The 288,358-nt window shown below is 30.4% G+C and overlaps 4 protein-coding genes across 7 annotated transcripts; 1 reads left to right on the top strand and 3 right to left on the bottom strand.

Annotated features, from left to right (window-relative positions):
- Positions 1 to 3,066: 3,066 nt before the first annotated feature.
- On the bottom strand, positions 3,067 to 22,339 carry Roc1a (Regulator of cullins 1a). Its single transcript, XM_075358451.1, has 6 exons — positions 22,205 to 22,339; positions 21,911 to 22,012; positions 17,842 to 17,869; positions 14,786 to 14,907; positions 8,345 to 8,430; positions 3,067 to 3,590 (listed from the first exon to the last, which is right to left on the bottom strand). The coding sequence occupies exons 2-6, from the start codon at positions 22,001 to 22,003 to the stop codon at positions 3,578 to 3,580; spliced, it is 342 nt and encodes a 113-aa protein (XP_075214566.1). The 5' UTR covers positions 22,004 to 22,012; positions 22,205 to 22,339; the 3' UTR covers positions 3,067 to 3,577.
- A 23,309-nt stretch (positions 22,340 to 45,648) lies between these two features.
- Positions 45,649 to 162,420, bottom strand: Ranbp21 (exportin-5-like protein Ranbp21). Of its 3 annotated transcripts, none has more exons than XM_075358449.1 (21): positions 162,125 to 162,420; positions 158,198 to 158,474; positions 145,800 to 145,952; positions 145,520 to 145,600; positions 142,037 to 142,207; positions 136,943 to 137,086; positions 127,808 to 127,960; positions 125,435 to 125,683; positions 125,183 to 125,323; positions 109,268 to 109,420; positions 99,886 to 100,071; positions 96,200 to 96,436; positions 92,595 to 92,804; positions 89,183 to 89,413; positions 87,608 to 87,865; positions 84,900 to 85,023; positions 73,202 to 73,287; positions 68,373 to 68,599; positions 62,080 to 62,317; positions 59,307 to 59,438; positions 45,649 to 53,827 (listed from the first exon to the last, which is right to left on the bottom strand). In XM_075358449.1, the coding sequence occupies exons 2-21, from the start codon at positions 158,468 to 158,470 to the stop codon at positions 53,675 to 53,677; spliced, it is 3,600 nt and encodes a 1,199-aa protein (XP_075214564.1). In that variant the 5' UTR covers positions 158,471 to 158,474; positions 162,125 to 162,420; the 3' UTR covers positions 45,649 to 53,674. The 3 variants fall into 3 exon arrangements, with proteins under 3 accessions (XP_075214564.1, XP_075214562.1, XP_075214565.1); XM_075358447.1 differs by having other exon boundaries at positions 162,222 to 162,419; XM_075358450.1 differs by lacking the exon at positions 162,125 to 162,420 and adding an exon at positions 161,871 to 162,102.
- A 447-nt stretch (positions 162,421 to 162,867) lies between these two features.
- On the top strand, positions 162,868 to 176,763 carry LOC142320543 (glucose-fructose oxidoreductase domain-containing protein 1). Its single transcript, XM_075358446.1, has 2 exons — positions 162,868 to 164,254; positions 176,625 to 176,763. The coding sequence occupies exons 1-2, from the start codon at positions 163,154 to 163,156 to the stop codon at positions 176,646 to 176,648; spliced, it is 1,125 nt and encodes a 374-aa protein (XP_075214561.1). The 5' UTR covers positions 162,868 to 163,153; the 3' UTR covers positions 176,649 to 176,763.
- Positions 176,764 to 181,245: 4,482 nt separating this feature from the next.
- On the bottom strand, positions 181,246 to 285,519 carry rig (gem nuclear organelle associated protein rigor mortis). 2 transcript variants are annotated; one of them, XM_075358444.1, is made up of 24 exons: positions 284,932 to 285,519; positions 282,788 to 283,016; positions 280,552 to 280,651; positions 277,988 to 278,245; positions 275,607 to 275,636; positions 273,170 to 273,304; positions 267,150 to 267,254; positions 262,135 to 262,284; positions 261,609 to 261,717; positions 242,502 to 242,670; positions 229,313 to 229,396; positions 228,056 to 228,179; positions 222,075 to 222,259; positions 219,532 to 219,653; positions 217,630 to 217,804; positions 214,321 to 214,437; positions 212,277 to 212,336; positions 204,139 to 204,414; positions 202,347 to 202,494; positions 201,453 to 201,710; positions 197,678 to 197,888; positions 195,037 to 195,246; positions 187,995 to 188,160; positions 181,246 to 184,534 (listed from the first exon to the last, which is right to left on the bottom strand). In XM_075358444.1, the coding sequence occupies exons 1-24, from the start codon at positions 285,247 to 285,249 to the stop codon at positions 182,943 to 182,945; spliced, it is 5,331 nt and encodes a 1,776-aa protein (XP_075214559.1). In that variant the 5' UTR covers positions 285,250 to 285,519; the 3' UTR covers positions 181,246 to 182,942. The 2 variants fall into 2 exon arrangements, with proteins under 2 accessions (XP_075214559.1, XP_075214560.1); XM_075358445.1 differs by lacking the exon at positions 275,607 to 275,636.
- Positions 285,520 to 288,358: the final 2,839 nt, after the last annotated feature.

Raw genomic sequence — 288,358 nt, 5'->3', positions numbered from 1 at the left:
TTCTTTGGTTTACTGGGAGAATGAGAATGAATCCACTGTTTGGATTGTTCTTTTGTTTTGAAATGGACGATTGTCACAGGGGACGAGACATGTGTCTCGTCCCCTGTGACAATTTTGTTCAAAAAATCTTCTCCTTCATTGTAGTAGCGCTGGAGAAATGTTAGGGAGGCGTCAATTCTCATTGTTTTGTGATAGTCGGACAGCATCTTGGGAACCCATCTCGCACACAGTTTGCGGTACTGAAGTCTCTCACTCACAATGGTGTAGAGAGCTGACCTTGAAATTTCAGGAAACAAACGATGATTTTCTCGAATTGCCTCATCCACTCGCTTCCTTCCCTGACCGCCTGCATCATGAACATCTTAGGTCCTGCTTTAAAGTTCCTGCACCATTGTCACACTTTGCTGTCACTCATTCAAGTTTCACCATACACATTACTTATTCGTCTATGAATTTCAGATGCATTACACCCCTTAGCCTGAAGAAATCGAATTACCGCATGCACTTCACACTTGGCGGGAGATGCTATTGTTGTAGACATGGTTTATGTGCTAGCTGCATGTTCAGAACTAAACGAAGTGACGCGGTGTGATTGATTGCCATACTAGAGATGCTGCACAACACATATACGCAAAGGTTCATCTGATTTTTGCATAGGTTTTTATATTGCGACCGATCAGACCTTGGAAAAAAAATAATCCTCATAGTACATATATTGTATTTTTCCTACACAATGAACTAATATTCAATATAAATAACTGAGAAAGATGTACAAGAGTTCATGTCAATTGCAGGAATTGTGTTAGGGATGTAAACCCCTCACCATATTGAAAAACAAGTATTACTCGAACTAAAATATGCACTTAACCTCTTATCTGGATTTTATTTTTTTTAACATACACAGTATATAAAAATTTATTTAAAAATATATAGCTTAAAAATCGGATTGAATACATGCACATGTAGCTGTAAAAAAATCAATAACTCATGCTAGTTTTTATATTAATTTTTTTCAATAATTTAAACTTCCTTGTTTAACATTATTTTGTTCATATAGAAGGCAACAACTGTTGTAATTTTGTCATTTGTTTTTCATTTTTATTAACTTTTATTTCCTACCTTTTAAATTTTATTCTACGATTTACTCTATATAACTATCTTAAGGTACTCAGTGTTAACAGGTTCACCAGTTCTTCAAACTACTTGGCGCTTCTATTATGTAACAATGATTTTCATCCTTTATTTTCTTTTGCTTACCTTCAATTTGTATAATAGAAGGATAATACTGAATTATAGTTTTCTTGATTCAAGCAATTAGCAGCCCACTGCTTACTTGTATTCTTCCATATATTACATTTTCATGAAATATACAAATTCAGGTAAATCAGATTTCTATTACTATTTTTTATTACATAATAATTCATCTTTTTATCTTATTCAGCATTATTTTTTGATAAAGTAAATTAATTTACTGTATGCACGACTATTCACAAGCATTTGGAAACATATATGTGGGGCAATGAAAAAGCACTTCACCTTATTTTCTTTTATTGCTGTAACCAATTGTGTGGAGGGGAATGGTTGTGGAATGTGACCAAAACTCTTACTGATTCCACATCATTCACTGTTTTGCTACCATTGCAGCAGTAAAAGTAAAATGCATGAGTAGCAACTGTCGTGTTTTCATTGCCATTCAAAATGATTGAACTGGCTGAGTAGTGAATCTGCATTAAATTTTGTTAGAAACTTGGCGACATGAAATTAGAGACAATAAGAAAAATTCAAACAGCTTTTGGTAATAAAACTATGGGTGTTACACAAATTAAAGAGCAATATTACCACTTCCAAGTTGGCCAAATGTCTGTCAAAAATAATGAATGCTCAGACAGCTACTTCTTCCACCAGCAAAAGTTCCAAAACATATCAATCAAGTTGAGAAATGCTGATGAATGATCGTCGAATAACCATTACAGATCTTGAAGAATTATATTGGACTCTGTGAAACAGATTTTAACGAAAGATCTGGTATGCAGCATGTAGCAGCAAAATTTGTCACACAACTTGTCATTCATGATCAAAAGGAAAACCACCTGATAGTTGTGCAAAACATGCTTGAATGTGTTACTAGTGATCCCGATTTAATGAAAAACAAATAAAATAAAATAACCGGAGATGTAACATGGGTCTATGACAATGATCCTGTGACAAAGACTGATCACAGTCTTTTGTCATGATGAAATCCATCATTTCATTGGAAAACACCAAGTTCTCTGTAGCAAAAGAAAGGCAGAAATCAGAAAGCAATTTGAAGATCATGCTGAAATTTTTTTTTAATATAAAAGCACAGCTCATCACGAAAAACTGTGCTCCTCTAAAAAAAATTGTCAATGAAGAGTACTACTACTATCACATAACTTTTCTTCATAGGCTAAGATGCTGTTTGATGCAAGAAACTACAGCTTTGGGAAAATTCATCATAACAATGCTCCAGCCCTTTGCATCACAACTTACACAGAGATTCTTGCCAAAACACAAGATCAAACTACTTCAGCAGGCTACTTAATCACCAGACATGGGTCCCTGTGATTTTTGGCTATGCACCTTCCTATGTTTAAAATTCTGCTTAGAGGAAAGAAATCTGAAAACAGAGAAGAGATCAAAAGAAATGTAACAAGATGACTTATGGGTTCACTTAAAATGACTTTGGAAAAGCTTCCAACAATAAAAATATTGCTGGGATAAAACTGTTACATCAAAAGGAGTCTAATTTGAAGGGGACAAAGTCACTGAACTATGCTAAATATTTTTGTTTTTATGAGCCAAGATTGGATATTTTTTGTTTACACCTTGTATTTTACTTCATCCGAATATAAATCTGAAGCAAGTCTAATTTTACATTCGTTAGTATCTTTGGATATCATTCCTTTAGTCTAGTATATTACCAGTCAGTGGTTATCAGATTATGATTATTTTACTACCTAAAAAATTACATATTTACACAACACTAAATTAATGGCCACTAATTATGGCTAATGAAAAGTTTTTACAAATAAAATAAGCAAGCCATGAATAATAAAACTGTTTTTATTTGTTGTTGATTAGGGCTTAATGAATACAAGTGCTCATGTGTTACTAATAGCATATACAAGGGATAAAATAATTTCTCACACATAAGACATCACATGAAAACAGAACCAATTTAACTGATGATGATCTAAACTGATAAGTAATTTTTTTATAAAATCAAAATCATTTTCATAATCCTGTTAAGAATTCAAATCATAATAATTTTACTCATATAAAAACAATCTTAAGAAGTTTGAAAACATTTGAACTTAGGTATAAAAAGCTGCATAAATAATAAAACTTATTAGAAAAAGGTTTATTTGTTTATTTAAGTTGGTTCATTAAATTTACACAAACAAGGTTGTAAAATAAATAAAATGAATTTCAAATTTAGTTAACTGAAATTGCCTTCCATGTATTTAGACTTTAAAAATGATGTTAAGAATATATTTAAAATTAACCGAAGTAAAATATTCCAACTGAGTAACTGGTTGGTGAAACTGGAATTTAATTAATGGCCATACCTGTAAAAGAAAAGAAAGAAAAAAAATAGATATATATATATGTATATAAATGTAACTTATTAATAATTATATTATTATATGATTAACATTATATAAAAATATCTGTCAGTAAAAGTGCTATTGAAAAACTAACTTTTCTTCTTTTATACACTCAATGCAGATGCTATACATGTAAAAAGATGATGCAAGGTTATAAAGAATGGTAATAATAACAAAGAATTGAATGATCCGAAAGTGAATGATGATTTTTAACAAAACAACCACAAAATGTAAAACTTTTTAAAAGTATTTTGCTGTAGTTGAAGAAAGTGGAAAAAATTGAAAGATATATATGAGGGCCTTGCAGGCATAAGTATTATTATGTTGCCACATACTTTGCTTCATGTTGGCAAGTGCAGCAGTAGTCAGTTCAATGTCAATGTCAAAACACATGGCTACCCCCACCAATCTGGCAGCTATATAAACAGCAATGCAGGAAGGTGAAAGCATTTACTCTTGAATTCCCACCACGAGGAGAAGAAAAAGATGGAAAATGTTTCCTGACTAGCCCAATGTGGGGCTAGGAGATCTGCTGATGGGATGCCAACATCCCCACCAGAGCAACAGGCCTGGTCGGCTCACCAAGTCACTACGAGCAGACAACACATTTCTGCCCCACCCTGCCAGGCTTCAAGCGCTCTTGCTGGCAGCCCAACTAACAGGTTTACCAGCAGGAGCCGGCCCATCATGGGATCACCAAGCAGAGGAACACATTCCCACCAGCATAGCACAACAAAGCCAACTAACTACAGCCAGGATACATAGTGGTGAAAACAACAGATGCTGACCCAACACTGTGGACACAGAACCAACTGCCACTGAGGAGAAGCTCAGTCTGATTCCAATAAATGAGCTGCAACTCCCCACCAGCTGAACCAACCAACCATCACCAGAGACCAGCAACTGAACTCAACAGCCCTTTTCAGGGTTACCACATCAAATGCACAAACTGCACTTTTCAGGAACACCATTACAAAATCCCAAACAGCCCTTTTCTGAGCTACAAGGTTGTTATAAGGTACCATGTGCCATCAGAGCAATCTGGCAACAATTACAAAGAATCGATTCATAAAAGGTATCTACAAAAAAGTGATACTGCAACCCAGTGATTCTCCATACATTAGAGATGAGCAATGAAGAGAAGAAAAAATAGGTAGACAGCTAGCAAAATTAAATTTATTAATAAGGTATGTTGAAGAACAGGATCAATATTAAAGATGACCATGGATATGATGAGCAGTAATTAGAAAGAATAAGAGCGTCAAATGAAATCATGATATTTATTTTCTTTTTCAAAGAGTATACAGTGAAAAGGTTTTTACAACCTGAGCATCAAAATCAAAAGAATGCTATATTCAAAATTTATTGAAACAAGTATTTAAATTTTTGGTAAAAAAGAACGTTAAATTATTGAAAAAAGGGAAGAGATTATAAATGGTAAAAAAAAAATGGGAATGGATAAGCTCATTTATTCAAAAAATTAATGTTGAAGCAAATGAGGTTATGTTAGAAAATAAAAACACCTTAACAATAAATAAATCTATTTCAGTTAAATCTACTGTCCCGATTGTTATAATAATATAAAAAAATCATGCAATAACTGCATTAACCACAATTCAAACAACAAATAACATCTTAAGGCAACTACCACACACTGACAATTTCCACGGCAATAAAGGATAATCAAATTATCATAGCTTATTATGTACAATATGTGGTCGCGTACGCTGTTACACTGCTTTTTTACCAGTATTTGTTACATACATTCTATCTACAGGCAATGACTAACTGTGGAGGCTATTCAGAAAGTAACTTCAGATTCGTTAATAAAAAAACACAAACTGATAAATAAAAAATGATTTCTTATATACATCTTACAACTACTTTTCTACATAACTGCCATCTGAATTACGGTACTTTCATATCTGTAAACAAGTTGTAAAATATCCTCATCATAAAACTCTGCTGCCTGTGAATTAAGCAAGTAGTAACACTGTTTTTCAACTCATCATTTTCAAAATACTGTGTTGCTGATTTCTTTATTTTTTGGGAAAAGATGATAATCACTGGGAGCCAAATCGGGGCTGTACAGAGGATGGTTAAACAACTCCCATTTGAAATTGTCAATTTGGCGTTGAGTGTGCACTGCAGTATGCGGACAAGCGTTGTCATGAAGAAAAACAATACCTGAACTCAGCATGCCGTAAGGTCCTTCTCAATTTCTGCAACATCTCACAATAAGTTTCAGCGTTGTCATAACTCTTTACATAAAATCAACCAATATCACACCTTCACGATTCCAAAAAACTGATGCCATCAGCTTTTAAGAAAAAAGTGTTTGACGTGTCTTTACGGGTTTTAGAGAAATGGTGCCTACACTGTATTGATTAAGCTTTTGTTTCCATGTTAACAAATTTAACCAATGTCACATCACCTGTTACAATGAGGTCAAGGATTTCCTTGTTCAAACGAGATCCTTCTCGTTACAGCAATAGTGAAGAAAGATTAGTGGCTGACCTCATCCTCTTTTTTGCATGTTAGTCAGAAAGAAGCTTAAGCACCCAGCAAGCATAAAATTTGTAAAGCCTAACATATCAGTTACAATTTTACAGCACTGTTTGCAGTATGCAAGGAAAAAATTCAGATAACTCTGTTATTGATGATTTTCTCAAATTTTCACATTGACAATAATAATTGCAGGTACTTACAACAAGTGCATCTAAGACAAATGAGACCACTTCTTTCATTGTCTTGAATGTTTGTTCAACCTTTTCAAAACATACAGCACCACTGTCTTACTTCACTGTCACTCATGATATTCTCCCATATACTGCAGAAAATTCACGATGAATTTCAACATCTGACAAGTTTTTAGCATGAAGGAAATGGATGATATCATATACTTCACAATCAATGAGATTTTCTAAACAGCAGCCATTTTGAATAATAGTTTTACAAGAACAAACAAGAGAGCGATATTTCCAGCAACACTGCTATAAAACCTCACTGAATTGGGTTATTCAATTGTGCAAAGACAGAATCACTATCCCCATTCCTTCACTCAATACCAAGGACCAGAAGTTAATTTCTGAATAGCCCTCCCAGTTCAGCAAGCTGAGATGAGGAATTATTTTTTTCTCTGTGAAATCTAATTTCTCATTGTACTTGGTGATATCAAGCAAAATCCCTTTCCAAGATTTTAGCATTGTATTCAATTTGACTTTGCCAGTCATACAATTACATCCTAAAGTGGTGCATTAAATGGTAAAACTTTTTTAAAAATTTATCTAATGTAGAATTTTAGTAGAAGCTCACTTAGATGTAACACTGCATTATCTAACAAAAGAACTATGCATTTAAGCAAACCTCCAGATCTCAGATTATCAACAACTTGAGGCACAAGATGCTTCATAAACATTTTATGAAAATAAGGTAATTCATCCATGCATCTTTTTGTGTATAATAATACACTAGTAAATTTTTCACTGTGGAACCTTTTATTCTTCCTTTCTTTTAAGAACATCTGAGAAATATAATATGCAAATGAATAACTAATTGTTGTAGTCTATAAGAACCTTTAATATAATCTGAACAGTTATAGAGCAAATAAACTAAACAATTTTAACAAATGTAATACTAAAAATAACAGAATTGAAGTACAGCAAAAATGAAGCAAACACACTAAATATTACATACAGTGCTTTTTAAGTGCTTGGTTTATGCACAGTGGTTCATTTTGTTTCTCTTTGGGTATGTGAACAGATACAGTAAGAGTGCATAGGATGGGGAGGGAAATGAAGTTCACAAGACACAAGACAATGTGTCTTCAGTCACCTTACAAAGTTTGCCAATGTCATAGCTATAGCACTTTGACTGGACTATTTTTTAATAACAAACAAACAGTATTTTTTAAAAGACTTCCACTGCCTGCAGAAAGACATACACACTTAGGCAAGCACACGTGTGTGTGTGTGTGTGTCTTGCTCCACTCGTGCTGCAAAAGTACAGGTCCCTCAACCATGACTAAAATATTCCTTTCAACCTGTACAAAAAGTACAATTGCAGACTTATTGCATACTGTTTTCTAGAGAAGGTGACTTAAAAATTGCTGTTTGATTACACAAAAATTTTGGTTTCTGAAAAATCCATTAATAAGACTGCATTTTTACTTACTCCTATTTCTTCAAGGCGTGCAATATACCTCGTCACCATGCTGTGTCACAGCATGGCTTTTGTAAGTTACAGAACATTGAAGACATTTATGCATAACAAAAGTATTTTAAGTGGCAAAATGCCTTGTCTGAATCTGTACTATTCTGATCTAATGGAGATTTCAAGAAACCACACTTGTCTGTGATTCACCATTCTATCCATCAGTTTGCACAAAACATTCATAAGATATACAGCAACATAAAGCTCTGCTGCAAGCTAGTCACTGTACTGAAGCCTTAACAACAATTGTTACACAAAAGTTTAGTTATGAAAAATATGTTGCTGTATAAATTTAATAAATTCAAGATAGAATTTGGAAGATGAGGTGGCATAGATAAGCAAATGTTATTGTTACTAGGGGCAGTGTCACATTTTTAACAATTGAAATGGATATTTAGCACTGGATTTTAAGTAAAAGTTTTTCCAAACATTTTTTCTAATAACCAGTTAGTATAGCTCTTTCTTCATATTTCCTAATTAATAATAGATATTAATAAACTTACTTCTGGAATTCCCATTCTCTATTATCCAATGGGCATACTTGACGAGTCTTAAGCCAGCGAGAAATGCAGTGGAAATGAAAAGCATGCTAAAATTAAAATTAATAATTACATACAAACAATATTATTAAATAAATTATGCAGCATCAGTAAAATTCTATTATAACATAAATCACAATATATATATATATATATATATATATATATATATATAAATATAAGCAAGTAAATGCTTTTACAATAAAATGTAAAAATCAAGCATCTGAATACTTAAAAAGCTGAAAATTTAATCTAATCTTTACTTTCCATATTTTCTGGTTTCTAAAAGACAGTATATACTGTGATCAAGATTTATTTTGACTAAACTCTCAATATTTATAACTGCTGTTAACAACTACTAATTATTAGTCTTACAGATTAAACAAGAACTTAATAAAACAGGTTACCCATAGTTAGACACTAAATATAGAGGCAACTGAAAAATAACTCTAATATTTAAACGAATATTAAAAAGTGGAAAAACTAAATCATGGAAAATCTGCTGAACTGCTGTCAGTCACTTAAGTAATATACACTCCTCATGTAAATTTTTTTTAATATTTAATATTAAAACAGCAGCAGATGATATGAAATACAATTTCTTGGCTGATTTAATGCTCTGATACGTGATATATCAGAGTATTATTTTTCATTGGCTTACCACAAAGAATTGCTCAAGTGCAACATAAACTTTTAATGTTTTAATTTTAAGGAAAAAAAATTTGTGAATTTATTTTTAAATTATAAAAAAGATCAAATTCAATTAAAGTAAATGAATAGTTCAAGCAATAAAACTGTGTAGTAAAAAAGTGATATTTCAGTGGGTTACAGCATTTCTGGAGTAGAGGAAAATCTAAGAGAGTGTGATATATGAATGAAACCACAGTTGTATAGTAGGCACACAATTAACCAATTACAAATAAACAACACTGAATTTCTAACCTAAATAAATCGTACCTGATCAGACATCTGATAAATCAAACACACTTGCAACAACTAAAATAAAAGGTATACCTGGTCTAATTATCTATGAGGTATAATACCACACATTAGCTTTACAGTATTGAGCCTAATGATGAGTCTTCAGATATAAAATAAATCAGCAAAAGAAAAAAGAGCAATAATAATTCAGAAAATACATTATGTTATAAAATAAAGGTTTAAGGGTAAAATGAATTATTTTTTAAGGTTTTAAAAAATGCAACTGTATCACAAGAACAATATAATAAGTGGCCAATTTTTGGCAAATCACTACTATACCAGTCACGTCAATAAGAATTAACAATAAATAAAAACAATTAATATTTAATCGAATTAAACAAAAAGTGGAGTACATGAAAACAGGCACAAAATTACATCAATTTTCTGCCATAATTTGATTATCTGTCACTTTGTTCAAAATAAAAGGCTAAATATTTTAGCAAATAGCATAAATTTTGATAAAACTAATTAATATTTAGGGATATAACAGACTAAAAAAAAAAACATGGCCACCATTTTCTAACTTGCGAAGGTATTTAATTCCTGATTATTTGCTAATTTTAAAACTTTATTACCAAGCCGCTTACCAAATATTAATGTGATTTGTCTATCTGAACTTGAGATATAAATGTTTATATAAAAATCACACAATGGTGGTGGGGATGGGGGGGGGGGGGTTTAGAATGAACAGAGAAATCATTTTTATCATATTTCATTTTTAGGATATTTCTTGTTTAATTTACAAGTAGAATCTGAAAAAAGTATAGCCAGCCCACCATTTTAGAAACACTCTGTACAATAATATCAAGTTATTTATTTTTATATATATATCCATTTTTCTCTCATCTTTTTTCTAATATATATATATATATATTCTAGAAAAAAGATGAGAGAAAAATGGAAAATTGAATTGAATAAAAAATGACATAAAATGAGAAAAAAGATAATATATATAATTTCTTATATATCATATACATATTCAAAAATAAATGTTTATTTGTTTGTCCCACATGCATTCCTACACCATTCGTCTAATTGCAATGAAACTTTGGTGAGTTGTTGTGCACAAGTCCGCGAAGTAAACTAATTTCTGAATTAGTTTGAACCCACTATGTGGCGGTACTGGGGTTGAGATATTTCAAAAAATTGTACTTATGGTCTGATTTGACTCATATTCACAATATATATTAGTAACACGAAAAGAAATATTTTTGCAAAAAATAGACCAACTAGGTGGTGCTGGGATAGAGATATTTTAGAAAACTGTACTTATGGTCCAATTTGGCTCGTATATATTAGTCATGTGAATAGAAATTTTTTTTTTGCAAAAAATGGACCAGCTAGGTGGCACTAGGGGGTCGAAATAATCCATAAGGTTGGTCTAGTGGTGAACGTGTCTTCCCAAATCAGCTGATTTGGAAGTCGAGAGTTCCAGCGTTTAAGTCCTAGTAAAGTCAAGTTATTTTTACACGGATTTTAATACTAGATCGTGGATACCGGTGTTCTTTGATGGTTGGGTTTCAATTAACCACACATCTGAAATGGTTGAACTGAGACTACACTTCATTTACACTCATACATATCATCCTCCGAAGTATTATCTGGAAAGGAAATTACCGGAGGCTAAACAGGAAAAAGAAAGAAAAAAGAAATATATATATATATATATATATACATACACACACACTAGAAAAAATAAAAATTGTTAGGCAAACAGCAAGTGTTAATTCTCTTTATCTACATAAAAACAACTCAGGTAAGTTTCACTTTAAGTAGAATTGCTTTATTTCTTATTCTAATCTTATTTTATTTTAGTAAAATTTCTTTGTTTAAAAAAATTAACTTTACTCATGCATTACTTTTTTATTCATTTATTTCACTGAAAGTGAAATAAAAAGAATATAAGTTACATTACATTATTATTAGTTTATATTACAATACTTAATTTTTGTTTGGCAGTAACATGTTTTTAATTTAACTAAACTATTTATTAACAAAAAATTGAGAATAAGAATCAACCATAAAATATATATCCAAATGTAACAAATAAATAATTTTTAATATAACAAAAAACAAAAGTGTACTGCTTGTAACACTATATGCTATGCCACGTAAGTGGAATAGGTCAAAGGATATGGAAGGGACTTCCTAGAAATTGGCCCACCCATATTTATCATACTTAGTTGGATCAACATTAAAATCAATGAAAATACTTTCTTCCCTTGTCAAACCCATAAATTTATAAAATTTTGCCTACTCTGAATTTAAAAATATTTTTTTTAACAACAGAGTGCATGTAAAATATTATAGTATTTTTTTTTTTTTTAATATATTAAAAAATAATTACAGTGAATTAGTTGTAGAAAGACTTACATGCTTGAAGAGTTATCAGTTAAAGACTGATTTATCCACCCACCCATTAAGTTACAAAAAAACTCAGATGTAACTATTACTAATGAGAAAGTAACAGTTACATCACACATATAATAAGCTACTCTTAACATCCTTATAAAATCTTTATGTTGAACAAAATACTTAACAATCAACCTCTTACGCTTTCTTATCTATTAAAGTGAAGTAACTGCTCTATCAAAAGTTCATTCCTTTATGATAATATACTAACTATGCAGAGATTACAAGGGATTTATACCAAACACTAAATGAAATAAAGAAATCGCCTCTGTAAAATTTCTTGTCACTCAAAAAAAAAGTGTTCATAATCACACAAACAACTACAAAATTCTGATTAAAATTAATATTTAATCTGCAAACATGACAATGACATAATTGAATGAGGTACTGTATCTTTTTTTTTTTTGTCTTCAGTCATTTGACTGGGTTTGATGCAGCTCTCCAAGATTCCCTATCTAGTGCTAGTCGTTTCATTTCAGTATACCCTCTACATCCTACATCCCTAACAATTTGTTTTACATATTCCAAACGTGGCCTGCCTACACAATTTTTCCCTTCTACCTGTCCTTCCAAAATTAAAGCGACTATTCCAGGATGCCCATAGTATGTGGCCTATAAGTCTGTCTCTTCTTTTAACTATATTTTTCCAAATGCTTCTTTCTTCATCTATTTGCCGCAATACCTCCTCATTTGTCACTTTATCCACCCATCTGATTTTTAACATTCTCCTATAGCACCACATTTCGAAAGCTTCTAACCTTTTCTTCTCAGATACTCCAATTGTCCAAGTTTCACTTCCATATAAAGCGACACTCCAAACATACACTTTCAAAAATCTTTTCCCGACATTTAAATTAATTTTTGATGTAAACAACTTATATTTCTTACTGAAGGCTCGTTTAGCTTGTGCTATTCGGCATTTTATATCGCTCCTGCTTCGTCCATCTTTAGTAATTCTACTTCCCAAATAACAAAATTCTTCTACCTCCATAATCTTTTCTCCTCCTATTTTCACATTCAGTGGTCCATCTTTGTTATTTCTACTACATTTCATTAGTTTTGTTTCGTTCTTGTTTATCTTCATGCGATAGTTCTTGCGTAGGACTTCATCTATGCCGTTCATTGTTTCTTCTAAATCCTTTTTATTCTCGGCTAGAATTACTATATCATCAGCAAATCGTAGCATCTTTATCTTTTCACCTTGTACTGTTACTCCGAATCTAAATTGTTCTTTAACATCATTAACTGCTAGTTCCATGTAAAAATTAAAAAGTAACGGAGATAGAGAACATCCTTGTCGGACTCCCTTTCTTATTATGGCTTCTTTCTTATGTTCTTCAATTGCTACTGTTGCTGTTTGGTTCCTGTACATGTTAGCAATTGTTCTTCTATCTCTGTATTTGAACCCTAATTTTTTTAAAATGCTGAACATTTTATTCCAGTCTACGTTATCGAATGCCTTTTCTAGGTCTATAAACGCCAAGTATGTTGGTTTGTTTTTCTTTAATCTTCCTTCTACTATTAATCTGAGGCCTAAAATTGCTTCCCTTGTCCCTATACTTTTCCTGAAACCAAATTGGTCTTCTCCTAACACTTCCTCCACTCTCCTCTCAATTCTTCTGTATAGAATTCTAGTTAAGATTTTTGATGCATGACTAGTTCCTCTAATTGTTCTGTATTCTTCACATTTATCTGCCCCTGATTTCTTTGGTATCATTACCATAACACTTTTTTTGAAGTCTGACGGAAATTCCCCTTTTTCATAAATATTACACACCAGTTTGTATAATCTATCAATCGCCTCCTCCCCTGCACTGCGCAGTAATTCTACAGGTATTCCATCTATTCCAGGAGCCTTTCTGCCATTTAAATCTTTTAATGCTCTCTTAAATTCAGATCTCAGTATTGTTTCTCCCATTTCATCCTCCTCAACTTCCTCTTCTTCCTCTATAAAACCATTTTCTAATTCATTTCCTCCGTATAACTCTTCAATATATTCCACCCATCTATCGACTTTACCTTTCGTATTATATATTGGTGTACCATTGTTTAACACATTATTAGATTTTAATTTATGTACCCCAAAATTTTCCTTAACTTTCCTGTATGCTCCGTCTATTTTACCAATGTTCATTTCTCTTTCCACTTCTGAACACTTTTCTTTAATCCACTCTTCTTTCGCCAGTTTGCACTTCCTGTTTATAGCATTTCTTAATTGCCGATAGTTCCTTTTACTTTCTTCATCACTGGCATTCTTATATTTTCTACGTTCATCCATCAGCTGCAATATATCGTCTGAAACCCAAGGTTTTCTACCAGTTCTCTTTATTCCGCCTAAGTTTGCTTCTGCTGATTTAAGAATTTCCTTTTTAACATTCTCCCATTCTTCTTCTACATTTTCTATCTTATCTTTTTTACTCAGACCTCTTGCGATGTCCTCCTCAAAAATCTTCTTTACCTCCTCTTCCTCAAGCTTCTCTAAATTCCACCGATTCATCTGACACCTTTTCTTCAGGTTTTTAAACCCCAATCTACATTTCATTATCACCAAATTATGGTCGTTATCAATGTCTGCTCCAGGGTAAGTTTTGCAGTCCACGAGTTGATTTCTAAATCTTTGCTTAGAAATCAATACTGTACTGTATCATTACAAAAAAACAATATTCATTAAAATAGTAAAATTGCAAAAATAATCTGTTAAAAACTTTATAATCATTAATAACATTTTTGTCATGTTTATAAAAATAGATCTACATTTCAGGCTAAGTAATTTTCATTAAAAAGGATTACACTACGTAAATTTTCAAACTATTCATCCGCATTCCTTCCGAGTCTTTTAACAACAGCATAAACTCTCAAGTTTGTAAAAAAATGATTAAATTTTGAGTTTATTACATATTTCTACTAAAAATCAGTAACTTTTCAAGTTCCACTATAATCCATCAAGTTGGACATTACAGTAATTGTAATACATAATTAAATGTACAATTATTTACTTGAAAATAGACTTACATTGCAAACACCCCAAGCGACAGTGCATTCTTCACTTGTAGCTGAAGCCTGATTTGCCTGACATTCTATGCATAAATCCATGATGTGATTACGACAAATTGCACAATTGTCTACCACAATATCTGTAACAATACAGAAAAGCATTAATACAATCAAATAACAAAAGCATTTATTTCAATTAAGATAAGACAAAAATGTATGCCGCAACACTAAACGAAATGAAGAAATTACTTCTGTGTAAAATTTCTTGTCGCTCAAAAAAAATCTGTTCATAATCGCACCTACATCTCCAAACGTGTGTTTAAAATTAACAGACTTTCAACAGATGTTTCACATCTCAGATATAAAACTTAACACATCTGGGGAATAAAATATAACACTTTTTAATGTAACTTTTTTTTTATTTCTTCCCAAGAAATTTCTGAGAAGAACAGTGGCTTTTATATATATGAGTATATTAAAATACCTTTAAATTTGACAGATGAGTACATAAATTAACTTACCAGTTTTACAGAAAATGAAGGCACCAAATCACATATCTTGAATTCTTACACTCAATACATTTTATTCCAAATCACACAGGTCGATTTGTTGTAATGGTGGCATTATTCAAGTTCTAGTAAAGGCAGTTATTTTTACACGGACTTGAATACTAGATCATGGATACTGGTGTTCTTTGGTGGTTGGATTTCAATTAACTGCACTTCTGAGGAATGGTCAAACTGAGACTGTACAAGACTACACTTCATTTACACTCATACATAACCTCATTCATCCTCTGAAGTATTATCTGAAAGGTAATTACCAAAGGCTAAACAGGAAAAAGAAGAAGAAAAGACTCTTGTTTATTGCTGCAGGTTCATATTAAGGTTTTTATGATTATCATTCAAGTCGGCTTTTATTAGTTATGGTTAGTTTTTACTAAATAATTCTCTATTTTTTTTAAATTTCACTACATTATTCAAAATAGTTTTTTGTATTTTTTAAATCTATATAAATAAAATGTGTTATATTTTTCTCAATTTTCCACTGATTAACTCAAATTTAAATCATTAGAATTAGTTAAAATCTCCAGTTATCATGATTATGTCAGGACTTCACATATTGATCATAATAAGCAGTGACTGTACCAACAAAAAATCAAGTCAGCAATAGTTTTATTGACAAACCAGGCTATTGTTTATATCATAGGCATAACATAAGCCAAGTACTTACAAGCAGCAATGCTTTTTATTCAAGTGAATCATTTCTATTTTTATTTTTTTTTTTTTGGTAGCTATAAAATTTGTTTATTTTTTCTTGCATTTTATTTCAAAATGTTTCTAAGTTATTCAAATCCCAGTGTTCTTTTCCTCCTTCAATTCTTCCAAAGCTCTTTTTATAAACTTTAAGAGTTTCCAGACCTTCTTTTTACTTATCGATTCTCTGTCTAGCTCTTCCTCTGCATCATTGCATCACTTCTGCTTGTGTAATTTGTATTATCAAAAAATGCATCATGTGGTTACATCATTCATGAATTCAGCAACAGGTAAACCACTGCCAATTTCTCCAATGTACTGGACTGTTTGTCTTACATTTGACTGGTTGTTCCATTATCTTGTGAAGCAGATTTTCAGTCTCTTAAAACAATTTACAACTTATCTTCTGGAAACTTTGCTCAAGTTTTTATTGTCATCCTCTTTGCAATATAAACAAATGTTTCTTCACTACTGTTCATGTTAATAGTTTTTTTCATAAATCAGATTGACAGTAAGCATTGAATGCTTTAATAACAATAATAATAATACCTTGATAAAGTGGTTGTATGATACACAAAGTATTCAGCTGTAAGAACACAAAATTAATGTTCTCCCAAGGTAAATTTGGATGCATTATGCAATTTCCACAATTAAAGCAATTTTTCTGTTCTCTGAATGGAACAGTCTTCTTGGATTCCAATCGTGCAAGTAATTTTCAACTACTGACCATGATCTTTCAATTTTAATTGCTCATAAAGCAAACAGGTAAAATTTTTTTTTACATTTTAAAATATCTAGACTTTTAATTTTACAAGCCACCAATGGTGTCTATTTAAACAAACATATTTTTACTTAAGTAACTATAAATCTGGCTTTAACTTTTTTTACTGATCAAAGCTACAGATTTTTAAATTATGTACTAATTTAACATTACTTGGTAGTAAATTGATTTTGTTAATATTTTACATATTATCCTGTTTGCAGTAGTTTTCCAGATGTTTCCTGCTTATTAATTTACTGAATTATTGTTAGTCTTGTTTTTTTTCACTTTTCTATAAACTATATCATTCCATCTAGTTAACCATATGCTACTCCAGTAAATTGTTCATTATTTGTGCTAAATCATTAGATTTTATAACAGAACCTTGTGAATTATAAACATTTATGGAGTTGGCCTTTTTCAATCAAACCAATATAAACCTTTATCCACTATCCAAGTTTTCCTATGTATTCACTTTTACTAATGACATTTTGTAACTTACTTTGATTTTTTTTGGTACACAGCTAAATACTGACTGCAGAATTCTTAATTTAACTGCTTCTTCACTTTGCGTTGCTGTTCATTAATTGAGTGAAATAGTAAAGCAAGTATAGAAATAGGTTAAGTGCTGTTAATTTAAGTAGACAGATAATTTACTTAATTAAATTATTTTTTTTTTAAAATGTACTTTTTTCACAAGTTTTAATGATCATATGAATCTGGCATGGTCCAATCCCAAATGCGGGCTAATGGATATCTTCAGAGGAACAGATCATATAAATATGCAAGATTCCTTTTTTAGGGGGAGGTTCAACCAGTAAAAATGGTTAAAAACATTTTTCCATTCATTCTCCATTAAACAAGAATAATGCAAAAACAAATTAATTAATAATCATATAAGAATTATTTTTTAGCCAACAGGTATAGACAATTCAACTAGCAAATAAATAATTATTAAAAATAATTTAATATTTTTTCTTATTTAACCAATTTTTAAGGAAATAATTTTACTTAACAATATATTGTTATCAACAAAATAACCAATTTTATATCCTTACCCCATGCCCAAAGCGCAACAGCATTCCACTGAAAAAGAAAAAAATGATTATTGTTAACACATAACGCAAAAGAAACCAAACAAGCTACTTTAAACAAAAATATGAACAAAATAAAATGATATATTTAACAGGCACTAACAATCACATTGTAGATCCAAATTAATGTTTTAACTGCAGGGATAACTGAACGTACAATTATTGCTCAGCACATGAATCACATTTCATTTGATTCAACTATATCAACATGTATTCTTAAAAAATGTCCTCATCAGGTGGTAAAAATTTTTAATTTCCTTCTCTTAATGCTCAAAAAAGCTGCATAGAGATAAAAACCTAATCCAATAAATTTAATTTATAACATTAATTCCTACTATCAAAATTTACTAATACTGGATGCTACAAAATAGGAGTTGAGTTGTCTCAACAAACACTCTGGCCATCCCTGATACCACATTAGTAAGGCAGGTGGTTTTTTTATAGAAACCTCATGCAATGGCAGTTTTATCTGTCAGACTGTCATTGTATTCTGTTCACATGACTGTCCAGAAGGTGCCTAAAAGCTAAATTAATGGTGGAGATGTCATTAATAAAATAAGTAAAAAAAAAAAATATTGTTGTAAATGCCCAAAAAGCAAAGCTAAAAAAATAACTTATATTTATATGGGTTTGTTGATCAAGTACAAGTACAGCTTTTACAAGAGGTATGTGAGAATAATCTCTCCCCCCACAAAAAAAAAGTATGGATTATTAACCCAGCTGTATAATAAAACAGTTAAAAGAAACTAGTAGTTTAAACTGATTCCACCCACTTGAAAAACCAAAATCTGCTACCAACATGAAAAAATTCATTAGACATTTAGTATTGCACACATAAATTAATGACTATTTAACCCATATTTCAGAAAGCCACCCTTGAACATGACGTAATGGTTTTCCAATTTACAAAGTTCTTAAAAATAAAAAATTCCTATTAAGCTAATTCTTGTACAAGAACTTCTGGAAGATGATTTTGATCACCAGGTAATGGACAGTGGATTTCCTATAACTCAAATATTCAAGGGAAAATAATTAAACTTATGGAAATTTTGAGTTAGAGATACATACACGTTACGAAATTACTACCTGCTGTAAATTCACTCACATAGAATGTACAGCACTATTTAAGAAAATATTGCATTTTTTCCATATACAGTCTTACTACATGATTATTTACTACTGGTTAGTACGTACATGATGCTTTACATCTGGGATTAGCCCAAACAGTGCTGGTTTTTTTTGGTGCTGTCCAGGGTTGCAAAAATGCCCAGGGTTTGAGAATTTTATGACTGGCAAGGAGTTTTTTCATTTTAGACCTATATGTTTGAAATCACGTTTTAAACAGGCCATGCACCTCTCAGCCGACCTTGGAGCAAATGCTGACATCGATTTTGATGGAGGTGTGGCTACTGGTCTCGCCACAACTTTTTACTTAGTCATTTGACAACACAACAGGGGCAATCGTGTATGTTTTCATGTATGTAATAACTTGTCTACATGTTTTTGATCATTTTATCTCTATTCGTTTTTTGTCTTACCGTTTAGCAATGGGCAACAGAAAATGTGTGTTTAATGTTAACCTGCAACAGGAATACAAATTTTTGAAATTGTGTAATGACAGTAACAATGAACGTGTTTATTGCACACTATGTACTGGAGAATTTTCTGTTGTACATGAAGAAAAGGATGATACTGAAGACCTCATGAAAACAGCTAAATATAGGAGTGCTATTAATGTTATTGCTTCAGAAAACATAAGAGATTTTTTTTAAAGTCAAAGATGGGAATAACAATAACAGTGATCTGGAATGTGCTGCTAAATAAGCTACTATTTCATATCATACTGCTAGACACAAACTCAGTCTCAAAACATCAGACTGTACATCTAAACTGGTTAAAGAGTTATATGACCTAAAATTTTCATCTGCTAGAACCAAAAGCAAGGCAATTATTGTTAAAAATATTTTGCCATTTATAATTGTTAATGTGTTGCGTTCTTTAGAAAACATTAATTATGTAACAGTAACGATGGATTGCTCAAACAGAAGTGAAGTAAAACTTGTTCTGATTGTTGTAAGATACTTCAGTCTGAAGGAGGGAATTCAAGTTAAACTTTTAAATTTTGATGAAGTGTCAGATGAAACTGCTCAAATTTTGATTATGTATCTTGTGCAGTGTGTGAAAAAATATAAACTTGAAAATGTGGTTTGTTATACTATACTATACTATAGTAATTTTGGTTGCGTGAGGAGAAAAGGGAACGAAAATGTGTTCAGAAAAGTTCAATATGATTTAGATAGACCTATTTTAAAGAATTCTGTGAATTTGTGGAAACAGATTATAAAAAAGTATTATCTCATAACAACACAAGGTTCCTTAATTTGTTACCTGCAACAGAAAAAATTCTTTCCATTTTTTATGGCCTAAGATCATACTTCTTATCTTGTGATAAATGCCCAAAATTATTATTTGATTTCTTTCAAAATCTAGAAAGTGAACTGTTTTTGAAATTCTTATACGATACTGTACAGTTATTTAATAATTTAGTTCTGCAAGCTATTTAAATTGCAAGCTTTTAAATAATCCCAACAACAGAAGCAATTCAGACATATTCTGAATTAATTTGTCAACTTCAGGAAAGAAAGCCCCACAAATTTATATAATCTTCTGCCACAGAATTGCTATGCACTCTAAAATAAAATAATGATGTTGAGGAACAAAAATTCTTTTCAAGCGTAGCCAATTTTTACAATTCTAGTATCCATTACTTAGAGTTGTTGAGAACCACTTTTGATAAAATTAGTAAGTTTCAGTAGATAAATTTACGAACTGAAATTGCCTGGTCTGATTTTGAAGAGTGCAAAAGTTGTTGCTGAAGATTCCATAAATACTGATGACCTATTTGATGAACATCCACTGCTGAACCAGTTAATTCAAAACCAAAGGATAGATTGTGGTTCAAGTTGTGAAAAAGTACCAGATACTATTGAAGAGAAGTGTAAAACAATTTTTAAGGCTGATATTTCATGTTGCAATATTTCTAAAATGGTTGAGTTTGCAATGTCTTTGCCTGGGACATCTGCTACAGTTGAGAGTTTTTTCAATTATGGGAAATGGTCTGCAGAAACGGGTAGACTTTCAGCATCTACTGTTAAACATCTGGTAAATGTTAAAATTAATTCAGAACTTTCTTGTTGTGAATTTTATGATGTAATTAAAACAAACAACCATTTTTGAAAAAAGTCATATCTAGTGAAAAATACAACTGAATAAATAAAGTTTAATGTTTCAGTAAACTGTTAAGACTTTTAAGTAATTTCAAAAATATGTTCTGGGTTGGACCCCAAAAAAATATAGTAAGCCTACCTCTTGATCCTGTAGAAGAAAATGAGGAAAATAATTTTGTTAATGCAGAGATAATTTTTATTCTTATATCACTAATTTTTTCCAGAAAAAACCAATACATTAACTGGAAAAGACAAAATTTGGACGTTATATTTTCCTTAAACTTTTCTCCAGGTAAATAGGTTTCTACCAACTTTTTTGGTTAGTATATCCTTACAAAACTTCTACTGAACAGTCATACAAATAGAAAAGTATACTTTAAAATAAACAGGAAGAGTACTAAATTACAGACAGCATAAACAAAGATTTTAATGAAACCAAATTTGTCTATGACTATCGTTAAGGAGAAAATACAACTTATTGAAATTCGTTAATATCATGCAAAGGCATGTTTGATCTTGAAAATATGATACTGCTTGCATGACGCTGCACTTACTTTAGTTATCGCAAAAACTTTAAATCAACAAAAAAAGGAGATAATTCAATCCCTAAACATTCAATATGGATGGTATTAGCAATTAACAAAATCGAAATACATATCAACATTATTTTCACGGCAGATTTAAAAACGAAAAAGGTTAGGTTAACCTACTACTTCCATACCAGTCCACCTAAAATAAATTCAGAATGATCAATCTAAGCTTACTAACAAAAATACAACAAATATAACAAAAATACATATTTGTACCTTTTTCACTTCAAAACGTTTTTTTTCTCCTTTACCACTACTAGATGTAGGTACTTCAACTTCATCATCATCAACATCCATCGCTGAGGCCATATTAACCACCTGAAAAGCGTACCAACGTGCAAATTATTATAATCATTAAATATATCAAAATTGCAATCAGTAGTTTATTTCCCAACAATAAATAATATATGACAAAAGGAAATATTATTTTTTTTAAATCTTCAATTAAAATTACAGTATGACAGCTGTATTTCTATGATTAAAATCAAAATAAATTGAAAAAAAACTTACGATTTAACTCCAATATACTGTTTTCATTAAATGCAACTCAGAGATATTTTCATTAAATTATACGACGCGATTAATTTTTATTAAATTACCACACGTATATTTTGTATGATCAAGCGTTCTTTACCATTCCTTATCAACTCATTGTGAACGACTAAAAAGGATCTACTAAACTAATTTGACTGGGTCTAATTGAACTTAATTTACCAAATTTTACTCTTCGTAACCAAACACAACCTTAGCTCATCTGTTGCAGCCTTCTGCCTTAACGTTTTGGATTTAAATGCAAGAAAATTCAAATATAGTAAAATCAGAATTAGGAGGCCACCTAAAAGAGGCACATAAGTTTCTTCTTATGGCCTAAACTCTCGCTCTTAATTGTTTAAGATTTTTCCTATAAAAATAATTCAACTGAGTTTTGCATGTATTTTGACTAGTCTCACTTCGAAATGGTGTTTTAAAAACTAATTAACAGACGTTTTAGTATTCATAGCTTAAAATAAAAAGTACATATGTAAATAGAATTTAATTTACTTAAAGAAAGAAATTAGACTGACATTTTCCCTTATAAAATATTAATGCATTTTTAACTTTCTACTTATTTTCCCGCATTGTTGAAACTTGTAAATAAGTTTTCAGTTAAGGCAAATTTTTAATTTGTTCTCAGCAAAAATCAAATGAGTAGACTGACACTGAGGACCCGTCTGCTTTTCTGAAAGCAAACTGAAATTTTCTGCGCAGACTTACCTTGTTTTCACAACTGACAGTAAATTCATTCAATAAGATCGCTACAAAAAAAGTCAGATTATTACAATTCTAAAATATTAATGTTCCTCTTTACCTATAATCTGGTCTGATTTTATTAAATAAATCTTTATTCTGATTGGTACAAACAAATTATAAGAAAAAAATAATATGTTTAAAGTTCACATTAATTATTGAAATACAAACACGTGAAGTAATGTTAAGGTAAATACGTGAAATTAAATAAGTACATTAAAAATAAAAAATAGTATAACATAAATACTAAAAAATAATTCACAACAAATTCTGATTTGAAAATTATTTTGAACATATTTATGTTCATATTGAGCGGAATGATAAGCGAGTTTTTTTGTTTTGTTTTTAATTAGTATTATAAAAAAATCATTAATAGAATAATTCTGTTCCGTAAAATGAAAATCTTTTTAATTGTATTTTAAGATTTTTCAGATGGTTCGAAAGTTTATTAATAATGGCAACGCAAGCATAATAAGGTCTTTTCTCGTAAGCCGAAATATTGTGTTGATTAATTTATTAATACAAAAACAGTTCCATTGTCTGGTATGGTAAAGGTGGTTATTTTTTTTTAAAACATAAGTTAGTAATCTTTCTTTTTAGCAATGATTGCACATTCGTATAAACACAAGTATAAGTCAACATATTTTCTACACATATATATACACACACACACATACGAGTATATAAAAGAACTTTCTTAATAAAATATCCAGAAATTTCGCTTATGTGCAACAGAAATACTATTATTACCATTAATAGAAATTTTACGGAAATTCATTGTCGACATATGCGATTTCCAATGTTACTTACATCTACGTGAGAAGCACAATGAAACGGTTTTATCTATATTAAACGGTACGCGTGTACTTTTACATGGGTATTGTTATTAATTCATGAAATTTCAACTACTAGTTTAACTTCTTTCGCGAATATACGGTAACTTTCAACTTTAATAAAGAGGTAGCCTTTTTATAATAATTTTGATGCCCACGTTTTTATGATAAGTTCTATAAAAAACTTCAGCAAGCTTGAATCAGAGCTCATAAATAGCTTCTGAGTTGGATAGCCAATATTCTGCAAAATCTAGTAATTCATTGGAAAAATTATTTCATTCAACCTCTTCGGTCTTATTTCTTAGATATTGAATATTTATATGGGAAATCTTAAGTGTGGTTTGAGTTTTTGGGAAGGAGGAATTGGTGTTTGATATTTTAACAAAGATTAGTATCAGTTTGAGTGCCAACTTTATGTATTAATATCATTAAAATACATTTTATTTTTAGGAAAAGACTTAATATTAATTGTATTAGATATAAATAGAATTCTATCATCGGATATGTGAGAATTAAAAATTGTAATCATTTCCAAGATAGAAAAAGGATCCCCCCTTAGCATTTATAAAAAAAATCCTTCCTTAGGATTCCAAAGAGCAAGCTTCACTCAAAACTGCCTTACCAGCCAAGTTTAAATGTAGTTCGGGGAGTGTGTTCATTTGGCGCGCGAGAGCCACATTTGGATCCATAAAGGAACAGTGTGACATCGAACTAATATGTCAACTCATGGGGATCGTTCACTTTCCTTCAAACACTGAAACAGCAAAAGATGTCGGTGTATAACACCACCCTTGTTCGGTTCAACCTTTCCAATATTCTTCACAACACATGGGATCTTCGCCAGCACAATGCTAAATGTTTGACAACCAATGGAAATTCCCGCAGTCTGACCGCGCTCTCCAGAGAGCTGCGGAAATTTCTATTGTTAAGAGGTAACCCGACAACATTCTTGAAAGAACCAACCTTCTTCTTGGTCAAGGCAGCGGTGTAAGAACGCGCGTTGTCGTGAAGGAGGATTACGCCAGACGACATTTTTCCGCGTCGTCGATTTTGGATCGCATGTCTCAATTTGGTGAGGGTTTCGCAATACATGTCAGCTGTCATTGTTGATCCACCTTCCATGAAATCAATCAAAATAACGCCCTTTACGTGCCAAAAAACGGTAGCCAACATTTTTCGACTCGAGTAAGGGATTGCCTTAACTTTTTCAGTTTTGGGGAACTTGAATGGCCCCACTGAATTGACTGTTGTTTCGATTTTGCGTTGGTGTAGGATAACCACGTCTTGTCCCCCGTAAAAATGTGGGAAAACAAATCATCTCCATCTTGTCGGTAGTGGTCCAAAAATGCTTATCCACTGCACACACATTCTTTGTTCTTTGTGTTGGTCGGTGAGCATTTTCGGACCAACAAGCGAGCATTTTTTTCCGTGCTTTTCTGTGACAGTCGTGTAGACAGAGGTGCGTCCAACATGCGTAAATTCATCAGCCAGAGTACTGATCGTCAATCGCAGTTTTCGGTTCACTTTTTCAACGATTTCGTCAGTCACAGTACTAGACCTGCCACTTCCTCTTCGTCATGCCATTTGTGTGGCCATTTTTAAAGTTTCGACACCCTTGCTGTAACCCTTCCTTCACTCATTACAGTAGGTTCATACACTAGGCACAACTCCCGATGAATTTCAGCAGTTGAACATCCTTTTGCATACAAAAATCAAATCCCAGTGCGCACTTCACAACAGGCGGGAGAAACGATTGTCATGGAGATTGTGATCAGCATTCGCAGGCAAACGAGTCAGAATCAAAACAACAGCTGCAGTGATTTCGTAAATATCCGTAGATGGCCCTGCATGCGTGAAACTGCATTCAGACCCGCTAATATTTAAACGTAAGCCGACGGCCTTTACTCTATGAATATGCCTCGTAATAATACATAATGGATACTAAAAACAAACAAAAGAAAAACGCAAATGTTTAAATATAAATAATAATAGAAAAAATAAAATAAAACAAAGGAAGCACTTATAATAACCATAAATTTATTCTTAAAACGTGAAAAATACATATGAGCTCAATGAAATTTTGTCCCTAGGTAAATACACCTTCATTGCATAGAATTCAAACCTCAATTGATCCTGTTAGTTGATCCATAACATTTTACAAACATTACCACAAACTTCACCAGTATATAGTTCCAACTTATACATGGTACAAGCCATGGAACTTATACATTTTATTCAGGAACCCATGTTGCAGCCATCTATGTACCGATATTACCCAGAAGGAAATGATCAGTCAAAATTATAAATTTTTTTTGTGATAACAGTTTAAATGTTTATTCCCTTTAATTCTTGTCACCCAAAAATATTTTATGAAAATACATTCCCAGCAAGTAAACTACTAAAAGGCAATTTCAAGAGGAAAGTGGAACCTCTGTTCCCAGTTTAAAAGTGGACAAGAAAACTTCCAAAAAAAAATAAAAAATTATTTATTATAAATTTCAAAGGTTATTTTGTTTGTTGAAAATCTGTTAAAATGCATCCTGTGTGAATTATATTTAGTAACGCTTTATTTGAATTAAAAATAACAGAACCATACAATGAGGTGAAACTAAAATTCCTTCAGTATTTAATAAATACATAAAAAATTGTATGTCCCATTTGACCAAATGATGTCTTATGATCAAGATTATACTGTATCTAATGTATAATTATTAAAATAATCAAAATCTTTAATAAAAATTTATTTGTATGACTTATATGATGAACTTGGGTTCGATTCCTCCCTTCTACCAATTATTTCGATTTTTCATTTTTCTCAATAAAATACATATAGAAAGTTATTATAATGAAAAAATATATATATATAAAATAGAAGGTACAAACAGAAAACTACTCATTTTAATAATGAAACAGTTGATTCAACTCGGTGTGTTGCAAAAACAGGGATTTCATAGAAATCTACTTTACTATTAAGATAAGCAATTTACTACGCAATATCAAACTAAAATCTGTTATAAAAGTAAGTAAATGACACTACAGCAGTTCTAAAAGAAAGATGATGAGCTTTATGTATATATTAATATTGTTAGCAGCAAGAGATGTAAGGTTTAAAGAGATTACTGTACTTGATTATATATGACTTTAAAATTAAACAAATTTATTTGAGAAAGTTCATAACTTTCTTTTTCATTCTTACTCAAGAGATTTATATTTTCTGTTTAAAAATGGGTTAACCTCTCTTGTAATTCAGAAATTTAAGTAGGCTAGTGTTGAATAACTTTCAAATACAGAAATAATATTGTCAATGAAGTCTGAATCATATTGATGAACAAAAAAATTAAGGATACACAGTTCTTTGTATGTCTTAAAATCTAATAAACCTATTTTTATATTACAAAATGTTGTCATTAAATTCATTGTACTCAGTGTTTCTTTGTTTTTAATGGTATTTTTTATTTTAATCAAACAAAAGAAATTTATAAAAAAAATTACACAAGAAAGACCATATCAGTTTTTTTTTTTAGTTACTTATTTTAAGAAAGAGTATTACCTTAAATCAGTGATAAAATGTTTTAGGAAAACAAATATTTGTGAGCATTGTGAATCAATATTTAAAAATTATAATCTGAAAGAAAAAATGGCCTTATTTTTTACAAGGCCTCATGTAAAAAAATATTACAAGTTCCTGAAGTATAGGTGATTAAAGTAAGGAAGAGAAAATACCAACATAATGTAAATTATATTCTCACTTTCTTAGGGTAAGACACCTGACTTGTAATGATTCCTGTCCCCATACCACCCCCTCCATTTCTAACCCTCATGAGCTTAAGATAATCTTCAGTAAGATCTTAACCTGGTAACACATCACAGTCATCAGTCTGGCCTCTGTGATGATGCCACCAATGTAAATGCCTCAGCAGACATTTCATTCAGTGATTTACGCAACCTACTTTAGCCTTTGTATGGCCTCTTCCAACCACGACCACTTATCATAACTTACAACTCTCAAATATTAAATTAACTGATTCGCAAAAGCTCGATCCCCGTGTCTTCTTCTAACACTGAATGTTTCACACAAAAACTCTTCCTATATCTAACTTCAATTAGACTATACACTCAGATCATTATTTGATTGATTTCTTAAACACCAAAAATATTATTCTCATGCCAACAACAATTTTGTCCTCAATTCAATTTACTCAGTCCTCTTGATTTATTTAAAAATCAAGAAACAAATTCACAAATTTAATAAACTTCTAATGAGAATAAATCCAATCGCTCTGCTCTGGTCTGCTTGCAGGAACAAAGTCAATGTCTACCCTTCCACACCACAGCTTCATCACAGAGTTCTCCCCACATCATTCTCATTCCAACAATGAATAACTCAACTAACCGAGGGTTGATGCCAAAAACACCTACCTTGGTGAAGTAAGCACACAGGTGGGCCCTTAGCCACCTGGGTTGCTATTCTATCTATATATCCATAACAGCTGCAAACCCTCTCAGTCATCCTCCACAGGGATAAGAATCTCAGAAAGCCAGCAATTATGTTTCATTCCCTTTCGGTTTTTTAATTTACTTGCAGATCAAAACCACAATTGATTCTCACCAGCTCTCTTAACTATTTTGGTATGATCAACTTCTTACTAGAGCCATATAAGTCATGGTGCATCATCAATGGTCCTACACTTCAGGCACAAGCCTGAATTAATCAAACCAAATCTGGCCAACTTATCTCAAAAAGTACCATGTCCAGAAATAAACTGTTTAATGGAATGCCGATTGAGGAAAATCCACCTACTTCTTACACCAAGAAAAATACCATGGTTGTAACAGCCATTGGACAATTCAGTCCACCAACTTGCCATAAAAGGAAATCTTGACAGTCTATTTCTTTTATGCGCCCGGAGGTAATTTGGCCTACTTTCTTGGCATAATAACATAATTGGCTCTCAGTCACAAGAATATCAATGGGCTTAATACCAGAAATAACAAGGACTGCCTCTCAAGATACAATCCTACAGGCACCAATCATAGATAACAATAGGAGACACTGCACTCTTGACAAAATATTTTTATGACATTTGTATCTTATTTGATGAGCCCAGACAGGTATAGCATACATTATAGCTTTCCATACATCCTTATGTAGATCACAGATGGTTCTGAATCATGATATCATAAAAATTATTAATGTATGTTTAAACTGAATATTCCATTAAGAATAAAGTTTTAATAAAATTGATTGTTAGCAGATGGATATTTATAACATATTACTTATATTTTATACTGGCCATCCACAAAAGCAAAATCTTGTCTGAAGAGTTATATCAAACAGTCATCACATAGAAAGAATTCGGTTTTTACCACATTAAACATAGTTTTTTTCTGTTATTCTTCAGTTTCAAATTATTTCAAGGTAGCTTTATGAATAAGAGTAAATTATGATATGAATTACCCTGTTCCTGTTTTATGCTTGTTTTTTTGGTGATGTAATTAAATTTTTCTGTAACTTCGTTATTAATTACATTAAAAAAATTTTTATTATGTATATTAAAAGAAATTTGTCATTAAAGAATTTTTTATAACTTTTCAAAGGTTAGTCAATTTCAAAATAGAAAATTAAGTCTATGGTAAAGAAGAATTTCTTCTTCTTATGAGCATATTTTTCAAACTGGCTTTCTATTACCCACCATTTTTGAAAAAAAATTAAAATTTTAATTAAGAATTTTTTTCATTTTTCAATATATAGTTAGCATTTTAAGCTACTATATTGTATTTTGTTGGCTCATTTTTTTTTTTATTTTTAACTTTGTTAATATAATTTGTAAGCTTATTATACAAAGAATTAAATCATATCACAGTCACATCATATCTAATACTGTTAGGTATGATGTCATATGTGACTGTGATGAGCAATTAAACACAGGGGATGAAAATTTAATAATAGTTAGAGGTTGGAATGCAAGCACTGGAAAAGCCAAGGAAGGAAATATAGTGGGTGAATACGGGCTGGGCAAAAGGAATCAAAGAGGGGACTGACTTATAGAGTTTTGCAGAAAGTATAATTTAGTAATTGCCAGCACCCACTTTAAAAATCATAATAGAAAAATATACGCATGGAAAAAGCCAGGTGATACTGCAAGGTATCAGATAGATTATATTACGGTTAAGCAAAGATTTAGAACTCAACTTGTCGACTGCAAAGCTTACCCTGGAGCAGACATTGATAGCAACCATAATTTAGTGATAATAAAATGTAGATTGGGGTTTAAAAACCTGAAGAAAAGGTGTCAGATGAATCAGTGGAATTTAGAGAAGCTTGAGGAAAAGGAGGTAAAGAAGATTTTTGAGGAGGGCATCGCAAGAGGTCTGAGTAAAAAAGATTAGGTGAAAATGTAGAAGAAGAATGGGAGAATATAAAAAGGAAATTCTTCAAGTCAGCAGAAGCAAACTTAGGCGGAACAAAGAGAACTGGTAGAAAACCTTGGATTTCAGATGATACATTGCAGCTGACGGATGAACTTAGAAAATATAAGAATGCTAGTGATAAAGACCTCCTCTATGAATCATGAGACCTTGCCGTTGGTGAGGGGGCTTGAGTGCTCAGGGATACAGAGTAGCTGGACCGAAGGTGCAACCATATCGGAGAGGTATCTGTTGAGAGCCAGACTAAGGAATGATTCCTGAAAGAGGGCAGCAGCTCTTTCAGTAGTTGTTAGGGGCGTGAGTCAGGACGACTTAAAACGGCCGTATCAACATCACTCAGTCCTCTGAGTACTGCGCAGCTGAAAGCAATGGAAAACTACAGCTGCTTTTTACCAAGAAAATGTGGCTCTGCATTTTCACATAGCAATAATGGAGGCGCCTTCCTTGGTAAAATATTCCGGAGGTAAAATAGTCCCCCGTTCGGATCTCCGGGTGGGGACTACTAAGGAAGGGGTCACCAGAAAATTAAAAAAATAACATTCTACGAGTCGGAGCGTGGAATGTTAGAAGCTTGAAAAAGGTTGGTAGGCTAGAAAATTTAAAAAGGGAAATGGGTAGGACAAATGTGGATATAGTAGGAATTAGTGAGGTTCGGTGGGAAGAGGAAGGCGACTTTTGGTCAGGTGATTTTAGAGTAATTAACTCAGCGTCAAATAATGGGCAGGCAGGAGTAGGTTTCGTGATGAACAAGAAGATAGGGAGGAGAGTGGAGTATTTCAAAACGCATAGCGATAGAATCATTGTAATAAGGATAAAATCAAAACCTAAACCGACAACGATTGTTAACGTCTATATGCCTACAAGCGCCCATGATGATGATGAGGTAGAGTGTGTATACGAAGAGATTGATGAGCAATTAAACACAGGGGATGAAAATTTAATAATAGTTTGAGGTTGGAATGCAAGCACTGGAAAAGCCAAGGAAGGAAATATAGTGGGTGAATACGGGCTGGGCAAAAGGAATCAAAGAGGGGACTGACTTATAGAGTTTTGCAGAAAGTATAATTTAGTAATTGCCAACACCCAATTTAAAAATCATAATAGAAGAATATACACTTGGAAAAAGCCAGGCGATACTGGAAGGTATCAGATAGATTATATCATGGTTAAGCAAAGATTTAGAAATCAACTCGTTGACTGCAAAACTTACCCTGGAGCAGACATTGGTAGCGACCATAATTTGGTGATAATGAAATGTAGATTGGGGTTTAAAAACCTGAAGAAAAGGTGTCAGATGAATCGGTGGAATTTAGAGAAGCTTTAGGAAGAGGAGGTAAAGAAGATTTTTGAGGAGGACATCGCAAGAGGTCTGAGTAAAAAAGATAAGGTAGAAAATGTAGAAGAAGAATGGGAGAATGTTAAAAAGGAAATTCTTAAATCAGCAGAAGCAAACTTAGGCGGAATAAAGAGAACCGGTAGAAAACCTTGGGTTTCAGACGATATATTGCAGCTGATGGATGAACGTAGAAAATATAAGAATGCTAGTGATGAAGAAAGTAAAAGGAACTATCGGAAATTAAGAAATGCTATAAACAGGAAGTGCAAAATGGTGAAAGAAGAGTGGATTAAAGAAAAGTGTTCAGAAGTGGAAAGAGAAATGAACATTGGTAAAATAGATGGAGCATACAGGAAAGTTAAGGAAAATTTTGGGGTACATAAATTAAAATCTAATAATGTGTTAAACAAAGATGGTACACCAATATATAATACGAAAGGTAAAGTCGATAGATGGGTGGAATATATTGAAGAGTTATACGGAGGAACTGAATTAGAAAATGGTGTTATAGAGGAAGTTGAAGAGGATGAAATGGGAGAAACAATACTGAGATCTGAATTTAAGAGAGCATTAAAAGATTTAAATGGCAGAAAGGCTCCTGGAATAGACGGAATACCTGTAGAATTACTGCGCAGTGCAGGTGAGGAAGCGATCGATAGATTATACAAACTGGTGTGTAATATTTATGAAAATGGGGAATTTCCATCAGACTTCAAAAAAAGTGTTATAGTTATGATACCAAAGAAAGCAGGGGCAGATAAATGTGAAGAATACAGAACAATTAGTTTAACTAGTCATGCATCAAAAATCTTAACTAGAATTTTATACAGAAGAATTGAGAGGAGAGTGGAAGAAGTGTTAGGAGAAGACCAATTTGGTTTCAGGAAAAGTATAGTGACAAGGGAAGCAATTTTAGGCCTCAGATTAATAGTAGAAGGAAGATTAAAGAAAAACAAACCAACATACTTGGCGTTTATAGACCTAGAAAAGGCTTTTGATAACGTAGACTGGAATAAAATGTTCAGCATTTAAAAAAAATTAGGGTTCAAATACAGAGATAGAAGAACAATTGCTAACATGTACAGGAACCAAACAGCAACAATAACAATTGAAGAACATAAGAAAGAAGCCCTAATAAGAAAGGGAGTCTGACAAGGATGTTCCCTATCGCCGTTACTTTTTAATCTTTACATGGAACTAGCAGTTAATGATGTTAAAGAACAATTTAGATTCGGAGTAACAGTACAAGGTGAAAAGATAAAGATGCTACGATTTGCTGATGATATAGTAATTCTAGCCGAGAGTAAAAAGGATTTAGAAGAAACAATGAACGGCATAGATGAAGTCCTACGCAAGAACTATCGCATGAAAATAAACAAGAACAAAACAAAAGTAATGAAATGTAGTAAAAATAACAAAGATGGACCGCTGAATGTGAAAAGAGGAGGAGAAAAGATTATGGAGGTAGAAGAATTTTGTTATTTGGGAAGTAAAATTACTAAAGATGGACGAAGCAGGAGCGATATAAAATGCCGAATAGTACAAGCTAAACGAGCCTTCAGTAAGAAATATAATTTGTTTACATCAAAAATTAATTTAAATGTCAGGAAAAGATTTTTGAAAGTGTATGTTTGGAGTGTCGCTTTATATGGAAGTGAAACTTGGACAATTGGAGTATCTGAGAAGAAAAGATTAGAAGCTTTTGAAATGTGGTGCTATAGGAGAATGTTAAAAATCAGATGGGTGGATAAAGTGACAAATGAAGAGGTATTGCGGCAAATAGATGAAGAAAGAAGCATTTGGAAAAATATAGTTAAAAGAAGAGACAGACTTATAGGCCACATACTAAGCATCCTGGAATAGTCGCTTTAATATTGGAAGGACAGGTAGAAGGGAAAAATTGTGTAGGCAGGCCACGTTTGGAGTATGTAAAACAAATTGTTGGGGATGTAGGATGTAGAGGGTATACTGAAAGGAAACGACTAGCACTAGATAGGGAATCTTGGAGAGCTGCATCAAACCAGTCAAATGACTGAAGACAAAAAAAAAAAAGTGATAAAGAAAGTAAAAGGAACTATCAACACAATTAAGAAGTACTATAAGCAGGAAGTGCAAATTCGCAAAAGAAGAATGGATTAAAGAAAAATGTTCAGAAAAAGAGAAATGAATATTGGTAAAATAGACGGAGCATACAGAAAAGTTAAGGAATATTTTGACATACATAAATTAAAATCGTTTATAGACCTAGAAAAGGCATTCAATAACGTAGACTGGAATAAAATAATCAGCATTTTAACAAAATTAGGGTTCAGCTACCAAGATAGAAGAACAATTGCTAACACTTACATGAACCAAACAGCAACAAAAATAATTGAAAAACATAAGAAAGATGCTGTAATAAGAAAGGGAGTCCGACAAGGATGTTCTCTATCCCCATTACTTTTTAATCTTTACATAGAACTAGCAGTTAATGATGCTACAGAACAATTTAGATCCGGAGTAACAGTACAAGGTGAAAAGATAACAAGGCTACAATTTGCTGATGATATAGTAAATCTAGCGACATAAAATGCCAAATAGAACAGAAGAAACAAGCCTTCAGTCAGAAATATAATTTGTTTACATCAAAAATTAATTTAAGCATCAGGAAAAGAATTTTGAAGGTATATGTTTGGAGCATAGCTTTATATGGAAGTGAAATTTGGATGATAGGAGTACCTGAGAAGAAAAGATTACAAGCTTTTGAAATATGGTGCTATAGGAGAATGTTAAAAATCAGATGGGTGGATAAAGTGACAAATGAAGAGCTAATGCGGCAAATTGATGAAGAAAGAAGCATTTGGAAAAATATAGTTAAAAGAAGAGACAGACTTATAGGCCACATATTAAGGCATCCTGGAATAATCACTTTAATATTGGAGGGACAGGTTGAAGGGAAAAATTGTGCAGGCAGGAAACATATGGAATACGTAAGACAAATTGTTAGGGATGTAGGATGTAGGAGGTATACTAAAATGAAATGACTTCCACTAGATAGGGAATCTTGGAGAGCTGCATCAAACCATTCAAAAGACTGAAGACAAAAAAACTCTTAATACTGAAGAGTAAGCCTTCATGGACAAGATTAATCATGTCTGTGCAGGTCAAAACATGTGGCTGAAAACACAGCTGTGTTTGTATTAAGCAGTGGATTTAGTAATGAATTAATTTTGTTCAGTCTTATTGCGGTCTTAAGTTTGTTAACAGTGCAGTGTCATAATGTCTCGAAATTGTGTAAATGATGTGGATGGCTTTTGTTGTGTATATGTGGTGAGTTTACCGTAAAATCAAATAGAAAAAACATTACACCTTTAATTAAAGAAGCATATTGTTTGTACTTTCAATCTAAAATTGGTGATCAGGAAAACACGTGGGCTCCTCATATAGTATGCACTAATTGTTCTGTATATTTAAGAGGACTGCTGAAAGGTACACAGAAGGCTTTGCCATTTGATGTACCTATGGTTTAGCATAAACCAAAGGATCATGTAACCGATTGTAACTTTTGTTTAACAAGTGTGTCTGTTATTTCTAAAAAATATAAATATACTGTAAAATATCATTCACTGCAACCAGCAATCAGGCCTGTACCTCACAGTGAAATTATTCCAGTTTCTGAGCCACTTGTGAATGTATGTTTCGAAACAGTGATGAAGAATCTGGCAGTACTGAAAAAGACAATGATTTTCATTTCGAATTATCTTCCAATAAGCCACATCTTATATCACAAGGTGAATTAAATGACATGGTTAGTGATCTAAATTTATCAAAAAATCAAGACTGCAAGGTTGGAATTTACTTAAAACAGTACAATAATTTTTGGCTTTTGAAACCAACAAAAAGAACTTTCTCAGTACATTATTGATGAAGATAATTTGGTTTATTGCACAAACATTGATGAGCTTATGTTGCACTTAGGACAAGTTCATAAACCTGAGCACTAGCGCCTTTTCATAGATTCATCCAAGTGTAGTTTAAAAATGGTTCTACTACACAACAGTAACAAATATCCTTAAACACCAATCGCTTATGGTATTAATATGAAGAGAAATACGATGTGATGAAAGACATTTTTGAAAAAATAAATGATAAAAAACTTAGCTGGAACATTTGCAGTGATTTGAAAGTTATAGTTATTTTGTTAGGCATGCAGTTAGCCTACACTAAGTGCATGTGTTTTCTATGCAAATGGGACAGCCGAGCTAGGATAAATATTACGTTACCAAAGAGTGGAAGAAACGAGACGCTTAACTCCAAATGGGAAAAATATTATTCATGAGCCTTTAGTTAGGACTAAGGCCCAGTCCTATCAAGCTAGGACTAATGAAAAATTTTGTAAAAGCAATGAAGAAGATCCCAGAGTTTTGAACATCAGGCAGAAATTTCTGAATGTAATTGAAGGAAAAATTTAAGGAATATTTGTTGGTCCTCAAATAAGAGAGTAGGTCAAAGATGATGATGTATTTAACTCAAGGCTAAATAATATAGAAAGTGTAGCTTGGACTTCATTTAAAGACTTTTGCAAAAACTTTCTCTGCCATCAAAAATCCGACAATTACCACAATATTATTAATCAACTTCTTACTTCATGCATAGCTATGGGATGTAATACGTCTTTGAAAATACATTTCTTCCACTCACATCTGGATTTTTTCCTGGACAACCTCGGAGATGTAAGTGACGAACACAGTGAACGTTTCCACAAAGACATTTCAGTAATGGAAAGCTGCTATAAAGGGAAATGGAATACTTAACATCCTAGCCGATTACTGTTGGACATTAATTCAGGATGTGCCTGAAGCTAAGACAAGTATCAGCGAAATCATTCTAATACAGGTATCTCCATGCAAAATTATAAATTTTACAGAATTCAACTATATTTTCTGTTAATTTTTTTTTGAAGTTTAATTTATTTAAAAGAGTTATAGAAAAATTGTATTTACAGATCTGTAATGTATGCAGAAAAGCAATTCAAGAAATAAATTATATCACACTTCTAACATTAAAAAAATTTTTTTTTGTCTATCAGTGTTATTAATTCAACAATCTTACATGAAATAGGATAGAATAAAAGTCCCTTTATTACTCATATTACTACATCAGTATTATTTGTATCTTTGTAAGTTGCTGATTAACAAAATTTTCAGATTTCTTGTGTGTCATATAAATAAAAGTTAATAATAATTAAACTATTCCGTTTAGTGAACTTCTATATACTGATGACAAATGTTAATTTTGACCTTACGGTGTAAAATATTCAGTTTTTGTTATTGGATTATTTGATGAATAATCAAAAATGAAAAAGAAACAATCATGCAGGAAAAAGAAAGATGATAACATGAAGAAATATATTTCGAAAAATGACAAGATGAATATGAAGAGAAAGGAAATGTTAAGAACAAGAGAAGAATAAAAACATTAACAGAGGATGAAGAATATAAAGAGAGAGAAAATTTGAAATCTAGAGAACGTGTATACAAATTAAGGTCAGAAATATTATATCAAACCAAAGAGCGATTAAATGATTGGCAACAAATAAACAAAATGATGAACTCAAACTTAGGGAGAGTATTGTCTGACAATATCAAAGTAATGAACTAAAAGATAACAATTTTTTGCAATTTATTAAAGATCGGTCATGTATGCCTCGGTGTATATGTTCTTGTGAGTGATTATTTTTCAGTCTCTCTGTAGTTAACTTTAATGTAGATAAAATTAACAGAAATTCCAAAATAATTAAATAAAATTAAACATAAATTAAAGTAGAAAATCAAAAAATAATACGATTCTAAATTATAATTTTCAATTAATATTAAATAATCAGATGTTTCACCAAATTTATTATATATACACTTACGTAATAATGCCTATTAAATTAATTATACACATTTTTAAAAGTACATAAAATTTTATTTCACCAATAACTTATTATTTTTTTTATTGTTAATATTGAATAATTTTTATTGTAAAATTATTTTTACAATCAAGCATTAATAAATTGTTAATATATCAATTTATTTAAATTAAAAAAAGAAAAATGGATGAAGTCTGATTCAAACTAATGTGTGGTTCCTTTACTTTGTACAAGCAAGTAATAAGAATATTAGTCTAACTTTATTTGAATTTTTACTGACCTATCATTAAGCAAGACTTTATATCTTAATCCTATCGTTCTCGCTTTAGAAACATATCGATACCAACTGACCACTCAATAGGGCTGTGTGTTGCCACCTGAATGCAAAATTTTCATGTTAAAATTTGTACCTCTTGTGATTTTTTTATTAAAAAATAAAAATTTCTGACTGTGTTGATGAAATTTTGCAGTCCATTGATTTCCAAAGAGTATTTTAAAGATTGTAACATTTTTGTAACTTTAATTACAGAGATAGTAAAATATTTAAAAAAACATACAGTTCAGTTTTCATTTCACAATAACTGCTAAGATTATCAGAAATTAACAATGTCCTGTCATGCTATTAGTACAGAAAGGTGTGAGTTAGTGTGTGTGCTTGAAAACACAAACGTGGCATGTAAGTTTCAGAGATTAAGTTGGAGAGCTAAAGAGAGAGGGAGAGTTGTTTGCACATACATATATGTATTCTAATAAAACTGCTAGGTTTTTTCAGTTGACCAAGAAAAGGAAAATTATACTGTAACACAAGTATGATTGAAGAATTGTAATCTATCATGTACTGCCTCAATGTACTCCCAAAATACAAGTTCCGGTTAACATAAAATACTCCATTTCATTGTGTAGTATCTGCAACTTTTACTCGTACTTCTGGCACTGAACTCCTGTATCAGTCAACTTCAATTTCTGGTAAATGTGACAAATTAAACACGGATCTATGCCATTAGGGGTTAGCAACACATAAATCAAACAAGTGAAGAGAACAATAAATTTTTAAAATTTAACCAGCAATTAGAGGAAATTAATTTCATATTTTCCTGAGTGCAAGAGTATTGCTATTACTTTTAACAGTACTTTAAAAGCACTTATTTTATACTTTTTAAAGTGTACTTTTGAACCGCTATTATGTTAATTTATTACCTACAAGATACTATGTTTCTTGTTACACCTATCAAAATGTATTAAAACATAAAAATACATAGATTGATACATAAAACTGAAATCTTACAATATATATAGTGCTTTGCATATAAATATTGAATCGTAAACAAATTTGGATTGGTTAACTATGGGTATACAAATAATTTTGTTACTCTTATCGGATGTCATAATGGTGATAATTCCCTCTATTGGGTTTGGTCAAAACTTGTTGTCTTAATGGTTTTCAGCAGTCTTTGTGACTGATAAAAAGTAAGGTTTTGTGATTGGAGAAGATAAAGTGTTAACAGTGTCCAGGGGCGTTACATATTTTGATTGGTCAAAATTTGTTGTATTGCTTCATTGATGAGATTTATTCACACCTTATAATTGGTTACAAAACAGAAGATTGTGATTGGCTGGAATTTACTGCGTAATAATTGGTCAGTTTCTTTCACCGCTGTGGTAGGTGTAAAATGTTATTTTTGGTTGATCGTATTTGTACTTGTCATTGGTTAGAAAAATGCAATATTCTGATTGGTTAATCATCAGCGTAATTTGATTTGTGTGAACAAATCATTATTGGATTATTAATAACAGTTTCATGTTCAACTAAGTGAAATTTGTGATAAGCTAGGATGAATGTGTGTCACTGGTTTATTTTTATCAGCTGCAGTTTTGGAGGGTTAGAATCGTTTATGTAGTGTTTGGGTGATATTTCATTCTTTATTAAGCATGTTACTTGACTGTTGTTATAAAGGAGCAAAAGTTAAAAAAATTTCTATCATATTGCACATTTTAAAAAAAAATACTGCAATAGAATTTCAATTGCATAAATTATTACCTTTTCACATATGTATTTTTACAATTACCAGTTAAAATATATCCGATCTCAAGAAGTAAAATGATATATTGCGAAACATTACCCATTTGGAAATGTTAAAAAAATTGAATGTTGCTATGAAATTTCACTTAATAGTAAAATTTTAATAAAATATTAGACCAATTATCTTAGATTACTTCTATCACAATATATCAACCAATTTGATGTGTTTATTTTGAATATAAAAAACAAAATGTTTCCAATGTGAATTATTGTTTAAATAGAAATTTATGAGTTATTAATTTTTCTGTTATTGCAAAGGATGTCCACGAGCATTAATTAATAAAACAACAACATTAATCTTTATTAATACATAAATAAAACAAACATTTATATGCTTGTTATTAAGTTATACTGAATTATTAAGTTCATACTTTTTGTATGAAACAAAAAATAATATGAAAAAATACATTCTAAGAACTGGACAAAAATTTGATTAGATAAAATAAATAGTATCACAAAAAAATTCTAATTTCTAAAAAAATGTTAATACAATTTTTGCTTTACCAGCTGTCAGAATTACACAAGAGGATATATGGCAACTGACCCAAAAATCACTAGGTAGGTAATTAATTCTCGGTATGTGGTTAGATCTACTTAGATTAATAATTCAGAATTGCTTGGATCAATAATCTTCAGATTTGGCAGTGACTTTTGTATATGGTTCTATTAAAGTTAGAAGTTAGGTGTCTCAAATAGGTAGGACAGTAAGATGGAGTCAGGGGTCATATTTCTGAATCATTTACTGGAAAGGTTTAGCAATGGTATTGCTGAAATTTTATTATGGACTGCCCAATTTTTATTTACAAATCCCAATTTTTAAAACCATGCAGCAGCAGTCAGTAACAATTTAGTTCAAAATTCTAAATTTTATTTCATAAAAATATTTATAAAATACATTTACTTGATTTAAATCACACTGACAACAAATTACAGAGTTCAATCTAAAAATTTATGCCTAGTCTGTAAAAAATGGCTGTGCAACTGATCACTGCCCCTCAAAAACTTTTTCACCCTCCTTTGCCCTGTATTTTTATCTTAATAATTTGTTGCCTTATCATACATTTCTAAATCATAAGAAATGTCGACATCAGTACATTACTTTTTCACAACTTGAATTTTCATATCACCGTTTTCCCAAAGCTCTGGTCTCTTGTACTGAACAGCATCTTAAAACTGACAAAGAAAAGTTATGTAGTAATCTAGTACATAATATTAGTACATTTTTTTAGTATTATAAATTTTTTTTAGTACAAGTAAACGTAACAGAGGCCCCACAATATATTGTGCATTCTTTCTGTTATTGTTACTACAATTAAAAAAAGTGTAAATTCTATGGAATTTTTATTCAAATATAAATAAATTAAAAATTAATTCAGAAATATCTATTACAAGCAAAATAATAGCAATTAATAGATTCTATATGATTAGTGATTAACTCTAGAATATAAAAATCTAAATAAAATGAAGTAATTTACAAAAAAAATATTTGAACACATTAAATTAGGTTATTTATGACTTAAGAAAACTATTTACAAACAGTCAACTAAATTATTGACCTTCTTACTGTTTCTGATTTATGTATAATTGAGAAATTTTTATTTTATTGATTCTTCTGTAAATCTAATTATATTAATTTTCTAGCTGCCAGTAACAGATATATAATTATGTGTATGAATGTTTATGAACACCTAAGTTTACATTTAAATTTAAAAAATGATATAATTTTAACTTAAAAAAATGGTATAAAGTGAAAAAAATATAACTAAACAATATTAGAATGCATTTTCAAACTCACCTTTTTATTTAGTTATATATGAGGTGTATTCAAAAAGTAACAAGAAATTTGAAATTTTGCAGGTTATATTACTCTGATTCTCAAGATTTTTTCATGTTGTATTGGTAAACATATCTGAAAAGTATCTGTACATTTTTAGCCATATTGGATGTTTGTCTGTTGTCAGCTGTCAAAAGGATAACATGTATTTTGGTATGATTGGAGATTTTTTATTTGTATAAATAATGGATCAAAGAATTTGTATTAAATTTTGCTATAAGAATGAAATAAAGTGTAGCTATTTTTTAAAAATGTTAAATATTGCTTTTGGTGAGTCTTCTATGAGTAAAGCAAGGGTTCACGAGTGGTATAAGCATTTCCAAGGTTGTGAAGACGAAGATGACAAGTGCCCTGGATGCCCCAGCACATCAACAACCGATGAAAACATGGAAAAAGTGAAAGAAATGATTATGAATGATTGCTGAATCACAATCAGAAAAGTCGCTGATGATGTTGGTATATCAATTAGCTCATGCCATGAAATTTTTTCAGATGTTTTGGGTATGAAACGTGTGACAGCAAAATTTGTTCCAGAATTGTTGAATTTCGAACAAAAACAGCAGCAAATGGAAGTTGCTCAGGAGTCGCTAAATGAAGTCAACAATGGTGCAAACTACTAAAATGTGTCATAACAGATGATGAAACATGGGTTTATGGATACGATGTTGAAACTAAGACTCAATCGTCCCAGTGGAGGCACTCTGGATCATCCAGATCGAAAAAAGCTCTACAAGTACGGTCTGTGATATGTGAAAGTTTCAAATGATCAATAAAGAATATTATCTACAAGTTCCATCGCTGTTTGAATGAAGCAATCCAAAAAAATTGCCCAGATTTAGTGGTGAAACAATTCATGGCTTTTGCACCTAAATGCACCCAATTCATGGCTTTTTGATAATGCGCCTGCTCACACTTCATTGCTTGTTCGTTAATTTTTAGCCAAAAACAACACTGTAGTGATACCCCAGCCACCATATTCGCCAGACATGGCGTCATGTGACTTTTTTCTATTCCCAAAAATAAAGAGAATCTTAAAGAGTCATCGTTTTACAAACATTGATGAGATTCAAATCGAATAGCTAAACATTATTCCAAAGAAGTGTTTCGGGGATTGAAAAAAGATTGGTATCATAGGTGTATAATATCTAATGGGGACTATTTTGAAGAAGCTAACATTAATATAACGAATAAATAAAATTCTTTCCAAAAAACAAAAATTCTCGTTAATTTTTTAACACACCTTGTATATAAGTTAGCATTTGCTGCTCTGTGAATGAAATATTACAAAAACAATTTGTCACAAATGAGTTACTACTTTGTAGTACTATCATTTATAAAAATCTCTCGTATTATGTGCTAATATTTTCATGGTAGTATTGAGATCTGTGTGCATCAAGAAACTAGATATGTTACACAAAAGCTACCATTCCAAAGACTGTTAACCTTCAGGGTAAAAGGAAGAAGTTAGAAAGGGATAAACGTAAAATTTATTTTGAAATAAAAAATGTTCAACTCAGTACTGATAAGAATAGATAGGAAACTTATCTAATAAAAAGTAGGTGGTAGGTAATTTCACCTCTTTACTATGTTTTAAACTTTGTAATCAACAGCTCATAACTTTCTGATTACATAAAGGAGAGGAGAAAAAAAACATTCACAACAAAATCTCAAATTTACATCATTATCTTTTGTAATTGTAAAGATAATTGTTAAAGATAAAATGAATAATGCAGAATTACTGCACATAAACACAGTAAATTATAAAAAAATAATTCTTACAATTTTCATGGTTATCAACTTGTGGTGGTAGTGATAAAAATCTTTCAATATTTGCTGTAAAAGAATCTTAATTATTGTCTTGCTAAAACAAAACATAACTTGCACAGTAAAATAAGTTTATAAATGGACTAGGAAATTAACAAAGTGTTTAATACAATTGATTTTCATATTAGACTTACTCTAAAGACATACAGTAGATAATTTCATTACCTGATGCTTGAAGGTTAGTAATATTGTAATACTTCCAATCAAGATGCTCAGTACATAGGAATTTTAAACGTTAGTATTCTGTGTAATAATGCAATAAAGAAAAAAAAGAAAATTTACTAACTATAACATAAAAATGTTTACAAATTGCCTACTGAATCCTGGTTGGAGGTTTTCCAATCTCTAGTAGAAATTAAGTGTCAAAATTTAACTTAAATCTTAGATTATATAAGTAAAGGATGCAATATAATACAGATGAATTTATGTATGAAAATACCAATGTTGAAACTTGTAGTTATTTATAAATTTACAGAAAGTAAATAGCTAAATATAAAAACTAAGAAATTAGCAAAATATTTAGATCAGTCTACTGAAAGGATTACAGAACTAGTAATCTGTAACTTATTTCAAAACAGATGTTATATATTGTATATTATGAGATGTTACATCCAGTACAAGTTCATAAAATGTACTTTCAACTTTTCCTTTTATAGTTAAAAAATGTAAATATATTGAATATTAAAAAAATTTCAAACTAAAATATTAGCTATAAAAGCATATTGATTTTATTTATTAGTTATAAAAATTGTAACAGTTACTTCAATTTTTCCTAATTACAGTTTGCTTCTGTAGAATTTATCAAAATGTTCACAAATATAGTTGATCTTGAAAATTTAGGTTAAGGATACAAAATTAAAATGAGACTATGCACGTGTCAGAAATTATGGATTGTTGTAGAATGATTTTATATAAAAATGAAAATTATGTTTAAAAATCATTCAGTTATCAAATTATTGCAAATTTAGTAAATTATTGTCACTACAAAATGATTTAATTATAATTTTTTTTTTTGATTACAAACAGAATTGAATTGTAGATTATGGTAAGAAAACAAATCAGTTTCATACTATAATTACATAGTTGATAAATTTATATATTGCATAGGTAATTATTTTCTACGAAAAATATCTAACTGATAAAACATATCGTACAAAACTAGGAGAGTATGTGCTATACATGCTGAAATTCGATTGTAATCTTCATTAATGCATATTTCATTGCTTTATAAACAATAACACATGCTCAAACATATATATTAATCAGTTTAAATGTTAGTAGTACAAGAAACAACAAAAACGTATAGTTTGCAGCCATATATAATGCAATGAATGCAAATATTATGATTGCATACCACAAAAATGACTTCTTTCATGAAGACAATATTGTAATTTACTTATACATGTTTTTTCCTCATTATGTCAACATGCTATCTCACTTAAAAAAAGAATCAATTTTCAATGATTAGATATCCTGCATTTTCAATGGTTTGAAGCCTTGCAGTCACTTATTTGCAAGCACTTGAGAGCTGTGCAAATAATGCTACTAGTGTTAACTCAATCACATGGTTGGTTCAATGTTTTTTGAGCAATTTTGCACCAAACAATTTGAAATATAAATCAAATCAATGTTTAAACAATGGAATCGCCCCTCCAAATTTCAGCCCTTAATGTTAATTACCAAAGGAGATATGAATCTTGCAATAAAAAACACATTATTACAAATAACTACTATTAAAGGTAAATAACTACTTAAATTAAAGGTAAAAAAAGTGCTTTCAGATGAATTTCATTTGAGTATATATGAATTTTTTGCAGTTATAGAATTTTAGAATATTGCATAATCTTATACACATTAACAGAAAGAAGAAAAATGAGCTGAAATATAATGTGCTTCTTTCAATTTAGTCCAAGTAATCCCAAAAATCCCTGTAAATAAAAAATTATGGACACTTCAGATTTTTTTCATCTTACTTTGCAATAAACTTTTTCGTCTTTGCAATAACCAATTAACTTACAGCATCCAGCTCAGGGGTACTTTCTGGACAACATTAGGGCTATTTTTTTCCAAAATTTGAAGTGTTTTGAGGGAAAAATAAAAAAGCTACAGTCTCAGACGTCAGGTTCATTTTTTGCATATTGCATACGACATAATACAGAATAAGTAAGTATCTACAACATCTCAATTTATAAGTCATGCAATTTTTTTTTCTAAAGTGACTTCTGGCCAAGCTAAACACTCTTTTTGCCGGTCATGTGGGCTAATTTATTCAATTTCCCCCTCTGAAACCTGATTCATGTACTTTTTTGTTGGAAACATTAGTTTTTGTCTGTTACGTTATGCCAAATTATACAGTGGTACCAAATTTTTCAAAATCATTGTCTAATGCTCCTGGTCTATAAACAGAGTAAAGTAAAATAAAAACTGCACAGTAATAATTATAAAAAAAACGGTCGTTTTATTTTTTATAAACATTTTGAAAATAAACAGTGAGGAACTAAAACGTTCTAAATCTATATAACAAAATTATCATTAGCAGACATCACATAAATACAATTTTAACATTTATTGCATTAGGTATATTACATTCCAACTAAAGAAAAATCTGAATTTATGAGAATTAGGTGAACACATTTGTCATTCGTACATTATATAAAGAAATATTATGCTAATGATTATTAACACGTCACTCTGATCATGTCAGTCTTAGTGTTATGAAAACAAACTTTTTAAAAAATTATTCAATTAGTTACATGTATTCAGTATTACTTATTCTTATTTACAGAAATATATATATGAAATCAGTATATTATGCAAAAATAAATACATAAAAAAAACCTTTGCATAAAAAACAATTTTCATGTATTTGTACAATAATTTAAGCTTAATAAAAATGTAAGAATGATTCTAATTTGATGATAACCATTGAAGTCATGACATCAGTCTTCAGAATTATTATTAAATGCAAAAGATGTTAATAATTACTGTTAAATTAATATCTACATTAATTAATGTATATAATATTACTGTTAAATTTAATGTCTTCATGCTATACCAGTCTTCACAATTAACAGAATTTGCAAAGAATATTAAGAATTATTCTAAAATATTCAATTATCAATCATGATATGGTGTCCTTAAACATGAAACAATAAAATTACTGGAAAGGATTTGGAATAATATTACTAACAAATTTTAACATAATAATAATTGTGAAGAATTATAATGGAGTCTGTTCTCAAAATGTTTCTATAAATTGATACAAGATAAATAATCCAATCATTTTTTTTTTTTTTAATTATTTAATTTTACATATAAATACTTCTGCTGTATTTTTAATACACTTGTATTATACTTGGTATAATACAGTTATTGGTATAACTGTATTATACCAAGAAAAAACTGATTCTAACAAAGAAATAATTTAATATTTTAACTGCTTGCATTGTAATGTATTATTCAATAGATCTCACTGCATAGTTTTGATACTGGAAATGCTTTATGATTAAAATTTTTTATGACCTTTTCCTTTTGAGCAAAGCGAAGTTCTACATTAAGTGTTGTTAAATCAATGTTATAACATTTTTTCTCTCCATATTTATTAAAGTAAATACATATAATGGCACAAAAAAAGAGAAGATTTTTATTGGAAGTAAGTCAAATTAAAAATATTTACTATCTACTTTAGTAGATAATTTATGAATAACTGATTTAACACTTTATCAATAAGATAAGGAAAAAAAAATTACATTAAGGTTTCAATACCTCTGGGTTACTCACTTATAATTTTTTTTTAATACTTCAGAAATAATTCTTTTTTCATTTTACACAAAAGAAAATATCATTATAAACTCAAAATCACTGAAAAAGAAAACCATCTTTATGTAATATAAAACAAAGCAATTCACAAATTAATAGCCTGTACTTTAAAATACTATTTCAACAAATTTAAATGAAAAATTATCCATGAATGCTATTAAGCAAACTAATCATCAGTTGCAAATCATTCATTATAAATATTAACAAAATTATATCTGCACTTTGAAAATATAGTACTTGTCAGTTAGCATCCCACCTAATTTGTTTTGTTGGTTTTTCACTTTTTCACCCTTTATTGCTAAAAATTGCAATTACAAACTTACTATTAAAAAAAATCCATACGAAATTCAGTACACCGGAATTGTTAGTTAGGTTATCAACATAACCTAACACTTGCTACATAACAACTATGTTGGAAGTGGGCGTAGCACAGGCGTGAAGACTGTCGCGAGAGCGACCGTGTCCAAGCACAACCATCTCAGGGAAAACTGCCGAGAGGACCCTACACCACAAGGTCTGAAGAAAAGGCCTCACACCATGTTAGATAAACCACCGTGAAAAGGTGGGATGAGGGCTTCATAAAAATTTAATATGTAGGTAGGTTGAAACATGAGGGAGTTGTCATATTGTCCTTAACGAGGTCTGTTATATCTTTGTTGTAATATAGAACATGCCTTCTTTTTATGTCTGTTTCAGGTCAACCAGCACAATGATGCTGGCCATGCAATCCCCCAAACCCTTACTGGACATATGTGCATCTGGAAACTTCCTCCAAATACTAGAGCCTCCATGGAAGGCAAATTCCTGTTAGACCGAAAGGCTCTAGCACCAAAAGGACTTAAGAGGATGGACTGAAGGGAATATTGCCGGAAGTACAAAGCGCACACACGCTTAGTCTCCCGTATCAGCCCGTCAATTATTTCTCATTGGTCTAAAGGACCAGAACACAAATACCAAATCTGTCCAAAAATAAAATATATAACTGCCACTGAACAAATAATAACCTGCCAGATAAACAGCAAGGGACATTTGTCCAGATTCTGCAATTAGTAGGGAGTAAACAAACTCCCGTTATCCTTGCATTCTGTTCCGTTCCAACGCCTGCTAACCTCGTCTAATTAACATTAAATATACTAATTATAAATGGTATTTGAAAGGAATAATAAGCTTTCAAACTTTTTAGTGTTTCATTTTTTTATCAGTGCTCATATTAAAAAATAAATTAGGTGAGACACAAACCAAAAATACACTGTACTGAATACTGAACCAGATCAGAGCTCTTGGTTTATCATTCTTTGTTTCCTTGGCGAACTGAAAATAAAAGATAAGTACCGTATTTATTCGAGTACCCCTGAACTTTTTTTCATGGAATTGGAGAGAAAAAAATAAGGATGGAGGGCTTACTTGAAACATAGCGTTTTGCCAGGATATTTTATGTAAAGTAAACGTTTTCTTAGAAGCACCTAAATTCAATCACATAAATATAGTTACATTATGCTTTCGTTTATCAATACCAGATGCCGGTTATAAAGAATACATCCTTAATTATTAACATACTGTTCATATTATCGATAAGAACAAAGTTACGGTATTTTTATAAAACTGATTCATTTTGTATAGGCTGCATCCGGTTCTAATGACACTAGTTACAGTATCAGTTACCCATCATCATCTTGTCTATTCGGCATAGTCATTGTACTGTTTGTAAATGTGCATTTTATACGTTTAGTTTATCTTGTAAAATTTAATACAGTGATATATTTTAATTACGGCATTAAAATGAGTACAAAAAGGACAGCATCTTTGATATTTTACAGTAAATGAAAAACTGCGCGTTATAGAACAGGCTGAAAAAATTGGAAATCAGGAGGCAGGAAGAAAATTTGACGTAGATGAAAGCTGCATTTGAGACTGGCGTAAGAAGAAACAACTTCTGGTGAAAGGCACTGGTAATAAAAAGGCTTATCGTAGCTTAAAACCAAAATACACAGAATAGAAAAAAAATTGTATGACTGTTATGGAAAAAAGGAAATGCGGTTATGCTGTCACGACAGAAATGACAGAAATCATATGCTTGTGAAATCGCTAAATCATTGAATAAAGTTGATTTTAAAGCAAGCCATGGATGGATAACATGATTTTTTGCACGAAATGATTTTTTCAATAAGACCGAAAGACGACTATTTCTGAACGACTTCCAGACGCTTATGAACAAAAAATATTATATTTTCACAAATGCATAATAAGTCTTAGAAAAGATAAAAGATAGGAAATGCTGATCAAACCCCCGTATATTTTGAAATGCCATTTGACACAAAACCGTAAACAAAAAAGGTGAAAAAAGTGTTACGATTTGCAATGATGGTTATGAAAAATAAAGGTATAGCACTCTGCTTTGCATTACTTCTGATGGATCAAAATTACCTCTGTACATTGTTTTTAGAAAAAAAATTTCCACCGCACAGGTAAATGGAGTTATTATCAGAGCACAGGAATCAGGTTGGTTGGACGAAACCTTAATTTTTAGATTGGATCAGGTGTATATGGCAAAAGCAATCAGGAGATTTACTTAATAAAAAAAATACCGGTATGCTAGTAATGGATAGTTATTGGGGGCATACGACTGATAAGTGTAAGACATATTAAAAAAGGGTATGACAGACCAAGTAATAACTCCAGGCGGACTGACATCTCTATTGCAACCAATAGATGTCTACATTAATAAACCATTCAAATCTGCATTAAAACAACTGTACAGTAAATGGATGGTTGATGAAAATTTTTTTCTCACGCCTACAGGAAGAATCAAATGCCCACATTTGTGTTTGCATAAAAGATGTTTGACAAGGTATTTCTACGGAATTAGTAAGGAAAAGTTTAAAAAAATGTGGTATATGAACTTGATGGTAGTGAAGATGATCAATCACCTTTGGCAGAGCGACGTGGAGACTACCGGTAACTCTTCTGCAGACATTGACTAGTACTTGCAGTAATTAATTATTAATGTAATATTAATATTTTAATTTAAATTACAATAACGAATTAAATGCTTTACTTTCTGAATATTTTCATACTTACGTATTTTTTTATATCTGTTGCACTTATATAAATAAAATACCGGTATATACTCAATTTTTTTTTTTAGATTTTTGGTCTGGAAAATAGAGGGCTTATTCGGGGGCGGGGGTACTCGAATAAATACAGTAATTCATTTCTATTTTAATTGCAAAAAAAAATAATTTTAGTACAAAAAAAAAGATGGTTAATATAACTTTTTTTTAAGCTACAAATTCACCATTTTATTCTTCATGAAGGTATTACTATATCCTTATTTCATAATTCATAAAAATTGAACCATCATACATTTGAGATACAGGGATAAAAATATTCTGCAAACAGAAAAACAGTTCTTTTATAATTTTACGGAGTAAAAAAGCAAAAATACTTATAAAAGATTACAGCAATTATAAATCTATTTGTTCACTGCTGAGGCTTCAAGTATGCGAGCAGGATTGGACCATTTTCATGCTGCAACGAAATTAGTGTAAGTTAGTTTTTAGTTTTTCTATTTCCTTCACCTGCAGATGGATTAGTAAGTTTGGAATACTTTGTCATAAAACAGTATTAGAAATTACTGAATTATTGGTTGAGTTTTATTTCTTTCATCAGGTAGGTTGTATTTTCAAATATTTAAATCTTTTAAAAAATTAAATTTTATTTTTATGATGAATTTAATTAAAATTAAAAGAAAGCTTGGTTTTTTATTTTTATGTTTATTCCTAGACACTTTTTTCTGTAAATGTTTTGCAATACCCATAAAAATTGTCGTTATGTATATAAACACTGCATTATTTATATAAATACAAATATATGAACTCACTTTCATTGTATGTTCAACTATACTTTTTTATTTTATTTATATATTATTAATATTTATAGTCATTAAGTTAATTTCCAAACATTTGCTGCTAGTAAGACTTTCCTTAACTACATCCACTCCAATGGACAACATATCTAGCAATCTTTATCTGTACTTTTATCAAACAGAAACCAGTTCCTGTAGTGTTTTGTCAAAGTAAAATAAAAATAAAATATATATTAAAAAACATTTTTTTTTTTTTTTTTTTTTTTACTAAACATTATCTAATAATTACACTATTTTTTTAATTTTGTGAACTAAAAAATTATCAATGACAGTAAAAACACTTTACACACTTAAAAGTAATTCAAAAATGTTATTATTTCTATAGACATTTTTTCATATGCTAAACATAACAAGTATAGATAAATTTTGATATTTTTTTATGGTTGAAAAGAAATAAAAATAATTACATACACAGTTTTATATACATATTTTTGGACAAAAAAAGTTAACTTCAGCATTATGGAAACACAAGCAAGCAGTAAGTACAGTTAGGGATACTTTAACATGCAATTTCATGCAGTGTATAACTTCAGCATTATGGAAACACAAGCAAGCAATAAGTACAGTTACCATTGAGATACTTTAACATGCAATTTCATGCAGTGTATGTTGACCCATTTCTTAATAATTTTCTTATAATTTTGTCACAAAAAGTGTACATATTTATAAATTTATGTGTTACAGGGTTATTTCAGCTACAAAATTTCAGTATAGGGATACATATAAAACTAACAATTGAGGAGTGAAAGGGTTTTAAAATCACTAAAATTAAAACAATAAAAATTATTTTATACAACAGTAACAAGATTTACATTGCTAAAGCAATATATAAATACGGGTAAGATACATCATGTCACAGGAAATAAAAAAATATTTTAAAATATAGAAACATAAACCATCATTGAACCTACTAACTAATGAAATTCAATAATAATTGCTTAAGTCAATGTCTAATAGTTTCCAATAATTCAACAAATGTACAACTGATAAAGAATATTTCAGTATACACCAATTTATATTATACATAGCGCAACAATGTCACATGACCTAATTACTTTTCAAATTTATCTCAAAAAAAATGTATCATGTAGGTAAATTACTGTCATTTTATTCACTGTGTTAAAATTAAGTAATCATCATTGATTTATAATAAATTTACAACTAACCTTCACAACCTTGGTAATTAGTAGTGTTACAATGTAATAGTTTTTTAGTAGCTATAAAACTTTTCTGTTCACTTAAGAAACAGTAGTTTCATTTCACATGTAAAAAAAAGAAAGTAATTTGTTTAACATGCACAAATTAGGTATTTGTAATAGTTTGTACTAATTATAATTATGATTTTATGCAGGTAATTGCTATCATTGCAGCACACATATTTGTTGGTGACTTTAGACTCTAGACGATAAAATCTCTAGAAAAATACACTTCCATTATAATCTGATATAATCGGTTATAAATTCTTAGATAGGCACAATTTTAGCAGTAATTATTATACAGCATTTATCTGCATCACATTTAATACTTGCTGATACAATTAGCTGATTCACTAAATTGCAACAACTGTATCAACCTAACATAGCAACATGAACAAATTTGTAGAAATTAAATTATTCAGTAATCTTTGACAAAATAATAAGTCATTTGAACCATTATACTGAAAATTAAATATCTAATTTGTACAGCTTGTTGAAATCAGTGCAAAGATCTAACAAAAGATGACTTTGAAAAATTAATAACAAAGAAATCTAGTATGAAGTATATGAATGACAATGTTGAAAATACAAATGATCGTAAAAACCAAATTTTATAATGAATTCATTAAATTACATCTTGCATACAGAAAAGGCAATTGTTTAATAAAGTTTTTAAGTTAAATTTATACACTGAGAAAAGTTTAAATAAATTTACAATAGGTTGAAAATAGTAATGAACCCACACAAAAAGTCTTTAAGGCAATAAAGAGATTACAAACTTCCTCAGAAAATTATGTTCAATTAACTGGTTTAATAAATTTATTAATAATATTTTCCTGTATTATTAAGGAACATTATCCCTCTACCTTAACATTGAGGTCTTTCTTTTTGCAGTAAATTGCTAGAATGTATCTCCCTACAAATAAGACTGACTACTAACCTATAAAGTAATTTCTAATGCTTGCAAGAATGTGAGCATGCATAAGTACTTTATTTATTTAGGCTTCATTGATAGGTTAACTTGATGTGTTTGTTTCATATTCCATCATGATATTTAATATAAAAATAAAATATGATGAACAGTACAATTTTTTCATTAAAATAATATTAAAATGGAATGTACATATTGAAAATAAATAATAATTAAATGTAATATTTGTATTAAATATATTAATGTAAATCAATACTTCGCCAATTAACACACCATAAAATGTGGACTTATTAATAATTTTTATAAGTGAGAACCATTAAAAATCACAGCAATTTATTAATTACAACTCCACACAAAATGTCCAGTAATGGATTTTTTTTAATGATATTACAGCAGCCCTCCTGGATCAGCTGCATTGAATATATATAAATATTTATATATATATACTTTTTTACACACAAATTCCCGACCGATACAGACGGACAAATGAACGAAAAAACAACCAGTATGATGACATATTCCCCATGTCATCATGTCAGCTGTTCTTTAGATTTATCAATATTTGTCGATTCCAGTATCGGTCGTTCAGACTGCTAGACTTGGTTAAGTAACTGATTCAGTCTTGATGCTGTATCTCCATCTTCTAATACACTGGTGACATTGTGTTGTTTAGATGTTTCAAATTTTGGTAAATCTCGGATGAATGCCTTACGCTTAAACAATTGGCCCATATTCTGACCGATTAACTGAAACAAATTAATCAATATTATTAAAGTATAAGTAAGAAACTTAATTTTGCAGAGGCATATTTATCTCTAATACTTTTTAAATCTACAACAACTAACAACTTAATTGTTCCACACTGTTTAATGAACAAAGTGGTAATGAGTTTTCTTCCTCAATGTAATAGACTACTATTATTCTCCACGAATTTCCCTGTTCAGGAAGGGGTCTCTTTCCTCTTTGTTCAAACATGGATTACATTGATAGTAACTTTGCTTCAGACAATCAAGGAAATGGTAAGAAAACATGAGTATAATATTAACTTTATTTGTGCCTTCCTGTTACTCTATTTATTTGATGCACTTATTCTTTTCTATTCTGCATTAACAATTTATGTTAAAACTACCTAATTCAATTTTTGTTACCGTTCTTATTTACAACTTTAAAAATTTTTTTTCTTTTTTTTGTCTTCAGTTATTTGACTGGTTTGATGCAGCTCTCCAAGATTCCCTATCTAGTGCTAGTAGTTTCATTTTGGTATACCCCCTACATCCTACATCCCTAACAATTTGTTTTACATATCCAAATGTTGTCTGCCTGCACAATGTTTTTCTTCTATCTGTCCCTCCAGTATTAAAGCGACTATTTCAGAATGTCTTAACATGCCTGTCTCTTCTTTTAACTATATTTTTCCAAATGCTTCTTTCTTCATCTATTTGCCGCAACACCTCTTCATTTGTCACTTTATCCACCCATCTGATTTTTAACATTTTCCTATAGCACCACATTTCAAAAGCTTCGAATCTTTTCTTCTCAGGTAGTCCGATCGTCCAAGTTTCAGTTCCACATAAACCTACACTCCAAACATATACATTCAAAAATCTTTTCCTGATGTTTAAATTAATTTTTGATATAAACAAATTATATTTCTGACTGAAGGCTCGTTGTGCCTGTGCTATTCGGCATTTTATATTGCTCCTGTTTCGTCCATCTTTAGTAATTCTACTTCCCAAATAACAAAATTCTTCTACCTCCATAATCTTTTCTCTTCCTCTTTTTACATTCAGTGGTCCATCTCAGTTATTTCTACAACATTTCATTACTTTCATTTTATTCTTGTTTATTTTCATGCGGTAGTTCTTGCGTAAGACTTCATCCATGCCGTTCATTGTTTCTTCGAAATCCTTTTTACTCTCAGCTAGATCTACTATATCATCAGAACTGTAGCATCTTTATCTTTTCACCTTGTATTGTTACTGCGGATCTAAATTGTTCTTTAACATCATTAACTGCTAGTTCTATGTAAAGATTAAAAAGTAAGTAAGGCTAAGGTAAGTAAGTATGTTCTCTATCCCCGTTAAAAAGAAATGGGGATAGGGAACATCCTTGTTGGACTCCCTTTCTTATTACGGCTTCTTTCTTATGTTCTTCAATTATTATTGTTGCTGTTTGGTTTTGTAAATGTTAGCAATTGTTCTTCTATCTCTGTATTTGAACCCTAATTTTTTTTTTAAATGCTGAACATTTTATTCCAGTCTATGTTATCGAATGCCTTTTCCAGGTCTATAAATGGCAATCCACCGGGTTGGTATAGTGGTGAACGCGTCTTCCCAAATCAACTGATTTGGAAGTCGAGAGTTCCAGCGTTCAAGTCCTAGTAAAGTCAGTTATTTTTACACGGATTTGAATACTAGATCGTGAATACCGGTGTTCTTTGGTGGTTGGGTTTCAATTAACCACACATCTCAGGAATGGTCGAACTGAAACTGGTACAAGACTACACTTCATTTACACTCATACATATCATCCTCTGAAGTATTATCTGAAAGGTAATTACCTGAGGCTAAAGAGGAAAAAGAAGAAGGTTTATAAATGCCAAGTATGTTAGTTTGTTTTTCTTTAATCTTTCTTCTACTTTTAATCTGAGCACTACAATTGCTTCCCTTGTCACTATACTTTACCTAAAATCAAATTGGTCTTCTCCTAACACTTCTTCCACTCTCCTCTCAATTCTTCTGTACAGAATTCTAGTTAAGATTTTTTATGCATGGCTAGTTAAGCTAATTGTTTTGTATTCTTCACATTTATCTGCTCCTGCTCTCTTTGGTATCATGACTATAACACACTTTTTGAAGTCTGACTGAACTTCCCCTTTTTCATAAATATTACACACCAGTTTGTATAATCTATCAATCACTTCCTCACCTGCACTGCACAGTAATTCTACATGTATTCTGTCTATTCCAGGAGCCTTTCTGCCATTCAAATCTTTTAACGCTCTCTTAAATTCAGATCTCAATATTTTTCTTCCCTTTCACCCTCTTAGACTTCCTCTTCTTCCTCTATAACATTATTTTCTAATTCATTTGTTCCATATAATTCAACAATATATTCCACCCACCTATTGACTTTGCCTTTCGTATTATATATCGATGTACCATCTTTGTTTAACACATTAATAGATTTTAATTTATGTACCCCAAAAGTTTCCTTAACTTTCCTGTATGCTTCGTCTATTTTACCAATGTTCATTTCTCTTTTCAGTTCTGAACACTTTCCTTTAATCCACTCTTCTTTCGCTAGTTTGCACTTCCTGTTTATAGTATTTCTTAATTGTTGAAAGTTCCTTTTACTTTCTTCATCACTAGCATTCTTATATTTTCTAAGTTCATCCATTAGCTGCAATATATCATCTGAAATCCAAGGTTTTCTACCAGTTCCCTTTGTTCCGCCTACGTTTGCTTCTGCTGATTTAAAAATTTCCTTTTTAACACTCTCCCATTCTTCTTCTTGATTTTCTACCTTATTTTTTTTACTCAGACCTCTTGCGATGTCCTCCTCAAAAATCTTCTTTCCCTGCTCTTCCTCAAGCTTTCCCTGCTCTTCTCTTCTTCCTCAAGCAATTCCACAGATTCATTTGACACCTTTTCTTCAGATTTTTAAACCCCAATCTACATTTCATTAACACTAAATGATGGTCGCTATCAATGTCTGCTTCAGGTAAGTTTTGCAGTCAACAAGTTGATTCCTAAATCTTTGCTTAACCATGATATAATCTATCTGATACCTTGCAGTATCACCTGGCTTTTTCCATGTGTATATTCTTCTATTATGATTCTTAAACTGGATGTTGGCAATTACTAAATTATACTTTGTGCAAAACTCTAAAGTCGGTCCCCTCTTTCATTCCTTTTGCCCAGCTCATATTCATCCATATTCCTTCCTTGCCTTTTCCAATGCTTGCATTCCAATCTCCAACTATTATTAAATTTTCATCTCCTTCTATGTGTTTAATTGCTTTGTCAATTTCTTTGTGTACACACTCTACCTCATCATCATCATCATGGGCGCTTGTAGGCATATAGACATATTAACGATCATTGTCGGCTTAGGTTTTGATTCTATCCTTATTATAATGATTCTATCACTATCCATTTTGAAATACTATACTCTCTTCCCTATCTTCTTGTTCATTACGAAACCTACACCTGCCTGTCCATTATTTGAAGCTGAGTTAATTATTCTAAAATCACCTGTCCAAGAGTCGTTTTCCTCTTCCCACTGAACCTTGCTAATTCCTACTATATCTACATTTATCCTATCAATTTCCCTCTTTCAATTTTCCAACCTACCAACCTTTTTTAGACTTCTAACATTCCACACTCAGACTTGTAGAATGTTATTTTTAAATTTTCTGGTGACCCCTTCCTTAGTAGTCCCCACCTGGAGATCTGAACAGGGTGACTAGTTTACCTCCGGAATATTTTACCAAGGAAGGTGCCTCCATCATTTCAGTATGAAAATGCAGAGAGCTACATTTTCTTGGAAAAAGAGCAGCTGTAGTTTTCCATTGCCCTCAGCTGCGCAGTGCTCAGAGGATTGAGTGATGTTGAAATGGCCGCCTGACCTACGCCCTTAACAACTACTGAAAGAGCTTCTGCCCTTTTTCAGGAATCATTCCTTAGTCTGGCTCTAAACAGATACCTCTTTTTCCCAACCTTTTATTGACAAAGGCAAAGGCATTGATTGCCATTTGCAAGTTGAAAAGCAATGAGCAGAAACCACTGTACTGTCTCAAGCCATTTACACAATGGGACTTGCCTTTGTCTATTCTAGTCACAAATACTAGATTTTATATAGAACTAGATACGAAAAACTTCTCCTTTCTTCTATTATATTTTAAGGTTAACTTCTTAAAATGTTAAAGAAATTTTTTTCATTCCAATATCAGCATCTTGTATGAAAGCTATATGGTGTGTGATCGTAAATTTACCATAAAATGTTCTCAGTAAATCATGTGTTGGACCCGCAACATGTGGACATGCATTATCAAGCAGCAGGACGACAACATCTGTCAGCTGCCCATGTCACAGATTTTGAATGATGCGCTGTAACTTAGATGGAGTTTCGTAGTAGGCTTCTGCATTTATAGATGTTCCATGTGGGATGCAATTGATCGGCAGTATGCCAAACCGATCTCAAAAGATTGTGGCCGTCAGTTTGTGTCCAAATGGCTTGGGTTGACTTTGTTGGTGATTGAGGATGACACCATTCACTTGACTGCCGTTTTCTCTTTGGTGTGCAATATGAAATCCATGTTTCATCACCAGTAACAATTGAAATAAGGAACTCATCACCTTTATCTGTCATTTGGATTTTTTGTCACGTTTCGTTAAGACTTGTGACACCCAACGTGCACAAACCTTTCTGAAGCCTAAATGGTCGTGAACAATGTGACTTGAGTTCTTGAAACATCAGCAAAAAGAAGTGCCAGGTCAAAAATCATTGAGTGACAATCTTTTCTGATTTCATCATAGATACGTTTCAATAAGTCCTCTGTGATTATCAAGGGCTTCCCTGAACGTTCTTCATCATACACATTAACTCTGTTATTTCTTAACCATCTTTGTACATTTCTTTCACTCATTATATTATCACAGTACACAGCAACCAACTGCGTACAAATTTAAGCCAGCTTAATGTTTTGATTGTTTAAAAAACATATGACTCCATGTATTTCACAGTCGGCAGCAACATAGATTTCCCTATTAATTTTTTAACATAATAATTCACACGTAATCAAAGATACTACAACGTGACAACTTACAGACAACAATGCAGTATGTACATTATTAACATGGCCATGAATGACACAAGTTTGCCAACATTAAGGAAAGAAATTTCCCAGAGGTCTTTACTTTAGACATATTCCTTGTAACTTCTTCTGCAATTCTTAGATGAAGGTGGGAAATTCAATATCACTACCCTTATCAAATTGAAGAAAAATTACAGAAGATAATTAGAGTAATTCTATTTTCTCCATCAATTATTTCAGTATTTAACTTTCCTAACCAATTTTTTAAATTTTAATATAGCAAAAATTTGTAAAGTAATATATAAAACGAGGGTTACCTGTAAAGTAACTATCAATAGAACTAAACAGAATTATATGCAGTAGAAAGTATGTTACAAACAACAGAATATTATTAATAATTTACTTACAGAGCTGGTAAGTTTCTTGAACATTTCCTTTTTAGCTTTATCTACTTTACAACCTTTCTGGGATTCCTTCAATACTTTTTCATCAAATTTTTGTAAATCCATAACATTTATATCAGGAATATGTTCCATTACCTGAAAATAAAGCAAAGCTGTTTATTAATCCAACTAAAGCTTGCAACTAAATCAAAGACATTCCATGTGAAAATGCAAAACAACCAAGACCAACAAAAATCTGTACAACATAAATAATGTCCTATTGTCTTGATGTAATAAAATCAGACTGATGCTCAATCCTTTTATTATATCAACTGCTGTAACAAAGTCAGATTTATCTGGAATATCTTAATTATTAGACTTATTGCAGAGATATTTAGACATTCAGAACAATAGAAGATACAATAATCTTTCCATGAGAGTAGATTTATTTACTAATAAAAATTTTAATGGCTATATATCTTTTATCCTAAACTTTTTGGAAAACAATACTGCTAGTCTTTGATGAATCAATGAATGACAGTTATGAAGGAAACATATCAGAGGCATTACCTGATAATATGAGAAATACATTTGTTAAACTGATGTGTCCCGAATCCAAACAGTAAAATAAAGACTTCTTCAAAGAGTCAGTCTATTCTGTATAGATAAATTTCCATTAAAAAATGTTATCTGTTGACAACTGCTGACAAACACTCGCTGCATCATTTAACAAAGCAATATTATAAGAACTGTATGTAATCTATTAAAGTTGGAAGAAACAGGCTTCCAGAGGAGTCGTCAAACTTGATTGTTGTATGACATACCAAGTCATCGAGGAACCCAGAAGAAATTTATTAACCTAGATATTGTAGTAATGAAGACAGAGTTGGATGGATTGTCAAGATTACTGGTTGCATAGTAAATGCCAGATAGTGCTTGAAATCTCAGCACTGATGTGGTATATTCATCCTTGAGGTATAATAAATATCATTAACATGGTACACAGCTTAGCAGCAAAACAAATCTACCTTATCAACATAAACATACATCCATCAGTATAAATCATTATAACTGGATTCTCCTGGCCTTGAATTTTGTATAATTATAACAAGATTATAAAGTGATTAGTATATTTACAGATCAATTTTTTGCTAACACTGAATTTTTCCTTAAATTAAATATTAGCTCTTAGAAATTTAATTTATGTGATGTATACATATATAATTAGAAATGATACATTTTTGCATACTAATGTTTCATATTATTTTAACAGTAACTTTTATGCATAATTAGTTGTTAAATTAGAAAAGCAATCAGAAGTAGTTTAGTTACAGATAATCTTTTCCCAACTTTCTGATATAAAAATCAAATATTAAACATTCAGCAGAATATTAAGCATTATGTGTAAAGAGCGATGACAGATAAATTAAAAATCATGAACATACAGTGGAAATTTGTGACCGGTTGTTTACCAATTCTACAATTTTATTTATTGACTATGTAATAAATGGAACATTTAACATGATCACATTACACAATTTCATATATCTAGAAATATCCTTTTTTTTAGATAAATGATCTATAAACTACTGTTCCAAATTATTAATTCACACATTTTAATTTCTAGCAATCCTGTTAAAAAATCCAGTATTATGGCCATCTATATCCCACTTCTTTTTTTAATAAATCTCTTTAGTCAGAGAAGAACAGAGCAATGCTGAGTGCTTTTCTCTAGGGGATTAGAAGGCTGGTTTTTTTGGCTTTTTTTTAGGAAAAAATCAAAAGATTACCACACCTAATAAAACACAGCACTCAAAAAACAAAACAAAGCATTACAACAATATGTTTGTAGTGTAATTATATAAAATCTGACTACTATAAAAAGGATTTTTCCCCAGAAAAAATCTACATTGCTGTAGAATGATATTAAGAGTTCTGAGATACACTTCTGCACCTGTTTATAGTTCTCTTCAACAGTTTGCACAAAATCCTTATAAAATTACAGGAGAGTAAAGAGAAGTACATTTTCTGAATTAATAAAATAGGTAACAATAGCTTCGTATCATAACTGAGGAAAAATAAGCTGCTTAAAAATATAAGATTTTAATGATATTGTGTTTAATGATATAGTGTTTTTGTAAACAAAAAAAAGTAAGTTAACAAATGCAAAGTGGGAAGCTGAAGATCATGAAAAGTTTTTAAAATGATGCAGAATAATGTTGATACTGTAAATAAATGCAAGATAAATACAGTAATATATACAAAAAAGTACAAAGTTTCAAAATTTTAAGATGGAATAACTTCAATTGTGTATATGTCGCAATTAATTTAGTTCCACATATTAGTAAGTTAGTATAATTTATGATGAGGTAAAGTGTCAGCAATTTTGTCAACTTCAAGATAACTGTTCAAATTGGTAATTAGCTTTATTGATTTTCAATCTGTGACTTCAGATCTGGTTCTATTAACAGAAAAGTGACAGTTATACAATAGCAATGTTTTAATACAGAGCAATTTAGTATAATATATATATATATATATTTATATAATTAAAATAACAAATATTTAGTATGTAGTTGTGTTATTAAAGCAAAAATGTAACCCTAGTGATAAATTCTAATTCACTAATTGGGTGATAAAAAATGAATTACAATGAAACTGCAGAAAATACATTACAATCTTATCTAAATTTATTGAACTATACTTTTGTACCTGCTGCCAACTGGATAAGACGTTTTGTTACATAAGATGTGAAGTAAGAATTAAATGTAACTAAAGAAAAAAAATAATAACATACTTCTTTGATATGGGCAAACTTTGGGCGTAACATTTCATATAGCTGAGTTCCCAACATAAGCAATGATCCTAAATTTGAATCATGTTGACCATGAGCTTGTAAAGCTTGTAAAACACATGTTAAAGCATGAGCTGCTACAGCAGGAGTTATTCTATTTTCAGCCAAAAGAGTACGCATAACAGGTGCCATCAACGTAGCTGCCTTCAGACTAACATTGCTATCATTCCACGAAACAGCACTATAAAAAAAAAAAAAGATTTAAAATCTCATTAAATAAATAATATTAAAAGTATGGTTAAAAATATAGTAAAAATTCAGTTAACTCAAAATCTCTAAAATTCTTTCAGGACATCTATTAAGCAATAGACGAGATACTGATGTTGGAAATGAGGGAATGGATGCTCCAACTGTCATAGCATGTGTGCCTCTATGATAAGTAAAGTTATGTGAGGGCAACAGCAATGTTAGCTGTGCAACGTGTTATCAATTCTCTTATGAATGAAGTGGTCAAACCCTCTGAAATTTTGACCACTAATCTGAAGTTAGAGGTTGTGATGTCATTACATACCCAAGTCTATTTATTTATTTAGCATATGGCACCAAAACACAACACCAATTACAGTAAAAAATTACAAACAAACATTTGACAAAATAAATATAAGCTACTGATTCTGGAGTCACCATCAGGAAATCTTCAGCATTTCCTTCATAAGCTGTCCTAGGGCAAACTTCTGTGATGTGTTTAACAGTTTGATTTTCACCACACTCACAAAGGGGCATCTGTGTTTTACCCCATTTATACAGGAAATAGGTGCACCTACCATGCTGAGTTCATCTTCTGTTTAGCATTGACCATGTTTTAAGTGGCAAGTGAAAACCCGGCAGCTTTTGAATAATACATGGGATTTGGTTCTGCTTTATGGTCCATTCTTGACACCAGGCATCAGTTAAGTTAAATCTTTCCTCTGTGGCAGCAATTGCTGTTTTGATAGGTGGCTTTCTAGATCGAAGGTGACTATGATTGGCATTCTCAATGTCCTCATGTAATGGTAGGTTTCGATTGTCCATAATCTTCTTGAGCGTTCATACAGCACAGGTTTGGGGGTGGTATGTGGCTCAATACCGGGAGGCATTTCACAGGAGTACACCCGAAAACCCCAGCAATCATTCTCATAGTGTTATTAAGTTGAGCATCAATTCTATGAACATAAGGGCTGTAAAGCCACACTGGCGCACAATATTCAGCAGCTGAAAAGACGAGGTTCAGAGCCAATGTGCACAAAGTGGAAGCTGATGCTCCCAATGTTGTTCCACAGAGCTTATGTATAATGTTTCTCGCTTTCAATTTCTCTGCAGTTTTCATTAGGTGTTCCTTAAATGAAAGCGTTCTATCAAGTGTCACGCCTAGGTATTTTGGTGTCTTATTGTGAAAGAGCCATGTATTCTTGAATAGAATTTTAAGCTCCCTATTAGCGAACTTGTTACTCAGGTGGAAGCATGACCAAGTCTATGACTGGGCCAGTTAATTTAAAGGAAGGTATAAAGCTGAAAAAAATAATTGTGATCAAGGGCAAGTGTGACTGATGACACCATTGGATTGATCCAGACCTCAGCAAGACGATTGGCCACTTTATGGTGATGAAACTGCTTTAGAAATTAGTATTAGTCATGAAAGTACCCATTCCATTTTCACAAAGCACCTTAGCTTCTGCAGTTTGTGTGATGTGGGTTCCAAAACATTTGATCCAAAATCAGAAACAGGGCCTATAGGAAATTTGCCAAAGGCTGGATAGATTTTGATGAGAAAGAAATGTTTTGCACTGAATAGTCACATATGTTGAGATGTGGGTCTATTACTACAATCTTGAGTCAAAATCAGTGGGTATGGAGTACCAAACGAGTGGAGAGACTTGCCCTGTAAAGGCAAAAATGTATCTGTCAGATAGAAAGGTAAAGTTCCCACAACCATCTTTTGGGACTGGAAAGAGAATTACTCTGCTCATTGATTTTCTCTATAAATGTTGCACTGCAAATGCTGCTTATTACTCATAGACAAAGCTGCCAACTCTTGGACTAATTGAAGGCTTATAGTAACAAAAGGTGTCAGCCAATCAGAGATGTGATTTTCCTACTGACAATGCTAGGCCTCACACAGTTATTAGCATTTGGGATAGTGGAAGATTTACTGGGGAAACTTTAGAACATCCTATGTATAATCTAGATTTATCATCCTACAATTTCTTTTTGTTTGAGTCATTGAAGCAGATACTGGGAGGACAACAATTCCTGAGAAACGAAGCAGAGGAGTTCATGCACTATTGGCTTATGACACAGCCTCAAATTTTTATTAAGAAATTCATAAGCTCCCTGTATTATTTGGAAAAATGAGTAGACTTTCAGGGAACCTGTGTAGAAAACCAACAGTATTTTTATTCTCTACTAATAAATGTTAAAATCAAAAGTCTAATTTATATTTGACTGATATGTCATTAAAATAAGTTTCACAAACACAATCAACAAGTATATCTGACAGGAATATAAGCTACATCAGAAAATAGATATAAATATTGTATATAAATATTAAATAAAGTATACAAATATTATAATTAAAAAAACATTCTTAGAACAGTGTTTAATGCAAGGATTATTAGTCATAACTAGTACTATATTTTCAATAAAAACTGATAATGAAGTCAGTGTTACTAGCTGACAAATCTGAAATCTCGCTATCAGACTTAGTCCTGCAACCATATTAATAGTCTGCTATTGTGTACTACACGGAACAATGTTTTATTAAAATGATTATTATGTTATAATAACAGTTCTATAAACAGCATATTGTCCATATTTTCTTATGTGACAAAGTTAATACTAAATAATAACAGATAAGACAAGAATAACTTGTTTTATTTATTATAGCATAAAAATACATTTATCATTGTAATATATATATATATATATATATATATATATGCAAGACATATACTATGTACAACACAATGGTATATCCAGCCTCTAAGAAAATGAAATTTAGCTCTGTTTATATACTGTTACAAAAAGGGACTAAGGAGTGGATGAAGAGAACAACCAATAAGCTAATAAAGTGTTTTCTACACTTGGTTCAAAACTTAGTAAAAACTGAAAATGCTATCTGAAGTTGATCATTTTGCAATCTGTATTACATCACTACTTTATAATTCATCCAATCAATTAATTGTACATATATTAATGTATTATATATATCATATAAGAGTACTATTACAGACATTTTTAATAAAATTCATTTTTTCAATATTTTTATCTGCTTTTTTAAGTTTCTTGGAAAATACTGAAAAGCAGAAATTGAAATATACAGTTATGCGTATTGCTGACTAAGCACTAAATACCTTTGTATTACTGAAAGCATCCTACAGAAAGAGAACCTGTATCAATGATGAAAGATAAAACATACACTTTTAATTTATCTATCTTAAAATGTATGCTAGAAATAATTCTCATGTATGCTAGAAATAATAATAAGTATCATAAAAATTAATTGGTATCTCATTATTTGGATTACTTTTACAAATAATTCCTGATTTAAAATTAAGTATATCTTAAAATCTTGTTGTTCTTTTTAAATGTTGTTCTTTTTAAACATCACTAATTCACATCTACTTAATAATCAAAATAGATCCTGAGAAAGATACAAATACTCACTACTTACAATCTGATAATTATTCAGCAACCTGGAACCTCATGACGTGAGGTCTGATCAAAAAGTAACAAGAATTGTTTAATAGCGCAAGCTGCATCTTGTCAACTGAGTTGTTTTCTTGTGTATTGATAGTACTGTTAGTGATATACGTGTTAATTATCAGCCAATAGCAATGCTTAATTTGTGTCTGGCGAGCAATACAACAAGATATACTACTTAACTGGTGTTCCAATGACTTTTTGTATGGCAATCTGTCAGATCAGAGAATTTCATGTCTGAAATTTTGTGTTAATAACGGAAAGTGCAGCAAAGCATTTGAAATGTTAAAGAAGGCCTTTGGTGACGATTCTATGTCATAATCATTAGTTTATGAGGGTACAAATGCTTTCAGGAAGACTGAGGAAGCATCAAAGATGTGAGGTCTGGGTGACCTAGCACATCAATCACTGATGAAAATTTTGAAAAAGTTGGAAGAAATTGTGCTTCCTAATTGCAGAATCAACAGCAGAGAGAATGCCGAAGAAACAGGAATTTTATATGGTTTATGCGAATCAATTTTTACTGTATTTGAATATTAAATGAATGGCACCCAAATTTGTTCATTCTAAAACTGCTAAATTTTCAATAAAAACACCATCAAGTAACCATCGCTGAATAAATGCTTGCTGACATCACTGATGATTCAGACTTGCTCAAAAGCATCATAACTAGTGAGAAAACATGGATATGGCTATAACGAAGGCTCAATCGTCCCAATGGAAGTTTTCTGAAGAGCCAAGACAAGAAACATGTAAGACCGATCTCAAATGTAAAGATTCTTCAAACCATTTTCTTCAGCTATAATGAAATTCTTATCAAAAATTTCTATCCCAAAGTTATATAGTCAACAAGGAGTACTATCTAGAAGTTTTAAGCAATTTGCTTGAGGCAATCTGGAGAAAACAACCCAACTTTAGCGCAACTCATGAATTTTGTACCATGACAACAAACCATCACAACTTGTATGCTACAACCACCCAACTCTCTAGACAGTTCCCTGTGACTTTTTCTTATTTTCCATACCTAAAAAAACACAAGGGTCAATGTTTTTCAACAATGTATGTACGAGATAAAGGTGAAATCTCAAGGCAATACCCAAAGAAGCGTTTCTCACCAGAGTTTTTCAAACTGGAAGCTACAATGATGTAAGTGGACTTCTTTGAAGGGGATGTGATAAACATTGAAGAGTGAATAAATATTTTCAGAGAAAACTAAAAATTCTTGTTACTTTTTGATCAAATCTCATACTTTTAAACTTAACAAAAATTTATTTATTTTAATTCCTATATTGTTAAAGTGAATTTTTTTCTAAATTTCAATTTTCACTAACTAAAAAAAAAAAGAAAGACTAATTATTATTATTAATATTTTCATAATATTACAGAGTGGTTTATCTGTTATAAAATTGCATATAGCAAGTGTACTTCACTAAAAGTTGATTTAAGTGTGGTAAATTTAAAAAAAATTGTTGTAGGTACAGGCCAGCCTTGCAATCTGGGCACCAGTAAATTGTGTCTCTCCTTTTACCTTGTTTGGAGCATACAACACACCTTCTTTGGGGCTTTGCCTTTTTTGTCAGATGGCGGAATATTTCCAATAAAATGTCTTTCAGCCAGTCTTGCAGGCTGAAGCTCAGTTGATGGGCGACCGTATACTGGCTGGTTTGTTGCCCTGGGTTTATACTTGGGAGCTAACTCACCAGGATAAATCTAAATGAAAAATGGTCACCTTTTGGACGTGTTTGCATCCAAATTATACACAAATTTTAGCAGCTATGTTTATTAATCTTAAAAAAAATTTTACATTCCGTTTGGTGTTGCATTTTTTCTATTGGCTAACTCTGGAGCATTTAATCACATAGGTCCAAAACTCCTATATTTGTATTATAATGTAATAGTATTGAGGGTTTTATCGTTGTTTTATTTGATTTTGCTGTGTACTGTTTCATTTCAATATTATGGTAATTAGAAATCAGTGTGACAATTCGCTTGTCATGCCACCTGAACATGAAATACAAAACATATGAGTGTAATAACTGGCGTATGGAAAAAATATAGTGCAAAATATTCTTTGTTTCATTCTCTATGCAGCTAAAAACAGTACAGTTTCAAATAGTTTGCCTGAATGTCACTAGAGGGTGGCATATGATGGGATGTCGCAAAACATACAGAGTAAATTGAAAACCACTAAGGGGGCATGAAATTATAAATATACTCAGTATGTCAAAACACACTGAAGGGTTAAATATGTTATATTACAATTTTGAAAAACTTACCTTACAAAACAAAATGTACTTTAATAATTCAATTAAAATATTTTCTCTACCATGGGTCAAACATTATAAAAATATATTTAAACAAGAAATTATTTATTAGACTTATAGTGAAATTTCTATAAAGAAACTCATACTGTATGTGAAGGTGATAACACCCTTATCCACATGCAGAAATACATCCTTGTATGGACGATCATTAATTACGTATTAAAAACAAAAGTTCCAATATGTTATTTATTAGAATAATTTCTAAAACAAAAACATAAAATTATAATATCAAACCTGAATAGGTAAACAGTAACTGCCTGCAGAACTGGTTCACAACTAAGGACACGCTGTCCTAGTTCACTGATGACTTCTGTTGTATGCCTAGTATCTACTGAATCTTCTTCCATTGCTGGACTGTCTCTAGATGTTGTATCAATGCTACCACCACCCACCAGCATCACTTTCATTAAATCCTGATACTCTCTGGTTAACTGCCTGTTCACCATATCGTCGAGTATTTCCTAAGCAATAATATTTACACATTCATTTAAAAAATAAAATCTTTTATTTCACTACATCTAATACTGCTTGAAAAATAAATTTCAGCTGGAAAAACAAACGAAACATTTCTGAAATCTAAATAAGTAGTTATTGTTTTGATTCTAATAGTGTTGATCTGACAGTGATACAATTAATTTACTCTTTACAAATAGGATGAAACAAAGCCAGTTTTAGAAAATAAAAGATCTTTTTTATTCCATTCACTGCTGAAATAAGAAAAGCATATTACAATTGCACACAAAATTCCATAGACTATCATAACAAAAACCAATAATAATAATAAGGCATAACAGGATAATTCAAAATGATACATTCAATTTCTTAACTCTCTATTCCAAATTAAGACTAATGACAAATGTAAATTTCATTTGATTATACTCACAATAAAGTTTACAGATACAATTCATAAATATTCAATGTGGCACCCACTGCTGCACGGCACACACCTAAGTATAGCTGAACTCAACCCACACATCAGGAAGCATGTCTTGTATTACTGAGTCACCATAGCTGTGATAAGGTAAGTATGAGGATAATTGGAACCTATTAAATTCTGATTTCATTATTATAAATGTCAGTTCAGGAACTTTTTTCAGTGCTAGAGATGGATCGATAGCACTGAAGTACATTTTCAAAGTTTTAGAAGATCTACATGGAAATGACTATTTCCCGGTGCAAATTACAACTGATGCTACAAGAAAATTATATCCAATCTCCAAAAGATGGCTATTTGATAAGGTAAATTGGACTACCTTCACTACTAATGTTATACTCCCTGAAACAACTGGAGTTATCGAAGCCAATGTTGATACAATAATGAATGCTACATTTGACTTTGCATCAAGATAGATTCCAGGAAACTCAAGAAGCGACCTGTTATGTGGTGGAATGATGTAATAAGTGAAGCAATAAAAAAAAGAAGAAAAAAAAGCATATAACGCTTTCAAGAAACACCCACACCAGAAAATTTAATTACCTTTAAAAGATACAGGGCAAAATAATAAGATAATAGTATGCAAAAAGTGTTATGAGAGATTCTAAAAAATGATCCTGGCAACAATATGTGTCATCAATTAACATAAATATGATTGCATCAGAAGTTTGGAAAAAAGTGAAGGCTATTTGTGTTTTGAATGTATAAACTTTACTCCCATAACTTACCATCAATATGAAGATGATGTTATAGATATTCCAAACAAAATTGCAGAGTTACTAGCAAATCAATTTGAAGAAGCCAGCAAAACGGCCAACTATGATGAATTTTTTTAGAAGACAAAAATCAGAGCCCGGGGGTCTGCTAAATTTCAGAACTAAAATGAATTATTCATATAAAGTACTATTCAAAATAGAAAAACTTGTAAAAGCGTTGGAGAAAAAAGACAATACAGCTTCTGGTCAGGATGAAATTAATTATATCATGATCAGACAGCTAAGAACCACTGCAAAATCTAGATTGTTAGAACTATATAATCAGATATGTTGGGATGGAATGTACCTGTGGCAGTGGAAGAAAGCAGATATTGTTCCATTTCTAAAAAAAGATAAAAGTCTGACAGATCTCAATACTTACCGTCCTATTTCCTTGACTGTGTTGTGAAAACATTTTTTGAAAAAATTAAAAATTATCAAATCGTTCAGAAGATTTTACGAAGAGAAAATGTTTTATTGTCACATCAAGCAAACTTTTATTAACAGCTACATCACAAGGAAACATTGTGTCAGTCATCTTTGACCTGCAGAAGGGAGCATTTGTGGCAATCTACTAGTATTACTTGGCAACTATATGAACAACTGTACTTTCCAAGTACATGTTTACAATGAGATCATCAGAAAAAAAATATCATGTTAAATGTCTAAGTATTAGAGAGTGAAACAAAAGAAAGAGTTTAAATAATTTTCTGTTTCTTAATGCATCAATTGGTAACTTTAACACTAATAAAGTGTATTTACATTTAAAACAATATACAAAAAAATCCCACTTAATGTTCTTTTAACTTCAGTAATTTACAAGGATCAGTTTCATCTAATATGGTTTCAACCATTGACATCTAACCTTATTTCACACCCTTAGAAATTATCTACAATACTACTCATTCAAGTTATCATAGATATTGTGAAGCCATCAGATTGTAAGAAATACAATTTACAGTGTTAACCAACATACATAAATATTTATTCTTGTTTTATAGAACTTTTTTAAACTATTTTTTTTTTAAACTTGTAAAAATTTAAATGATATGAATTGTTAAATAATTGTTGATTTTCCTGCATTCTTAATAATAAACCAAGTAGTTAATAGCAGGTAAGAGTACGATGGTCAACGGATAACATTATTTTATTGGTTTTAATGATTTCCTATTTGTGACAACATTTTTTTCATGCCCTAAAAAGCACATAGCAACATGTAATATTTCATACCCATAACATAATTTCTTTTAAAGAATTATTTTTCACCCAGTGGCAAAATACCATTCTATTCTAAAATGCTTTTAATTTTTGATACCCCCTCAATGGCCTCTTGTTGGCAAGTGAGCCACTTGGTGTACAACATATAGCTCGAGGCAAAGGCATAAAATGCATGTTTAATGTAATCATGATGCTTACATCCTATTCATATTTTATATTTATTATTATTTAGTCAATAAAATCAATGTCAGCAATTGTTATCAGCAGCAATATTTGGCGTGGAATATTATTGTCAACCGTTTATAATATCACATAATATTAGCATTTGTTCTGTAGTAATATTATTTCATGATTTCTGAACTTTTTGAACTATCCTTGAGTTACAAGAGTGTAAAAAAAAAAATATATATTTTTTTAAATAAATTGTAAAAAGCCAAATAACCCAGCTAATAAACAAATCACAAAATTATATTATCCTTGTAAATTCCTTAAGAAAACAAAACTATGATATTGTTCCAAAATAATTTTTTATATATAATAGTTTTAAGATAAAACAGATATTTACTTGCTTTATGTACCAGAATAATGAGAACATCAACCCAAATTCAAATTAATATGATGTCATTCAAAATGGAATTTTATTGGTTTAACAAACACCAATACTTATTATAGGTATAAAAAAGGTTCAAGAGGAAAAAATACATCTGATGACCAGTGTATATCTTATTGCTTCATAAATCTGGTTTAGTTGGGTCAGTGAATCTTTGTTAAATAATTGTACTTTGTTAACTCAGAATATCAGCACAAATTCATACAAAATAAAACTATAATAAATTTATGACAAATTTAAAAAAAAGAATGATATTGTAGTAATGAATTTTTATTATGAAATAAAATGCAGTGATAAATGAGTCACTTTGGACAAAGTGATACAGAACACTTAACTTTGCTGTTTTTATGCCCATTACAATTTGAAGAAAGAACACATATGTAACACTTATTATTAATGATCTCAAAGATAAGTTCAGTTAAGACAATTAACAACTTTCTTTTTCATATAAGTTATTATTTAGTAAAAATACATTAAAAAAAGACAAAAGATGGGAGTTACTATACAAGGATTTCAGCTGTGGGCAATGTCTACAAGCAAATGAACATTTTTGTGTAGACATTCATTAAATTCAAAGATTCTGAATGTAATTCATTGATTTAAACTTATATGATTAATGAGAATTAGCAAAATTAGTTCATGAAATATTTAAACGGCAATGCCATTCAAATCAGAAGCATCCATTGTAGTCCTAACCTCACATAACAGGGAATCCAAAAAAAGTAATTTGATGTAAAAGTGATAAAAATTATCTGATTTTTGAAAAAAATTGTTATGATACATTAAAATTATCAAAGGTAAAATAACATATACAAATTAAAAGTTGTAGATTTAAACTGTCTTCAATCAATCAGCTAGGTACATTAGTCACAGGGATACAGGGAAATTTCATGGTCTATGTGCATGCAATTTGAATAATTTTATTTTCATATTATTTTACTATCTACAAGGATAGAAAAGTGTTATCACATTCTATTGTTTATGAAAACAATAGAATGTTTTTTAGTTAAAAAAATAAAAAAATAAAGATTTATGTCTCATACACTATTAGCAATTCTTTCTTCAATTTCAGAAAATCATGAAGTATTTTTTTAAAATGGAAATAATGTACATTAACAATCTCTTAACAAATCATAGTAATAAAATTGAAAATATGATTTTAATAAAAGTAGTTTTTATTACACTACTCAAATTCCAATGCTGGGTTACAATCTGTCAGGATTCAAGTCACTTCCAGAGTTGATTACTTTATACAGGGTAACATAATTTCCTATTTTCTTACATCCAAAACACTTTTCAAACAAAACCCATCAAATTCTACATTAAAAATTTTAAACGTAAATAAATTTACATTTTTAATTCCCTATTTAACCAAATAAAAGAAATTCTGCAGTTGGACAGTTTTCTGATTTTTGAGTGGTAGACGAAAGGTTAAAATCACCCATTCATATTAATTTGCAATTAAAGCTTTTAAACAAAATGATCCTTCTGATTGCTTATTGTCAAAAAGAAAATTAATTAATAGATTTATCTTCATTGTCTTTACCTGAGTGTCAGTATTATCATCATCCATATTTCCAGATTCTAATAGTTCGGTCATGTGTTGCCATTTTGTACTCAATCTCGTTAACACTGAAATAAAAAATATGTTACAATATTGCCCATAAAAACCATTAAAAATAACAATATATTAATCTTGTATTCTTTTAAAAAAATTGTAAGAAGAGAGAAAAAATAATATGAAACTACAAATAGAGAAATGTTTAATATATTAGCTTAATAATGAGATGTTAACCACTTCTACATTTACAGTCAATATATCATATTCTAGCAAGAGATAAATCCAGTTAATCAGTTACTTTACAGCTCTTTGTTTTCATCACTCACTCACACACCCATATATCACTTACCTGAAAATTATCAGAATATTTGCATATACTTTTCAACATATGATAGGGTTCACCAAAATTTTAATTTAATAATTTTGTTATTTTAATCAAAAAACAGAATAAAAACTAAATATCACGCAAAACTGAATTGTATAGGTTACCTCTGAATACCATATGTATTACAGAAAAGATAATTATTAATATCTAGGCTACAGAAAATAATAATATATGTTGCAAATAGTATGGTTCTATTTACAGTTATTTAGTTCTAGGTATAAAATAATTAGATATAATGAAAAGAAAATGTTTATCTGCTTCTTTTTTTTTATCTGATAAGGCTCAACATACAAAACTGTTTTAAAAATAGACTTTACATTACACAAAGACAAGTCGCTTCATTACATTAACATCTGAATGCATCACAAATCTGCATCACTCTTCTTCCAGTCTTTTCCCCTTAATATCTTTCTCCTTAATATCTTTTTTATAGTATCTCAATTACCTTTTTACAATGCCCCTTGCACTACTTAGAATCTACTTCCATCATTCACTTTCCAATATAATGTTCATTCATTTTCATTATGTACCATATTATTGTACGTTTTCAATATTTTCCTGATATCTCAAAAGTTGACTATCACTAGGGAAATCATTCCTAACATTACAATAGAAAATACAAAAAAAAAAAAATGTTCTACTAGTATTTTTAAACTACATAAGTAACTGTATATTTAAAATTCTATTAAATAACCCACCTAGTACAGAATATTGAGATAAGACATATCTTACCTTAATTTATCATTAAAGTACTTTTGTGGATCCCACATCCTCAATCAAAACTGAAATAATTCTTTTATTGCATAATAAAAATCTAAAAATATACTAAAATAATGAAAATTGCGTATTAATTTACATATCTGTTGTAGTTTTTATAAGACCATCTAGCTCAAACACAGTTCGATTGTTTATCAAATTGAAATTTTGTTTGTTTTATATAAGTAATAGGTTTTCTAATATACACAAATTTAATTATATGTCATCTTTATTAATTTCTAATACTTCTAAATGTGTTAACATTAAAAATAGAATGTTTATTGTTTATTAGATGGTCTGCAATATTAGATAAATCTAATTTATTATTTTTTGTAATTTCTATAATGTTCAAGAATTTTAGTTTTAAAGGATCTATTTGTTTTTCCTATATACATACAATAACAATAATTACATTTAGTTTTCCAAATCTAACACAGATTGCTTATTTTATTTTTATTACTTTGTTTTTTAAATATTATTTATGTGATTACTAGGTTTGCATGCTGGTTTGAAAATTTCTTTATTTAAGTTTTAGTAATGTCTTCATTGACATTATTAACATATAGATACTTTATATAAATTTTTTCACTCTTTTGTGTCTAATTATGTATTTGCAGTAAGGTAGTTTGCTATTGTGTTTCGATTGTTTTTAAAAAAAATAAATCTTATTAATTAACGTAGTATCATATCCAATCTTAAACACTATATGTGTATGATGTTATTTCATTATTTAACTCTTTATTATTATTATGTATATATTTGGTTCCTCTATTAATCATATGTGTACGTGTTAATTTTATGAAACCAAGGAAGACTTATTTTTTATGGATTGTTATATTATTAGATGTAGATTTTCTATATACTTATGTTTCAATTTGGTTGTCCTTGTTTATTTTGATATTGACAACTAAATAGTTTAATATTCTATTATTAATTTTACATTTTTATTATAAGAATTTAATTTTTTTAATATTATTAGATGTTCATTGTTTATTACCATATAATGAGAATATCAATATACCATGACCATATTACAAGTTTTTGTGTGTATGAGCGATACAATTTACTAATTAACTCTTAAAATTCAATAAATATATTTATAACATAAATGCTGATAGTGGAAATCCTATACGTGAAGTTTTTTTTGTGTATCAGTTATTTAATTCAAAATAGTTTAGTTGACATATATTCCTTGTAATAGTGATGATACCTTCAATAAATGTTGGGTCTTCTTGGTTACTTTTTAATTTATTTTTTATTATTTTAATGGTATGGTCTATAGGTATACTAGAATACATATTAGTTGTAATAAATAACCATTCTAACTTCTTTATTTACATTTAAGCTGTTTAATATATTTAATAATTTGTAACCATTTTTTATATTAAATGTATTAGGTAAATTCATTTTATGTGAAGAATATAATAGGGGCAGATTTAAAGTCGATTACAGGTTGCATTGAAATGTTTAATTTATACATTTTTAGTTATCTAGTTAATTTAGGGGCAATCAGTTCAAAAGGATATAATCTACTATGATATTTTAAATTATTATAATTAAGAATAGATCTGACTTTTTTAATTCAACATTTTGTTACTTTTAGAAATTTGTTAGATTAGTTACTTAATTTCCTCAAATTTAATATTTATTTTGTTTTATTAATCTATTACATTTTTGAACATGATAACTGCTGTATTTGATTAATCAGAGTTAATTATTAAAAGACTGTTTATATTAATAAATTTTGTATTTTTAATTTTTTGGATATTATAGCTGATAATACTATGTAATTGTTCTTATCTGTAGCATTCAATCTGTTTGAATTTATTTCATAATCTACAAAATGTTTTTAATAATGTTAATTTTATTATTATCAATTAGGTTGAATTTAAATGAATTAATGGTTATTCATTTTTCATTATAATTAAAATTGACGATTTGATAAGTTTAAAAATTTATTACATATGTTATTATCTAAATTTTCTTGAGAAGTATAAAATTAGGTATAAATTTATTTAAATAATTATAATTACAATAATAATAATTATTATTATTATATTAACATATTGTTTCTCATTAAACATTTTTGCATTATAATTACTTGTATTTTTAGTTTTTATTTTGATAAAATTATAAATTTTGATTTCAAAAGTCACAAGTTAATAAAAGTTAAATAAAAAATTTCACTTTTAGCTTCAGATCCAAAACAGTATTTACAATAATTGATAAAGTGGGACATAAGATTTACTCACCTACCATACGGAAAATTTTATTTCTTGGCTATAAGCTCTATTAACAAACAACTTGTTCCTGGTATTTTATCAGAAACTTAATTTTCTTTACAATATTATACTTCTAGCTACCTGTAGTTTTCAAACGTCATTAAAATAATAAACAATTTATTAAAGAGTTTCTTTTTAATAAGATGGCAAGACAAATTAAGAGAATCAGGCTTTTATTTGATAATCTACATCCACAAACACAGTCAGAAGAGGGATTTTTAATACCAGTTCATGTAAAATCATGTGTCCAATAGAAGTCCAGATTCCTACATACTTTGTTTTTCCCAAATCTCTCTTCCCATAAAGAATGGTTGCTTTCATAAGTACCGGTCCTTTTATGTTACAGTAATGATGATGCTTCTCTTTCAACGAACCTTTTTAATATCAAATGAGTAAATGTAATGAGCAATTTCCTATATTGGCTGATTTTTTTGGCCATGTCAGGATTTTTACACAATCAAAATTGGTGCTTTGTTTTCTTTGATTCATAAAAACAGTGACAAATCTCCCACATTTAATTACTCACATTATTCTTCTAAAAACCAAGTTTCATAACACACTTCTTTATTAAGCAAGGTGACTAAGTTGAAATTTAAAGTCATTAAAAATTTGATTATATTTAACTGTAACACAGATGGAATATATTTTATTTTAGTTAAGTAATTTATTAGGCTTTAAAGACTAATAAAATACGAAAAAAGTTTTTCAGAATTTTGAACAGACATTACTCAACTACATGTTCTTTTACAATCATAAATAAAATCAAGATTTAATTAAATTTAGAATATTTATTTTTTATTACACAACACTTTTCCTACAATACTATTTTGAAAATTAGATATAAAATGGGGTATATGAAAAAAACAATAGAAATGAGATATACTTAAATTACAATATACGAGGCTTGGCTGATAAATTTTGCTAATATATGGATAGCATTGGAATGAAAACAGATATTGGCATGAAATAAAAAATTAATAAAAGTACAATACCTTAGCTAAGAAATGCAGTATTTATTTTTCAATATAATCCCCAATTAAACTGATAAACGTTTCTCAATGTGCGAGAAGTTTTTGTATTCTGTCACTGAAAAATTCTGGTGGTCTTTCTCAGATCCAAGTGACCACAGTTTCATTCACTTCATCGTTGGTGGTGTAATAATTACCTTTGAGATCCCTCTTGAGATGAGAGAAGAAGTGGAAGTCACATGGAGCTAAATCTGGCGAGTATGGTGGCTGCGAAATACAGAGGAGCAGAAAATGTTACACCTCTGAAATTTCCCCCAAACACAATTTTTTGTCAGAAATTTCCCCAAAACTAAAGCGAGGGTTTATTACGTTTTCCTGACCAATTTATTGTATGTGATGAATTATAAAAAGAAAAGTAATAAAAATACATGAGTTGTAGATAATTTATTTAAATAATTCAGAAATACTAGCTTGATCTTTAGTTCTTGGTTTTTAATTGAGTGTATATTTACCTAAATCATTTCCAAGTTTATTACGTCTGCCGCACCAGTCACAAAATGTACAGCAATGTCTTGTTTACTTTTAAATGTCGACATAGTTAATTAATGTACAATTACAATATTTTATACTCACTATAATACTGTGTATATCACTTAACACTATTTAAAAGTCACTTAACTACTTCATTATTCAAAGAAAACAATGCACTTGCAGCTGGCCAACAATTAAAACAAAGAAATACTATTGCTTACTCAAACGCAACTAAACTAATAATACTGTATAGAGTAGATGAGATGCACTCGCACACTGGTGACCACAATGCGTCTTATCAGTAATGCATCCCTTGCCTTTTGCAATTTGAGTATTTGAGTCATCGCTCACCAGGAATAATGTTGCTACCTTTGTTCTCACCTAATACTCAACAGGATGAATGTTTCTTTTCAAAACTTTTTAAAAGATCAATTATTCTAGTAAATAATTGCAAAAATGATGTGAATACATCAGTTGATATTTATGTCGTGATTTCTATTTCGAGCTGATAAAAATTTTCATGAAATTTCTCCTAAACAACATTTGCGCGTTCAGACATATTCTGTTCCCCTGGTGGAGTAGGCTCAAACTTCAACTTGCGCAGATTTTATGATAATCCAATTGTTCGATAATATGGCCTACTCGTTCTTTAGATATGCCTAATTGAATAGCGATGTGTTGCTGGATGGTTCGCCAGTCACTTTGAAGCATATCATCCACCTCCTTTCAATGCTTCTCATCAGTCACAGAAACTGGACATCCACTGCAAAGTGTGTCCTCAATTGTTAATTTACCAGCTTCACATTCCCAAAATTTCAATGCCCACCTATTCACAGTACTCCTGTCAACAGTTTCACTACCATAAACCGCTTAAAATATATTCGTAGGAGTCACATTTTCTGTTGTTCGATCACTGTGCACTGTTTTAACCATGTTGACATATTAGAATCAATTTTAACTGCTACTGAAAACAAACCGGTAAACGGATTTCAATACATTATTCGCAGGTTTGTAGAAGTGGATTTTAGCTATCATGTGCTGCCATGCCCAACTTGATGGTCCTTTTGTCTCAGTGTAGCACATTAGTGTGCAAAATTTATCAGCCGAGCCTCATACATGAAATACATACCAGTATTGAATTTTTTTTTATTCTTAAAAAAATTTCCAACATTATTAGCAATTGCTCATGACAACCTGGTTCAGAACAGTTGCACATGCTACTCTACCCTACTCTTCCCTGCATATACGTGGAAGATCTAATTTACATGCACTGCTCTGCTACAATTTTAAAAACATGCACAAAAGTATCCCCAATACTGTTACTACAGACAAAAGAATAGCACTAAAGAGTCATTACAAAATAATGACTAGACACCTGCAACTACTACCTACAACACCACTTAATTTATGGTAGCAGAAATTTGCATAAGAATTAGATGAAAGTTCACAATTTTTTATCTTGGTACCATTTTAATGACCATTGAAACAATAATTATAAAAAGCTTATTATTCCTTATACACCAGTAAAGAATAATTAAAAGTAAAACTAATTTATTTAAAAAGTAGAATGTTACAAATAAAATAACAAAATATGGAATTGAATTTGACGAGGATATGTGATTATTACATCATAGAGAAATAAATTACTTATAATAAAATAATACTTATTCAAAATGTTTCAAGTAAATTTAATGTCTGAACCTGATAAGTTGTATATTTATTTATTAATACTTGTTAACAGCTTACTCAATAGAAAGTAATATTTGTTCACTTCAAATATTAGAAAAAATTAAGTTTGTATTCTTACATATCTACAATAAATTTTTAAAATGCTTTATTGTGCGTAAGTAACAATATAAATTAAAGAAAAAATTTTACACCAATTCATCATGATTACTTATATAAACTGTTGTGCATTAAAATTACAATAGCAATTAAATGTCTACCTGTTCTTGAAAAGAACAGGTCGTAATTCTACATAAACTGGCAGGCCGTACTCTGTAATATGTGGTGGAGAAGAAAGATCCTGAGACTATGATTAGACCATTATTAAATAAATTATTATTATTTTAAAAATAATTATTAAAAGATATTTTCAAAATTAAAAAAAATCCCTTTCGGCACACCGAAAGGTGGAGGTAGATTTCACCGATGCTAAGTAGGTGATAAAAATTTTCAGCTTAAATTGATAGAAAAACTTCAAATTTATTCAATACAACAATGGTTGCATGTGAAAAAAAATTTCACATGTTTAGCATATGACAAACCCCATCTTCTTAAAATTCCAGCAACATTTTGGTCATCCCTTGCCGTAAGGGTTGGATATATCAAAAATTGTTTCAGACAAAAGTTTTAGGTAATGTTTAGAGGTCTAACGACCACTTTAAAACTGATTCGATATTGTGCCTATTAAGGAAGGTACAATATTTTTTGTCTTTGAAACCCCATTTTTTCCACCCCCTGTGCCAATGGCTGGTGATATCAAAAAACTTTACTTAGATAAGTTTTAGGCCCTTATCCAAAGAATAGTAGGAACTTTCATTGAATTCAATATTTTACTTAATCAGAAAGTTAGTGATATTTTGTTTCTTTGAAAAAGCCCTCAAATTTCCATCCCCATGGTCTGATTTTGCCCATTAACAAACTTGACCAAGATTTTGGGTCATTATATTTTATGTATCAATGTATTAATTTGAAAGTGATTGGCGCAAAATTACGGCAGTTATTGTGTCCACAAGAAAGTGAAATATATATATATATATATATATATATATAAACTTTTAAACTGATGGTGGTTTTGGGGCCTGGGGGATGTGAAAGGCGAAGATATATTGAAATTTTCCAGAAATTGAATCACGGTATCCATTACAATAGGTAGCTTTCTTATGAAATCTACCTAAAAATAAAATCTTGCAGTCATCTTAATTAATCTGGTTCAATTTCATCCCAGAATTACAACATGGATCACATATCTTAGAACTGATCAAGGACATGGGATACTAACATTTTGTTAGTAGATTATTCTTTTGACCACAAATAATTTAGCAGAGTACGAAACAGAACTTACAATAAAGAGATAACTTCAGTTTCACTCAGGGATTCGAACTATTATTTGTCATAATTTTTATTTACTATGTTGTAATAAAAATTAATAACTGATTTTTTTTTAACTTTGATCACAGCCATGGACTATGCTGCTTATAAAATATTATATATATATATATATATATATAATATCTTAAGTCAAAATGTAAAATTGATTTTTAAAAAATCTCAATAAATAATATTTTATTCATTAAATTCTTCTGAATAATAAGAGTTTTCATTAAATATTTTGAATAAGTTTATTTTGCATAAATAGATGTATTATTTTTACACTTAATATAATTTTATGCACCTACTAAATTTAATTTGTATAAATAAAGAATTATATTTTTAAATGAAAAATTTAGATTATATGATTTTTTATGTGAATAACTTTGCATTATAGCCATCTAATAGCAAATTTAAAAAGAAGTGATGAATCCATCATCATTAATAAAATGATTAATTAATAAAATACTTTAATATTATTAGGTAATGCATCATCAATATCACTTACATAAAAAATCTGAGTGGCACAATGCATTAATGAAAATGCTTTATTTGACATTAAAATATAGTAATTGTTGGAATCTATGAATTATTTTATAAATAATTCTTTCTAATTAATTTATAAAATAATTATTTAATAAATTTGTAAATTTTACTTAAGCTGTTTATTACATTTTTTCACATTCACCCCTGGACCAGATCCTGCAGTTATAACACAGTCGAGGGGAGTGTCCTATATTCTAACGAGCCGCCTCCCTGTCTCGGCTTGCCGGTCGGATCTTACTTTGCACCAAACCCCCAGAGTAAAATCCACCAGGCCTGGCAATGCCATCCCTGGGTCCCCACACTGGAAGCCAGACTCGGCCTTTAAGCAAATACCTCTACGGGGACACTCCGAGTGGGGCATCCTGTCAGGATTCAGTATTTTTTGCTCGGGGGTTCAAGAGTCCCTGTGCCTCATCGCTACCGCCCACTCGTGTTCATTACATTGGCTATTAATTACATCACACTAGACAACATTAAAATAATAACTGTGTTATATATTTATTACACAGCTTTGTAAACAGGGTAGGGGGTAGTGTGAGCTGACAGAGATATTTTAAATAATCAAGATAATATATGGAAGTATACTAATCTAAAAGTATAATAATATAAAGGTATGTAAGTGTACTAATTATTATCTGTAGACTAGAAACTTATTTTTTGAAAATGACATCAAGCAGATGTCCTCTATACTAGTGCATTGTTGCAAGCATGTCTAGAAGTTATCATACACCTAATTCCACATCAAAAGCTGCAACCTCTTTACAATACCTTGTTGAGTTCTTGAACAGTTGTGCTTTGTCTCCATAATATACAATCTTTCAAGAATAGCCACAGGAAATAATACTCTGTACACTAAGATTGGGCAACCAAGCAGGTCCCCAACCTCTGTGGCCAAAATGGTAGCATCTCAGCCTTTCATGCACAGGTCCCGGGGGTTTATATCCCGGTCAGGCTGGCATTTTCACACATGCTACAAATCATTCATCTCATCCTCTGAAGCAATACCTAATAGTGGTCCCGGGGGTTTAAAAAACCAAGCAGGTCAAGTAATGTAAGTAATATCACCACAACAAGAGAAAACAATTCTGAACATTTTACAAACAATGGCCAAACTGTTTCACGAGTTATGGGCTGTTGCTCCATCCTAGTGCAAATGTAAAGTTTGGGAGTCAATGCCAAACTGACTTACTGAGGTTCTACAAAACCTTTCAACTTAATGCATAACATTTTGAATTAACAATCCACTATTACTGAAGTTTTTTTATTCTTAAAAAACTTCTATTAACAATTGCTCATGGCAACTTGGTTCAAAATAGTTGCACATGCTATTCTGCCCTACTCTTCCCTGCATATACGCAGTGGATCTAATTTACATGGACTGCTCTGTTACAATTTTAAAAACATCCAAAAAAGTAGTAAGTAACACTTACTACAGACAAAAGAATAGCACTGAAGAATCATTACAAAGTAATGACTAGACACATGCTATCTATTACCTATGAGACAAACATTCTGAATTAACAATCTATTGTTACTTTAATGTAGCTTTCAAATAAATAAAACCTACTATCCCAAAACCCCAACTCCACACCAAATAATTACTTTAGTAGAGCTTAATGATATTTCATGCTGTTCATTAGAGTTCACTTGTGACCAAATTCTGTTTATGCAGCCTGCAGATTCTGTTTATGAAGCCTGAAAGAAGAAATTTACTTCAACAGTCATTAGAAAATTATTCAGGATGCCTGAGTTCCCCTTAGTAAACCACTCACAGCAGTGCAAAGCAATTTGTGCTTCCTTAACTCTGGTGTAAATAAAGTTTTTCGACATCTTGCAATTGGTAAGGGTAAAATCTGATCTTAGAAATAAACTTTTTCTATTCAATTCAAAAATTTGAGTGGTAAAAAATACAAGCATCAAGCATGTAAAAAACCTTTTTTCACTCTCTGTTGGATCTATGGCATACACACAGTTTGTGAAGCTCTATGCTTCATGTCAAAACTATTGACAGCTTCAAATTTCTACATGCAAGCCAATATAGTATTCTGAGACGGTATGTGACTGTGTTAGAAAACACTGGACATTGTCATCTAAAGACATGCTGTATTTTAGTTTTTCACTTCATTTTGTAATAACTACAAAAACAGATACATTGTTGGACATTCAAATGCTCCACATTGTGACTGACTACTTGTAATGACATCATCTTCTCTATTATTGTTGGGATGCCACTGATGTAAAGGTAGACATTTACACAAGTGATTTATAACTCAGCATTTTCCTTTGCTGCAGGCCTCATCCTGACATCTTGAATGTCCTACATATTTGCCCTTTGAACTAAACTAGCCAACCAAGTTTGCAGAAGCACAAACCCCATGCCTAGTTCTATATTTTATAGAGCCAATTCGTGTGTAAATGTCTCATAATATTCAGCAATAATGACCAGTGATAATGGATTGAGCACTCCTACAGCTGATACCCATTCTGGTGTGATTCCTTTAACAGTGAACTGGTGATCACCTTCCTTCAATAAGCTCTCAAATGGCATGGATGTTGTCAGCTACGAGTCTTGACTTTGGGCATCAATTATGACTTTCATTTTCTACACTTTTTTCGCCCGCCCATAAATTGTCTGGCCCACATTATACACTTGGTTTTGGGACAGTAAAGTGTTCCCAAAGTGTACCTTTAAACGAGTTAAAATTTCTGCAAGTTTAATGTCTTCATTAGTCAAAAACGTAATATTATATGTTGTGCAACAGATGATGGAACCACCTCTTGTTCACTCATGGCTTTACTGACTATAGAACAGAGCACAGGAGCTAACCAAGCTGGTTCCCCCTCTCTAACACATCAAACATTAACCCCTCGCTTCACAATACAGCTCAGAACTGCTTTCTGTGTAGAATGGCAAAATTACTGATATAATTTGATTCACCTTCATAAATATGTCTGTACAATGATTGTCTCATAACCTTATTTTGGTCTCGGGACAGATCATGATAGAATACCAACATCACGACAGCAAACTAAACATAAATCATAACATAACCTAAAATAAACTATTCCTACACAATAGTTCAGAAATTTCTCACAGAATGAAAATAAAAAAACATACTTACTGTATGGTGTGAAGTGAGCAAGTACAGGTAAAAGTACTGAATCATAGTAGTTGACTGGACATGACAAAACAAATGGTTTAAGAAATACACGTACAATTGGCCTCAGTCGATAATCTGACACGTGCTGAAATAAAATAATAGCTGATAGATACACAATGCAACAATCGCCTTCAATAACAGAAATATGACCAAAACTGTATATTATTAACAAAACTATTCTTTCAGTTCTGCTAGGATTTGATTAGTTTACAAATTTTTCAGTTCTATCTCATGTTTAAATTCAACTAGTAAAATAAAAATAATTAAAAAAGTACTACATAAATCTGCCTAATTATGTTTCAAATAATATCGCTTCACTTAAAGCAAAACATCATTTAGTTTTAATACAATTATTTAAAGATCTGTTATCATGGACAGTTTTTTACAGATCACTGTGTACACTATTTAGGTTATTGAATAAAATGCTGAATGGAATTAATACTGTTTGACTTGCTTTAAAACAGTGACTGTAAAAAAGTATTACAATTTTCTCATCAAATGAAAATTATATATCACTTGACCATTAGTTTCAAGGTTGACCAGAAATTTTCAAACTTTCTGTATAATTGCATTTCTGTAGCTATACACATATGCATATTTTCCCACAGTCTAATCACACTGTTTTATATATTTCATTAATACTCAACCATAATATTCATTGTATTTTATTGATTTTTCTCACATCAGTATAAATAAATGAACCTCAAATAACTTAATTAAGCATACCAGTTAAGTGTCTTTTGATCCTTAAATCATGATCAGGTGCAAGTGATCAATTAAATTTTTTTATTACTCCTTGTTAATAATAATATTATTAGTGCATTAAGTATCAATTAAAATTTAAATGATTAAAATTATGATATATAAGATTAAAATTTCCATTTTGAATCATAGCAAAAGTAGTACAGCAAGTTCCATCCAATTATTAGCAATATCATTTCCTCTTCACACCAACCTGGTGTGCCATATATGGTAAACTTGACTGCCAATTTGGTTCATATTATCGGCATATCAGGAGATCATAGATCCCTCTCACAAAAAGCTGGTGAGAACATTTTACTAACTTGTGTAGATTTTTCAAGGATTAAAACTTACATATAGCCAGGAATTATGTAATTCTACAAATTAATGATTAACAGCTATTTTGCAATGCTCCTCATAGTAGTACATTAAACAGGCACTCTATAAAAAAAAAAGTTCAATATAAGAAGGTATCTTATAGATCTAAGAAGGTATCTTTTAAATTATTTTAATGATCATTAATTTATGTTTTTTTTTTTTTTACATTTTTAATTAGGCTGCAGACCCCCTGAATATAGCCATTGCTAAAAAAAAAAATTACATTAAATACTTCTAAATAAAATTTCAATTAAATGCTTTTATTTAGCTAAATCTGAGTAATTTTGCAAGGCAAGGCTGATAAATTTTGCACATATATGCATAGTATGGGAATGAAGAGATATTGGAATGAAATAAAAAATGAATAAAAGTACAATACCTTAGCTACAAAATGCAGTATTTATTTTTCAATATAATCCCTATTTACACTGATACACTTTTCCCAACTTGTGACAAGTTTTTGTATTCAGTCACTGAAACATTCTAGCGATCTTTCTCGAATCCAAGTGGCCACAGCTTCCTTCACCTCATCATCAGTGGTGTAATGATTACCTTTGAGATCCCCTCTTGATATGAGGGAAGAAGTGGAAGTTGCACGGAGCCAAATCCGGCGAATATGGCAGATGCAGGATAGGCTCAAACTTCAGCCTGCAGAGAGTTTGCATGGTATCTGTACACTGCACAGATTTTACAGTAACCCAATCACTCGATAATATGGCCAACTAGTTCTTCTATTCAATAGCAATGCATAGCTATTCATTTATGCCTAAATGAATAGCTATGCATTGCTGGGTGATTTGCCAGTCACTTTGAAGCAAATCGTCCACCTCCTTTCGACGTTTCTCATCAGTAACAGAAACTGGTCATCTGCTGCGAGGTGCGTCCTCAATTGTTACTTTACCAGCTTCACATTCGCAAAATTTCAATGCCCAACTATTCACAATACTCCTGTTGACAGTTTCACTACCGTAAACTGCTTTCAAACAATGAAAAATATTCATAGGATTCACATTTTCTGCTGTTAATAATTCAGTCACTGCCGCTATTTTAACCATGTTGACATATTGTTTGTACTCAACTCCCATTTTAACTGCTACTGAAAACAAACTGGTAAACGGATTTCAACACATTATCATAGGTTTGTAAAGGGGAATTTTAGCTATCTTGTGCTGTTGCAACCAACTCAATATTACCTTTTGTCTCCGTGTAGCATGCTAGTGTGTAAAATTTATCAGCCGAGCATCATATTTATTAAAAATTTAAAGCCTTACGTATGTAAAAGCAGAAAGCACCTTATTTTTAGTTTTATTAGGTTTGTAAAAAGTTAATTCAAAATTCTTTGTGATAAAAATACTGATTATCAACATTTCCAACAGTTTACCTGTTTTTCACTTACTACACTATATCTTACGTTTGATAGATTTCTCTTAATATTTGAATTTTTTTCAGTTATATAATAACACCCATATGTTATGTTTAATAATATTGATATGTTAAGCAATTAAGCTCCAAGTACAAATCACTGGAAAAAAATTTTAACTTTTAATTACCTCTAAATTTGAAAATACAGTAGTTATTAATGATTCAGCTAAATTAGGGATTTGATACAAATCACGACCAATAGAAGGAAAAGCAGCACCAAGGCTGTGGTAACAATTATCATGAACTGTAGTAAGAAAGTTCTGCATACGTTGCAAAGGAGTTTTTGGTCGCTGGAATAAATCAAAATCTGTTAGACTTAGTTGATTAACAATGCCTAACAGATTGTTTCGTTCGACTTCCAACATGCCAAGTGCATTTTTGTAACCCTGAAAAAAAAATTAAACAATAAAATAATTAAAACAATAAAACGAAATTATGATTATATAACTAGATTTTTTGTAATTCTAAGTTAAAATAGATTTTGAAATTTTTTGAAAACCGGCAATTATTTTTTAATTTCTAGGTAAGAAATGAACATAAAATTGATTTTTGGTATGTATAATTCTCATGTGAATAACTACAAACTAATTTCTAGATTTTTATAAATTTAAGTTTAAGAGGTTGAAATGGATTTTGAATTTTTTTTTTGATACTCGCTACTTTTCTTTATTTCTTAGTAACAAATGAAGATAACTTAATTTGGGCTTGCAAATACTCTTCAAATAAAAATCTGAAAACCATTTTTGGGTTTTTATTTCAATTTTTTGAAGGATACAATGGTGTATGGCATGGCAGCTAAATGACCACAGCCAGGTACTGTATATAGGGGTAACCAGTTATAACTAATATTTCAAAGATGGAGGCCAACTATTTTGAAACCCATATTCTTAGATCACTCAAAGTTTTGGGTCCTGTACTGACCAAACTATTGCTCTGAAGAAATTGCAACACACTAATATTTTTTTATAAATTTAACAGGCTTAAATTTTTATTTATCATTATTATTCTCACAGGGGGGCCAGGGGGCACAATCCCCTGACTGGCTAAACATCCCCTGACCGTGCCAGGTAACTCCAGTAAGCATATTATGCAGGCAAAGCTGGGACAGAGATGCTAGTAAATATTTTTTGCTATATAATTTATGATAGAATGCATGTAACATGATTAGTTATATTTTTCTGGTTTTACAGCCATGGATCTACTATTATATCCGAGATCTATTATTATATCCAAACACTCATTTCAAACCTAGTTTCATCTTTATTTAAGACAATGTATTTTTTCATAGTACATGATTGAATTGGATGATTAGTGGCAATTAAAATCACTTAATGTCACCATACTAGTGCAATTTCAGAACACATCAGCAATAAACACATTCTTTATTCTAAATATTCCACAAAATAAATACTGCTTACCAATATTATTACTACTACTGTTAATATAATAACTCTTTTAATGTTAACTTATTGATGTTATTCAATTTTATTTTTATTAAAATCCATATTTTTACTGTTCAACAGGTCAGTAATACATTGTCATGAAAGTATACATTGATAATTCTAGCACAAAGAAATACCACCAGTATTGTTTGGAAACATACTGATAACTGCCTAGGAACGAGTTAAATTCTAAAACCTACTGAAAAAACCAACAATACATTCAATTTTAAAGTTCACATTAAAAAACAAAAAAAAAATTACCTCAGATAAAAGAGCCATTGCCTGTGGTGTCCAAAGTGCATTGAAGCACTGCAAAAGAGTTAAAAGACCAGGTAATAATGGTAAGAAATGTGGTGCAGCAGGATTACGATAAATTGGATTCCAAGACTCGGTACGCGCAATGACAAAACCTCCTCTTAATGCCCGATCTGGATCATCAGGCCACACACAACGCTTCACAACAGCTTGTAAAACATCCACACAGCAGTTCACCTTGAAATAAATAAAAATTCCTATGTAATCAAGTTTGTATCAGTATACAAAAGATTATAAAGAAATTATTACATAATTAAAAGAGAAAGATTATATAGTAATGATGATAATTATTTAGTTATTTTTACAGAAATAAATCATAATCAGTAAACAGAATACTAACTGATGTGAAAATGCTAAACACAACAAACAGTTTCTAAAGGTATCATTCATTACATGTGGGTAATCCAGCTACATATATTTTGTGGTGAAGGATATTCATAAGGAAATATTTCCTGCTTGTAATAACACATGTTTGTCATATAGAATTGTTGTTCCAGACAGATCATGAGTCCACCACTATTAGCCCAGATCTAAGAATAATTTAATGCAGAGGAAACATCTTAACTTCATAAAAAAATTTAAGATTATATCCTTGGTAATAATTGTTATGTTTACAGTACTTATATCTAACAAGAGCTCTATCCCATTTTTAGAAATGGTGATAATAAGAACACTGCAACAAGGTCTATTGATACTGCAATTTGAAGAAAATATTCTGAAATATTGATTTAAATAGTGCTTCTGTACTACGGTAGTAACAGACCTCGAACAGCTCAACTTATCAAGGAATAACTGATGAATTATAGTAGCAACTACTTCAGTCTCAACTTAGCTTTTTTTTTTTTTTTTGATTGGTTAATAGCTTATCCAGGTGATAACAAACATTATATATAAACAAGATACTGAACGAAATGCAAAAGTAGCCAACACAGCATTCTTTAGGCTGTAAAAGCTTATCTAAAGCCAGTGCTAAAGAAATATATCAATATTAGTGGAAATTACATGATTAAAAATTATCTTAAGAGTATCTCACAAGATATTTTTTCTAATAGCCTTAAGAACTATAATGTATGATGATACTTACGAGGGAAACATCTAAAGTAAAGACTGCTGGGAATTTTCTTTCCTTAAGATTGGTGAACCTGTGTCGTTTATGGCCATGCTAGTAATATACACACTGCATTGTTTTCCCTAAGTTGTCACATTACAGTATCTTTGATTATGTGTGAGTTATTACATTATAAAAAGAATAGGAAAATCAATGTTGCCGCCAACTGTCAAATACATGAAGTCAAACGTTTTTTAAACCATAAAACATGTTAAAATGACTGAAATTCATAGACAGTTTGTTGCTATGTACAGTGATAATGTAATGAATGAAAGAAACATCTGAAAATGGTGCACAAGGTATAGAAATAACAGAATTAATGTGCATGATGAAGAAAAAGAAAGTTCAGGGAAGCACTTAATAATCAGAGGACTTGTTGAAACACGTTGATTAAATAAGAAAAGACCATTACTCAACGATTTCTGACCTAGCCCTTCTTTTTCCTGATGTTTCAAGAACTGCTATTGGTCGCACTGTTTATGACCATTTTGGCTTCAGAAACATTTGTGCATGTTGGGGGCCGCACGTCTTAATGAAACGTCACAAAAAAATCCAAATCGGATCTGCTTTGGAATTTCTGATGCGCTACACAGAAAAAGGTGATGAGTTCCTTAATCCAATTGTTACCAGTGATGAAACATGGATTTTGTTATTATACACCAGAGAGAAAATGGCAATCAAGTGAGTGGCGTCATCCTCAATCACCAACCAGACCAACAAAGGTCAACCTACAGCCACTTGGGACACAAACTGATGGCCAGTCTTTTGGGATCAGTTTGGCATACTGATTGATTTCATGCCACATGAAATGACTATGAATGCAGAAACTGCTGTGAAACTCTAAGTTACACCACACCATTCAAAATCGGCAATGTGAGCGGCTGACCAACCTGACCAATGGCATTGTCCTGCTGCACGGTAATGCACGTCCACCTGTTGTGGGTCCAACATGTGATTTACTGAGAACATTTGGATGAGAAATTTATGATCACCCATCATAAAGTCTGGACTTAGCTCCTTCTGATTACCATTTGTTTGGGAAATTTGTATCACTACAATAAATATCATAATTCATGTGGCGATTGTACAGAGAAATAGTATAAGATTTAAGAGATTTTATTTAAGAGAAATAAAAACTATTTATAAATTTTTCAGGATAAACGTTTTTACAATGAAATGGTCTTTACTTTAGAGTAAACCTCTCATATATGTAACAGTTATATAATACATTAGTAGATTTAATTTTATAATTAATTTCAGTCCAACACCCAACAACATTAAACAATTTAGAAGAAAAAATCATAACTACACATGTGATTCTCATTTTCAGTATTCCACCGATCAGACTGGATTCTTACCCATTATATTTAAGAATGGCATCTGTAATTACATTCTTACTTTAACAAAAGTAGATACAGAAATAAACACCAGTACTACATGTGGGGTGTCCCATGCAACAAAGGTGAACTTGACAAAACAGACTTTTGAGAAAACTTGTTTTCTTGAAATATTAGATGACAACAAAGTAGCAAAGGCAAATTTGTTTTTGAGAAAAAATCTCCACTGTCATGACTGTTTATATAACAGCAAAATCAACTAAAGAAAGCAGTAGCTATGCAGCACGTAAATGTCAGATAGTAGCCAACTTCACCCAATTTCCTAGAAGCCAATAGAGAATAATCATAGATTCCAAAATCTCTGTTTTCTTTACACTATTTTTTATAAGAACTAAGGACAAACTTGATATAAATGACACCAATACCATTTTTAATATCAGATTTTTCTTCTATAGAAAATATTTTTTTAAAAATTGACATTGGAGAGTTCACCCTTTTTTTCTATATATTTCATTTATATTTGTATATATAAAAATTGATTTTTAAAATACTACAAACATTTTGCTAGAGCATCCAGTATGTAACCTCCATGGTCTTTTACGTGTGATTTTGAAAGGAGTGAATCATTCAGGTAAAATATAATACAGAAATTTCATGCTATTTTGGTTCTAGGGCTTGCAGAAAGTTTGCTGCCAAGTGAATTTAAATTAATTATAAAATGTAAATACAAAAAAAATCTCTTACAACTACATAATGGTGATCCCCAGAAGTTGCTTAATGAACTGAAGATACCAGATTTATTGCATAATCAGTATTCCATATTACAACTTACAACTGTATGAGAGAAAAAAATAATTTATCACTTCATTAAATTATTTATTACAGTAACAACATAAAACCACCCAAACATTACCTGAGCACGGTTCTGGCCATTTTTATCATCATCAGATGGCTCTACAGGAGGTTGGTCAAGTCCTACAAAAGCCATAAAATGGGTAGGACTGCTAAAAACCTCTTTAGTCATAGTTAACCACTGATTTCTAACAGGATTCAATACTTCTTGAACAAAATTACTTTGCTTTTCATACTCACAAAAGTGATTACTGATTAATAATAATGCCTCCTGAAAGTAAAAACAAAAATCTTTTAATAAAAATAAAAATTTTACCTTGTTCATGATTCTGCAGCTAAATTAAATAAGATTTTCTTGTGAACTAAGGCCTTTCAAGTCACAAACATTTATCAACTGAGATACAATAAAAACTTAAAATGTACAATTTTTAAGATCATTCGGTGAAATAATTTACAAGTGAATTCAATTATTTATTTTTGACATCATCATCGCATGATAAATTCTCTGAACTGTGATCTCGATAGTACAAAAAAGATCCTACTCCTACAATGAAACTGAAAGACCAAGAAAAAAAAACACACAAATGTTGCATAAAGATTAGTACAATGTGATTCAGTCTGGATTAAAATTTCACTATCCCAAAGTACAATATTACCTAAAAAGTATTTACTATTAGTAACCAATCCAAGATGCAGCTTGGAATAAAAATACCACTATCAGTGTATAGAAAAAAAATTAAGAAAATACAAATAAATACATTTTGTAATAATACTTATCAAAGTTTCTTTAAATGCAAATTAAAATACAAGAAAATAAAATGTTAACATAAAAAAATGAACTAAACCTAACAACTTTTAATTAGCATTGAAGTTAAAACATAAAATCATGGCCTCCATAAAAAAGAAAAAGGCTTAAATCTGATGAAGTAAGAGATTTTTACAATATTTATTTATTTATTTTAAAAAATCTATTTCCTTAGATAAATAAAAAACTGGCTTTTTACAAGGAATCCCATAAAATTTTCTGACATATCACACCTAACAATCCGCTTGCAATACAATATAATTGATAAAAACTATTTGTTTAGTAAGTTTTACACTAAATTTGAACTAAACATCAGGCTAGGATTATGAAATTTACAGTGGGATATAAAATGAAACATTTGAAAACAAATTCCTCTTGATATAAACCAAAACTGGGAACTGCAAAATCTACTAACACATGCATCCTTTCATACTTCCAGAAAAGAATTTCCTCTGATTAGAATAATGTTATAAACCTGTATGAAAAATATAAATGTATTTCTTGGTAAGAAAATAACTTTTTATTTCTAACATAAAAGAACAAGATAATACATTTACATCCATACTTAGCATTGTGTTGAGTAGTATCAGCCAATTTTTATATTTTACATGTAGCCTAACTAGATGCTTGTATCACTTCCCCAACAAGCTCAACTTAATTATTCTATATGTATAACTTAATATTAACGTGTAATAGAATTAGCATGTAATTACAGTAGACATTTTTTAGGTTTTTTCTTTTTCTTTATACATTATCAACCAGTTGATGCCTAGTTGTAATTACTTTTCTTTTTTTGTAATGAGATGAGAATCTAATTTTCTCTAGTGTATAAAATTCCAAAATTGAATGAATTTCAATTCAGTACCTTCTGAATGAAAAACTTTCTGGATGAAAGACAAAATGATTATCAGACAAGTGATAGGTTTACAGCTATCATCATCTCCATGAAAATAAAAAGTGTTAAGTAATAATAACACAAACTATATAAATAGTCCGGGTTACAATACTCGGGTTTTTAAAAGTAACCCAAAATAAAATATTGTTTTACCTTTGAAACGTTCTATCTAAAATAAGTAAAAATAATTTTTTTTAATACGATTTCGTTTCTGTTATTTAAAAAAAAAGTTTCTTTATCATATTTTTTATGAATTACTTTTCTTTTAAATACGATTTTTGTTGTTTCTTTATCACAACAATATTTTTCTGCTATAATAAAATGTTCTATTGATTTTTATTCAAGAACTCAACACTTGAAACAATTGTAATTTAAGTAATATTATTTTAAATTAAAAAAATAATCATTGGGGATTACGCTTAAAAATCTCTGCTTTTTGTAAACACAGCATATTATATTGAAAATAAACAAACTACACTTTAGACTGAAAACCATGGTCATTTATTTCTTTTATGCACCCAGAGGTAAGTTGGCCTACCTTCTTAGCATCATAAGGTAATTGGTGCTCAGTCACAAGGACATCAATGGACTTAATACAAAAAAATAACAAGGATCACCCCCTCCCCACCCCACACTCTCAAACCCTATAGGCACCAATCACAGGTAACAATAGATGCTAGGCTCTCAACAAAATATTCCTATAACATTTCTACCTTGTTCAATGAGCCTAGACAGGTGCAGCAATATCTCATTTGATGAGCCCAGAAAGGTGCAGAATACAGCATTATAGCTTCACATTTACTTATGTAGAACATGCATGGTTCTGAAATTAAGCCCGATATTAGGGTGAACTGCTCTCCGAAAATCAAAGAAAGCAGAACAAATCTTTTTGGCAGCAGATTGAAAGTGCTTCTTGAATCAAAGATTCTCATCAAGAATAACAGCTAGATACTTCTGCAGCAGGAGGTGTGTCCTGCTGCAGAAGTATCTAATTCGATGACCAGACACTGATACATGAGGTCATCATCATGTAACAGTATTCTGCCCTTGAGCAACATCATCGTTGTTTTGTCTGGGCTAAACACCATCTCATGTTGTCAACCCCATAACTGGAGTATCTTGCAAAGCCTAGGCTGCCTTAAATTCCTCAAAAATTGACCCTGAAAATTAGATGGACGTACCTGCCTGACTTTGCTTTTGCCATCAGAGGAGAATACTAAAACATCCTCCACTCCCTTCCCGACAACCTCTTAATTTCTAATCTGCCTGGGTTTTCTCTTCAACTCTCCAAACTATACAATTGACATCTTTCTCTAAGTAAATAAAATAAGCTAAGCTAATCTATTTACTACTCGCTCATATCTACTACTTTTTCAGGCAACCCCACAAATGTGACAATAGCCTGCAGTGAAATACAGGCACCCGTAGGCCTGATAATCTTCCTGTTATTCTTTGCATCTCTTAGCCACTGCTGGATTGTTTATGCAAGTGCAAGCAATTATGAAAATACTGATAACAGCCCCTGCTTTGAAAAGTGCAAGCAGGATTAGGTAAGCCCTACTTGAGCAAAGGCTTGTTACAGGGTACTTTCACCAGCAGTCATTGCCACTTCATCGTTCATCGCCAACGTGCCTTATAGTACAAAAACTCAATTGCTTTACAAGGTCCTCTTTGAGGTGGATGCACATCTAAATCAAACCAATACAAAGAAAGATGTTGGCAAAAATAGATAAATGATGAGCACCGCTTTATGCTTTTGATACAGATGCTGACTACTGCTAAATTTTACACAATAATACACTACTGTACACATTGCACATGTTCACAAAGACACAGGATATCCAAAAAGAAGTTATATAACAACCATATTACAATTTTTAAAAATCAATTTAGACTTGCAAACATATGTATGCTGATGAATACAACGGCAGAGAAAAATAAATATTTGAATTTCAAAAGAAATTACCTGTAAACACATATACTCCATTTTTGAAAGTTTTGGTTCGAGTGAAATAACAATAGAATGGATCCGTTCAAAAATTGGTAATAAGAGCAATGGATACTTTTGACTTATTTTTATCATCAAAGATGCAGCATGACGACGAACATTTTTTACAGGACGTGATTGTGATGACTTAGTCTGACCTGGCATTGTAAATACCAGCGATGCAAATATCTTGTCCAAAACTCTGGGAAGATACGCCTGAAAATAAAAACTTAATCGTTACACTAAAATTCTATAAAAAATGTAATATTATACTATTAATAAACAGTATATATTAAAAATTGTTTACCACCCATAATTATTTACTGTAAAAGTAAAAAAAATATTAAGCTCTATTGTGAAGTCTTACATGCAAAACACAGATTAGATTGTTTTTATTATATGATTCAATCAAACAAGCACATTTAAAAGTAAAAATAAATTTTGAAAAAATTGTTATTACATAATAATTAAGATGACTTATGGATACAAACATTAGAAATTAAAGAAAATGTAAAAAAAATTTGTCTTAAGAGATTGCAGAGGGCTAAACATATAGCAAGGAACCTGGCAAGTAAACAGAACAGATAATTTGAAACGGAGGTCAAAAGGAAATAGATACAAGAGAAAAAATAAAGAGGGAGGCACAAAGGTATTATTTTGAATAATAGAGGGAAAACTGAATTAGAAGAAATAGCAAGACCTTTTTAATTACCCTCTAATAGAAATAAAGTACAAGGCAGAGTAGATAAAAAAAAAAGAGGCTAAAAGGAAAATGGAACTCTCAGGAACTAAGCAGTTCCTAAGTTCATCTCAAATACTACAAAATGGAGACAGGTAAAATGCAAGAAAACTGCCTTAAGCCAGAAATAATTTCTTATCATAATTCTTCATCAATTCATTTTTTATGACACTGATATAAAAATAAATAAAAAAACCTAAAATGGTAGGTGTACAAACAAGGCTTAGATATAAAAAGTAAAGCTAAACCATCTTGCAAAATCTGGCCAACGTTTTTTTTGCGAAAGGAATTTTAGTAGCAAGTGACAAAAATGTCAAACCTACCCAGGATTCAAACCCAGAACTTTCTAGAATAAAGTCAGACCTTACCAGTCCGCCACGGTGAGCAATGTCCTAATATTATTGTCAATGTTATGCTAAACATTTTCTTACTTTACTTTCTTAAAGTTTATAATCTTCAATGGGAATGCAACATTTTTTTAGAAGGTACTCAAATACAAAATTTCATATCTTTGTACAGAAGTTTGCAACACTTCAGTACGTAAGAGGATCTTTAAAAAAATATATAAATATTATAATACTTATACACATAATTTGCAATATGATGTAAATAATGGGTTGGGAAAAAGTTTCTTTATATTTAAATACAATTTTTTTTAAATATTTCAAATGAAGTTTATTAAACCAAATATGTGTGGTGTTTTGATTTAATCACACTTTTTGCCTATTTTTGAGATAAAATCATAATCCCATCATTGTAAACTTCTGTGTTTTCTGAACAAAAAGTATGGTAAATTGATTTTCACAAGTTTCTTTTTAAAGCCGACTATACTGTTAAGAGAGTATTGTAGAATCCAGAATCCAACACAAATGGTAATTTTACAGTGCAAAGTCAGGGTTAAATGGTGGATACATCAACATTTTCTAGCCACGCTCTCACAATTTTTGATGGGTCACAATAATGTCTAGGATCTGGCATTGTCGTGATGGAAGACTACAACACCTTTCCTAACAATCAATTTTGGTAGCTTATCTTATCACTTGAAGTAATGTTTCCAGTTGCTGACAATAAAAATAAGAATTAAAATATTTGTTCAGGCAGCAGCAGCTCACAATGAACAATTCCTTTCAATCCAACAACACACAGCCTCACTTTTTTTGGTGTCAATCCTGGCTTTTTCACTGTTCGCAGAAAAACATTTTCATTTCAATTAAGATCTTTTCTGTATATTATTGTCAAACATGATAAATTTTTCATCAAATCTTTGGTCATTGGCTCATCAGAGCAAGGCGCATCATCATCAAAATTTCCACACTGAAAATGCTTGATCCAGCTTTGTAATGTTGAAGCCACATATACTGATACGACATCAAATCCACACACAACAATTTTTTTTAAAAATCTCAAGTCGCATTCTTTTGTAATAAAATTCAAAATGTATTTTTTTTCTTTATTTCCACTCATTTTCAAGATGCAATAACCTTTAAATAAATAAAATAAACTAATACAGAGTGATTACAAATGATTCATCGAATTTAAGAAAATTTAAAAATATGAATTTAAAAATTTCCTGCAATATGATGCAGGAAAATAAACCAGAAACTGTCCAAGTTTCAGGTTAAGTTTAAAGTGGTCAATGACAGGTAGCAGCACAAGCTCTGTTTCTAAAATGACGTCTATACAACAGAAAGCATTCTGTGTCTTAAGAGTATGAGAAATATTTATCTGTTGTTACCATGCAGCGCATTTATTCCAGAGATAGTTTGAAACAGAACCACCAAGCCATCAAAGCATTCTAAGTTGGTATTGACAGTTTAAAGACACTGGTTGTTTGTGCAAAGCACTGAACGTCCAAGCATTTTAAATGAAACATTGCAGAGTCAGGGCAAGTTTCATTCATAGCCCAAAGTCAACTCGATGCACTAGCAGTGAACTTTATATTCCACGGCTACTGTCTGGGAGATTTTGTGAACTTGATTATGACTGAAACCGTACCGTATAAAGTTATTATAAAAGTTAAAACAAAATGATATCAACAAATGATACAAATTTTGTAATGACATGCAGGAAGCTATGGAGGATGATGATTTTGCTAATCGGCTCGTGTTTAGTGAGGAGGTGACATTTCACTTGAGTTGGAAGGTGAGCAATCTAATTCTATAGAACATGAATGTAATTCTCCAAAAGTTAACTCAATTGAAAGATTGACTCAATTGAAATTGCTCAATTGAAAGATGACTCCAATACCTGTGTATTCCAACAAGATGAAGCTCCGCCTCATTTGCATACTGAAATATGAGGCTTCCTGAATAAAACTCCTGCGCCGTTGGATCGGGTGATGTGCAGATTGTGACTTAACACTTTAAAAATGGCCTCCTACATCTCCTGATCTCACGGTTTGTGATTTTTTTCCTTTGCAGGTACGTTAAAAACAGTGTTTATATGCCGTGGTGGCATATAAATGGATGTGGTACCCAATAACTTTGGTTGAGCTACAAGAGCACCTTACAGCTTCATTTATGACCATCAATAGAGATATGTTAACGTATGTGTGGACTGAACTGGACTTCTACATAGATGTGTGTCATGTACGAATGGAGGCCATATTAAACATTTATGAAGATATGAACAGTTTCTGTTTATTTTCATGTATCATTCATAATTTTACGTGTACTACTTTTTTAAATATAGTTTTTTTAAAATCCAGTGAATCATTTGTAATCAATCCCCCTGTATAGCATAACCTTTCTAAAATTACTTAGGTCACCTTTCAAAAGCATGTAGAAGTTGAAAGATTTGATTAATATTTCCAGAATTATGCAATCCTCAGTCATCTACCAGGAAAATAAAAATAAAACTTTTTCCCAACCTCAATAATATACACTTTTAAATATGTAACTATTCATAAAAATATAAAAATACTCACAGTGGAAGTTTCAGGTGGAGCCATACTAAGGAAGACAAACAGAGCAGAAATACATGATAGAAGAACTGACACAATAAGAGGATCAGATGGCTCAAGTGCTAAACAAAGATCTAACAGGTTCAGACCACTGGAAACAGGTGGTCTTTCAGTACACATTAATATCCTGCTGAGTACACTGTCCAGTACCTAAAAAATTACACAAACAAATAAAACAAAATTTACACTATTATACTTACTAAACAGCATAAGTCATCACAAATAATTATTTACACATAATAAGAGTGTATTACAGTTTTTTACACATAATCATTTTATCTTCATTAGATAAACTTAAAGCTTGGGGGTGATACATGCAGAAGTCAGATTAATTATTAGGAATAAAACAACTTGGATATGAAGATTTGTATCATATGAAATGTACCAAACAACAATTCATACCAAAACTTAACAAACAAATGGCATTATAATCATCATTTATAAAAAAGTAATTTTTAAAACTGCATTATATGCAATGTGGTGGAGAAGATACAGCATTCTCTTTGAGTACTTCCTAAGTAAGCAATAGATAAAACAAGAATATTTTTAACATAATCAACAGGTAGTTTCAACACACATGGTAAAGTTAGGGGGTGTCTTTGACTGCTCCTTGGCGAGTTTTTTTTTCCTATACTTAGGAAGGGTTTTGTTAATATTTAGGGAGTTACTCTACAGCAATTAATTATTTTCATTTATTTTATAGCTTGGGTAGCCTAGGCTATCTGCATAGCTTGGGTAGTATAGGCGATCAGGTGGTGGTTCTTTATTGAATTGAAATTTGGGGGTATTTATTTTTATTTGGTGATTTTCTTTAGTGTTGTGCTTTATTTGGTGTTCAATTTTTGGTTACTGTTGTTTATTTTTTATTTATTGGTAATTAATATAATTAAAAATAGCTGTTCATTAAAGAGCATAATTTGTTTATGATGGCAACAGTTGCTGCCATCTTGCTACACTGTGATTGGTCGCTGTATTTTTGCTGCAGTCACATTGCCTTGTCTTGATTGGCTCCTTGCTTTGTTTACTAATGTTCTGTTATTTATTGTTTATATTTTCTTTAAAAGGTGATTTGTTAGTATTATGTCATGAAAGGAAAAGCAAGATAGGCCCAGGCGGGGTAAACAACCCACTTCTGTTGGTGAGGTTATTGACTGAAGTACAAATTGATGATTCGTCTGCCTCTTCAGGAGAGGAGGAACCTAGGGCTGGTGTATCAGTTGTTTCAACCCAGCCAAAACTTACTTGCGAGTTTCATAAGGTTCTTGAATGTACAGAAATTTCAGCTCCATTTCTGTGAGAGTTCAACAAACAGTACGGTAAGGTTATGCAATTTTTAGAAAATTCTAAAAGTGGTTCAATAGGTTCACAAAAGATTCACCTTTAGACTGAATGATCTTAAATTTTTTGTAGCTCTAGTTGCGGGGTATGAGGCTTTAGCTGCTAGGCCCGCAGAAGTGAGAGAGGTTGTGGTTAAGGAAAAGGTTTCAGTTCCCATGGTTGTCCCTCAGCATAAGCCTTATGCTGAAGTATTGAGAGAAAAATGGGAGACCAGTTTGATCCACAAGCAACACAGGTCATTTTCATAAATTTAAAAGAGGGGGATATGACAACTAAGACAAGTAAAGACAAGTAGTATTAGACAAGTAAAGAGATTAAGGATGAATTTTAGGCCATCCTTCGTGAAAAGAGGTAGAGCCTGAAAATTCAAAATATACAAAAAACAAAAAAAGGGTTAGTCATCGTCTGTAAAAATCATTTCAAACTCCCTTGAAGTCTGGAAAACTGACATTAAAGTTGATCCCAAAAGAAGGCACCAAGGGTTATAGTTTATGATACAAATCGGTGTTTATCTGGGGATGAGTAAATGACTCTTATATGTGAACAGAACACTCAGATGATAAGAGGGGAACTTAAGTCCAACTGTCTATTACAGTTTAAAATGGGTAGGCGTGAGGCCGAGCGGTACTACAGCTTGTTCGAGGTAAGTCCTGATCTATGGAAACATTTCATTGTGGAAGGCAGGTTGTTTGTTGACTTTTCTTCTTGTAAGGTCAAGAATTATTTAGATGTCCAGCATTGTTTTAAATGCTTCCAGTATGGACACGGGGCGAAGTTCTGTAAACAGCTGGTGACAGTATGTGCACATTGCAGTGAGCAGGGACAAAAGCGTGATGAGTGTACCAAGAAGTCAGAGGGTTCCACTTGTGGGAATTGCAGGAAGTGTGGAAATACAGATTCCAAGCATTCTGTGAGTAGTTAAATTCAGTTAGTTAAATGCACAGGGTGCTTACGTTGATGCGAACTAGGTGAGGTTGTTCTTCGTAGAGGTTTGGATGTTGTTCTTTTTCAGCATCCATACATTGTGTCTGGTGAACTGCCAGGTTTATCAGATTGGACATGAATCTATTGCAGTTCTCAGACTATGTCTGCTGTTGTGTGCAGAAGAGAACTAGATGGCGTCTTCTTATGGCAGCTCTCAGAAAGTCATCATGATGACATCATGTAAATGTTCAGAACTTGCAAGTTCATATTTTCAGTACAAGAATACTGCTGATCGTAATCTTAAGGTCTGGGAAAAAATTCTTTAATTCTCTGGTCGAAGTCCAATACTTATTTGTGGAGATTTTAACACTAAGTCACTGTTGTGGCATAGCGAGTTTACCGATGGTAGTGAATTAATTGAGAGCTTTTTAGCTTAGCACAGCTTACACATATTAAATAAGCCTGCTGAGTTGCCCACGTATGCAGGTAACATAGCTGGGCATCGGTTGTTTGGTAGAATGAACATCAATGTCACCACTGGTAGGTTTATTCCTGCCAATGTTAGTGGCTGGAAGGTGATGATGATTGCTCAAGTGATCATCGATTGAATATTTATGAGATTGTTGGTGGCTTCAGTGAGCGCTACCAATGTAACATTCCAATTCAGCAGTCGTTTTCTGCACAGCATGCAAACTAGAGGAAGTTTGTTGATTTTCTGTCGGCCAGGCTTCGTGTTCTTGATTGGAGTCTGGAGACATTGAGTTAGACGACTGTCAGATAGGTTGTCAACAACTTTCATTGATGCTGCTGATCATTCAATTCCCCATAGTTCTGGTCGAGAGGCTCGCACCATGGTTGAATAGGGAATTAGTAGGTCTGATACAGGCTTTCTGTCATTTAAGGAGAGCATCTCAGCATGAGGGTGATCTGGAATGGAGGGCAGCCCAAGTTATGGAGTATAGAGATAAAAAATTTCATTATTTCCATAAGATCCGCATGGCTAAGAGGGATTCTTGGCGTTCCTCTGTCAGAGAACAGGGGAACAAGGATCCCTGGGATGTTGTAGATAAGGTTTTAGGACACAAACATAGTAAGAATTTTCTTCTGTCTGCTCTCTCGATCTAACATGGCGAAATAAAATTACTTAACGATTTACTGCCTGATGACAAAAAAGCAGGGGAGACTGCTGCATACCATCTGCAGGTGAGGTGTGAGGTCGTTCTGTTTTGTAGATATGCATTGTCTGTGGAGATTGCTGAGGTTGAAGTGCATCAGGCTGTTAGCAGTTTAGGCAGGGATAAGGCCCCAGGGCTTTGATGGAATAACGGCGTAGCTTCTTGTTTGCTCAATAGGGGCAAGTGTAACCTATCACATGGATGTTCAATAAATTGTTGCTTGGCAGGTGCTTCCCTGTATGCTAAAAGAAAGGGTTTGTTAAATTGCTGTTTAAAGGAGCCTACAAGAATCCCACTGTTAGTTCATCTTATAGACTTCTGATGCTACTGCTGCTTATTGGTAGTCTTTGAGAAGGTTCTGCATCTTCATATAAATGAGAGGTGGACCACTTGTGCATTACTGATGGAAAACCTCTGCAGGTTTCATCCCAAAAAAGGTACTGAAGACACCACATTCCATGTGAAGAGTATGGTATTGACAAGTGGAATATGTCTTGGGAATTTTCCTGGACATTTGTGCTGCTATAACCTGTGGCCTTCTGCCACAGATTTACAAATTTCAGAAAAGTGTATGTACTGATAGCAAATTGCAATTACTGCAAGGCTATTTCACTCATCGCAAAGTTACCATGAGCTTGGTAAGACATTGACTGTTTAAGAGTTGTCCTTAAGGTCGGTGTGTTGGGTCCTCTGTTGTGGGTAGTTGAGTTTGATTCTCTTCTGTGACTGAGATTGCTCTGTGGGTGTCATGTGGTGGCTTATGCCGATGATGGATTCTTGTTAGTTGAAGGGTACTTGTGGAATGAGACTGAGCTCAAGGCCACTCATGCGTGCAGGATATTGGAGCTACAGGATCATTAACACAAGATGAGGTTCAGCCCAGCTAAGACCAATGATACTTTTCAAGGGCCATTTGGCTGTTACACGGTGGTCCTGCATTTCGATGGCAGGCCAATGTATTAAATATATTTAAGCTCAGAAGTACTTTGGGGTGTTCTTGAATGAAAAGTTGCAGTTCAAGAGGCACCTTCAACACATCACAGTGAAGGCTAAGAAGAGCCTTCTTCGAAATTTGATGTGTGGTCAATCCTGAGTCTTAATTGCAGTACCATGAGCATCCTATATAAGGTGTGTGTGTGAGGCTATTATGGTATATGTATCAGCACCTGTTTGGGTGTGGAGGCTAAAATTTTAGTTACGGAATATTTTACTCACGGTAAACGGGTGGTTACTGAAAAATTTCATTAGAATATATTGTGGGTGTGAAACCAATAGATATTCTTGCAATAGAAAGGCAGGAATGTTATGCTGCTAGGAAGTTGGCCAATCCGGGAGATCGAGCAGTATGGATATGATTTATGACAAGCAAGATAAGATGAGATGGAAGATGGGCGATGGGCAGTATACGCATGATAATTTCTTGGATATTAAATGTTTGCAGCGCGCCTCCTGGATTTCCTCAAATAAGTATGTTACACAGTTTCTTTCAGGACATAGTGCTTTTAGGGGCAAGCTGGTGCAGTTCGGCCTGGTGGATGAAGGTTTGGGCCTGCAGTGCAGGATTCTAGATGATGCTTTTCATGTACTGTATGAGTGCACAAAATACAACGAGAGCGTACTGAGGTGATTTGTCTTCTCGACATTCTTGAGTTGGCACTGGATATACAGCAGAACTGGAGTAACCAGCCCAAATGATCAATAATTCAGGAATTTATGATTTACGTTGCAAAAAAAAGGATAGCAGAGAGGGTGTAGAGTCCTGACTGGGCTTTCTTTGTTTTTATTGTTTTCTCATTTCTTTGTTACTTTGTATTTGTTGGTTTTTATGTTAGTCATTATACTGTGGTTTTGTTTAATATTTTACTTTCGTGTTTTTTCACTTGTTGGTTGGTTAGAGTTGTGTGTCAAACTTGCTTTTTACCTGCTTGGGTATATAATTACAGTTCCTTCATTCAACATTTAGGAATTCAGTCTTGTTTTAAGACTATATTTGAGATATATTTTGTTACGAGTTTATCTTTGTTAGTAGTACACTGATGGAAATGTTGCTTGCAGCATTCACACCCGTGGCATCCTGGCTGAGGCGAGACTGTAATATGTCAATTTCTGAGGTTTCTCATGATCACCTCCAGTAAAGCCCATCACAGCTAGGTATGGAGGGGGTGGCATGGTGACGCGAAACATCACATGGTGGGTGCTCAGGGATACAGAGTAGCTGGACCGAAGGCGCAACCATATCGGAGAGGTATCTGTTGAGAGCCAGACTAAGGAATGATTCCTGAAAGAGGGCAGCAGCTCTTTCAGTAGTTGTTAGGGGCGTGAGTCAGGACGACTTAAACGGCCGTATCAACATCACTCAGTCCTCTGAGTACTGCGCAGCTGAAAGCAATGGAAAACTACAGCTGCTTTTTTTCCAACAAAATGTGGCTCTCTGCATTTTCACATAGCAATAATGGAGGCGCCTTCCTTGGTAAAATATTCCGGAGGTAAAATAGTCCCCCGTTCGGATCTCCGGGTGGGGACTAATAAGGAAGGGGTCACCACAAAATTAAAAAATAACATTCTACGAGTCGGAGCGTGGAATGTTAGAAGCTTGAAAAAGGTTGGTAGGCTAGAAAATTTAAAAAGGGAAATGGGTAGGACAAATGTGGATATAGTAGGAATTAGTGAGGTTCGGTGGGAAGAGGAAGGCGACTTTTGGTCAGGTGATTTTAGAGTAATTAACTCACCGTCAAATAATGGGCAGGCAGGATTAGGTTTCATAATGACCAAGAAGATAGGGAAGAGAGTGGAGTATTTCAAAACGCATAGCGATAGAATCATTGTAATAAGGATAAAATCAAAACCTAAACCGACAACGATTGTTAACGTCTATATGTCTACAAGCGCCCATGATGATGATGAGGTAGAGTGTGTATACGAAGAGATTGATGAAGCAATTAAACACGTAAAAGGAGATGAAAATTTAATAATAGTTGGACATTGGAATGCAAGCATTGGAAAAGGCAAGGAAGGAAATATAGTGGGTGAATACGGCCTGGGCAAAAGGAATGAAAGAGGGGACCGACTTATAGAATTATGCACGAAGTATAATTTAGTAATTGCCAACATCCAATTTAAAAATCATAATAGAAGAATATACACTTGGAAAAAGCCAGGCGATACTGGAAGGTATCAGATAGATTATATCATGGTTAAGCAAAGATTTAGAAATCAACTCGTTGACTGCAAAACTTACCCTGGAGCAGACATTGATAGCGACCATAATTTGGTGATAATGAAATGTAGATTGGGGTTTAAAAACCTGAAGAAAAGGTGTCAGATGAATCGGTGGAATTTAGAGAAGCTTGAGGAAGAGGAGGTAAAGAAGATTTTTGAGGAGGACATCGCAAGAGGTCTGAGTAAAAAAGATAAGGTAGAAAATGTAGAAGAAGAATGGGAGAATGTTAAAAAGGAAATTCTTAAATCAGCAGAAGCAAACTTAGGCGGAATAAAGAGAACCGGTAGAAAACCTGGGGTTTCAGACGATATATTGCAGCTGATGGATGAACGTAGAAAATATAAGAATGCTAGTGATGAAGAAAGTAAAAGGAACTATCGGAAATTAAGAAATGCTATAAACAGGAAGTGCAAACTGGTGAAAGAAGAGTGGATTAAAGAAAAGTGTTCAGAAGTGGAAAGAGAAATGAACATTGGTAAAATAGACGGAGCATACAGGAAAGTAAAGGAAAATTTTGGGGTACATAAATTAAAATCTAATAATGTGTTAAACAAAGATGGTACACCAATATATAAAACGAAAGGTAAAGTCGATAGATGGGTGGAATATATTGAAGAGTTATACGGAGGAAATGAATTAGAAAATGGTGTTATAGAGGAAGAAGAGGAAGTTGAGGAGGATGAAATGGGAGAAACAATACTGAGATCTGAATTTAAGAGAGCATTAAAAGATTTAAATGGCAGAAAGGCTCCTGGAATAGACGGAATACCTGTAGAATTACTGCGCAGTGCAGGTGAGGAAGCGATTGATAGATTATACAAACTGGTGTGTAATATTTATGAAAATGGGGAATTTCCATCAGACTTCAAAAAAAGTGTTATAGTTATGATACCAAAGAAAGCAGGGGCAGATAAATGTGAAGAATACAGAACAATTAGTTTAACTAGTCATGAATCAAAAATCTTAACTAGAATTTTATACAGAAGAATTGAGAGGAGAGTGGAAGAAGTGTTAGGAGAAGACCAATTTGGTTTCAGGAAAAGTATAGGGACAAGGGAAGCAATTTTAGGCCTCAGATTAATAGTAGAAGGAAGATTAAAGAAAAACAAACCAACATACTTGGCGTTTATAGACCTAGAAAAGGCTTTCGATAACGTAGACTGGAATAAAATGTTCAGCATTTTAAAAAAATTAGGGTTCAAATACAGAGATAGAAGAACAATTGCTAACATGTACAGGAACCAAACAGCAACAATAACAATTGAAGAACATAAGAAAGCCCTAATAAGAAAGGGAGTCTGACAAGGATGTTCCCTATCTCCGTTACTTTTTAATCTTTACATGGAACTAGCAGTTAATGATGTTAAAGAACAATTTAGATTCGGAGTAACAGTACAAAGTGAAAAGATAAAGATGCTACGATTTGCTGATGATATAGTAATTCTAGCCGAGAGTAAAAAGGATTTAGAAGAAACAATGAACGGCATAGATGAAGTCCTACGCAAGAACTATCGCATGAAAATAAACAAGAAAAAACAAAAGTAATGAAATGTAGTAGAAATAACAAAGATGGACCGCTGAATGTGAAAATAGGAGGAGAAAAGATTATGGAGGTAGAAGAATTTTGTTATTTGGGAAGTAAAATTACTAAAGATGGACGAAGCAGGAGCGATATAAAATGCCGAATAGCACAAGCTAAACGAGCCTTCAGTAAGAAATATAATTTGTTTACATCAAAAATTAATTTAAATGTCAGGAAAAGATTTTTGAAAGTGTATGTTTGGAGTGTCGCTTTATATGGAAGTGAAACTTGGACAATCGGAGTATCTGAGAAGAAAAGATTAGAAGCTTTTGAAATGTGGTGCTATAGGAGAATGTTAAAAATCAGATGGGTGGATAAAGTGACAAATGAAGAGGTATTGCGGCAAATAGATGAAGAAAGAAGCATTTGGAAAAATATAGTTAAAAGAAGACTTATAGGCCACATACTAAGGCATCCTGGAATAGTCGCTTTAATATTGGAAGGACAGGTAGAAGGGAAAAATTGTGTAGGCAGGCCACGTTTGGAGTATGTAAAACAAATTGTTGGGGATGTAGGATGTAGAGGGTATACTGAAATGAAACGACTAGCACTAGATAGGGAATCTTGGGGAGCTGCATCAAACCAGTCAAATGACTGAAGACAAAAAAAAAAAAACTGATAACAATGATAATTTCTTTACGTTTAATTTTGTATAGAGATAAATAAAAGCTTGTAAATTAAAATTTTCCTTTTCTTCTACAGGATAAACTTGGAAATTATCTTCACTGAATAATAGAATATATAAATAGTCATTCAAAATGTATACTTAAAAATTCCTCATTTCATATAAAATAAACAATTTCTTCAGTTTGGTTAAATGAAATAAACACAGAGATCTACACACTAATCATATATTGTCAGGTGTTAAATAATCTTGAATATAAATAGAAACCAAAAACTTCTCTCTGTACTTTTTTATTTCCAATTTTCAACTCACTTTTGGGTGTAACCAATAAATCAAATAATAAAATCAACACTACTTAATTTTTAGAACACAATTCCAATTAGCATAAAATAAATATTACCATTAAACTTAGTTAAAAAATCTCCCTTACTTGCTAATAAATAATGCATACAAATTTTAATACACAACAAAAAAATTCTTACTTGAGACAATGCCTCCCATTCAGTATAAGCAGGTGACATATAAGATGGTACTTGATTACAGATGGACACATTTTCTGCCAATGTTTTCTGAATTCTTACAGATAGCCAATCATGTACATAGGAGAAAGTAACAAGAGGGGCCACAATTGTTGCCTGAAAAGATATTAAGCATATTTTATTTTACACTAATTACAGAAGAAAAATCTTTAAAAACAAAATAGTGGAGAAAAAATTACTATTTTTTGAAATATTACAAAGCATTTATTCACATTAAATAGCAATTATCTTCAAGAAAAGTAAACAGTTCTCTTGTGCAAGTTGCATCACAACACACATTAAAACTAAACAGATTTGATGTATAGCTTTAACTCATTTAGTTGTTTATTTCAGAAATAATTTTACGTATTGTATTCTGTTCACCTATTTTTAATGGAAATGAAGTTAGAAATTATTAGCAGAAAATGCTTTCAGGGATGAAATACAAAAATCCAGAATTTCTTGGCTTCATAAATGCAGAATACTATTTTACACTTGTCTAACCTTCTAGACGACAGAACACTGAAATAACATGGTCAAGTATCTTTTATGCATTTGGAACATATTTTAACTACTCAGTTTTTTCTTTGTGATTCTGGGTCACAATAGCTTTATAAAAATATTGTAAAATGGTTTTGTAAATTAACCACTGACAAAAATTAAAATTGTAAAATTTAAAATTTTAATCTAGGTGTGTAGTTATCTAATCTTGTAATATTTCAATTTTGATTCCAAGTTATATTAAGTTATTTTTGTTGAGAGAGATTAGGTTATTGAATTCACTTATTAGGACTGCTGAGTAAATGCTGGTTACCAACTGAACCTTTTTTATTTCAGGATGACTCATTATATTGAAGGTTAAGTGAACAAAATTTGTTGTTCTTTACGAGAAAGCACATCACATAAAAATTTATGTCATACTTTACAAAAAACTAACATGGTAAAAATTTGAAAGCAGATCATTTTATAATGACTTTACAATGATGACTTATTTTTGTACATTATTATATTACCTTCACACCTAAAATTGTGTTTCAATTTATGGTGACCATTTGGCATTATATGACGTTTAACACACAAAGATATCTTCATGTATATTTTCCTTATCGCAAGATCAGTACATATGTTGTGTGCATATGCACCTATTTAAACAGAGTAAGCATTACAGTGTTTCTGCTGATGAGGATTGGAAGCATTTACTTGACTAAATGAATAATTAATGTAAATTAATAATAAAATTAAAACACTTATTTAATCTACAGTTTTTGCAATGGCAATGCTTTAAGAGCTTTGTAGAATATCATCAGAGATTTGCCATTTGAAACGTATATCTGCAAGTATTTGCAGATACTCACCAGCACCTCAGGAAAACATTTAATATAACATTTGAACAGAAAACAAATGCGAATGAGTAGATTTTGCATATGATGAAGTTCAACTACTAGTACTCATAGATTATGTGCACGTTACGGGATTCCACGCAACAGTGTATGGCAGACGTTACACAATGCAGGTCTCGTCTCTATCCATATAATCTTCAATCAGTTCAAATGTCTTGAAGAAGGTGATTACACTCTGTGGCTGAATTATTGTCAATTATTATTATAATTGTGCTTCCATAGCAAATGTTATTTACAGATAAGCAACACTTACGCAAGATGGGATAAACAATACACGAAACATTTTTGGAAACATGGCAATCCTCGTGAAACCACTGGAACTAATTACCAGCAGACTTTTTCTTAAATGTCTGGGATGGGTTAATAGGTAATGTTCTTATCAGAACTCACATTTTCAATGGTACTGACAAATAATGGTTTCCTGAACTTTCTTCAAAACAAGCTGTTAATAATTTTAGAGAATGTTCCACCTTAGTACAAGAAGTAATGTGTATCCAACATCAGTCCATTTTTATGGTCCTGTTATCCATTATTTGAATGAAACATTTTCTAACCACTGAATTAGTCGTGGTGGACCTCAACTGTAAACAGCTACATCACCTGATGTAGCTGGAATCCCTTGGATTTCTTTTTATAGGGCATTATGCTTTTTATTAAAGCATTAGTGTATGCATAAAAATCAGACAATGAAAATGAACTTTTGCAAAGAATCATGTGGGCTATTGAAGGAATCAAAAACAACCCAAAATGCTGCCTCATCTTTAACTCGCCGTGTTGAAATGTGTTTTCAGGTTGATGACGGACATTTTGAATACCTGATGTAATGTAATAATAACTTATGCTATTTTATTTGGTTTTAGAAGTTTAGTTTGTTTTTACAATTTTATCCAATAATAGAAAGTTGTTAATTTTAATATAAAATTGTAATTCAGTATTTTCATATTGTTATGCAGTAAAGAATTTAATGTTCTTTACTTTAGAAAATAGTGTATAACAGAAAATAATGTTCTGCAATAAAATAATGTATTTTCTTGTACTATTATTTATTTTTTTATTGACTTCATTTACATCTATTTCTCAGAATTAAATTCTCTATCACACAGCCAATAAGTTTTATTTGTCAATTTGTTAACAATTTATTTTACGCCAAAGCTAAAGAACTGTTTTTTTCAACTCATTTTTTTTGTTTATTACACCCTACTTTGAAAAAAAAATATGGAGATGCACTTCTGGGGCCCATTTTTAAACATTTTTCAGGTCAACCAAAACCACTAAATTCACTGCTTAATTTACCTACCCAGAATTTCAGTAGGACTTAATTTCTACAGGGAGAGGAAATTGGGAAAAACTTTTCAGTAGTAGTAACTCAGTAACAAAGCATTTTTGGACTCATGTTTATATGAACTTTTTCATTAATATCACATTATAATGTTATTATTATTATTTAATATTTTACATTATTTTACTGAGAGAAATACGCCTATGAAAGTTAGCAGAATTCTCCTGGGACACCGTGTATGTACGTATGTAACCTTCAACCAAGACTGAGGATATGGGATCTCACAAAAGTACTTTCATTAAAAATTAAGGTAAAATATATCTCATCTCAATATTCTGTACTAGGTGGTTTAATGCAATTTAAACATAATTTAACAGTACATAGGAAAATTATGAATCTTAAAATGATTAATTTCAGTAAAGTATACATATACTATGTGTTTATGTAATTGTGTGTTATAAAATTAATATAATATATTATAAATTATTTTAATATTAATATAATATTATATGTGTTATGTATGTGCATTATATATATATATATATATATATATATATATATATGTATTTATATGTGTGTGTGTGTATGTGTGTGTGTGCAAATATGTATGTTAAATTGAAAGCACAGGATATATGTTGACAAAAATTATTTAAATAAAATTGTAGAAAATGTAATAAAATAAAACTTTAAGGAGGTATATGCAGATCTACAAGTATGCAAGGTATGCAAGGTCTAATAAGTTATAGCAATTATGTTGAGACAAAATTGTTGACAGCAGTTAGTATTTTGTCCAAGCACAATTGTCAAAAGAGCCTACTGATCCATTGCTTTCAACTGCAGCAGGAACTCCATAATAGATTAACATTCAGTTTAGTTGTGTCTCATTCTGCGATTATTATCAGTCGTAATACTTCACTGTACTTTTCATTTTAAAAATTAAGCATCACCCTTGTTTCTAAGAAAAAAACAAGACTAATCAAATAAGATAGAATAGAATTAATGTCAATAATAAAATGAGTACACTGTAACGTTATTTGCTGCATTTAGTTAAACTGTAAGCTTTGTGCTACAAATATTTAAATAATTGAGTCACTTTACGAAATATTTGAGATAGATTGTTTCAACTCTAGTTTAAAATATTTCCATGGTAAAAATTTGGATTTTTTGTAAATTTTATATGTAATGTGAGTGGAATAGAACAGTGATATTTTCATACAATTTTAAACCACATTTTATTGACTATTTTAAATTAAACAATTTGAAATCTACTTATTAATCATTTTAATAGACCAGTTTAAGATAAGAATTTACAAATTTGATAAAATTTAAATACTTACTCTTCAGTTTGATTCTAGTATTCCATACTTTTAAACTTAACATTAAAGTACACAATGCTGTTTCTCTAAAAAGAATTTTTGATTTAAATATAACTGGAATTAACTATAATCTCTATTTTTTTTTTTTGTCTTCAGTCATTTGACTGGATTAATGCAGCTCTCCAAGATTCCCTACCTAGTACCAGTTTTTTTTTTTTTTTTTACCAGTCGACATTTCGGTATATCCCCCAACAGTCTAGATTCCTAACAATTTATTTTACATTTTCCGAACGTTGCCCGCCAGCACAATTTTTCCCTTCTACTTGTCCTTCCAATATTAAAGCAACTATTCCAGGATGCCTTAATATTTGGCCTATAAGTCTATTTCTTCTTTTAACTATATTTTTCCAAATGCTTCATCTTCATTAATTTGCCACAACACATCTTCATTTGTCACTTTATCCACCCATCTGATTTTTAACATTCTCCTGTAGCATCACGTTACGTTTCGCCTGTGCTGCTCGGGGCATTTTACATTGCTCCTGCTTCATCCACCTTTAGTAATTCTACTTCCCAAATAACAAAATTCTACTACCTCCATAATCTTTTCTCTTCCTATTTTTATATTCAGTGGTCTATCTACATTATTTCTATTACATTTCATTACTCTTGTTTTGTTCTTGTTTATTTTCATGTGGTAGTTTTTGCGTAGGACTTCATCCATGCCGTTCATTGTTTCTTCTAAATCTTTACTCTCAGTTAGATTACTATATCATCAGCAAATCATAGCATTGTTATCTTTTCACCTTGTACTGTTACTCTGGATCTAAATTGTTCTTTAACATCATTAACTGCTAGATTAAAAAGTAACAGGGATAGGGAACATCCTTGTTGGACTCCTTTTCTTATTACGGCTTCTTTCTTATGTTCTTCAATTATTATTGTTGCTGTTTGGTTCCTGTAAATGTTAGCAATTGCTCTATCTCTGTACTTGAACACAAATTTTTTTGGGTTGTACTTCTATGTACTTCTTTTCGGTCTCGAAAATAGACCACATCTTTGTCTTTCTTATGCGAGTGCATTTTCTTAAAATGTTCTTATAGCCTGGAAGGCTTCATTGCTTCACTTGAAAAAGTTTTTTGACAAATAAGGCACATTGGCGATGATGGATTGTGGGATTTTTTATAAATCCATATTTAATATATTCCGTTCTGTACTGCCATTTCTTCTTTTTTGCTTTCAACATGGTTTTGACTTCAAAAATACGTGAGTAAAACATTGACTTTAAAAAACCTGCTAGTGATTACTCGTGAAAGTGCTAATGAAAATAAAAGAAACAATTACTGCCTTTATATAGGCTTGAAATGCAACATACACCGATAGGAATAAACATGTAGTTAGTTGTTTACTGCATGTGACAGAATTCATACTGAGCAAGTTAGAACAAGCACGGATAATCCTATCAATTCATCGAGGATTGGACAAATTGCATTGTTTAACTTATACAGACCCAAAGTCATAAAAATTGACTTAAGCCTTGATGACTTATTCATTTTAATACATGTTTGAGAAATGCTACACGATTCATAAACTAAACGACATTTTAAACAGGATGATGTAAGCTTTAATTTAGTATAAAAACATATAAATTCCAACAATTGGTTTTGTTTATAATTTGTGTTCAAAATTAAAATATGTTTATTTTTTTTCTACTTCAATTTTATTTTATGCTGCATATGTATTTCCAGTTGCTTTTACATCATTTCTTCATTGATAATTGAATAATAATGCTTTGTATATAATAAATATTCATATGTTCTAGCATATTTATTATAAGTAGTCATCAAAATGACACATTTGGTGACTGCTAAAGAAAACAAAGAAAGGTTCGAACTTGCCTTAATAAAGTGGCTGTATAAGAAAGAATATAAATCGGTTTTATTTTTTTACTACTGCTACATTATACACTGGTACAAAAAATTAAAGGAACACCTATATCTTACATATATATATATATATATATATATACATAAAAATGAATGTTGGTTTGTTTGTCCCGTTCCTATACCATTCATCTGATATCGATGAAAAGGGAAATAGGGGAAAAGAAATAAAGTGAAAGGTTAGATTTTGTTGAGTTTTGTAACTTCCATTTTTTTAAATCTTTTATCAAACTTTCAATTGTGTTTGTTTAATGATTGTTTAAAAATCTTTAATGATTGAGACTGTAACAGTCTCAATCATGGGTTGGGTTAAGCTGAGAGCAAGTGATACATGCTGCAGCCTCAATCTTTAAAGATTTCAATACCTCGGCACAAAATGAATAAAAGCCAAAAACTGCAACACTATATTAAAGACCTCACAATTTGTTATTAAGACTAGATCAAAACCCATTATTTATTTGTGTCAATCCATTGCTTAAATCAGGAGATATGCAGCATTAAAGACAAAAGTGGTCTTTTCTATTTAAAGTTGATATTTCGATTCATAAAAGTCGTAGTGACATACAAAAAGAGGAATTAAAGCTAGTCTTAAGCTTTTAAACAATTTTAATTCATTTTACTGAAAAAATTTCATTTCCCCAATAGTTCAATCAAAAACTAAGAAAAACTTTCAAATTTTTAAAACTTTTCTTCTCATTGATTTTTTATTAATTTGATGACTTTTGAAATCTGAAGTATACTGTTAAAAAGTAGAGTATTCAAGCTTTAATTTTTCTATGCGTCTAAGCCTCTTGGTTGCAATGTTAAAATAGTTTTAATTCAATCATTTTTTATCATTAAATATAGGTGTCCCTTTATTTTTTTGTACTAGTGTAGTAAGTACTTAATTTTAGTTTGAAATATCAGGAAAACATAATTTTTGCCATTTTTTTTAATCAGCCATCCTAGACCTTCTTAGACTGACTGAACACCCTCCCAGTTTCCTGTGGGCCTTCTACTGTCCCTACTCAAGGCCTCCAACACCCACAAGGGGGCGTGTGTTATTGCCCACTTTGGGAACGAATGTCCTAGGATATTATATATTTTAAAAAGTAATTGTATATAACATTTATATATCATATAATATATTAATATACATAATTGTAATATTTACCTAGCAATCACTACCTGTTGTGTTCCTAGCAATTCCTAATTTTCTTGATTATGGCTGTAATTTTACGTGAGCACAGATCTTTGCCAGTGAGGAAATTGGTTTTATATATATTGCTTTTGGTAACTATATAATTAAACTGACCACAACTTAAAACAGCAACAGACTTGTAAAGAAAAAATTACTGTTACAATTATAAATATTGCATTACTGTACATTTTCAACAGATAACCCAGTTGTAGTTCAATTGAAATGAAACCGTTTAACTTCCGTACTTTGTAAATCTTTTTATCATATTAACCTATGAGAATTTTATGTGGTGTTTGGCTGTAATTCTGTAAAATACGTTTGTTCTTAGTACTCATTTATTACTAATAATAATGCAATACTGTGGCCGTAGCTTTTTTATTCAGTACAAATTGTTGATTAGTGTAATATGTTTTTTGGTTGTTTAAGGTTTAGTAAGTTTAAAATAATTAAGATTTAGAGTAAAATTAATAAGAAATATTCATTGGTAACAGTTATACATTTAAAGGTAGACATATCCTTTTTTATCACCTATATTTGTTAAATAAAATAAATAAACTCAGATCTTGAAATAATAAAATATGAAAAAAAATGATTAACTTCTATAAAATTATCATTTAGATGATTAAGTAATTGTTAAATTACAGCCTCAGAATGTAAATAAAAGTTTTATACTCAGGTATTGCCCATCACAGTTTTGTGTTTATTAAAACTGCATTAAACTATTAATGATGTTAAATGCAGCATAATTCATTTTTTTTTCATAAACTGTTTAATATTATAAGATGGATTTTAAATGAACTACTTGAACTGAATTGAATCTTGATAAGGTAATCTTAACAGAGATGGTTAAAGCACATTAATTTATAGATCCCATGTTGTACTGTACTTCTGTTATGCAAAGCCATTTATTATTTATTATTCTTTATTCAATTTATTATTCTTTGCTACTTATAACAGATATTTAATACAGAGTTTAGAATGAGTTTGAAATATCATATAAGGTATATAGCCCTAAATATAAATAAATTGAAAACTTATTTTAATTTTACTATGATGAGCATGCAGTGATGTCTGGAATAATCTTAATAATTTAACTGTTAATTATTTTTTTAATCTAGAGCAAATGTGTGGGTAAGATAATTTTGGTTGTGCCCTGTATTTGAATTCTATAATTTAGATTGACCAAAAAAAAGCCACATTGATACAATTATCTATACTGCATTTTGTTTACATTTCAGTAAGTTTTGCATTATTTTCCCTAAAAAATTAAGAACAGACACAAGTAACAACTTAATATTTTTAAAACATTCAGCCTTTTTATATTTGCCAATCACTAATAACTGCTGTTTTTTTTTCAGTTATTGTTACATTGGTATAAACTAGAGCAGCAGTTATTCTTATTTTTCACCTATGTACTTTTCACCCTTAATTCTCACCTTAGAATCTTAATTGGCAGCAAGTTCCATTTCATTAGTACTAAAAATGTTTATTCATTGTAACTATTGCACAGGCCACACATTATTTTTAATTTCAATTCATACATTAGTAACATTAGCGTCAATGTCTTTTGTTTCACCATTATTTATGCCAAACATGAATTAGTAATATTGAATTTGTGCAGCCAGCCATCAGAATCTTTAAAAATTTCTAAACTCATCTCTTAACAAAGAATTTTGCTTTAGTTTTCAAAATCCAGTTAACTAGAAAGTGTGAATTTCATTACTATTCAAATTGATGAAATGTCTTTCATGTATATAACTATAAACTAATACTCAGATCTTATTTATAATTATTGTTTCCCTTGTGGCGCATTTTTAGTATTTTGTTTTGTAGCTCCACCATATTGTTTACAGTGTTAACAATTAAATTTACAATATCAACTTGCTTATTTCTCTCATCATAGTCAAAGTAATTTAATTGTTTTTTTCTTTAGTAGAATGAATTTTATGTTTATTAGAAAAACCACAAAAAAAGTAACACTTAACACAATTAAAAAATGTAACATATACATGCTGTACTGCAGTTTTACACTAAAATACAGCAACTATATCTAAATCACAAGTTCAATTATGATAACTGTAACAGTAAAAGTCAGATTGTAATGTGATTATGCTCACTACATTATACCATGTGGCATTGAGTTTACTTTTCACAAGCAGTAATTAAATGTAAATTCACTGATAACAGTATTTCATAGACTATCCATGAAATTGTTAGACAAATTAACAAAATCTAACAATTTCAATGAAAATTGCAGTAGAGGCAATATAATCACCTTATGGGTTATTGCACTATCTGGTTTAGGCCAACATTTATAGCTTTTATAAAGCAAAGGAAGATGTACAGTGATGTTGAGTTGTCGGCCATCTTTGTTATGTGGCAGGTAAAAAAAGTTATTAATAAAATTTTTAGAAAGAAGTAACCAACAATAACAGTCTAGTACAACTCACTACTATTCAGAGTTTACATATTTTGGTCATCAATCATTAAAAAATTCACGTAAAAAAAGCACCCATTAATTCAAAAGTAGTTTTAAGACACTTTTTTTTGCCATTGAAGGGAATTTCTAGCCTTTTCTTTTGCATAATAAAGAGCATAAAATGTACTGAATGGTTTAGAAATTTTGAAAGGGTTCTTGCATCATAGACATTTTTGTACAGAAGTATATGTTATAGAGTTTACAGTACAGTTCTGTTAGTCAAATATTGCAGTAACTGATATACGGGTCAATCCATTTGAAGTGACCCAAGGGTGGTTGCTTGACCAATTAAAAAAAAAGTTGAATCTTACCTACTTGTTTCCTACATGTCTCAGGATCTTAAAACTATTTTTTAAAAATATTTTATTTAAACAGTTTACCTGTGGTGGTCATTTTTGTTACGTACCCACTCCTATTTTTGCGATTGTAAGGGTTTACAGAAAAAAATCATAACTAAAAATCTATTGGTCCTGGAAGGATGAAACAAAAAGCTATTTAATCATATGTTCTCAAGTTAAAAGATTATAAAGATTATTTTTTTATATGTAGGTATATGTTAGTAGTTTAATCATAAATAATATTATTGGCGATATATCAGTCCACCATTAGTTATTGCTTCAGAGGATGAGATGAATAATTGATTTTTAGTGTATGAAAATGCCATGTCTGACTGGGATTCAAACATGAGACCTCCAGATGAAAAGCCGAGACACTTCCATTCACGCCATGGAGGTCGGCCATATATTTACCCCTAAATTTTTATGAATTTTTGAAAACTAATTTTTTTTTTAAATTCAAAATTTAGTTTCAAATAACTCTGATTGGGCTGGTGATAAAAATCTCAAATTTGCACAACTTGCAGAGTTTTTGTATACGCCTATGGCAAATAAAAAAGTTTCTTGTGTATTACACTAATAAAAAAGTTATAACTAATGATGAAAAACATGTGTATATCATCCCTACCTGTTGAAAAAATTACTGAAAGTGAAATTTCACTGTTTTTCATGTTGAAATTTATTGGTAATTTTCTCATAGAAAGAAGAGAAATAGGTAAATAAACCACTGGACCAATCTTTTACCTTGAGTAAACATGATTAAATTGCTTTTTGTTTCATGTTTCCAGGACAAATAGTTTTTTAGTTATGATTTTTTCTGTAAATCCTTATAATTACAAAAATAGATCTTCACACCATAAAAAAAATGGCCGCCACAAGTTTAAATAAAAATTTTAAAAAGTAGTTATAAGGTCCTGAAACATGTAGGAAAGAAATGGATAAGTATAAATTTTTTTTTTATTGATACTTTAAACATAAGCTGGTTCAGTTTATGTCTTTTTGAGACTCTTCAAATGGATTGACTCGAAGGTGAGTGGGAACTACCCTCAAAATGACATGGTAGCAATTGAAATCATTCTGATTGCTCAGAATAATCTCAATATAGCTCAAAATATGACTTTGATCATATTTTATGTTTTAGAAGATATTGAAATTTCCAAAGCATTTTCTGATGGGAGTTATAAGTTTTTGAAAAATGTTTGGTGCGCTTTCATGAGTTTCCCATTTAATTATATAAGTTGAGCAACAAAATTTAAAATTTAATTTTTTATCTGAAAAGTATTAAAGTTTAAGATATGAAAAAGTTTTTCAGAGAGTTTCAGCTCTTAATATGCCACAGAAAAAAGTTACAGAAATTTGAAGAACACCAAACATAATGCAAGTGGCAGCTACTTGAGCATATGTGAGCTGTTTTTCGCACCAGCTATTGGTTGGTACAAGTGCACAGGCTCATTAAAAAAAAAAATAATACTGATTACTTTGTTTTAAGATTTGTTTTTAAATACTTTTAATGATTAAGAAACTACTTTTATACAAATATGTAGATTTAGATTTTTTTTTTGTCTTCAGTCATTTGACTGATGCAGCTCTGCAAGATTCCCTATTGTTATCAGTTTTTTTTTTTTTTTGTCTTCAGTCATTTGACTGGTTTGATGCAGCTCTCCAAGATTCCCTATCTAGTGCTAGTCGTTTCATTTCAGTATACCCTCTACATCCTACATCCCCAACAATTTGTTTTACATACTCCAAACGTGGCCTGCCTACACAATTTTTCCCTTCTACCTGTCCTTCCAATATTAAAGCGACTATTCCAGGATGACTTAGTATGTGGCCTATAAGTCTGTCTCTTCTTTTAACTATATTTTTCCAAATGCTTCTTTCTTCATCTATTTGCCGCAATACCTCTTCATTTGTCACTTTATCCACCCATCTGATTTTTAACATTCTCCTATAGCACCACATTTCAAAAGCTTCTAATCTTTTCTTCTCAGATACTCCGATTGTCCAAGTTTCACTTCCATATAAAGCGACACTCCAAACATACACTTTCAAAAATCTTTTCCTGACATTTAAATTAATTTTTGATGTAAACAAATTATATTTCTTACTGAAGGCTCGTTTAGCTTGTGCTATTCGGCATTTTATATCGCTCCTGCTTCGTCCATCTTTAGTAATTTTACTTCCCAAATAACAAAATTCTTCTACCTCCATAATCTTTTCTCCTCCTATTTTCACATTCAGCGGTCCATCTTTGTTATTTCTACTACATTTCATTACTTTTGTTTTTTCTTGTTTATTTTCATGCGATAGTTCTTGCGTAGGAATTCATCTATGCAGTTCATTGTTTCTTCTAAATCCTTTTTACTCTCGGCTAGAATTACTATATCATCAGCAAGTCGTAGCATCTTTTATCTTTTCAACTTGTACTGTTACTCCAGATCTAAATTGTTCTTTAACATGATCAACTGCTAGTTCTCTGTAAAGATTAAAAAGTAATGGGGACAGGGAACATCCTTGTCAGACAACCTTTCTTATGTTCTTCAATTATTACTGTTGCTGTTTGGTTTCTGTAAATATTAGCAATTTGAACGCTAATTTTTTTTAAAATGCTGAACATTTTATTCTATTCTATGTTATCAAATGCCTTTTCTAGGTCTATAAATGCAAAGTATGCTAGTTTGTTTTTCTTTAATCTTCCTTTATTATTAGAGCGCTAAAATCTTCCCTTGCCCCTACCCTTTTTCTGAAACCAAATTGGTCTTCTAGCACTTCTTCCACTCTCCTCTCAATTCTTCTGTACAGAATTCTAGTTAAGTACTTTGATGCGTGGCTAGTTAAGCTAATTGTTCCGTATTCTTCACATTTATCTGCTCCTGCACTCTTTGGTATCATGGCTATAACACTTTTTGAAGTCTGACGGAACTTTTAGATCTATCAATCGCTTCCTCACCAACACTGCACAGTAATTCTACAGGTATTCCGCCTATTCCAGGAGCCTTTTTACCATTCAAATCTTTTAATGCTCTCTTAAATTCATTTCTCAGTGTTTTTTCTCCCCTTTCATCCTCTTCGACTTCCTCTTCTTCCTCTACAACACCATTTTCTAACTCATTTCCTCCATATAACTTCAATATACTCCACCCACCTATCAACTTTGCCTTTCGTATTATAAATCTGTGTACCATCTTTGTTTAACACATTAGATTTTAATTTATGTACCCCAAAATTTTCCTTAACTTTCCTTATGCTTCGTCTATTTTACCAATGTTCATTTCTCTTTCCACTTCTAACACTTTTCTTTAATCCACTCTTTTTTCACTAGTTGGTACTTCCTGTTTATCGTATTTCTTAATTGCCTATAGTTCCTTTTACTTTCTTCATCACTAGCATTGCTATATTTTCTATGTTCATCCATCAGCTGCAATATATCATCTGAAATCCAAGGTTTTCTACCAGTTCTCTTAGTTCCGCCTAAGTTCGCTTCTGCTGATTTAAGAATTTCCTTTTTAACATTCTCCCATTCTTCTTCTACATTTTCTCCCTTATCTTTTTTATTCAGACCTCTTGCGATGTCCTTCTCAAAAATCTTCTTAACCTCCTCTTCATCAAGCTTCTCTAAATCCACAGATTCATATGACGTCTTTTCTTCAGGTTTTTAAACCCCAATCTACATTTCATTAACACTAAATTATGGTCGCTATCAGTATCTGCTACAGGGTAAATTTTATAGTCGACAAGTTACCTGATACCTTGCAGTATCACCTGGCTTTTTCCATGTGTATATTCTCTATTATGATTCTTAAACTGGGTGTTGGCAATTACTAAATTATACTTCGTGCAAAACTCTGTAAGTCGGTCCCCTCTTTCATTCCTTTTGCCCAGCCCATATTCACCCACTACATTTCCTTCCTTGCCTTTTCCAATGCTTGCATTAAAATCTCCAACTATTATTAAATTTTCATCTCCTTTTATGCGTTTAATTGCTTCGTCAATTTCTTTGTATATACATTCTACCTCATCATCATTATGGGTGCTTGTAGGCATATAGACGTTAACAATCGTTGCCAGTTTAGGTTTCGATTTTATCCTTATTACAATGATTCTATCACTATGCATTTTGAAATACTCTACTCTCTTCCCAATCTTCTTGTTCATTACGAAACCTACTCCTGCCTGTCCATTATTTGAAGCCGAGTTAATTATTCTAAAATCACCTGACCAAAAGTCGTTTTCCTCTCACCACCGAACCTTACTAATTCCTACTACGTCTATATTTATCCTATCCATTTCCCTCTTTAAATTTTGTAACCTACCAACCTTTTTTAGACTTCTAACATTCCACGCTCCGACTTTTAGAATGTTATTTTTTAATTTTCTGGTGACCCCTTCCTTAGTAGTCCCCACCGGGAGATCCAAACAGAGGACTAGTTTACCTCTGGAATATTTTACCAAGGAAGGCACCTCCTTCATTTTTATATGAAAATGCAGGGAGCTACATTTTCTTGGAAAAAAAGCAGCTGTAGTTTTCCATTGGTTTCAGCTGGGCAGTGACTGATTGATGTTGATAGGTCTTCCTGACCTACGCCCTTAACAACTACTGAAAGAGCTGCTGCCCTCTTTCAGGAATCATTCCTTAGTCTGGCTCTTAAATGATACCTCTCCAATATGGTTGCATCTTCGGTCCAGCTACTCTGTATCACTCCATACTCAAGCCCCTTCACCATCGGCAAGGTCTCATGATTCATAGAGGGAGAATCTGTATTTATCAACCTGTAATAAGGCTGTTCATGATAACTTTTGAGTGATCTAGACTTCCGCATTTGTTATTATTTAATTAATGTATTTTATTTTGAATTAATCTAATAAAAAAAAATTTATTTTCATTAATATTGATAGGCTCAATATTTATAAAATACTACTTTTTTTATAATACAAATTTTATATTTCATTTAGTTAAAATCTACACAAAAAAAATCCTACTGAAAATAAATAGTTTAGATAAATTAATCAAAATATTTTAAGATTTTTATGATGAATTATGGCTTTATGTGTATTCCTTACTTCAAGAAATTGATCGAGGGAAAAAAACACGCAGGCTGTTTAAAACATATGAAATATTGATAGTTCCTTGAATTTATTTGTATCAGGTATTTTTTTAACGCAAGTCAACCAACAATTTGGTTTCTTGTTTGAAAATTTGAGTATATTATTACGTGATTTATAATAATTTTTATATTTTACTATTACTTTACATTGTGTTTATTACATACTTCAGTAAAAAATTGTTAATTGCGATGTGCATCTATTTATCGAGAAAAGTTATTATGTGATAATAAAATAAATAAATTAATAAAATTTTTACATTAACAATCGCAATAAAAAAAAATTGCTGTCTTTCAATAAATAAATCTTGCTACATCAATCATGAACAACTTCTAAATTAGCAGCTTCTGTACTAGTTGCTGTGTAACAACAGATTAATGAAGTATTTCATTTTGCAGTGATCTTTTTACTAAATTTGTCATTGTCCTAATAGTAATAGACTAACATTAATAGTGTTTATAATATTTAGTAAGTGAGTTCATGTAAAATATGAACTTCACACAAGAATAGTTTCATTTAGAAAACCTATATCTCAAGACAGACGCTCTTCAAAAATAGAGTACAGTAGATTATTAAACACCTGAGAAAACTGGTTAAAAAAACAGCCAGAAAACTGCTGACAAAAATACAAAAATTATTCATCAGAACTATATACAGTTATAAACAGCTGTTATTTCAGTACATATAGTAAAACTGAACGAATGATTAAATCTGTAACAAGTAATTGACAAAAATTTACTCTTTTACAATAATTTTTGGTAGAATAAATCAATAAGACTGATCTCTATTTCAATCACAAATAATTCATATTTAAATCTAACTTCTAATTTAATCAATCATATACCTGGCGGAATGTTTCTAACATATCTGTTCGACAGCGATGAAAGAAATTATTGAATTCTTCTTCAGAATCATAATCAAGTGCAGCATAAGTAGCTGCATCATCTGGTCCACAGGAAGTTCTACTAGCTTTTGCATACACAACCTACAACAAAAATTCTTACATTTAAAAAAAACAAAAAACTGAAATATTCAGAAGATAAAAATTATAAGTTCATAAAAACTCAAAATGATTTTTTATGTAAATAAAACCAACCTTTAATATTTTAGGAGCAGTTGCGTCTACCCATTTAGGTATAAAACTAACAAGAACTAGATCCTTCGATATAAAATCATGTTTGAAAAATGACATCCACAACGCATTAGCATAATGAGCAACAGTGAGAGAAGGATGGCGAGAAAAAGTGATAATTGCTTCTAAATAAGTGGAAAAATTAGGCGGCCTGTTAATCGTTTCTTCTTTGCCCCACAAAGAACACAATTGTGTACCAAGTCCTGTTAATACCTGCACAACCAAAATAAACATATTTAATTATAAAATTCTACCAGAGGCAAAAAAACATTAAAAATTTAAACACAATGAATGTAAAATAGAAAGCATGTTGTTGAATCAAAAAAGAGCACAAAGGGGAGTTAGTACGAGGTGGGTGCCAAGTCCCTTTACACTGCAATAAATTCAGCTTAATTGGGCTCTACTGCTACCAATTCTCACTGCTGCTGGAAAAGATGGGAAAATAAGCCATGGCAGAGATCTTCCAATTTATTCAATCGTGGTGGGATGACTTAGTCATAGTCATGTGGAATAATGGAGGATACAAGTGCAATCACTGTTGAAAAGCATTTATTAGCTTCTATGTGGGTCCACAAACATCCATACACTGAAAAAATACTGAAGACTACTATGAATGACTTCTTTGTGCATTTTGAAAAATCGGCACAGTCATGGAAGTGTTACTGATATGCAAGAAGAAGGCTTTTGCAACAGGAAGTGTTCTTGATGCGCCATGCAGTGAATGAGAGGCTGAGTACTCAAACTGTGAGACTTGTGCTGCTGTGGTGGCATTGACTCAACAAAACATTACCAATGAAATCATCAAAAGTTCTGCAGTTAGGCACATTCCAAGATTGAAGATGCGAGACCATATGCGAAAGGACTTGAAAGTTAAATGTTTTCGTCCAGCCACAGTTATTGCTTGAATGGTTTCTGAGAGGAAACTATAAAAAGAACATCATGTTCTCACAATGAGTGTGCTAAGGTGAAAATAAGCATTACTAAAAAACACATTATCCAGAATGCCCATCACATTACTTAACACTTGATTAATAAAACACTGATAGTACCTTATTCTTTAAATTGTCTGGAGCTTTCAGTTCCTGTACACAATGTATTCAATATGCATTTAGACCTAATTTGTTTATGGCCTTTTGTATATTCCCATACAATACTCCTGTCTGAGATAATTTATGCACATTTTTCCTTGAAGACTGTTACTGTTCAAGTAATGCACATGGTGTGCAATAAAATGATCACACAATATATAACGGAGCGGTGGAGGGAGGTCGAACCCACCTGTGCTTGATAGTGGGAAGCCTTCCGAGGAGACTGATATTTTTTCCAGTTGCCTGCGGGCAAGCGGAAAGTAAGTATGTTGATTTCCGTGAATCTCTGTTAAGAAGTGTCATCGCGATTCGAGATGGATAAAAATCTTGAGCAGCGCTACACCATCAAATTTTCCGTCAAACTCGGGAAAACCGCGACGGAGACTGTCAGAATTATTTAGGATGCCTACGGGGATGCTGCCATGAGCCGTTCAACAGTGTTCGAGTGCCATAAGCTGTTCCAGGAGGGACAGGAGCTCGTCAAAGATGACCATATGGTCGTCCATCAACTTCAAGGATGATGAAAATGTGGCCAAAGTGAAGACGCCCAAAGTTCGTACCCCCTGGACAGACTGTGAATGCCAGTTTTTACAAGAACATGCTTAACAGGTTGCGCAAACACGTCCTCCGCGTGCGGCCAGACGTCTCCGATTCCACGTTGCCTCACCCCCCTACAGTCCAGATCTAGCACCGCCAGACTTCTTCCTCTTTCCTTGGCTCAAGCGGGACCTCAAGGGAAACCGATACAGCTTCGTAGAAGACGTCCAAGGGGCCGTGATGGCATCTCTGAAGGGGATCCCAGAAAGCGAGTTCCAGAAGGCGTACACGCAGTGGGAATCGTGTTATATGCGTTGTGTCAAAGCACAAGAGTGCTATTTCAAGGACTACTAAGGATTTGTATTGATTAGTTCAATAAAAATATTTAAATTAATTCAGTCCTACTACTTTTTGATCCTACCTGTATACAAATGAAGCTATATATAATTTACATTATAAAGATAATTTATATTTTTTATTTATATATATTATTTTTTAGCAATCTATTACATTACTACATTGAATTGTATTTGAAGTAAATTAGCTAATATTTTGCTGTGTAATATCTGTTCATTATTTGTTGGTTTTATCACTATTTTAATCATTCATTTTTTATAGGGATAATTCAGGTCTTTCTTGTTTAAAGAAAATATGAATAAATGTATCCATTTAAGCACAATACAAAATAAGCATTATTATTTGGTTCACTGACCTGAGTCAATTTCTTCAAAAAAATATAATGTTTGTCATCTAGAGGTTTTGCAGAAGCACCACCAGCACTTTGAAACATACACTGAATAGCATCTGCACTAAATAATATCAGGATTGGTCTGCGTTCATCAACCTTACCTTTTCGAGAAACTATCTGAAAATTTAAAAAGATTTTAAATATGTTACAACATATCAGCATACAAAAAATTTAACCTACATAGATATATATGTACACATGCAGACGCACAGTTTATTTAGCAAGCAAGTGTACACGCACAGACACACACGCACAGACACACACACACACACACACACACACACATATATATATATATATATATATATACATAAATAAATATATATCTTGATCCATCAAGTACAGAATAAAATTAAATTAGGTAGGATGACACTTACCTTATATCATTATATATACACAAGAGTACTTTCACAATTTTCTCGCATCTTCAGTTGATCCAAACTTTTAATTGTACATGTAAAATTACACATTATAAATACACAACATTAATAAAATTTGTTAAAACTTTGGACATAAACTTTAAAATCAATTCAAATCGAAATGGAATTAAAATTAAACGTTTTTTCCCCTTTAAATTTAAGATTTAAAATCAAAATTAAAAGTTAAAATTGAAGTTAAAAATTCCATATATAAAAATATGTCGTCAAATAATAAAAATATTAATTAAAAGTTAAAATGAGAAATATTTAAAAAATGAATGAGTGTGTGTGTGTGTGTGTGTGTGTGTGTGCCAATATATATTACTGAGTAATATAATATTGGCTTTGGCTAGCCAATACACACATATTCATTCATTTTTAACCTATTTATCATTTTATCTTTTAATTAATATTTTTATTATTTGACGACATATTTTTATAAATGAAATTTTTAACTTTCAACTTTAACTTTGATTTTAAATCTTAATTTTAAAGGGAAAAATTTTTAATTTTTAATTCCATTTCGATTTGAATTGATTTTAAAGTTTATATCCAAAGTTAACAAATTTTGTTTTATTTTATTTATAAAGATATTATTCTTGTTAATGTTGTGTATTTATAATGTATAATTTTACATGAACAATTAAAAGTTTGGATTAACTGAAGATGCAAGAAAATCGTGAACGTACTCTTGTGTATATATAATGATGTAAGGTAAGTGTCATCATCCTACCTAATTTAATTTTATTCTGTACTTGGTGGATCAAGTTATTTATTTATATTTGTATAAATAATACAGAGGAAATATCAGTCTAAAAATTGGCTTAAAATATATATATATATATATATATATACACACACAATATAAATTCTATTAAATAAACTACCTAGTACAGAATATTGAGATAAGACATATCACCTTAATTACGTACTTTCACAGGATCTCGCATCCTCAAAATATTACACAGTTTTATAAATTTTAAAATTTATAAAACTGTAATATTTTCAACAAATTCAAGGTTCACAAATTATAAAAACAATTTATTTTACTGTAACTGCAGAATTAAATACAAACTGAATTAAAAAATTTGCTCTGCAATCATGCAAAATCAATTCTTAGAATTAATTTGGCAAGTTTAATTACCGATTTACTGTGTTTTGATGGTTTAAATTTCATTCAATGTTAAATTTTATTAGCACAGTGGTCAATAAGTTAATGAATTATTTGAATTTCCAAAAAAAAATTATATATATATATACACACACAAAATATAAATGTAAAATGTCAGTTACTGACTTTGCATAGCCTCTATAATAGGCCACTGATCACATTTTACAAAGTAATTCCCACAGTACTCACTTTCTACTGAATACAAACTTTTGATACTACCAACCATTCAGAAGATAGAATAGCTACATTAAGCAAGGTGCCTCACTTAGAACAGGAAACTATGATTATAAATATGTTTCACTTATGATACAGTCAACTTTAAATAATACAAAAACTTCAAAAACAATTCAGTAAAAGTTTTTGCAAATTTTAAAATTCCATTAGTATTACTCAATACTAAGGGCATTTTATGAATTCCATTAGTATAAACAGTGAACATCATTATAATAAAGATCTGTATCCAAACAACAGAAAGAAATACACAATCTTATAATTGTAATCACTTCTCAATAAATGTTTAATTTCACTTAAAAATCATGTCTTTAGTGGTAGCCTCACTCACAATAGATGATTTTTTTAAAATTCTTTAAAACCACCTACAGTTTTACATTTTAGATATTTCCCACTAATCACCTGAAGAATATATATATTCTCAGCATGATGAAACACCAACCCATTTTTAAGGTCATGTTAATAATCATTCATAAAACTTCTCCTGACTGATGGATTACTGTACCTAATCCAACAATCGGAGAAGTTAACTAAAAGCATTGTCAGTCAGCCCATTTGATTTTTTGGGGAATGTATGAAAATGTTAGTATTTTCCAAAAATTTACTTTAACAAAGAAATTATATTTGCTGCACAAGAAATTAAAAATATGAGGGTGGTTCAGAAAGTAGCTTACATTTCACTGTTATTCAGGGTAGCTGCCGCTGTAGAGGTGGTTGTTGCTAGCCTGAATTCAGTATTATCTAGCTACACTTTGTGAATGACTGTGATGCATCTTGTTGGTTTTTTTTTTTTACAAGAATTTAATATGTGTGCTGTTATAGTAAATCCCTCAGTTGTTAAATTTTTTTTGACAAAAAACTACAAATCCACTGATAATTAATGGGAACTATGTGATGTTTAAGAGAATGTGTAATGAGTGAAGGTGCAGCGTGGCAGTGGTTTATCATGTTCAAAAATGGCCGCTCAAATATTCACAATGAAAAACAGTGTGGCTAGCATAGCATTCTGTCTGACTACTAAATTCAATGTAATGACCTTAACAATCACCTAAATATTACATTATCCAATCCATTAATCGACCCCCATTCAACCAAAGTTTTAATAGTAGTAATCTATAAACTGTTTCATCAAAACTGAGCATGTCCTTCAAACCTATATACTTCAACCAGTGACAATATTTTGATATTCACTTTATTACTATCATTGTCAACATCACTGTCTTTACTGTAAATCTCATAATATATAATCTGTATGCTTTTTACTTTCTTGTACAAAGAAAGTACTGTGATCATAAAAAATTTCTATTTCCAGATTTCAACGGAAATATCTATTTTGAACATCCCTGACTCCATTTTGACTAGTTTCGGCATGACATCTGTACATATGTATGTATGTATGTACTTATGTATCTCGCATAACTCAAAAACGATTAGCTGTAGGATGTTGAAATTTTGGATTTAGGACTGTTGTAATATCTAGTTGTGCACCTCCCCTTTTGATTGCAATTAACTGAACCAAGTGTCCAAAAAAGCACAAAATCCAAATTTTTTGGATTTTGGACTTTTTCTTAACTGCAGTAATCAGCCCCCATTGAGAGCTTTTCAGCAATATATCAAGTGGTACTTATTTTCATTGGTTCCAGAGTTACAGCCAAATAAAAGTTTAATTAATGAAATATTTGGATCTTAGGGGAAGGGACATTGGTTTGAATCAGACTTCATCTAAAAATATATATATATATATATTTTTTTAACTTTTTTTAATTTAAGTATATTGATTAATTAATAAAAAAAATATTAACCTCTCACTGTAAAAAAAATTTATGATGAATAATAATTCAATAACAAAAAAAAAAATATAAAGATATATTTAAGTTTTTAATGAAATAAAATGTTAGGTACTTTTCATTTTAATTCAAAAAATGTTACAATATGAAGTTAATAATTATTAAATCAAATATATTTAAATTAAAAAACAAAAAAGTTAAAAAAATATATATGTATATGAAGTCTAATTCAAACCGATGTGTGCATGGTTACAGATCTAGACGTGTTCTCACATGTCACTCTACTAGAGTGATATGAAACAAAATTAATATATAAACTAATATAAAAAGGTAAGGAAATTTTTAGGGCCATTTTTCTGAATATAATTGAATATTGCGTTTTTAATGAAATAAAATGTTAGGTACTTTTCATTTTAATTCAAAAAATGTTACAATATGAAGTTAATAATTATTAAATCAAATATATTTAAATTAAAAAACAAAAAAGTTAAAAAAATATATATGTATATGAAGTCTAATTCAAACCGATGTGTGCATGGTTACAGATCTAGACGTGTTCTCACATGTCACTCTACTAGAGTGATATGAAACAAAATTAATATATAAACTAATATAAAAAGGTAAGGAAATTTTTAGGGCCATTTTTCTGAATATAATTGAATATTGCGTGTTAGTATTTTGTGATGACACAGTGTACTATTCACACACACAATATGGTTCAAATTGGTGTCCCAAAGCCTGTGCCTTCCCCTTGTTAGCCACAGTAATGTGGATCCACATTACTGATTTAACTTATCCAAGTTACAGATTTAACTTTTTATAGAAAAAGGTCACTATAATTATTTTCTTTCTGAATTAGAAATAATTTGCTTATGAAAAAGAATTTTTTTTTAAAACATTAAGCATGATATTAGGATATTAGAATAATTTTATTTCTAAAGCCTATCTTGTTTTTATCTTTTACACATTCTCAAAAACAATTAGTTGTAGAATATTGAAATGTTGTATTTATGACTGTTGTAACATCTAGTTGTGCACCTCCCTTTTTGATTCCAATCAACTGGGCAATTGAATTCTATGTTGGCAATAACCATGTATAATACATCTGATTATTTATTATTAATTGAAAATTATAATTTAAAATCATATTATTTTTGGATTTTCTTAGCAAAATCTAAAAATCGTAGTTATTTTTGAAAAAATAATTTAATTTAATTATTTGACAGAACAATAAAATACAATGTTATGTTGGTACTAACTGTATATTTTTTAATTGTATTCAATTTTAAGTGATTGTTGAAAATTATTTTACTTAATTAACATTGACATTTGAATTCAAATTTTTTCTTTTAAATTTGTATTTACTAGAAAAATTATTTTCATTTATAAGAATGATTTGTAAATTATAAATTTTTATAATAAATACTGTATCCTTCAAATTTATATTTTTATTTAATGAAAATTTAACTATCTTTCAAATGACATCTTTTTCTTCTTGTTATGGGGAAGTGATTCTGGTTGTAGAAAAAGTATAGTACATAACTAGACTTGTAACACATGTTACACACTCATGAAGATATGTAACTTTTTTCAGTTGTGCGTAATATGCTTCTTACAAGTCTTGCTATGTAATATACTATTCTAGATCAGTATTATTCGTATCTTCATGCGTTGCTGATTAACAAAAGTTTCAGATTTCTGGTGTGTCATATAAATAAAAGTTAATGATAAACTATTCCATTTAGTGAACTCGCTGTATACTGGTTAAACAAAAGTTAACCAGTATAAGTTTAAATGTCGTGCAGCAAAAATGTGTACATGTAATTTAATGGGTGTACAAGGACGTTATGTTGTGTTTACATCATATTTTTTTACTAAATTATAAGTCTACATCTAAAGTAATATTTTAAAACTAAATATGTAATAATAAGTTAATTATTTATTATACTTTGCTTAACTTAATGGTTTATATTTAATTATTACAAGGATTTTATGGAAAAAGATAAACCAAAATAATAAATAAAATTTAATTTGAAAATATTATTTAAAATAAATATTAATTTAAACTTTTTACGTTTAGTTATTAAAATGTTCAATTAACTTCAATGAATCACAAGAAATAAAAAAAATTAAATACATAATAAAGTTATACTTGCGGACAAAACTTCTGAGCTTGTCCTTGAACAGCTCATGCTGACTGATACCAGAAGTATAATAATATATTAATGTTTATAATCATTTCACTCAAGATCCTGAGATTTAAGTATCAGTCCTATTAACTCATGCAACATAGCATTAAACAGTAGAACAAAGGACTGTGATTCACAAGACAAATATACAAGAAAAACAATACTTTAACATATCAGTTACAATACAACTTACAAGGGGTGTTTCATGTTTTCATCACCTTTTTTCAGTACAAATCCCAGTTACAGATTAAAAGCCAAAGTATCCTATATTATATTAATACAGCCAACTCCAGATTACCCACAATAAAACCAGAAGAGGACTGCGGATGATCCAAAAATAATATTTAATAAAGTAATATGTGTTAAATGACCTAATACTATACTGCAGTAAAGTTACATGCATTATATTATTACAGTATGGTATAAAAAACAGTAAATAATAGAATAAAATACAGTTCACTACACTATTAGATATCTGGTAAAACATCCAGAATAATAAAAGTTAATTAGGAATTCATAAATATACCATAAACCATAAACTAATGTAGTACATACATGTCCTACATGTAATGTTAATGTATTAATAAACACTTATTAAAACTTCAGTACCTAATGAGAAAAAGAAATGCATACATTAAAAAAAATAAAAAATTGAGCAGTTTACTCTTTTGACATTTTTTTTAAAAAATAAGACATGATTGATTGTTGTATTAGTGACATTTTCTTTTAATTGAAATTCACAGTCTGCATAGCATAATGCAGTAAAACAGAACCTCCAAAAAATGGAAACTTCCTCAAAACATACGGTTTCCCAAATCCCGATATATTTTTATAGAAATTAATGTTTTCATGACAGAAAGCTCCACAATACGGAAACGGAAAGGAAACACAGATTTTACTTTCAATTTTAAACATTAATCTTGTCCCATAAGACAAAAACGAAATTAAAAAAAAAAAAAAGAGGATGGTTAAAAAATTTCATGTGAGGCATTCTGTTTCTTACAATCAAATTTCAGGTGAGGCTAAAGATGTAGATAAAGAAATAATTATCAACCGTTAAAATAAAATTAATGAAATAACTGCAGGTTACAAACCAAAAAATATGGTTTTGGATAGAACATTACTTAAACCATTGGTAATAGGTAAATTTTGGAAGCCTCTCTGTTTCAAAGATGTCGTTCAGTTACCACAAGAATGGTACACAAAATGTCTTGGACGACGTCTAACATAATGGAAAAATGGCTATATAATTAAAATAAAAAGTTGGTTAGTGTAAATAGAAATATTCTAATGTTTTTAAACAGTGCGTTGTATTCACCCTCATGGGAATTAGTCTAACATAAAACTTAACCGATGGATCAGAGGGTTATTAAAATCATAAAAATTCATTATTGAAAATACATTCTGCATTCACTAGTTGCCAATATAGATGCATGTTCATGTGTTCAAGAACTGACGCATAAAATTACTGTTCTGGACGCACTAAGGTGGCTCTCTTTGTCGAACAAACAAATTACAAATAGCTGTGTTAAAATTGTGTTTAAAGAAGCTGGTTTGTGTACAGAAACTGATAATTATTATGTTCCTGATACAAGTACATTGCGCAATACAATAAAATTGCGTCAAGTTGAATTTTTGTTGGAAGAAAGTGGTCAAGCATCGGTCCATGCTGAAGACTATGTGGGTATTGATAGTGATTTGGTAAACGAAGAAGGATTTCAGACTGTAGATGAAATTATTTTGTCTGAAGCTAGCAAAATTAACCGAAGTTCAAAAGAAGAAGGATAAGAAGAGGATACAGAAATTAAATTAAATTAACAGTTTCAGAGAAGTACTGAGTATGGTTGCACAGCTGGAAGAATTTGCAATTTGCATAAACAGCAATGAATCGCAACAGAATATGTTTACTGCTAGAAATATTATTGAAAAAAAAATTATTAAAAAAGAGTATTATTTAAACAGAAAACTGTTAGCGTTAGATCATGTTGTTTTAGGCTAAGTGAATTTTTTTTATTACTTGTATTACTGAAGTGTATACTTTAGGTGAAGTGTATAATTATTGAAAACGAAAGTTCCAAAGTTAAGTTATTGAAACAAAACTTTACTTTATTTTAGAAAATGATTTTATTTTAGAATTAGTGTTAGATAATGTTGGGTTTTAAGCTGAGTATATTTCTTCTAATTAAAAGTAACTTTTAAATGAAAAATTGCTACTTTCAAAAATAAAAAACCCCTTCTTTTAGTGTAATTGACCAAATTTTTGAAAATTAGTGGTTAATGTTCTCTATATGCAGTATAATTTCTGCATTATTCTAAACTTTTATCCTTGTCTAACTTCATTTTACATTTGTATAATTCATACCACAGGACCTCACGATAAATTAGCTCGATTTTTAAAAACTCTGCAGATGGAAAACTCTTCAAAACCGAATTCTTACTTGGTCCTGTCAGATTTCGTTTTGGGGAGGTTTTAATGTATCACAAAATAAACTTTCATCCTAATATATCCACAATGAACTATAGTTATCATTATCATATTAAAAATACGCACACATTCAAGTAGCAAATGAATGAAGGAGTAAACCTATCATATAACGATGAAAAAACTTAAGATGAAATAACGATAAAAACTTATTTTTAGCTTCTTTATAAGTGTTTAAAACTTTTCTTCTGAGAGGCGTTACAGTTATGTCACAACGTGATTGAACTACTCGCGGATAATTACAGTTGACTGTAGTTATACAAAAGTTTAATAGTCCTATTTATAGCTATTGTGGTTAATTTTTAAATCTTGTTCCAAAGCTGGTTCCATCAAAATGGCAATTCCTTCCACAATGCCGATGAAATAAGATTCATGTTCCAAAAAAATAAAAAATTAAGTTTCCATATTCTTTGGACTTTATATCTCTGGATTTTGTCTACTTGAATAGTTCTGAAGACAAGGGTATAAAAAAAAATATCATGTCAACATAGTAGATAAATATTATTACACAATTTTGAACAGCAGCCTCAGCATCATAGAAAAATTTTATATGTGCTACACATTAGTGAAGGAATAACATTTTCTGTTTGATTTACAACATCAAAAAAAATCTTTAGTCTTATAATTACCCACCTTAAATATATTAAAATAAAATTCTATAATGGCTGATAGGTCATCCAGAAAATTTACATAATAAATTACTTAAAATCAATAAATAACCTAAATAATAAACAAACATCCATCAAAACGTTACCATAAAATAAAAATGATGAGATAATCAAACAAATCAATATTTCCATTTATTTACTACTAACCCTACCTGTAAAAGAACTTCAGCAGCTTGTGATTGAAATGGTTCATTATTTAATAATAAACAAAGAATTTGCAACAGCCGACCATCATCTGCCATAATATGATTCATTGAAACCCATTCCACAAACCCGCTTAAAGTCAGAAGAACAACCTGTAAACATAAATAGAAATTCACTAATAAATTTTTTTTAACTTTCAGAAGTCAGCAAATTTTACAGAGAAAATAAGATCAAAATTTTCTTTCTGAAAAAGTAGCCACATACTGTCATGTAGAACTGCTAATAATAATAGTAGAATAAAACAGAGAAACAAACAGCTTACTTTCATTACTACTATGTAACTTACTTGCTCATTAACAGCAAATTTATACAACAAATTAATTATAAATAAAATTGACTACTTGTTGAGATAAACTGAAAACAAGAAAAACTCTCAAAAAATATTCAAAACATGTTTGTCAATGCTCAAACAAGCATTTTTTCATCTTGCATTAGTTTTATAAAATTATTGACAGTTTTTTGAACATTTTCTTGTCTTTAAAAGTGTACAATAACAAAGTGAAGAATGGTCTTAAAAAATTGACTAATGATAATAAATCGCTTATTTTTGTCTTCAGTCATTTGACTGGTTTGATGCAGCTCTCCAAGATTCCCTATCTAGTGCTAGTCGTTTCATTTCAGTATACCCTCTACATCCTACATCCCTAACAATTTGTTTTACATATTCCAAACGTGGCCTGCCTACACAAGTTTTTTCTTCTACCTGTCCTTCCAATATTAAAGCGACTATTCCAGGATGCTTAGTATGTGGCCTATAAGTCTGTCTCTTCTTTTAACTATATTTTTCCAAATGCTTCTTTCTTCATCTATTTGCCGCAATACCTCTTCATTTGTCACTTTATCCACCCATCTGATTTTTAAAATTCTCCTATAGCACCAGATTTCAAAAGCTTCTAATCTTTTCTTCTCAAACAAATAAGCAAATTATATTTCTTACTGAAGGCTCGTTTCGCTTGTGCTATTCGGCATTTTATATCGCTCCTGCTTCGTCCATCTTTAGTAATTCTACTTCCCAAATAACAAAATTCTTCTACCTCCATAATCTTTTCTCCTCCTATTTTCACATTCACTGGTCCATCTTTTGTTATTTCTACTACATCTCATTACTTTTGTTTTGTTCTTGTTTATTTTCATGCGATAGTTCTTGCGTAGGACTTCATCTATGCCGTTCATTGTTTCTTCTAAATCCTTTTTATTCTCGGCTAGAATTACTATATCATCAGCAAATCGTAGCATCTTAATCTTTTCACCTTGTACTGTAACTCCAAATCTAAATTGTTCTTTAACATCATTAACTGCTAGTTCCATGTAAAGATTAAAAAGTAACAGAGATAGGAAACATCCTTGTCGGACTCCCTTTCTTATTACGGCTTCTTTCTTATGTTCTTCAATTGTTACTGTTGCAGTTTGGTTCCTGTACATGTTAGCAATTGTTCTATCTCTGTATTTGAACCCTAATTTTTTTTAAAATGCTGAACATTTTATTCCAGTCTACGTTATCGAATGCCTTTTCTAGGTCTATAAACGCCAAGTATGTTGGTTTGTTTTTCTTTAGTCTTCCTTCTACTATTAATCTGAGGCCTAAAATTGCTTCCCTTGTCCCTATACTTTTTCTGAAACCAAATTGGTCTTCTCCTAATACTTCTTCCACTCTCCTCTCAATTCTTCTGTATAAAATTCTAGTTAAGATTTTTGATGCATGACTAGTTAAGCTAATTGTTCTGTATTCTTCACATTTATCTGCCCCTGCTTTCTTTGGTATCATGACTAACACTTTTTTTGAAGTCTGACGGAAATTCCCCTTTTTCATAAATATTACATACCAGTTTGTATAATCTATCAATCGTTTCCTCACCTACACTGCGCAGTAATTCTACAGGTATTCCGTCTATTCCAGGAGCCTTTCTGCCATATAAATCGTTTAATGCTCTCTTAAATTCAGATCTCAGTATTGTTTCTCCTATTTCATCCTCCTCAACTTCCTCTTCTTCCTCTATAACACCATTTTCTAATTCAATTCCCCCGTATAACTCTTCAATATATTCTACCCATCTATCGAATTTGCCTTTCGTATTATAAATCTGTGTACCATCCTTGTTTAACACATTCGATTTTAATTTAAGTACCCCAAAATTTTTACGTCTTTTTACCAATGTTCATTTCTCTTTCCACTTCTGAACGCTTTTCTTTAATCCACTCTTCTTTCGCCAGTTTGCACTTCCTGTTTATAGTATTTCTTAATTGCCGATAGTTCCTTTTACTTTCTTCATCACTAACATTCTTATATTTTCGACGTTCATTAATCAGCTGCAATATATCGTCTGAAACCCCAGGTTTTCTACCAGTTCTCTTTATTCCGCCTAAGTTCGCTTCTGCTGATTTAAGAATTTCCTTTTTAACATTCTCCCATTCTTCTTCTATATTTTCTACCTTATTTTTTTACTCAGACCTCTTGCGACGTCCTCCTCAAAAATCTTCTTTACCCCCTCTTCCTCAAGCTTCTCTAAATTCCACCGATTCATCTGACACCTTTTCTTCAGGTTTTTAAACCCCAATCTACATTTCATTATCACCAAATTATGGTCGCTATCAATGTCTGCTCCAGGGTAAGTTTTGCAGTCAACGAGTTGATTTCTAAATCTTTGCTTAACCATAATATAATCTATCTGATACCTTGCAGTATCGCCTGGCTTTTTCCAAGTGTATAATCTTCTATTATGATTTTTAAATTGGATGTTGGCAATTACTAAATTATACTTCGTGCAAAACTCTATAAGTCGGTCCCCTTTTTCATTCCTTTTGCCCAGCCCGTTATTCACCAACTATATTTCCTTCCTTGCCTTTTCCAATGCTTGCATTCCAATTTCCAACTATTATTAAATTTTCATCTCCTGTTACGTGTTTAATTGCTTCATCAATCTCTTCATATACACACTCTACCTCATCATCATTATGGGCGCTTGTAGGCATATAGACGTTAACAATCGTTGTAGGTTTAGGTTTTGATTTTATCCTTATTACAATTATTCTAGCGCTATGCGTTTTGAAATATTCTACTCCCTTCACTATCTTCTTGTTCATTATGAAACCTACTCCTGCCTGCCCATTATTTGAAGCTGAGTTAATTATTCTAAAATCACCTGACCAAAAGTCGCCTTCCTCTTCCCACCGAACCTCACTAATTCCTACTACATCCACATTTATCCTATCCATTTCCCTTTTTAAATTTTCTAGCCTACCAACCTTTTTTAAACTTCTAACATTCCACGCTCCAACTCGTAGAATGTTATTTTTTAATTTTCTGGTGACCCCTTCCTTAGTAGTCCCCAACCAGAGATCCGAACGGGGGACTAGTTTACCTCCGGAATATTTTACCAAGGAAGGCGTCTCCATCATTGCTATATGAAAATGCAGAGAGCCACATTTTCTTGGAAAAAAAGCAGCTGTAGTTTTCCATTGCTTTCAGCTGCGCAGTACTCAGAGGACTGAGTGATGTTGATATGGCCGTTTAAGTCATTCTGGCTCACGCCCCTAACAACTACTGAAAGAGCTGCTGCCCTCTTTCAGGAATCATTCCTTAGTCTGGCTCTCAACAGATACCTCTCCGATATGGTTGCACCTTCGGTTCAGCTACTCTGTATCCCTGAGCACTCAAGCCCCCTCACCGACGGCAAGGTCTCATGATTCATAGAGGAGGAATATAAAATAAATCGCATAAATCAAGAAAATTTAAATTTATGAAAAACCAGTCAAATTCATAAAAAAAAAATCTTGGCAGAACTATGCAAGAAGACAGACTTATTATTTCATTCTGTTTCCTTTAACCTCATTCAAGCACATGCCCAGCCATCATGACCCTTAAAGTAGGTAATGCTACCTGAATACGCCAAACATTATTGCTAACAATAAATAATGTAGACAAAGAAACATCAACTTTCCAGCTTGCCACATCATAACTAACTATATAACTTGCTTACTCAAATTTTTTCACTAAAATGAGCATAACTCAATCAAGAACAACATGCACAATTTCATATACACTACTATACACAGCATAACTTCTACAGTATATCTAAATTTCAATGAAATTGATTTTAGTAGTTTGTAGATTTTTGAGCCACAATTTTACACATACGCCTACAAATAAATGTATGAGGAAACCAAAAGTTAAGGGAATGGTATTTTCATATGCTCCTCATACCTTCAAAAACAGAAAATTCATTTTCACCCCCCCCCATCATGTGACCAAAAGTATTACTTTTCTTTGAAAAGTCTGACAAAAAAATGACAGCTGATAAAAAACCAGTTTATTGGGTTCTTTAAAAAGCCTTTAAAGAGCCTATACATAAAGCTTCAAGTACTTGCAAGAGACATGTACACCAATAAACTGGTAATAGCTGTGCTGCTAGACTGGGTAAATTGCTAAACAGGACTATATAATTGACATCACGAACAAGAACCTAATCTTCAACTTTTGCCCCACCTTTTATTAAGCAAATGACTTTTTATGTCTTGGAAGTTTTACCTTACAAAGAAAATTTTATCTCCGACGAAAATTAACAAACCTAGAACCATTTAAATTTAGTCTAGTCTATTTGAACTTTTTCAAGATAAAAAAAAAAAAAAAGTTTGTTAATTATGAAATAGTAAAGGAAAGTGTTACTAAAATCTGACAGTTCAACTGTTCAGTCAATTTCATAATATGCTAGTGATGTGGTTATAGTTATCTACTGACCTCTTACTGATTCTTAGCATTAATTGCTTTGAACTTTATATGCAATTCCAGACATGATGTTAAACAGGACATCTAATGAAATGTTCATATAATCCTTTCCCTTAATCATTTCCAAAAATTCCTTGTATTAATAAAAATTACTAACCATTCTATGAATCAGAACCTGGATTCCAGTATAAAAATCCTAGAATATAACAATTAAATAAATGACTAATACAAATGATAAATTTCATTTTAAATTAAAAATATTAAAAAAAAGTAGTACTTATTAATGGAGAAAATCTTTATTAACTATTCAAAATCTGACCTGTACAACTCTGCCGTGTGGGATGGCCTCAGTTGCGGCACCACGCTCACTGAGATTACGTAACTTTTCACAATGTTCTTCAATTAATGAAAGAAAAAATGGAAAAATTTCTCCCATTTTAGTTGTCAATGCCTGATATAGATCTTTACGCCGTGTATTTGATTCCAATGTCTGAAAGAAAAATTGAAAATAATTAAATATTAATGATAATATAATTATACATGAGCATAAAAAATATGGATTATAATAAATAAAACATGATTAATTAAGAAGAGAATTAAGTAAGTTAATTTTTGAAGCAAGAACTACTAATTGGGAAGAGAAAGATCAAGCTTAATCTATAGTTAAGGAATATTTAACATGAGGTAACAAAGAGGTAACAGCAAGAATAACAATGAGTATGGAGGAGGATGGATAGTGGAAATGTTATTACAAACATCATAACAGAAAAATTACTTTCATAATTTAAAAAATAAACCAACAAGAGCCCATACTTCACTATTAATTTGTGATTTAGTCAAAAATAGTACCATACGATGCTGCAACCTCTCTAATAATAAATAAACCTCTTTCTAGCAGAAGTTACCTTCTTGTCAGTACTCATTACTACAATAGAAGATGTAAGGGATTTGTTTTGACTAAGCTTCTACCAATTTGGTCAGTTTTTTACATGATGCACATTCTTATCTTTTTACGTCATCTGAAGAGCCTATACAAACCTGTACCAGGCTGTACAGGATTCCTCATGCAGGGGATTTTCTGTATTCCCAACATACCACTGGAAAGGACACTATCCGCTCAGTAAAGATTTTCAAAATGGCATTTTCTTCTTTATAAATGGTGCATTCTCGAGACCTTGCACAGTGAGGACCTTTACAATTTATACATTTATCTCCCTAAGCACATGTGACATCATGTTCCATACAGCCACAACATGCACAGTTCGTGAACATTGCATGAAGGAATAAGTTGTATTCCTTCATGCAAACATTTTTGATGTGACCAAAACTGACACTGAAAGCAGTGTCTAGGGTTTGATATATATGAACTGAATGGCAGCCAATTCTTATTGTTCAAGAACAACTCGAACAGAAAAAGTTAGAATGAGTAAACACATTGGCATATCAACACCATTTTCCTTCCTTATAATTTTCTACATAGAAGTGACTGCTTGTGGTGATAGCCCTTCTGGTATTTCCACTAATTCAGTACCAGCCAAGTCATGGCAAAAGATCACACTCCCTTGCTGAAATTTAGTGTATTGTGGGGTTCTATCAATCCGTAGAACAAAATACTGGTCTAGAAAAAATATATCTGAAGAAAGAAAATCCTCTAAAGAAGTTCTTGAATATAATCAAGCACCAACATAAGAAGAGTTTACTTTAAAAAACAAAGAAGAAACTAAAACAAACCACAATAATGTAAAACAGCTGATAAAACTTTTAAAGAGATATTTGCACACTAAAAGACAACTAACCTATTTTAAATAAAAGAAAAACCATGGGATGAGATGTGGAATGGTGACCCCATCCAGAAAGCTGTTTTACTTTCGGATATTATTTATTTTAAAATATGAAAATGTAAAGAAGTATTTGAGAGAAACATATATTTAATTATATATATAAAATGTTAATTAGTTATTAATAAAATTTTTAAGATTCAATTTTTTTTTAAATCATCATTTCTATTACATATTCCATAACTCAATAATTCAGAATTTGTCAGAAGGTTCATGAATTTTTACATATTAAAAAATAGCAGTAAAAAAAAAATACAAATCGTATTGTCCTTCTAATACTTATAATCTCAAGAGTAATCTAGTATATTTAAGTTTCACTTTCAACTTCATGCATGCGTGTGTGCGTGCACATATACTCACATATGCGCTCATGCTCATGCACACACAACACACACTTCCCACCCATCCACCACATCACATGTAAACAAAAGATGCCATGGATGAATTCAATATATTCAGGAAAATAATTATAGAAAATAATAATGAAAAAATATTGTATCTCCAGTAACAACAGGCCTACACACAATTACATTTACTCTGATTTCTTATCTGCCTAAATGTACTAAAGCCTACTAAATTCTAAGCCTAACTGGGTTTCAAACCCAAAATGTAAAAGTAAATTATTAAACATAAAACTGTTATTTGTTGAGTTAAAAGATAAACATTACAAATAAACAGGTTGAGGTAAATGTCAAAGTAGCCACATAAATTATAATTTACATTCATAGCGGTTTAATAACAATACATGAATTATATTTAAGAAACTTGATGGAGTTCTTTAATTTTCATTAATAACTAAATATATCCAAAATGAAAGATATATTTGAGATATATTAAATTTAATTTACATATAAAAGAAAAATGTAAAAAAAAAGTGGAACTATCAAAAAAATCTTTTCAAATTAGATGTAATACTTTTAATAGTGTATCTAACTTTGCTGCAAGTAACTCTACAGTAATATGTTAATTTTTGTTGTTATCTGTTCAGTCGTGTTCGACCCTCAGTGATTCTGTGGATAAGTTTTCTCCATTTGTTTCTGTCATTGACTGCTTCCTTCAGTTGTTTCATGACCATGCCTGTGTCAGTTTTGATGGTATCAAACCAATGGGTCCTTTGACGGCTCAGTCTCCTTTTGCCACTGACCGTACAAAGCATCATTGATTTTTCCAAAAAATTTGAACACATAATATGCCCAGTACTTTGCCTTCTTCTACTTTGCTTTGAAGTATATTTTGCCTTCAAGGGACATGGCTGGTTTGACCCGCCCTAAAATTGCTTTGTTGGTAATTTTCACTGTCCATGGTATTCGCAGCATTCTTCTCCAGCACCACAGTTCAAAAGTATCAATTCTTTTATCCTCTCTCTTCAGGATCCAACTTTCACATCCGCAGATTGTTAAGGGGAAGATGATGGCATAGACTAGTCGGCACTTAGTGCCAAGGCTAGTATTTTCATTTTTCCAGATTTGGTTCATGCTTAACAATGCCTTACAGCCCAATGTTAAGTAAAAACTAAAAACACACTAGAGGCGCAGATAAATCCTAATAACAATAGTAATAATAGTAGTAGTAGTAGTACCACATTATTACTGTTTTATGTAATTATATTACAGTTATTAAATCATTATATTCTAGTTATTTAATAACTTATACATATAAATAGATAAATAAAAATTTACTGATACTGGTATTAGTTTATGTTGCTTTTGATATTGTTTTTGCTTTTCATTATTTTTGTTATTTTAGAAACTTTTAATTATTATTATTTCATCAATATATAAAATTTTATAGATTGTATTTATTTTTTTCTCACTTAATATGCAGTTAATTTCTAAAATTTTATGACAATCAAGTTATAGCAATCTTTTTTTCAAAATTATCTCCCTCTCAAAACTTGGTCTTTTAGGAATACATTTTATATCTGTTTAAAATATTTAAAGCATTTATGCATCTTTGAATCATACCTGGAGAACAGCAACATCCTCAACGAGCCTTAAAAACACTAACAGAACTAATTCAGTTTGAACGCAGCCATTCTTTGCAGCCTAGAAAAGAATACAAAGAAGTCATAGATTAAAACAAAATGTAAAATTTTAACAAAGAAAAAAATTCTATCTTGAGGATTTAACTAAAATCAAAAACATTAATATTTGCAAATCTTAAGTAATTTACACCACCTCAAAATTACCTCATAAATTTTGAGTTATTACTCTACTGAAGCTATAAAAAGAAGTATCATCTCACCTGATTAAGTTCTGGCAATAATGTCGGCCAATTCTGAGGCCACTCCCGTTTAATCATTTCAACAACAACTCTGGATAATGCATCCTTCAAATGGGCAGAACCAATTGGGTTTGCATCAATAATACCTCCTTCCAGAAGTTTCATAGCATTGTCCTGCGTAAGATATATCAATTAATAAATCTTATATAAACACATTACAACTTAATACAAACAGAAAAAATAATGATACCTACTTTTATTTTTTTAGTAATCTTTTGCAAAGCACGTACGTGTAAGCATAAACATCTGTTAAAAATTTACTAAAACTATGAGGCATGTTTTAATGTAAGGAACATTTTGATATAAAAATTGAAATACGTGAAATTGGAAATCTTTTTATAACAAAATAAACTTAAATATACAGGGTGAGCAACATAAAACTGAACCCATAATGTAACCATTACAGAATCGGTAGGTTATGTCAGAATAAAATTTTATGAATGATACGGATAAATTAAATAAGAAAAGCATAAAACATAAATTAAATGTTGCATTTATTTACCTTATTGTTACAAAAGATGTTCAAAATGACCACCTTGGGCATCAATGCACTTTTGTTCTCAACTGATCATATTGAGTCATTTGATGCAAAGCGTTGTCAATTGTGTTGATTTCTCGTTTAATATTCACCTTCAGTACATTAATATTGTAGGGCTTAGATACATAAACTCTCTCCTTTAAGTAACTCCAAAGGAAAAACTCGAAAGTAAACAACTGTGGGGAACATGGAGGCCACGGACCTCTGCTGACAGCTCATGCATTTGTGAAAGCTGCATGAATGCAATTCAGTGAAACGTTTGATGTAACATGTTGCTGCGTCTTGTTGGAAGAAGCTGTATTCTTTTTTATTATCAGTTAGTTTATCATTATCAGTAAAAAATTGTGAGGTAAAATTTGTATATTGATAGTGGGGTCAAAAAATATTGGGTCCACTATACAATTACTGGAAACGGCAAACTTAACACCAAGTAGTTTCAGTTTGTTTGTCTCCTTCAGTTGTACAGTTGTAACACAGTATGGCTTAAATTTTAATCCATGAAGAATTTTATGACAAGATGTGTATTTAACCCAGATAGTGATTTTTTTTTTGGACTGGCAGTTATTCTCCTTTCAATATCAGCAATGGCCTGTGGAATCCTAATGGTAGATTGCCTATTTCATTTTGCATTTGAAACCGAACCTGTTGTATGCCATTTTTTAACTAAATCGTTCGTGTATGCTATTTCTTCACTGGGATACAGGCATTCGGAAATTTTTCTACGAATACTTGACATGATTCTTCAAAGAATCCAGAATGAATGTAGGCAACTATAGCTATCCTCTCTTGGATTGAAGATGGCATTTTACACCAACACAACTGCACTGCAACAAAACATATACTTTTTTTTTGGACACATAACCACCTGATAAACAGCAGCAACAATCAGTAATAAACAACAGCAACACATCTACTAGTTGCACTAGTTGTGTGAGTCTTTCATTAAGTGCTGGGTAGCGGTTTCAATATGGGTTTGGTTTTATGTTGCTCACCCTGTATACATGCACACACGCACCCCACCCACCTTTCTCGCTTAATGTTTTGGGCTTCATGGATGATGAATGCCGCCATTGTATTGATTGCTGCTTTGTCTAACAGCATATTCAAACATTTGAATATCCATGTTTCATCACTGGTCACAACATGTTTTCATACATCATCACCTTTATTTTCATAGCATCTCAAAGATGTTTGAGCTGTAGCAAGACGCTTTTCTTTGTGTGTTTCTGTCAACATTTTTGGTGCCCATCTGGAACATAACTTTCTTTTAACTTTCAACACTCAGTTTTTCAGTTAAAACGTCATAAATTACTGGTCATGAAACCCAAAGAAATTCAATCAATAATTGAGAAACAGTAAGTCTTCTGTTTTCACAGATTTTTGCATACACAATTTCAGTCAATTCATCTGTGATGTCAGTCAGGCGACCACTACATTTTTCGTCGTGAACATTTGCTCTTCTTCCACGAAACAAATGACACCACTGGTGAACTTCTTTGTATATAACACTGGGTCCGTAAACAAACAAACTACTTCTTTATGAATATCAAAAGCATTTTTTTTTTGCCAATAGGTACCAAATTACTTTTCACAACTAGCAGGATTATTTATTGTAGCACTCCATTTCACCCAAGCTATACATAGCAACTAACGCGAATAACATTAACCTATTGTTGGAAACAAATGATCGTTGATATAAATGAACATAATACAGTAGTCAATTTCCACTGTACCTAATGGCAGCAAATTGAAAACAGCCCTTACTTAAAAAAACAGGCCTCATATACAGAAGTATCTATAATTGTTTGGATATTAATCACAACTCAAATTATCAAAAGTAATTGTGTATTTGTTTGGATCATTATATTGACAATTTTAAATTTAAGCAATGAATTAATAAGAAAGATTATTTTAAGTATACAATTAATTTTTAAGAAATTAATTTTGTATACACACACTAAAGATAAATTTAAAAATGTACTTCTTTAAATTTAAATAATTTAAAAATACTCTACATTACTTAAGTTTACCAACCCATTTCAATATAATATGGTACTTTAATCTGTGTACTCTGTATGTTATATTTAGGTTACTATGCATGTACCTTTTCATCCATGATTGTTTTATTGCGCACTTTATAAACAGGCAATGGAAAAAATTTGAGGAAATATTTTACAGATCAAAATAAAGAAAAAGTTTATATAACATGGGTCTGGAAACACTTCATTTCTGAGTCTTGGTCAGCAAAAAATTCATCCCAATTTCTGCTACATGTCAAAATAAAGTTTCATTTTGACCTAAAAAATTTAATAAGAAAGAACCTAAGATGAATTTCTAGTATTTTTTACAAATTTTTTAAATACAAAAAGTGGTGCCACAAAACAATTTTTTTTAGGTCTGACATACAATAACTTCGTTAAGTTGTTAGTCAACAAATAAAATTTGCAAATAAGAAATCTATATAAGTAACATCAACTGGACATAAAGATTTTGAGAGATTTACTTTTAAGACAAATAATAAACACACCAAAATATGACAGAAAATTAATGTACTATACAGTATGTTTGGAAAGTCACTGTGCATTATGTTTTAGAGTTATGATTCATTCTGTTCTTTCAGGATTAGGCTGGTTGCCCTGTGGGCTCATTCGGTGTTGCTCAGTAATAAAATTCAATAAAATTGGAGTAAGTTATTTTCAATTCCTTATAAAAACTTTCCTTATATATATAATGAAAGAAAAATACAAAGTAATAATTAAGAAAGTTTCATAGTTACATTTCCATAACATTTTAGTTCACAGTAACTTTCTGAACATACTGTAACTTTAAACCAAAACAAGAATCAATTTCAACATTTAAAAATATAGAGAAACAAAATAAAATATTAATAATGACTAGTTTTTTTTGTTATTATCTTTTCCGACTGCATAGGATCACTTTAGTCAGTCCATTACACAAGTCTCTTCAATGGAACTGTTTGGGCCTTGCAGTCCTCCTAGTACTTTTTCACACATTCCCATCTTTGTAAACTTTCTAGTGTTGAAAATGTTTATGTTCAGAGTTTTTTCTTGTGAGTGTGAAGAGTGATTTTGTTTTTTTATTTTTGTTTAATTTTATGTGTGGTGTCTACCGGTAAAAGGCCAATTTCCTTCAGATCCTCTCTTATTTCTTTAATCCATCTGCATTCTGCCTTTGTGTTTTTCGAATCGAAATTGTACTGTACTGGTTGTTTCAGAGGTCTTGAATCTTGCATCCTCATGATATGTCCAAAGAATCCTAGTCTCCTCTTATCCAAGATATCAGTAATGAGTTCTAACTCTTTGTACACTACTTTCTTGGGACACAACGCACCACTGCCCATATCTCTGGTAATTTTTATTAATGCACGTTCTTTCAATTCTTCTTTTGATTTTCTGGAGTCTGTCTCTCTTTATTTGTTGATTCTTGAATTTTGCATGTTGTATCTAAGAGTGAGATTCCCCTGTAATTGTTAAGAGTCAGTTTTGTTCCCTTCTTTGTGTAGCAGATGGATGAGGGCAATCGTCCAGAATTCTTGTAGTACTTCTTTGATACAGATATTGACTAGCTGTTGGAGGGCAATTTTTGCTGATCTAACACTTTTTCAGATCTCTTCAAAAGTCTGATCTTCTCCTGCTGCTTTGTAATTCTTCATCTTACCCAGTGCATGGTAGATTTCTTCTATTGTGGGAGGGTTAATGTTTTCTAGTGGTGTTGTTATTGAGGTGTTGAAGTTTAGGAGTTCTGTTGGTTCTTTGCAATTTAGGAGTTTGTTGACATATTTAGCTAGCATTTCCGCGTTGTCTTTATTGTTATGGGCCAGTTTACCATTTTCATTTTTTATTAATAGAGTTGGGGGGTTCATATTTTTAGAGCTGATTTTTTAAGGTTTTGTTGTAATCTCTAACTGTGTTTTATTGAATTCTTCTTCTATTGACTTCAGTGTGTCTTTATGGTGTTGTCTTTTTATTCTCCTTAGGATTCAGATGGTTTCTTTTCTTTGTTTAACTAGAATTTTGAAGGATGTTTCTGATTTTCGGTATTTGTGAAATAGCCATGCTTGATGTATTTTCTCCGTTGTTTCATTACGTTCACTATTCCACCACTGTTGTTATTTGTGGGATTTTATTGAGGCTAATTCTTCTGTGACTTGTTTATTAGATCTTAAGTTGTTGATTAGGTCTTTTGAGTTTATCCATGATTGTTATTTTTTTGGTAATTTTCATTCTTGATTAGTTGCGTAGAATTCATTTTCTTTTAGTTCTTAGGGGCTTGGTTTTATTGCTTTCTTTGGGGAGTAAATTTAATTTCAATTTTGACTACAAGTGATATGAGCCTGTGTCTACTCCTCAGAGGACTTACGTTATGGATCTCCATCTCCTTGTGACAATGTTTATCTATGATGACATAGACTAGCTGCCATTCTCCTTAGTGTAGTCGGGGTGTTTCCAGGTTTTGAGGTTTCCTCTAAAATATGTGGAGATTGTGGTTTCTGCAGAGATCGACAAGTCTCTGTCCATTTTTGTTTTTCTTTTGGACGGGCTATTTTCCGATGATGTCATGGTATCTTCTTGTGGCTAGTTGAGCATTGAAGTCTATGATTAATTGTTTAACATGGTTTTTAGGGATGTAATTTATAGGCAGATGAAGTAGATCCCACAACTTTTCTGTTTCTTTATGGTATTTTTGAAGAGTTATTTTTATTACTAGCAGGTGCATGGGCATTTATCATAGTGTAGAATTTATTAGAAGCTTTTAGGGTGAGTGTTGAGCTTCTTGGGGATTATGACTTGAATTCTTGTATGGAGTTTATTACTTTGAGGCTGACTAAAAAGCCAGTTTCAAACTGCGATATAAATTTTTCATGACTCTCTTCCCAGGTATACCTTTGTAGACCTCTAAAAAGGTTTCTCTTCCCAGGTATCCTTTATCACATTGTGGTCAGTATTTCTTATTTCCTGCAGACCCATGATGAGAATATTTCGTTGGTCCATTAGACCAGTTACTATTTTTAGTTTACCAGTCTGCACGAGCGAGTTTACATTGTGTGTGGAATATATTTGATCTGCTTTGGTTTGATTTTGGACTTTATGTTTTTCTTGTTCACGTGTGTAGTAGTGTTGAAGCATTCCAATGCTTCTGATCGCATGTATCACCTTCAAAGTGGCAGCCCACTGTATTCAGATGCTGCCAGCATGTGCTGCTTTGTTCAGCTGGTGGAGTATTCTTTAAAAGACCTTTCATGGTTGACTGTCAATGCGTCACTTGCGGTGAGACTAGGTCCTGAGTTACAACTCTAAATGTGATCTAGTGAGATGCAGTTTGATGATAAATGAAGCTATGAAGTTTGTTTAGATTCAGGATTCAGTTCACTGAACAAATTTCTCCTATTTGTTCCAGATATATCCAGGCACACCTTTTTTTTTTTTTTTTTTTTTTGTTCTTAAACACCCCCAACATCCCCGGCCTCCGCCGTTAGGCTATACTCAGGAATGTCGGAGTGTCGTGGCAGTCGACTGCCCCCCTGTCTTGCCTTTTCTTTGGCGTCCCATCGGGGTCCTCTCAGTTTCATCAAGATGCAGCAGCCCTCCCTTCTGGACGACCACTACATCCCTCCACTGTGAGGCTACCCTTCCCGTCCCAACACTAGGTTGCCGGCTACGCATTGCGCGAAGCCGGCAAACCGCCGCGTCCCCCCTCTCACACCTGAGGGTCCCAAATGCATCATCGGAGCACCCCAACTGACCTTCATTCTTGCATATGAAGGAGCCAAAGCGTCCTCTGCATCCAGGCTGCCTCCCTGGCCCTGCACGGCGACCACGATTTGCCCCCTGTATTTTATTTATTTTTTTTTTTTTTTTCACCGATCCGCAGGACACAACACAGTAATAAAACACACTCACTCTAACTCACACCACCACTTAGCCGCCATCAGGAAAACGCAGTTAAGCCTAGTAACACACCCATACAGAATACATAATTAATAAAAGTCTATTCTTCCCATCCGTCTCATTCTTCGGCTTCGTCACCGCTGGTCGTGGCCTTCCTACACACGGTCGCAGTGATCGTGTATGCCATCCCGCCAGCAATATAAACACAAAAACATAAACAAAAGAAATGAAATACACCCTACAATAAAATAAAATTCAGTAAACACAGCAACTTCCCGCTGCTGCGGCAGCTCTTGTAGCAGTCAGCCACCACTATCACGTTGGCTGCGATTGCACTACTCAACCAGCATCAAAACACAAAACAACCAATAAAATGAAATAAAATAAGATAAATAAAACACAATCAGGACAATAGCGAAGAACCCTCCCTTCAGTTGTAGCCCATCACGTTGGCGTCTGAACTTATTCCTCCTTCCGCAATCCGCAGGCACATTCGCTGTGAGTGCCCTCGTAACCGTTAGCAGGAACACAATCAATAAAATAAAATAATACCACAATCATACAATACAAGGAAAATACATAATAAATGAAACCCACACTTCATGTTGTCTCTTCGGCGATGTCACCATCCAGGCACACCTTGTAGAAGCTCAATCCAACTTCTGTTAAAGTTGTTACTTTGGAGAAAAGTTACAAAAGCCTGATCCTAAGCATTATTCTTACCCTATTAGACTACAGTTTAATAAAATTTTTAAATTTCATCACATTATATTAAAAATATTAAGAATTAAAAATTCTTTATTTACAATGCTTCTAAAAAATAAATTGAGAAATCTATTTTGTATTTTGGCAGTATAAACAATTGAAAATTTTGAATATATCTGTAATTCAAATTTATTAGAAAATACTTTACCACCTTTTATAAAAGATGTTCCACTACTAACAAGACAAGAAATGATTTTTCAACATGACAGTGCTTCTCCTCATTTTTGTCAAAAAGAAAGGAATTATTTGAATATCAGATACACAGACAAGTGGATAGGATGAGGCCAATAAATAAACTGGCATCCTGGGTCATCTGACCAAAATGTCAATAAACTGTCTGTGGAGGTCAAAAAAATCATTAGTATATGAAAAAAAAGTAACAAGAAAAGTTGAATTGGTGTCAACACAGTTGAAATTATATCAAACAATTCTCATACATTTAAGAGCCATCAAAAGGAATTTAAAATCAAGGAGAATATTATGCTTACAGTGAATAAGGCAATTTTGAGTAATTATTATATAGTATATAAAGTTGATTTTTTTTTTTGCCTATTTTCAATAACTGATTTTTTTCCAATACTGAAATGATTCTTGTTTTGATTTAAAATTATAATACAGTATCTTTCTGCCACATTTCTGTCTGTTTTTTTAATAAACGTCATACAATTTTAACAGATTATAATTATATTTAATTTTTTAATGACAATCCATTCCAAATTTAATAAACTTTGCCAAACTCATTTCATAATGCTTTCAGTTACTTTTACATCCATTTTCAGCAACTGTTCCTGATTTTTCTCACCCTGGAATCAGCTGGTACTAGCTTGACAGTTTTTTATCTAAACATTTGGTCTTCTTAACTCAAATAAAACAATCAGCTGATGACAAACTGAAAGAACAGCAGGAGCAGTAACTGAACATGGTTGTAAAAGAAACAGAAAGAATTATGACATGAGTTTTTTGGAAAATGTATTTATCAATTCAGTTTGTCATTCTAAAATCAATATAATATTCATCTACAACCTCTCAATCTTCACAGGCACAAGCAAAGCAGATTTCTTAATTCACGTCATTACTAAAAAAGGGTTATATACAAAAATGCTTTAAGCTGTATTTAGAATTTGTATCACTTTTCTCACAGCAACTAACAGTTAATTATTGGGTTGACAAGAAAGTAATTTTGGTTTAGTAATGCCCGATAAAACTCAAACTTTTTAAAAAAAAGAATGAACTTTAATTATGTACAAGAGGTTTGATTAAAAAAGTACATGGAATTTTACTTATTCACCAACAATGACTTTTGTCACCTTCAAAGTACTCCTCTTCAGATATATAACATTTGTGCCAGTGCTTCTTCCAATAATCAAAGTTCATCTGGAATGCAATTTTCAGTATGACATTTAGCTCCTTCAGCGATTCTGTCTTTATCTCTTCAATGTTGACAAAACAATGTCCTTTCATGGTTCTTTTCAGCTTGGGAAATGGGAAAAAGTCACATGGGGAAATGTCTGGTCCCTCAGAGGCTGAGGGACCATAATGGTGTTGTTTTTGGCCAAAAATACACAAACAAGCAAAGGTGTGAGGAGCAAGTACACTATTGTGGTGAAATTGCCATGAATTATTTCATCAAAAACCAAGGTGTTTTTTTCAGATTTCTTCACAAAAAAGTGTAGAACTTCCAGATAGTACTCTTTACTGACCGAATGACCTGGTGGCAAGAACTCATGAAACATTAAGCCATTGAAATAAAAAAACACAGAGATCAGAATCTTCACATTCAATTGAACTTGACAAGCATTTTTTGTCTTGGCTCTTTAGGAATCTTCCACTGGGATGACTGGGCCTTTCATTCAGCAACTCCTGTGCAATGTTCATTCAGCACTGCTTTTGATCAAAATTCAACAATTTTGAAACACATTTTGCTAGTTTCATGCCTAAAACATTTAAAAAATGACTTGGGATGAGCCAAATGATAAGCCAATATCATCAGCAACCTCTCTGATCTAGTGATCTGGCGATTGACCATATCATTTTCACTTTTTCAACATTGTCATCGGGTTGCTGGTGTGGTGAACATCCAGGATGTTCATCATTCTCAACATCTTCAACAACCCTCTCGGAAATGTTTCTACTTGTAAATGCTTGTTTTATTCATAGAAGAATCGCCAAAAGTAACATTCAACAATTCCAACACGCAACACTGCACTTTATTCCATTCCTAAAACAGAATTTAATTCAAATTCTTTGTTCCATTTTTTCCACAAGTTAAAAATCACTGACCATACCAAAACACATGTAACAACCTTTTCGACAACCAACAATTAAGCATCCAATACGGCTACCAATGTAAATATACATTAGGGACAAGTGTACAAACACAAAAAAAAAATGTGACAATTGGACTTATGCAGCCCAGGAAATTAAAAAATCCTCTGATTATTTTTTGATCAAACCTCGTATTTCCCATTTCGTCCAATAACCTTTTGCCACTGTTCTGGTAACTTCATGATTCCATACTAGTAGAAACTTCTGGTTCTTATCAGCAAAAAAACTAAAGCAAGTGCAATTTCAGGTCATCAAAATTAGAGAAAATTTTACCATTCAAAGAGTTTTACAAAACTTTTAAATAAATAGTAATCTGACGGTACAAGATCAGGGCTATGTGGAGGATGAGATGTCACTTCCCGACTGACCACAAGTTACCAAAGATGTGTGAGGCCTTGCACATTGTCTTGGTTGAACAAGATTTCTTTGAAATTTGCCAATTCTTCTGGCCATTTTTATTTGATTGCTCCCTCCGGTTTCATTAGTCGAAAGTAAACATCTGAACTGATCGTTTAGTTCCTTGGAAGCAGCTCAAAATACAGAACACCATTATAATCTCACCGAATTGACAGCACCACCTTTTTGATGCAATTCAGCTTTCGATGTAGCCTGTACTCGTTCACCATACTTGGCCCAAAATCATTATCGATTGATGTTATTGCACAAGAATCCATTTTCCATCACCAGTGATGATTTACTTCAAAAAAGGGCCAACTTCTTTGTGTTTGAGATGCATATTGTAAATATTGATTTTTTTGTGTCAAGTGAATCTCTTTCTCAATTCAAGTGAAACCCAAATATTTGATGTGTTTTTCAATTGTTATATGCGATACATTTAACCTCTCTCAATCTCTCATACCACTGTATGACAATCCAATTCAATTATGACTTCAATTTGGTCTTCGTCAACTTCAGTAAGTCGACCAGAACACTGATCAAGTGAAAAATCTCCAGAAAGAATTTTTAGACAGATTATGGGCACATACATTCTGTTAGGCAACACCATAAACTTCACATATCTCTTTTCAAATCTCAGTAGCTTTCTTGCCTTTACGAAATAAAAATGTAGTAAGTCAAAAATGTTCATTTTTACACACCCATGTTAAAATTAATCATAAAGTAACAGCTGCAAACAAAATTTCACACAATTTGCAAAGTATGCTATAAGTGACAGCTATCAAACACCAAAACAAAAAACCATAACACTGACATTAGTTCTTCTAAAAAAAACATAAATCTATTTATTTGTGAAAACCAAAATTACTTTTTTGCCAACCCCAATAGGAAAGTTAAAAACTGTATTAATTTATTTTAAAAAAATACCGCAAGTTGGATTTGACATAATAGATAAGTACACTACAACAGTTAGTAAAGACTCATCGCAGCAGTATCAGTACATATAAATTCAGAGCAAGCTATACTTGTTAAAATAAAAGGCACCACTTTTTTAAATTGAAAATATCAAAGCAGTTAAGCAAATAAAACTGTTAAAATACAGTATCTTAATGTAATCATAATTATGGCATGAAAACAAAAATCTACAGAACAAAACCAATGTGTAACTAATTTTTTTTCATAAATCTAAGTCATGAAATATTTTAAAAACAACCTACAGGGGGGTGCTCTGGGACGTATTCCCTGAACTTCAGGTAATAATCCAGGACCCCAAAATGAGCAAAATGTTCTTACCGACATAAGTCTTCCTTTGCTGTTTTCTTTCTGAAAGCCATTTTATGATTTTCATTAAAAAAATCATTTCTCAGGAATTTGGCAAACCTAAGACTAGTGCCTTATTCTACAAAATAAGATGTTTAGAAAAGTCACTTTCAAAAATTTCAAAATGGCCGCCATCATTAATCTTAATTATCTTTAAAATTATATATTTGATCAAATTTTTATCTATTACAAAATTTATTAAACATTTTATTTTGAAAAAAATGACACCTCATTTGTAAAAATCTATCGACAAACAATCGAGTTATTATAAACAATTAACCCAGCAGCACACTTGCGCACAGTAATGAAAGCTCATAATTTTTGCCTGTTTTTATTTCCTCCACAAAATGTAATAAAAATTATTAATAATAAATAATAACAGTAAATTAATAAAAATTATCAGCTTGCATTACAGTGCGCAAGCATACTGCCAGGTTACTGAAATAACCCTACTGTTTGTAAACAGATTTTTACAACTGAGGTGTCATTTTGTCCAAAATAAAATGCTTAAAAAAATTTTATAATAAATAAAACTGATCAAAAAAATAACTACAAGGACACTGAAGATTAAAAAATTAAGATGGCTTCCGTTTTGAAATTATTCAAAGTGATATTTTCAAAACATCTTATTTTGTAAAATAAGACACTACTATTCTTAGATGTTCCAAATTTAATAAAAGTAGGTTTACTTGTTCCTGAGAAATAATTTTTTTGTTGAAAATCATAAAATGGTGTCCAGAAGGAAAACAAAGCAAAACAGGACTTACGTCGATATAAACATTTTTGCTCATTTTGGTGTTCTGAATCCAGTAGACGAAGTTTGAAGAATAGTCCCAGAACACTCTGTATATAGCAATCAGATATAAAATACCTTATGATATTTTTTAAATCCAAAAAAACTGAATGTAATTAATTGAAGGGAGAGAGGAAAAAAAACAATGGAGATACGTAGACAACCATTAATGATATTTTATCACTTATTTATTATAATTTATCACTTAACACTACATTAGAAAGCAAACACCCACATAAAAAAATTAAATTATTTTTAATAATTTACCATTAAATTATTTTAATAATTTTACCAAGTAAAATCATTTATTTACCTTAATAAATACTTTTTCAGCTTGAGTCATATTGTACCAGCGGTATTTAATACAGTGTTCCATTAATTGTAAACCAAAATGACGTACAAATTGTGAAAACTCTGGTCGCTGTGCCAAATACAAACCACACTGAACACACAATGGGCTCTTCTCTTTAAACTGTTCACAAGCATTATAAGCATCAAATCGATGATTCTGAGGTGCAGCTGGATCCATGGTTAGCTCTACAGCAGCAGCCAGCTGTGCTGCAACTAACCCCACTTCAGCATCCATCCTCCTACACAAAATTAAGAATAATAATTTAATGTTATCAATTTTAGATTTTAAATAAATGAACATAATGAGTACACAAATGATGTGACACTAGATCAAAATATACAATAAAAAAAAAACCAAAAATTAATTTGTTTTAAGTTGTTCTATTTACATAAATTCTTGATCATATTTAAAAATCCTTTACCTCTTTTGTGATAGGCATCACAGCATAAGACTTTATTCTAAAGCACAAGCAAAATATACATAGAATTAATTCTTGAAACCAAACATAACAAAATAGGTTTTCTTTTCAAAATATTTTTCACACAAACAATACTTGTCAAAGCATTGTTGTTGTTGTGAAAGCAATATCATAGCTGAAATAGGTCCACTATATAACTTAAAAAAATAAGAACTGAAACAAAAGCAATTTAATTAAATCCAAAGCAGAATTGCCTAATATTTTAACTATATTTAACCTTAAATTGAGGTGGCATAACCTAGAGATATTCAACGTTTATACAAGTGAATATAACAGAATGCAACATCACAATTACGTTAAACCCCTTCCACAATATCTACATCAATACATACAAATTATGAAAATAGAATTCACTAAGTAGATAATGTTCTTTGATTAATCTAATTTCTTCTCAAAATGTTTTGAATTAATATTTTTTTTTAAACTTCACTATGTTTATGAACTGTTCACAGTTGTGAAATACTGTGTAAATTACTTTTACCATAAATAAACATCATTCACAACTCACTTTCAAATTAATGCAATCCATTCATCCAAACATCTTAGAGCTAATTATCAGCACCTTCAATGAAGTTTCTTATATCAATGTTATTAATACTGCAAATCTTAAATCAGTTAAGAAAATGAATATATCCAATCTATGTTGGATATCAAAGTACGTAAAGTTCTTAGATTTTATGTGTTATCTGTAAAATATCTATGTTGTAATTAGTATAAGATTTATGTTCTACTTATACAAAGTGATTTTCAAAGTTAATTCCATCATGCGTATGTGTGTTCCTTAACATCTGAGAATGAATAAACATCCAGTCTGTAATGCAGCAATAGTACATTCACTGCAATTTAATTGAATTGCTGTGTTTGTCCTGACAGTTTGCTGCATGTTGTTTTGAAAGCAACAAAGTAATTTTTTTTTCTGAACTTATCACTATTTTGAACATCTGTTGACTGATATATGCTAGTATAACATGCTTTCTGTTTCTAGATGATTTTTTAATTTCATTTTAAATATTACGTTAACATATTAGATAAAGAAGGGTGGGTAGTAATTGACCTGAGCCAAATATTTTAATGGACAAATTTTAATTCTTCAAAGCAGTTGTCAGTTGAAAGCTACAAGATTATAAACAAAGTAACACTATGGAAAGCTGCATAACATTTATATTATATTGGCTGATTAGATGTACATAAGAAAGTCAGTTACAGCAGTTTTCAAGATTTCTAAGATTTTTTTTCTTATTTTGAATAAAATTTGCTCAAGGAAGGCAAGTGACTTGTTTACAATCTTCAGTGAAATCTGTAAAACTCAGTTCATATTTGTTGAGTAACATTTTATCTATGTCTTTCTAGTTTTATAAAATAAAAAGTATTTACAGTGTTGTAAAAATATTTCAGTCAGCCAACTAAAAATTTAAAACCACTGACAGGCCTCATTAAGTGTAATAATTCTCTGCTGTACATGAAATAATTTTGCTTAGTTTTATCATGCACTACCTTGATGGATTTTTATACAGATACATTAGTGCAGATAATCATATCAAAGGATAGAGCTATGTGAAGTTGTGTTAAATGCAAACATGCTTAATTTTATTGATAAGTTATTTCTTTAATATGCTCATTTAATAACATCTAATGGCTCTATCATGATTTCGGCTACATGCATTTAGACTGGATGCATTCACCTTTAAATACAATAAACACTAAATCTAGATAATATAAACTTTTGCAAATCACCCCATAAAAACAGGAAACAAGACAATACAAATTTTACATACATCAAATAAAAACACGGGTACACTCCTACAGTATGAAAACACATTACATCTGACAAAAACAATATACTAAAAGAACTATCACAACAAAGACTGAATGAATATATTATACAAATGCATGCTTAAATGTTTCCTAACTTTTTCTGACAGCTGTTGTTAACAATGGCGCTATCAAAAACTCCTCTGAACAAGGTGCTGCCATTTACCTCCATGACTTTTGGAGTAAATTCCATTAATTCAAAATTCATTCATAATTTTAAGTGACATCACATTTCAAAATACTCCACATTTGTTTTTACAGAAAAAAATGACAACCATATTTTTGATTTGATTTTTTATAAATATTTGTATGTTAACAACAATAACAATAGTCATAATATTAATATTTACAACTTACACTTACTAACTGTTTTGAATATCATTAAACATAATGAATTACAATAATGGTGAATATTTTGTTTGGTTTTTACATATCACTGGTTTTGATCTTAAATTATAAATTGTGTATTATTTTGATGTATGTATATATTGTAATACATGTTTTTACACTATAAGTATCACTATTCTGAAAAATAAGGCACAAATAATAGATGAAATATAAATAAATCTAAATTAACATAACTGCTATTCATGTGACCTACAGATGTGTTTTTTACATTCTAAATCATAATAATTAAGTTTATTTACAGCTATGATAATTTATTTATCTTTAAAGTGCTGTCAATAATGACTGCATAAAAAAATTATATTTTTATTCAAAGTAATAAATATTTTTTCATTTTTATTATCATAAAATTAATTAATTTTAAAACAGCTTTTACTGTCTTTAAGAAAAGATACACGTAGTCTACTATTAGAAAGCCATGTGTGGCAAGTTAAGGACAATTTAAAAAATGGCTAATATAATTAACTGACGCAAACCCAAAAATAATAGCGTGGATAACTACTGCAGCCTTGCATCAGTCTGTTACAAATGCAGGGGTAAATATTTTTCAGAGCCAAAAAACTAAACCCTGGGTAATCAACTTTTCTATCATGTAATTCTAAATTCAGATGATTTATACAAAATTTCTACTGATACAACATATCATAACCTGATTATACAAATTTTTAAATAAATCAATTTAATCATGTTATGCAACTGTTTACATACATATGATCAACTTCGGACGGTTGTTAAAAGAACACACTATGGCATGTTAATATAAGACACTGTACAATATTTTTACCTCCTATTGTATGTCAAAGAATCAAAAATTTGTTTAAAATAATAGCACAATTCACAAAATACAAAAAAAAATCATTTTAAAACATTATCATGAAACATGTTCACACTAGCAGATAAAACGTTGTTTAGCTAAATTTCTCGAAATAAACTTAATACCTTTAATTACTGAATACTGTAGATAAGGGACATGTTTTGATGCTACGAATGACTTTTTTTACATCAGTCACATCAATATACAAATCATCTTATACAAATCATTCACTTCTTAAATACATAACACCAACAATGAAAAGATGACTTGCAAAATAATTTTTAAAAAACTAATACAAGTGTAAAGCGTGTAAGATAAAACACTAAATGTTTTTAGGATATAACCCCACTTGCCATGTGATAGAGGCATGTCTTAATACCTTTAACAATCCTAATTTCAGTTCCTCAAATTATCTTCATATCTGTTATATTTAAAACAAAACAAGACAATTGTAAAAACAATACTAAAAATAATACCTCGAAGTAACTAAAACTATCTAAGGGCTGTAATATTAACGTGTCGATATCTCAGCCGGGTACTGCACGATTGTTGTAGCGAATTCGGAGTAAGAATAAGAACACATCTGACTACCTTACAACTACCATGATCACAAAGTTACAATGTACATCTTTACTTGCCACAACGATAAACGTACTTTCTAACTCCTAAAATCTCATACTCTGTGACCAAAGTAAACATTTCTGTTCTAATAAATCAAATCTTAATTAATAATAAGTTGACAAATCTGAGTGAAACGGCTTATGCAATATTATTATTAACAATGAAATTTCACTAGTAATTAATGAACATAATTATGTAATTATTGAAATCACGATGACAAAAATTGCATCATTTAAAATTATTAATACTCTTTCTTCAAAATTTAATTTTCTAAAACAAAGCCTGCACCCATTCTGTTTATTCTTATTTGATAATGTTAGTAATAAATTTCATACATCAACAAAAATGAACACTATGTTTATCAACGGTTGTCCGCCATACCAAAATAACATTTTTTAACACATTTACTAGTTTTTATTGTAGTAATACAAAATGACATTGTTTACATATGTTGCGTAAGACAAAGATACCTATTTTTCAGTGTGAATTGTAAATGTTGGCAGTACTTATGTTCAGCTTCATAAATTTCATTTAGTTTGGTTATGTTATTAAATGTAAATAAACTGAATACTGGAGTTTTTTTAGATATTTAAGAGACTTAAACTTCAAATTACAAAAGTTAGGTATGACTTGGTATGTTTTAAAGTTATTATTTAGTAAAAAAATAATGTAAGGTTGTTACCAGTGTTGACGTCGCTACTTGAAGTGTAAACATAAATTAACAAGTTTGGAGCCACCGCATATTAATGTTCTTACTGTACAGTTGTGTAAATCATTAAGATACGAGATGCTACCAGGCATTGGTGTGTTTGGGACTGGTAATGTTGTTAAGGTTGTTGTGCCATTTTTAAGGGAAAAAGGCTTCAAAATAGAAGCAATTTGGGGCAGGGCTTTGAAAGAAGCACAAGATGTTGCTAAAGAATTAGAAATACCATTTTTTACTAACAAAATAGATGATGTACTTTTACGCAAAGATGTTGATCTGATTTTTATTATTTGCTCTCCGAACTTACATTCACAAATTTCTGTGAAGGCATTAGGAATTGGTAAACATGTATTATGTGATAAACCAGCAGGTTTATGTCAAAGTGAAGCCCTGAAAATGGTTAGAGCATCACAGTATTATCCATCATTAATCTCCATTGTTAATCATAGCTTGAGATTTCTACCTGCATTTACTCAAATGCGTAAAGCGATCATGGATGGATTTTTAGGTAATGAAGAAGAAATTACAGTGTGTGATGTGAGAGTACAGATGGGAAGTTTATTACATGATTATTATGATTGGCTTTGTGATGATACAATGGGTGGAGGTGTATTAACACTTGTTGGAAGTCATGTTATTGATCTTGTCTCTCACTTACTCTCTCAACGTGCAGTACGTGTTCATGGTGTTGTGAGAACATTTATTAAGACTACCAAAGAAATTAATGGTATCAGACATATATCTAGTCCAGATTTTTGTACATTTCAAATGGAAATGAATAAAGGAGCATTAGTAACTGTGACATTAAACAATCATTTGCCTGGAATGTTTAATCAGGAAGTCATTATCTGTGGTAAAGGTGGGCATTTAGTTGTTAGAGGTGGTGATTTATATCGTTATAAGGCTGGTTCATCAAAAGAAGAAGTGATGTACCTTGATGTGGAAGATTTACAAAAATATGGTAGTATTAATCCTATTGCTGCAAATGTCATTCCTCGCCCATACATGAAAGGTCTTTTTAAAATGATGGGAGCTCTTAGAGAAGCATTTCTTCCTGTTGAAGATAAAAGGGGTTGGATTAAGGAACCAGTTGCATCAGCTGCAACTTTTGAAGATGGTTTATATGTACAAGCTGTGATTGATGCTCTTCGAAAATCAAGTGCTAATCGTGAATGGATAAAGGTGACTGTTATTACTGAAGAACCAGATCCTAACCCTTTGCTGAGTGCTGCTGTCAGACGCAGTGGCATTTCACTGTAGCAATTTTAACCATAACATCCTAGCTTTATTTATTTGGGTTGCTTTATTTTTTACAGTATTATTTTTTTTTAATGTATTTATATATAAGAATGTAGCTTTTATATGTGTATATCTAGCCTACCTGGGTTTACAAAGTTGACTTTAAATTTTGGTTGTAAAAATTTTGTATTTGCTTCTTTTGATAACATTTTTTTATAAATTTATTTACGTTTTTGGTTTTAACCTTGGTTGTGATTTCTGGTTTGATTTTATATTTTACCACTTAATTTCATCACTCAATTACATAAATAATAAACTGCTTTTACATATAATTTCAGTATATATTATTACTATCTAACCTTCCCTTGTAATTTTTATAATTATGAAACCTAATTTGATGTATATGAGGCAATTCACTTAGGATATGGTTAACTTTTAAAAACTTGAGAGTATAATAATATCAAAATGATTTTATAATTAGACATTGAGATAGATGTCATTTTAAATAGGTACTTATTAAATTAAGGTTTAAAGTTTATGAGAAATTTAAAAAACAGTTTGCATTTAGTTTGACAATTAGAATTTGAGTTACCAGGAATTCTTTCCAGAGTTATTATATAGCTCCTCATCATATTTGATGTTGCAGCTAGTACAAAATATGTAGAGCTGTGTAATAACAATTATCTACATATTTTTGAAGCTCCAAAAAAATCTTTTGGAAGAACACTTAGGAGTCACTTTGTTAATAACATGTTGCTTGTATCAGGTAAATTAATGTAGAAGTGGTTCTCATTTTAAAATGATTTTGTTTATTCCAGTACTGCTTATTTTAAAAGTTGATGAATTTCATCCAAAATTGTAAAACTATTTCCAGATAATGCAAACATTAGTACTAGGATTCAAGTGGTTTTATAAAGTATTACTGAGCTTACTTGTGAAGTCAATCTGGTATAATTTTAATTAAATGTATCAATCACAGTGTCTATGAAACATTTTTATCGCTTTTATTAACATTAAAGTAAGTTAAACCATAAAAAATGTGCTTGCCTATGATTCTACATCTCACCATTGAAACAACTTGACAAAGGGGTGGATTTAATTGCACTATTTAAACAAATTTAATGAGCTTATAGGTTTAAAAAGTGAAAATGTTTTGATAAGGTGAGTTTTTAACAGTTTTGGTAATTTATGATTGTTATATATGTTTTATGTAAAAGATTGTGCATTAAGTTTGGGTAATGTTTTCTGCACTTATAAAAAAAGTAACAAAAAACAGATAAAAAATTGTCTCCCAAAGGTATTAAGAATTGCTTTTAGTGGTGAAGAAAAACACATTTTTTAGCTTATTCTTGTAGTGAAATTTAAATTTTTTTAAGTATAAAATAAAAATTTTTTTGTTAGAAATGATAGAGTAAAAGTTTTGCTCAATTTTTATTTAAAAGCATTAGCTGTGGTATTTATATAATCCCACATTCCATTATCTTTTGCACAGGATTGTTATTTTGTTCATAAAATCTATTAAATTCTACTCTAAGTTCTATTTAATTAGAGTAACATTTTAATCGTAATTTTGGAGTTAAAAGAAATTTTGTTTGTTCATGGTGTCAACAAAGATATTAATCTAAAAATATAATTTTTTTACAACAGACCAAACCAAATTTTAAAATAGAATGTTTTCAGCCATCTTTGTGACTATCCTGATTGACTATGCTGCTGTTGTTGGATTAGTTCTGCTAATTTTACTGCTTATGATTTTTTTAATTATCGAGATACATATGGTTAAAAAGTATGTTAGATTTAAATAATTTTGTGAATTACTATTTCGGTATTAATGTAGTAGGCGATTACCGCAGTAGTTAGTTAGTTCTTAAATAGTGCCACTGAAATGCTATATTAAAATAAGAAAATAAATAAATAAAAATTATAAATCTAACCAAACTTAACCTATGCTCGCTTCACTTCATAACCTTGACTAGCGAGCGTAGGGTAAATTTGGTTAGTTAATTTTATTTTTTTTTTTCTTATTTCAACACAACATTTCAGTGGCACCATATAATAACTAACTACAATGGTAGATTGCTTACTGCATTAATACCAGTATTTCAATAGGATGCATTATGATGATTGTTTGCAATAAGAAAATACATCCATTCATTTTTTTACTTACAACATTATGGATTTTGTTCAACTGGCAGTGTATTGGGTGCAGAAAAAAATCCCTAATCCACACACACACACACACATACACATATATATATATATATATATATATATATATATATACATATTCTTTTTTTAACCTATACTCAAGTCCAAATGCACAATTTTTTTTCTTTTGTGGAGGAAATTGCTTTGGTGGTATTGTAAATAACTTATTTTAACAGACAGCATGAGTGAAAAATATTTTTATTTAAAAATTTATACATATGTTGTTTTACTACAATCCTGTTCTTAATTTTATTACAAGTCTGTCATCTTTTGCATTTATTGAAAATGACTTTTTTCATGTAGCTTCTACTTTACATACCAATCTATATTTTAAAATAAATTAAAACTGACTACTAATAATGTACTAAGATGTAAAATTTAATCTGTTTTAAATATTGACTGTGTTGAATTGGATGCTAAATTAATTTTGTGGTTTTTAATTTGATGCACACTTATTAAAGAATTGAAAATTGTAAACAATTTGTTTTTTAATACATTTTTTTTAAGCTGGTTTAATTATTATTATTTTTGTTTATTTTATTCGTTATATATGAAGTCCTTCTCGGTAGATAATTTGCACTGTAGAGAGATTTATGTTTATTTAATGGTATAATAATTTTAATTTTATCTATAGAATGACCACAGTCCCTTTCCATGATAAAAATACAGGTATCTGACAGGACTACACTTTTATGAAGGAAGTATTAACAGCATTTCACATCTTAACTTCCTTGAAAATTATTTTATTCCTCAACTTTTCGATTGGGGTAAGGAATTAATGCATTTTACAGCAAGGTGAAACTCCCTACTCATGCTCAGTCAATAAAGGAGGTTTTAAATGAACATTTTGAAGGGCACTGCTGGGGTAGGGGCTTCAAAATTCAATGACTGTACGTCCAGTCTTAATAACCTGTAACAACTTGTTTTGGGATGTAATCCAAGAAAAAGATCTCATTTGCCTTGGTCTGTTTTTATAACTGAAGTATTAAACTAATGAAAAAACAGTTAGTTTTTTTTTTTATAGAAAGGGACTTCGTAATTACTGTTATTAAACATTAATATTTTACATTTAAATATTTTCTCAAATAAATGAAAGTAAAGGTTAGAAAAAATTACTTTTTTATAACTCATTCAGAATTTGTTATTCTCAAGGTTTATATACACAGCCTTCATTAATATACAGTTTTTTATTGTGTTCTGTTAAAATCTTTTTGACCCACTGATAATTTCAAAAAATCAAAAGGACAAAAGGTTTGTCCTGAAAACACTTCCAAACCGTTGTTTTAGGTAAATAGATAAAAATAGCTGCAGGTTTACAGTTGATTAAATCCAAGAAGAATCTGTTACTGCTTTCCAACAAATTTATCAACAGTTTCCCCACACGGTTCCAAAATTATATTAACCTAGAGTAACCAAGTAATTGGTGTTAGTTATCTAACAAAGTCAGTTAAGTTAGCCAGAATGGTTGAGTTAATTATATAATTATGAAAATTAAATGTTATTTATAACCAGTTCCCTAGTATATTAATTTCATCATTTTCGGAAAAAAAAATTGACATTAATTATGTCATTCTTTATAAACCAGTCTAAAATGGTTTTCTCATATATTTATATATTTCTCTTAATTTATTTAAATAATGATTTAAATATTCATTTAACAACTAATTGTTTCTGTTAAAAGACAACATTTCTAGTGAAATGTTTTTTGTAACACTGTCAGTAAGGAAAGTGTTTAACAAGAATGAAACTATGTATAATTATCCTCTTATATTTAAACAATAGAAAAATAATGTTATACAAATGTTCTATAAATGTACTCAGATTATTTAATGAATCAACAGAAAAATATTAAAGACTAGAACAGTCCAAAGAAATTAAATGGCTAAAAAATTTGTGCTGAAAGAAAAAAGATGTAGTTAGAAAAGTTTTAAAGAATTATTGGTAGAAGTAGAAAATATGATAATTAGTACGTAATATATAAGAATTAGCACATAGGTCTTAAAAAGATTCTCTGAAAATGAACGTTTTAAATGTAACATAATGAAGAATGGTAATGGAAAATTGATGTGGAATCATGAAAAATTAATTTTATTATAGTGGGAAAATTATGTTTAGAAACTAAGCCTATAATATAATGATAAAGTAACATTTGACAGAAAAAAGGAACAGTATAATAAAGGATAAATCTGGCTAAGAAATTAAAAGGCTTAATTGTAACAAAAAATGTACGAAATTGATGGACTGTCTGGAGAATAATAAATCCATATATTTAAGAGATATAAAATAGACTGAATTAATTGACTTGTTAGATATATATATAACACGCTGACATGCTCCCTTTATACTTTCATAAATTGTATAATTGTACCACTACCAAAGCTATAAAGAATGAATACTACTTCACTATAAGCTTACAGCCTCCTATACATGAAAAATGGATAGATCTCATTATTTTAGTATGAGAACAAAGTACAGAGCAGCTGACCAAAGATAAGTTTGGTTTTATGGAAGACGAACTTGACATGCAGATTATGATATTTTGTTTAAATCAAAAACTAGTTAGGTTTAAATTGAAATATCACTTCCTTCCAGTTAGAATTATATTCTATTCTGGTTAATTAATCATAAGCCCACCAGGTTGGTCTAGTGGTGAATGCGTCTTCCTAAATCAGCTGATTGGAAGTTGAGCATTCCAGCATTCAAGTCCTAGTGAAGGTAGTTACTTTTATACGGATTTGAATACTAGATAAGTATATCATCCTTTGAAGTAATACCTAAATAGTAATTCCCAGAGGCTAAACAGAAAAAAGAAAAAAGGTTAATTAATCATAACCTAATTAATATAGCCTGCTAGATTCATGAATCTAACAGGCTACAATATCTGTTTTGTTTGAATGTGGATGCAGCAACTAGGGTCTTGCCTTAAATAAATTACAGCATTCTAAAAACTTCAAAAAATTAAAAATTATTTTTTACTATTTTGATAAATTTGATTATAAACATTTAGAACTAATTAGCAACATTCTTCTGCATATTAACAAGGAAATAAAAACATTTACTGCTTATATATTTATTATTTTAAATTACTACTTAAATTTAAAATTATGAACTTATTAATATGCATATTGTGGAACAGAGTAAACATGAGAGGTCGTAAAGTAATTTTTTTTTTCCTGTTTAGCCTCCGGTAACTACCGTTTAGATAATACTTCAGTGGATGAATGAGGATGATATCTATGAGTGTAGTCTTGTACATTCTCAGTTCGACCATTTGTGAGATGTGTGGTTAATTGAAACCCACCAAAGAACACCGGTATCCACGATCTAGTATTCAAATCCGTGTAAAAATAACTGGCTTTACTAGGACTTGAACGCTGGAACTCTCGACTTCCAAATCAGCTGATTTGGGAAGACGCGTTCACCACTAGACTGGAACTCCAACCGAGAACCTCCAGTTGAAAGGCATAGATGTTAACCACTCCATTATGAAGATTGGCATAGTTATTGTAACTGAACTGTTGGAAACTACTCATTTTTATACTGAATGTTTGAGGAGTTCCTTTTGTAACTCGTAGGTGTGTTTATGTAAGCAAAATATTAAAGCATTTCATGTAAGAATAGAATTGCTTAACTAAATAGTTAGATTGTTATTTAATATCTAATTATGAAATCCTTTATATTTCATTACTTTTAAATGGAGTTTTGGATATCTTAAAACTATAATTGTTACGGAAATTAGAAATGATATAAAAAGATGTTTTCAAGAAATCTTTACTGTATATATTAAAGTAGAAAAGATGGATGAGGGACACACTCACATGGCATTGTCAGCAGTTATGGAACACCATGCAGTGTACCTTTTGTTATCTTAAGCAATTTTTGAATTTTTAACAAATGTCTTGGATGGATTAAGAAAGGCTTTTGGAATCTTTTGTGATCTGTAGAAGGATTTTTATATAAATAAGTTAAGGATACAAATACATGTAATTTGGTGGGTTCCTGGTACAGATCTTTTCCCTCATAGAATTTTTAGAAAGAGGTAATAATTAAAATCAATTAAATTTTTTTCTAATTAACCAGTCAATACGGGAAATCAAAATCTCTATCCTATGCCCAACATTTTTTCTGCTTCTGCTTAATTTTAATGATATTGTAAGAAAATATTAAAGAAATGATTGTTGTTTGGTGATACGACAGCATTTTTTCATAGACCTGAAGTGATTAAAATGTAATCTTAATTTCCTGGTTATATATATTTTTGAGATGGCTGTTTCAGGCTGTATACAACTTTAATTTATTCAAAAATAACTTGCAGGTCACACAATTGACCTGCCAGTTATATCCTAATGATAGGATAACAACCCTGAAGAAAGATCTGTTTGTTATGGGAATCAAGACTTTCAACCTTACTTCTTGGAAAGTTAAAAGTAGAAAATACTAAAATATTAATAATATGTTTACAAACGTAATGAAGGGCATAATATGAAATTGTACTGTTAAAATGTTTTGATTTATTATTAAACTTATTACTAGATAAATGCAGAGAAAAGTTGTTCATCTGTTGGTGTATATTTTTGAAATGAAATGGCTTAAAATGTAGAACTTACGCATTATACATTTTTAGTAACAGAAATATAATAATAATAAATATGCTGTTCTCATATATAGGCCAAAATCTAACAAAGAAATTTATCAAGAAATAAAAGATTTAGAAACAGAAATAAGAAAAAGCAGAATGACTTTTTGTCCACATTTATAGAACGAGTGGCAATAGGCTTACAAAATAATTATTTAACTTTTACAAAGATAAAAAATAAAAATAGTGTAGTACAGGGAAGTAAACCAAGATGTAGAAAAACTAAATAAAAATTGGAAAAAAATGACAGATAAAGTTTTGGAATGATTTTGAGGAGTTCATTCTAGTTGAAAAGGAGAAACCAAAAAACAGCTCCAGAAAATTTATAAAAGAGCAAAAACAAAAGATTCTTTCTCGGAAAGAATGAAGTAGTACTGGAAAGAAAATGAAAAGAAGAAAGGGAATGCAATGAATCAAAAGAGGAAGAAAAGGTTTTTGGTAGTTGGTTTTTAATTTGCTGTCAACTTACAATAGTCAAAAATTTAAATAACTGAAAAACTGTTACATTAATTTTTAAGTGGATGTTTTAAACCTTTTTAAAGTTTTTTTACACTCCATTAATAATAAATATATGTTTTATCTTTTAAGGTAAGATATAATTATCAGTCATGTCAAGTAAAATATAATTATTCAGTCGTTAGACCAAGGACGGTGTAACGACTGAAAGAAGTCTCTCCAGTGGGGTGAATTTTATTTTATATCTGTATTTAGACGGTTCTTTTATTAATATTGGTAAATATATTTTTTGGGTAAACTTTAGTATTTTGTGATATATACATAAGTACACAAACGTTCTAATTATATCTTTACTATTAAAGCATTTATTTGGATATTTACTAATAACTCATTTCTATTCTTTACCAAATTGCTTAATTGAAAATTTATGCAATTTTTGAATGATAGTGTAATTTTTATCAAATAATTATAAATTTAGTTAAAATTTATAATAAATTTATTTTTAAATAAATTTAGATAAATTTTTAGGAAAACTTTTCTGGATTTAAAATTTTACACATTCCACAAATAATCAAGATATTCTTCCCATGATTTATCAATCAAATTTAGATATGTCAAAATATGTACATATTAAGTGGAAATTTATGTTTAGTCACCAAAAGTAAATAAAAAATAAAAGTAATTTTCAAATAATTTCAGATAATTATAAATTTTAACTTATAATTTTTAATATTTTTTCATCATGAATTGTCAAACAGTTAGATGTAAAAAACATAAGATACATCTCTCACATATATATTACTTTAGAGTATTTAAAAAAATAAGATTACTTGTATTTTAAGTTGGATCATTGTGTTTATGAACATCTTTTCACTTCCTTCATCTGTGTTGTAGGTGGTATTTTTGTTGATGTACCCAATTTGAAGAAGTTATGAACTCTGTCGTATAGTATAATTGTTTTGTTGTCAATGCTCATTTCACAAGTTGCTTTCATAAATTTGATTCTGTTTTAATGTGTTGAGTTTACAGTGTTTTTTTTTTTGTTTATGTGAAATTTTCTTTATGTGGTGAGATCTGTGAGTACAAGGCATGTTTTTTTATAAGGTGTTTTACAAGTTTGATTATGCTTCTGTGTATGCTTGATGTAGGGTTATTTTTAACTATGGTTGAATAGACACTAGCCTGCCCAGTCTAATTTTCTGGTTCTCAATACATTAATTTTTATTATACAAATTATAAATTACAATTTAGCTGTGGTGTAGGATGCTTTATTTCATTTACAAAAAATAAATGATAGAAACCTTATCTTAGTATAAAGTTTTCATCAAACCTTAAATAAATTGCCTTTTAACATTTAATAAGCTATATCTTCTAGTATGATATATCGAAGCACATGTGCAGGTTGTAATCCTGTTATGTTTTTGTAGATGATTAATTCAGTACATAGATATGAAAAATTATATGTGAAAATATTAAATAGAAACTTTATTTAATATTAAAAAGGAAAGCTAGCCAGAAAAGGCCTTTATGATCAGGATTTGAACCCGCCCTCTACTGAAAAGCTGAAACACTACCTGCAGAGGGATTTTATTATAACAGGGATTTTTTCGAAGTAAACATTTCATTATTTTTTTATTGTTTATAATAAATGTGCAGGAATATGCCTAATTAAATGCAGTATGAATATTTCAATGCATACCAAATTTTATATTTAATGTTACTTAATTACAAAAAAATACTGTACCTACAAGCTAAGTAAAAATGAGATTGAAATTTATCTACATATGAGCAGTTTTATATAAACATTAGAATACAATCAAAAAATTATTCAACAAGTCTGTTCTTATTACTCTGCATTTCGTGTGGAGGAAATTAGCAGCGTAGCTGCAGATAGGTCAAGAAATAAAAGTTCTATTAAAGTTTTACACCATTTAGTTAATTTATGAATAATAAAAGATAATTATTTGAAATCTTTTTGAAGTAAACAGTAAAGCAAAATTAAAATGAGAATGATACAGAATTAAGTATACAACAGGAAAATGTAATATTTTATAAATTATTATAAACCTATAAAACTGCAAAAACTACAGAAGAAATAGAAATAGTGCCCCACGTGGTAATGCACAAATGAAGGGTCTAATTCAGGATGAAAAAGTAACAAGGAAGGTAATGTAAGCAAAAATCCTAACTAAATTCATTCATTTTTTTTAAACATAAACTTATCTGAAAAACAAATTAAAATAATTACATTTAGTGTACGTATTTACACTAGTAATATTCTCAAATATATTTTTTCTTTTTTATTATTGAACACAATACTATTTAAATCATAAATATTTTGATAATAATGAGTTTTATCTACTTGGATTTCATTAGCTAAAACAATAGGTCATTATAAACATTTTATTCTGAACAAATTGAAATTTTATTTGTTTGAATATAACTAGTTAAACAAGCAATCCTGTTGTAGCAAAATGCATTGTTCAATAAATAAATATTTTCAGCTAGTTTTCAATTCATCCTGTAAAAAAAAAAATAATTATTAAACTTAAAAAAAGTTTATGCTGATCTTGGTCCTCCACTGAAATAATGCAATAAAAATCCTTTTGTAAATATGAAATGTAATCATATTTAAATAATAGTACAGTAGGGGTATCATAACAGAGCATTTGGGGTTTTCCGTAAAATAAATCTAAGTAAATTATCAGAGTAGCTTCTTTTTGCCTACCTACATGCCAAAAAAACATTTTTTCATAGATGCTTGCAAAATCAGCTTGTTCCAGTTCTCTTCTAAGCTGTATGTATTCCTTCCTCAACTTTTCATGTTTATGGATTTGGATTGTAGAAATGTTTGACAGGATGTACACATCCTGTTCAAACATTCAGCAGCCTTCAGATACAATATTAAATTGCATTAAAAGATTTATGATCTACTTTCCTTTAGTTCCTGCACTATAATATTGTAACCATAGGTTGTGTGAGATTTCTAGTAGAGCATCATTAATAAGAGACGGTAATTTTTTTCCCATCAAGTATCTTTATTTTTCAAAATATTTTGGTCCAGTTGTTTTTCCAGCTACCACTATTATTACTACCTATTTCTGTCCATACCTTTAAAGAAAATGTTTTTGAAAAATTATTTTCAATCATGAAATTATATTTTGACAAAGTGTGAATCTGAATTTTGTACACTGTCCATTTCATTTCTAGTGACTTAAACGATCATTGTCATTCTATTATATATATTCATTTCATACTTACTAAAACACATGTGTAAATTTATATCCGAGACTGAAAATAAATTATGATTTATGACTCATCAGTAAATAATTATATTTACAGAATACATTGAACAATACTTACTGCTATTAACTTTTAAAAAATATTCAAACAAGCAAAGTATGATTTTCTTTGCAATAAAATTTTATTGTTCTAATTAATAATAAATAAAAAAATGGATAATATTAGTAATTACAATAATATCAATGAGAAATTAACATACTACCATTTTGATATTTGGAAACATAAAATCATCAAATTCTTTAATTTATTAGAGAATGTTGGTATAAACATGAATATCATGTTTATACCATTAGTATACATGTTTATACACATAAGTAATACTTTCAGTCTGTTCTCCAAAGGGAATGACTATATAACAAACATCATTAATTTCAGAAAGCAATTCTGACTGGTGACACCTCAGGTGCTTTAGAAACATCAGTTATATAAAAGACTTTGATAGATGGTGTAAAACAGAAAAAAACAAGGAAACTAAATAATATGAATTTGGATAACCAATATTAAAATATTGTAAAATACAACCAACCACATCTGTCTGCATGAGTTTCAGAAAATCAAATCAATTAAGAAAAGTTAAAAATTTACTTAAAGAAAGAATTAAAGAGCAGGCAATCATGACACCATTTTCATTGGTAGACTACCTGCCTATCTCTATGGATTACAGAATAAATTAGTAAAATAATATAGAAACCAAGTTCTGATAAAGGAACTAATAGTATTATTTTATAGTTCAAATAACATTTTTATATTTCAAACTTTTGCTAGCCATATTTACTGAGCAGCAAGTACCAACAAAGTATGACGCCATATTAATCATTTTAGGCCCTAAAAATATAAATAATTTTCTATTTATTATAAAGTATATTTGTGATAAAAGTGATTCATTTAAGTAAACTCCCATAAATACAACTAGTGTTTATATTTAGTTGGAAATATTTAGGGCATTTCCAAGTAACTTTAGACATTGGTATTTTAAAATGTTGAAATTTCTAAAACAATTGTATTTGTTATGTTTCAGATAAAAGACCATAACTATTACTTGTACGTTAATATATGGTTAACAGTTTTTAGGGTAAAAATATATTATACTGTTCTTGATGCTACTAAATTGTTATATTGAACAAGAACAACATTTTTTGACTAACTGAACAGTATAAATATTAGTTGACAAGATAAAATTTAATAAATATTCTTAAAATAATTTTTAGATAATAATTAGTTATAATATCATGAAAGCTTATTTTCATTCATTTTTTAATTATTATCCAAGTAATAACAATGTTAATACGTTTCTTCAAATTTGTGAACCAGGATTTATTGCCAGAACTTTTCTCTGCTTTACATTAGTACAATAGTTCTGTATATAATTATTCAGTGATATTAAGACCTTTTATTTGTTTAATATGTTATGAATTTTTAATTTGATTTTTTTGTCATATTAAAATTATGTCCAAGAAAAGTATTTATATAAAAAACAATTTTTATTATGTTTTCTTTTAATATTCAGTAATAGTTGAACTGATAATAATTGCATTCATATTAAAGTTAAGTGTAATAATATCTTTTCACTGAAGAAATTTTAATAAATATTTTCCATTTATAAGGTCTTACATAATATGCCTCAATCATAATTTTCTAAAAATCCAACTTATTTCTGATTCCTATATTATGTATAATATATTCATTAGTGATTTGTCCTTTTTGTTTCAGGTAGAACAAATTCTTGAAGGGTAAATTGTACATAAACTAGTTATGCTGTTTTACTGAAAAAATAATAAAAACACATTCCATAGCTGTAAGAAAAGGCAATTCAGAAAGATGAAAATAAATATTATTTACTTAAACAGATCTTTATGTATCCTATTCAATTTCTGTTAACCCAAAATTAAAATATAAACATACTTACTCATTAACCTATTGAAACAAATAATGGCGATCTGTAAGTATGATCCCACTAAGTCTAATCTGAAATTTTTCATACAAAAAAAAAAATTACATTAACCTGAGAACAATAGTGCCTTGAATGCAAGCTACTAAAGATTATTTAGAAATAATTTGGATTCATTTTCTAATCCTGAAATTTACATAAAAACTCAAAACATAGATTGTGAAGGTTTTATAACATTAGTTTACTGGTCAGTACATTCATGTGGTTAATTTTTTTGTATAAACCTTAAAGGTTTAATGTTTCACAACTCATTAAAAGTTCCCACCTAAACCAATATTTTTCTTTACTTATTCCCCAGTCAATGCTGTGGCAAAAACTTTCTGCAGTATGATGGATATTCTATTTTTCAGTCAACAAAAGTGAGACAAACTTTTATAAAACAGTTGTTCTTGAAACCATCCAGATTTTACATTATTTCCAATTTTTATTCTATCCAGTTTGAAATTATTAAACTACTCATTACACTGGTAGTTGAGAGTTGAATTCAGTGTGTGTACTGTCATCAGTCTTTTAAATTTTAGTTTCTTAATAGAGAGGCCTCACGTGCAAAAAAGGGGTAACTATCATATACTTATTTCACTATAACAATTCAATATGAAGCAATGATAAAGACAACTAATTTTAAAATAGTTTATATTGTTTTTATAAACTGTACGATTTTTTATTAAAAATAATCTTCTACTTATCTGGAAAAACTTAAAATGGGGATCTTCAAACGAATTTCCTCAACAAATTAAAAAAAACAGACAATTGAAACCAGTCCATTAAATGAACATGCATACAAGTTAAACTGAGAACCTCCTTCTTTTAAGTTTAAAATGATTAGAAATTTAAAAAAAAAATTGTTTGACAGACATTTTCTTATTAACCAGGGTAAAGAATACCAGAATAGGAAATAAGATATTGGCAAGACAGTGAATTTGGTCAATGTACTGGGATGCCATTTCTATTTTAATGATCCGATGCACTTACAAAAAATCCAATTAATAACGACCATTAATTTTATAAGATTTATTTGTTGATGATTTGAGAACTAACGTTTTCTTTTCAAGTAACACCATATGGGATTTTATTTTTAAAGAAATTATAAAAAAAACTGCTGTTGATATTTTTGGTGTACTATTTCTGATTAACAATTTTATTTTAAAAATATGTTACTTATTCAAGAAAGAAATTTCATATAAATTTTCCTTTGTAATATATTCAATGAATTATGTGACCGATAAGAATAATTCCACTGCTATTATTAACAAGATGAAGAAGCTACAATTTCCATGGAGGTCAGTGGAGAGGCAACTTCATCTTTCATTCAAAATTTTTTGGGTTTGAATCCTGGTCAGGGTTAGCAATTTTTATATGAACTCCTTACACAAATATCAAGCTTGTATGATTAATCATGTATAAAAAAATTTCTACATACAGGATGAGACTGATTTTACTAATGCATCCATTTAGTTGGATGCATTTAACAGTATCAATAAATATGATTCACTATTAGTATCTACAGCCGGGCAGTTTTATACCAAAAGTATTCTTCATAAATGATAATTTGACAAAGACCTGTTATATTTATTGATTCTTTTATCAACAAAACAATATAAATTTTATTAAAATACTAGCAGACTGCAATGTTTCACTATTGCTAGATTTAAGTATATATATTATATTATATACATATACGTAGATTATATGAACACAATTGAAAGTTTGATAAAACATTAACAAAATGAACATTACAGAACTAACAAAATTAACCTTTCCCCTTTCCTTCCTTTTATCTTTTTTTATTTTTCATTTTTTCCCCGCATGTAAATTGGTCCAGTAGTTTTTTAGTTTATAGTGGAAACACATATCAGAAACATAGAAATGGAATCATAAAATATTTAGTACAGCGTGTATTGTTTTATATCCAACAGATAGCGCTGTTTTTCAAAAAAGGCATGTTTTTACCTATCACAGGTATGACATCTTAGGTGTATAAAAACACGTGTGTAATCGAATACAATATTGTGTCAAAATTTCAAAGCAATCTGTGAAGAACTTTTGGAGATTTAAGATTTTGAACAAAAGAACATACATTTTTATTTATATATGTAATTAATAATCATAAACAAAAAAAATTGCTTTTCATGTAAAATTTAATCATTCAGACATAATTTATTTTCATCTAATAATAACAATTTTTCATTAATTTAAATTATTATTCTATTAACTTTTATTCAGTCATTTTTATAACGGGAAATTTTTTTTTTTTAATTAGGTAAATAAAGTTTAAGATTTGGAATCAATATAAGCAAAGATATAAATGATTTTTGAAATGAAAAATGTATGAAGTTTCACATGTTTAGTTGTTGCAGCTATTTCCTTCTATTTCATAAGACATGCATGATTAGAAGAGATTCTGGTCAATTACTTTCTCTGAAACTAATAATTTTTATTATACATTAAGTCCAAGTACTGAACATGTCACTGTATTTGGTAGGGCTTCATTTAAGTGGGTGGGATGCTGATTTGCCATTGTATATTTGGACAAAAGTAAATAATGAGAAACCACTTCATACAAATTTTATAGTAAGCCTGACATGAGATGCTTTGGAGGTTGCTTCTTGAGTTAAAGTAACTAAAACTTTCTAGTTATCATTTCAATTATTTTTCTCTGGGGAGAGTTTGTTATTTAACTTTGAGAAATAATAATATACTTGCAAACATTTGTAGACTTAGTGTATGAAATAAATGAGATTATTTTGTGAAGTGTGATTTAATAACCTCCAATTTTTACCCTAGTTTCAATTTCTCTATCAAATTCCAACTTTTAATATTTCTACAAATTTATTTTTTTTGAAAACAGAAATTTTTAAAAGAATTGTTTTTGATGTTTTGTATCTTTTTTCAACTGGTGGCTGCCATTATATTTTACTTTTTGATTTACCCAAACTTATATGATCCTCAATGTTTGGGAGTGCTGTAAATTAACCTAATGGTTTGCTCCAATTAGTGCAGTTGATTGTAAAGTAAAGGTATCTCATTAAACATTTGGAGATATTTATTATAAAACACACTAACCTGTAAATTACAAACACTATTTCAGCTTTATTTAAAAATATTAATTATTTTATAAAACATATTGTTATATTTTGACAATTATATGTTGCTAATACATAAAATTAATGGAGAGTGAAGCTGATCTATCAACATTTTACTCAAGTGTTTGGCATTAGGTTTGGCATTTTTCATATTTTATTAGTGGGGCAACCTGATTTACTAAAATAAGTAAATTAATTAGAAAAAAAATTGTATTTTATACTTCATGTTATTTTGTAATAATTAGTTTCAGCATTGTATTCATGGATTTTGTGAAACTAGATTACAGGGCAATGAAAAAATCCTCATAAGAATTTGGGTAGAAAAATGTAGGTTGATACTTTCAAGAGACCAATAAATGTACTTAAACAACTGATAGACAATGAAAAATTGACACTAGAATTAATTCTAGTGTCTCATATTAAATTCATATGTCTCATATAAGGCTGTGAAACATAACTTAAGATAACAAAAAAGGACATACAAATTTCTCCTTTTCATGTTGTTAACTGCATTTACTACATGCACCAAAACTTCCTAAACCAAATGTAAAGTTACACACTAATTCAATACTCCTAATGCACCAAGTTGTAACAAGGAAATTCGTTATCAAACACTCATTACAAAATTAAGGGTGTAATACAAAATTTACATAAAACAACTTTTATTAACTTCACAAAAACAAAATACAAGTAAAAAAATAATTCAAATGAAACTTTTTCTTAGCTTTGTACTGAAGAAAGTTTAAAATGAAAATACACTGTTTTATTTTTTCTAAAATAATAATAACCTATTAAAATATTTCAATTTAAGAATAATAGGAACTAAAAATTCTTGATCCTAGAAATATGAAAATAAAACATTTAGATAAAATATTAAAAGAAATAGCTTATGGTAATAAAATGTGTTTACAGCTGCTAGGTTATTTGTAAGAAAATTTTATCAGTATAATCAACTGTAATAATCTTCTCACAACCAATTATAAAGATCTTTGAATATAAGTCACCAACGGGAAAAAAAAACTATTTTCTACAAAAAAAACTTACAACTACAAAAGTATAAATTAGAAAAACTAAAAATAATTTACTTCTAAAGTAATTACAAAACTAACTTATTTGTTTAAATACTGTATGAATCTGTTTAAACACAGAAGCTATTTTTAATAAGAAAATATCAAGCGATTGAAATCACAAAAAAATAATGTTAGACATACAAATTCGTCATTCTCAAATTATAAATTATACTGTAATGGCAATATGATCTATTAACATTTCACAAATATATATATATATATATATATATATATATATATATATATATATATAAAATTCTTAACTTAAATTTTTTATAATCAATTCTTATCTTTAATTTGCATTATTTTTCTTTTTTTTACAATTTCTTTAAAATTAATTACATTGACAGAAATCAAGAGTTCCTCTGTACTAGCTGAATAAATAGGTTTTTAAGTCACCTGTACAATAGACCAGTAATTACCTCTGGATTGAATATGAATACGTTCTCTTGCAAAAAAAAATATTCCAATTTAACTTATTATTTCAAAACATCAATAAACCCATAATTGTTACATAAAAAAATGAAGAGTAAACTAAAATATGTTTGTTTAACTGAATATAGAAAAGTCTTCAAGAACAAAGAGCTTAGAAGGAAAAGATCTATTGTGGTTTTATATCAGAGAAAAAAAAGAAAAATTGATGCTAAATTCAACTTAATTAATAAAAATAAATCTTAATTGATTAGAAAAAAATAATTCAACTAAAAAAACAAAGTAATTTGAAAAACTAAATAATCTCGTATTTAAAGGTCAGGTTTTAATTCCAGATGTTAAAAGAAAACAATTCATAGATAAAACATAAATTCTAATTTATATCAAATTACCACAAATAAATTAGAGTTTTATTGAAAGGAATGGAATGTTCTAAAGTATTACATATAAGATTAATTATATACACATATAACTGCTAACAAATAATGATTGAACACATATATGAAACATTTTTGTCATTTTTCAGGACTTAACTACATAAAATATAAATATTCAGCAAATTATATGGTAATTTATAGCTTAATAATAAATTAAATTATCACTTGAAAAAAGTACAAAATTATTATTAAATTGTATATTTTCACATTATACTAATTTCAGTCTTTATTTGCATGCATTCACACATTTACTGGGGAGAATAACACATAACATGATTTGGGTGTACTGCATTTTAAGGTGATTACATAGAAAATAAAGCACTATACAGGGAATTAAGTTGGTATGCATAATTTTATTTACTCATTTGATATGGATCCTAACAGTAAAACAAGTACATCATTAATTTTGGTGCTGTGAAATTAATTCCAAAAGTTTGCAATTCCTGGAAGGAGAATTACATCTCACAATTTTATTTTCACTATTAGTAGAATCTAACATGAAAAGATAGTAGTCTCTAATTAGATTTCCTCCATTACATTCTCTGTAAGTATACACAATTCTTATTGAAAAATCCTCAAACTATGCAAACCAAACTCCCTAAGTTGTTTACTTCTGAATAAGTAGTAAAATAAAACTATCCTTCAAACACTTACTACTCTTCAAACATCATTTTTACTACTTATAAAATTCCAGTAAATTTATCAACAGTAGAGGTAATAGCAAAAATATCTATCATAGTAACAGTCAGGAAGAATGAAGCAAAAGAGGATTTAAATAAGAACTGTGTTTGATTACATAACAAAATTACAGTATTAACAGAAATCAGTGTGTACAGATATGAACTTCATAACAAGTTAACAAAAGTGTAGACAACTAGATGCAACAAATGCATTGCTCTGCATAGATGGTTATTGTATTAAGTTACTTTATACTTAGTTCCTTGTAGAATTACTATTAAAGCTTTTAAACATTTTGAGGGTAAAAGCAAAACAATATTTTTTTTCTTTACATCTTGGTAACACATGTAGTTATCTACCCACAGCAAAAGTGCTAATAATTACAGACTAAATCCAGTGCTAGCATGTTTCCATGATTCTTGTATTTTGTTATTTAATGTATCAAAGAGATTAGGATGATCATCTTTTAATAGAGAGGTTAAAATATTTTGTAACTGACAATATGTGAAAAATGGATTAGGTACAGAAACTTTTTCAGATTCAAATTTTAGTTTTTTTGCATTTAACAACTGAAGTGATTTAGTATCATCAATTTTATTACACTCAATAACAATAGAAGCACTAGAAGGCACATTTCTATTATCTAATGTACTAACAACTTTTACAGTTAATTTTGAATCTAAATCTGAAATTTGAGTTTTATTAATCAGTTCACTGGAAGTAGTATTACATTCATCTATTGACTTTACTGCACTAATGCTTGTATTTTTCATCTGAATAGAAGGTAAATCATTTTCTTTTTCTAACTGAACACCTAGTTCAGTTTCTTTGGCATTTATATCTAAATTATCACTTTTTCTAATAGAACTTAAACATATTTTTGGATTTTCACTAGCTAGATTGTCCATATTATCTATCACAGTGCTTTCCTTTCCATTTTTCTGTACATTCATCACAGCCTCAACTTCATCACTTCCTTTACTATCTATTACAGCAACCTGTTTTTCCTTTTTATTAATATCTAATACAGCATTTTTATCTTTTTCAATTTCATTTGTAATGTCCTTTTTATTACTTCTAGTTTCATCCATGGTAACATCTAGTTCATCACTTTTCTCTTCTTTATAATTTACACTAGCTTCTTCTTTAATTCCATTTTTGTTTTCAGTAATAAATTTGTTATTGCTACAAGCAGGAACATCTTCATTACTTTTATTTCTACTAATTTCTTTAATTCCATTTTTATCAGCTGCAACATCATTATTTTTACCTTTCATTTCATTTTCACTAGCTTCCTCTCTAATTGCATCTTTATCAACCATAAGATTATTGGTTTTATCTTCTATTTCATTTCCGTTAGTTCCCTTTTTAATCCCATCTTTATCCATTTCAACACCATTATGTTCATCTTTGTCTTTTCCATAAACTTCTTTTTCAATTCTATCTTTATCTAATGCAACTACTTGTTTATAGTTTCCCTCATTTGTCACAGCAATTCCTTCCACCATACAACTAGTATCTGTTACATTAACAGAGTTTTTCCTATTTTTATCATTTTTTATTTTATTTGAAGCTTCCTTTGTTGTCTTTATTTTTTTAGCTTTCTTATCTTTAGTTCTAACTGCAGTCAACATGACCCTCTGTTCCTTTTTATCACTTATAAAATTACATTTCGACGAAGCAATTTTCAATTCTAAATTTTTTATCATAGTCTCATTCTTGAAATATTCAAGATTTCTATGATCAAATAAATCTTTTTCACATGCTACAATAACAGATTCGAGCCATATAAAGTTTTCTTTTTCAAATTCAGACGACTCACTACCACAAATGTGAGCCTTTATTTCTTCTAAATGCTCGTTCAACCAACTCACAGTACCAGCCAGTAAAAAGGCACGCATACTACTTAATAAATGCTTTTCTTCCTCGGAATCAGCCTGTAGCGTAAAGATGCTTTTTTCTGCAAGGGGACCTGAAAAATAATTACATGATTATAAGTAAAACAGTAAACCTAGTCAATAAAAAAAATTTACTACACGAAACATATTATTAAAAAGAATGATTTTTAATCATTGAAAAACCTATCTGGTTCCCTCACCGTACTTTTCTTTTAAAAGAATTTAGTTTTTCTGATATAAAACTTATGAAAAAAAATAAAATCATTAGACTTGACCTGCATCATTCATGAATCAAATATAATATATACAATTCTAAACTATTGCAGCTTAAAAATACAATTTTTAACTTTAAATATGTAAGTTTAAAGTTTACAGAATATCTAACTGGAGCTTTAAGAGTTTATTAAGAAGAGCTTTATAAGAGTTTAGTTTTTGAAATACTATATCATAGTATCACTAAATTTGGATATAGTAAGTTATTTCATTAGTGTTTTCATAAAAATAATTTTAGAGAAGAAAATGATCATAATTACAATTGAGATCAAGGATTTGACAATGTTGATCGTCACTAATAATTTCTACATCTAGCAAATTAATACCATTTCAATAAATAATGAAATGCTTAACAAGCATTACATGATGGCTAGTGAACAGAAAGCGTGATCTGGCATTCAGCATGTTTTCAGGAGAGATCAAATTTAGATGACACTGGTAAAATGCATACCCTCCTAAGTTTTCAGCCAAAATTAAAAATATTATTAATCCATAATAAACGCATTGGAAATATTGTCTGTAAAAATGTTGAAATCAATGGTTGATTTGTTTGGCTAAAGCAAGTTAAACAAAATTTTAGGCCAATTTTTTAAATGAAAAATTATATATGTTCTGAATATCTTGTAATGAAAATATTTGCCCATAAATTTATACAAATTTGTGAATAGAACTGTCAGTAAATCAATGAATGTAACTGAAATAACATTTTGATTTGCCAGGTATAAAAAAAAGAATATCACAGTTTTCGCTTGTTATATCTCTTGGGTAAGGTTTACAATGATGATTTGATTTAAGGCTAGAATCAAAGAAGAATTTTAGTTGTGCGCATGGCCTTATATTGATTGTTTATTCCATATCTTTCCACTTGACAACTCCATTAGCAAAGATGCCGACTCCTCAACAGAAAGACAGTCTTCTGTGTTTCATCATTTACCAAACTGTGAAATACATTCCATAGAAATTTTAATTGTGATCCTCCAAGTAACGATAATATTTGTTGATAGCATAATTGATTTAAAACAATTAGATGCCTGTGTAAAAGGAAGTACAAGACAAAGGTTGTCCCATAAAGAAAATGTTGAACATTTCAGGAAGTCTTTCCTGCATAATCCTAAAAATTATTTTAGGAAGGCCACCTGCAAACTAGCAATGCTAGTGATGACAATGTTGAATGTTTTAAGGAAATGTTTCCGTACATGCACGCAACATTTACAGCTGTTACAAGATTGCAAAGTTGAAACCCACAGGCTTGGTATAGTGGTAAACGCATCTTTGCAAATCAGCTGATTTGAAAGTCGAGAGTTCCAGCGTTCAAATCAAGGCAGTTATTTTTATACGGATTTGAATACTAGATCGTGGATACCGGTGATCTTTAGTGGTTGGGTTTCAATTAACCACACATCTCAGAAATGGTCGACCTGAGACTGTACAAGACTACAGTTTCAGAAGAATTACAAAGTCGGCATACTGTGTGCGAGTCTATTTTGCTGAAGCTAGCATAACATGAGTGCTTTTTGGATATGCTTCTAACACAGCTCTTTCCTAACTGCAACATGGACCAGAGAATTTTATTTGTTAACAATATAGTGCGCCTCCTCACAACTCTGAATGGGAATGGTTGAATATTTTCCCTAACTGCTTAATCAGTTGGCATGGATCCAATGAGAGCTTGTTTATGGTGGTTGCCAAGGTCACCCGATCTGACCCCCATACGATTGTTTTCTTTTGGGTTTAATAAAGGATCTTGTGTATACAAGATCCTTTACTCTCTCTGTTACTTACTAATCTACCTGATTTGAGACAGGATTGAAACAGCTCTTGCTGACATGGTATTACTTACAGACATGGTAGTAAAAGAATGGGACAAATTCTATTATCAGTTGAATGTGTGCTGGATGACAAAAGATGCTTACATTGAATACATTTAAGGAAAACCATAAGAGTTACTCTTTCATTTTATTTGCAATTCATTATTGTAAGTCAAAATCAAAATATTAAATAGCTTTAAAACACCAATATTTCATTTTGTACACTCTGTATGTTACCAGAATAATAGGAAATTGAAAATGATGAAAAGTACATGGTTAAATTTTTGTTTCCACAGCATTACATTCCAAGGAGTAGCTAGTTAACTTATTGCAGTAGTGTTATTAATTTCAGAAAATAAAACTTTATACATACATGTAAGATAATTAGCTTTTCATATATAATTTTATACTGAAAACAATTTTTCTTATATCATTTAAATAACAATGACAATTCATTGTCATTAATTAATTAATAAAAGTTAAAAAAAAAGTATTAACTAATAAAGTTAGGGATTAAAAACAATGAGAAAAGTAACTAAAAAAATGCATAATTCAATTTCCTGAAGAAATTTAAAAAAAAATACAGTTTTAACACTAATTAATTTTAAATTTAAATGATCATTTTGGCAGTGGAATAAGTAGGGTTTAGAAGATAAAATGCATTTTGAATTGAATGTGACAAATTAATTATTTTATGCAGGTGAAAGACTCATCAAAGTAGCTCAAGGTGGTATGAATTTATAGTGAGCCACACTTATCACAACAAATAGATTTTTCAAGAAAAATATGCACTTAAATACTATAAACCAGAACAACAGATGGCTAATTTAATAAACATTTATGAAGCAATGCACAGGAATGGTTCTTGTACTTGATAAATAGAAATAAATTGAATTTATTTATGAACAAAAAAAGTAAGAGGTATTTCAGTTTGGTATTTATTTATAATAACCAAACTGATTAGTGATCCCTTCTACTGAAATTACTCTTTTTAATATGCTTGAATACAGTTAGTTCTATGACATTATTAGAAAGCTGTCCAGACAGGCGAAACAAATTCCTATGTTTTTGCAACACATATTTACTGATTTGTCAATAAGTTGAAGAATTTTGTACATAAGATTAGAAGCTTGTAAAAAATTTATTATGGTACATACTGACCACTATTATTGTTCTAACAAGAATTGTGATATTTAATTATGAAAGAGAATCATGAGTAAAATTTTTTATTTAAAAAAAATTTATTTATCTATCTTAAATTCTGTAGGCAAACAGAGATTTAGTTCACTTTATTAAATGCAAGAAGAAGAAAATTTCTTTGATTATACAATATTACATTTATTGAGTGAAATTTTTGAGAAAAATATTAAGACCTAAATACACAAAAATGAATGAATTTAAAAATCAATCACTAAAATTTCAAAATTAAATAATTACAAGACAAAATCTTTACCTTTTGGAGATAATAACGTGCATATATGTATCAGAACATCATTTTTGTTATTCAAAGTTTGGAATCTGTAGGCTGCAGCCAGTGCTTGTACCAAGTGATGAAATACAGTGATGTTTGAATTAGCAGCACCAGCTAATGATAAGTAACTACTTACAAATAACCAGAGCTAGAATAAAAAAATTAAATCTTTTTAAAGATGATTAATATTATAAAATGTAATATTACACTGTATTAAATATTTTGGCATAATTTTTCATATAAAAATAACTGAACAATTGTAGGCTACCTCATATAACAAACAATAATCCAAAAATGGTACACTCACACTCATGAATTAAAAAAAACATCCAATCATACCACGTCGGGAAAATACTAAGTAAAATGGTTCAATACCTGCTTCATTGAGCCAATACTGCTGTAAATCAGCATGCCAAATCATGACTTTAGTCCTACTAGCAGCATCTTTACTCTTTACATTGGTTACCACAGGGACTGCCTGTAGAGTGAACATCATTACTCTCACAGAAAAGTACATCCTATATAAAATTATTATACATAATCCATTATATACATCCTATATAAAAGTTACAAGTCAGAATTTTTTTCTGTGGGAGTAATGATTTCACTCTACAGGCAGTCCCTGTGGTAACCAATGTAAAGAGTAAATATGCTGCTAGTAGGAATCAATTCTTTATATATATATATATAATATAGTTCTTTTTTTTTTAAATATCAATTCTTTTAAGAATCATACTCCTCTGTACTATGTATAAATATGTTTATTTTATTAGATCAAGCAAAGTACAGAATAAATAAAGTAAGATGAGTTACCTTATTCCACTATATATACAGGAGCGCTTTTGCGATTTACTCTCATCATCAGATGCATTATACATTCAACTCAAATTATAATACAAACTTTGTAAAATATAATAACATATGCATTTATTTATTTTATTTTATATTTAAAAACTTTAATTTTTTTTATTTTAAACTTTTATTCAGTTAAATTAAAAATTAAAATTATAAAATATTACCAAATTAATAAATGTATAAATAAAACAAAGGAATTTGCAGAAAAATTTAGGGTAAAACAAGAAATCAAATATGCATATTATGGAAAAAATTTAATAAATATTGAATTATACAGTACACACTTACATTTGGTAAAAATTTTGGGTAATCTTATATTTTATTATGTATCTAATTAGATAAGGCACAATATTGAAATATATAAAAAGAAGCTTAAAGGCAATAAATATAATAAAATTAGTAATGTAATAAGAATTAATACTAATTATAAGAGTAATGATAACTACAATTATAATCTTAATAGATATAATAATAATAAAGGACTAGGTTATTTCACATCACAGGAAAATTCACTGGATGATAATGTTTACGATAATTTACAACCAGACAAAATGCATGAAAATTCGGGTTTGTTTCCTGATAAGTGTATTGATTTGATAAATTTTTAACAAATATGGTCCTTGATAATGATGAGCAGTTTATTGTAACTAATGCATACAAGTTTAATCTGACAAAGGATGATAAGAATGATATTGTTAAGAATATTGTGGTAGATTCCAAACTAAATGTAAATAAAGCAAATCCTAATGATAAAAAGTTTTATGTAATAGCATTAGCAATAAAATCTATGACATAAAACGAGGAAATATAAATTACAAACATTTTATTAATTATAATATAAAAATAATTTACAACCTGAAAAATAAATTAAATAATAATGTAATCCTTTTTAAATTAGATAAAACTAATACACCGGTCATCATAAATTTTGATAAATATAAAAATTTGATGGAACAATATATAATGGAGAATGATTTCAAGGGAATAAAGGACCATACTAAAAACTTTTTAAGAATTGCTAAAAACTTAATAATAAAACACTGCAACATTTTCAATTATAAAAACAATTTAATTCACTAGGCTGTGCTCTTACAAACCAAGTGAACCTATATTAACTGCACTACCAAAAATACACAAACCGGGTATTATATCTACGCGACCTTTAATTAACTTCAAAACTGCTTCTTCTTACATTGTCTCTAAAATAATTGAAAAAATACTTAGCAATCAAATAAATTTAGGTTACAGATATAATATAAAAAATGGATACAAATTATTAAATAAATTAAAAGACTTAAAAATTTGTGAAAACTAGGATGGTTAGCTATGATATTTGTAATATGTATCCTAAGCCGGCCTCCGTGGCACAAGTGTTAGCGTCTTGGCTTTTCATTCAGAGGTCCCGGTTTCAAATCCCCGTCAGGCATGGCATTTTCACACATGCTATAAATCATCCTCTGAAGCAATACCTAATGGTGGTCATGGAGATTAAAAAAAAAAGTGTATCCTAGTATACCTATAGAAAAAACTATAACATAAAAAATAAATTAATAACAAATCATGAATATCTCTTATTTATTGAAAATATTATTATTATTATAAGAAATATATGCAAACAGAATTATTTTAAATTTGATGACAAATATTACACCCAGAAAATCACTCTTGTCATGGCTTTACTTGTCATCCATTTTATTTGAGGTTTATTTACAGGAGTTCGAAAGTAAAGTCGTTTACAGGATAACTCATACGCATGATATTTTGTTAAGGCCTACATATCTTGACAATATTTTTGTAGTCTACAAAAATAAAATATGTAATAATATTATATATGTTTGTTATATGTAATCAGCATTTAATCATTTTACTATCACAGTGGACTGAAATTCTCCTTTGAAATTTATAATAAAAATGATAAATTATTTAATGTTAATATTGAAATTAATAATGAAAACTTCACTACATAGGAAACCCACATCTAATAAAACCACTATACACAGATCTTCAAATCATCCATGTTCACACAAAATTAGTATTTACACAAACATGTTAAATAAAGCAATTAATTATATAAGTTATACTGAAAATAAAAGTAAATTAACAAAGAAATAGGTATTATAAAACAAACTGCCATATATAATGGTTATGATAATTCTTTAGTAGATAATATATATATAATAAACAATTGTCAAAAATTAAAAATAATACACATTTAATACCATTAAACAGCACATAAAAAGTTGACATGTATATCTAAAATATGTATATACTGATAAAATAAAAAAAATAAAAATAACCACATAAAAAAAACATCTAATAGAATAAATATAATGATTCATCTGATTTATATAATTTGAGTGGTATTTATAAAATTGTATGTAATGATTGTGACCATATTTATATAGGAAAGACCGCTAGATCATTTAAGGCTAGATTCTTCGAACATTTTAGAAATGAAAAAATAATCCGATTAAAAATAAACATACAATATCTGATATTAGGACAAATTGAAAAATATTGAAAATTAAAAAATATAATATGAATACAAACAGTAAGGGATTAGAAATTTTAGAAAGATACTATGTATATAAACATAAAAATAAATGTAATATTATCAACCTTCAGACAGAATATGAAGATGACAGTATTTTAAAAGCGCAGTAGATGGCACCACCACTACTTTAATAGTGATGTATAATTTAATATATTTCAATCAGTATAGTAAAGTAAATTCAGTTAAATGGAAAACATGCATAATTGCTTTATTGAAAATTATTTTTATTTGATTTTATCATGTTTTTACATAATTAAACAATTTTACAATTTAATTTTTAATGTTAATTTTAATTAATTTTTCATATTTTTAAATAATGTTTTAATTTAACTGAATAAAAGTTTAAAATAAAAGAAATAAAAAGATTTAAAGGTTTTAAATAAAATAAATAAATGCATGATATGTTATATTTACGAAGATATTTTACGAAGTTTGTAATATTATTTGAGATGAATATATAATGTAGCTGATGATGCAAGTAAAGATCGTGAAAGCGATCCTGCATATATAGTGGAATAAGGTAAGTCATCTTACTTTATTTATTCTATACTTTAGTTGATATAATAAAATAAATAAATATATGTGTGTGTGTGTGTGTGTGTGTATATATATATTATATATACAATTGACATCCTTATTATATCTCATGTGTATAACAAATACTGAATACAAGTAGTAAAAAGCAACTCCTCTCTATGGAAAACAATACAACTCTTAGGTTTCTAAGGAATCATACGTAATTAATTCACATTATAAATATGTGATAAATGAAAACAATATAAATAGGATCAAATCTATGAATATTTAAAACAAAAAGTAACCAATATGAATAAAATTATACTTCATAATGCTTTACAATTTCTTACCCAAAGCATACTGGCAGTTAGTCAGCTGGATTTAATTTTAATTACTGTGATTACCCAAATACTACATACCCTCGTGTATGATGCGTGGCCGAAAAATAATGGTGTAGTTTTTTGAAAAATAAAAGATAACATACAGTTTTCAATTGATTTCTATTTCTTTTTTGTAAAATAAAAATTAAAAACAAAATATAAACACTTAAATTATAGTGCATTATATACAAAAATTATAGTACACTGATAAAACACTAAAAAAATACGGAAATATGTGTTAGCAGGCATGTTTGAAACAAAAAAAGAGTAAAGAGCCTATTGCAGCAACACTGTACAATCATTTTAAAATTCAAGCAAGTTAAAATAACAATATGATAAATATGAAGAAGGATTCTTACCTAGAAGGAGGGGGAATTGTATTCGTCATCTCATATGGCAGAGTTTACTTCAATCTAGGCTATTAGAAATGCAGCATTTCTTGAAGCTCTTCACAACCAAATTATTTGAAGAAATATCCCATGCACCCATAATCCACTCGCATATTAATGTCAAACTCAGCTTTTTCAGTTTTCCTGTAGGAGTCGTTTCACAGACTGCAGTTGCTATCCACTCTGAATAAAACTGTTTCAAATGGGCCAACTAGTACAAACATTGAGTGGCTGGAGTAAAGTCATTCCAGTATATATGCAAATTTGCACTGTTTTACTTTTTTTCACATTCTCTGTTACATGTCCATGGCAACTGTCCATCACTAACCTCCGATTAAAACCCATCAGGGCTAGGAACAGGGCGGGTGGCAACCGGAAGCATCACAAGGCGGGTGGTCTTCCCCTATGGAATTCGGATGTCCATCATTAACAAACATTTCTGTTTTAAAAGAGCTCCAGGTTGCCAGTCCCACACACATTTTACCTACTCTAAAAGTAACATGTTATCCATCCATCCTTTTTCTTGGCACCTAACAATGACAACCAGCAGGTAATTTTTCACCATTTCAAAGGGTTTTTCTTTTAAATACAATAAATGGTGGAAGGATTTTGCATCTGCAAGTACTTGTCAACATGACTGTACATTGTTGTTTTTCATAACCACAACTATGCACATAAACAGTTTTATCACTTACAGCATTAACTGCTGAGAATCTGCTGGCATGTTGAAGTAAACTGGTATTTTATTGGCATTTCCTATATGCCCCATTAAAGTTATTTTTTGTCATAACTAAATTACATGTTTCTGGAAGGCCAACAATTTTTCCTCAAAGGTTGACAAATATATGTATATTTTCTAATTAATAGTTCATAAAATGATTTAACTACCCTCGACTTGCTTTAAAATTCCATAATTGAATTTTGCTCGAAATTGTGCGATCTCTAATGAAAGGGCAAATCCTTGCTCACATATGTCTTGAATGTAGAAAACAACTGCTCTTCTACTTGAGGAAACTTCTGAATTCCGCCACGAAATGCTCTTCTACTTTTACTAATATTCATATGCTTCTCTTTTGATTTCTCCAATCTTTTAACACAATTCTGGAATATCATATTTATGACCTGCTGCATGATTACAGATTTCCTCATCTAAGTGAATAACTCTGAATTTTCACAGCCTATAAGTAAACACAAATGTTTGATAGAACTAATTTTTAATACCTTGCTTGAAATACAATCTGGAAAACCTATTAAAAGTATAAACTAGACTAAAACAAAATGAATATTGTTGAATGGTTAACTGAGTTGATTTGTGTCCTATACAAAAATACAGGATGATGAATAATAACAAATGTTATAACAACCAAAAATGTGAAGAAAAAAACATTAATGATAAGGTTTTTAAGAAAAAGGGTTTGCATAGTATGCGAGTAAATAAGTAAATACAGTATTTAACTTCAAAATATATGTAATATATAAGAAAATTGTTTTTATTATAAAGACTGTAATGCACCAAAGTCATGCATGCAATGTTGACCAAGTTTAGTTTGCTAATGTTAATATATATATGTATATATATATTTTTTAGTACACCCTAATACGAATTTGAGTTCTAATTAACTTAGTTTTTGAAAAATAATTTATTTTTGGTTCAGTTTACTTTTATTAGTGAACAATATGTCATTTACAGTTTCCTTTTTTATTTACATTAAATTAAATTTAATGTTATAAGAGCTTCCTGCATGAATAATATAAAGTGAAATAAATAATATTTAATTACTTCTATACTTGATTTTAACTTTTTTTTTTACTTTATTAAACTGGTTATTTAGAAATAATAGTTTTATAATATATATATATATATATATATAAATTTATATATTATACTGAAGCTTAACCTCCTACATTTATTTATTTACTAATAAATTATTAATAGAAAAAAAAATAGTCTTTCAGTGTCAAATCAGGATTATTGGTTTTTTTATGAATTAATAAAAGTCAGTATAGTATTGTTTTGGGAAATCTAAAGAAAGAAAAAAGAAATATATTTTCTTTATCAACAATCTGAAAATGGGAAAAACAAGACTAAAGAAAATTTTAAGGATAAAATCTGCACCACTAAAAAAAATTAAAAACTGCATTTGTGGAGAATTTTAAGTTGATCAAAATTAATGAATTTTTTTTCTTTCTTCAGTTAAAGGATTTGACTAAGTTATCTTTAAACTATATTAATAGGTGAATGTTTTTAATTTATCTACTAAAATAATTTGAAAACAAGAGAAAAAAAACAGTGATTTTTTTTTGTAATTATTAAAAACATAAATACCTACTTGTTTTTCAGTATCCAAAGCAGCAAAGCAGTTAACATTAGATTTTAATTTATCATAGCAATTGCCAAAATTCTTTACTACTTCTTTAATCTTATCAAGAACTGAATCTGTATCAACATCTGCACTTTGCAACCAAGACAGTAAATTTATAAAATTCAATTTCTTCTTTTCAACAAGCATTTTGTTTGCACCAATCCATATTTTTAAAAACTGTAACATGTAAAATACATATAACTAATTAAAAAAACAAACAATATTTAAAACCCTAAGAGTACAAAAAAAAAAATGAACTACAATGTACTGACAGATTTTTTACATTACCTCTGCGGCTTCACACCCCAGTCAACAACTTTACCTTTTCATGAAAAAAATTTTCAACCCCTTCTTGGAGGTGGCCTAGGGGTTATAATTAAATATTTTAAATGTTAATATTTAAAATATTTAATTGTGTGAGACATCTCTGTGTGAGACATCACTTTAAAGGTCTCTTAAGACAAGACAAATGGTACAAATAAAAAGTTGGTACATTGTTTATACTCAAAGTGGTGGTGGGATGAAGTTTGGATTTTGAAAATTAGTAAATTTAGCAAATTCAAAAAATAAAATTTAACAAAAAAAAATTAAACTGAATTAAATTAAAATTTATTTTAAAAGTTAAATTTAGATTTTAAAAGAATTTTATTTTTCAACATAAAATATCGTTTTTGTTCCAATTTAATGAATAAGTAAATAAAAATATGTCATACTCACGTTGATCATTGATGGTCTCTTACCCTTGTTGCAAAAATGAAGCTGGCTTCATTGGTTTGTAACATTCCATTACTATATTGTTAGTTTCTTATGAGAATTTATTGTGATCGATTGGGTAATGGATTTTATCTAAAAATAATCTGTGTACAATTTCTTCATTACATCACTTTTGTTTAGATCTAGTATATAAATGGTTGGCAAAAAAAAATTAGCTCAACATAAATATGTTTAGTTATAGAGTTGTATGTAGAAAAAAAGGTCTTATATTGTAATATAAAAGAAACTTCATGTAGTAGAAAAATTGTTGAATGAAAGTATAAGCTAGACAGAATATTTTTAATTTCATTTTTTGCATAGATGTGATGTCTGTGAAGTTAATAAAAATTATCTTGTATTGAAGTAAAAATGAAATTAAGTAGAAGGAAAATGATCGAATGAAAGTTTAATCCACAAGTAGTGCGGACCATAGTTGTACTTGCTCATAACAAAAAAAAAAAAGGATGATCATTTATTTTGAAAAATTTTGGTTGTATGTGTGAACAGTGTTCAATATAAATATTAAATAAATCATGAAAAATACTTGCTGGAATGTGTTTTATATACACCAATGTATAAAATTTTGAGGCTCAAAAATCTCCTAACTACTACATCAGTTTCACTGAAATTTACATATGCATATTAAAATTTGATGTAAATTGGTTGAGTCATTCCTGATATTCCCTATAGAAGAGAGACGGCCTCCTCTTCTGCTTTGGGCAGATCTGATATCAACAGTATGGAGCTTATTACAACAAAATAACAAATAAACATCAAGCAGAACAATAAATCACACAAATGAGATATGCAACTTGCTTGAGGTATTGATGGTGCAACCTTGAGTGAAGGTGAGGGGATTTAGCAGGAAGCAACATGACTCGTCAGTAATGGAGGAAAAACATGCAAAGAGAAGTAAGTTCTTGAAATTAGAGATATAGCAAACTCAATCTATCTTAACCGTAAATACAAAGATAGTGTAAAAACTAGGTAGTCTGTATACGTAAGTACCAACATAATGCTACTATCGACATTTATCATAAATATTTTTCTGGGTAAAAAACATCTCATAGAACTTTCACATCTCTGAAATATTATTATTAGTAAGTTGTGTCGAATATGATGAGAGACATTAATTTTCAGACTACTTGGGACAGAATAAAACTAATGTCCTACCAAAATTATTTTTATCTGATATATGACTCAATTGCCTGTGCTCTAAAACTAAGGATGTAATGTCAATTGTAATTGTCCTTCATACAAGTGACAGTTGAAAACTCCTCGCTTGTATAAATGTTTGTTAGGAGTACACTTTCAAAAATAAAAATTATAATATTTTCTAACTAAGAAAAGAAGGATAAAACAGAAAATGCATCAATTACAATATGAGAAAACCTCACAAAGACAGTTGTATTCATAAAGAACCACAAACAGTCGACATAATAAATTTAATAAAATATTAAAGATGATAACTACAACAATGGAGTAGCAGCAACCTGGCTGACAGCCAGCATTACAGAGTCCAATGGTATTACAAAAATTCCTCCACCTGCCTTCTCTTCTGTACGACTATTTCTTGGACTAATTGTAAGACACACAGCTACTTTGAGTTATGTGATTAGATTTTTACATTTGGTAGAATCAGCAAGAGAAAAATTTCTTTGGACACTCCAGAAATAAATCAGTTACATCAAAAGCCAAATCACTATAACAAAAACTTGTTTTTTAATGGCATGTAATGTGGTGACGTATGTTAACTTAATCCTCTCTGCATGGGTAGGAGAGTTCAAAATACAGACCAATCAGATTTTTAAAGACAGGATTTCACTCTCTTACACTTAAATTTATATTTTTATACCTCAAGGTTAGGATGTTGTGATAGTATGTCTGAGCATGAATTAAAATCTCCAGCCATTAATCCAGAACAAAAAGCATCTTTTGCAAGTGTATCAGCAATTTCAACAGCATTAGCTTCACTAGCCAACAGTGCAGCAAGTTTCAATGACTTCAGATCTTTGCAACGAGCAAGAGCTCTACTAGCTGATAATGGATCACCAAGAGAGAGAAAACTATAAAAAGAAATTTTTTATTACTTACAGTTAAATGAGAACACAGAAATGAATTTATACAAAATTATGGTAAAAATTTAGTCAAAATTAACAGAATAAAGAAAGGGATCCTTTTTCCTGTTTATTCATGACTACAAAATGTAACATAACAATAGCAATATCTGTAAAAAAAATTTACTACCTTTTGATTTTTTTTTTTTTTTTACTTTTGAGGCCACACTGGACTACTTTAGTCATTCATATTTCAGTTCCTCTTGAATTTCTATATTAGTCTGGCTTTTAGATTTTCCCAGTATTTCTTCATTCTATTGGATTGTTGCTTCCTGATCTTGTCTGTGACCTCCACTTTGTTATGCCTTTCTAATTTTTTAACGATGAATTTATTGTTTTGAAGTGCGTATAAACTTTATAATACAGATTACAAAATATTATGATTAATGCTGATGTATAGCAAGTCTGTAAAAATGATAGGCATTTATCATTCTCTGCTATTATTCTGATGGTTTTCATTAAATTTACATTAAAATAATTGAAAAGGCATAATTAAGTTTTGAAACTTAAGATAGTGAACTATTTTGTTAGAGAAAATTCAAATTGTAATTTTCATTACAAATTAAGCATATATTAAATCTTTAAAAAAAAGCTAATATTAAGAATAAATAATGTTTTTCTATTACAATTTTTATAAGTAAATATTATTACCTATCCTAGTGATTGTAGCAGTCTGCATAATGAGTCTGTTTCTTAACAAAATGTCCTTGTTTATAATTCTAAGTAATCTCTCTCATTGGTGTAACACATGTAAACATATCTGATCAGATATAAGAGGAACTACAGAATAAGTGCAAAAGAAACTTATCAGAATTTGAGGATACCAATTTCAGTAATAACACAATGATTGTGAACATATGCATGACTGAACATCTCCTGCATTTTGGTGGGTTGATATGTCACTGCACTACAATTTGGCTGATGAAGAAGGAAATAAGAAACAGTCTTGCTCCACAATTTCAGTATTAATCTGTACATGGGATATCTCATAAATATTGAGAATGGCATTGCTGATGTCTTAAAATATTTGATCATCACCAATGAAGTTAACAGCTGTTAACAAAGCTTAGCTCCCAAGCTAAATCTAAGCTTTCTTATAAAATGTAAAAGACAAGTATGAGGTAAAGCTTTATTTTCTTTAACTGAATAATTTTTTTTATAAATCACATAGTAGTAGGAAATTTTAAAAATATGTTTAATTTGTTTTGAACTGCATAAACCATATAATTTACAAATATAACGTGAATGTAAACCTACTAGTAGCAGAATCTAAAGATAAATTCACATGCAAATGACTTTTCATTTAATCTATACTATTATATAAAGAGGAGGAGGGTTTTTGTTTGTTTGGGATAAACAAAAAACCACCCACTTAATCGCAACCAAATTTTTACCCATGTTTCTTGGCATAATTGAGAAGGTTTTTGGATATATCTCATCTCAAAAATTTTGAAAAAAGTATATATTTTTTTGGATAGAAGGTTTTTGGACAGATTACATCTTGAAAAATCTCTCTCTCTCTCTCTCTCTCTCTCTCTCTCTATATATATATATATATATATATATATATATATATATATATATATATATATATATATCTAGTGGAGATTTGCTGGTTAAGCACAAACTTTAATGGACTGAATTAATGAATTTTGAACTGTGAGTGTCCATCATTGTGTGAGCTGAATGATTATGAATATCTAAAAACCAATCTCTAGATTTTTTGAAATTCTGAGTTTCAAGGTTTAAAATGGATTTTTTAATTTTTTTTATACCCTGTTATTTTTTTAATTTCTCAGTAAAAAATGAAGAAATCAACCTGATTTTGTTCAGCGTGATCTTCATGTCAATAAACCAATTTCTAGATTTTTTTATATTCGACTTTGAAAGAGGATGAAGAAAGGTAAAAAAAAAATTTGAACAATGATTGTAAATTTTCACAATCCTGACTATAGCAAATGAGATATTCGGTAGATTTGGAGTTGCGAATACTCCAGATAAATATTTAAAAATTATTTTTGTTTTTTTTTTTAATTCAGATTTTCTTAAGGTGTGCGAAGGTATATGACACTGTGGCTCAACTAACACAGCCATTGCCACCGTTACTATATGTGGGACTGGCTGTACCTGCTTCTGGTTACTTGACTAAAAAGCATAAAATAAGAAGATTGACTGCTACAGGAAACCCAAGTAACCATACATTGTGGAAAAAACTGCGACGGGTAGCTAGTATCTTTATACACACTCAATTCCTAAATTCCTGAAATATTATCTATACAACGTAACTAGTTTATAAGCTACAATAATATAACTTAAAATAAAACTGAATTCAAGGGATTTGGATTTTCAATCCACTCTGATCAAACAAACAATCCAACAACAGATTTCTGCCAATGTTTCTTGGTGTTAATCTAAGACAACATGACATTAGTGCTACTATTACACGCACAAGATCTGCTAGTTGTAAGTCTTAATACTTATAACAATAATGTAGAAATACTAATACTTTGTATCAGCACATAGCAAACACATCACTCTGAAAAGGTTTAATAAATGCATAGCATTTATAATAAATGAATTTATAAACAAATAAAAAATAAAACAGTTAACTAACCATTACAATATTTAATTAATTATTTAAAACGGAGGAAAGGCTATTAGTTGTATAGAGATTGCTCATAAGAGACAGGACAGAAAGGAAGGTTGTAATTTCAAAGCCAGGACAAACTGTCTGGTTCATCCTGTCTCAATGCAACTTACTGAAAGTGTGCCAGGTCCACCTTGAAGCCTGATCATCTCTTTGTTTGGTTGCTCTCAGCAAAACAGCTGTTTGATTTTGGATGATGAATGCACCAAGTTAGGCTGGTTGCATCTGAAACCTTTGATAGACTCCAGATTAGATCTGTTTCTGACAAATATATATTTGGTGTTGAGGTTTTTTGCCAGCATGTCCCCTGAATGAGCATATTAAATGTTAGCTGGACTTTTCTCCAGAGTCAACACTAATTAATATTTTTTCATGGTAACATTTGAGAACACGTGAGGTAGTCTGCTGCCTACCAGATAGTTTTGATACTACTCACTAGCAGTGTGTTAAGTTTTATATTGCTGCAGCATATTGGTATCTTTCAACAGTAAGTCTAGTCACTGGCTGGTGACTGCATTACTGCAACCAAGGCTTAACAGGTGGATACCTGTTAACTTCTTTGTAACTTCTTTGTGGATAGATATCTGTTACCGGTCATTCGTGTACTGACTGTCACTATGCTGATAAGCCTTTAAGGGTGTCCTTCTCTACCTTTTAATTGCACTAAGAAATAAAAAATATTTTTATAAAAAAAAATATTTTGAGGTTAACATTTTTTGGAGTTTAAAACACTTACATAAAACAAGATATATGACAAATAACTGTACCACAAGCTGTAAGAAATGGTCAAGTAATATAATAAAATATTAAAAAATAAATCATACATTTATTAAGATTAACCAATAGTATTAAAATAAAAAACTAACCAATGAGCAGCCAGATTAAGCATTCCATTAGATACTGAATAATTAGCATATTTCAAAACAGCTTCCTGTACTACAGAATCGTCATTTGGTAATCGACATTTAGCTAAAGCAACTGCTTCTCTAAAATATTTATGATCACACAACAACTGTACAGCTTCTTCAACTTTATGCACAGCCAGTAAATAACACGCAGCTTTCATGGGATCTCCTTGGTTTGCTAGTTGCTCAGAATAGATTATACATGCCTCTTGCCATATCCTAAAAATAAATTCAATAACAAAAATATTAGGAAAATACATTAACTACAAATTACATAAAATAATTTTATTATTAATCGGTAATATGTTAAAAAGAAATAAATCCCATCAGGTTTCTAGGCTAGGTGATATTAATTTTCTGTCAAATACAATTCTGCCTATGTTGGGAAAATAATGTAAAAAATACAGAAAATACATGGTAAATTTCTGCATAAAAAAAATGTTATGGCAAGTAGCAGCAATAGCCAACTCACAAAACTTTATTCTTAAAAAAATTAGACAACCAAATCAAAAGCATACAATAATTGAATATTTGCATTACTGTACACTGGTGTGACTTAAAAACAGTTAAGTGATTTTTTCATATGTCAGATTTTAATCAGTAATATGTTATATGAAAATTATGCACTTTTTATTCTCTCCTTTTAGTGTAACTTACTATGATCTCTTTTAATACACATTGTGGGATTCTGAAACTAAGATGCATTAATCACAGCTATCCTAATTCTTGTTTCATGAAAATTTTATACATCATTTTAACACAAAGTTGAAACATATAGTAAATAAACATATCTTTTTTACAAATTTATAATTTTAATGATTAACCTAAATCACTTTTTTAAACAGATTTAATTACCTCATAGATGACATTGGTGCAAGAGACATCAACCAATCATTTAACTGTTTTTTATTCATAGCATCTTGTAGCAATTCAGTAACATCACCTTTCCAAAGAACACATAGATGAGCAACTGGTAAACGTCCATCATCTGTTAATTGGGCTTCTGTTAAGTGAAATGATTTAAGAAAAAAATTAGTTATGAAAAATTAATTCTAACAAATGTATGCAAATTACTGATCAGGGAATCATAGGATAATTAACTATAAATCAAATAACAGAAATGTATGAGTAGAAATAACAAAGAATATTAAGAATAAGGTAAAAAGTAAGTTATAAGCAAAAATAAGAAAACATTATTTTGGGTAGAACAGATTCAAGCCCAAAACAATAACACAAATTTATACATCAATCTCTTTGGCATACTATAATTAAAACAAAATCCTACACAGTTTAATATCTCGTAAGATATTAAACTGTCAGCTTAGAAAGCTAAGCTTAGCATTCCATCTGCACAGTTTTCTACAAATTTCTGCAAAGGATGACAAGATGACTTTGGCAAATGAAGTTTTAGAATGTTTTGTATCATATCATCCATAACAAAATTATTGGACCATTCACTTTTCTGAACTTCTCATAAAATAATTTACCAATACTTTAACATAATAAAAAAAAAGTAAAAAGTAATGACGATCTTACAAGATTAAATAATTGCAAATTTTTGTTACAAGAAATATTTATTGTTTCAACACTAAAATGGGTATGAAAGATCAATTAATTTGCTACCCTGAAAATTAGTACATAAAAAAATAAAAGAGATGAGTTAACAATAAAAATTTACACTGCTTCTGAAGGTACACATGGAATAACCGATACTAAATGAAAAGTCACCAAACAAATTCTAGAGGCAGAAGTAGTAATAATATCAAGATGGGAGAATTTCTCAAGCAACTTTGAATTTTATAACAACTTTGTAATAAAACTAAGCATTTCACATTTTTTGAGCGATTAACATTTTATTCTAATTTCTTTCAAATGTAGACAGACATGCATAAAGCATTTTAGCATTGATATTCTTTGTTATGGTTTTGGAGATTTTTTGTTTAAATGAAAAATTACTTGAAAAGCATTCCATGTATGATATACAAAAAAAAAGTCCATTTCCTGATATAAATCTGTTCTAAAGGAAAAAAATTGTTTTACAATTACATTTATTTTTGACTGAATTTTTATTTTATTTTATGTCGCCTAAATGAAACATTAATTTTTGTCTTCTTGTACAATAACAAATACAAACAATAAAAATTTCAAAGCTTCTGTAAGTAGAAAGTACAGGTTCTGAAATAATATATGCTCTGACATTAAACTATAGATTGTTCGATTCATACAATATTCTGAAAATTAGTAAAGCCTTCAGATACTTGGAGCAGCTTACTTCATTCAGCACAGGTAGACAACTGTATCAAATTTACAGTGAGTGTACCTACAACCGAGAGATTGCCAGAAGGTAACATTGGGAAGACTTACACGTTAAAATTTATCTGGTTTCCATTAGCCTTGAACTTTCAATTTCCATGAGGACATGGGAAGGCACCTCTAACCCACTGCACTATTCTAACAGAAACATCATTGTAACACACACTTATACACATACTTAGGAATGAAAGTTACTTTATAGATTTTTACTGTACTGTGCAAAAACAAAAAATATATACAAACAATACAAAATGCAATGTCTTTGGTTAATCTACATCCTTTAAACCTTAAATAAAAACAGAATCCTAATATTATTTAAAAAAGCAACAATTACCTTCAATTGACATCAGTCTTTTCATAGCATTTCCATCACCAAAGAAATCAAGATAAGAAAGTTCTTTTTCTGGAGGTAATATTGCATCTACTTTTTCACTGACTGAAGAACATTGATTGCCAGTAGAATTATTATCAACTTTTGTTTTGCCATCTATCTTATTTGCCTTCCAACGCTGATAATATTCATCCAAATGTTTGCCAACACTAAGTGCAGTTGAGTTAACAGGAAACAGTGATTTACCTTTAGTATGTTTTAATTGTCCGGCTTCCCATTCTGTAAATATCACAAAATATAAATTTTAATGAGCAATCTTAATGATTATTATAAAGTTAAAAGGATCTATAATCAACTACTACAAATTATAAAAAAAGTTTTGCAACATATATTTAACAATATTTAAAATGTAATATAAACAACCATATGGTTATTTTTAATATTTATATTTAGCTCTACTTCAAATCACATATACAGTACATAACAGAATTCAGTAACAGTAAGAGGGGTATTTGATATTTTTATAGAACAGCAATGAATTAACATTTTTTCTGAAAAGTTCTTTTTATTTTTAAGCACTGTCTCTTTTTAGTTCAGTACATTTACTGCATCAATAATCAAGCTACATTCAAAAGAAAAATGTGATTAGTCAAAACCTCCACAATATCCATTTCTTTAATTGGATACTTTATTGCTTGATAGAAATCTGTTTCTATCAACAATTCCGTTGTTGAAGGGCTCCCGTTGTCCTTAAAAACGAAGGAGAGGCATACCATCCCCCCAGATCCTGTATAAATCTATACAAGGACCTACCCTTAATCGTGGCGTGCCATTCTTGCTGCCATGTTTCCATCGCGAGGCTGTAAAGCCAACTCCAAAGGCAAGAGATGGGCAACTATTTCCTTGAAAACAAGGAAATATTACACATTGCTAAATCTGGAGAATACATTTTATGTGGAAGTAATTCATAGTGCAATTCATATGATCTTGCATGTACAATTGCTTAGTGTGAGCTGATATATTGCCATTTGAAAAAACATCTTTTCTTTGATAATTTTGCTGTTTCATTGTTTAATTGATCTAATAATGCAGATAATATTCTCCTGTAATGGCATCTTTTTTCAAGATAATCAATCATGACTTGTGCATGCCAAAAAACAGCATCTAACACTCGCAAAAACTTCTATCATTTCAATTGTTCTTTCATTTCTGGTGTCTAGTAATTAATACTAGGCTTACTAAATAATAAATTAATATAAAAAATTTGTATAGTAAATTAATTTACTTAGATTAAATTTAAACGTGCTTAGACGTAATCACACAATTAAATAAAATGTGAGTAAATTTGTATCCATCTTAATAATAGCTTTTTTATACACAAATGCACATAATGTGATGCGATACGTGTTCACAGTTTTAGCTATCTCACTCGGATTTATTTAACAACCTTCCAAAGTGATATGATTTCTGATATTGCTGTTTAATTTGAATGTTCTGTGCAAGGTTTGTTTTTTGAGCTTGTTTTACATCTGAATTCACAAAACCAAAATGTTTTTGATTTTTACGAAGTCATAAATATTGAGCTTGTGTTGTTGTTGAGTCATTAAGTCTTTCAAATACTTGATCGATCACTGCACAATACTTATTTTTGCCAGAAGAAAAATTCAGAAATTTACTTCTCATGGCTGTAAAAACTAATGAAATTTCATGAAGTTTAACAGAAGTCATGTAAACGTTGGTACTAGTAAAGTATCATTTCTTCCTGTTTTACAGTGGGTGATGGGGTTGAAGGATTCATGTTACCTGCTGGTAATAAGCACAGAAAAAGTGAGAAATTAAGTAAACACTATTGAAACAAAGAAGTGAAATAATAAGAAAAGTATACATACAAACACTAGAGCTGTTTACAAAATTAAAAACAAAATTTAATAATACTCAAAACAGCCTGCCCTGTACACAAATTTTTTTTTTGTCGTTATAAAAACAAGTAATCTTTTAACAATGAAAAGAGATTTCAAATGTATATATTTTACTATAAGCCTACTGATCTCTAGTATGAATAAACTAAATGGTCACTTAAAAAAATCAGAGAAAATTTTTCACAATAAAATTATTAGTAATATTCTAAATAAAATAAATAATTGATTTTCAATGTTATTTTTCCCCAATTGTCATTTGTAATACTGTAACGATGTCAAAGAGATCTATTTTTTTAAAAACATGAGTAAACTATATGTTTTCCGTGTCTTTCTTTTGTCTTTTTTTTTTGACATTGGTTGGTTAACTGGCATTTCTCCTGCTACCACCCCATTCGGTCGCCCTAGAGCATATGACCAAATGTTTGTGCCAAAAATGGCTACTGTGCCTCAAAAACAGTTTAGCGAACAATAATCTAATAGCTCCTAGTGAGCTTACCTAACAGCGTGAGCAGGCTAAGCGAGGTGCTGCTATACACCACCTGCTTACGTGTCACAACTGCTCATTTGTCATACAATAAAACTAAACCGGGGAGGCGCACCCCTTGTTATTATATTAAAAAGACAGTAATTTCCTGTAACGCCTCGGTCGCTGAATGCCAGCTAGTACCTGTCCACCATTTAAAGCGCTTGGAACTTTATATGGCTGGTGGCCAGCCATTATCTCTGGATTAGCTTCCCACAGCAGCACAGTAGGAGGCATTATACTTTACCCTTAACTAATCTACCGACGTCAGTTGAATGACGCAACCTCATCAAGGAACTCCCACACGGTCCGACAATGCGGCTCTCGCCACACTAACTGGCCAATTTTTCCCTTGACCTCTAAGTTCCAGGATGACCCGGTCTCTGGACCCTCAAGAGCAGGGCAGTCGAACATCATATATGCTAATTTGACTGGACCTCTCCACAGACGCACAACTCATCAGCTGCCAGGTGGAACCAAAACAAATATTGGTTTAAATTTACATGGTTGGAGAGCACTTGGGCTCCCATTGCCCTTAAAAACGAAGGAGAGGCATACCATCCCCCCAGATCCTGTATAAATCTATACAAGGACCTACCCTTAATTGTGGCGTACCATTCTTGCTGCCATGTTTCCATCGCGAGGCTGTAAATCCAACTCCGAAGGCAGGAGATGGGCAACTGTTTGAAATTTAGAACTGGTACATTGAGATCACCGTTCCGCTCTGGTAGTGACCTGGCTCGAAACCAAATCCCAAATACCTCGGTCTCCCTGCCTCTTCGCAATTTTCACATGGCCGCCCGAACTTTCACCACTAAATTGATTGGGAGAGCCTTTTCCAATACAATAGTAGCCTCATAGGAGGTTGTTTTAAAAGCACCAGTACATACAATTAAGGCTCTGCACTGGGCACTCCTTAACTTTTGAATAACTGCTCCATTTCTATCCAACTTATGCGCCCAAACAGACGCTGTGTAAGAAGTCATACTTTCAAAGATACCTCGGTACACCATGTACAAATGACGGCCTGAAAGTCCGTAATCCCTTTGAGCAATCCTCCTAAGCTTGTGCATCACAGAGACGGCGTGCGCCGCTACTTGTCTAATGTGGTTGCTAAACAGCAGCTTCTCATCAAACAAAACACCTAGGTACTTATGAACTCGAACTCGACTGATCACACAGCCTTTATACTTAACATAACGGGGGTTACGACTGTATAATTTGTCTGCACCCTTGAGAAGCATAAATTTTGTCTTGGGCACAGAAATCCTTAAATTTTGAATGTCCATCTAATCTTATGCGGTTAACAAAGCCGCCTGCACTTGGCCTTCTAGTTGCGGTTGTGAATTACCACGAACTAACAGGAGGCAGTCATCAGTGAAAATTTGGGCCGTGACCCCTTTCAGGAATGTCAGTCCCAAAAATCCGTTGAATACCAGGTTCCACAGCAAGGGACCGAGAATGGGGCCCTACGGGCTTCCCCTGTTGACAGACTTTTCCACAACTAGGTGCGCATCCCTAAACAGAGCCATGCAATCCGACAAGTACTCACGCACTACAGCTTTCAGGGCTTACAGGGCTACAGTCCAACTACTTGTACAACTAAGCAGATCACCAAGGTGACGTCGATGTAACCTTCCCCCAGTTCGGAAGATTAAGTCGACGATTGTTCTGCCTTGTTCTAGCAATATGTTGTTAATGTCAAATAGAGGTTGGTGGCTTTAACAAACTGCGAGACCAGCGCCTCTGGAGTCAGTGAGTGGTGAACCCCAGGCAGAAGACTTGGCGTTAGCGTCCAGTGCAACCAGCCGTGTCTTATAGGATATCTGTTTACACTTTTTTTAAATGTAAAATCCTCAGTTAACCTTTATTAGCACTTATTTATGTTGGTTGATTTCAGTACATCAGTTAATGATCTGTACATAATATCAGTGATATACCAAAAAATACTTAACAGTTTTACTCCAATAAATTTTTAAGAATGCATCAGTCAAGTACATGTGCATGCTAGCAATGTTCTTTCTGTAGGTTGCAGTAGTGGAAGTGTGGTTGGAGGGAGAATGACAGGAACCACTTTCAAGAGACAATGCATTTCAAGAATTTTTAAAAAGTAGTTAACAACAGGAGAGAATGAAAAAGTGAGGTAAAGGAACTAGAAAGTATTTGAAATGAGGTTCTACCTAAGTAGGAGATTAAACCAGTTTCACAAACATCCTGCCTTATATAAAATTACTTGTTGAGCATGACATATATCACAGAATGCTCGCTTTTAAAAATATGTTTCTAATCATTTTTATATTATTTTGACATGAGTATTATTTCTTATACAATTTTAAAAGGTACAACATGATTGTTCTGAATAAGTGGTCTATAAATAAAAAATTATTTTTTTCTATTTATCACAAATTAATTTAATACAGTACATCACCTAGCATCAAAAGAAATGAAATTACAAAATAAAAAAATCTATTTTTGTCATATCCCAGGTATGCTAATATTTGAAATAATACTTAATCATTAATACCTATTGAATAATTAAAATTTTAATAAACATAAAATAATTACTTATTTTGAAGTAAAAATATAATATTCTCACTAAAAAAATATAATGTGAAATTAACTCACATATTCTTTTATTTATTCAAATTTGATAACTATGAGAAACAGAATTAAGTTGCACCAAAAATAAACTGATGATTTTAATTTTTCAATGCCAATTTGATTCTGGAAGCTTTCTCACTAGGACTCCATCCAACTACTATAGGTTAATAACTTTTTCCAAGTTAAAAGGAGGCATTATTATTTATTAATTTGCATATAACATAATTCCTTAGACATTAAAATTACAATAAAATAATTTTCAATGGTAGAGCATTCTACTAAATATCCTTAGTTGATGCATATGTGTACATTTAGAAGAGAATGTGTTCAGATCAAATAAAAGATAAGATAAATAAAGATAAAGAAAAGATAATTATGAACCAAGGATGTTATATTTATTTATTATTGTTTTATTTACTATTGTTATAATAATTACAAATTCTGTTTTGCCCATTTTGTTTCATGACATTAGTAATGAGCAACATGCATTAGAGGGAACTATATTGTGAGAAATAAACCAAAAGTCAGGGAAATAAACAATAATCGTTGAAAAAAAATTAAGTTTTAGTAAGCTATGGCTGAACTCAATCTAAAGCCTGTTAGAACAATATTAAAATTTCATATCTGAAAATTATAATATTTCATTAATGAAATAATAAAAAATCGTATCAGTTATTTTTCAACATTACTTCATGTAAGTTGAAAGTTTCCTTTTCAAAAGAGAAAAACAGTAGAATAACCAATTACTCTTCCCGAAGGTTAAGAGTTAATTATCATTTGGCAATTGACAGCATCATTAATGATTAATGTTTTTTTCTAACTGTTCATATTTTCTGTTACTTAGCATTAATTAATAACTTAAATAATTTTCACTATTACTGACTGACAACTTTGACACAGTATTATGACTTGTTATATTTAGTGTAAGTATTTAACACTGACAATTTTTCATTGGTGAATATTTTAATGACAAGGAAAATATTTGTGAAAACCCTTTTATTTTGGTATTATTTCATGGTGCCTCGTAAACTTGTAACCTAACCTGCAATTGTCATCATAAATGTACATACTAAAAAAGATTTTTTTTAAATGTCATGTATGAATAGTTGTATTAAACTAAGACACAATTGTGAATGCAAAATTAAAATAATAATAGAGATAAATATCAATTATACTTGAATGTGGAAACTCATATGTTTAAAATTTTGGTCATGTTGATTTTCTAATCATTGTTTGACAGATAAAAAATGCTTACTTTATGTATGAATATATTATTAAGAATGAATCAAAATTTGAATAAACAAGACTCTCAAAGTAATCTTGAATTTTATCTAACAAATTCTAATAAAAGTTGTCCTGGGTATAAAAAAACATTAAAAAACAAAGAAAAAACATAAATATTCAAAATTCAATGTACATTTTACTGAGGTGTTTGGAACAGGAAACTTGGGTTGGCTTGAGTTCATATTTTTTTAACGTTACACCTTTTTTTATTCCTTTCACTGTAAAATAATACAACATTTATATTTGTCATCATATTATATCAATTTCATAAGAAATAAAATTTTGCTAATTTTATGATTAACAGATTAGTCAACAAATTAGATAGTTTGATTTAATTTATTATAAAATGAAGGGCTAAATAAAAAAAAAAAGAAGCAATTTGGGTGACTGAGTATTTTTCTTTAAGTCTTTCTAGACTTGAAATTTGAAGAAAAATTAGCATTTAATACATATACAATGATCATAAAAAAGATAAGTTGTGAAAAGAGCCTTTTTTTCTAATTTAGGCTGTTTTGTAACAGATAAATCTAAAAGAACCAAATAAAGGAATAGAGCTGCTGTACATGAATTTATCACTCATGGATAACATTTACTAGCAAATGAGCACTTCTGTATTAAGAGATGTTCATTACTCATTTCTAATACCAAATAAATTTATTGATCTCTATTCAAAACGTTCATAGGCTATAATGAGGGAAATTTTGATACTTTTAAGTAACAGAATTTATTGAAGTGTACAAAAAAACAATTAAACCTTGTGACAAATAACTAAACCTAATTCTTTAATGAAACATAAAAATGATGAAAATTAATTGATGGTGCACTGAAAAAAGTTTTTATAAATTGAAAACATTTTTTGATCATTTGGTTAACATAAATCACAGAAACTAATTAATGAGTAGTAAAGATGTTATGGTCCAAAAGCATGCAGTTTATTCGTTCTTTATTTTCATTCTTTACCATTATGAAAATAATAAAGGTAAAATAATGGTAAGAATAGATTCTGTAATTAATGAAACCAAGAAACACCTAATGATATTTACATTTTTCATATAATGCCATTTTCTTCATTCCATAAAAAATATTTACTACTGTCTTTCAACCAAACATTTATTCTCTCAATAAAATTAAAAAAAACTCCCTAGTAAAATTAGAAAAATTAATATCTGAATGAAAATGCTTTCTGCATGTTTATTAATTTGGTTTTTTTTGTTGTAATTTCAGTCAACTGCTAAACATATTACACTCATGAAATGTTTGTTATAGATCTTGATCAGCTTAAATATATAATGCAATAAAATTCTTTTCCTTTTAAAAAGCACTCAAGAGGCTCAAAGGAGGCTTCCCAAAGAAACACTCTCACTCAAACCCAGAAGAATCGTGTGACACTAATGGAAGTATTCAGGCCAACTATAAACCATGTAGCAAACCTGTACTAGAGAATTTTTCTTCTCTTTTAAGGTTCCATATTACTAAAAGTATAATTAATTTCTGTAGATTGCTAAGGAAATTACCTCTTATTCTTTATCAAGCATAAAATTGCAAGAAGTTGATAAATAACCCATTCTGTCAGGTAATGAGTTGCTGAAAGATAACATTAATGTAAACTTTTCATATTTTTAACTCCTTTAAAAAAAGTGAATAAATTTTATTTTGTTAAAATGATATTTATTTAATTATATAAGAACTATGTGTTATGTATTCCACTTTAACTGATTATGTAGTAAAAATTATCTGAACTTTATGAATAGTGCTTCTATATTTTATTTTTTATAAATTTATATTTTAAAAAATCTAAGATAAAATTTGCTTACCTTTAACTGGATTCAATTCTACATTTTTCTTATCACTTTTAGCAATGGTACCAATTTTAGCTGGAAAAAGTGAAAATTTAAATTAACAGGCAAGTTAAAAAAATATTGCTAACATAAGAATACACACAAAGCTTATTAATGTAAACGAAGCCAGTATTTAAAAATTTCTACTAACACCCTTTTTAATCAAAATGTTATAGTTTTAAAGTAAATAAATTAGTTTATTCAACAAATGACTTAATGAAACAAAAAATGTTGATGCCAAGAATAAAATCTTAGTATAAATACTTTACATCACTTAGTAATTAATGTCTAAAAACAACACCCAGAAATATAAATTAATTTAAAAACTTTAAATTGTAAATTAAATAAAATATTTTAAAAGTAATTAATTTGTATGTCTAGAGACAACCAGAAAGAAGTTAATTAAAAATGGTGATATCTTGCCTATCACATACAATGCATTTTACACAATGGTTTAAAAGCTAGATTTATTTCATTAAATCATAATTAAGCACAATAAAAAAAAGACTTTAAGTAAGAAGTATAGTAAGATTAATAGGTAAAAATATTAAGCTGATGATTAGTGTGGTTAAAATTTCAGTAGAGTTTACAGTATTTAATGCAGTAGATTATATTAGAGTATTTTATTACAGTTTAGTAAATAGCTATTAAATTGTTTTACTTTATTCTGTTACACAATTTCTTGCAATAAATAAAAAAAAATATTTATATCCACATAAAACCAAATCCATGATTGGAAAAGCCACAAATGGCAAAGAAAATCTGTAAACTATAATTCCACAATGCAAAATAAAATGATCTAAATTCACAATTATCATGATTGCCCTTATTATATTTTTTTATAAAATTTCATTCACATTTATTATTCTCTTTAGGTAATTAATTATTAATAGAAGGTTGTTGAGTCCAGAATAAGATGGTAACTGCACGCTTACAATATGACAACATTTGGGATGTTATCTGAGAATGGCACTTCAATAAATTTAAGGATGTAAAGAACAAAACGTCAAAGGTTGAAGTTACTTTTAACAAACTGAATTTTACCTTCAATAACACATAGGTCACAGAAGATAAAACTTTATAGTTTTACTGCATGTTATTGACAACTAATGAATGCTAATTACCATAGCAGTCAAAGCTATTCTTAAAAAAAAAAATTGTATTTATGGAAATATATTATAAGTTACAAATATAACTTAAGTTGACAAGCCATAAGATGAGATATGAAAATGATGTTTTATATCAACTGACAGATTCAGACTTATTTTTATAATTTTACATTCAATAAATATGACATATCCAGAAATAAAATACAGTTTTTTGGCATATTTGCTATACAAAATGAGGCATTAATATACTTGATACCAATTTAAAATAACAATTTCCCATATATTTCACTTTTTAAATGTCTATTACCATTTTTGGCACATCTAGAACATAATTTTTTGTAATGCGAGTGTTCAGTCACAATTTCATGCAAGAAAGATGTTGAAATGTTACAAAATTGCAAATACACATAAAACAAATGTAAATCATGTATTGGGACAAATTTTCTCTGTAACACTGCAATAAACCTTCAATCAGTATGGATAGGTGGTTGCTACACTCCTCATTATGAGTGTTCTGTCTTCCTTTATTTAACATCCTAACCTACTACTTCACAAATTTGAAATCTTATGTGGTTGAACATTTTTTGCTTTCAAAACTTGATTACCAATCATAATTCCTAACTGGAAAGATAACCATTTTAAATATGATAAGATATATATTGTGATCCTAAATATAAACATAAACAAACAAAAAGACTGAGCTACTTCATTCTTAAGTGGAAGGAGATAATAATGTCAGTATGGTTATGACAATATCAAATAGCAGGAGATATGCACAAATGGAATTTTGGATGTGACTTGTATAAATCTATAGTTGGATATAATTTTATAATTTGAAACACCCACCCTGACTTTAAAAATATTATTTTTACAATGGCCAAGTTAAAAATATATATTAACCAAGAACTTACACTGACTATCAACACTTGTCAAAACAGGTTCGATAATGTCATCCCTGTCCATTCCTTGAATAACTGCTTCAGGAACATTTGCTAATCTCCTCATTAAATTTGTTATACGATTCTTTTCTGAAACACAAGAAGGATGATTGCAAAATATTACAAGAGTCCCATCCAACAAATGTACTAATTTGAATATAGAAATATTGAAGATATTAATTATACAGGGTGTCACATATAAAACGCAACCCATCAATCACTCAACCATGAAATTTCAAAAGTCAAGCTTACTCCCCTACTTGTTACTGAAATGGACTCGTCCAACATCTGAACAACACGGCGACGCAGTAGAACACTATCGATAGTAACAACAATGCGATCATAACGTTCAGTGTATTGCTAGAGACAAGATGGTGTTTTCGCTAGATGAACGTGTTTTCATTGTTGAATCGTACTTCAGTACGAAATTAGTGGTTGCAGTGCAAGATTTGTTTCGCCATAAGTACCCAGATAAACCAACTCCTAACAAAACATCAGTATTAAGGTTGGTTGCAAAATTTAGAGAGACTGGTTTTTTTAATAACAAGGAACACAAAAGATCTGAGTCAGTGTTGAATACAGATACAGTCACTAAAATCAAAGACTGATTACTCGCCTCACCAAATAAATCGATCGGACATTTGTCATAAAGAAATTAAGCATCTAACTGAAATGAGAACCAATGTAAGAAAATGTACTTTTCATTCAAGTAAATACATACCGAACCATTTTTGCTATTAACTTGGGAGAAGGGAATTCTACCACCATTTCTAAATTATAAAATTACTTTTTCAATTTTTCTAGAAGACTTAAAAGGAAAATAGTTACTTCTTACCAAAAATATGAAGTAATCCTCATTCCTTCCTTATTTTGAATTTTTTTTGTATTAAAAACAATACTGGAAATCTGGCAAAGATTTATTAAAACATGAAAATTTCTTTTCATTGAAAACAGAATTATTTTTTTAATCAATCAGCTCCAGTAAAAAATTGCATCTAATTCAGTGTATGTAAATATAGCAACAAGTTTGCCCAGTATCGCCTAATGCATAAGTATACAACTGTAACTACATGATCAAATAAAAATTATTTAGCCTGAGAAAAACAAAAGATCTTCAATTAAACATAACTTCTTGCAATTTATATTAGCATTTGTATTAAACCCTGTTTTACTTTGATGTAGAATTTTTATATAAATTTACAAGTATTAATAAAAAAACTTTAAGATGAACAAATTAGAGCAACAAAGATATAACTGCATAATAAATAAAAAACAAAAAATGTCTAAAGCAATGAAATAACATCATAATTATAATTCTTTTCTTGATTTCCATTTTACATAAAATTTAACAGCTGCAATTTTTGTAGAAATTTAAAAATTCAATTAACCCAATATTATACTTTCAATTACTTCATGATCATCTGACTACCTGAAGAATATTGAAATTAAACAACAAAAAAGTAAAAACAAACTTATTAATAAACTGATACAGATTAAAAACTGTAGAAAATTGAATAAATTCCTGAATTATTTCCAGGCTGATTGACAATGCACACTCACTTTAATTCAGTTATTACCATTTAAATAAATAAGTTCATTTAAACACAAAATAGAATTATTAGAAAAGCTTTAATCTAATTTAAGCCAAATGAAATGGAAAAAAACAACAATTGAAATTGTGCAATTTCTAATTCTAAAATAAAATGATAAATACTTTACCCTGCTTGAATATTAAACATGGAACATTTATTTTCTAGTGAAAAGAAGTATTTGTTAATTTAAAATATACAAAACCCCACTGCAGTCTTAAAGAGCCAATCAGTGACTTTTTTTATTACTAGACAAACAAAAATTATAACAATTCAATTCCTTGAATAATATGGTTAAATAATTTTATTAATATAATTATTATTACTTACATATAGCAGGTAAGCTATGCATAAGTATAAGTTATATGATTCATTTTATTAATCATATTAATAAAAAATGCAGGAAACAGAGCATTACAATAATTCTCTTTGAATAATGTATGATTTTAGTATTATTCTGTAGTTGAGCCACATAACTAGCAACAAGTGATTTTCTGTAGTAATCATGCACAAAATTTACCAGACCAACATTAAATATATTAATGTCTTCACTCATTACAGGATGGTTTCATTTTTTAAATTTCTATTAAAAAAATCTTAGGATACTGCTTCTCCAGTAGACTAAAATACCTTTGTACATAATCTAAATCCACTTTTAATATAAAAACAATATTACGAAGCAGATCAGTTTCTAAGAACAGAAAATAGATGAGTAATTTCCTAAATTAAAGGTTTTATTAAAAACAAAAAATGCACAATAAACTGTAAGGTGTAAAAACGAAAAATGCTGAAAATGTTTACTTAACATTTCATGTATCTACCATATACAGTGAAAGCTCAAGACCAAGTAAAGGTGTTGAGATGTTATCAGATGTTTTAAAGGATAAACATCTGATTTTGCAGGAATTCTGGAAATAATTAACAGTAATTTTCAATAACTGTGACAAATGGAATATTATTACAAAAGAAACACTATTTCGGAAGTTGGAATACGGTTTAGCTTTAGAGGGCATTAGACAAAAATAAATGTGGAAAAAGAATAACTACTAAATAAATTGTCTCAATTCTAAGAATATTCAAACTTTTTTAATGAAGCAGGATGAAGTATATGATTCATTAAATGTGACAGCTAACTTGAACAATGAAATAATAAAATAAAACAAATAAGGACACAAACACCAAGAAACATGACAAAAAATATTTCTTATTTTCAAACTATCTAAAACTGTGGCCAACTCACTTCTAAAAAAACCTTGAAAACACTATTATAAAAGTCTATCAAAAATTATGAATATGGTGAAATTTTTAAACTTGTCATACTGTAGCAAGTAAATAACTTAAATATTATAAATGGTCATATACATTAGTTAAAAAATTTTTTGTAATCAAAACTAAACCTCTAAAATATATTATTTTTAAAAATATTTTGCTAATAAATTAAGTAGATCTTATATAAGCAGGTTTTATATAACCTTATAAAAAATTTTTTCTTGAGTTATAATAGTGGATGTATTTAAAAATTACCATTTATTATTGTTTCAATCTTGCCTAGACAAATTTTCTGCAATCTACCAGCACCAGTAATTTATCAATTTCCAATCACACAGCAAATCTAACTCTATTAAATCTTAAGTATTTTAATAAACAACTATTTTTATTATTTACTTCATAAAAAAATGAAAAAAACAATTACTTTTTTCATGTGGTCGTGCATTAGTTTGTTCGGATATTCTCCATACTCTAAGGGTGTTGTCATATGAACCAGTTATGATAAACTCCGGATTAATGGGACTCCACACACCACAGAGTACTGCATTATGATGTTTATTATAATTTACTAGTGGAGTTTGCTTAATAACATCCCAAACCTGCAGAAAATATAGAAATTAACAATACTTTTCTAAAATATAGTACAATGTAATTGAATAATTCATTTACACAATGCAGAATAAATAAAAAAGGACATCTGTTCTTTCAAATAGAACATTTTCTTCTTCATGTACAATTCCTTGGTTAATTGCAAATTTTACGCATATTTAAGATGAATTCAACCACAAATAATTTGCAACTGAGAAAACGAATAATAAAAAGTCAGAATCAGAGCTGTGTGTCTTAACAACTTAAAATAAAAAATATGTAAAAATCAGATTGAAAACTATGCAGGCAAAAGTAACATCTGAATCATACATAGTAATCATACAAGTTTATGACATATACAATTTCTGGTAAATGCTGATGACACATATCTGATAATAAACACATATCTTTGATATCAAAGGACCAACTAATCATAAAATAAAACAATTAAGTGTGTGTAACAATATATATTTATATGCATGTTTCTTTTTCATGTTTTATAGTGTTAAAATTTTTTTGTGTAATTTTAATTTAATTAAAAACATAAGATGTGCTGAAAGTACTTTAAAATAAATATTATTAAAAACAAAACAATATTCTGAGAAAAATCATGTTACAACATGAATAAACACAAACTTATCACGTTTGCTACTGAAGTCATATATCTTGAATAATGTCAGAAATGTGATCTCCAGAAATCATGTATCAATTCTGAGGAAGACACTTATATTATTTTCGAAGCAATTGCTTTCAGATAAGTAGGTACACAACTTGGAATTTCTCTGTATTTAAAAGTTTCAATTTTTTAATGATACACTCTTAGAGTTTTAGTTGTACAGGGGATATATTAAATTTCTTTTTGTCATCAACTCAGGAGTTGTTCATAGAAAAATATTAAAAAAAACAACTAGGTTTATAGCATTTGTGCATAAAAAATCTCCTAGATGAGAGAATTTACTCATGTGTAATTACTTGTTATTAACTATGCTATGGCTCATTTTACTCCAATAATTAAAACAAAAATCACTAAAGATCAAAGATATAAATTATGATAGTTACAATTATTTATTTGTAATCTTTTCTTACAATGTAAATGTTAGAAGATAGCATAAAAATTATTATCTTCCATTTAAAACCACAATTTGTAGATTTTCAAGCCACAAAAAGTTTCTAAAGCAATCTTAAATTTTTAAAGTAGCTAAATATTGCTGTACCAAATGTCATAAATGGTAACTGTTTGATGTAATAGTAATCTAAATAATAACAATAATTTCTAAATCAGTAAAAAGCATAAGAAATATAAATTAAAAAGAACAAGCAACATTATATTCTGAGACCAGCGAGATTTACAGAAAATAAATACAATTTTAAAATATGTTAGCTTTTACATGAGTAATACTCCTAAACTGAGTGTGCCGTAATGAAAACAGTAAAATCGATTTAAAAAGTACACACATTTCACTGGAATATTTTTCCTACAAGCAGCACTGTCTAGGTAAAAGCAAAACATATGATTTACAGCTACTTCCAACTGATATGATGAGGCAATATAAAGTCAGGACCAACCTTTAATATGCTGTTAACGAACAGAGAAGTAACATACAAAATGTAAATATTCAGCCCCATCTCTAACTTTCATTTCAAATGCTAAAATTTACTGTACTTCACTTACGAGTATATTATAATATTTAATATAAAAAATGTTATAGTTTTACACAATTTAAGAAAATCATTTAACCTGAGCTGTATAATCATATGATACAGAAACAAGATGACCATTTAAGTGAGGACTCCATGAAACATCAACAATTTTCTGAGTTTGTAAAGAAAGAACTGCAACTGTATCAGACGTTTTCCCATCTAAAAATAAAAGCTTAATTTTAGATAACAAAAAATTCTACACAGGTTTATATATGCATATTCCTAGTATAACAAATCAAATAAAGCCAAATACATGGCAGGATGTATGTTAGATTTTATTTTACTTATATTTACAATCTTAATCATAATAGAAATAATATGCAAGTAGATCTGATCAAAAAATCTTTTACAAGTTAAAAATGAAAGGCTATCTATCTCTTTATCATGTCTGTGACTCCAGCTACATTAACTCTTCTGATTTTTTTAATATGATTTTTGTGCGGGCAGTTGGACTACAGAAAACAATATATTTTCAGAATTGGACATCTTCATGACAACTGAAAGCACATGTATCTCCAATATGAAATGTAGCACACAAAAAAAAGCAGAAGAGCTTTTTCTTTGAATATTGTTTAATTTGATTTTGCTTGTAATGTTTATAAATGTTACTCATTATTACATTTCATCTTATCTAAGAACTATAATTATTGTGGGATAGAAAGGTAGCTTTTCATTTATCAAACACATGTTTCACAAATTTATGAAAATTTAATTTTAATGCAAAGTATAAAGTATTGATTCGACTCATATTTCAAAACAATTTAATGCACTTTAATTGCATATGGTGTTTCATTTTAATCGCCCCAGGCAGTTTTCTCAGAAAATTGGCACATCATAAAAAAATGACCTAATCAATAGTTACTCAGATTGGAGAGGAACACTTCATGGTGACCTTGGATTTAACCTTCAACCTGACCTTGACCATTATTTCAAGGTTAACACAATTTTTTTAATAGAATGACCTATTTTTGACCCAACCAATGAAAAGAGCAGAAAATTTTACATTGAAATAAGTGATCATAATATGACCTTGGACCTTTTTTCAGGATGTTTCATTTTAATGACTCCATGGGATTTTCTCTTAAAATACGCACCAAAAAAATGAAATTTTTGTACTGATACTTTACTTTGGATTAAAATTAAATTTTCATAACTTTATAAAACTTGTTTGATAAATGAAAAGCTACCTTTCTATCCCATAATACCTACAGTTTAAGATAGGTTAAGTAGGTTAACTGGTTTCAAGATAGACCTTGACAGATTGTTAACTGAATTTGCTGATAGAAATTTAAAAAAAAATTTAACCCATCTATTTATTTTTAAAATGACAATTATCAAAATAAAATACGCTTTACTAAAAAGTATGAATTTAAAATATTGCACAATTTAAAAATACAACCAGCTTCTAGAAGAAAATAACCGAAATCTACTCACAATCATCATCATTTTCTTCAGTTCCCTTTAATCCAAGTTTCCACAGATTGGGCCTTCTACAAAATTTCTCAATCTGTCTCGATCCATGAACCATCTCTCTTCCATTACTCTCACTACATCCCCTTCTCTCGCGCACTTCCTCCAATAACTTCCAATAATCCAATAACCTTAGCAAAATTTCAATGCCCACCTAATCACAGTACTCCTCTCAACAGTTTCACTACTGTAAACTGCTTTTAAACAATGAAAAATATTTGTAGGATTCACATTTTCTGCTGTTAAAAATTTGATCACTGCATGTTGTTTTATCCATGTTGACATATTAGTCATACTCGACTCAATTTTAACTGCTACTGAAAACAAAGTGGTAAATGGATTTCAAAGCATTATCACAAGTTGTAGAAGGGGATTTTAGCTATCATGTGCTGCCACACCCAAATTGATAGTTCCTTTTGCCTCCATGTAGCATGCTAGTGTGCAAAATTTATCAGCCGAGCCTCGTATTTTTATAAGATAAGGACCACATATATATGTACAAATATAAACTTAACAAAACTATAATTCATATTTTATTCTACACTGAAGCAATGTTGTTGAATACTTTAACATTTTTAAAAGTAAACAATAGTATTTTATTTTAGGTACAATTAAAAACAATAGTAAGTTTGGAGTTTGATCATCCTGGATACACTTTGAACTAAAGAAAGTAAAATAATAACATCTTCAGTGCCTATTACATTTTATCCAGCACAACTTCTAATAATGAGTAATTATTCAAATAAATTACATTAAATAATTTTTTACTAGTCCACCATATTATAATTCTACACTTTAAAATCAATTATTAATAAAGCTTTAATCTTAATAACATAAACAAGTGAAATGGAAAAATGTTACTCCCTAAATGCTGATTTTTTACTCATGAAAAACCATGATAAGCTAGAATTTCTTACTCCATTACATAATTATGGTGATGCAACAAACTAAAAATTAAAAGAAAAAGTGTAATTAATTTTAAAATTACATTTCAAAACTAAATAAATATTACAGCTGAAACAGATATATTTGCTACTGCACTTAATTATCAAAGGGATAAAATCTAATTATGAAATTATTATTTTTTTCTTAAAAACCAACAAAACATACCAGGACTAATACTGAAAACTTTAACATTATCTGAGGCGACAGCTACCCAGTTCAAACATGGTGAAAATCCAGATGGATCGCTGGTTACAGATGATGGATGCCACACTACACACTGCACAAGTTTTTTGTGGGCAAGTAGCGCTGATTGCTTTTCATAAGTCTTTCCATCCAGAATATATACAATTCTAAAAAAAGAACCGAATTAGTTAAAAGAAAGAAGTGATGTAGCAATATAAAAGTTTTTCTCATATTCAGTAAATTAGCTAATTTTCTTTTTTAGCCAATAAAAAATATTAAGCAACTATATTGTTAAATATAGTTTTGGATACTGAGCAATTTAACTTTGATTATTTTTATTCAAGCTAAAGTAATATGGAACAGTATGCAATAACAAATTTAATATACACAGAAACTGAAAACATATTCAATTAAATTGTCACTTAAACTATCATGAATATTATTCAATTTTTTTGAAAACAAATTGAAAAGTAGTCCTAATTTACTGTTTAACAAAAATATTCTTCAAGTACAAATTAACAAACTTGTTAACAACTTCCTTGCTATAAATATTTTCAAAACCATTAACAAGATGAAAATATTTAAATAAACCAAACAGTAAATTTTTATCAGTATTTCCCAATTCAAAACCCATAATTTTCAGATAAAATCAACAGAAGTCTAGTTCTTATTGAACAGTTAATGCAAAAACACAGCTCTGCTAAAATTATGGATAATACTTAAAAAACTTGCAACATTTAACTGATGGAAGCACAAGTGTTACACAATGCAGGCAGGTGGATTAAAAATAGTGAATAAAAGAAATCTCAACTTCAAAATTGTGTTACATTTGTTAAGTCATTTATTCCTAAAAAAAAGAATAGATCAACCTCTATTGAAGCAGGAAAGAAAACTGTTTTTGTGTAATTCAGTGTGATTTAGTAGACAAGAAAGGAACCTTATGCTTCCATATTTTTAATAAATTACTACTAATCCATTTAAATGATCTTGGAAACAATTAAATAAAGAAAAATCTTCAAAAAAAAGAAAAAACTAGAGATCAAGATACCGTCATTCATATAGATAGTGTAATATAATATAGTAACTCAATAACATGCTTTGCAAATTTCTGCATTTTGCTGCAAAGCTTTTCTATTTATTATAATAAGTTTGAAATTTAAAGTGTTTTTAGTAAATATTATTCAAGAATATCGATCAATAATTTAATTTTAACAAAACACATGGTAACTTATTAGGTAATACAACAAATACAATTTTTTTTTTTTGACAATATTATGGCGTAAGTTTTCTGTATTATTTCTTCATCACTTTCTAACATTTTTAGGATGTCCCACACACGAGGAGGATTAAAGGTTTCATATTACCAAATGCAAAATTTACCATTATCTGAGCCAGTACCATCAAAATCAGGAAAAAACCCAAACCAAAACATTTCAACAAAGTTCAAGTTGGAGATAAATTTGAAGTGCCAAACAATAAGAAGAATCTTCTTGAAGACAGCGACAAATGAATCTAACTTCTTAGAACGCGATAATGATGAAGAGCAAGTGGTTGATGGCCCACAGCAACCCTTTCAGGTAACAAGCACACCTTAAGATCCATTTCCTTCAGCCTCTGTTCCTTCCACTTCTACGCAATAAAGGACTAGTGCATCGACAAAACAATCCAATAAAAACTGGCACGAAGACCAACCTCAATTCAATACACAACTGTACACTAATGAACCTGACTTGAAAATTTTACCTACTAGAAATGATCCTGGACAATACTTTGACCAGTTCTTTTTTACAAAATACTTTAACATCACAATACGCCATAATAAAAATATGGAAATCCCAAAAACTGAGGAATTTTTAACATTTATGGGAATACTCTTTCATATGGGATCAGTTTGAATACCATACTTTTCTTACTGGAATATTGACACTGTCATTTTTCAGAAACTGTATAAGCTAAGACAGGTCTACTGCAATATTACAATCATTACATTTTGCCAAAACTGCTAGTTAAATGAACCAATACCAAGTGACAGACTACACAAAGTACAATCATTACTAGACATTTTCAGATAAAATGATAGATGAAACAATTACCTCTACATGAAGAAACCATCCAACTGAATGACAGGCACTCACTCTTCATAGACAACTATTACAATAGTTTTGGTCTAATCCATGAGCTTTTTGAGAGGAAAATATACCAGAAGGTACATCTCCTTAAGATTTGACCGAAAGGGAAACCTGTCCATTGTTGTTGGTAAAAAAATTAAATAAAGTTCAAGTAGAATCCATATTTTCAGACAAAGCAGTTTGTGTGCTAAGGTGGAAGGACAAAAGAGCTACCATTATGATCAGCTTTGAATTTGGGAGAGAAATGGTCAATGTTGCTAAACAAGAGGGTGAAATCCTTAAATCGAGGTTGTGTTGAAATAATCAGTTTATAGTAGATGATCATTTAGATCTGATGATAGCCCCTTATCCGACTGAAAGGAAACTGCTTTAATTGTATAAAAAAAAGGGTATTCAATTATGCCAACTGATTCTGACAAACAGCTACTTTTTATTTTTAAAAACATATCAAAATTATTCTTTAAAAGATTGCGATACCATAATTACATCTCTAACCCTAACATAACATAATGCTAACATGATAAAACTGTAGATCATCATTTTATAGCAGTTCCCAATGAAAAAGTACTGCTGCTACTTAACACATACAAAAAGTTTTCCTACTTAAAGAAGAGGGTGCCCTCAAAAAACATGCAGGATATGTGCAGCTAAAGAAAGCTGCACATATTGTGGATCACTTCCTTGTGATCCACAAGGAAGTATGTTTCACTGCCCTGTTGTACTGAGTACAAACATAAGGTTGGTACTTTATGTTTGATAAGTGCTTTAAAGAATATCATAAAGATACTTTATTACAAAAACATTTACCTATTATTGAGTATTTTTATTTCTATACATAATCAAGAAAATATTTTTTTATTTAATCTTTTTGATACTGTTATTTTTTTTATTATTGTATTACAATTTATATGATCACTGGTAAAATAGACGGAACATACAGGAAAGTTAAGAAGAATTTTGTGGTACATAAATTAAAATCTAATAATGTGTTATACAAAGATGGTACACTGATTTATAATATGAAAGAAAAGGTCGATAGGTGGGTGGAATATATTCAAGGGTTATACAGAGGAAATGGATTAGAAACTGTTACAAATGAAGAAGAGGAAGTGATGAAGAGGGATATACAATCCTGAGATCTGAATTTAATTGATCATTAAAAGATTTGAATGGCAGAAAGGCTCCTGTGATAGACGGAATACCTGCAGAATTACTGCGTAGTGAAGGTGAGGAAGTGATAGATAAATTATACAAACTGGTGTGTAATATTTACGAAAAAGGAAAAGTTCTGTCAGACTTCAAAAAGAGTATTATTGTCATGATACCAAAGAAAGCAGGAGCAGATAAATGTGAAGAATACAGAACAATTAACTTAACTATTCATGTAACAAAAATCTTAACTAGAATTCTATAAAGAAGAATTGAGAGAGGGGAATAGAAGAAGTATGGTTTCAGGAAAAGTTTAGGGACAAGGGAAGCAATTTTAGCACTCAGTTTAATAGTAGAAGGAAGATTAACAAAAAACAAACCAACATATTATAGCAACATATTTATAGTTAGAAATGGCATTTGATAACGTAGACTGGAATAAAATGTTCAGCATTTTGAAAAGTTTAGGGTTCAAGAATAGAGATAGAAGAACAACTGCTAACATTTACAGGAACTAAACTGCAACAGTAACAATCAAAGGACATAAGAAAGAAGCCGTAATAAAAAAGGGAGTCTGACAAGGATGTTCCCTATCCCCATTACTTTTTAATCTTTACACAGAACTAGCGGTTAATGATGTTAAAGAACAATTGAGATTCAGAATAAAAATACAAGGTAAAAAGATAAAGATGCTAAGATTTGCTGATGATATAATAGTTCTAACTGACAGTAAATAAGATTTAGAAGAAACAATGAACGGCATGGATGAAGTCCTACGCAGAACTACCGCATGAAAATAAACAAGAACAAAATGAAAGTAATGAAATGTAGAAATAATGTAGATGGACCACTGAATATAAAAATAGGAAGAGAAAAGATTATGAAGGTAGAAGAATTACTAAAGATAGATGAAGCATTTCATTTACACAATGTGACACAGATATTTAATTTAATAACATAATAAATGAAAATATTATTTACCGCAACTGTCCTTTGCTAATTATTTTTAATTCTTAATTCATATATAAAAATATTACATTAGATATAGACTATGATATTCGTACAGCAGTCATTGGCTAAAATTATGAACACCAATAATTAGCAATAACCATTGTAGTCCATTATTAAAAAGTATAAAAAAATGCTATTAAATTATAACCACAATAAAATGGGTCTTTATTTCAATTTGTAAAACGATTGAAAAAAATAAAAAAATAAATAATAGTCACATAGCAATTTTTGTTAGCGGTGTTGAATGTGTTTAATATAAATTTCATAAACAATCAAAATAATATTCTGCAAATCAATTTCCTCCTTTTCAATTCCAGTTACACAACCTATATTTAAAATATATGCCACTACAATACCAAAAACAGTACTTCCAATAGTTGCCAGATTTTTATAGCAGCACAGTAATTCACTTTATACTGGTATCTGAGATAGTAACATATCTCCTCTTTACACTTTTAATGCTTAAATAAAGTTTGTAATACGATTTAATTTTCACAGATCGTTCTTATGAAGTAGATATTTCTAATAAAAAACTAAGTAATAAATACTAAATATAGAGGAAATTAATTTTTATAAATAATCATTTTGAAAAATTGATATAAAATGACACCAAGTATATGTACAGGTCTGTCTCTTTTATATACATAATATACAGGGATAAGGTACATTCAAAATTAATTTAATTTAAAAACCGATTAAAAAATATAAGGCTGAAACAGTTACAACAAAAAACAGAAAAAAATTATTTTTAAATTAATTTTGGTTTTGGCAAAGACATAATCTTCAATCTTAAGCCAAGAGGGCTTTTAATCTCTTGATCAGCTTGAACATCACTTTAATTAATATTTGTAAACCAGAAATTAGAAACCATAAACCAGAACAATCATGAAAAATCCACAATAAAAAACCCTGAAGTTGGTTTAATAAAGATATATATATATATATATATATATATATATATATATATATATATATAATAATATTTAATTAATTCTGGGAAACAATACTGAAATTACACGCGAGATAAACTGCAAATAAACAAGAAATTAGGCTACAAGCATGAAATTTTGGAGTAATAAATATTGCTTTTGATAAATAAAATTAGTATGATTAAACATCTTAAAAGAAAAATGAAAAGCCATTAATTGTGATAAATGTTTTATTGGACTCAGAAAATACTCCTGCATTACTTTAAAAAAAAAAAAAAAATTGAAAGTAATGGCAGCAAAAATGTAGTCTGATTAAACTTGGCCAGAGAAAATCCACTAAGAATTTTAGATTGAAAAAAGTGGTTTCAATTAACCACTTGTCTCAGGAACAGTCGACCTGAGCCTGTATAAGACTACACTTCATTTACATTCATACATATCATCCTCATTTATTCTCTGAAGTAATACCTTACAGTGGTTCTGGAGGCTAAACAAAAAAAGCAACATACTAAAATAAACCAAAAGAAAAAATAATCATTTAAATAAGTTTTAAGGTAAATTAACATTAAAAAAAATATTAAAATGATATCTAAAAAGTCCAGATGAATTAGTGCAAGCACCCCCATACTGAATCATTTCATTAATATATGAAGCTCCAAACAGTGAATCAGACTTATCTAAAAATTAAATTTCCTTTGAAAAAAAACAATAAATAACTACTAAATAAATACTAAGTTCTACGAACCCATTTTCATTTCCAACAGCAATCAAACTACGATCATGATTCATTACAAAATCAGTCCATATAGTTTTTTCTATTCCTGAGGATTCATCTGCTTTTGCAAAAATATCTTTGATCTTTACCGGTTCTGAGAAAATAAAATAAAAATAAGGCACGTTTTTTACAGGTAAACTGGTTTTGAAATGATAATAAATTTGTGTTATAGTAAAATACATATAAAAAACAAATAAAAGATTCAATTTGGTGAAAACAAAAATTCTTTAATCTAACAGAAAGAAAATTTGAGCATGTTTACTATTAAAATCATGAAATATTTTACAAAAATATTATTCTAGATATATTGAAGTCTAATAATTTATCAATTTTTTAACATAATAGAAAAACAGCTGGATTAATTATTTTTATTATCATAGAGATTAAACAAAATCTATAAAATATATCAATCAGGTAGTAAATTAACTTGCATTTGATAAAAATTAGCAATACTTTCCTATTAAAACTAACAAAATTAATGTATTTTACTTATTATTAATTTTCCTTTGAGATGTCTAATCACAAGAAAACACTAGTAATTAAATATTTAGGTCAAAATCATTTAATTCAACAGTAAAAAAAATCTCTATTTAAACTACTATGAAAAATCTCATCTTAGAATTCCTGTACTCTTCAATTTTACCTCCAAGAACCTGAACACCTTCCAATCACTTCCTTACTCAAACCTAATTTAAAAAATTTACCATTTGATTTTTTTCTTCCCTACTTTAAACCTCTATCACAAAGATCTTAGACATTTAAAGAAAATCTAATCATTTCTTAAGACATCTCTATTTAATTGTAAAATATTATTAAATAGACTCTGATATCATATTGGTTCTGTCTGATATTTAATATTTACCAAAATATACATCATACCACACATTCTTATTTAATAATTGTATGCACATTCTGTGTTACTACAATTATATGAAATACATATTACATATATATAATTTAATTTCTGTATAATATATATTACACAAAAATATATACATGTATGTTTATGTATAACACATAAATATAAAATTAATGCAGAACTTCACAGTACAGTCCTACAAGAATGTTTTTTATCACTGTAAAATGGCTGTTAGTTTAAACAGGGAAACTAACTCTGTATTGCATCCCATTAAGCCCAAAAATCATGTCATTTCACTACTAATTGATCAAGGTAATTAAAAATTAAAATAAACACTTGATTTTAATTTAATTATTCATTTTCATTACCTTTTTCTGGTGCATTAACAGAATGTTGCAAAACTTCTCCATCGCCAACAGAATACAAAGCTAATTCATACTTTCCAGAACAAACTGAAAAAAAAGAATAATGTAAATCTGGGATCACTATAACCACAATCACAACTAATTAATAGTTTCTGCTAGAAAGTATTATCAATTTAGGACTTTTCATTGAAAAGATTTTCTAAAAGCTAAATTTTAAGATGGTCATGGTAATCATCCTTTCAAAACTCCCCATGTATAACACTGAGCTTTAGCTGCAATCTGGAAAATAATGTTCTGTTTAATTATACTATGCTAATTTTATTTATTTATTTATTTTAATTTATTTTGCTAATTTTGTGGCCACATCCATCATACCAGGCACATCTTTAGAGGCTATATACAACATTTTATAGTAATTATATCTACTTCAGTTTTTTAGTAAAATTAATAGCTAATTAAAAATCATCAGCATAAAATTCTGTGGCTTTTTTTTGCATTTTAGATACTTAAGCCCGTTATGTTTTCAAAGCTGTGTCATTATATTAAACTGTTTCAAAAAACAATTTTCTTAGGGTAAAATTGCAAAAAGTAACTAACTAGACCTTATAACCTCAAAGCCACCCTGATGCCAGAAATAGAATTTATCCTGATTTAATGTACAAGTTTATAAGTCTCTTGATAAAATCTGGCTCTACAACAAAAATAAAAAAAACAGTTAAGTCTTATAAAAACTTGGGTCTTTACAGTTCTCTCAACACAGTCTAAACTGAAAATTTACATCATTTTTTTCACCTCCACCACTATTTCTACTCAGTTTTACAGAATAAAATTTAGACAAAATATTCTACTGTGAACCATGAAATTTAACTATGAGAGCTGTTCATGATTGAAATTAGCTCATTTATAATGTTTACACATGGGCAATCAAGTAGCTTACTTTATAACTGTTGAAGTGAATACAGTGATCATAAAAAAAATTTAAAACTATTAAAAATAAATATATGTGGCAAAATATCATACACCAAAATAAGTAAAGAAAATACAACAAAATTAGCTTAAAATGAATAACAATCTGCAGTAAATTATACACTAAACATTCCTCAGTAAGTAAAACACAGGAATCATCAAACTGATGGTAGTATTTTTATATTTAATTCATAATTATTACCAATAAAACAGTTTTTCAATTTTAAAGTGTTAGGTATGTGTACTTCACGTGTGAACTATGTGCATCAAATAATTACAATTATATGATACTTCATATCTATTATGAGTATCATAAATTTCCCACAATTTTTATGAGAAAGTGATATTATTTGGAAGGGAATAGATAGTGAAGTTATTTACAGTGAACAGGCTTCATTTAATTCTAAAGTTAAACCAAACTGAGATTGAATATGGATTTTCAGTAATGAAGCAGCAACTAAAAAGCTTGCTAGTTTAACTTAAGAAAATAACCCACACACAAATATTTATAATATATATATATATATATATATATATATATATATATATTAGTTATGACTGAGACGTCAAGCAGAGCGGTTCGTTGTGACGGGTGCTGTTATCGGTTGCGTGTTGTTTAATTGTGTGTGGAATGTTAGTTTAATAACTTTGCCTTTAACTTTGGTGTTTACTCTCTTTATCTCCTTTCATAATAATCTACTGTTATTTCTTCTTGTTAATAATATAAAAATGTCTAACTGCTCGGTCTGTAATAAATCAGGAGGACCTGTAAAAAGTAAAATAAATTGTTCGAACTGTAGTAATTCTTGTCATGCTAAATGTGTTAATGTTATGAAAGAAGATATTGACAAGATAACATTAGACAATAAAATTTGATTTTGTCCTCCATGCAAATCGTCAACAGTAACGGTGACTGGCAAATCATCTGATGATAGTATTGGTGATAAGGTGAATTTCACACAGTTCATACAAATGTTGGAGGAAGTGAAGTCTGACCATAAACGTATGGAAAAGGAGATGAACAAATTTTTTGAATTCATACATGCATTAGTCAATAAGCAGAAAGAGACTTTAGCTAGTCAAGATAAAAAACTGTCTATTATCTCCAGTTGATTGATCAATTAAGAGAGGATAATCTAAGTTTAAAAAAAAACTTGCTGGTTCAGACTTGATGAAAACGAGCAATACATGCGAAGCAATTCACTTGAAATACATGGTGTTCTGGAAGATAAAACAGAGGATGTATATGAGGTGGTGAAAAATGTGGGCTCAGCTCTGAATATTTCTAGAGAAGACATAAGATGTCTGTCATCGATGTGGAAGGAGACCTAACTTGAATACTCTGGCTGGCATCATTGTAAAGTTTGTAAGAAGAGAGAAGAAACAAGAAATGCTTGGAAAAAGAAGAGTCAAACGAGATCTTACAAATCAACAACATCTAGGAATTCATCAAAACATGGCTCCAATATACATCAATGAAAGCCACAGTCCAGCGAAGAGGAAGCTGTTTGCTGCTGCCAGGATGTTAAAGAAGGACAAGCAATACACTTATCTGTGGATCCGAAATGGCAAGATATTCATCAGGAAAAACCAAGGTGACTCGGCTCTTCCTATTAATTCAATGGATAATATTGAAAACTTACTGATAAGTAAATAGCTACTTATTATTATTATTATTATTTAAGTATTTATTGAGGGTTCTTTATTTTTGTTAAGTATTCATTAGTTAAAATTTTTAATTTTTTTCTTTACAAATTTAAATAATAAGAAATGGCTAACCATGACGATTCTTTTATAGAATTTAATAATTATTGTAAAGATATAGAAAATTTGCTTGTGTTTCGCCAAAATATTCGTAGCTTAACAGAAAATTTTAATGCTTTTATAATGTATTTAAGTAGATTAGATAAGCCACCAGACGTAATAGTGTTATCAGAAGTCTGGATAAACAATTCTGAGAAAGACTTGTTTTTTATCAATGACTACAATCAGTTTGCTTACTATAATGAGTCATACAGATCTGGCGGAGTTATGGTATATGTATCTGAACAGTACAAGGTCAATTCAAATGCAATGGATAATATGTTTTCTGCTGACTCTATAAAAGTGACTATTAATCTATCAAACACAGATTACAGCGTGTCTCTTGCTATAATTGTTATTTATAGACTGCATTCCCACTCTGTTAAGTATTTTATAGGAGAGTTAAACTTTGTCTTATCAGTTTCAAATAATGACAGAAACTTGCTAGTTATCAGTGATATGAATTTATGCTTGCTCAAACATTCAAATGATGTAGATAATTATCTAACTATTAAGTCTAGTTATCGTCTATAGCAATTAATAAATAATTCTCCTACTAGAGGCAACAGCTGTCTCGATCATATTTTTTTTTCAAACAAGGGATAACATAGACTGTAAACCAAAAGTCATAACCTCTGGTAGAGTTGACCATGACATGATTCTATGTGAACTTTCTGTTTTTCGGTCCAACATATCTTCAAAAAATACATCACCAATTCTTTTATCTCGAATAGATTATTTGTGTTTACGTAAAGTCTTGAGAGATATGGACTGGTCATGCATTTATAAGCAGCGAGATCATCAGTGGCTTTCAATCATTTCATAACTATTTTAAAATCTAGTCTAGAAAAATCAACCTATGTTAAGAAAAAAACTAATAAGTACAAACTCCTTAACCCGTGGATGACACTTGACCTTTGTAAACGACAAGCGTTTAGAAACACGTTGTATAAAAAATCCAAAAGTAGATTAAATGACAGAAAATTTCAATGTTTTTTTATTCTTATTCGCTTAAGCTAAAAGTAGATATGCAGCAACAAAAGAGGAATTACTATTTTAATTTATTTAATGAAAGTAGAAGGGATGTTAGAAAACAATGGAAAATTATCAATGGAATTCTGGGAACTAAACAAAACAAGAATGAGGCTATAGGCATAAATTCGTTATCTAATCCTGGAGAGCAGATATATGATTCTCTTCAAATTGCGAATGAGTTTAATAAGTTTTTTGTTGCTGTTGTTGATAATTTAAGAAATTCTCCGGATTCGTCTTGTGGTTTAAGTAGAGATAAATATAATCTGTGTTTTCCAGAAACACATGTAAATAAATCTTTCTTTTGTTGTTCGGAGGAGGTTAGCAGTTGTATTAATAGTCTAACCTCTAATAAAGCTCCCGGCATTGATGGGATTTCGGCTTTTACTTTGAAACACATTAGCGATATTATTTCTCCTATTCTCTCATTTTTATTTAATTTAAGTTTGAGACAGGTTCTTTCTCTAACCCTTTAAAGTCAGCCATAATAATTCCTCTTTTTAAGAAGGGCTCGGATACTGACGTTAATAACTATAGACCAATATCTCTTCTCTCTGTTTTCTCAAAAATATTAGAAAAAATAATGAAGAAATGTTTATTTGTTTTTTAAATGCTAACAAATTTTTAAGCGAAAATCAATTTGGTTTTGTTGCGGAGAAATCTACTGAAGATGCTCTACTTAATTTTTTTACATCGTGGTTTGAAGGTTTAAATAAAAACTTATGTGTAATGGGAATTTTTGTGGATATAACCAAAGCATTTGATTGCGTTGATCATGATATTCTTTTGAATAAGTTATGGGAAACGGGAGTTAGAGGTATCACTAATAATTGGTTGAAAAGTTATTTAATAGGTCGTACACAATGTGTCCGTTTCAAAACTTCAGTTAATGATTCAACCCCAATTTCCTGCGGTGTCCCTCAGGGTTCTGTGCTTGGGCCAATTCTATTTATGGTTTACATCAATAATTTATGTACTGGTAAATTCACAGATTCTCTGACTTGTTTTGCAGATGATACTGCGTTCTCTTACTCCTCAGAAAACGCATTTACTGTTAAAAATGAAATGCAAAATGACTTGAATATGCTGAAACTGTGGTTTACAATAAACAGAATGCCCCTTTGTATTAAAACTAAATTTGTTCATTTTACATTGAGTACCAGGTTTTAGTGGGTTACAGTTGATGATATTTATTTTAAATGTAAACCTTGTCTTTTGGATAATAATTTTTGTGGTAACTGTATCCGAATAGAGCGGGTTGACCAACTAAAATATTTGGGTGTTATAATTGATGAGAGTATCAACTGAAAGGCTCATATAACTAGTATGAAGGGTTATGTGAATTCAGCGCTTAGAAAATTCTATTATCTTAAATATATTTGTCCAATTTCTGTCCTTAAAACAATATATTATTCAATTATTAATTCAAAATTGCAATACGGCATTTGCTGTTGGGGAGGTACGTATATTTTTACTCTTAATCCTGTTATGATTGCTCAAAAGAAGATTGTAAGAATGACTAAAGTAAATAGATTTGAACCATCCTTCCCACTGTTTCAAAGATTGCAAATCTTACCATTAAGGTATATTTATGTTTATCGGGTTTTGCGGATATTCTATATTAGAGGAGGTTATATGTGTTTATTCAGGCAGGCTACAAAGCACAGAACCGTGTAGCTATTCCATTTCTGAAAAACGAGGCTTATAAATGCGTCTTCATTTATTGTGCCCCAAAGTTGTTTAATAAACTTCCAGTTTCTATAACATCTGCAAATTCTCTACCAATCTTCTCCAAAAGGCTGAGACTATGGGCTTTTGACGTTGCAGGATATTCAATTTCTTTTTAATTAACAAACTAAATTTTTCATTTTTCATTGAGTGACACTAATTTATTAGTCATTGAATAATTGTAATTAAGCTATGAGTAAGTAAGTGTTAAATAAGTCGTTAAGTAATCGTGTAAACATTGAAGGTAAAGTTCTATTATGTGTAATTTTCTTAGGTTATAAATAATTATTAAATGAATCTTTGTGTTTTTATTAGAGAAACTTGTTAGCATCCGTCTCAACTGATTATTTTAAGAACTGATGGTGACCTCAACACAGCTATGCGCTAAGAAGGCACCTATCCTTAGTACACATACTTTTATTTTTTAAGTAATTAACGGTAATAAATAATAAAGCATTAATCTAAGTTTTTTTGTTAGTCTCTTAAACTGTGTTTTTTTGTAGAATTTAATGTTAATTTTTAAGAATTAAAATTTTTTAATGGAAATTCATTTAACGCTACGTTTAATTAATTAAATTAGTTTAAATGTAGTAGTAATTAAGGATATTGTGATTTTAATTAACTTAAGAGAAATTTTGTAAATTAGTTTATTAATGTTAATTTTATATTTTTCAGTTATCATAGTTATATGTTACTGTATATTGTAATAACATTCTTTTTTATATATGTATTATGGAATAAAGAATTATTATTATTATTAATTATTATTATTATTATTATTATTATATTATATATTTCATATATCACAAAATTCTACCAGGACTTTTATAACCTATTCTACTTGTGAAAATAATGGAAAAAATGCATATAAACATGTGCTAGAATGCTTTGTTTGCGAGTTACAGAAAGATTTTACTGGGATTTCAGCTTCCCCAGTGAACTAAGATCGTATTGGAATTTTTAGGTCATTAATTAAGGGGCAGAATGAGTGATTTATTATGGTTTTTGACCTGAAAAATTGAGTAAAATAGGTCCCAGAACCATACCTTTAATAAGATTTGAGAAATTTCCATTGAAAACTAATAAATTAGGGTAAAACCCCCTATGTTTTTTATGTTTGATGTACAATTACTTTGTTAAATATGTAATAAAACATAAAATTTTTAAATAAAACTTGTAGAGAATTTAATTCTGAACAAAATGGTCTAAGATAAGTTGAATAAAATAAAGAAAAATTTGAATTTAGAAACAGTACATTACAATTTGTTTTTTGTTTTTCAGAGAAGTACTTATTCAATGTAAACAAAAACCAAATTCTTTTTTAGTGAGGTGAAAAATTTTTAAAAACAAAATTTACTGTTAAAAAAATTAAAAAAAAACTGGAAATTACACAATTGTAAAATAGAAATAACTAAAAACTACTAAGATAATAATTTTTTTTAATGAAACATTATTTAAACAATTATTACTTCAAATTTGGCAATAAAATAACTTCTGATTAACAATGCGTAACACTGTATTAGTGTTTAAATCATTCTGTAAGGTATATTAAATATATAACTGTGTTGTTATCAAAGGTTTTCTGTTAATTTTAGTTTCAATGTGATCGATTTGCTATTGAAGTAATGCTGTACTTATTTACATCATAGGAATACGCTAATATGGTATTTATTTTGGGTGTGTGTAATGGTAATGCTACAAATGATGCAGTAGAATATTAAATACATTTCCTAATCACAGGATTCCAGATCCCTGTGCTAAATGATTAGCACAACTTTTTGTAATCTTCGGGAAACAGGTTACTTACTAGTAATCGTACCTGTTATGAATGATCTGTCCAACATGCTGTTATTGATAAAATTATTATCAATGCAGTTCAGCACCAGTCCAGGTGTCGGCACATTATTTCGTGTTGGTACAGATTTCGCGCGGTACTATTCTTTCTGTGCTTTGTGTTTGGTTGTTTTTTAATTGGTTTTTGTGGTTTATTGTTAATTATGGATAACAGTTTTTTTTCCTGGTGGATAATGTTTTGGATCTGTTACTTCATTTCTTCAGTTTTTCAGATATCGGACTACCTTGAATTTAGTGGGTTTTTTTATACAAGCATCAGGTTGGATTTTATTCCAGTTTGAGTAGCTGAACTTTTACTTTCCTTTTTGGGAATAATTTAATTTTTGTAAATAAACTGGTTATCTTTTGATAAAATTGACTATAATTATTTAGTAAACAAGTAGATAACACTGTCTATTATCTCTTAGTTTATTAATATTAATTATTACTAGACTTATTTTTATTTTTAATTATATTAGTGGCATGTTATCTATAATTGATAGTACTGTGATAATAGTTTTACTTTTAAAGCTATTTCTTATCGGACCTGAATTTATTTATTTTATTTTAATTTTCTTCTAGTGTGTTATCTATTACTGATAGTACCGTCATAATATATTTATTTTTAAAGCTATTTCTTATTGAAACTGAATTCATCATGCTTTATTAATTTTAGGAATTATATTTATACGTTTCTCACATTATTCTTATCTTTAGATGATGCATGTGACTAAACCAGGACCAACTTCTAAGCGTGGTCCTAAGAAGAAAGCTCCCCTACTACCTGCCCGGACTGCTAGTCCTGCTGACACTGCGAGCTATATGATGAAGGTTGCAGGTGGGGATGGGGAGGTGTCAAGAAAAAGGAGGCGTGAGCCAAGCAATGATCCTGACAAGGGCAGTATTCCTGAAACAAGAGACTCTGCTAGGGGAGGTTAAAGGACTGGTTAAACTTTGTAAAACTCTCCCCAGCTCTAAGAGTGAATTTATGGAGGTGGCCCAGAGAATTTTCTTCCAGACCAGAGATATGGGAGAGTTTTCTATGAATTTAGTAAGAAGCCAGGTTTTGAGGATAAATAACTCAAACCACTAAGACTGACCTGTTCACTTTGCAGATCTTTATATCTGGGTCCCCTGATGAGTTAAAGGAGGTGGTTCCTCGACGCTGGCCCAATCAGGCCTTCGATAGGATTACTGAAGAGACTGGCTTCCCAGGTGACAATGGTTCAAAGGCTAATGAATAAATTTTGAATACACTTGCTGATAAAACGAATGCTTTTGCAAGGCATGTTTGTACTGTGGCCCCCCCTAGTGCCAGAATTAAGCTAAACAAGGATGGTCTCACTTCTGGTTCAGTAGCAAGGAATATTTCTTCAGTTTCGGTCATTGATGATGTCAAAGATCTGACTGAAAATGAGGACTGTTATGTATTGGTTGTAAAAGGTGAGGGAGTCGACATTATTCTTTTAGATCTTAAAAGAATACTAGGCGTGAAGAAACACCAGTTGGTTTTCTCCACTACCAAGGGTAACTTGGGCAATACGGTTTGAAAGACCCTAGAGTTCTGGGTCAGGACCAAGTCGGAAGGAAGGCCCAGAAACATTTACAGTGGTGGTGAGGCCACAGGGTGCCTCTTATGCTGAACTCCTTCGGTAGGTTAAAACATCTGTTGGTGAGGACCTAGCCAGGGATATCTGGTTGGTACATCGGGGCAGGGGTAATGAATGACCTGGAGGTTTGGATTAAAGAGGGTCCTACAATACCTCAAACTCTTAAAAAAACAAATAATGACAGTTGTGCTGAGTGCTATGGTGGCTGATAAAACTGCACTTAGAAGACTTACTGCAGTACACATTAAAGATCTTGATGCAGAGGTCACGAGGGAGGAGGTCTTGGCTGTGGTTAGTAAGACCCTTAGGGATACCTCAGCCAAGATAACTTCATTAAGACCTGTAAACAGTGACACTCAAAATGCAACCATTATGCTGCCCTCTAGTCTCAATAAGCTGACTGCATTTAAATGACTTCTTGTTGGTTGGCTGTCATGTCAGGTGGAGCAGCAAAAGCCCGACACAAAGTGTTTTAGATGGTTGTGAGTGTGTATATTGGCTGACCATGCAAACATTATGGAGTTTATATTGCGGCACAGCATGAATGGTCTACAGTGGGTCTACAGTGGTGAGGATGGTGACAGAAATACTCAAAACCAAGGAGGAAGAGTATAGTTTTTGGAGTTCAGGCTAAACATAGCTGATGGCAATTTTTGACAAGTAGTAAGATCAGGAATGGATTTCCAGGAACAGCCTTTGTAAAAACTTCTAGCCACAAAAGAGATTAAGATCGAGACTGGAGAGTAATGGGGGATGGACAGCCTCCTGTGGAGCCATCCTTTGTCCGTATGGGTGGAGGATGGCAATGAAGCATGGGGTCTCCTGATCTCCCAATCTCAAAGGCACCTCCCCTCGAGCCTGAGTAATGCTTTATTGCAGGTCAGGCTCTGGTGTGGGGGAGTTAGTGTGGTGGTTAGGTTTAGTCGATAGGGCGTAGGAACACATACACTCTTTTAATAACATCTACCGTAACCTGTCACAAGTCCGTCACTGTCCCTTCTGAGGCGTACGAAAAAAAGTGTCGGTACATGACGTTTTCCTAAGAGGATTGGAGTTTCGCATTCAATGGTTTGGAGTACACTTAAAGAAAACAAGTTTCATCTTTATCATAAACAGCCAGTTCAACATCTACACTCAGGAGACGGACTGCTTTGCTTGGAGTTCTGCAACTAGTAGAATACAAATCGACAACTCTACAAGTATGTTTTGTTTAATGATGAGGCAAATTTCATTAAAGATGGCATCAACAACTTACACAAAGGGCACACATGGATAGAAGTTAATCCTCATGAAAGGCAATTTTCAATTCCGATTTAGCATCAATGCATGGTGCAGCCTTCTTTATTATCATATTACCGTTCACTATCATAACTACCATTCATATTACCTGGCTGCTTAAATGCTGAGGTCTACTTGCACTATCTTCAAAAAGAGTTGCCGTAGCTGCTTGAAGATGTTCTACTGCCGAGATGCAAAATATACATCTAGCAAGATGACGTGCCTTCCCACCTCTCTTCTGCCATTTCCACTCATTTAAATTATCATTTTCCTCAGAAATAGATGAGTCATGGAGGTCCGCAATCCTGGCTATCAAGATCACCTGATCTAACATTTTTGCATCTGGGGATGGTTAAATGATAGTATACAAAACAAAAATGCATTCTCATGAGGAATTAATTGTCTGCATTATGGATATGTTGACCTACTTATGAACAAACCTGAAGAACTAAAAAGAGCAACAAAAGCAGTTCAGAAGCATGCCAAAAATGTGTTGAAAATAGGCAGGTTGAATTTTCAACATTTATCATAAACTGGTAGATATAATGCACTTTGGTCTAGTGTACCTTTTCTAAATAAAATTAAAAAGTTTCTTTGTTTTATTCAACCTATCCTTACACCATTTTCAGAATTAAATTCTCTACAAATTTTGTTTAAAGAAAAGTTTTATGTGTTTATTAACAAAGTTATTGTATATCAAACAAAAAAAACACGGTTTTTTATTGGTTATCAAACAATATAAACCAATATCATATCAAACAAAAAAACCCAATTTATTGGTTTTCATCCAGGTAAAGTTCTGGGACCTATTTTGTGCAATTTTTCAGGTCAAGTACTACAAGAAATCATTAATTCATATCCTAAAAATTTCAGTACCTCATTTCACTGGGGTAACTGAAATCTGAATGAAATATTCCACTTGCCGTAATTCGCAAACGAAACATTTCAGGACAAATGTTAACATGAACTTTTTCCATTATTTTCATGAGTAGAATATGTTATGAAAATCCTGGCTGAACTGTGTGATACAGTCTATTTATAACTTAGTATGCAATCAATTTTATAAAATGGTAGTACTGAAAAAGTTAAGAGTAATACCAGGAATGAATGAATATAACCAAAATATGATAATGCAATATAAACGCTGAAAATTTAAGATAAAATTCCTTAAAATCAGTTAAACATGCACACACATGTATATACATATATGAGGGTAAATCAAATATAAATGGGATTTTTGTTCCTGAGCGTTTATGGTTCGTGGGATTGGGCCCGGGCTTCTAGTAGCTTGGGTGGAGTCATTAGAAGTGGGAAGAGCCAGCCATTCCACAGACCCAACCAATTTGTCAGCAACGCTCACGATGTCTGAGCAACAGGTGCATCCCTCCACTGCACAACGCACAATTACAAATTTCTTGCTCATGAAGGAGTTCAAGTAACGGAAATTTTCTGGAGATTGACTGCACAGTTTGGACTAAACATTGTCAAGGACTCATGTGTTTGCCTGACATAAAGAGTTCAAATAAGAACGAGAACGAGTGGAAAATCAGAATACGATCACTGTCCTCAGACCAGCATTACAGACAAAAACATTTCTGCAGTTTGACATTCTTGAAGACCATCAACAGGTAAGAGTATCCAAAATTGCAGAACAGGATGGAATAAGTTATGGGAGCTCTCAAGCAGTCATCACTAACTACCTACAGTTCTATAAAGTGTGTGCCAGATGGGTCCCTGATCTTTTGACTGTAGATCAGAAGTTGAGACGTTTGGAGGTCTGTAAGTGGCTTACAGCAAGGTTTGCGAAAGAAGGTGATGCATTTTTGTGTCGGATCATCACCTGCAATGAAACATGGATGCATCACTACACTCCCCAGTCGAAACTAGCCAATATGGAGTAGTGGTGGAAAGGGGAAGCAGCCCCAGTGAAAGCCATAACTAGACTGTCGCTGGCAAGGTTCTTTCAACCATTCTTTTCAACCGGTGAGACATTTGGCTCACTGATTTTTTGCATGAGTGACGCACAATCAATGCTGCTTACTACGTCAAGCTGTTGAACAAGGTGGGGACTACATATTGCCACAAAAAATGAGTCCAAACAATCCGAGAGGCCACCTCCTCCATAACAATGTCCCATACTGCAGCTCTAATGGTCTCAAAACTAGAATAAATGCATTGAACTCAAGTTCATAATCCTCCCTACAGCCTGGACCCTATCACCCTGTGATTTTCATTTGTTTAGGCCACTTAAAAAAGCTCGTGGAGGACAATGATTTGAAGATGACTAAGGCGTGGAGGGGTTCGTGTGCAAATGGCTCCTGATGCAAGCAGTTTCATTTTACGATACTGCGATTAAAAAAAAATCTTCCTTCTTGCTGGGAAAAATGTATTTCTAAAGAGGAAACTACATAGAAAAATAAATTAATTTGCCTTTTATTTTTCAATAAATAATTTAAAAAAAAATAAAATCCCATTTATTACTTACTCTCATGGTATATATATATATATATATATATATATATATATATATATACATATAGGAATTCCTTTTATATATATATATATATATATATATATATAAAGGAATTCCTCATTATTACCAAAAAAAATTACCCAATTATTAGGGGTATTACCATAAATTACCACTGGATTGTTGGTCTTGAATATCTTCAATCTGGACCTGGACAATTAAAAAAAAAAAAACCCACACATTTTAAATGATTCCTATGCGTACCATGTTTAGTTAGGAAACTTTCCTTAGCTTTTGCCTGCATTGCTTAAAAAAGGCAGGAAAACTTTTATTGATGCAACTCAGGTGCTCAGAGTATTATTTACTCTATTTGAGCTCTTGAGGGCTGTAATAAAAATAGATTTAAACTAGAACTAACAACAGTTGTCAACTCATTTGCAACAAAGTAATCCAACAAATATTGACCACTTACAAGAATATTTTTCTTTAACATGAGGTGCCCACAGTACACGATACACAGATCGATGATGATGCTGTCTAAAAACAATTGGTGGTTTGCTTGAATTAATATCAAGCACAGCAACACGTCCTTCACCAGTACCAAATGCCAACCAGTTCTCTTCAGTAGGATGCCAATCCATCTGTTTACAAAATACATCATAAAAATTAATTTGATAATTTAAAAAAAAAAAATTAAATATATCTTTATTTAGTAATATAGTATTATGCTATTTACAAGTTTTAAAACTTAAAGCTCAGTACCTGAGTAAGATAAAGGTACCAACACTGTAAAGTGATACCAACTCTTTACATTTGAAAGAGTAATGCAGTGAGTGTTCAACTCAGGTGCTGGCTTTCTATGATGTATAGTAAAACCGCTGTTGTAAAGTGGCCTCTCAAAAAAAAAAAAAAAAACTGAAAACAGAAAAATTCTTAATTCAAGACCTTTAATGAAGCAGAAACTATATTATTTTTTTAGAATGTTTACCTTTCTGAGAAATGAAACAATATTTTTGTCCTGGTCTACTGGCTGGCCGAGAACATCATCCCATTGAATGTCAAAAATCAGCTTACACCTCCTATTATGAAACAATTTTATTTTTATGCTGAAAACATTACTCTATGTTGTTATTTATTTATTATTATAATAAGGCAAGTTTATAATGAATTATTTTAAAGAGCTAAATGCTTAACAAAAATGAACATACATTGAAATATAAATTTTTTATTCATCCAACGGTGAATGTTTAAGTCACAGGAAGTCAGTTAATATATCACAATTTTCACTTATAATAACACATATTCAATCATGTAATATGGTGAATAATTGTACAGGCCAGTACCAATCGATATAAATTACATTATTAGTATTAATAATATCTATTATATATATAATTATTACATTATTATTACTGATTGAATTATTAATGCTCACATTTTATTTTCAATCTATGTTTGCTACTTTTTAAAGAATAATGTGATGGAAAGGGTTTTTTTCAAAGAACTTTTTTTATTTTTTTTGTTTTAAGTTAGAAGTGATTTCATATCGTGTGTTTAACATGTTAGTTTATTTTAAACCAATAGATTTACTTTTAAGATAAGTACAATTTTTTAATTGAGAAAGTTGATTTTAATTGCAGTACAACTGATCACATTTTTAATTAAATAAAAAAATTAAATAAACATAACATGTTTAAACTAGGCAAAATAAACCACTCAGATTCAAAGTAGATAATTTATAAAAAAATGTTATTTGTTATATGACCGTGAAAGCAAGTCAGATAAGACATTTTAAAATTATCATACAATCTTGTTACAATAGGCTCTTTGTCCTTTTTTTGTTTTGTTTTAGATATGCCTGCTAGCTTATGTGTATTTCCATATTTTTTACAATGTTTAACAATGTACTGTAATTTTTGTAATAATGTAGTATTTAATGACGACTCAATTTTAAAGTACACATTATAGTATTTAATTTTTATAATATAAAAAATAAATACAAATCGACTGAAAATTTTGTATGTTTTTTTCTCAAAAACTAAGTATAAGTAAATAACTAAATAAAATTAAATAAGTATTTCACTGAATTTAGGAATTTAGCCTAAAAACTAGATCTCTAGTTTTTAATAAAATATGAAATATTTAACATCTGAAATTAAAATGTTAAGATTTATAAATAATTAACAAATATAAATTAATAAAAGGTGTTTTTTTAGAGTGATAGAACTTTGAACTGAAATAAAACGCATAAAAAAGTAAGTCTGAAGCTAATTTTGATTTTATTTGAAATATAGCTTATTGACATTTAATTTTTGAAAATAGTTTCTGGCCTATGTCCACCACGACTAGCTTTGAGGAACCAGATTTGTTCAGTCCAATTTTGAACCACTTTTTCAAGTAATTGGGAACATATTTCATTAATGTTATGTTGGCTTCCAAAGCCTAATTGTTGCTGGTTTACCAGCATAAACCGGAGAATTAACATATCCTCAAAGTAAAAAATCCAGTTGCATTAGGTCACATTATCTTTGAGACCAATTCACTGAACCATTTCGTGAAATAATTTTGACACTTAATTGTTCTTTCAAATAAATAGATTGTTTCGGTAGCAATATGAGGTCTGGCACCATCTTGTTGAAACCAAAACTGTTGCAGGTTGATGTCATGCAAATTTGGAAACAAATAACCACTGATCATTGATCTGTAACTGTTCTGTTCCACAACGAGCTGTCTGGTGCTATGATCTAGTGGGTGCTAGCACTCAGAGTTAAATTGTACTAGCATTTGATGTTAGAATCATGACCAGAGCGGTCACGTTTTGTTTCAGTCCAAATGGACGCTTAGATTAGTTATATTCTTGATAATGTTCAAGTATATGTAAGTTCAAGTCTTGATAATAATCAAGTATAATAATGTATAAAGAGAAATTAAACACAACAATTCATTAAAGGAAATTAGTTGCTTGTAAACAAACAACTAATTGCAGCTAAACATGCTATGGAAATTATTAATCTAATACCATTAAAAAAGGAAAATTCTGAAAATTTATCTAATTTCATTGATCAAATGAATTCAAATGTTAATGCATTAAGAATCTATATATTAATCATTTATTATTTATTATCCCTCCTCTATGAATCATGAGACCTTGCCGTTGGTGAGGGGGCTTGAGTGCTCAGGGATACAGAGTAGCTGGACCGAAGGTGCAACCATATCGGAGAGGTATCTGTTGAGAGCCAGACTAAGGAATGATTCCTGAAAGAGGGCAGCAGCTCTTTCAGTAGTTGTTAGGGGCGTGAGTCAGGACGACTTAAACGGCCGTATCAACATCACTCAGTCCTCTGAGTACTGCGCAGCTGAAAGCAATGGAAAACTACAGCTGCTTTTTTTTTCCAAGAAAATGTGGCTCTGCATTTTCACATAACAATAATGGAGGCGCCTTCCTTGGTAAAATATTCCGGAGGTAAAATAGTCCCCCGTTCGGATCTCCGGGTGGGGACTACTAAGGAAGGGGTCACCAGAAAATTAAAAAATAACATTCTACGAGTCGGAGCGTGGAATGTTAGAAGCTTAAAAAAGGTTGGTAGGCTAGAAAATTTAAAAAGGGAAATGGATAGGGTGAATGTGGATATAGTAGGAATTAGTGAGGTTCGGTGGGAAGAGGAAGGCGACTTTTGGTCAGGTGATTTTAGAGTAATTAACTCAGCGTCAAATAATGGGCAGGCAGGAGTAGGTTTCGTGATGAACAAGAAGATAGGGAGGAGAGTGGAGTATTTCAAAACGCATAGCGATAGAATCATTGTAATAAGGATAAAATCAAAACCTAAACCGACAACGATTGTTAACGTTTATATGCCTACAAGCGCCCATGATGATGATGATGAGGTAGAGTGTGTATACGAAGAGATTGATGAAGCAATTAAACACGTAAAAGGAGATGAAAATTTAATAATAGTTGGAGATTGGAATGCAAGCATTGGAAAAGGCAAGGAAGGAAATATAGTGGGTGAATACGGGCTGGGCAAAAGGAATGAAAGAGGGGACCGACTTATAGAGTTTTGCACGAAGTATAATTTAGTAATTGCCAACACCCAATTTAAAAATCATAATAGAAGAATATACACTTGGAAAAAGCCAGGCGATACTGCAAGGTATCAGATAGATTATATCATGGTTAAGCAAAGATTTAGAAATCAACTCGTTGACTGCAAAACTTACCCTGGAGCAGACATTGATAGCGACCATAATTTGGTGATAATGAAATGTAGATTGGGGTTTAAAAACCTGAAGAAAAGGTGTCAGATGAATCGGTGGAATTTAGAGAAGCTTGAGGAAGAGGAGGTAAAGAAGATTTTTGAGGAGGACATCGCAAGAGGTCTGAGTAAAAAAGATAAGGTAGAAAATGTAGAAGAAGAATGGGAGAATGTTAAAAAGGAAATTCTTAAATCAGCAGAAGCAAACTTAGGCGGAATAAAGAGAACTGGTAGAAAACCTTGGGTTTCAGACGATATATTGCAGCTGATGGATGAACGTAGAAAATATAAGAATGCTAGTGATGAAGAAAGTAAAAGGAACTATCGGCAATTAAGAAATGCTATAAACAGGAAGTGCAAACTGGCGAAAGAAGAGTGGATTAAAGAAAAGTGTTCAGAAGTGGAAAGAGAAATGAACATTGGTAAAATAGACGGAGCATACAGGAAAGTTAAGGAAAATTTTGGGGTACATAAATTAAAATCTAATAATGTGTTAAACAAAGATGGTACACCAATATATAATACGAAAGGTAAAGTCGATAGATGGGTGGAATATATTGAAGAGTTATACGGAGGAAATGAATTAGAAAATGGTGTTATAGAGGAAGAAGAGGAAGATGAGGAGGATGAAATGGGAGAAACAATACTGAGATCTGAATTTAAGAGAGCATTAAAAGATTTAAATGGCAGAAAGGCTCCTGGAATAGACGGAATACCTGTAGAAGTACTGCGCAGTGCAGGTGAGGAAGCGATTGATAGATTATACAAACTGGTGTGTAATATTTATGAAAATGGGGAATTTCCATCAGACTTCAAAAAAAGTGTTATAGTTATGATACCAAAGAAAGCAGGGGCAGATAAATGTGAAGAATACAGAACAATTAGTTTAACTAGTCATGCATCAAAAATCTTAACTAGAATTTTATACAGAAGAATTGAGAGGAGAGTGGAAGAAGTGTTAGGAGAAGACCAATTTGGTTTCAGGAAAAGTATAGGGACAAGGGAAGCAATTTTAGGCCTCAGATTAATAGTAGAAGGAAGATTAAAGAAAAACAAACCAACATACTTGGCGTTTATAGACCTAGAAAAGGCTTTCGATAACGTAGACTGGAATAAAATGTTCAGCATTTTAAAAAATTAGGGTTAAATACAGAGATAGAAGAACAATTGCTAACATGTACAGGAACCAAACAGCAACAATAACAATTGAAGAACATAAGAAAGAAGCCCTAATAAGAAAGGGAGTCCGACAAGGATGTTCCCTATCGCCGTTACTTTTTAATCTTTACATGGAACTAGCAGTTAATGATGTTAAAGAACAATTTAGATTCGGAGTAACAGTACAAGGTGAAAAGATAAAGATGCTACGATTTGCTGATGATATAGTAATTCTAGCCGAGAGTAAAAAGGATTTAGAAGAAACAATGAACGGCATAGATGAAGTCCTACGCAAAAACTATTGCATGAAAATAAACAAGAACAAAACAAAAGTAATGAAATGTAGTAGAAATAACAATGATGGACCACTGAATGTGAAAATAGGAGGAGAAAAGATTATGGAGGTAGAAGAATTTTGTTATTTGGGAAGTAAAATTACTAAAGATGGACGAAGCAGGAGCGATATAAAATGCCGAATAGCACAAGCTAAACGAGCCTTCAGTAAGAAATATAATTTGTTTACATCAAAAATTAATTTAAATCTCAAGATTTTTGAAAGTGTATGTTTGGAGTGTCGCTTTATATGGAAGTGAAACTTGGACAATCTGAGTATCTGAGAAGAAAAGATTAGAAGCTTTTGAAATGTGGGCTATAGGAGAATGTTAAAAATCAGATGGGTGGATAAAGTGACAAATGAAGAGGTATTGCGGCAAATAGATGAAGAAAGTAGCATTTGGAAAAATATAGTTAAAAGAAGAAACAGACTTATAGGCCACATACTAAGGCATCCTGGAATAGTCGCTTTAATATTGGAAGGACAGGTAGAAGGGAAAAATTGTGTAGGCAGGCCACGTTTGGAGTATGTAAAACAAATTGTTGGGGATGTAGGATGTAGAGGGTATACTGAAATGAAACGACTAGCACTAGATAGGGAATCTTGGAGAGCTGCATCAAACCAGTCGAATGACTGAAGACAAAAAAAAAATTTATTATAATGCAATTAATTACTCAAAATTTAAATTTAAATACTTAAGAGACTGGGGAAAACATTAGAAAATAATGAATTTCCACGTTAGAAACTCATTTCTTTCTTAGAATGTAATCGTAAACTACTTGAATCCACTGACATGATTCAATGTAATGAAAAGGTACAGCTTTCTAATGTAGGTTTTAGTGGCAAAAAATATGATTATTCAAAACCTAGTTCTAGTAAAAATGTATTTTATGTAAATAATTCTAATCATTTTATGTGCGAATTATGTAAAACTAGTAACCATAAATTGTATCAATGTGATAAGTTATAATATTAATGAAGGAAAAAGTTTGTATTTCAGAAAAAATGTCTTGATTCTTTAAGCAAACATAATATTGTCAAAGATTGCCCACACAATCGTAAGTGTCACGAAAGCATCATATGTTAATTCATTTAGATAAAATGCTACCAGAGCCAGCAATTAAATCTTCTAAGCTGAATCAAGCTCCTTCAGCTAATAGTTAATATAGTACTTTAAAATCAGAACCTCAACCAAACCAATCAGATTCTGATTGAACCTCAATCAAGTCTGTTTTACTTGCAACAGCTGTAGTTAATGTAAAAGATAAAAATAGTAATTTCATCCAAGCCAGGGTCTTAATTGATTCTGCTTCGATGCTTTCATTTTGTACTGAAAGGTTTGCTACTAAACTTGGGCTTCAAATCAAACCTATTTTAATGCCGATCACAGATATTAATAATGTTATTACTAAATCTAAGCTAAGTGTTGATTTAAATTTTAATTCTAGGTATGAATGCTTTAATTTTAATTTGAAATGTCATGTACTGCCATCTATTACAAGTCTGTTACTCAATGATTTTGTAAACGTAACTGACTGGGAAATTCCTCAACTTTTTCTTGCCAGTCCTAATTTTAATATTCCTGGACAAATTGACATTCTTCTAGGCACTCAATATTATCTTTCGTTGCTTAAGCCTGTTCAATTAACTCATAATTCTAATCATACCATACTTCAAGAAACTCGCCTTGGTTTTATAGTCTTGGGTAAAATCCCTACTAAATCTAGTAAACAGAAAAATAATTCAAATTCAATATCGCGTTTTGTCAGCAATGAACAGCTTTCCTCTCAATTAGAGTCTTTCTGGAGATCTGAAGATCAAAGATCGTTTACCAACTAAGGAGGAATCTTTCTGTGATAAACACTTCATTGAAAATACCTTTCGTGATGTTGTATCTCTTCCTCATAAGGAAAATTGCACTTTAGGAGATTCTTATGAAAATGTAAGGCATCGTTTCAATTTGTAACATCATACATTTCAGAAAAATGCTAAACTTAAGGAAGATTACTTCCATTTCATGAAAGAATATCAAGAATTAGATCACATGCAACTTGTAAATTCATCTCAGTGTAAGGCTCCATCTGAAACCTTTTATTTGCCCCACCACGTCGTATTTCATGAATCTTCCACCACTACCAAAACCAGAGTAGTATTTGACGGTAGTGCAAAAACATCAAACAGCTGATCACTAAATTCAATTCTTGCTACAGGTTGTAACCATTCTAGATTTTGTTGGTTACGAACGATATATTTATTATGTCATAAAGAAAAAAGTTTCAATATTTTCAAAAGTAGTTAATATTCATTTGGCTTAGCTGATATTAAAAACAGAGAATAGGCAATAGTATTATATTATTTTAATAGTTAAATAAACGTAATTAGTTTGATAAGAAATTGTATTACATAACTTTGTTTTTTGATGTATGACATGGTCTAGATAGCCAGATGGTGATGTCATCGTGGACTGGTGAGTGCGTATACTTTCTCAGAAAAAAGTGTGTACGTGCATAAAATACGAACGAGCGTCTGGCCGGGGAAGCCAGACTGACATTCTTTGTTTCGGGGCTTGTGTGAATTTAGCAGTCATGGAGTGGAGACGTGATTTGAATTGGCTCGCACGGAAGTGGTGATGTGTTCTTTGTTCGATAAGACAGGACAGTGAGACTGTGTAAACAGGTGTATTCGATGCGAGGTCATCATTATTTTTATATGTGCAGGAAAGTATTCTTATGTATATGAAGAGAAAAATTAATGATATGATTCCATATAATTCTGATATAAATAATATGTTTAACTAATGTTAAAAAAATGATTTTCTTGTATTGTTAACGTTAATTACTTTATTTTATATTTTTTTAAATATGACAGACGAGTAGTGTGGAAATGTGTTTTCTATGATTCCATACATATGATTCAAAATAACTTTGATATGCTTAATATGTTCAATTTATGTTAAAAAATTATTTTTCGTATTGTTAATGTTAATTATTTCTTTTCAATTTTAATTATATACATGTGATCAGACTACATAGCCCTAGTACATTTTTTCATTGTACCCCCCCTTAATTTGAATTGTTTTGTGATTGTGCTTTATATTTTATATTGATTCTACAATGAGCTTTTCAAATGAAATTTTTTTTTTTTTTTTAATTTGGAAGTAAGCTCGCAAAATGGCGCCCGAACTGTGACTTGAGTAATCGAAGTGGGTTATATGGTCTGTCTTTTGCTTTGTAAAAAAAAAAATAAAATATTTTCTATTAAAAAATTAATAAGCTATAAAAAGGTAATAAAAAGGCTATAAAAAATGGATTTAAAACCATCTATGATTAAAGAAAATGATAATATATTAGATAGTGGATTTCAGGATGGTGATATGAGTAGCAATAGTATTGTTGACAGATATAAGGCCTTAGATTTAGATGATAAGGGAAGTAGAGATCAGGGTTTGTGTATACAGAAAAATGACTATGATGATTTCAAATTATTTTTGATCGCTATGCAACAAAAAACTGAAGAAAATTTTACTGGTTTGAATATTAAACTAGAACAGAATATGGCTAGTTTGAATGAAAAATTGGAGAAAAATAATAATAATAGAACTGAACAAGTGAAAGTAGAACTAACTGAGAATATAAACTCCAAATTTGATTATTTAAATTCTAAAATTGAGGAGACAAATAGAAGGTTAAGTGAATATACAATAAATTTTGACAAGAAGGTACAAAACTTCAAAAAAGAATGTCAACAAAATTATAAAGAATTGAAGGAGGCTATAAATGTGCATTATGAAGAGGCCAAGCAGAAACAGTTAAATTTTGAGGTTAGGTTTGATGAGATGGTTAAGAAAATTGTGGAGGTAAATGAGAATAAATAAAAAAAAATACTTGATAAGATTGATGATGTTGAGAAACAGGCAGTACAAGAGGGAGAAAAACTAAGCTTATAATAAAAAAAATAAAAAAGAATTGAACGAAAGATTAGTTAGTTACATTGGATCAAAGTATGAATCACATTAGTAAAAAATTAAATGTTTGTGAGTCACATTTAGACAAGGCTTTAAGTGATGTTGAGGGGGTTGAGACTAAAATGAATAACAAATTTAAAATGTTTAAAGAAGAACTGGAATTAGATTTAGTCAATAAAAATGTTGTTGGAGAAGTGCAAGCGGAGATGGTACCAGAGTTCTACAATGAGCACAGGGAACCATATCCAAAAACATTTTTAGATCATCTAAAGATGAATTTTAAACAAAAAAGATGGAAATGGGAAAACAAAATTGCAAGTATGAGAAAATATTTTAAAGGAGAATCCGAACTTTGGTTTGAGGCACACCATAGAGAATGGGATGGGTTTGATGAATTTAAGGTATCATTTTTGAAACGATTTTGGTCAGAAGAGAAGTAAGAAGAGTTAAGAGGCAGGATAATGGGGGGTAGTAAGTTTATGGGTCATTACCGGGATGTACATAGTTACATAGTAAGGACTTACAATCAGTCACAATATTTGGATCCGCCTATGCCGATTGCCACGTTTGTAAGAAGTATTGCAAGGCAGTTACCAGAAAATTTAAGACTAGTATTGTTAGCAGCACGGCCTGAAAATTTAGATACATTAGGGAACCTGATTATGGGATGGCAGGAGGACCAGAAATTCAATAATAGGAGTGAACACAGAGGTTTTAGATGTAATGGCGAGCAAAGTTATGTCAGACATGATAACTATGAAAGGTATGATAGGAACAGAGGAGGACAAGAACAGACAAGGTATGGAAACAATAATGCGCAAAGTAGTAATAGAATTGATCAAAGCAGTAGTGGAAGGATGTAAAGTTATAGTAATATTAGTATTTGTAGAGTATCAGAATGTTTTGTTTATTTGTTGTTATATCTAATATAACTGGTCCTTTTATGAAGACAGTGAAATGTAATCTATTAAAGGTTATATAAAAGAGAATTATGTAATTTGTTTGTTATTAAATATTAAGTCAAATAAACCTATAATGAAAATATTATGTACCAGTAGATTAGATGATATCTGAATTGATATAAAAGATGTTGTCAGCTTATAATAGAATGAACAGAAGCATTTGTTTGTAGAATTTATTTTATTATGAATTTGTTATGTTTTGTAATGTGTAAAAGTTATTGACTGGATTGATAAGTTTAGAATTTTATATAATTGTTTTATAAGTATTTTTGTTTTGTATCAAAAATATATGATTCCATGTAATTCTGATATAAATAATATGTTTAACTAATGTTAAAAAAAAATTATTTTCTTGTATTGTTAACGATAATTACTTTATTTTATATTTTTTTAAATATGACAGACGAGTAGTGTGGAAATGTTTTCTATGATTCCATATATATGATTCAAAATAATTTTGATATGCTTAATATGTTCAATTTATGTTAAAAAATTATTTTTCGTATTGTTAATGTTAATTATTTTTTTTAATTTTAATAATTTACATGTGATCAGACTACATAGCCCTAGTACATTTTTTCGTTGTTCCCCCCTTAATTTGAATTGTTTTGTGATTGAGCTTTATATTTTATATTGATTCTACAATGAGCTTTTCAAATTAAATTTTTTTTTTTTTTTTAATTTGGAAGTAAGCTCGCAAGGTCCAGTAGTGCAACAAGATTTATTTTCAATTATAATTCATTTTAGAACTCATGGCTATGTGCTATCAGGAGATACTCCAAAGATGTATCGACAAAATAGCATCAATCCTCAAGATTTTCCATTGTGAAGAATCCTCTGGTACAATAATAATAACTCATCAGTCATTCCACACAATTTACAAACAGTTACTTACGGTTTAGCAGCTTCAAGTTTTCTAGCTATCAGATGTTTGATCAAAATTTCTAAGCAAAATGAAGCCTTCTTTCCTCAAGCTTGCCAATCAATCAAGCAAGATTTTTATGTCGATGATTTGCTCACTGGTTGTGACAACATTGATTAGTTGAAACAATTATATAATGATATTTCATTATTGCTTAACAAATACGGACTTTCGCTGCATAAATGTCATTCAAATGTGCCTGGTATGTTCGATGATTCTGATTCATTCATCAAATTAGACAAAGATGAAAATATCAAAATACATGGATTGTCTTGGGATCCTCAAGGTGATGATTTTATTTATCAAATCAAACCAAAGGATAATAATACTTATAATAAGCGTTCTGTTTTATCAATTATTCGTTCATTGTTCAATCCGTTGGGTCTACTTGCTCCTACAATCGTTCCATTTAAAGTGTTCATCCAAGAGTTATGGTGCGCTAACCTTCAATGGAATGAAGTCCTTCCCAATCCGCTAGCTGAAAAATGGAATTCTCTGTATTCTCAGCTCAAATCGTCAAGTAATTTTAAGATTCCTAGATTAGTTAAAATAAATCACTAAGAATTATCAATTACATGCATTTTGTGATGCAAGTAGCAGCGCATATGGTACTTCTCTGTTCATCAGATCTGTTGATAGTAATGAACACATTGAAATCCACTTGCTGTGTTCAAAATCTAGAGTTGCTCCTGTCAAGCAAATCTCTATTCCAAGGCTCGAGTTGAATGCTGCTCTTCTGTTGTCTCGTTACAACTTTGGTGAAATGGTCCGTCCCTTTCTGAAACAAGATCAGGACGCCTATCATTTCTACGATTCTGCCAGATTCGCTCACGGAAGAGAAGAACCCTAGCAAAACTAATGTGTTTACAGCTGCTCTTCAAACAACAGAAACTTTAGAACTTTTGAAACCATTTTCTTCGTTCGTACGAACATTAAACATATTTTCATATTGTTGTCACTTCATTTATAATTTAAAGAATAAAATTAATTGTATATTGTCAGCTCTTTCTCCATGAGAAATCAATTCCATGTTGGAAATACTTATCCGTCCTGGTAGGCGACGTACTCCATCTACTAATCCTGGACATTTTCTAACCTTCGCTCCTTTTAACTTCCCTACCTGATCCTGATTTCTCAGGTATTAATTAAATAAGCTTACTAGGTGGCAGCTTATACAAAGAATATTAAAAGACTTTTGAAAAGCACGGTTCATCGATTATTTACATTCCTTGCAGCAGAGGAACAAGTGTAAAATTTCAAATAATAACATTTGCGTTGGCAATGTAGTTATAATTAAAGAAAGTAATCTTTCTCCACTGATGTGGAAATTAGGAATAATTTTTGAATTGTATCTAGGTAATGACGGACTAGTTAGATTAGTTGATGGTAAAACTAATAACACAATAGTAAAAAGAACTATTAATAAATTGATTGTTCTTCCAAATTTAAATGCTTGCAATGACATAAGTCATCCCAAACATAATCCATGAGATTTATTTAGCATCCATCTAATGTATTTGTTTATTTCAATTTACTTTGGTTATAAACTTTACCAATATTAATTTGTTGAGTTACCTTTAATTTTTGTACTCTCAAGGTTTACGTAATTATTTTATGCAATGCTCTTCATATGCATATTAAGTTTTATTTCATGTAATGCATCACAGAATTAAAGTAATTATAATTGGTAGGTGGTGTGTTCTGTTCCACATCGAGCCGTCCAGTGCTGCGATCTAGTGGGTGCTAGCGCTCACTGGAGAGTTACACTTGTACTAGCATTTGATGTTAGAATCATGACCAGAGCAGTCATGTTTCGTTTCAGTCCGGATGGACGCTTAGATTAGTTATATTCTTGATAATGTTCAAGTCTTGATAATGTTCACGTATAACAATATATAAAGAGAAATTAAACACAACAATTCATCAAAGGCAACAAGGAGTTTTTTTTTTTTTATTATAAATATCATCTACAGTCCATACTCCCTCTAAAACCTACCAGTAACGATCACCAGTGACAGTAACACACACTCCAGCCTCATTTTTAAAGAAATAAGGACCGATGATGCCTCCAGCATGTAACCCACACTATACAGTGCATTTTTCAAGATACAATGATGCCTTGTGAATTTCCTGAGGATTGGACTTTCTCCATATATGGCAATTGTGCTTGTTGACATAACTATTTAACCGGAAATTAGCTTCGTCACTAAACACAATTTTTCTATAAAAAAAGTTAATCAGTTTCCAATTGATTTAGGCACCATTCACCAAACAAACAAACACTTATTTTGTTCTTGCGGCTTCAGTTCTTCCACCAGTCGCATCTTGTGTGGGTAAACCCAGTTCTTTACATAAACTTTTCCATGTAGTGGATGGACAAAGTCAAAGTTGCTGAGGATGACTATAAATAGATACATTCAGATCTTCAACTCTGTCACTGACAAAACTGTTATTTTCTTTTGTATGTACAGTTATTTGTCTTGTTGTTGGGTTTTCATTGAGTAGAGTAAATGTTGATCGAAATTTATTAATAGTTCGACGTATAAGTTGCTCTGATGGACAACTATGTGTACCATAAAAATTACAAAGTGCTCTATACGTTTGGCAAACAAACCATTGATTTTGGAAATATATTTCTACTATTTGTAAACGTTGTAGCGACAGTTTTTCCATGTCATTTGCCATGCTCACTGATCTGATATGACAAAACAAGTCATTAAAACAAAACAATGACAGCTATCCCTATCGAAAGTTCTCACTATAAAAAAAAAACACCCATTATTTATAAGCAACATTAAATTGAATAACAGTAATTTATTTTTTTCTTTAAATATTTTCATAAAATTTGTGCTTCAAATTAGTGAATCTCCAAGAAAAGCTTTTCCACATAAAAATGATAATTAACAATAAAAATATAGAAAAAGATTTTCCATAAGTATATAATACAATAATAGTATATAACTACATATTATATATATGCTTTTGTACAGTTATAGAAGAAAAAAAAAATAGCAACAAAGGTGTTACTTTTTTTTTCTATACTGTAGATATCAATTTCAAACCATTGGAAACTTTATGATCACTGTCCAATAATTACTTTATAGAATGTTTTAAGTCTGGGGCAGCAGTTTTTATTTTGTTATTGCTGCATGAAATGTCAGAATCTTTACTCGTAAAATCTCTTTTTGCATTTTGACAAGATGTTCATGGAATTCAGCATGTTCACTTTGTAAACCACAGATTCGTACTGGTCCATACCTATACAAAGGAAGGTTTTTCTATATGACGGAACAACTATTACAGGTACTGCATGTTTAGACAGGTCCCAACCTGTACTGTAGCCACTCTAGTCACTTCTCAGTGTCATTTGCTTTTTAGCTGGCTTAGTGAATAGAAGTATGATGTTGTCATAGTAAAAAATTGAATACTGGACAATTTTGCACATGGGTTTAAGCACTGACCAGTGTTTAGAAGAAATGTGTTTAACAATCTGTGGTGGTCCTCTGCTCTGTTTCAGATGCAGAACCATAGTGCACACGAAATGAACTAGAAGTGCTCTCAAGTTCATTTCAGCCATCCAATCGTTTCCATGTGTGATGGCAGCTCAGAAGTTCATAAGACCTTAACTAAAGAATGCCCTCAGGTTAGTGTTCCGAGTCCCCTTCTTTGGATCATAGAATTCGATTTGATATTGCGTTTAAGTTTGCCATGTGGTTGCTTATGCTGATAATGCACTGCTGCTGATTGAAGGGGATTCATGTAACGAGGTAGAGTTTCAAGCTGCTTGTGCCTGTGAGACACTCCAACTGTGAAGTCTCCAACATAAGATGATTTTCAGCCCAGAGAAAACACAATGATGATGCTTAAGGGCTGATTGGCTGCTAACCAGTATGTAGCAAAATAGGCCGCTAATGCTTTTTACAGAATCTGTAGTCATTCATCCCGATTGGGGGTTGAATTACCGTACCATGGGTATCCTTTACAAGGGTGTCAACAAAGCTATTATGCTGTATGCTGCGCCTGACTGGCTCACCACATGGCTTTTAGGTATTGCGGAAACATTTTGCTACAGGCCCAGTGACTCCTCTTGCTTGCTGTTATAGGCAGTTATAGAACAGTCTCGCGGCAGGCGTTCTGTATTATAGCCGGAGTCAAACCAACAGATATCTTGGCTAACAAGGGTAAGATTTCCAAAGTAAATAACCTATTGACGTCAGAACAAAAGCAGGAGATTGAAGACCGGGGCATTGCGTCTTGGCAGGTCAGGTGGGACGAATCCCTCACAGGTAGCTACACGCATGGCATATTTACTATACTGTCTCGTTTAGGTGCCATAGGATGGGTCTGCTCCAACAGGTATATCTCACACAGTTTCTCTCCAGGCATTGGGCCTTTCGGGCAAGTTTGGCTAGGTTTTGTTTGGTGGATTTGAGTCGATGCCCGGATTGTGGGACTGATGATACAGCGGACCATTACCTCTACATCTATCCCTGATACGAAGTTAAACATTCACGAGCTGTTAGGGAACTTGAGAGAATACATTTCTCTCTGGATCTCTGTATTAACTGGATCATCTGCAAGGAGTGGTGTATAGTGGCTGTTTTCTTTGCGCCCTTGCGGTGTAGGTTTGCAGAGGGAGTTTAATCGAGGTAATTGTGGTAGGATCCCGGGTGGCTAGGGTTCCGGCTTAGGCATTGGATTGGTTGGAGGTAGGCGCATTGGCATTTTTTTTTTGTCTTCAGTCATTTGACTGGTTTGATGCAGCTCTCCAAGATTCTCACTAGATTCCCTATCTAGTGCTAGTTGTTTCATTTCAGTATACCCTCTACATCCTACATCCCTAACAAATTTTTTTACATATTCCAAACGTGGCCTGCCTACACAATTTTTCCCTTCTACCTGTCCTTCCAATATTAAAGCGACTATTCCAGGATGCCTTAGTATGTGGCCTATAAGTCTGTCTCTTCTTTTAACTATATTTTTCCAAATGCTTCTTTCTTCATCTATTTGCGGCAATACCTCTTCATTTGTCACTTTATCCACCCATCTGATTTTTAACATTCTCCTATACCACCACATTTCAAAAGCTTCTAATCTTTTCTTCTCAGATACTCCGATTGTCCAAGTTTCACTTCCATATAAAACGACACTCCAAACATACACTTTCAAAAATCTTTTCCTGACATTTAAATTAATTTTTGATGTAAACAAATTATATTTCTTACCGAAGGCTCGTTTAGCTTGTGCTATTCGGCATTTTATATCGCATTGGCATAGTGCCACAGTTACATTGGTATTGTTTGTGATTTGCTTTGGGACTTCTGTTGGTGGGGGTGGCCGTGCTGCCGGAGTATGTTAACCCATGCGACTGGGGGCATGGCTTCCCTCCACCTGTGGCGCTTGTGATCGTGACTTGGTAATGCCACATGAGAAACCATGATGGGACTAGGTGGGGGTTTGTCTTCGGCTCCTGTGCGGACCGGAATGAGGTTGCATTCGCTTTGTTAGGTGACCTCAATTGGTCGACTTAATTGGGTGTAGGTCTGAATCTCTGTGTTGTGTAAGACATCATTTTGATTGGAGTGTAACACTGATTTAACTTTAAACTGGTAGTTTTCTGAGGCATTCACAGACACAAACGGTGCTGTCAAATCTGGACTAGGCATAGGATTCGCACTACCGCGGTTTTGATCAGTTAGTTGGAAGGAATCATGTTAGATTGGATGTGAAGATGTCTGTTTGAGGCCTATGTGAAGCGAAATTTGATTTGTATTTTACTGATGCAAATGTCTGCTGAGGCATTTACATCGGTGGCATCCCAATCGAGACCTGGCTGATGACTGTGAAATGTAATCAGTTAGAGGGTCTAAAGACGACCTCCGGTAAAGCCCCTCAGGGCTTGGAACGGAGGAGTGGTGTGGCGACCAGTAACATCACAAGGTGGGTGTCTTTCCCCTATGAGGTTGGGATGTTTAGAAGTGACTCCTCTGTTTGGAAAACACTGTACAATATTTAAGTGGTAATAAGAATTTGAAAGAGGAAATTTGGGCCTTTAGATAGCTCCAAGGTCAGGTAGACCATCTCCATCTGTGACTAAGGGAAACATAACTGCAGTGTGAAAAATGCTTGACACTTGACAGGTGTGTGACCTACCACCAAACATTATTTTTAAAGCATTTTTCGGTGTATTAGCATTTACAAATGAAAGGGTCATTTCCAACATGTACATTTTCTGTTGAACACAAAGTAAATCATTGTGTTAAATGATTTTGAAATATTTTGTTAGGCAGAGTGCTGTGTACATTGTGAAAGAGGGAATTTCGAATAATTATTGTAACTGAGATTTGTTATTCTGTTACCATTTATCATTTCATTTTTTTTCTTTTTGCTATATTAAGAATAATGTTTATATATAGAAAGAATAATACAATCTTCTGTCTACTTTTTGTCTGTTTGGTTCAATAAAAATTTTTAAAAGTTTTCATTTATTTTTTATTGGACGTACATCAGAATTAAATTCTCTACAACTTTTGTTACTAAATTTTCTGCATTTAACAAAGCTATTGTACTATAAACCTAAAAAAAGCTTGTTTTTCGACATCAAATTTTGTGTTTTACATCAGATATCTTAAAAACCTCTGGAGTTACAGTACTGGGACCTGTTTCATTTTATTTCCCAGCTCAATACATAAGAAACCACCAACCTTACTCCTTAATTTGGGTCCGAAAAACTACAGTAGGGCTTCTTTTTATTATAAGAGCTGAAATCCAGACAAAATTTTTCACTACCCATAACTTTAAAGCATTTCTAGACCTATGTTATAAATTTTTTTCATTATTTTCACCAGTAGAATATGTCCAGTAAATATGTACATATCTTCATGGGACACCTGTATATATTTTTTTTTTATTATTCTGTTAATGAAATAAAATTTTATTATTTATTTTAGTTTTTAATTTTTTTGTGAGTAAATGAATCATTTTTTTAAAACAGCAATTTTATTTATAAATACATTTCAATGTATTTTGTTTGTTCAACAGTAGCAATTTATTCAGATAACAAAATTACAAAAAAATAAATATACTATTTAGGAAATTGATTGCTCTGATTGTGTACGTGAGTTTGTGTCAAAAGTCATTCGCCGTGACTGCAGATGCTGACTGATTTAAATTAATTAATGTTTATTAATTTTTGCTTATTTTTTATTAATAAAAGTAAATAATGCAATTATGCTTCATTGGTATTTTTTATAAACAATAAAATTATTGGCAATAGCTCTCTCTGTTAATACTATCATGTTCTCTAAGCAACCTTTTCCAAAGAAGACCAAAATGACTGAGATCATTGGTAGTCTCTTTAGAGAGAATTAACAGCATAATAAAAAGTTATTATTTTAGTATATTAAGTTTAATAAAGATTATATAATCTTTTATTTTATTATACAATCTATACCGTACAAACAAATTACTGTACAATTTACAATATAATTTATATCGTACAATTGTTTAATATAATCGATATTGTACAATCTTTTATTTTTTTGTACTGAAGAAATAAGTACAGTACACTAGTTACTTCAGTATAATAGTGTAAAAAAAATCAGAAATGTAAAGTCAAAAATTATACATATTTGATTGTTGTGTTGTGAAAGTAGAATTTACTAAATTTAATGCATTTATTGGTAATAGACCTTTTAATTAATTAAAAGGATTTTTATCATTAAAATGAATCACAAAATTAAAACTTTTTAATAATTAACAAATGAAAAGAAATAACTTCCCACTTAACCTGAATAAAGTAACCTAATAAAGTAACTGTTAAAGAAAACTACAATACTCATAAAGATAAACAATTATTTATAGATATAATTTATAACACATAAATTAGATAATTTTTTAAAAAGTTATCTTGATGTAAAACACAGAAGTCAATAAAGAATGGAAGATTCACTTTAATCTAAAACTTACTTAAGAAATTAAACTTACCGACATAACTTTACTATTTATTTTTTGCCAATATGAACTGATATCCAGGTAACTTGTACAACCCATATTCCAGATTAATATTTTCCCATCCCCTGCACCGATCGCTATTCTGCAAAAATAGAATTTTTAAATGTAATGCAAACAGAACATCAAGTTACAAATTTGATATATATATATCATTATATTCCAAGAATTAAATTGTTTTTCTTCTTTTGGCAAATAATATATGCCCAGTTCTTTGGCATATGCATGTAACTTCATCAAACAACATCACTGCAGAAATTTAAATGTAATGTTCAGCTAGTATATCATGCATAAAGTACTCTACACAAACTTTTAATCTAAACAGATTGTGCTACAACTTTCAGTTTCTTTTAAAACAATTAAATAATACTTTATTTAAGTCAATTAATTATTTGATTTTGAGTCAAGATTTCAGGTTTCCTAATTTATTTTAACTAAAAATGATACAAATAAATACAGATTATAACGTCTAATTACTAACAATCATACTATTAAGACATACCTATTTGGATCCAATGGTGATATAGCCATACAGTATACAATTCCTCCAATAGTCGTTAAATCAGTGAGAATTTCACCATTTTTTAATGAACATGCAACTAATTTTCTATCTAAGGCTGTAGTCCAGATAATTCTTTTGTCATCACTGGGCCTACAACACAAAGTCCATTTAATTAAAAATCAAGGCTAGAAACTAAAAACATTAAATATTTTTTAAATTTTTTTAGAAGTCAAAAAAATCTTTAACGAAACACAAACAATAAAAGTAAAAAATTTGGTTCCCTATCAGTTAATATCAAAAATGTGAGTGTATAACTTTTTATTATAATGAAAAAGGTCGCTTTAGAGAACTGATCACACTAGCAGAAATAGTTGTTTAAAATAATTTCTTGTTAAGACATACAAAAGAATACTAACGAAGGATAATTGTACTTACAGTAACTAGTACTTACTACTAACGAAATAGTAATAGTACTAACGCATAATAATGAAACAGTAATAGTACTTACTAATGAAGGATAACATTATTTACTTTTATTAATACAAAATTATTTACTTCACTGTTTATTATTTTAATAAACAACTATTAAAAAGCGGACAAAAAAGATGATCAGATATTACAGCTGATATAAATATCAAATTTGTGAGAAGGCTACCCAGATGGAAACCAAAGTAGCCATGATGAGAAGAAATGATGGGACAAAACACATTCAATTTATTAAAGACAAAATACTTGAGCCAGATGTCGGTGGGGGTAGAAAATAAATATTCATTTAAGTTTGCTACTTAATTAGATATTTTAAAGATTACCTTAATGCATTTATTTTATGCTTCAAATCAGGCTAGGAAATGAATGTCTTACAAGAATAATTATGGAATATCAGTACTGATGCTTTAATTTTGTTTTTACAAATACTGCTGCTTTTTTCCAGAGGTAGTAATTTTACAGAGAATTTGCTATTTATTTTTGAGATATATTTGTATATCACCTCAATAATAAAAGTATATTTCATAGTTAACTCAATCCAACTATGGTTTAAATTTACTTCCTATGATACAAAACAATATCTAAACAATGAAACACTTAATAATACTAATGTTTACGTCGTTTGTGTAAAGTCGTCTTATTCCAATGAATTCAAGGTTATGGTCGAGTCTTGTAGTTTACAGGCTTGGTAATTTTATTTTGCATTTTAGTAAGGCTTATCATACGTGTATTTTAAAATAGGTTGTTTGGGTTTGTTTTCTATATCATTTCTCTCAGTCTGCAGTTTGACTTGCTGATTGCATCATCATATTGGTGTCAACGTATTTCATATCTCGCATTATTTACTGCTGTTTGGTCTTAATGTATATATTAGTCTTAAGTGTTTTTTATTCTCAACCAATTTCAATATTGTCATAGTTCCTAGAAGTCTATTTCTCTTTGTCTGCCCTGATGTCATTTCTTCAACTTGCGTATTCAGAATTTATTTTATCAGCCTTCCGTAATTCTTTAGTGGTCTGCTTGCTTGTAAATTATTTTTGTTATCGTTCCCGAATTCCACACGTTTTTTCTAATCGTTCTCATATTAACACTTAGACACTACTCTTGTTGTCAACACACACACACACACACTCTTCTGCCCATTGGTTTGTTCGCTTCCCCTACTCTCACCACGCCAGCTTTGTTCATTCTAGCCCTGACTTTCACGCTGTGCGGATCCTGGTCCTCCAGACTTGGAGGACCAGGCTTCGATGTTCTCTTTCGCTCGTATAATGTTAATTACTTTCTTCGTCTTCATAAACGTTGCGGTATTTCTCTGTCGAAATATTCTCTAGCTCTACTCGGCAGTGTCTCGTAACTTCACCAATCTCTATGTTTGGTTTTGCCTCGTTTCTTTGTCAAGTTTAATCTGCAAATTCTGTATATTACGTCTATGTTGAAAGTGCTTCTATTACTACAAACTGCCAATTCTATCGACGCCGAATCTTCTCTAGCTGCTGATTATATTTTCATCGATGCAGAATCTCAAAACTCATTGCTACATATCTGAGATGCTACGTATTATTCTACCTCTAAACCACGTCTCACCCCTGCATTCCTGATACACCACTGCACTCTATGCCCAGGATTACTGTATGTATTCATTTACCTTCATTCACGAGTTCGTCTCTTGCTAATATCTGTGTGCTACAGGCAAGTTCAATTTTCATTATTTATTACGTTCAGCAGTTATTTTATCATTAAAATTTGTGGAACATTCAGTTCATCATACTTTATGCCTTTCGATTTCAAGTTTAATTTAAAAAACCATTTATTCACTTAAGTGCAATCATGATAGGTGACTTACCTATTTTACGTGTTTAATTATTACGATTTGTTATTGTAATTAACTTTATAATTTATTCTTGTAATTTGTTAATTCGCCGAGATTAATCCTTTTCTACTCATGAGCTGTATTCTAGCACTGCTCTAAAATTAACCTATAGCAAGTTACTCCTGATGTGCAGTTATGTTTTAGGACTTCTTTGTAATTTCATATTTTAGAGAAAGCTTATTTACTAAAATGAACTCTATTTACACATTATTACTTATTTTAATGTGTTTATATTGTAATTAACTCTTTTTGTTCTAGAATATTATTGTGGCCTTTTTTCTTCATTAAATTAGAACTACATGTTTGAATTATTTAATGCTAAGTTTGTTGTTCATAAATCAGGAAAGACAATAATCAGTCAGTGCCAATAATAAGAATTGTTGTAATTTATTTTTCTAAGTTAATGACATCTGTTCATTGCTAATTTTCATATTACAGTATATGTCAGTAGTGCAACTGTTTTCCAGTTCCACTTTTCTATTGATGTTATGTTTTAAGTATCTAATTTGAAAATAAGGTGTTTTATGTTCTCTTGTTTTCAGGCTTTGTTAATTTGTAGATTTTCAAAATGTGTATCTGAAAAATAGATATTTATGTATTTTCTCATTTAATATCATTATTCATATGTTGATTCAGCTGATATTAATTAAGTATCATTAAGTTTTGTTAATTTCATAATTTATTTTTATTTTTTAAGGTTATGATTTAACTTAAGTTCATTTGTTTTCTTTCCAATTAAAGTCCAATTTCTTTTGGCAAATACGAGCTGTGTGTTTTTTGTTAACTTTACCCAACAACTAAGATGGTAATAAAATGTAAAAGGAAGAAATAAAAAATTAGGTAATGAGTAACATAAAATATTGTAATGGGTAGAAGCTTCCAGTAGTAGAAAGAGCAGATAGTTAGACAAAAGAATCTTTATGTCTGAACAAACGAAAGGGTAGGTTGGCTGCTTCAATTAACCACATCTCAGGAACGGTCGAACTGAGAATGTACAAGACTACACTTCATTTACACCCATACATATCATCCTCATTCATCCTCTGAAGAATTATCTAAACGGTAGTTACCGGAGGTTAAACAGGAAAAAGAAAGGTTGGCTGCTTTACTATAAGTCAAGCTCTAGGTCTGAGGGTATAAATAGCTATACTATTATATTTATATTTTTAAAGAGAGATAGAACTTCTATTTAAGAAAGAATGAGTGAACTTCTTCAGTTCAGTATATGATAAATGCAAGAATATAGTCTGAAAGCATTCAAAGTATGTGGTAACAGTCAAGCACAAAAGCGAAGAGCGCATCACTAGAGTATTTCATTTAGGGATAGTGTTCTTGTTGGTGGTTAAGAACAGAAAGTTGTTTGATGAGTTTGTTGTATGCAGGGGACAAGATGACACAATTCATTCATAGAAGTGAGGGCCAGTTTCTTTTTCTAAATATTAGAAGCAAATAATTCTTGTAATAAGTTAATTACTGATATTTTGTAGTTGTTTTCTTAGTTGTTACTGTAATATAAACACTTTTAATTTTGTTTTAATTTTTATTAGCGATTGCAAAGTTTAAAATAAAATCAGAATTTTATTTTGCAATTCATAATTGACTTATTTTGTACAGAGTAATTTATTTAAGAATAAATAAATTGTATTTGTAAGAATTTTTACATATATCTCTCCAAAAAGCTTCAATATCCTTGCTGAACTGCTAACATGTGGAAATACAAATAAATGCAAGGTAATGAATTATGAGAATATAATAAAACTACACCATTTATTAGTAAATAAACATAATACATAATAACAAATGAAGTATATAAACAAACAGAAAATGGTCCAGATGAGTTTCAGAGCTAGGCTACCTGAATGCAGAATGAAAAACAATAATTTTCAAATAAATTTTGTAATTCAGATGCGAGACTGATAAATTAAAAAAAAGAAAAGGAAATAAAAGTAATAATCTCACTGTTTTTGTAATATTATCACCAAGAATGTTAGTTTAACTTTTCACTATAATACTTTATCTTCACTCCTCGCCTATTCTGTGAGGAAGCAGTAGTACTTTTGCCTTTTATTCTAAAGGATCTGGATTCAAATCAAAATCAGACTTTGCATTCTTTTATATACTAAAAAATTTATTACTCATTAAAAAAAAATCATATGGTTACTAAAATCATATGTTAACCTGTAATTGCTAAGTAAAATACACAACTGAGAATTTAAAATGTATAATGCATAATTTTAAATACTTATTTAATATTATTTTTATAAATTACCTTCTCAAAAAGATAAATCCACAAAAAAGTACTTCAATAAATAGCAAAAACATTATTTACAAAGAAAGATTTTTTAATTAATTATCATATACCAATGTATTAAACTGAAAATGGATTCTGAGAATGTAAAAGCACTATTTAATTATGGTAAGATCATGCTTTCCATTATCTTGTTTTTAATCAGAACACTTACATAGAATAGTCAAATGCATTAATCTCCTGCCACAATTAAATTAAAAGAAAAAGATGGAATTTACTAAACTGAAAAATTAATAGTCATGACAGCAATAAAATAAATTCCTCAATAAGAAAATATAACAAATGTAAATGTTATATAAATGTAATACAACAATAACATCTAACAGAAACAACATAATAAAATCTTACTTTGATGACATTACTGGGCAGCATATGGAAAAAACACCCTTACTATGTCGTCCATGTAATAATTTTGCATTTTTCACTGCATGACTTTTCTTATTCTTATCAGTCCTAAAAAGAAAAATTACATACATATTATTAAAAACCATAGTTAACACCTCAGTACTAATTGAAATATCTAGGTAATTTATATTACTATTAACCCACTGCAGTACAGAACTGTACTTAAGACATAGTTTCTTACTTTATATTTTCAAAAAAACATTTTTCAATATTACATCATCAGAAATTATTCAATTTAATTTTTGAATAATTAAACTAAAAAATATCAGATATCTTCCCTTTGTCAACATTATTTATAAAAACAGATTAGTTGTTACTACATAAATGTTTACTGTTTCTGTACATTAATCAAATGTGTTCAGTCAACTGCAGCTAATTTATATTAGCTACTATAGTGTCCAAAATAGAAATCCTGGGTTTCAAGAATGAATAGTTATATCTTGCATCACTTGACAGTGTTTACACATAACCTTAACGCAATAAAAGTTTTAATTTACACATTCTCCATCAGGAGGTAGCTGTGTTCTGTTGCACAAACCAAGATATATTAAGCCCAAGCTTCAGTGAAAAGGCGTCACCACAAAAGAAAGCACAATGTGTGTACTGGTTGACAGAAACAAAATCAGTAACTGTCGTACAAAGAAATTATACACAAGACTGTTGAAGAAATGATTCTCAGAGTGACAAAAGTATGTTCCTGATGTGAACAGTTTATAGAAATCAAAGTGTTTTGAAAGTACACTCACCAAGTAGACCAAAAACACAGGAAAAATTAGACTTTTTTTTTCAACCAAGTCTTAAAACATTCAGTTAATAGTGTTAGTGGTCAACTAAACATTCCTAAAAGCACTGTCCATGATATTGTTTGCAAGAAAGTTCATGCATCTAAACTGCAGCTATTCCATTAAATTAAACTTAATGGTATGCCATAAATAGTAAAATTTGTAATGACCATGTTTGATTTCATTTCTGCTGATGAAAACTAACTGCTGCACATTTTATTTTCTGATGAACTAAAATTTCACGTTCAGGGAGTCAAGAATCACCATTACTGTCAAGTATGAAGCTCAGAAAATCCGCATGAATCTATGAAATTTGCCCATTACTGTCTAAAAGTATATGCCTGGTTGGTATCATGCATATGAAATTTTTGGGCCTTTTTTTTTTCATGACCAGACTATTATGGGCATAGTGCACACGTCAACATGTTAAAAAACTTTTGCGTTTCTGCAAATTGAAAATAAGGAGGGCCTAATTTTTAAACAGGATGAAGGCCTACCACATTATACAGAAATTGTACAAACTGCACTCAATGAAAGGTTCCCAAAAATCTGGATAGGGAGAACTCCCATCGCTTGGCAACTGCAATGGCCTGATTTGAGATGATAGATTTCTTCTTTTGGAGCTATATAGAAGGAAGACATTTTATGCTGTGAAAAAAATCCAGTCACTCGATCCTCTGTAACAAAAAATAACAGCAGCCATGGAAGAAATTCCTGTAGACATGCTTACCGTTGTGCAATGAGATAGATTATCAGTTTGACAACTTCAAAGGCTGTAAACGGTGCTAATATTGAGTTACATTTGTAATTCTAAATGTAATAAAGTAAATTTAATTTAAAACCACAGATTCTTCTTCAGACACACAGGATTATTTTATATTAATAATTTGAAAAAAAAAATTATTTTAAATAATGAAATAATAGAAATAGTAAACATTAAATTAGTAGATATGCAATTTCATTAAATAAACCTGCAGCAGGCTATACTAATTCAGTTGGCAATACTTTTTAATTAATGAAAAGCAAACAACAAACACTGTGCATTATTGAAATTAGAAGCACATACATAATTTTCAAAATAGTTCTGACAACGGAAAGTTAATACCTAACATTATATCTTTTATTCTGCAATGTTTTAATTACGCAAAAAACATAAATAATGCCACCAGGCCACTCATGTCTGTACATAAGCCTTGGAGAAAAACTCTGGTTTATATTTAACTGGCCCTCTTACTTGGAACATTGTATTGCAACACCATAAAAATTTCATAACATTTACGAGAAGTTATCTCTAAAGATAAGACAGTTTTATTGTAAAAAAGTTTATTCTAAAAACTTTAAAACTATTTTCTACTTCTTTTGAACTGCATACCTTACACTACTTCTCTATATAATTGCCGCATGAATTAAGACATATATCGTAGAGATACACCAGCTTCAATATTATATTCTTCTGCTGCCAGTCCATTTAGCCACTGATTAACAGCATTTTTAGTTTCATCGTCACCTGCGAATTGCTAACCACTCAAAAATTCTTTCAATTTCCCAAACAAATGGTAATCAGAAGTAGCTACGTCTGGACTACATGACAGGTGATGTAAATTTCTCATCCAAATGTTCTCAGTAAATCATGTGTTGGACCCGCAACATGTGGACAGCATTATTATGGAGCAGGACAACACCGTCAAACAGCTGCCCATGTTGCTGATTTTAAATGGCATGCCATAACTTACATAGAATTTCACAGTAGGCTTCCACATTTATAGTCATTCCACGTAGCATGAAATCAATCACCATTATGCCAAACCAATCGCAAAAGACTGTAGTCATCAGTTTGCATCCAACTGGCTGGGCTTGACCTTTGTTTGTGATTGAGGATGACGCCATTCACTTAACTGCTGTTTTTTTCTCTGGCGTGTGAAACAAAATCCATGTTTCATTACTGGTAACAATTGAATTAAGGAATTCATCACCTTTTTCTGTGTAGCGCATCAAAAATTCCAAAGCAGATCCCATTTGGATTTTTTTGTAATGTTACGATATGAGGCACCCAACGTGCAGAAACTTTTCTGAAGCCTAAATGGTCATGAACAACGCAACCGATAACAGCTCTTGAAACATTAGGAAAGAGAAGGGCAAGGTCGGAAATCACTGAGCGATGATCTTTTCTGATTTCACCATCAACACGTTTCAACAAATCCTCTGTGATTATCGAGGGCTTCCCCGAACATTCTTCATCATGTGCATTAATTCTGTTATTTCTAAACCTTTACCATTATTTTTGGATTTCATTACAATATCACTGTACACAACAACCAACTGCCTATGAATTTCAGTTGGCTTAACATTTTGATGGTTTAAAAAACAAACGACTCCATGTATTTCACATTCGGCAGCAACATCAAATGTAATAACTCACATGTAGTCAAAAATACTACAACGCAACAACTTACAGACAACAATGCACTGTATACACTACAAGCAAATACATTACTGGCCATGAACGACACAGGTTCACCAACCTTAAGGAGAGAAATTCCCCAGCGGTTTTTACTTTAGATATCCCTCATAGAATAACTTCTTTTACTTTAATGAATGTCTTTACCACACAATCTAAACATTACGTACTTATAAATGAAAAATTAATAAGTTAAGCAACAAATCAAATAATAAGATAGACCGTCAAACATAAAACAATAAAAAGTTAGTCATTTAACAAACATTACTAGAAGGACCAGTAAATGTAACAAAAGTGAGATGCTTAGTGTGTATTAACTCAATTATCATGGACACAATGAGATCATTGAATATTATTTATGCAAATAAAGGATAAGACAAAATTTAGGACAGAAAATTAGTAATATTGCATCAATAAAATTTTAATGCATAGCGGTGATGATCAATTCATCTATTATTAATAATATAATACAGTTTAGTTTTACTGTTGCACTGCTGAACATAGACAAGGGAAGTAGAGCAGTGTGAGTATATAACAGAACAATCTACTCTGAAAAGGAAAAACTGTAATGTAATTAATATGTTGTATTTCTGGAAATAACAATATCACATAATAAAATTTACATAAAACTTCACTGGATATTATTGAATAATAATATTATATCATTCAATCAAAAAAAAATAAAGAACTGTAACTGGGCATAGACCTGTTACATACTCTTAAAAATATATAAATTATTAGCATCACATATATACAAAATATATATATATAAAACACAACTCAATACCAATAAAAATATTGTCTGCTAGGTATCATACCATAACAACACCTTGATGTCATACACAATAACTTTCAAAAGTACCACAACCACACAGACAAGAATAACCACTCCGTTTTGTGCTATCCATATTTATGACGGAACGTGACAAAAATAAAGCAGATTCTCACTGGCTTTTTAACAGTAAAATATAGTATTTGAAATCAGTACTCATTTGAAAACAAATTTCAGCTCAAAAAATACTAACTCTGTTTAATATAGGGACAAAATATATAGTAAATATTATTATCCTCAGAAAAAAGACACTTGACTAGCAATTCTAGTGTCTTAGGTGCTACATGTATATAACAGCAATAAGAATGAGACAGGTAAAACCTGACAACAGTTGTAGGACTTTCCCGTCATACAACCACATTCCGGGAGTCTGACAACTGTGGGGTGTTTCCGATACACGGTTTACACACACAAATTAATTAAAAATATTTATTATTTTATTTAAATATAATATTTTTTTTTTGTTTTTTAATGCAATGATTTTAACTAAAGCGTTCGTGCATCTGCATTTAATTCACGCAGGTGTGGCGGTACTAGCGGCAACAGTTGGCACTAACTAATGTACGTTTACAACTTGCTTAAAACAAATTTTGCTTATACAGTATTATCCTGGTGTAGCCGCAAGACTTAACGCACCAGATATTGAATCAACCAGGCAATGTAGTTTGAGACCTAGTCAAACCAAGTTACTATTTTACACTTTAAATATTATTAATTTATTTAATTCTACCACTCACCTGGGACGTCACAACATAGCACATGACTACAACAGCATTTTTTAGGGAGGGGATGTGGGATTTTGTAAAAATTATTTTTTTGCAACTATTGTTATTTTTTAATAGTTAACAAATGTCCCTAAGAAAAATATGACCTTAATTAGGCGAAATCTCAAGTTACTGAGGGTAACCTTGTTCTACAGTCTCACCCCCTTGACCTTTTAATTAAAAAATTTAATGGCATCAATGCCCCATATATAGAAGTAATCTGACCAAGTCTGGTCAAAATCGGTCCACTAGTTCTGGAGATATAAGGTGATTAAGAGGCCAACACTAAACACACACGTACGTATGAACATTAACATCTGGAAAATATCCATTCTGTTTTTCAGTTCCTTATGTGTCAAAACATCAAGATCTGGTGAAAACTGCATAAACCCAATTGGACCAATTACAATATTTTACCTTCTAGATCTATAGCGCAACAGATTGAAAAGTAATAGTAAAGCAACAACTTATCTACCCCTCTTTGTATGGTGAAAAAGTGCATTACATACGTCTGAGCTAATTAATACATAAAAGAAACCTACTACATTACATACACGATCAGTTACAACAATGTATTATAAATACAGTTTTACACTTTAATTAACAGAAGTAACAACTGAATAAATTAAAACTTTACCTAATTGGGTAATAGTATCTCCAATTACAGACATATTAAACACCAATAAACTCATTCAAAATGAAATACAACGACCACAATAATAGCAGAAGATATATGCACAGTATCATGCACCTCAGGCATGAAAATACCAACAATCAATCACATGAAGATTAAAACCTATTGTAAATTCACTTGGAGGTATTTCAAACACAATGTAGTAATAGACAACAGCAGATATAGTAGTCTAATCCCTCATAATAAACAAAAATAATCCTATTTGAAAGTAAAAATTATAAGCAATGAAAAACACTAGTATTAAGGAATTCTATAAATTGTAAAATTTTTACTACTTTTACAATATTATTTCTGTTATACAAAATGGAATAGTTTTTTCACTGTTACAACATTAACTGAACTGCAGTTGCCTAATATCATTAATAGAAAAACAAAATAAGTACATGTCAAACAAATACATAATAATACACAAATGAACTTATGACAAACTAACTTGTGATTATTCATAGGAGTAAGATCCCATAAAAGAAGTTCACCAAATTGAGATCCAGAAAGTAATGTGTAAGGGTCAACCCAACGTATACATCCCCAAACACTAAATCCACCTTTCTCGGTATTCATCTTTGCTCTAAAACAAAATAAAACTTAAATATAATAAATTAAACCCATAAGTTCAGAATTTTCAACCCACACCTTTACTTCATGAACTACTGAAACCCGATTACAACACCAAAATAAAAGATAACAAACAGAATTCTCATTACACTGCTTCATAAAATTCAGTATTTATACCAACTGCTTTTAACACAAACACATTATGCGTACCCAACCACTGCTCTCCTATAATGTTCCTTAGTGACTGGAACAAAATGGCATCATAACAGTCTGGCAAATACAAATTATTAGTTTGCAATGAATAATTCAAAATTGCCTGACCCTATACATCACCTGTAACATACTAAACTTTTCAAGCAGTTCCAATTCATTATTATTGTTTGTTTGGGATATGTATAAATAATTTTCTGACAGAAATGTTTATTTAATTCGAACGAAATTAGAGATTAACAGTTTTTGAAGACATACACATTCATTAGTTTGGTTTTAAAAAATCTTATTTGTTTTTATTTCAATTCAAATTACTTTTCTTTGTGGAATACGCATTAAAAAATTGGGTAAAATCACAGTATATGTAAATTATGCTTAAAATAAAATGGAAATAAAAGATATAACAAAAGAAAGAATATATTAATAAGTATATTATACATATATATAATTTCACTGAAATTAATCTTTTTAGGGTTCATATTTTTCCTCTGTATTGTTAAATTATATTAAATAAACCATTTAGTATAAAATATTCAATATTTGGAATTTAAATATACAGGGTGATTGCAAATGATATATACATTTTCAATACCTTATAAAAAATTAAACTGGTATATGTGAATACAGTAAATGATACGGTTTTACTGCTCTGCTATTGCCATTGATTGATGTTTCATGTTATCAGTCTGGCAAGATGGCCACTACTGCAGTAGAGAAAGCTTTTTAAGTGCATAGATTAGCCAGAAAAAACTTGGTTACTGTCGTGCAGCAATATATCAGAACTAAATGTGGTAAATCACCACCAACAAGCAAATTCATTTATGACTGGAATAAACAGTTTCAAAACACAGTGTCTGTGTAAAAAGAAAAATGCTGGAAGACCTCCTGTTTTAGAAGAACAAACTGATCATGTTCGTGATGCGTATCAAAGTAGCCCAGGCAAATCAACTAGATCAATAACTTTAGAATTGCTATTTCCTCAACCAACCGTGTAGAAAAATCTGTGGAAATGTTTGAAAATGACACCTTATAAATTACAGTTAATACAAAGTTTAAATGTCAACAATAAAGTCTTACAAAAGCATTTTTGTGTGGAGTTGCAGGAATGTGTTGAAAATGACAATGGTTTTTTCATTGCCTAATTTTCGGTGATGAATGCAAATCTCACATTAGTAGAAAAGTTAACAAACATAATGTAAGAATATGGGGTACAGAAAAACCAAGAGAAAGTTTACAACATACAAGTGATTCCCCTAAAGTGGATATGTTTTGCGCTGTATTTTGTGACAGGGTGTACGGACTGTTCTTTTTTCATAAAATGACAGTAACCACAGTGATTTATCTAGACATGTTAAATGAATGGCTAATGCCTCAACTCGAGGAAGATAGAGACAACTTTGTTTTTGTATAAGATGGAGCTCTGCCTCACTAGCATTTCAAGTAAGAAATTATCTGGATGAATGCATTCCCAGACGATGGATTGACCATGCAAGTGAGGAAAACATGGTGTTTAGCATTGGCCACAACAGTGTCCAGACTTAATACCTTGCGAATTTTTATGAGGTTATATAAAAGCAAAGTTTTCGTACTGCTCCTTCCTGCTGATAACACAACTTAAAACATTGCATCACAAACGCTGTCGCTACCGTTGACCAGCATATCCTTGCATGTGTTTGGAATGAATTGGACTACCATGTTCATATCTGTCGCGTTACAAATAGTGCACACATTGAACATTTATAAATAAAAACTTAAATTATAAATAAAAAAATATAATCCGCTTAACTCTTAAAAAAAACAATCATTGAAAAGAATAAGGTTTAATATAATAAATACAGAATTTAATACCAACTGAAGTTTTTTTTTTTTTTTGTTTGGGGGCGAAAAACGCCTGAGCGTTATCATCGCCTGGAAGTTAATAAAACGGTAAAATAATTCCAAAATAATAAAACTTATAAGGTGAAAAATTAAAATAAATCATATAATAAAAATTTATTAAAACAAAAGTCAAAAAACTAAAATAAAACTCAAAACTAATATCACACACGAAGTCTTTAAAATATAAAAGTTAAAATAATAGAATAAATTAACTATATAAAACTTACCTAATTTCGATAGGTTGTGCTAAAGGCTCCCTTCCCGGATAATAAAATTAAAGACATAGAACCAAAAAAATCAAAATTTAAAGTAGAGGTTAAAAATTATCAAAAACTCTTCTAGCATAAAAATATATATGATAATATTAAATGTTTTGCACTAGCCTGGTACTATGCAAAAACAGAAACATCCGGTTAAAAATTTTGTTATTATTGTACAAGATAAACTGAAGATGTGAGACACTGCAGAAACTGGTTATTAGAAATCAACAATATAAGTTTAACTTATCCAATTACTGTGGTTTATATTTCATATAATATTATACAGGGTGTCCCATATAAAACGCAACTCATCAATCACTCATCCATGAAATTTCAAAAGTCAAGCGTACTCCCCTACTCGTTACTGAAATGGACTCGTCCAACATCCGAACATCGCAGCGACACAGTAGAACACTACCGATAGTAACAACAATGCAATCATAATGTTCAGTGTATTGCTAGAGACAAGATGGTGTTTTTGCTAGATGAACGTGTTTTCATTGTTGAGTCGTACTTCAGTACGAAATCAGTGGTTGCAGTGCAAGATTTGTTTCACCATAAGTACCCAGATAAACCAGCTCCTAACAAAACATCAGTATTAAGGTTAGTTGCAAAATTTAGAGAGACTGGTTCTGTTAATAACAAGGAACAGAAAAGATCCGAGTCAGTGTTGAATACAGATGCAGTCACTGAAATCAAAGACCGATTACTCGCCTCGCCAAATAAATCGATCAGACGTTTGTCTGCTGAAATTAATTTGTCTAAATCAACTGTTCATCGGGCGACCAAACAATTACAATTACAACCTTATCGCATTCAAACGGTTCATCTTCTTGAGCCCGACAAAGAAAAACGGCTACAATATTGTCAATGGTTCTGTTGATTTCTGCGTGAGGGAATTAATGTTATGGATTCGTTATTTTTCAGATGAAGCATAGTTTCATTTGGATGGCTACGTAAACAGCCAAAACAGTAGAATTTGGAGTGCTGAAAATCCCCACGTTTATCACGAAAAACAATTACACCCGCAGAAGTTGGGCGTGTGGTGCATGATATCGCGGAAGAAAATAATCAGTCCTATTTTTTTCGAGTACACCATTAAGGCAGAACGATATCAGAATATTTTATTTCAGTTCATTGCACTCTTGGAAGAGAAAGACAGACACTGCTGGCTACAACATAATGGTGCGACATCGCACTACGCAGGTTCAACTTCTGATTTCGTTGAGGAATTCTTTGGTAATCGTGTTATTGGTCGAGGCTTGTGGCCATCAAGATCTCCAGATTTGACTGTGGCGGATTTTTTTCTATGGGGTTACCTCAAAGAAAAAGCCTACAGCAACAAACCACGAACACTTGGAACAATTGAAAGTCAATATTGAACAAGCTGTATTAAATATCCAGCCACAAACTTTGAAAAAAGTTGCAAGAAACGCTGTAAAAAGAATTGAAGCTTGTATTCAAGAAGATGGCGGCCACTTGCAACATTTACTCTAAATGTAAGGTAATGGATGGTAATAATAAAAATTACATTTACACATGCCTTTTTATTATTTCAATACCTACCAATATAAGGTTAGGTTGCGTTTTATATGGGACATCCTGTATATAGGCAATTACATATTTATAATATATTAGTCAATCATATAATAAAAATTTACTAAAACAAGAGTCAAGAAAGTAAAATTAAACTCAAAACTAATAGGAAGATGTACTGAATAACTGACATTTCTTAATGCAAAATTGCCTATTTGCTTGTAAATTTTCCTGCAAAAAAATTATTCGTGCATAGCAGCTACATCATCAACTATTCTTTTAGATTTATCCCTACACCCTACCTTATATACAATAACATAAGTGAGAAAAATAGTTTCAAAAAGTTTCAATTAGTTATGCATATTCAACGGCATGTACAAACTAAATGGAATATCTATCATCCTACATCCAAGTCTATTCATACTGGTTGAAACTTTACTAACCAAAGCATGCACTGAACCTTGTTGCTGGATCTATATCTCGACTGATTACAATTACACTGAGTCGGCTTGCTTGCGCATGCATATTCCACTGACAGAACAAATTTTAGAGATATTTTCTGTTGAGATTATGACTGGTTTCTAAATATAGGCAATTACTTTTAGCCCAGACACCCTGTTTTCTACAGAAAAAATAATTCTTCAGCTATTTTTATATGAAATTTAATTTTTTTATGACAAAACATGCTATGCCAGTATGTTTGAGATTTATTAAAAACAGCATTTGAACATATTATTTTTACAATTCGGTAACTGTCCAGTAAGTTATTCTAAGTCACACAGAATCAATAAAATGGATTAATCTAATTTTACCTATAACCAGAAACAAATGGTTGTTGTGGTAAAGTGATAAATGTTTCGTATCTACCATCTGTACCAATTCTCCAAAAATAAATAACACGATCTTTGCTACCAGATGCCAATAACAATTCAGAACAATTACAATCTTTTTCAATTTTTTCTTTCTGTCCAGTGGACACATCAGATTCCAATTCTGTATTTTTCTGCAGTTCATGGGTTCCTCTATTGTTACTTAGTTTACCATCATGCTTAGTACCATTTTGTTTTAATCTGAAAAAAAGAAATAAAAAACAGTTCAATACAACATAATTACTACAAAGGTTTACTTATTTTGAAATAATATGCCTACTTATAAGCTTAGTTACAATTATGTAGGTGAATTTGTCTTATCACAGCATAACATTTCTGAGATTGAGCTTGAACCCAATAATCACAATAAATAAGTAATACAGCCACTCAAAATCCAGCAGTAACTACAGCTAAAGTTAAAATTTTCATTAATAGAAAACGTTTGATAAATGAAGAAAGTCAAAATCTATTTAACGCATTTGTAGTCTCACTGATGATGAGGGTCATAATAACGCAAGCCTCCTGTTTTTCTTCCAGATAATAAAATTCTCTATTAATATATTGATTATAGATATTATCTAATAAATATAACTGCATTAAATAAAAATATTATTTGAAATATTCTACATATTAATGTTAATTCTAATTTTAAACAAAACTTAAAAAATAAATAATCAAAACCCCTAAAATGTTACACATTTGTAAAAAATATCAATGTGATTTCATAATGAACATATATCTTGCAATATTAATACATACAGTATGAATACAAATACACAGTATTAAATGATTACTACTCTGTCCATGAGTGGTAGTACTACGGGATCAGAGGTTATTTTTTAATGGTGTTGTGTTTATTTATATTGAGATTACTATTTAAATGAATTTTTTCATCATTTTCTATAAATGTTCATATTTAACGATTTTTGAATCATTATAAAATTAATAAATTGAATTCTAGAGCTAGAGGTATGAATTTTTGTTTAATTATTCAGTAGATCATAGTATGTAAGCAGCGGCACTGATTCTGAAAGTTTCCTTTCATGACATTTTTTTAAAAACTTCAATAAAACATTCCAAAAAATTTGTCTCAAATAAAAGAAATGTACAATTATTTTCAAATAAATACAGATAATAATTATAAATAAATACTACTAATAATAGAGCACTTATTCTGCTTTTTAATATTAGAGTGAAAGTGATAATAGAACAATTATTTTAAAAAATCTCCATTAGTAAAAAAATTTCCGATTCAATAAAACATAATCATTTAAGATGTACAAAATGTTTTTGAGAGTAACCTTAAAATATAATTAACTTAAAAGATAATTTATACATTAAAAAATTTTATATAAAAAACTGTCTGACTTTTTATAATGTGAAATTTAAAAAAATTAAATACTTGCTTCAAGTTGCAAAATAAAGGAAATTGTTATAATAAAACAAGTGTCTCCAGCCACAACCACAATTCCTAATCTACCAATCCCTGTTGAGAAAATAGCCCCTTAGGGTACAATATGCTGGTAGGTTGGCAACAGATAGGACAAGAACATTATACCTGATCCAACTGTCATGTGTCTATCCAAGGAAGAAGGATCAAGTATAAGGAAAGGATGCAGGATGTGAGAGGGACTGCTCTGGAGAAAATGAATTTTACACAGCAAACCAATGACCTCTCTTAATTTCATATTATATCTTAAATTTGTTTATTATCCTCTAAAAAAAAATCTCCAATAAAGATGAACATCAATTTGATTGTTTTCCTTTTAAGTATAATGGTATTTTTTTAATGGTAAAAAAAATTTGATCTAAGTAGTAACCTTGTCTTATTACAAGTTTCACAGCCATAATAAACATAGAAAGAAGTTAATCATATTATTTAAAACCCAAAGTAATTGGTTAGGGATGAATTGACTACAAATTATTTTTTATGCTGCTCAGAAATGTAAAAAAATCATAGAAAAATTAACAGTCCCGTCACAGATGAGAGAAAAAACATACAAAGAACAAAAGCTCCAAGAAGTAAAATTTATTTTCAAAAACACATTAAGGTCTTAAGTGAATGTTACAGTTACAAAAATAACTTCACTTCACATTACAATGGAAGCTGTCAGTAAATGTTTAAATTATATTTCTTAAAAATCCAATTTTAGATCCACCTTATAACCACAAATAATATAAGTTATATTAGTTCTTTTGATTACTATGCCATAAATCACTTATTTCATTTACAATGAATTTCAAAAGAGAATGGCTTGGCAATTTTTTAATAAATAAAAATCTCTAACGACTGTGTTATAAGAAGTACAAGTGTAATGCAAGTTATACTTATAAATGTAATTTAAGTTATATTTATATGACTTGTACTCTTATAAACTTGTAAATAAAATAACTTATATTAACACTTATGTGTCTAATTTGAGTTAAACTTATAAGTTAGAATTCAAAGGATATTTAGTTTGACACAGATACTCTAAATATTTTACAGATATACTCCAAGTTTTAACCTTATTTCTTGTTGAAAAATGTTATATGCCACTGGACACCAAGAAAGAGATACCAAGTCAGCGTCATGACTGCGCATTCGATATTTGACGTTACCTTCACCTACAAAAAATACAGTTCCACTACATCCAATACAAAACAAGAAAATCTAGTATATTCAATAACGCTTAAATGAATAATAACAAATACATTAAAATTAATCTTTTAAGATAAGGTGCAGTGTGCTTCAGTGAACCGGTGGAATTTTCATTGAAACTACAATATTAAGATACAACTGGTTCATAGATCATTCTGCCTGTATTTTTTTAAAAATTAATTCCATTTAATATTTAATACATTTTTTATATGTTTTTATACTATTAACTAACTTTGATGCCTAGATAAGTTTATCAAAAATAATTTTTTACATAGAATCAGTGTTATGCTTAAAGTAATTATTTTAGAAGAGCTATATCATCATTTGCAGAACAAAACCTCCCATTTATATCCCTTAATAAAGAATATATACAGGTTTTATTTGAATTATAAAATCCTGTTTTCGGTTATACAGAAGTACACACTATCATCACAGTTAGGTAGCTACAGACAGTTTCAGAACTCTATCTTGTCCTGAATTCATCAAGTAAATGTCAAATAACTTCATCATACAAATGTACATACAGCAATAAAAAAAGAGGTCATTTACAACAAAAACAATAATTCAGAGTGAATATAAAACTGGATTATTAGTTACTTTTACATAATAAATTAATTATAGAATAATAAACAATTTCACAAAACATAAAATACAGTATATCACATACACAAATCAACTATTACTAAGTATCAAGTAATTGATAAAACAAAGTGTAAATAAACATCATGATATAAAAGATATACATATGAAAACCAGAGATATGCATAAATACACAGTTTCTCTAAAATAATCAAAATTAACTAGCTAATAAATCAAAGAAAAAATTATATCATAATCAATTAACCACCAAACAGAAAATAAATTATATACATAAACTTACCAATATTTAACAAATCATACTTATAACATTTCTTTATTACGTTATGAATAAAAGGATAAAATACAATATGTTATTCTAGATAACACACAAAATTTCATCATAAAGAATTTTTCCTTCTATCACCTTATATCTGTATAATCAGGTAATTGTGTATCTTTCTACAAGAACTTTGTCAAATGTATAGTCTGACTACTGGTAAAAGTCAATCGGTTTGCATGTCTGAAATAGCATTAATTGATTCATTCAGTTCAACCTGAATCGACTGGACTGCATGAATAACTAAAATCAATATTGATTAAAATTTATAGAAGTCTATTGCAGTATTATTTTCCCTGAATGTGTCAAATGATGGCTGCAACAATAAACAATTTTGCATCCATCACAAGTTCATTTCCAGGTGTGATGTCCACTCTTTTCAATGCAATAGACCTGCAAGTTACCATGAAATGAGTGAAAATTTCAGATCCTGAAACTTTCATTCTTATTTGTTTTAAGATGTTTTTCAGTAGTCAGTATTTCAATGTTAATGATAAACTTAAAAATGAAGTTACAAAGTGGCTGATGGTGCTAGTGACTGATTTCTATAGTGTTTTAAAAGCTTGCACCATACTTTGACATATGCTTTAATAATGTTGGATACTATGTCAAAAGTTGTTTTAACGTTTTTTTAAAATTTGATAATAATTTTACAAATTTTTTTTTCTTAATTTGTCTTTCTGGAACTTGTTTTCTGCACAACCCTCATTATTCAATCTTCAGTCATAAGTTTCATCACAGTCTCTCAGAAACACAGTTTCAAATTCGACTGAATTTTTCCTCATAACTGAAATTAATTTATATTGGTGATTTAATATGAATTCTCCAAAATAAATGCAGATATTGCCATAAAACGCTGGAAGCACATTTCATTGAATATGCTTCTTGCAGGAGATAGTACTGATATGAAAGCTAACAGGAAAACCAATCAACTACACACAAAAAAATTAGTTTGTTAATTATTTAGATAGTTTTACCATAAAAGTAATCATTATGACCATTTCCAAAGGAGCTATAGACAAGCCTGCTAAGAACAACAAGCTAATTTTATTAAGTACAAAAAACAACTGGCATACTTCTCACCTCCTTTTAAAACTGCCAACCTAAGTACAAATATCTTTAGTTATGTTGCACTTTGCTTAAGACAAAAAATAGTATACTTTAAAGTTAGAAAAATATCACCAACCTCTGAGATCAACAATAAATAAAAGTCCATTTTTTGCACCAACAGCAATCAGCTGCTTATCATGAGGGCAAGCAGCTACGCATAAAGGAGTTATCTTTGAACCAAGATTCACCTTTCGTAATCTATTACTTGCTAAATCCCAACAATGTAAAATAGCTTGTTCACTGATTGAAATAACAACATTAGGATCAGATGATGACCAATCAACTCCAACAATCTTTTGGGTATCCTGAAAATGTATTATAGCATTAATTCAATGAGTACAGTACTTATTAGTAGATTAAATCAGCAGTTTCAATCCATACAGATTAAAGAATGATAAAAATAAAATTTGATTTCAAAAAAAAAATTTGCATACAGAACTAATTTTGGTAAAAAAAAAATTACAAAATACACTTTTCTCTCTTTGTTCAATTAATCCTCTTTATTAAACAAACAAACAAAACAGACTAAAACAAAATAGTATGTTATTTTCAATAACAAGAAAATTGTTATGAATTTTTGAAAACTAATTTTTTAAAAATTCAAATTTTGACTTTAAATAACCCTGATGAGGCTGATGATAAAAATCTCAAATTTGCACTTACTGAAAGAATAATTGAAGATTTTCTAATCGTGGCACACCACTCCGATGATGAAGACATCACCAATGTGGTAATGAACATGACATAAGTTATCAGAACAAACCGCTAACAAAAATTATGCCAGAAGAACATAAATAAAAATTAATTCTCATCCTTTTTATTTTCTTTTTCCAGGTTTTACTTAAAATAGAAAATATATTATGTAAATAAATTTATAAAATCAATCTGTATAAATAAAATATGAATAATGAGAGTTCAGCTTACCAACAATTATAAATTGTTATTTTTAATAATATGACAATCAATTATTATGGATATAAAATTTTAGTTTATTTTATTTTACCTCGCTTTAAATGAATAGTTATATAAAGTTTTTAAAATTTATCAAAAGGATATTCCTGACGATGGAGGAAGGTCCAAAAGCACTTAAATAGATTTAAATGATTTATAATTGTTGGTAAACTGAGCTCATTATTTATATTTTATTTATAAAATGCCAACGGTGCCATGTTATGAAAATTTAACTTAAAATAAATAAGTTTAATTCAAATTGTATTAAAAAAAATTTACAAAAATTAATAAATTTACCATAATTACTCATATAATTCAAGCACTTGAATCTTAAACAATATTTTTTTTTAAATGTTCAAAATTAAAATATTCAGTCAAATAAATATCATTTTCTCACTGATAACACATTTTAGTTTCATTATAAACCTATGTGAAAATTATTTCCTCACATAAAACTCAGTCCTACGTATAGATAAAAAATGTTGCATCAAGAAAAGAATATGAATTATGCGAGTTAATACAATATTTAAAATTGTAAGTAACAAATAAATAAATTCATTAATGTATGTAAATAGATGAAAATCAAATGTTTTATATGTACTGTTGCGTGTTTGCAGCTCGATCAGGATATTGAAAGATATTCAATATCTTTCAATATCAAGATATTGAAAGAAAAATGTTTATATAAATACAATTAAGTTTAAGAACATAAATAAAATAAAGCAAATCAATAATAATAACAATAAAAATAATCAAAAATAAATAACAACAAACAATAACAATAATAGTAATAATGACAAAAATAATAATTCATAAATTACATACAAAATAGAATTTCAAGTACGGACAGGATTTATTTACAGGTGCAATATTTAAATCATAAAAACTAGAATTTAGTCCCATTGACAAAAGACATTATAATGACTGCTAACATTAACACTTTTAACAACTAGTCTGGTATTAACTAAAAAAAAAAACAATCACTTTAGTTATGATATGGAAATGAAACAAATCTGTACTAGTCTACAAACATTCCAGTTTTGAATGGGGCACCTATTGCATGCTTTAATCCAAGTTTAGATGAGAATGGAATAGCTAATAGATGTGGTGATGAGCAGGAAGGATCTTAACCTAAACATGGGGAAATGGTAATAATTAATCGGTTTGAAACTTAAATTTTTAACATTTTTTCTGAGACAAAACAGGCACTGCTATGTAACAGACTTCAACAGCGTCTAAAATAATTAAAAAAATAATAGCAATGCATACCTTGAGTCCTGAATTAGCCATTTTCAACTCCAGAGAATCTATATCCCATATCCTTACAGTACCATCATCACTAGCAGTGGCAATACAGTTTTTAAAACAGATTGATGTATTCTTAGGAGCAAAGGCAAGACACGTTATTCTTTCTTTATGAGCCACAGGGATAAATGAATATTCAAAATTGTACGGAGAAATTTCATTTTTAGTCTTCATAATTATCACTTCGTGTCTTGCTCCATAGGCTATTATACCGTCATCATTACAAGTAATAATATTACTTAAATACCAACTTGGTGATGGAGGAATGATTAAATTATTCATGCTGATGAAAAATGCCGGTCTCCACACTAATTCATAAACCGAAAACCGGAAAGAAAATTTAAAAACCTAACCAAAAATGCCTACACCGCAATCTAATTCAGTGGCAGATAGAAGAACGAAATTACAGTTTGGTTACAGCTATCAAATAACTAACAACATTTCTTAAAAAGTAAAAATCAAATGCTGTAACACGATCACAGAAAAACTCCACGACCAGACAAGTAGTAACATACAGATGAAACATGCATCACCTGCGTCTTACGCTCCAAACATTCTTCACTGATGCAACTGTCTTTTAAAGATTTAAGAGCCAATAAAGTCAGATTACTATTATATTTTTATTATTTATTACAGCAGCAGTACTTTACTTATAAATAAAACAAAAAGATATAATTATGATCAATTATCATTATTACAATTATTTCCTATCAAATAATAATAATAATAATTATTATTATTAAAGATAATTATAATTACTGTAAACAAAAATAAATTACAATCTTTTTCAGGTTTTAATTATATATATATATATATAATTTGAGCAGAGTAAAACAACTGTTATAAGTAAAATCTTTTTCATTGCATAATTAAAAGTTGTTTTTTTTTTTTTGTATTTAAATTGTTAATTTTTTTATATTATGTTGTATATTTTTATTTGCGAATACAAGTTGTTATAGAATAATGAATAATAATTGCACATGTGAATTTTAGTGAAAATAAAGATTTTGATTTTTTTTTAGAATTTGAAAATTCGATGTTCTTGGACTTAAAATATTCATTTAAAATAAATTATAATCTTAATTATGATTATTTTTAATTGATAATTAGAAATTTATTTCAATACTCTCAAAAAAGAGATTTAAGATTACTGCCAACTGGATTGTAGTAGGCTAGTTAGCTTCTGCTATGCCATTGATGGAGTCCTATCTTACTCACAACCTTTACAAAATAACAGACTAAGAACCTATCTATAAAAAAAGGAATTTAACTGTAAATAACTATAAAAAAATTTAAGTTATAGTAACACTGGTTTGCAGGAAAAAATTACAATGAAGTGTATTAACTAATATTTTTTGCCCAGATTTCAAATTTGCAAAGCAAGATTGAATTTTTTTTTAGTAACAAAGGTTTAAAGAAAAACTGATTTTTTTAAAGGAATTATATAATTTATAATATAATATTATCTTACCTAATATTTGATTTTCCTTCATTTTCTTTCATGTTCAGATTCTTGAATTTACCTTTTCAGCTTCTAGTTGTTATTGACAAGCATATTCAGGTTCCATTTTTCCTGGTAACTTGTTTTTATCATTTATATAATGTGATGAGCATTCACCAAGCTCATATTTACATCACCAAGGTTAGGTGAAAAATAGTGCAAATTTGACACAATATATGTATTTTTTTTAAATATTGCATCCTAGTTTTTTTTTAGTTTTCAAGAAGTTCACTTGTTAATCCTATATAGTTATCGGGCTTCTTTTGACCCCAGAAATGATTTAACAATATTTTGAATTGATCTCCTTTCTGCTTTCTCAAATTCATTCAAACTTCTCTCAAAGTCTGACTCCTTCATTAGGTTATGTAACTCTGGTCCAACAAATAATCTTTGATTTTTGCCTCACTGATCCTCTTAAGGTATAAGAAACCTTGGCCATTATTACCCTTTGTTCTGAAAAAATCTTTCATTAAATTAAGTTTTTTGGGTAATGGAAGACACACTATCTTTGGATTCACAAGAGCTTGACAAATAATATTTTTCTTCCGAGCTGAGAGTGCTTCTTTCATTGGCCAGTTTTTTTTTAATGCAATGGTTTTTCCCCTTTCTACTATCAGTCACATAAGAAACAACAGTATCTAGTACAACCAAGCTACAGTCCTAAGAAAATAGTTATCATCCTTAGATCTCCACATATGTGCAAGAATACTTTTCATACTGTATTATTGTCAGTAAAAATTTGATATGGTAATATATCTCCTTTAACTGTGCTGCAAGGAAATGATGGTCTCTCATTTCCATTGTGGCTTTCAAACTGTTTTAGAGAAATCTATAAACAATCTCTACTTCATAGTATTGCGATGCTGTCCTAGTACATCCAATAAAGAATTTACATTATTACAGTACGCTATAATATCTTGTAAGGAGAACAGGTGTGAAATTCTTGCTCTCTATCAAGGAAAAAACATATTTTAGTGCTATTTTCAAAGAGGTTCCAGCCTTTTAACTTTGAAGTCAGTACCTCTTATAGTATTTAGATAAATAAAGATCACCAATCAGATCACTAAGTTCTGCATGAGTAATTTTGTGACGTTCAGTACTCTCACCTTGGAAATCTGGATCCTCTTCTTCACTACTTTCTAAAATATCAAAGGCTTTTTCATCGTCAACATATTCTAAACTCCATATTTCTGACGGAGGTGGAATAGATAACCTTTCATTGAGCAAAATAAGTCTTAGGAGGATGTCTAGAATATGCAACAGATTTCTTGAATTTACTTGTGATGTCTTATATTTTTGTGATACAAAATTAATAGACTGTTGAGTGGTCTTAGGCTTCCTGCATACCATATCACAGCAAAAGCATATACCATGACTTCTTGCTTAGCCAACAAACCAAGAATTACAGCAGTTACAAGAGGCCCAACACTTGTCCTGATCACCTGTTTTATATCCAAAATATCATTAATATACTTTTTCTGACCAAAGAAGTTATTTGACTTCGTCTATGTGACTTAAAAATTATGTCACCACACACATTGAACAAATTGTTAGGATAATTTATACAAGTAAAAGGCATTGTTACATAAATTACTTACAATACACAAAATATTATGTATCATTAAAAGTAGAAATAAAATAAAAGACCAAACTCATGATTGTATTCTTCTTGATGGTTTTGAAAGTCAAAATTGATTCTGTGGTCTGGGTTTTTTCAAAGTACATATAGTGATTTAAATAACTATATCAATTATGATGCCATTAATAAAGGCTATTACTTCAGTCGTACAAAGATAAACAGCAATATTACAATGAAAAATGTATTTTTACTAGAAAGAGTGAGTAATAGTAAACAGTTAGTATCTATGTCATTCTGTGATGTAACATCAC

Source organism: Lycorma delicatula, chromosome 2, assembly GCF_047948215.1.
Source record: "Lycorma delicatula isolate Av1 chromosome 2, ASM4794821v1, whole genome shotgun sequence".
NCBI lineage: Eukaryota > Metazoa > Arthropoda > Insecta > Hemiptera > Fulgoridae > Lycorma > Lycorma delicatula.
This window is presented reverse-complemented; position numbering and strand designations above follow the sequence as displayed.

What these genes read in the sequence shown, in the direction of transcription:
- rig (XM_075358444.1), bottom strand. Translation starts at nt 285,249, where the DNA reads ATGAATAATTTAATCATTCCTCCATCACCAAGTTGGTATTTAAGTAAT. An exon ending in GACAAGTGTTGATAGTCAGT is followed by an intron (nt 212,337 to 214,320) that starts GTAAGTTCTTGG and finishes CACTTTTTCCAG; the next exon opens with CTAAAATTGGTACCATTGCT. An exon ending in CACAACATCCTAACCTTGAG is followed by an intron (nt 195,247 to 197,677) that starts GTATAAAAATAT and finishes TACATGTTACAG; the next exon opens with TTTTTAAAAATATGGATTGG.
- Ranbp21 (XM_075358449.1), bottom strand. Translation starts at nt 158,470, where the DNA reads ATGGATGCTGAAGTGGGGTTAGTTGCAGCACAGCTGGCTGCTGCTGTA. An exon ending in CACACGGCAGAGTTGTACAG is followed by an intron (nt 137,087 to 142,036) that starts GTCAGATTTTGA and finishes TTATGTTTACAG; the next exon opens with GTTGTTCTTCTGACTTTAAG. An exon ending in TGCTCACTTCACACCATACA is followed by an intron (nt 73,288 to 84,899) that starts GTAAGTATGTTT and finishes TTTTTATTTCAG; the next exon opens with TGTTAACGAGATTGAGTACA.
- Roc1a (XM_075358451.1), bottom strand. Translation starts at nt 22,003, where the DNA reads ATGGCCTCAGCGATGGATGTTGATGATGATGAAGTTGAAGTACCTACA. An exon ending in AACGTTTTGAAGTGAAAAAG is followed by an intron (nt 17,870 to 21,910) that starts GTACAAATATGT and finishes TTTCTTTTTCAG; the next exon opens with TGGAATGCTGTTGCGCTTTG. An exon ending in TCGCTTGGGGTGTTTGCAAT is followed by an intron (nt 8,431 to 14,785) that starts GTAAGTCTATTT and finishes TTTTAATTTTAG; the next exon opens with CATGCTTTTCATTTCCACTG.
- LOC142320543 (XM_075358446.1), top strand. Translation starts at nt 163,154, where the DNA reads ATGCTACCAGGCATTGGTGTGTTTGGGACTGGTAATGTTGTTAAGGTT. An exon ending in CTAATCGTGAATGGATAAAG is followed by an intron (nt 164,255 to 176,624) that starts GTGACTGTTATT and finishes TTTTTGTTTCAG; the next exon opens with GTAGAACAAATTCTTGAAGG.